Source organism: Colius striatus, chromosome 11 (assembly GCF_028858725.1).
Source record: "Colius striatus isolate bColStr4 chromosome 11, bColStr4.1.hap1, whole genome shotgun sequence".
In the NCBI taxonomy this organism is placed as follows: Eukaryota; Metazoa; Chordata; class Aves; order Coliiformes; family Coliidae; genus Colius; species Colius striatus.
In genome coordinates this window covers 13229983-13481456 of record NC_084769.1, presented here as the reverse complement: position 1 = coordinate 13481456, position 251474 = coordinate 13229983, and the positions used below count along the sequence as shown (strand labels likewise).

Here is a 251474-nt window from a genome sequence, read left to right as displayed (position 1 = left end):
CAGTGTATACAGCTGAGATAGCGTCTTTTCAGTGTGAGATTACATTTTTATTCTCCTGCTATGATTATAGAGTATTGATATTGTCATAGCACCTGTAGGTCATCACTAGGTCGAGCCCCAGGGAGTCAGCTGCAGAATAACCATCAGCACTGGTGGTTTGCACCTTGGTATGTCATGAGATGAGGAGCAAGGTAACCTGAAGGGTACATGAGCACTTTCACAGAGCTGCTATGAGTCTTAACATTATTTATTTTGGTTTGTTGTTTTCAGGCTGAGAAATAGCACAAATGAACATACCTTTAAGGTAGTTTCTCTTTTCTATTATTGTGCAGCTAGACAAACACCTGGTTGTTTCAAAGTAAAGTGGCTGGAGTTATCTTGTTGCTTTTTTATGCTCTTAAAAATATTTACCTCTGCTCACACAACATCTGAGCAGCAGCACCAGCAGCTGCTCAGACCTTGATTGAGTAAAGTCTATATATAGCTCTTGGACAGAGAAACAAGACAAAGTTTGCTGAGATGTCCAAGGACTTCTCTAAACAGTACACATCCCTCCACACTTTGGGTAGTTTGCTGCACTGATTGGGATAGGGAGCTACTGGAAAGAGTCCAGCGCAGGGCCACAAAGATGATGGAGTGGAGCATCTCCCTTATGATGAAAGGCTGAGGAAGCTGGGGCTCTTCAGCTTGGAGGAGAGTGAGGGGTGACCTCATTAATGTTTACAAATATGTAAAGGGAGTCAGGAGGATGGAGCCAGGCTGTTCTCAGTGATGGCCAATGATAGGACAAGGGGCAATGTGTATAAACTGGAACATAAGAGGTTCCAAAAGAAACATAAGGAAAAACTTCCCTGTTCAGGTGAAGGAGCACTGGAACGGGCTGCCTAGATGGATTGAGGAGTCTCCTTCTCTGGAGACATTCAAAATGCACCTGGATGCGTTCCTGTGTTCCTAATTCCTCTAGGTGGTCCTTCTGTGGCAGGGGGGTTGGACTGGATGGTCTTTCGAGGTCCATTCAAACCCTTAAGAGTCTGTGATTCTGTGAAGTCAAACATAAGATTAAATGACCACACTGCAGGAAACAAACAATCCCATTTCTAGAAGGTAAATATGTTGGAGGGAAAATTACTTTAAAAGAATCCTCTTATTTTCTTTTCTAGCCTGTTGCTGAATGTAGAAAATTGAGATACGCTAACTAATTTTACAGAGACTCTGCCAGCAGCTCTATCTTCTAAATCTTCCTGTCCCTCCCATCCCTTTATTAGCCAAATGTGATGAAGGAAAAAAAAAAGACATCTTTGTTCTTCATCTACCTCTCCTGAATGAAATCTCAGGCCTTTTCTGGGTTTTTTTTTTCCCCAGGTTGCATTACAGCATCAAATATCCTCTCCCGATCTTCAGAATCCACCACATCATACAGACCAAATCCTCTTCTGCTCCCCCCTGGGGTGAGATCGGTGAGCATCTGCTCTTCCTCTTTCCCTCATCCCTCTCAGTGAAGAAATCTCCACCACAGGTTTTTCACCCAAACTTCCTTTTGCTCTCCTTCCTAGATGAAAGTAATTTCTTCCCGTCTGCTGTGCTGATGGCTCTTCATCTCTCTTTTTAGATGCTTGCTCAATTGGCCACAGCAAAATGCTTTGCTCATATGATCAAAAGGGATTGACTGAGTGTTTTGTTTAATGGATTTATCTGCTCGAGGTAATGCTATGAAGGGACCTCAAGATACTTTTGTGTGAAAAAGTATTTTAAAATTAAGTATCTTTTCCTGTGGGCATTTGTGCCTGAGCACAAAAGTACTGTGACAGCTGGTATAAAAGGGAATCATACTTTTGAGTATTGAAGTCCTTTTGATTTAAAACAAACAAACAAAAAACACCACCCCCCCCCCAAAAAAAACCTCCAAAAAGAAACCCAGACACAAAACCTTCAATAATTCATGTCTGCATTTTCAGTTTAAGATGTTGCCCCAGAAGGTCTTTATGCTGCTTCACTGGTCATTGCAATCCCTTTAGCTGAACACCAAGTAGAAAACATGTATGTCCTTCATCTGCTTTGCTGGGGAGTCAAGAGGTTTACATTAGCTTCTCAGAAGTTAGAGTCGACCTAGTAGACTTTGCACTGAAGTGACTTAGACACAATCACATATTCTATTCCCTTTCTCTTCTGGGGAAAAAGAAAAAAAAGGCATTTCCATTAGCCAAGGGGCTGAAGGAATGTGGGTGTCAGAACATTATAACACTGAAGAGATGGCTGAGTAAAAGCTCAGACTGGTAGAAGTAATTAAGACCCCCACCAAATGCAAAGGAAGCAAAGCATGTCTATACCTTTATGAATTCCAGCACAAACATCGGAATTGCTTCTGAAAAGTCTAACAGGAGCTTCTACATCACATAAGCAATTTTGTGTTCATGAAGCCCAAAATAAACTTAGGTAGCGGATCAAGGTTGAACACTATACTGTGGGGAAGAGCTCCCCAAAGCTGCCATTAGCTCATTATGGCATTAGTCATAGTTATTCAGGGGTTTCTCCAGTTCTTTCCTGATGCATGGGCTGTAGAGTTACAGCCTATCTGGATGAACTGCGAGGATCTCAGATGAGCTGCAGAGACTTGGGAAGACTTACTGGGATGGTCACTCAAGCACTGCATATGCTTTAAGAAAAAGAATCAGCATGATTCCTTTTCTGTCACCTCTGAGTGTATTTTAGAATCATAGCATCATAAAGTCATTGCAGTTGGAAAAGACCTTTAAGATCGAGTCCAAGCACTAACCTCACACTGCCAAGCCCATCACTAAACTATGCCATATCTCTATAGCTCACAAGTTGACTCTGACTTGGGAATTCTTGAGGGAACTGTATCTAAATAGGCTCTGCAAGATAACTGAGAAAAAGTGGCTGTTCTGTGACTAGTTAATTTGCTCTGCCTTCCCTGGAGAGCATTGGAGGCACCAGGAACTAGAAAGAACTTAAATCCCAAGGCTTTAGTCAACTGTGATGTTCTGAATGAAGAAAGGAACAGGGTTTTTGTTCTAAAAGCTGAAAATCATTGCTTTGCCTTTGGTAGAGTTTGGGACAACTTCCAGGGGCAAATACAGGCTCTCTCAGGTATCCCACTCGCCCTTGAGGTCTCCTCATCTATCCAGTGTTGATCCACTTCTCAGATGGAAGCCAGCCTAGATGTGTTCCCGTTGCACTCTACAGAAGAGCACCTTGGGGCATAGCTGGTGGCCAGCACTTTGGAGCAGTGGCTACCACTGGGAGTGTAAATGTAGTCTTAGTGTTACAACCAAGCAGGAGAACACTGGGCTGGAAAAAATGAGAATGAGCAAGGTCTTGAAAACGTGACTTGTGCTGAAAGAAACAAGGAGCTTAGTTTGATTTTATCCACAGAAAGATTAACAGGTGACTCAAACGTAGTCTATAAACACTCACACAAGAAATCAGCCTCTCATAACAAATGCTCCTAAACCTCATAGCAAAGAGAGAAAAGCCAGGGAATAAATACTTCAAATTAGTAAACTAAAGCTAGGAGCAGACTGGCAAGGAGAGTAATCAACCGAGTGCAACTTCACCAGAGTTTGTGGCCAAAGCCCCCTTTCCCCATCCCCAATTTCTAGACGTAAATCAAGACTAAATTTTTCTCCCCCCCTCCAAAAAAAAGAGTTGAACAGAAAGAAATTCATTTAGATCCTGTGGCCAGTTTGACAGGGAACAAAGATGCTCACTGAGATCCCTTCTATCTTTACGATCTCTGACGTCCCCTCGCTGAAGTCTTCACTTCCCTGCCCTACCTTGTGTGTGGAAGACGAAGTGTCCTCTGCCCTGACTGCCAAACTGCCAGCAGTGCTCATATGTTGCGATGTGCTGTCAGCGCAGTCATCACGACACAATGAGAACCTCATTAACCAAACTTAATAGCAAAACAAATAGCAGGAAGAATACCACACAGACTGGCTGGCTTATTTGTTTTCTTATTCAAGCCAGTCATTAAAAACCTCACCGTTTTCTCGCTTATCAGAGGTCACCATCAAATTTCCATCTGCCACTGAATTTCCAGGCACAACCAAGCACTGGTGAATCCACGAGGTCTTTTTGCCCTAGAAATTAAGCCTCGTTTGCGAGTTTTGCCCCATGTCATGTTAATCATTTTGACTGTCCTGATTTTATCAGCAGGATCAATTATTTTGATTCCTTTATTTCTTTTTCTTCTTCCTGGTGAACATTTATTTTCAAGTCATTAAGTTGTGGAAACACGACATATTTACACAATGAGGGTGATTGATGAATGGATGACAAACTAAGCGCTTTTTAAACGCTCATTCTACATCTGTTGGCATTGGCTGCCTCATTGTGAGCTACGGGCTGCGATTGTGGGGATCGTCACACACAGTAGCCATGTTTACATTGCTGTGAGAGGCCTCTGGAGCCCACAAGCAGCACATGGCTTAAAAAAATAAAACACCACCACACACACACACAAAAAGCATGTTCTTTTTGGCCAGCAGCAGACACTGACTCTGCACACAGGCATCTCGGGAGTTAGTTATGATAGTCCCTCTGCCCGAGGTCACAGCGTGCTTCTAGGAGCCTCACTGGCCTGCCTAAAGCAGTGGAAATACATCATGTCCTTGTGCACACCAGGTCAGCAGAGCACAGGGGACCGTCACAGACCCAGGGCTGAAAACAGACCAGCTCTGCTTGTTGCTCTACTGACTAGGAAGCTTTGCTTCATAGCAAAAAAAACCATTAAAAAATGTATTCAGTACAAAAATCTCAGTGGTGGCTGAGTGTATGCCACATCTGCTCACCAGTCTGGCTTGCCACCCTGCCCTAAACACTGCTGTCAGAGCAGCCAGGGAGGGGAAAGGGAGGGATGGAGCAGTCAGGGCCCAGGCTGCAGCAGGGACTGCTGAAACCAGCTTTGCCAGAGAGGTGGGTGTGTGAGAGCGCAGGCACAGGTGCCAGAAGATGCATAGTCCATAGATGCCATGGATCAAGGCTGTGTCCTCTCTCCTTGTGGAAAAGAAGTATGAAAAGCCTGAACAAGAAGCAGAAGGCACCCTCTGCAGATTTGTGGTCAGCACCAGATGAGGTGGGGTGGTTTGACATGCAGACCACCTGTGCTTCAATCCAGCAGGACCTTATGAGGCCCACAACCTAATGAAGTTCAGCAGAGACTTGTCAAGTATTGCACCGAGCTGGAACAACCTCAAGCGGCAGTTCAGGCTGGGGACCAACTGGTTGGAGAGCAGCCTTAGTGAGAAGGACCTGTGGGTTATCTCAGAAGCCAGCTTAAGAAGGAGGCAACAGTTCGGTCTCACCACAAATGAGGCAAACCACTCCTCATAATGCAGGAGATTAAGGCACTTATATTCCCTTCTGTGTGGTGATGATTAGACTGCACCCGACTGAGCTTCCCATTCCAGAGGGAAGTGGAGAAGCTGGACAGGGTCCAGCAGGTGACCTGCTGAAACACTCAGGGCCTCAAGCACTTGTCCTGTGAGCAGAGTTTGCTGAGTGTGATAAAGATCATTCTGGACACCATAGCAGCCAAAGATGGTTAAAAAGATGATAGAATCAAAGCCTTCTCAGTAGAAGCAGTGATTGAGGCCATGGCCACAAGCTGTGATGGGGGTTAGAATGAACAGTAAGGAGAACTTATTCACCAGAGGTCTGAAACACTGGAATGGGTTTCCAGACAGGCTGTGACATCTGTGTCTTTGGAGGTATTAAAGAATCAAGTATACTCAATCAACCATATCTCAATCAATGGACATGGTGGCCTCAATCCAGCCCTGTTTTGAGGTGGAGTTTAGATTAGAGATGCACAGAGGTCCCTTCCCACCAACATTTCGACAAGTTTATGGAATCCAGCTTCATGGGCTATTATGGTTCTGTGCCCCACAGTCCTGTTCCTGCTCAGGGCAGTGGCCAGATCTCACCACATAACTAATGGCCAAGCACACATGGAGTATCCTCAGCTTCCCAGCTTCTGAAGAGATTCATGGTAAAGGGTCTGCATGCTGCTCTACTGCATTGCACTTTCCTGTCCCATTGAGACTTCTAAGCAGAAAACATCTCAAAAGTGGTTATTTTTAACTCTGGAAGAAAGGCATTATTATAATTTGGACCTGGCAAAGCAACAGTGACAAGCAGATACATCCTCTCCAATGTAAACTCCTCAAATGTGAAATGAATCCAGGAGAATAATTAGACACAGTTGAGCATGTAGAAAGATCTGAAATGCTCCACCCCAGGGCATTTATCTGTTGTAGGACAGCACAAAGCATGAAGAAGTACATTACAGAGCCTTTCATCTCCCTTAAATCCTTTAGAGACAGTTTAAATTCCTTGAAAGGAAAACAATTTTGGATGCTTCATGTACTCAAAATGCCTTTCAAGAGTTCCTCAGAGAACTCTTTGTACCTTAGCAGAATCAGAATTTACAGCTCACAAGACCACTAGTCCTTCACAAATACTATGACTTGTAAAAAAACTCAAAATATGAGAAAACAAAGAGCATTATTATTATAACATTTGGTCTTTGCTTCAAAGAGTTCTTCCATGAAATGGGTTTTTTTTTTCTTATAGAAATTCTCTAATTAGATGTTTTACACAACAAATTCATGACCAAGAAGAATATAAACTGGAAAAGAGAGTGTGGTTTTCCTGTGTTAGCTGCATATAATCTGACTGTAATTATTCCCAACTGGAATATCCAGGCATAAAAGCAATTTTGCAATGACAGTAATTTGTACATTTATTCTAATAACATGTTATGCCCTTAATTTCCATAAATCAAATTTAAGAGTCTTTTTTTTTTTATTGGGATTTTTTTAATTGTTTGCACAGCAATTCTAATAATGAAGCCTTCCAAGTCCCTTGAAGGTAATGTAAGGTAAGGTGAGGTGAGGTGAAGTGAGGAGAGGCTTGATCATGCTGACTGCTTACAAATGCATTTATTTCCATTTGTATTAGCTTCATGTGATGGCACCTCACCTTACAAGTGAGGAAACTAAAGGGCAAACCGCCTTCCCATCTCTGAGACAGTGACAGGTCTGTAAACAACCCCTAGGGCCATGAATCCCAGTCTAGTTTGGCTGTCCCTAACAGCCATATGATTAGAGCAGGAAGAGGCCATCTCTTTCAAGGTGGGATAGGCAATGCTCAAGTTGCCCAAATGGTTTGGATTGGAAGGGACCTCTAGAGATCATCCAGTCCAAACCCCTGCTCAAGCAGGTTCCCCTCTATCAGATCACACAGGAGCATGTCCAGGCAGGTTTGGAAACCTCCAGAAAAGGAGACTCCACACTGTTGCTGGGCAGCCTGTGCCAGGGCTCCCTCACCTGAACAGCAAAGTTTCTCCTCATATTTAAGTGGAACTGTTTGTGTTGTGAGTCTGCAAGTCCATTTTCCTCTTGTGCATGCAGGGAGAAACTGAAGAAGTGTTTAACAAAAAATAGTGGAGTTACACAAATGTAAAAGCTGTGTAAGTGGAAGAAGAATTTATCTTCCCCCTTTATCTTCCCACAGCAGGAGTGGGGTGCATTGACTTGTCTTTGCAATAACCTTAGTGAGATCAATAGAAACTGGACACTTTTGCCTCACTCCCACACGAGCCAGGGTAGTTGTACTTTCAGGGGTTTAAAACACCGTTGTTCCAATTTTTTTTAAGACAGATCAGCACCAGTTTCAGATCTCTTTAATACACAAACCACCTGACCTCTAAGGTAGCCCTGTGGTGTTCCTAAAGTCTCCCTAGAGTGGGATGGGATGGCAGTCTGAGGGTACAAACTGTAACGAATATCCTCAGATCAGGCAATCCAAGTGACCAAAATGCAGTGTCCTCACTCCCAAACCAAGGCTTCTCAGTTTGTTTTCGTAGTGAAACAATTAACCTCACTCCAAAACCCTCCTGGGGCCCACTGCTTTAACTTTTCCCATGATGTAGTTAGGCAAGGTCAGCGGCAGTTCAGAGGCAAAGTTTTCATGGCAAAAACTACCAACTTCTTGTCTCCTTTAGGTTTGGTTGCAGGACAGCTGTTGGACCAGAGAGACAGCAGATGCTGTGGATATAGTCAAAGTGCGCTGTACTGAGCAGAAACCATTGTCTTCAGTAGGATTCTGTCTCAGGCTAGAAGTGCTCCCATACTTCATAGCAAAGCAAGCCTCAGACTTTCAGAGCATGTTTTCCTTTGTTCTGCTATAATGAATCAGTGCCAATTAACCAACATTTAGTTTTAGCTTGAGGAAGAAAAGACAGAAATGATTATGCCTTGAGACAGACATCCCATCAGCTTCTCCAAACCTATTAGCCACCACAGATAAATTGGCAATCAGTTAACCGAGATTAAAAAGTCTAACACACAAACCATCTTTTACAGCCCTCTTTCCTCCTAACTCTAGAGCCAGGATGACACAAAATTACTACCCAGCCTCTGCATATGTTCATATAAATGGAACATTACTCTGTCCATAAAAACAGTTTTACTGGGTCATACCAGGACATGGGTTCTGCTGACACTGAAATACAATGTGGACTTGTTCCAGGCTCCTCCTGACCAGGGATCAGCCTCCTGACAAGTCTGTTTGTAAGGCATCAGCAAAACAACTATATTACAGAATCACAGAATGGTTGGGGTTGGAGGGACCTCCGGAGACCACCCAGTCCAACTCTCTGCTAAAGCAGGTTCCCCTCAATCACGTTACACAGGATAGTGTGTGTTATCACAGAACGGTTAAATCGAGAGTTCCATGCTATAGGTTCAAGTTTCCCATTGTAAAAGAATTGTTCTACATGGATTAAAGATGTGAAAAATACACATACTAGCGTGGAAGAAGAGGATAAGATTGCTGAAGCTTTAGATGTTTACAAGGTGTAAGTCTGCCTTTCTTATCGACCTGATGTAAACATGTTTAGGATCGGATGCACAGTGTCCTTAGACTCCCTGGACCGTGCCAGTAAGATCCCACTTTCTATAAACACTGGAGATGAATCAGATGAATCCTGCCAAACATCTGCTTTCATTTATCAAAACAGGGTTAAGAAACTTGATCGTAGTTTATAAACCTCTCTGGGGAAGGGACTTCTGGTAACACAAACAGAAGGGAGGCAGTAACATTGAGCGGGAAGCTGCCTTTGACCAGCAGTGCCCAGCTTGTAATGCCTGGGTGTGAGCAGCAGCAGTCACCACCATTATTACCTGAGACAGCACCTGTATTTTTACTATAAATAAATAGAATAAACCCAAGTGTAATAATCTACACGATGATGTCAAGCAGTCAGATTTATATCTAATCTTCGTAGCTGCCTTTCAATAGTCTCTGTTTGTTTGGAGTGCCTAGCATTTTGATATTGTCATTATCCACACCACTTGTGTTTATTTTCTTTGTTCAAATGAATAAAGGACATGATTTTTTATTTGTTTTGCCTGCAAGTTTCTCACTTGGACTTTTCTAACCTCAGCAGTGAGTAAAATCACACCTTTTTCTTTTTTAATCCAGCAAATCCAAGCATAGCTGCACTGAAGGATGATCTGTACCCTTGGTGCCAGTGTTCAGTGTGACTTGGAATCCTTGGGGAATTCCAGAAGAAAACCTGTACAGTGATCACATTTAGAGAAGAGGAGGGATAGACTCCTTAAGTAGCTTGCTAGTGGCCCAGACCTAAGGAATCAAACAGTAAATAACATGACAATATTGGAGGTGACTCTTGTTGAAGGCACATGGGGAGTTATCCCAGCTCAGCAGCAGGGAGTAGGGAACAGGACCATCACCTTTTACTCGAAAGAAATGTGCTTTTAGTAAAAGCAACTACTCAGCCAGAACCTTCAACTGTAAATATTAGAAAGTCATCATCACAGCTGTCTCTAGTAGCACTTGGAAAAATCTAAATTCTACCTATAGAGAAGTTACAAAGATTGCCTGAGTGACACATAGTGAGGAAGACATGAGACCTGCCAAATCTGCTAGCTCAGGGACAAAGTATTACAAAAAAAGGAGAAAAGTGTGTTTTAATATAAGCAAGCAGGAGCACAGGACATGGGTATGCACAGAGAGCATCAGCCTCATTAATGGGGAGGAAAAGGGGTTTGTATTTTAAAAACAAATCCACTTTCACTCACATCCTTGTACCCACATACTCACAACCAGGAAAAAACATCTGTCCATCATCCAGGCACCAAGACACATCTGTCCAGGGTCTGCTAGAGATCCCTCACGGTGACATAAACCACAAGGGACACAGCTCTGCAGTCCTCGTCCTGGCTCCTTCCACAGATGGTGACCACTCACTGCTTTGGGATGTGTTTCTCTCATCTAGTCTGAAGGTGTCTTGTTGCCAGCTTCAGCTCAGCTTAGCTTTGTGTGGATAAATGTGACCAGAGGTGCTCTTCTGCAACATCACCTGCAGTGATTTAGATGCCAGCAACTGCAGGTGCAATCCTAAGGCTTCTCCTAGATGGGAGATCAAACTACATCAGACTTCATCCAGTGACTTTGCAAGGGCCCAGGTTCCTCTTCAGGGGTCTGTGGTAATTGCATTGAGATGGCCAGCTGGCTATAGATCTGACTTTTGGGGGATTCCCAAATAAGTGCAAATAATAAAGCATAAAGATTGAAAACTGCTGAACTAGATAACGCAAGAGTCTTCCAGTGGCCTTGACTATTGCTATTCATTGAGGTCGGAAGCTGTTATGGAATTTTTCAATACATGATTTAATCTGGGCAGCCAGAGCTCCAGAAGCAGAGGGAGGAAACCCAGCGACTCTGGAGCCAGGGCCCCTCAGGCAAGGAAAGGGAACATTTTCAATAGCTTTTAGAGAACATGTTGGCCAAGTCACACATGTTACAGCAGTTCCCTGGCAGCATTATAAAGCTAGAAAAGCAGAGTCAGGTGAGCTGCCTAAAAGGGCAAAAATTGCTCCCTACTCTGCAGCATGAGTAGGCATTTGTGGGTTTTAACTAACAGTTGGAATGCAGCCTCTTCAGTGTAAGGGTTTAGTGGCCATCCTAGGCATGGAGTTAGCAGCAGCTCCTCAGAAGGCAGAAACCTGCTGTGACATTGAGTACTCAGCAACTGAGGAGCCTCACAGCAAGTTTGGGGTGATAAAGTCCTGCTCAGGTAGTAGCACTGCCTCCCTCTACACCTCCATCCACCCACCACAGGACAAGCTGCTTGCACCAGCAGCACTGGGAGGTGAGTGGCTCCCACTGGCAACTGTTCTTTCTCTGTGATTAAAAAACAAGTTGTTTTTTTGGACTTAAAAGTTGGTTTTAAAGTTTGCTTCTCAGCTGGATCAGTCCCTGGATCTGAGTCCCAGTGTGGCCATCACAGTGGGGTGAGTAGGGAAGGAGGAAGCCAGGGGAGGGCTAGTGACAGATCCTGCCTGCACACCAGTGAGGTATGACTGCTACTGATGGTGTAACATTGTCTCAGCTCCAAGGAGAACAGTGGCAAAACAGCATTCATTCCATTAACCACTTCAATATTTACCTGCCTGGATAGCACTCCTTCCTTCCTTGTACTCAAGTTTTCTGCAGGTGGCATCTTCTTTTCTACTCCAGAAAACATGGAACTTTCAATAAAACAGCAAACAAGCCCATGATTCCTCACTTTCACTGCTTTGTTTTGTTCTTTCTCAGTGTCTCAGGGGGAAATAACACAAAACATTCACCAAGAGGTTTGTGCAGAGTTGGGGAGCAGCTCACAGCAGGGAGAGGTGGCCTAGAGCCAAGAAACACCCAGGGGACACCATGACTGTCCCCCCTCACACTGTACTGTGCAGCTCTTCCCAGGCCCTCTGATAAATGTGTGCTGTGACAGATCTTCAAGGGTAATCAATCAAAGGAGTGACACGACCATGTCCTCACCAAAGAGGATCTCATTAAACTTTCTGTTCCTCAAATGCCAGTAGCCTTTTGGTGAGCATCTTTGATTTTAGAGACTAATCGAGCCAGGTAGTTACACATAACACTCAGATGCATCCAGCTGTTTCTAAAGCAGAGGGCATTGCAAGCCCCAGAAATACAATCTTATCCCAAGGCCTTGAGAAATTCAGTGGCTGTTGTGTGTCATCCTCTGTCAAAAGAAGCTCTTGGTCATGGGCACCTGAGGGTAACAGACATTGATAAGAGGATCGTGGCCTCTGCTGCTGCAAACAGTCCTACTCCTCCCAGTGGGTCAGCCAGTTTTGTTAAATGAAAGTCACCATGCAGGCAGTGTCTGAGGCAGAGCTCCCACCTCCAGGTACCCCGTGTGCCAGGGGATGATAGAGGCCTCAGCTCAGGCTGGAAAGACTGCAGGCTGGCAGCAGTCACAGGGGTAGCAGCATCGCTCCTTGCAGACAGGGACCATCAACTGCACTACCCACCAGTGCCAAGGAACCTTGGAGACCCGAGGGTAGGACAGCAAGGCTCCCCCTAGCAAAGGCTTTTGTGAGATGAGATGACTCTGAGGTGTAAGCAAGGCTTACCCTCATAAAAGCAGAGCTAAAGGGGCTACTGGATATCTTTTAAACATGTTTTTAACAACAGAGGAAGCCCATATCTGAACATGTGTTGCATCTCCGTGCAGATACATAATAGCTGTGAAAGAATCCTGGAAGTACAGGGAAACTGCAGTGACTTGATAACTGAGGCCTCAGAAGAGGATGTGCTCCGTGTCCCCAAAATGCACTGGTCATAAATGCTTTCCTAATTTGGGGTTTTTGGATGCAAGGTTTGCATGGCCTTCTCCAGCAAGAGACCCTGCTAGCATCCCATCCCATCCCCTGGTTTCTCCACTGGCACAGCCAGGGTAACTGGGCTGTCTCCACAGGAGCACTGGGAAGATGGATTGGTTAATATTTGCTTAGTGCTCTGGAGATAGCACTATATAAGTCTAATTACATTTTATGCCCTCATGTGATAAGGATGTCATCTTGGATTAGAGGGGATTAGTTGTTAATGCCATTCCTGTACATACCAGTCCCCTCCAGGGCTTTGATTTCTGCTGAGAAGGGTTTTCACTCTGCTTTCAAACCAGCAAGGTCCTCCTAGTCATTAATGAAGGAAATCAAAGATGTTTGGTGGATGAAAACAATCTTTGTTGGATACTTGGATATGCCTTCAGCCAAGCACAGGTGTGTGCTCAGTGAATGCTGGTGCCCAAGAGAAGGGGGTTGCCTGCATCCCCTCTCTGTGCACTGGGCTCCAAACACACTGCCAAGTTATTAAGTACAAATCCAGGTTAATGTTTACACAGGGATTGCTGAATGCCAAAGGCAATGGAGTGAGAAGGCACATGCCTGGAAGGATGTAAAATAGGGGTAAAATGCTATAGAGCAGCCATCCCCACGTCCCAGCAGCAGCCATCCCCTCGTCCCAGCAGCAGCCATCCACTCATCCCAGCAGTGGCCATCCCCTCATCCCAGCAGCAGCCATCCCCACATCCCAGCAGCAGCCATCCCCTCATCCAAGCAGCAGCCATCTCCTTATCCCAGCAGCAGCCATCCCCTCATCCCAGCAGCACTGCTCCCCAGGGATTGCTCCCAGCTGCAGGGGTGACCCAGGACACCATGTGGCTGCCATGCAGACAAGCAACTCGCAGGGATTTTGCTTTCCTAAACCCACTGATGTGGAGTTTCCATCCCCTCACCACAGTGAGCCTGACTGCTCTCAGAGAACTGCCTGGAGAGCCAAAGCACCCACCCCTGGTTGCAGAGATCCCTCTGAGGGATCCCTTTCCAGCACTCCCACTTGCCCCAAGCATTGGCTTATCCCTGGCATGGGCTGGATTTCAGCCACTGACTTGGAAGGAAAAGGCCTGTCCTGTGCCCACCTCCTGTTAGCACAGGATTTTCCCAGAGGAAACCTGGTATCTACCACCCATGCTCAACACCCAGGATTAGCCAGGAGAAGGACTCAGGCTCCTCTCCAAAGCAGGAAGAGAAGGATGCTTCTGGATCTCAGCCCTCAGCTGACAGAGCAGCTCTGGCTCATCAGCACGGTGAAGAAGCTTCATGGAAAGGAAAACCTCCAGGGACTTCTCAAGATGCATTAAGCTTCCAGAGACAAATCCCACCATAGTACTTTAATGGGGATCATCTGCAGCCAGGTATAAGCTAGGGAGCTGCAACAAGAAGTGGTGGGAACTGGTGAACAACAGCAAATGTCTTGCAGACGTCCCTAAACTGTGAAGCAGATATTCACTCAGACTGCATGGTGATGGCCAGGGACTCACATCAGCAAGGTTGGCAGAAGCAGAAGCCAAAATCCTGGGAGGAGGTGGTCTTCTCTGCAGCTGAAGCTGGGAGCAGTGCCTGACAACCTGAAATTGTTGCAGCATCAGTACCCACCTGAGCAGAGAAGTGCTTCCCATTGCAGGAGATGCTGAAGATGTTGGAATGGGTTGTGGAGAATGCCAAAATCTCAGCAGTGGTGGAACCAAGCCTTGCCCTGGGTCCAGTTGTGATCAAACAGCCTGCTCCATGGCACAGTGTCTTGGGCAAGGACAGTCTGAAGCCTCAGTCAGCCCTGAACAGCAGCTCCTGCCATCCTGGCTGTGGCATGGTGCTTCCCTCCAAGCCATGGGAAATCAGCTGAACATGCAAAGGAAGCACAGACATGGCTTTTGAAGTTTATATTTCAATGGAAATAGGCAGCTGCAAGGCTAAACTGTGCATGAAGGGAAGAACTGGGTGTCTTTGCAGTTATACACTGGGAAGTCCATGTCTGTCAAACAGGGCGGCCCATCATTTATAGGCAGCATTTTGGGGAAAGGTTGCTCCATGTTCATAGAATCACAGAATGGTAGGAGTTGTAAGGGACCTTTAGAGATCATCTAGTCCAACCCCTCTGCAGAAGCAGGGTCACCTAGATCAAGTCACATAGGAATGTGTCCAGGTGGGTCTTGAAGACCTCCAAGGAAGGAGCCTCCACACTCTCCCTGGGCAGCCTGTGCCAATGTTGTTCACATTCAATAATAAATGAGTGGTTTTTTTCTTATTTTTACTTAACTCAAATAAAATGACCCCAGAGAAAGGAGGAATTGTGTTCAGAAGAAGTTTGGGGTGAAAAGGGCAAGTGCTCATAGGGCTGGGCCTTGAGGATCAGTGGTGCTGTTGCCTCATGAGGAGCTGCTCCGTGCCTGGGAGCTGAGGGCACAACAGCTCAGATGAGTACAGATGGAGAAACTGAGTTTGTTTCAGGGTCCTCTGTGCTGTGACAAGATGCCTGGCCCTGGTTAGAGAGCACCAGGAACTGTCCTGCACAGGATTGCCCAGGAGTTTGAGGTTTTCACAGGAATGTTGGAGGCAATGACAACAATTTAGTCCCTGTCTTGCAACAGGCTGGCTCTTCTGTCGTGCTGGGTAGCTGCTTCCTGTCCTCTCAGGGCAAGAGGAGCTGGGGTGCAGGTTATTTAACTGTCTCCAGCCCAGCATCCTTAGCCCTGGCCAAAAGTCCTACAAGGCAGAGCTGAAGCTTGCCAAGAGGCTAAATTTTCACCCATAAAAAATCAAGATTTTGAGCAAAAAAGGTTAGCTGGGTGTCTGAAACATGTCAGTGGAAGGCAACCCATGCCACAAGAAATACTGGTGGCAGCTACAAGGCAGGATGCTGGAGGACACAGGGATGCAGATGCCACCGGGGTGCCCTGGCTTGGCACAGCCCATCCAGAGCCTTTGCAGCATGGCCATTGCCCTGGGAGCCCCGAGAGTCACGCTCCTTCAGCTCCCAGACCGTCCTCCCTCCCAGCAGCTACTCCAATTGCAGGGCACAGAGCCAGGCTGTCGGGGAAGCCAGCAGGATCCCGTTAGCAATTTTATCAAACTCGCCGTGTTTTGGCAGCACGTTTCCCTTTTGGTGAGTCAGCAGCCTTGGGAAGCGTCTGAGGCAGCTGTGAAGCTGGAGGCCTGCGTGTGGGCCAGGGCCCTGGGACACACACCTGACCCGGCTGCATGGCACCGTGCTCAGAGGAGCCCCACAATGAACTGACCCACTTTTTGGCCAAGTTCTCTTCCAATCTGTTCCTTGTGCATCAACAGAAGAGCTGGTCCAAGCTGAGTTTTCAGGTTAGGTGGATCGACATGCATCAGGGTGAGATGACAGGAGGATTCTCCCGCTGGCTCGTTCACTCTGTAAGCTCTGCTTTACCCTTCTCATGCTTGACAAATTATCACTTCGTCAAAATTAGGCCTGGAAACAAGTCAACTTTATTACTCCATCTATTAACACATTTCCCTCTTCTAAATCTTTCTTGCTAAATCCCAGACTTCTCGCTCCATCCACAGAGAAGAGACCACCCCCCACTTTGCATTTGCCTCCCGCCTATTTGAGGGCTGCTCTCATGTCTCACCAGGGGCTTTCTGTTGCCCATTATCCAGCCCAGATGGAGCTTGCTGAGAGTCATCACATCCTCACTGATCTCTGGCCACCCTCCAACCTGCCCGTGTCTTCCCTGCCCCACTGTGAAGCCAGCCTTTCTTTCCAGCCCTTCTCTGCAAATCCGCAGTGCCTTCTTCCAGCAGGTCCTCACACCCTTCACTAGGATTTATGGCCTGACTGTCACTCGGCAGGGGTGAGGAGTTCACGCCTTTGGAAAGATGGAGGAGATAGGGCAGGGGATTCAGGCAGGAGGGAAGCCAGCAGATGGGACACTTGCCAGGATCCAAAAAACTCTGCCAGCCCTCGCTCCTCTCCAGTCTGAGCAGGGAGTTTGTGTGCAGGGAGCAGAGCCGGGTGTTCAACATCAGCTAGGAGTGCTTAGACAGGGGTTTCACCTGTCCCAAGCAGGAGATGGCTCTGACGTGGCTCTGGAGGTGTAAGGCAGGGAGTAAAACCGGACTGGGGACTCACAGTACAGATCAGGGTCGTGAAGCCCTTGCCAGGGAGGGCTTTATTTCGGTCCTCTGTTTCCGTTTTTGTTTTGTTGTTAACCAGGATGGGTTACAGGAGAACGGACAGGCCACGAGTCTCACCGGGCAGCACTCCGCCACCCGCCTCCCTCTCCCAGCAGCGTCTGTGAGGCTGCAGGTACCTCCTTGCAGGAAAAAGCAGGAAAAAACTGGCAGGGAGTGGAAACAAGTGGCAAGCAGATTAGAACCCAGCTCCTATTTATAGACCGGCAGTGAGAAACAGCCCCTGTGACAGGGCCATCCGTTTAACCCTTCCAGCCCCGAGCACCAACCCACCCAGAGGTGCTGAGTCAGCCGCAGCCTGTGCCGTGAGGGAGCATTTTGGCACAGGGGAAGCAGAAGAGATCCCCCTCCAGGACACCTGTGGATGGGGCAGGGGACAGATTCCTCAGCACAGATGATGGGGAGGGAGATGAGGTTACTGGTGTAAAGAAGCTGTGTCAGCAGGACAAGAAAGAGAATATCCTGATGTCCTGCTGCACAGCAGCCAGTGGGCCAAAAATATTTCCTCTAACAGGGAGACAAGAACACACTTGAGAGGCAACATCCATGTTTCCAGCCTCTTTTGTGACCTCTGAGTTTTGGTGGGGTTGAAGATAACAGGGGCTGTTGCTTTGAAGGCAACTGCATATCCATGAACTCCATTGTGAAAAAAACCAAACCCCAGTGTTAGCCCTTGGGGTGCCCTAAACAGAATAAAAGAGGTGCTTACCTCTATCCTGCTAGGTTAGACTTCAGTATAATCCAGTTTATTTGCAGGAGAAGGGCAAGGGCTGTGACACTGAAAGAAGGTAGATTTACTTTTTTAAGGTGAGAATGGGGAGGCAGTAGAACAGGTTGCCCAGAAGAGCTGAGGGAGTCCTATCATTGGAAGTGTTCAAGGTCAGGTTGGACAGGGGCCTCAGCAACCTGGACCTAGTGAAAAATGTCTTCACCCATGGCGTGGGGGATGGACCAGACAATCTGTAACTGCCCCTTCCAACCCAAACCATTCTGTGATTTTGTAAAAAGGTGTCATAGCTGCTTAGCTGAGAGTTGGTACTTGGTCCCTGGCCAGCAACCACTGCCTGTAATGAACTTGGCTTAGGGAGAAGCTGCTGCATACTGGACACAGACAGCTGTCCCATGCACCAGCACACAGGCAGCAGGGAGTATTTTTCACTCCCTTCCACCTCCTGTATCTCCAGAGGCTCAGTGGCTGCCCAAGGCTGGCAGCTCTGGGATCACCCCTACTCCCTGCACGGGGATGGCCGTGCAAACATGGGGCTGGGTCCGGGCAGGTTTCATTGCAATTCCCCATCATTTAAGAACCAAACCTTCTCCCTTGAACCCACTCAGCTATAGGCCTCAGCCATTTGCTGGCTCTGCCTCTGGATGAGACTTTCCAGTTGTTGTCCCACTTGCTTGTATCAATAGCTTTTTTTTACAAGATTGCTTTTCTTTACTTCTTAATTGATCTAAATCCTTTCCCTGAGCTTTCTTGTTAAAGGTGGATTTAAAGCAAAGGAGTTCATTATCTCAGCCATTCTTGAGTCATTATGAATTTCATCCCTCTCCTCATTAGTCACTCATTACCTGCCAGCTCTGGAGGGCTGCTTTGTCCCCGCTGTGTTTGTGAGCAGCTTCCCTGGCACCCTGTAATCCCCCCAGCCCTGCGTTAGCTGGCTCTGGTTTACGCTGCCTTCACTTTCCCCTCTGCAGCCTGCTCCCCTTCTCTCTGTCTCATCTCCTCCCCTCTCCAGGCAGCTCCTGCCTTCTCCTTGTGCCTCAGCAGCCGTTTCCCACCAAGCCCCAGCCTCAGCTCCTTCAGAGGGTCAAAGCCCCACAAGCATCATCCCCTGTGCATCCCCAAGGGACAAGAGCCCGTTCCTGTTAGCCCTTGTGCTGGGCAGCAAGGAGAGTTGCTGGCTCCTGGTTAAAGGGCTGGCATGAGTTTTGATATAAATAGCCCTTTTATTTGGAAAGCAGTGGCTTTACTTGGCCTGCTTTGGTACCTGATGAGTTATGACAAAGCAGCACGGAGAGCACTGTACTGTTGCATAAAGGCCTTAGGTTTAAGAGGCCAATATTTCCTGAGCCTTTGGCTGCAGTTAGATGCCCAGGGAGAGCCTGAAATGTGAGCAGCTCCTGTGCTACAGCTGCAGTGGTGTCATCGTCCTCCCACCCACACAGCTGTGCTGCTCCGCGAGGGGAGAGTGGACCCTGCTACGGAAACAATCTTCTCTACCCATTTCACACGCACATATCAGCTATAAGCTCCATATTACCCGTGAATGGATCATGACTGGGGATCACGAGTGATGGTCCTTCTCTGGATCTAAGCAAACACGTGATCACTCAGTGTCTACTGGCAAGATACCTCCTCCCTCCTAGCCTGATGCTCGGCTTGACTTCCATGGCTGTGTTGCCGAAGCAGCTTCCCAAAAAGCCTTGCAGGATGACTACTTCTCCAATCACAGCAGGGGCTGGAGATTTATGGTCAGTATCACATGCATTTCTGCAATGAGCCTCCTCGCAGCAGGCTCCTGCTGGGGCTGGGGAGGGCCTTTCCTCTACTTCATGGCTGTGTATGAAAAGGTAAAGCAGGAAAAATGTGTTGGGTTGAGAGGGGAGAGAGGCGTGTGTAATATTTGCTTGGGGAGGGTAAACAAGAGTTGCACAAGCAAGCAATTGGGTTGCACAATCTGAAGCAGTGGAATTATTTAACAAGTTACCGCTGATCAGCTGAGCTGCACTTTCTCAGGGGTTTTAAGCCAAAACATCTTATTCTTTAACTGGAGCAAACTAAGATAACGCACCTGGTCCAGGAGTGCAACTCTGCTGACATGCACTGAGCCAGTGCTCCACACATCCCTCCATGGGAAGGTCACAAAATTGTTTGAGGAGGAGTGCAAAATGTTGGGCTGTAAAGAAAGCAGCAGCAGTTCTGACCCTCTGGGACAGAAAAAGGAATTGAGAACATGCTGCAAGTGCTTAGAGTAAACTTTAAAGCTTGCCAGGTGTCTGCTAACTACTTTTAATTACTGGCAGCAACTCGGGTCCTCCACTGTAGGGGAGAGCCCAGCAAAACTGTCTAAGCCAGCAATTACAGCCATTTCTCACTCTCCATCTGTGAAGCAATCGTATGGCTTAGGGCACCGGGGGACTTTGTGACAAAGGAGCTACAAGAGACAGATACACTGAGATGGTTCAATAAACAAACATCCCCTTGTCAATGTGCTGCAGTCTCGGCCCTAAAGGACATGCCAAAATCTGGCACAGAAGGAGGCAGGAGAGGATTATTTTCTTCTGCTCCTGTATTTCATTTGGAGTAACTGCTCTGGGGTGCTCCTGTCGAGCTTGTCACTTGCTGTGGCTGCACCTTGCAAAACTGTTGCCTTCAGCCACGCTGTTCCTGCAGCACAGAGGAACAACCCCCAAAGGTGTGAGCCTTACCACCAAGGCCCCTATTTCTGTATTCTCCAAGATGCTCAGCACCAGGACTGACCTGGGCAGTGAGGGCCTGGAGACATGAGCCACTGCTGCGAGAAGACAACTTCTCTGCAAGGAATTCCGTGTCTGGCAATGGTTGGTGATGAGGCAGCAGCTGCAGCTTCATCTTGGTCTTCCTTAGAACCTGAGGACCAGCATGAGGGTTCAGTACAGCCTCAGCGCAGGGAACAGAGGGCTGCTCTCTGGAGAGAGGGTAGGTGAGCGCTCAGCCTCCTCCGGTCAAGTCTTTGGTGCTCCAGAGGGAAAGGAGACATCCAGCCATGCAGACAGTCCTCTCTGCATGAGTCTTGCACAAGCTGCCAGAATGACCTATTTCTGCATCTGCAGGACGTCCCTCTCCTCGGCCTCCACGAGGGGTTTTGCAAGGATGGACCGTTTTAAGCACGTGTCAGTGAAATCCAGCTCTCCAGCTCGAGTTGTCTAATACCACATTTGCAATGCCTCAGACTTCAGAGCTTTTCCAAATCCCTCAGGGCTCTAAGGCTAATTTAGGCCAGCATCTGGAGTTTTACAAGATAGAGCTCTATTCATTCTCTCTTCCCTTTCTTATAACCTCAGGTACCTGGCACTGCTCAAGAAAAAGCCACATGGGAAGCGCTCTGGGGAGAGGCTACAATCGCTGGGCAAGGGTCAACCTTCCCTTGTGCTGCTCTGCCACACAGCAGTGTCAAAAAAAGACCCTGCCACCACGGGGATGTTGGTCCATCTGCCACAGGGAGAGCTCCTCATTCCCAATTGGGCCCCTGAATCTTGACGCAGAAGGGACTCCAGGCTGGCATGGGCAAGGTTTGGTGGCAGCCAGGAGTACCAAGACAAAGGAGAGAGAAGTGAGGGCTGGGGATGCTGGGGAGAGTCTGCAGCTAAACAAAGCAGGCATCTGTCTGAAACTTCCCCCAAAACTGTCCAACTTGTTCTAGCTCAGTAACTAGCTAGAGAGTAAAAAAAGACAGGTAAAATAATCCTCTTGCAGGAGAAGAGAGGATCACTTAATTAGTAGAGCCTTATCCAGCATGTGGCCAGAACCACTGTGTCCTGGATGCTGGTGCTTATGCACCAAAACACTCTCCATGTATTCCTGCCTGGGAGTATTCACATTGAGAGCCTTACATCAAATATGAACCTCCTGACTCCCTTGCATCCACCAGAAGGTACTCGGGGGCCTTTTACCTTAATGCTAAAGGCACAGCATCAAGGTTGAAGTCATACCTTAGGGAATCCATTTGGCTGGCACAAGGCACAGTTTCACAACAGTTTTTTAACTTCAGATGAGCTGTTATTCCCTCAGGATCACACACAAGCACTTGACTGCTCAGGCTCCCTAACCACTTCAAATTCAAGGTCTTTGTCTTTTCATACCAGGCACAGACACTCGTGCAGTTCCCAGCATCCCTTCACCTCCCCAAACGCTTCATCACCCAAATTTCTACTGTCACATATTTTTAAGCCTCTGCAATTCTCCTAACGAGTCTCATAACACAGGCATCTTTCGAAGCCCTTGCCGCCTGAGTTGCGTGACTTGGCACGACACCGTCAGCTTTCACACAGTGTATGGCTCTCCAGTTTGTGGCATCACAAGAAGCCCTTAAAAAATCATGACTTCCAAAAAACTTTCAAAAACTGACAGCAAAAAGACCAGCAGTTCATAAGATCAGCTGCCCGTTGGCCCCACTGCCACCCACAGATGCCTGTAGGAAAACAACCAACCCACCATGCACTCCTCTGATTAGTACATGTGAACACAGGGCAGGAACAGAAGCTGCAGAAAGAGTTGCACTGGATAATGAAGCTACTTTATTATTTCTCTCTTCTGTAGCAGTTTTGCCTGGGCCAGCTTATTATTTTTTTTTGGTAGCAGGGGGTGGTACAGGGGTGGCTTCTTTAAATAAAGGGTTGCCAGAAGCATCCCCTGTAGCTCACAGGGTTAGGGCCAGTCAGTTCCAAGATGGACCTTGCACCTGACCCAGGCCTGGCCAATTAGTGATGGAGGTAATGCCTCTGTGAATATGTGAGAAGAAGTTGTTTTGCAATTGCTAAGCTGCAGCAGCAAGAGGGAGTGAGGATGTGAAAACATCTCCGCAGACACCAAGGTCAGTGGAGAAGGAGGGGGAGGAGGGTGCTTAGGCCCTTGAAAGAAAAGGCTCCCCTGTGATCTGTGGTGAGGACCATGGTGAAGCAGGTTGTCTCCCTGCAGTCCATGAAGGACCACCAGGAAGCAGAGACCCACTCACAGCCCATGGAGGAGCCCACGCGGGAGCGGGTGGGTGCCTGAAGGAGGCTGTGACTCCATGGGAAACTCACCCTGGAGCAAGTTTCTGGCAGGACCTGGGAGTCTGTGGGGGAGCTGCCCATGCCAGAGCAGGTTTGCTGTCAGGACTTGTGACCCTGTGAGGGACTCAGGCTGGAGCAGTCGGCACCTGAAGGACTGTTCTCCCAGTGGGTGACCCACGTTGGGGCAGGGTATGAGGAGCTGCCCCCATGGGAGGCCTCATGCCAGAGCAGTTCGTGAGAAGCTGCAACCCATGGGAAGATCCCACGCTGGAGAAGTTCATGGAGGACTGTGTTCTCTGGGAGGGACCCCACAGTGTAGCAGTGGGAAGTGTGAGGAGGCCTCCCCCTGAGAAGAAGCAGCAGCAAAGTCCATCTGTAATGAACTTACTGTAACCCCCATCCCCTCTGCTGCTGGGGGGGAAGGAAGGAGAGTCCTGGGAAGAGGAGGGGTGGGGAGAGGTGTTTTTAACATGGTTTTATTTTCTCACCTCCCTGCTCTTATTGTTCCTTTAATAAATCAAACCTTTTTCTCCCTAAGCTGAGTCTGTTTTGCCCGTGACATTAATTGCTGAGTGATCTCTCCGTCCTTATCTCAACTCACAAGCTGTTTGTTATATTTCTCTCTCTCCTGTCCAGGTTGGGAGGGGGAATGGTTTTATGACTTGGTGGACAAGACACCAGGCTAAACCACCCCAGCTTCAAAAGAAACCCAACTTGCACTGGTTCTAGGGCAAACTCAAAAGGTTTTATTTTAATTTTTTTCTTTTTTTTTTTAGCAAATTCTATCACGTAAATGTTAACAAAAAAAACCATCTGTACAATTGCCATGATACACTCAAAAGTGAAACAAATAAGATATAAATACAGATATGGATGTAACATGACAAAAGCGGAAAAAACGGAAAAGAAGAAACCAAAAATCCATGCGCATGAACACGGTGCCAAAGTCATTTCTCATGGCTGGCATCTTCCAGAGCGGGTTTTACTTCCCCTTTAAAACATCGTTAGCAACGTCCTGCTGTATACTACAAAGGTCTAGTTTTCTGTCCCTTAATATGTAATATTATGCTCGATAAATAAAGGGGTGGGGAGAAAAAGGTTCCGATGACAAAGATGCGAGTTACGTTACTGGTAACGGATTATTGGGTAAGCTAGGAATAAGCAATAGAAAAAGACAGTCTCGTATTGTATTGTAATCCAGGCAAGCACACATAGTGTACCTTAAGAAAAGCCACATGCCTCGATATTTCTGCACTACATGAGAACTACAGTACGTAGACCTGTGGGGTGGATGGAGCCGGTATTTGCCCATGCCCACGGAGCACTGGTGCAGCCAATGGCAGAAAAAACATCCACGTCGGAGAATTCGGCAACCTTGCAGCCAGGAGCCACTGTCTGCTGAGAGTTTGCTCCCATTCAGACTTTTAAAGCATGGTGGGCAAAGAAAATACACTTTTTTTTTTTTTTCTCTTTTTTTTTAAAGGTACGAAAAATTGAAGCCCTGCATCATGGGCAGCAAGAAAAAGAAAACCAAGAAAAGGCAGCTGCAGTAGGAGGCTACTGCTTGGAGAAGGTGAACACAAGCTTCACCGGTGCGGTGAGGCACTGCCAGCATGCAGAGCCTTCTCTCTGCAAGAGTGCGTGGACACTGTGGTTTGTAGACAGAGAGACCTTTATGCTTTGCTGAAGAGAACACAAAATGATTGTACAGCTCATTGAAGTCGGAACGCTGGAGATCAGAGAGGGTGACATTCGGAGTTAGCCCTTTGAGTACTTCAAAGGAAACGCACAGACACAAAAAAATAAGCAGGTTTATGTTCGACATACTAAACAACCCTCACTATGTACATGGTATGCAATGATTTATAAATACCTAAGCAGAATGCTTTCTACTGTGTACAGGTACAGCATACTTCTAGAGTACTCAAAGGATGAACAGTCCTCGACTGACTCACAAAACAAAATTAAGTAGCACGTGAATGAGCATCTGTTGACAAACAGAACGGGACCTGCTTCAGAAGGTGAGGCCGGGTTGTGCCCGTGGCATGGAGCAGCACAGGCCTGTGGGGCAGCTCAGGCCCGTGGGGCAGTGCAGAGCCGCAGTTCCCCCCGAGGACAGGCCCTTCCCTCCGGCTGCAGAGCCAGCACACGCGCCAGGGCCCCTTCGGGGACGTTACAGTGCGTTCACTCTCAGTGCATACTAACAGGATTTTATAAAATACTATATAAAGTCATTTGGGTAGGAATTCGATTCCTGGAGGTTTGCTACAGTGTGCCATTCAAAAAAAAAACATAACAAAAAACCCAAACCAAAAAAACCCAAAACCAACCCAAGAATACAACAAAACCCAAACAGCAAATGGTGATGGACAAAGCTCCATCTCGGCTGGGAGAGACTAATTGCTATGCTGACCTTCTGAACCCCAGAACTGGAACAGATGACGCTGAACTGAGATGAGGAGAAAGAGGCATCAATACTAAGCAGTTAGAGTACAAATTAAAAAAAAAAGAGACACAAAACAAACAGCAACATAAAAACAACCCCCCTCCTAAAAGTTGAAACAAGACAGCTAACTGCTGCCAACAAGTTGGCTGAATATTTCCTCAAAAGGGAAAATAAATGTGTGTTAAACTAAAATATTTGAATCATTAAAAAAAATTAAAAAGAATACTCTAACAAGCATACTGAAAGATGGTGAAAAGAAATGGTCCACAGAAAGAGGGACACCAGCAATGGGGCAGCCAATCCTACCTTAGGTGAGCCAGTGGGAAGACCCTGGGGGAAACCCCACCCACTGGGACGCCAGTTTCTCCTGCCATGGGAAAGATGAGGCATCCTGACAAACTCAGGAACAGTTCACCTCCTGTGCTCTCCCTTCAGCAAGGAAAGAGACTGTCGAGCTTTGCAGCCCAATCCTGCACAGTTCCCCCACCATTTCCCAGATCCGGGGACTGGGAGGGGAGCTGGCACCAAGTGTCACCTCCCAGCACAGCTCCTCAGGACTGAAGGACAATGGGGCTTTACCCTTTCCATTGCAATCCCTTGCTGCATTACTGGAAACTCTCCTCAGCATGGTATTCCTTTAGCTCCCCAAAGGGGATGTGGAGGGGGCTGGAGAGAGACTGCTGCACTGAGAGTAGCCAGGGAGCACACATCCATCCCTGCTGTAAGCTGCAGGTCTACCACCCTCTTGCATCACTGGCACTGGGGAAAAAACTCCACTTCTGATCCGTTGCAGGTTTCGGCAGGGGGATGACCTGCCCATCAGCCAGGATCCAGCCCAGGACCAAACACAGCACTGGCAACCTCCTGCTTCCCCCAGGTTACAGGCAGAGGCAAGGGAAGCTCACCCTTTGCCAACAGAAGGCTCTCCCTTTGGGAAAGGGTGGTGCCATGGGCATTCAACTGCTGTTGGTTTGGCTCTGGCTTGGTCCGTGTCATCAGGCTGCTGGAGCTACACCCTCACCCAGAGCACCCTGCTGGAAGCACTGCCCAACAAGGGCCCTCTGCATCACTCTGAAATGCAAAGCTCCCAGCAGGACTCTGCGTGGGACTGGCCAGGAAGAAGGAGGTTTCCAAAGGTAGCTAACAGCACCACAAGCTTTTCAGGCACAGGAAGGGAGCTGTGACAGGCAACCAGCACCATCCCAGCTGGCTCGGCAGGTGCTTCCATGGGGTCTTGCTGTTTAGTTTTGGATGCCTCTTCTGTCCTCTGGGACAAAAGCACAAAGGAGTTGTGGAAACAAAGCCCTTCACCATCCAACACCAGTGGGCCAGGTCAGAGCATCAGATCAGCCCTTTGACGCTACAGACTTCGAGCAAAATGAAGGTATCCTCCCAAGGCAGTGCTGAGCCACATCCCTGCCAGCTCCCACCAATACCCTCAGAGCCTAATCCAACCCTCACCTGCCAGACTCCAGCGGCCCACTCGCAGGCATCTGTCCAACAACTGGGACTCAAGTTCCTTTTGGGGAGTAACAAGTAATCCAGAGTCTTCTGAACATATGAAAGAGCCAAATGGGTTGTGAAGAGAGGAATATTTACACAGTCAATGAAGGGAGCAAGAGCCCACCTGTTTTGCACAGCACAGCTGGCTGCAGAGGGGTTACAGAGAAATCAGCCCATCAGAGGTCAGAACTATGTACAAAAAACTCAGGTGTTTAAAAAGAACTGACTGTTTCATTATTCACTTGATATCTCTCTGTACTAAAGCATCTGAGGCTGGAATCACAGCCACGTCTGCAAAGATCTCCTCACAGAGAGCTCTGCAGGTTAGGCAAGCTGCAACAGGGAGCAGAAAAAGAGAACCACAAGACTTGTAAGAGAAGGAGAACAAGCCAGAATGGCTGTGGCTGTGGGAAGAGAGCAGATAACTAGCACACAGAAACCAAAACTGGGTATGAACTAAACCAACAAGATTTGTTTGACCTTTATGTGTGTCCCGGTTCTTAGACTCAGTTTTAGAACGCTCACCTAAACATATTTATCCGAGATCTCAGCAGGCTATACAAATATGTTTAAGTAAGGCTTTCTGTTGTTCACTTTTAATGAAGACTGCAACACAGACCTTGTTTCCTTTACATTCAGTACCAGTAAGATTCTACATGAAAGCTTTTAAGGGACTAAAATACTGATTGCAATAAATATCTGCGTGGCCTCCTTGAGCTGATGGAGCGCGCCAGTGAAGAGTAGCAGAAAGGTCTCTGAGAGGCACCGTTGATTGCTTCTAAGTCTACACACATGTCCACATATCTCCATTAACTGTGCGTTGAAACATCTGAAGAGGAACTGCTGTTGCTGTTGGTAGTCTGGGCCCTCTTTATGTACAAGTTTAGTAGCTTCATCTGAAAGAAAGAAACAGAATAATAAATGAGGAGATGATGTCAGGACAAAGATGTGGACAGAAGTCAACTGCAAACATTACAACTTGCGTTCTGCAGAGAGCTCAGTTTTCAGGGAGCTGACACTGGACTCTCTGGAGAAGAAGCAGGAGCAAAGCTGAGGGTACTTCAGAATTACTTCCATGAAGTTACAGACAGATTTGAAGGGATTTAGAAAAACCTCTCATGTTTCACTTGACAGACTTTAACTGTGCCACCTGTCCTGGGCAAGTGGGATTCCCAAGGAGGCCAGTGGGGCTGCTGACACACCAGGAGCCACGGGCCCTCCTGGAAAACACCCTCAGCTCTCCATGCTTTTACCCAGCGTTCACTTTCAATGACATTTCAATATCTCCACTAACCCAGTACATCTAGTGAACTCCCATTGTTATGACTGTATACTTCCTCTGCATGGGTTTGTTTTTTGTGCCTACCACCTTAGCTCCAGATCCTGCCATGACTCATGCACACGTTTAACTTTAAACATGCAGGCAGTCTGAGTAAACCCAGAGAATTACTCACATGTTTATAGTTGGTTGTGGTGGACTAAGTCCACGGCACCTAGGATACTGGGATAATAATTTCTACAATGTTTTATAGGGAGATTTCCTAACTGCCCAAATACAATGAGGTAAACCTCAGCAATCACAGCTGTCTCTTTCTAGAGCAATCTGGAGGCACAAGTAATTAGTTTAAAGACTCGGTTCAAACAAAATCCAAGTGTCCTCAGTCTCAGGTTGTTTTGGTCTACACCACAGTTCCTACCCATGAAAGAAATGCTGCTTCAAAATAAAAGAATAAAGTCCTCTGAACTAAGTGGCTATTCATATGCAGAGGTTTACTTCAAAAAAACCCCATGCAGAATTCATCATAAAACTGCAGAGAAAGCTTGGCTATGATGACTTCAAACAGGAGACAAAAATCTTGTGACAGCTTCCCCAGCAGCTCTGAAAAGCAATAAAACATCACCCATCTCAAGATAAAATGCCAGTTCTTGTCTGAAGGACAGAGATAAATCAGGACTTGGTTTCACTTGTAGCATCATCTTGGAATTTTGCTGCTCATCTGACTCCAAGGCACAAAGTCCTTTGATGGGTCACTTGAGGAACACATTGCTATGGTATTAAAGAGTGAAGCTTTACGTGCATTTCCACCAGCCATATTCACATCCTGCTGCTGAGGGGACCTACCCTCCCATCCAGATCACCTGTGCAGCTGCAGAGCGGGCTGAAAGCTCACAAATGGGGATTGCAGATGTGGTTTTGAGCCAGAGCAGCTGCCCGATCCACCTCAGTGCACAGCCGCCCCGGGGATGCAGTACCGAAGGGACAAGATGAACATGGCTGCAGCGGGAAGGGCTCGCTTGCTGGCAGCTTGCAGTTACATACAACCAAACGCATCATGGAACCAATCTCTGAACCTCAGCACAATCTTCCTAGTGGGATTTCAAATGCTCACACTGCTGAGCAACTGTTGTGCTCTCCTAGTGCTGCTTGGGAGGCTGAGATAGGATTTAATAAGAGTACAGGGAACTTGACCCAGAGCTACCATGAAGCTGGCGGTCTTGCTGCGAGTAGTGCAAGCCATTCAGAGGGCTATTTTTAGAAACACCAGGGACACATTACTCTTGTACCTTGCTTCCTGTGAGTTGTGCGAGATGAGGTTTCAATTCTTCTCCAATTACTGAATATATTGCCACTAGGCAAAATACACTAGCTTTACGGACACTGCTCTCCGTGTTATCATAACCCTAGGAAACAAGGAAAAAAGGTCACAAGTCAAACAGCGCTCACCAACACCCTTGCAGAGCAATATACTAAAGAGTTGATGAACCCTTTGCAAGTGTAGCTAACCTGTCAGAAAGGCTCTGTTTAATGGAACAGTTTGCAACCTGAATACTCAGAGTGAAAGAATACAATCAACCAGTACAGCCTATTCCATTCCTTTCATTATTAGCTATTACTATCATGTTATGAGTTATTACTATCCTGTTATTTGTAGCATTAAGCAACAACACACAGTTTCCCAACATGAGCTTTAGGACTCTTTACACACTTCTGTGTCCAGTTCAGATAACCATTTGTTATTCTGGATGGTCAGGACTTCTTGGATGCTCCCAGATTGCCTTCAGAAAAGTCTCTCCTGACCCAGATCTAACCCAAAGGAAACCAGTCCTGCTCCTGAGGGCAAAGTTACACACAGAGATGCAGCAAAATGGTCTGATGGTTATATCACACAGAACATGAAAACCAGAACCATATTTTTTGAACAGATATGCTACCCAAATATCTCTTTGGACAAAATAGCTCTATGCAGGTCTTACAAAGTGCAAAAAATTATAGTGCTAGTCTGTTAGATCAACCGTCTCTGTAACCTGGAACTTTTTGACACCTATCAGGGTAGGTTATACCACAGAAAAGAACTTGCTGAAAGACCCATGTAGGTGTGTCAGATCTCTGGTAAATTCAGGAGAGCTCAAGCTAGGCACCAGATCACTCAGCAGCTGGTGACACCAGTCCTGAACTCAGGCAGGGATTCATCAGCCATGCCATGAGAAATGCAGATACCCTGCTCGCAGGGGTGGCTGATGTTGTAGCTGAGAGGCCAAAATACAGTCTGAAATAACAGCTTGCAACCTCAAAGGGCATTGAACTACAAAAGCAGGAGAATCATGTGAGTGCAGAGAAGCAACAAAATACAGACTGAGGTGGAAAAAAGGCTGAGCCTAGTCCCACAGCATAACATCCATGGAGACACAGTCAGGACACAGGGCTCTCTGGGGATCCCAATCCAAACTTATCCTCAACTTATCAGGTGCCTCTGCTTGACCTCGAGTTCCCCTGTGGGCCTGGCATTTTGCTTTTAGGTGCATCCCAAATTGCTCCCGTGGGGGCAGGCAGATCCTTGCGGTGTTGAGGCCCGAGAGGGCTGTGTGCTGGTGGGTGCTGAGCCAGAAGAGTCAGCTCCATATGTACCGACGGGACCATCACCCCACCTGTGGAATCACCAGCTTGCTCTTAAGGGACCAGCTGCTGCTTCTGGCATTTAATAACACAGCCCAATGCTTAAGAGCACGCACTCAGGAGATGACATGGGCTCAGAGCTCTCTTCAGCCTGAGAGTATTGAGATGCAGTGCATGGCCCAACTCTATCCCCTCAGCTCTGCGGGACCTAAGGCTCTGCATCAGGACCCACCCAAGCACTGTGACTACCCCCAGCCAAGCTCTTTTCTTGCATGGAGATCCCCATCTGCCATGGAGGCCACGGAGGCTGCTGAGATACAGGCTTTGGCCCATCCCACGTCTCTCCATCGCTCTACCAATACCCTCAGCACAGTAAGGAAGGACACAGGTCATCCCCTTCAGACACAGTCCTTCAGCCAGAAGCATCCCAAAATAATTCCCAAACACAAGGAGCAGATTCCTTCGATTACAATGAGTTTCTAAAGTGAGGAAACATCACTGTCAGCTCCAAGGTGACAAATGGCAAACGAGGCTCCAAAACAACGTCCGTCCTAAGACACAGAATTTAATAAAACAAATATAATTGTGTTTTTAAAGGCAAGTTGCTCCCAAAAGTTTCTGGTGCATTGAAGCTCCACTGTTCAGAATGTTGTCTCCAACAATTATGGCTGGAAACTTTTTACAACAGAAGTTGAGATCAATACAGAATTGTCTGATTCCCAGAAACTGCGATTTAAGAAAAGAATTGCAAAAGCTGACTCTGCAGATGGGATGAATGCTGGGATGCACAAGGGGAATTTCCCACTTTGCTCTTGTCCTTCCAACTTTTTGTGCTCACAATGAGGAGGCTTCTTTATCCCAGTTCTCCACTGAAGGCATACCCACCCAGACATGTCTCCCCAGTTACTTTGACTGATTTGTTCCTGTTGCAATCCCTCCCCAGTAAACACACACACATTCTCTCTCCTCCCTCGTCGCTACCTCCTCTTTATTTCCTTCTTGCTTGCAGGCTCATCCCAGCCCACTGGCACTGCCAGCTGCTTGTGCAGAACAGAGACAACACTGCTACAGCCAAAGCCAAAAGCTAAACTCACAATGTAAAACCAAGCCTTAGCACTGGCAAAAACAAAGCTCCCCACCCAGCCTGAGAGGGTTATGAAAGAGGCTGAATGAAGTCAGCAAGTAGTTCAATCCCAATTTCATAGAGAAAAGAGGGAAAGACTAGCCAGCTTGTTGGGATGCATATTCTAGTGCGAAGAACAATCAAAGCACAGAAGCTCAGCAGAATAAAAGGAGACTACAAGATGTATTGCTTGGGATTCACGGAGAGGACGTAAGACGTGGCTAACTCCTACTCTCAAGTGTGTTACGTGGCTGCTACCAGCTTATTTAGGAGTCAGGCCAAGGCATCTAATTATGGAACACACACATAAGATCTGAGTTTTCTTTTCCTTAGCTTCAAAAACTTAAAAAGCTCAAATATAAAAACTTTGAGGGACTGAAATGAATTTACCAAAATCAGGCCCCAGAGAGTCCATCATTCTCTCATAGGTCACAGACTTCACAAATTACTCAGTGGTGGTTTGTGCTCAGGAGCATCTGTGATATGGGTTTCTGTACCTGTAACAACCCAGGAATGATATCAGGAAGCAGCTGATGCAACGATTCTTTGGAAATCCTCTCAATGACTTTTGTCTGCATTTTGATGGCAGCTAAGTTGATTGGATAATCTGCAGTCTGAATGATGGGGCAAAGCACCTTGATGCATTGCTCTGGGTGGATGGAACTCGCCAGAGTGGAAGCAGCTTCTTCTGCAGCTCTGATGACCTGGAATGAAAGCAGAGAAAGAACTTATGTTCATGAGGTCACATGTCACAGCCAAAACCACCAACATGCACTAGGAGTAACTGGCAGGAAATGCTTGGGGATGTTCATTTGGAGACTCTGTCAAGAGGTGATAGACTCAGAGATTTCACATCCTTCACCTCCAGTGACACCTTTGTTCCAGCCAGTGTTAAAAAAATCTATCCTGTCTAGTGAAATTGTGTCAAAAGCTGTGGCTAGTCTGGTAGAGCTCCATGTCACCCAGGGCAGATAGGTACCCCACCCTAGAAGCAGCAAGAGAACATTTCTCCAGCCACCATCAAAGAACCTAAACCCACCAGCTTTGGCTTAATAGAAAATTTGTCTCCTTAAATATTAGAATCATAGATTTATCAAATATCAGGTTGGAAGGAATCTTAAGGATCATCTTGTCCAACTGTTATAGGCAAATGCAAGGCCTAGACAAGATGGTCAGCACTCTGTCCAGTGAAATCTTAGCATATCCCACATTGGAGAAGATGATCCCACATTGGAGAAGATGAATGACAGCATTGCACCTTTCAGTGCTCATCTCACCCAAGGAGTGCTTGGGTGCCCAGGCTGATGCTCGTGGGCCTGCACAGACTTGTATTGCCATTTCCCACCCAAACTCTACTGTAATGAAACCCGGGCTACAGACACAAACAGGCTTTGGAGTGGCCCTGACCAGGCAGCAGTGCTCTCAACACATCTAACCACTAGGGAAGCACTGGGATCACTGTACAATGTGGGAGGAAGAACACATGGGAACAGTGGTGGCAAGCACCTTCTGCAAGTAGCCCACACTGTAAAGTGGTCACATGAAACAAGGGGGATCCTGAATTCAACTCTACTCTTACCCTGAGGGAAGGCAAAGTCAAAACTTTCACCCTCTTCCCCAGCGGGTAGGACAGGTAGCTGACAGAAGATTGTGATCTCTCTTCCCATAAGAGTTTATTCATTTTACATTCTGCAGTAATTGAATTAAAAAAACAGGATGGGAAGGCACTTTTTAGTTCATTTTTTTTCAAGTGCCCATGCTAATTGTCAGGCAACAAAATGAAGCTTCCTCTTGGTTGCACTCTTCCTGGCACAAATCACACACTCTTTGCTCCCCATGTCACTATTTCAGTACAAAAGATGGGGGATGCTTTTTTTGCTCATCTTATCTCACTCTCTTCTTCTTAGGGCTTACTTTTAAGGGAGGGTAAATCCTGAGTGGACAGAGATGCCCTGTGGGCAAACTTAAATCCAACATCTCAACTCCAAGAAGAAAGAAGCATTCACGAATTCTCATGCTTAGGATCTCCCAGGCAGATCCTAGCTCTGAGCCCAGGAGTACTAACACAGCCTTTCAAGGCAACCTCTCTTTCCTGACCATGTGGGAAGCTCATCCAGTCCTCCCATCCTAAGCTGGACCACCTGGGGCTGTCTGAAGTCGATACTTTGAAACCAGCACTAGGAAATGTGGCCAGGGAATAGTGAAAAAAGCAAGTAAATCAGACCACAAGTCTCCCATCACTTTGACTGAAGACATAGCTGCTGGATTCCCCTCCTTCCCCTCTTCCACACACTGTCATGGTATCAAACTCAGGGATTTCTATTTGACTAAGGAAACCCATAGGCAGATGTACCTCTATCAAAGCCTCAAGAGAATGTGAGCCTTCAGTATTTTTAGGTAACTACTGCAGATAATGTACAAACCAGAAGCATCTAAAAGCCTATCTCTGTCCTCCCTAGGACAAGAATGTCTCCCTGCCTGGAATACAAAACATCTTCCAGAAAGGTTTAATTGATTTTGAAGATAGCAGCAATGAACAGTGACCAGAAGAGACCACCTCCCTCTACAAAGCCTGTCCTTAATCTTCCACTCATGCTGGCAGCTACCTCCCTGAGACAGGAGTGGCCACAAGGTATTGTGTACCCAGGAAAAAATAAAACTCATCCATTTGGCTCTTGGTATCCATATTCCAAAAAGAATGGCAATCCACAATGTGGTCAATATTAAAAAGATTTCATCCTGAAAGATGTGTGAATTAGCATCCAAGCAAAACAGAACGATTGTTTTCCCACTTCCAGCAAGTTCTCTTTCACCTATACTTTTTTGCAGGCTCCTCTTCCATTTCACACATGAGAAAGTTAATACTTTTCCATGTAAGCCAGTACTAGCTTAGGAGGAAGCACTATGTAACTTTGTTGAGAAAAGAGAGCAATACTTGAGTACTTAAGGGAAACCTAATGCAATGCTTTGGAACTGTGGTGTTGAATTGCTGGAGTGGATAAATTCAGGAGCTTCCAAGAGGTTTCCTTTAAAGGAATTCACTTCTTGGCACTGTAACTTTTCATAGAATTGTAACATTTGGAAAAGACTTTTAAGATCATCAATTCCAACCACTCACCTCACACTGCCAAGCCCATTACTAAGCTAAACCATATCTCTCAACACCTCATCTACGCCTCTTTTCAATATCTCCAGGGATGGTCACTCCTCCACCTCCCTGGGCAGCCTCTGTCAATGCTTAACAATCCTTTCAATGAAAAGGTTCATCCTAATCTCCAATCTAAACCTCCTATGCTACAGCTGGAGCCCGTTTCCTCTTGTCCTATCACCTTGACCCTCACCTTGCTACAACCTCCTTTCAGGTAGTCGCAGAGAGTGATCATGCGTCTCTTCAGCCTCCTCTTCTCCAGGCTAAACATCCCCAGCTCCCTTGGCTGCTCCTTATCACACTTGTTCTCCAGACCTTTCGCCACCTTTGTTGCCCATCTCTGGACACACTCCAGCACCTCAATGTCCTTCTTGTAGTGACGGTCCCACAACCGGACACAGCTCTCAAGGTGCAGCCTCACCAGCACCAAGCACAAGGGGACAATCACCAACTTGTCCCTGCTGACCACACTATTTCTGATCCAGGCCAGGATGCCATTGGCCTTCTTGGCCACCTGGGCACACTGCTGGCTTATGTTCAGCCTCTGTCAATTAACACCCCCACTAAGTCCTTTTCCACAAGACAGCTCTCCAGCCACATTGGCTTTCAAAGTGATGAAATACTGCTGCCATCAAGCTTTCCACAAACAGTGCAGTAGACTTCGAGAGCCCAGATATCTTGTAATCAATTGAAGATTCACGAGCAAGTTGCTAGCTAAAAAAACCAAAAAACCTAGCCTAAATATTTGGACATGGGCTGCTCAGAATTTTGCTTTGCAACACCATCAAATATTGTCAAGTAAATGTTTTCACAGACACTCTGAGAAATAAAAGCTTGACTAGATCACAACTTACTCTTGGTCAGACTAAGATCTCAAATACACTACTGTAAGCTTTGAGACAGGAGTAGGTAGTAATACTGTGCTTCAGCTCTGCATCCTATGTGCATGAAGTTTAAAATGCATGTTAAGTTGCACGTGTAAGGCAAATGTATGAGCCAAAACCTTTCTTTACAAGCCTGTTGCCAATTCCACATGTAAGGGGTTAAGATAAAGCTGAAAATTTTCACTGAACCAGCCAGGGTTCCAACAGCAACAGAGGTTTTGTGTATTTTGTGCACCATAAGGTCAGCAAGAAAAGTTGTAAAGGTGCTAGATTTATTTATGCCCCTGCAAGCCCTCCTTCTAGCAAAGCTGTCCTTTTCTAGCAAGGATCTGGCCACATTTGCACAGCAGTCGGGTATTTCACATCCCTTCTCCATGAAGCGTCTTCCCTCTGGACACAGCAGGACGTGGCACACGTGCCCAGTAGGCTTCCTGCTGATATTAGCTTGTAAATGTGGCAACACCAGGGAGGCTTCCAAGTCTTCCGGGAGCACATCTGGCAGAGTCTGCATCTGAGCCACACTTCAGCAAGCCCCTTAAGCATATGTTTAATAACAAGCTCAAGCCTCACTGACGTCAACGGGAGTCAGGCGTGTACTTACATGCTTGCTTGAATCAGAACCTCTGCAGGTAACTAGCTCCTGGCTTCCTTGGAAATGGCTGGGAGGGGACAGGGTGTAGGAAGAGGTAGGGCTCAGCTGAGAGTAAGCCAAAAAAGACAAGCTCATCCCTGCCAGCACAGAACGCCAAATGCCACCATTCTGCAGTGCAAGTACCAGCCCCATCCAAAAGCCTTTCCTTCCAGCTTTGGCAGAAGAAAACATTCAGCCACCCAGACTGCACAGCCCATGAGGGAAAACACAGCTCTGAATGTTACACAGCATGCTCAGAGTCCCACTCACCTGGTAATGCCAGGGAAGTCAGCAGCATTTCCACAGAGAGGGAAGTGTGTTATCAAAAGATACAAACTGCCAGGCCATTTGGCAACAAGAGCATGCAATCATAGCAGAGTTTAGCTAAGAGATTTTGCCGTGAGGCACAACACTTTTGTCTTGCATGTTATACATACCACACAATATCAAAAACATCAAACATCTATTTTAATTGGGGCTTTAACCGGACCAGTAGGGTGAAACAACCTTACAATGAGTGGCTGAAAGGAGCAAGTAGCATCAAGGAACAAGTCTTCCTCCCATCTTTGGAGGTAAGATCAACAGATACACACTGGGAAGTGACAGGAATGGCTCACACTAGCAGCAGATACTACAAAGAAGTAGTGGATATGAAAGGCATCCTTTAAATTCAAGAAAAAGAAAAGGTGTTTTATGCTACACTCTCAGACTGGGCAGCTAACTGTCCAAAGAGGATTAAAAATCAGACAAGCTTACTGAAGAAAAAACACAAAGGCCAAAATCCAGAGGGGCAGGCAGAAGCATTAGCAGGGGAAGGGTGTAAGCTTCAGACCACTGGAGGGAGTGAGTCTGTCCTCAGAGAAGCATCGTTGTATGCCTGTTTCTTGCTAGTCACTGCAAGGTAAGGTAGCAAGAAAAGTAAACTTGATATCTGACCAAATATAATTATTCTCAGTGATCTCAGAAATAAAAAACCTCCTAGCAAAGTCATCAAGTGATGATGGTACCTGGAACAGACAAGTTCAAAAGGATGGCAAAGAAGCAAGAATAGAGAGAGCCTGCAGTGTTTTAATAAAACACAGACATTAAGCTGTGTGTAAGGTATGTCACAAACGTGATTCTACCTCCCAGTAAAAGCTTAGAGCAAACCATAACTTAACTGGATAGTTCAATACCATTCAACACATGGCAGGTGAGCCCAGGAATGCAGATCTAAAAGATAGCACTGCCTTAAAGAAGCAGGTTGTCTTCCTTTCTAAATGCTTGCTTACCATACACTCTACACACTAGAGACTGGATTCTGCTGGAGTAACACAAGCTGTGTTTGCTGGTGGGTTCCTTGAAACAACCCATTTGTGGGGCATTGAGACCTTTCCAGTCAGTCTTCAAAGAGAGAGAACAGTTACACTTCCACTCTTTACTTTAGGGAAGGAATCATATTCACATCCATGGAGCCAGAGAGATACAGCACACAGATAAGCTCTTCACCTCCAACAATGTCTTCCTTATTGTTTTAAAGGAGTAAACCTTAGAATAACAGGTTAGGCAGACCCAGGAACAAGCACATGAAATGCTTTCTGATTTCAATGGGAGGGGATATGCTGATGTGCAGGATTAGGAAAAGGTGTCCAAGGCAGCCACACAGATCCCTTTCTTTCAAAACAAAAGCACATCCATGTTCTAAAAAATCTGCTGGGCCATTCACATTGGTTTACCTGGTTCACAGTTCACTGAAACCATGAGATCCTGTTTGCTTAAGACAGCCAGAACCAAGCCTTCATCTCTTCCATTTAATTTCTCCTACTCAGCTTTTACTCTCAGTGCACTGCAGATGTTGCTTGCTGCCCAGTGGCTGCAGCAAGCTGCTTGCCTGTGGTAATCTGCTCTTGGTCAATATGCAGCAGCTTTCTGCTTTGAAGAGACAAGCTAGTAGCAAATAAGGAAAGAAAACTATTTCCTGACTCACCTAAGGCAGAACATGGTTAACAGACTACACAGGGCATCAGTGTAACACTCTGGGCAGCATTTGTACACCCAGGTGAGAGCTGTATGTAGGACCATCTGGACCACCTTATCATGATTGCTAGTGCGCCATCTCTTCAGAAAATCAGAGAGGGTGAGGCAGTGAAGGTAAAACCCCACTGAAAACTTAGAGGCTTTCTAAGCTACTGTGAAAGACAGGGTGCTAGAGAAGTTCATTAAGCAGAGGAACAAGGTTCTGCTTTTGAGCAAACACATGGCTATGTTTTAAAGCCAATTCTTGCCATCTAGAGGTGGTTACTTAAAGCCTGCATAATCTAAGCTGCAGGGGATGGAGGCTTACAAATACCTAACCAGGCAAACTCCCATCCCTGAAGGCTTTACAGTCTGATCCAGACAGGAACAAACAATTAAGAACTTGGTTTCAAAGCAGGAAGTGGATTCAGCAATGGGGAGTGCTAAGCAAATGAAAAAACACTGTGATTCTTACAAAGGATTCAGGGGAGATGAAGTAGATTAGACTGCTCCTGTGCACTAACTATTTGAAGCATGTTGGGAATTAGAAAAAGTACTTAAATATATACTGTGAAACAAACAACTGCCAAGATGCAACACTTGGCAGCCTCTAGCATGGACTACTTATCAATTAACCTTAAAGACTTGTGATCATATAGTGCTTTTTTTCTTTAGGAAGCTATATTTTGCAGAAACCTACACAGATCATATCGTCACCAGGACATATGCAAATCGACTTATAAATGTCAGAAGCCAATCTAAAAGCACCTCAGCAAGATGGTAAGGTGGTAAGTTAAAGGATAGCTCTTTTAGAGGGTTACAGCAAAGAATGTTACAGCCCAATATGCTTCTGGACCTTCTGATTAAAAAAAAAAAAGACCAAAATTAGAAATCTAAGACATGACACAATCACCTTTCCTCACATGTAGAAAACATGCACCAGCCAGGTCTATAGGCTTAGTTGCAGAGAAAAACAGAGGCAGAGACAGAAGTGGGGAATTAGCTATCCTATGAGTCTCACTTTGTAACTGTTCCTCAAACTTATGAACTATTTCTGTTGTAATATACTCAATAAGAAGAATTTATACTCATTTTGCTGGTATGAATCTGAAGCAATGTCACATCAGTGGTATTAGGTCAGCAGACAGCTGCTTAGTTATGGGTGAGTAAGTACACTGGAACAAATGAGTTAATACTAACTAATTGGCAACAGAAAGATGGTTCTCTTCCAAATAACTCCAAACAAAGAGTGATAAAAATCAACGAGATTTAATACCATCCACGACTTCAGTTACGTTCTAACGCTCCACAAGTAAGTGAAAGGCATTTACATGTCAACCCCCATAAATATTTAGGGTTGTGACTAAAGCAGGCTTGACTCTTCACATCACCCCATTTAAATCAAAAGCATTGAATAGACTGTTATCCTACAAACAGTGTAAAAAAAGGCTGAAGGTAAAAAACCATGCAAACTACATATAGATGCCAGTCCAGAGTCTTCTAGTCTGTAGCCCAAGGTTACATTAATTTTGAATCCTTGTTGAGGTCTGTGCTTTGCCAGTCTCCTGCATTTGCACTCACAAGCTGCACTGCAGCATTCAAGTACCAAGTTTTCTTCTACTGTGTCCCTGGAAAGAGAACTGGTGCTCTTAGCTGTGCTGCTCCACTGATCCTAGACCTTGCCTTCAGCGACAGAAGGCAGAAGAGTTCTGGCCATGGCAAAGATCCAACTGTCTAAAATCTTCTGCTTGGACTTGGAAAACAGTCAATTATCCAGGTATCCTAAAATATCTAACTATGCTAACACTACTTCCATACTTCCAATTATATAACCTGGAATAAAACCTCACACCCTCTTTGTTTCAATCAATCTTTAACTAGATATTGGTACTTAATTGGAGGAGAGGGTGATATTTGCTGATATTTGTGGTCAATGCGTTGGTTATAATTTGTTGTTGGATCCCTTCTGGCCATGCTGAACAGCAGCAGTATTGGAATTTGGGTAGACAAATGGACCTTTTTGATTTCCCAATGGCTTCTTGGAAACAGTGCCCAAGACTAGCAGTTCTGTGCTCTGCTCCTCTTCGAACTCTCTTTGCTTGGTGACTTTGGGTTGATTCTCCATAATGGAAAACGTGAGCAATAACTTGGGGCAATTAACGGTCCTTGTGCTGAAGAGGAAACTCAGGTAAGAAAGACTGGAACAGATACACCTCATTCTAAACAATAATTTAATACTAACTTCTATAGCCTGTTGCAGACCAAAGGATCTCAAACCAGGATCATGTCTGTTTTCTATTACAAGGCAGCAACATCCCAGACACATAACAAACCCTGGAGTGATATCCTATCAAGGCATCACTGCAACAAGGATTAACACTTTGTAGTGTTAATCACATCATACAGCATCTCTCCTTGAAATAGTGTTTACAGTCTAGAGGAAGATTTTACTTCATGTTGTCTAAGGCCTCTGCCTTTACCATTGCTCTGATTTAGTGAAAAAGAAAACTGTACAATAGACTCTCAGGTCTTCCCTTTCCTTTTTCAGCTATTCTTTGAAAATGCCCTTCAGTCACCAACGGGTGAATCTTCACCTAATCTCCTGCTTAGGGAGATCAAATCAAAGGGCAGTCCCTCCAACCCTCCTAGAGAGAGCAGCACTGCAAAGTCAGCAGGGAGAGAGAGCTGGAGGGCCACCACAGAATGGGAACTTGTGACCTTCTGGCCCAGGGCTACAAGTTTGACCAACTGTGCTACGTCCCAATGGACTCTCAGTTAATTTTTCACAGACTTAACAGAATCAGCAAGCCTCAGCTACAGGTAAAAATACCTAAAGCATATTCCCAGGTATATCTTTAGCCTAGCTCATGTAGATACCCAAGTGCAGGTTGGGAAACCTTTCTTAGCTTCATACTGGTTGATATTCTCAAACTACTGACAGACAGATGATGCCTTTCATGGGCTGCATCCTGGTTCTGAAAGTCCCATTGACATGAGGATCAGAAAACAAACATGTATAGAATAAAAAAATCCCACACCAGTGCTGCCACTTAATACAGCTGTGCACACAACTTTTAGCAACAGACAGCAAAATAGATTCCTGGTTTTGGAATCTATTTATGTTATTTATTTGTACTATTTAACAGATCCCTGCAGCATCCTGTCATAACAGCTATCACCCAAAGGTCTTGTTGCAGCAGTTGTAAATACGATCCATTTAAATTACAAAGATGCTACACAAAACCATTGTAAATTAAAACCATGCTATGTACAGCACAGCAGTTACTTTCTGATGGTAATACAGCTCTTCTATAAAGTAGTGCCAGAACTCACATCCCTTCATTCCTGGCTTCTACTTCACTCTCTCTCTAGCAGACTTAACTCTTCTCTGCTTTTCCTCAGGAGGCACCTCATACAAATCCTGAAGAACCCTTCCATACCACAAGCACTGAAGAATACAACATTGGGGAGATGACGCATGGAGTGTCATGTTTTCAACATCCTGCCTGATTTCTATGAAGCCCACCAGTCCCACAAGGACAGTGACTTTCAAGGGGCACTAAAACCAATGCCAGAGACAATCTGGAAAAGTCTTGCTAGAAATGGCAGTTTTGGAGGACTCAAACTACAAAGGGCACTGAGTCAAGGTGAGCTGAGAAGTATGCAACCAGGAAAACTTGCCAATAAAAGGCACTCCTTCAGAACATAATGTTTTGTCTGACTGCTTTATCGGGAAATCAATTTACAACTGCCTCTTATTACTCTGAACTGAAAATGACAGGAGTGCAAAGGCTCTAAATCAAGGAGAGGAAGGCAGGCAGAGCACAACACTCCTCATTCACTACAGGACTAAACATTTTCTACTTTTGCATTTTAGAGGAATCCAGTCTGATATTTTCTTTCCCTGAGGGTGTTTTCTTGTTTTGATTTGTTGTTTTGATTTTTAAACAGCATAGTTTCTGCTACACATAGCTAACATAACCTTGTGCCAGTCATGCAGTGCTCTGGAGCAGTCTCATCTATACAATAACCTTTTATCATGGCCAACGCTCTCCAGAATGAGATGCCTAAAGTTGTCAGTTTAGGATAAGCCTGATGCAGAGAAGAATTAGGTGTCTTAGATTTCAAAGCAAGGACTTTGGTAATGAAGATACTACAGACACAGAGAAATTCATGTGGCACCTTCCAAGTTTAGTTCAAACTTGCAATATGCATTAAAAGATGCAGCCTGGTGGTCACTCTACAAAGATGGACTTGAAGGTAATTTGATCTGCTTCAAATGTTATCATCATCGCTTTTTACTTTTGTTTTACTCCAGAATAATACTGTTTTACATACAAGTTCTCTCACAAAAGGAAAATGCAATTAAACCTTCCCCTTTGCTTGTTCCTCTGCTCCAGCCTCCTTTCAATGGCACAGCCTCTTTGTCTATTTTCTCCTGTTCCTCACCCATTCCCAGTTCCGCAGTGTAACCAAATCTCACCATACAAGTTTCACACACAGTTCTGCGTGAACATGGGCTTTGTGTTCTCCAGCACACTCCCTATCCTTACCCATACAGATGGGGAGAGCACAGTGCCTTCAGTGTGCTCCACAAAACTATGAAAAATGCACTTTCCAATCCAAGGTCTCAGCTTCTCCCAAAATGAGCAAAGAATTCCTGGGAAGCTAATAAACAGCTGCCTACAGTTCCAGATAGCTCCCAGTACACTTACAGAGACTTACTTGGCAGACTTAATATCAATTTGTTCTCCTGCCAAGATGAGTCAGTGAGTTTGCCCATTAAGTCTCACAGGTCCTGCATTTCTTTGGCAGGTCCATGTTGCTTTCCCAGTAGCAACACTGACAGGCTCACTCACCTCCTTGTGGGAATCCTTATGTGCTTCCAGTGTTTTCATGATAGTCAACTCCGCATAGTTCTTAAACCTGGCTGGCTGGTTCCGTAAGATCTCTCTCAGGACCCGCAGTGCCAGGGCTCGTATTGAATGCTGTGTGGCAAGAGAAAGTCACGTTAGGAAAAGTCACTTCTCAAAACTGTCATCTGAAGTTAAACCTCCTGGCTTCCAATGCCACCAGAAATCATGTATCACTCTACCAGCTCTGGTGGAATAAGTGGTGTTACCAATACAATTAAAATTCAGAACTGGACTCCTTGCTTTGTGCAAAAATTCACGTTAAACAACTGTTGTCACAGACACAAGAAAGAATTATAATGACTCTACATTGTTAAATTCCATACTCTTTTGGCAACAAAGTACAAATTTGTACCCAAAAGTCTGCATTACATGAATCTACGAAGAAGCTCAGATCATATGTATTTTACCCTTCCTCTTTTGTCAGGGTTGGCAGATATATATAGCTGAGCTCCATTCACACAACAAAACTGTTTCTTGTATATTAAAGCAGTAAAATCGACCTCCTTCCTGTCACTATCCCTACATTGCTGGAGAATTAAAAGTTCTGAGAGCACACTAAATACTTTATAAGAGGTGTAAGAAATGCAATGAATTTTGAATCAGATGAAACCAAAAAAGAGGAACTGTGAGTGCTTTGGAGCCTAAATATTATAACATTCAGATGAAGCATGGCTCTGATGTGAAGGCACAGCAGGGTACTGAGCCTTTACCAAATATCACTGTGCTGCAAGCTGAACAAACAGCCCCAAGTGGAAAACGTACAAGTCTAAGCTGTAAATTATCACTTGAACAACCATCAAATGTAAAACTGTGATAATAACACAGCTCTTTTTTTCAATACTTCAAAACAAGTTGTCCTATAAAAGCAGGATGTTCTTGACATTTTTGCAAGAGACAGAGTTCTATCCCACGAGATCTAACAGTCTTGATCCTTAAACCACATAGGGGGAAAACAATAATCTATTCTAGGGACCTTTACTCTCCTTCTTTTCTGGGAATGTGTATGAGATAGTTAAGAGCTTGTAACTTCATTCTAACTCAGAAGGGAACAACTTTTTAAACCTTATAAGTTTTTGTGCCAGATAACTTATTTTCTGATTCTAGTTCAATTTCCTAGTTATCTGTTACTAACACTCTGGAGGGAGGGGGGAAAACTGAGACACCTCAGAGTATCTTAACATTGATCACTGAACACGCTGAAAATGAAAGCAGGGTTGACAACCATCAACATTAAAAATGAGCAGCACAGCATCACTGATGAGATGCTCTACAATTGCAGGAGGCTTCACTTAAACTAGCATGGAAGAGCTATCCCCCTAGATAGAGCAATCTATAGGAGAGGTAAGACAAAAATAAATCTACATCTCACATCTTTGTCTCCAAGCGTTTCGAGCAGCAAGAGCAGAATAGTTTTGAAATGTTCCTCCCAAACTCCGAGATTGTCCTCCCTTGTGATCTTCAGCAGTTCCAGGAGAGCTCCTTTCCGCTCCTCCACCCGCTCATTGTGGTTGGAGAGCTCTTTCAGAAGATCAGCCACCAAATCTGAATGGTCAATGGGTACTTCTAGGACAAATGGCAGCAAATTATTTGGGGAAGTAGGAAAAAAGACCAAAGATGCCAAGATTACTAACCTTTTACAGAACAAAGTGCATATAACAAAGCCCACCCCCCAAAATGCATGAAATTCCAGTTGGCCTTAGTCCAGCAGGCAAGAGAATCCTGCTAGCCCATAATTCCAACCAAGATCACACCACAGCTCATGAATCTGCACGCAGCTTCTAATGAACCAGGAAGAAATGATGAGTGAGTGAATTTCATTCAGTTCCAATAATTGCTTCTGCAAGATGGGAACTGCCTCAGTTCTTCCCAGGCATGCACCCCCAAAACCAGCAATCACATGTATGCTCTTTAGATCTGAGTACACTCATCAGTGTACTGCAAAATAATAAAGCTAGGGTGTAGCATCACTTAAATGAAATGCTCAGTAACAATGAGCTACTGTGTTGTTTCAAAGAGTGAAAGGTCCCCAAATAGCGTCCCTACAGATGAGTTTAGATGCTTAAGGGACTACTTTGAGGGAAACTCTAGGCCAAGGAATACGAAACCTGCAGTATAACATTTTCTCAGTAGCCACAGATCAGGCTCTACTGACACATGAGAGTACACAGAGTATTCACATTAAGTGTCAACTCAGATGCAAAGTGATGCACAACATACACATGGTCAGGTGTGTATCCAAGAGCACTACCCATACATAAATGTAACAGAAACAGCAAGCTGCCTGTAGCTTTATGAGATGCACTGATACAAACCATCCCGAAGCTGATCCATGTCATCATCAAACACTGCTTCCTTCAGGGCAGTCTTGTCATAAGTGTTGATGGTGTCGGCATAGGGATAGGGGTTATATTCTCGAGCACGTGGCCCTGAGAAGGCGCGGGGAGGCTGGGTGTTAAGCAGAGAGGTTTTGTTATCTAAAGCCATCCTTCCACCTTCCACCATGTCACTGCTTCCACGGACATCACCGGTGGGCACAGCGAGGCCACCATCTCGAGACACCTGTGGGATCAAACAGGGAGAAAAGACAAAACACTGCTCAGCCTCTGTGGAAGGTGGAGCTCCTTTAGAGTTCACTCACCAACAGGAAGAAGCGTAGAATCGTTTGCATGTAAACTTCAACTTAAGATCAACATCTTTTTCCCTTATATAACTGTTACAATAAAATATCTCATTATCATAGGGAAAAAAGCTCCACTAACATTTCCAAACTTAAGTTAATATTGCTAAGACTGCCCAGAACATAACGTCAAAGATCATAAACTGCAGCAGGACCAATTTGCTAAGAAAGGGAAATAAAGCAAAGCCAACATCCTCCTTGTGAAACTTCACAATCTGCTGATAAAGGAGAGTGGATGATGCTTAGCAAGCTAACATGAACAATAGAAGGGTCTCAAATTAACATTTTGGACCAAGAATCTTTAGCTTTGAAGGCTAACTTAACTAATGTAAACTTCTTTGTCCAGACAGGAGGCAAAACTGTCACAGAATATCTCCAGTTGGAAAGGCCTCACTAGAATCATCATTTAATATTCCTATAAATCTTGAAGTCCATGTATTTAGCTAAAACAAATCACATCTCATATGGTAGATAATTCTGTAATGATTCTGTAATGATATGCAGCATAAAGTGGCATAAAGTTTGTGCACTAGACTGATTATGGGTCTTTCTGTACAGGAAGTACTAAACCTGTGAGGGAAACCACCTGTGCATTTTAAGAACTCACATTTCCCATCACAGATCTGACCACACACATTCCATGGAAGAGCCACCACTTAGCCATGCTGAGCCTGAGGAACACTAGCACCCTTTCCTTCACACATGAGATGCCTACAAATGCCAGAGTTCAATGGGAACAAGGGACTACCTTAATGAGCCCTCCAAAATTAGGTATCAAAAGCTAGCAATCAATAAGTAATAATCCAAAGACACTTGCAAAAACACAGTAGGATTAACTGGATTTTGGACATTAACAATCCAAAGGCAGGTTTGAACACAGTGTTTTAAAATGTCACCTAAAATGAATCAGTGGAATACTTACAACATCACAGTCTTTCTTCCCATCACGTTTGATGGGCTCATTCAGGTCCTCTTGACTACGGAAACTAAATTTCTCAATCGCTTCTGTGACACCACGAAGAGAGCTGTAGATTTCATCAGAATTTAGGTTCTCCGTGTCATAATCCAGCATACTAAAGACCAAACGTATATGAAATGTTACATATGAAATTGGAATCCGCTTCTGACCGTTAACAAAAACAACGTCAAGTCGGAGACAGATGGTTTGGCGTAACCTTTCTAACAGTGACTTGTAACAAGACATGGATGGAATCAAAGCACACCTGGGGTCTGAGTGTCCCCCTCAAAACAGGGCTAAAACTAGAAGCACCACTGATTTACACCGCTGCCAGTGAGGGGCAATCGGGCCCAGAGTTACATTCCACAGCAGTGAGTGTGCAAGCTGCTGTGAACCAAAGAGCCTACCCCCAGCATGATAATTGTGTTATTTAAAAAGGGAAACAAAGAAAACCAATCACTATGAGAACTCAAAGAGTTGTGACAGCTGGTGGAAATGAAATCAATGACATTAAAGTTCCATAATATATCAAGTATATTCCATCAATGGCTTCAAGTGTGACAGTTCTAGAGGGAAAGGGAACCATATATTGATGTAAAGCTTAGTCTGACATGTCCCACTTTCTTTTCTAGAGTAGTAAAACCCAAACTATTTGCATGATGCCTTGATAAAAGATGCTTTTCAGCACTTAGTTTGGGAATCCTGTCACTCAAATCTGATGCTTTCCTGCAGTCTGTCTGTCCCTCCAAAACTCCTCAGCAGCAAAAAGCCACACAGGTTTTGGGATTTCTTGAGAAATTATCCAAAATTAAGCTCCATGAAAAAAACCACCTGGCAGGCAAGGGAACATGATAGGAAAACATGTGTCTAAGAAGAGAAGCTCTTACAAGTTTGGAGAAAATGAAAAGGCATTCTTGGCAGGGCTTTGCTCTATCCAGGAGAAGTTGAGTTTGCATGACAAACAGTTTTCAAAGAGAGAGTCAATGAAGAGAACCAGTAACAGAACAATTTCTCTGGGGGAGTCTTGGATCTTAACAGAGCCAGAAGTAAATAAAGCAAAAGAATTTGAGACATTTACATCACGTTGTTTGTCAATAAACAGCAAGAAGTGGCTCCCTACAGGGATGAATTACTATTTCTTAACAGTTTGGGAAGGATGACAGGATGGGCTTGGAGGAGGATAGCTGAACAAATGGCTGTGCTCCTTTGCCACAACAGAACAAATCACTGTAAGGTAAGTGGGGAAAGAAAACCAAAACAGAGAATCCCTTCTGAATCACGAGTACACAGCTAGTGTTTCCAACAGAACTAAGAGTGGGATGATAAATATCTAGAACCACAGCTATTTGTTTTCTGGAAGAATCTCAGGGACATCAGACAAAGGATAAGATTGGTGCTGCCCAATTCCTGTGGGATTAACACGCTGAAAATAGCCCTAATCCCTGGCTCCCAAGCAACGCGCTCGCGCTACACTCTCACAAGCATCAGCACCACGGATTCTGACAAGGAAAGCAAAGAACAACTACTCAGCTTTAAACAGGCCAGTAAGATAGAGAAACTACATGAAGAACAGACCCAAGATAGGGAAACAAAAGCTGTTTATCAATCTGCAGAAGTCAAAGTATTTAGGGCTTTTCACACAACTGAATGACACTAATGCACTGTGATGGCTTTCCTGACAAAACTGAAAGCAGTTCTTGGATTCTTTATAGGTATCAGGCTGGGATAGGAAAATCTTTGTTTCATATGATCTCAAAAATACTAATTTTGAGCTCAAGCACATTTAATTCATAGATCTAAAGTGGTTCTTCATAATATATTTAAGTGGGGAACCAAACTGCCACTGGGGAAGGCATACATGTGACCATTCATGTAATCACACCAAGAGATGACATGGCTTACCAAAGGTCACACAATGGAACCCCTGGTAAAAAAAAAAAAGAAAGAAAAGAGAGAAATAATCATAGATATACTGATACTAAATCTTCTGCTAAAGCCATCATGTCCTTCCTCAGGGATGAATTTTGCCCTACATTGCTACCAAAGAACATATCAAAGTATAGACTCTGCAATACTAAAGGACTAAGGCAACTTCTCAACAGAGCCACTGATTTGATGCACTTTTCAAAGCACAAAACCACGCTGTAATAAAAATCTGAAGAGTCCAGTGATTGCACATGTCAAGGGTGAGCCCGTGTAGGAGATCACGTTATGGCCGTGTGCTACATGAACGAAAACTCCACATGTGAATGCACATGTCTATTGACAGTATGTGTGCTGGAATACTTTACAGACAACATGATGGGGGAGATCAAAACCAAATGGAACTACATCCACCTTTCAGGGAAAAAAACACAAAAAAAGCACAAAAGAAACAACAAAAAAAATGACCCATGCAGAAAACTAGAGGAAAGTCACAGGATGAATAAGAAGTGAGTAGAGATGAGCAGCGTTTTGGGATGTCACAACATTATTTTCCATCTTCTGCTGCACTAAAACAATGCAGCTCTCTAAAGGTTTATCAAAACACAATTTGGCAGTTTTCTGGACTGACATGAAATACATTTTACTTCCATATGCTACTATTCAGTTTCCAATCCAAACTATGTGTAAGTTATCAACAGTTGGGCATCCTCAAGCAGTACACAGTAACCCACTTCCTTGGCACTTTCAGGCTCTGGGCTGGAATGTATGTGAAATTACTCCAAACCTTGGTGTCAGTTAATAAAAGTAGGAGAGAAAAAAAACTCAACTAGTTTAACTCCAAAAATCAACATGGATTTCTTCCACAGATATCTTCATGTCCTAGAAAGGTCAGAATATTGATTTGAAGTTTTTAATTCTGCAGGTATTCGCAGAGTTATGGACTATGGGATTCTATTTGCACTCAGACATCACAGATTCACAGATTTGGAATGCTCAAAGAACAATTTGTTTCCTTTTCTTTCAACAGTTTTTCATTAGGAACTTCTTGCTTCAAGGAAAAGCTATATATAGCCCTTCCACAGTCAACAGGTCATATTTAATTGAGGAGAAACCATGTCTACACAAAGCTTGTTGTCAGGATACAAGCTTCAGATCCAAGGAGTTTAACATAAAGGTCTGACAAATTACCTTTGTATTCAGAGGGGTTGATTTAACTAAATACTAAATTTAACTAAGGAACGGTACGCAGATTGCAACAAGACATGAAGGCACAGGAGGAGAAATAGACGTCAAAACCAGCTACCAATAACCTAAATCTTGTGTCAAGGACTTTCAATACTATAAATGTCCACAATGTTCCACAAACACACTGTCCAAGCAGCTGGTACACTCATATATGCAAGCTTCATTCCAATTGTCCTATGAGTGTCTGCTGCTGCAAGTGTGAAAACACTGCTGAGCTGTATTTGCCCATCTGAAAGCACTCACGTGTCACTTGTACAGTACAGCCAAGGTGAAAGACCTTGCCTGTGCCAGCTGAAAGTGCTCAGCAACTGTGTTCTGCATCAGAAGCCAACTGTGAAACACACATCCACTCAGGAACCTGGCAGGAAGGAAGGGTCTGGAAAAATCCACTTTTTTTTTCCCCCCTCATTTGGAAGCTACATCCTCCTCAAGCAGCAAGGTAAGTGGCTGCCTGTCATCTCTGTTCTCTGAAAGCTATCTTCATCTCTTGTCCTCTTCCAACCAAAGCCCCTGCAAATAATTTCCCACATTTGAACAAGCCTCGCTGTGTGAAAGGTAAATAATACTGTGACACCTCAGACAAGTTGGTTTAACAGGTAGCTTGTTACCTGGGAGAGTAAGAGCGTCTGAAAGTCTTGTGGGAAGGAGCAGTGGGGATGGAGTTAGGCTGAGAAAGGGGAGGGGGGTGCTTCGACAGCCCATCTGCACTCCAACCCCAGAACCGACTGCCGTGATCAGAGGAGAAACGAAAGAGAGAAAAAACAGAGAAAGGAGAAGAAGAAAAAAACAAAACAAAACTATAATCTGAGTGGCTTAGTGCTGTCATGCTGCCTTGGAGAGAGAGAAGAAAATTAATAGAAACAAAATTAAACAAGAATACTCCATTGAGCCTCACAAGTCATTTGTTTTTTGGCCTTTACTATTCATTTTCACTTTTGCTCCTAACATAATGATATGGTTCACACTAAAATAGCCCCTGCTTATACTAACCAGTAAACTTTACAAACAGATATAGCCTCTATAAACAACTCTAAAAATGCTTTGAGTAAACAATCCCTGACCTTGCATCTGTATTCCAACTCTAAGCAGGTATTTGTGAGCAACAGGGTTTCCCTGGAAGAAAGGAAAATTGGGAGTTGTGTTTTTATCAGATACTCAAAGGTAGCTTGTAAAGGTTGTCTCCCAGTGTCTCTAGAAAAGCCTGCAATCAGGCCTTACAGTCAGCAAACCTTTGCAGGGCTTAAGATCTGACCCCATTTCACCTGTTTCAAATTGAGCCCAAATATACAGCAAGTGAAAGTCACGTAAGTGAGGGACTTGGCCTGGGTACCCACAGACAAACCTGGAAAGAACTGTATGACAGTCGATTCAGATTCTCTCACCAAACTTCCACAGGCCCCTTCTGGTTACTGTTTGATCCTGTGCTTTTGGGTCAAGGCATCCATCGTTGTACCAATTTGTCTAACCTTTGCTTTTCTCCTGTTCCCTTTACAGCACATGGATTTTCAAAATCACCTTCTACATGAGAATGTGGATGCTTGAGCGGCTGGAGTATTCAGGACACCGCTTTGTTTCTATTAAGTTTAAGCACGCCGTCTCAGTCACATTTGTGTTTATGCAAGTGAAAGACATTGCAAGATCAGAAGCAGCAAAGAATTGCTCCAGTGCAAACAGCAGCAAAGCCAGTTGAAAACTCCTCTGAAAAGTGGTGTCATGAAATTTGCTCATTGACCAGTGATTAAATCCCACAACTATTCCATGCGACTATGACACAAATACACCAGAGTGCTAATCAGACAGGTCAGGTCTCACCTACCTGCAAATGGGCCACAAACACTGCAGGCCTGTCCTTACTGTATCAGTTGGGTGGCTTATTTTAGTTCTTTTTTCCTTGCCTTGACCAACTTAATACTGAAGCTGCCAAATTTCATTTTTTAATGGCATTAATGGTAAAAAAACAAGCACATATACAGTCAAATAAAACTGTTAGCCTTTTGATTTGATGCATTTCATCTAGGGAACTTTGAGGACTAAACTGAGGGGTTTTTAATAATTGAAATTACATGTAGGTTTCTGGACTACTAATAAAGGCAGAATCAGAAGGGCAAATCTATTCATTTTATATTCCTTCAAGTATTCCTACAGAACTCTAGGTGAAAATTCACAACCTGAATGTAACATCTGAGCTTACACAAGTTCATTTGCCATTCTTACACTGGAGGACTTCACAATTCAGTATTTTCCTTTTTGTCATACTACACCATTTACTAGATCTCAGATTATTTTCTCTGTCCAACACAAACTCAAGCCATTCATCCAAGCATTGCCCAGGAAACATTCCTTCCTCTCAGTCAGAAGTCTGGGTTTTTTCCTATTATTTTCAGTCTTCCCAAGTGCCCTCCCCTGCTTTTCTTCTTCAGAAAACATTTCTCTCTTCTGGAACTCCTCTGCCCCAAAACTAAAACTCTCAAGTCAAAAAAAAAGGAGGTACAAATGCAGAAGTAACTCACACATGCAGTGGACATGTTCTAGTGATCATGAAGCAGAACTGGATGGAGCAAATGAAAGCGGGAGAAGGAAAGACTCTGCTCAAGGCTCTGAAAACACACTGCCCTTCTGAAGACACTAACAACAGGGGATGCTTAAGCAGATGTTATCATCTGGATAGGCAAATTAGTTGTTTGCATCAAGTCCAGTTCAAACAAAGCATTCAAAATCTATCCAGAGAGCTCAAATACATGTACACACAGCTACACACACAAAATGAAAAACCAGTTGTCTGGAATCCAGTTCTGATGGCAATAATATGGGAGACGTGACGTGACCTAAGGGCAACGGCATACATACGTACTACAGAAAGTAAGTATCAATGAAGCCTTACTGATTAACACTGAGGATATTGGCCACAAACCATTAGTAATATGGGGGAGCAGCCAACCCAGTGTTTTTATATTCCTACACGACCCAAACTATTTTTTCTACACATATCCCAGCCCCAAAGACATAAACACCTCTAGATATGACTCCTCCAATCAAGTGCATCTTTGACAAAATTCAAAGGAGAGTATAATCTTCAAAACCAAAGCTGGCATTAAGAACAGGAGATAATCCTTCAACTGACTGCACTCAGGCTGCCTGTATCTGACAGAGGCATGGACAAGGTAAGCAGGCCCCATGCACATGGAGCACCCCAAGAAGCAATGGACACACACAACCTCGGTACAACCCTTTGGCAATGGGTCATAGAAATGGAAAGCCAAGCCTAGGTTCAGAGGAGGGCTACACAGAGAAACTGTGAGAATCTTTATCCTTTTACAGTGCTATCAGAATGACTCAGGTGTGCTCATTTTCCAAGTCTGTAGAGAGAAAAGTGACATTTTACACCACTGATGAATAGCAAACGACAAGCATTTGTAATGGAAACATTGACACAGAAGCATCTACACCAACAACTGCAATGCTGCAGTGCACTCTGCTTCCCATAAGTTGTCAGCACATCTTCCAAAGCCTTTTGTCTGAAAGAAGGATGAGCACATGTACTCCTCAGAAACAGAGCTAAATTCTTCTTTATTCTGTAAGTCAGGACCATGCTCAAACTATGCTACAGAAGACATTTTCAAGAAAGACATGGTTCAGCAGAGCATCAGAGAGCACTGCCACTGATTTGCAGTATTGCCACCACCTTTTCTACAAATGGTAAAAATCTGGAGCTACTGCTACTGTTCAGAGGTCACTCACCAAAAAAAAAATCAAAACTTCTCCCCCAAATATCCTAAAAGGCTTTTACAGCTGCTTCTACCTTCACTTGTCATTGAAGAGTAACTTTTACATATCACTTTCAAATAACTATATCCAGCTAGAAAGCAGGACACACTTCTTGAAAGGACACTTCAATTTTGGATCAATGTCTCCAAGAACTCCATAAAAATTGAAGGAATGATTGTTTCCTAAAGGAAATTCCTGGCCCACTGCATCAATGGCAGGTTTGATCTTGGCAACTTAATACTGTGGAATTCCATGCCCTCTCTAACTATTCTTTGAGAACATATCACATGGAGAAAAGAAATCCTCCAGTTCCTAAACTCAAAATGCTGGAAAACAGCAGCAACTATCAAGTATTAAGTGTATGCTGAATGCTTTAATCAATATTTTGATATGTGCATCCTGACATCATGAGGTGAGAAGAATGCAAAGATAAGTTGAAAAGCAGTGAGTGAAGTGGTAAAACACAGTTGTGTCCCAATGGCAAAACCTAAAAAGCATGTTAAAAAGTCATGAATTTATAAGAAGTGCCACATGCACACGTGGCCAACAAAGCCACAACATAACCAGAGGGATGTATCTCAGTTTATAACTTCCCATGACAGAAATCTGCTCAAACTAGTCAAAAAGAAAGCAACACAGTTGGAGTCATTCCCCTGAAACTCTATAGTTAAAATTTTTTAATGAAACCTTTGTTGAAAATGGGAATAGGCAACTTGGCCTTGGTTTGCAACCTCTCAGTCTAGTTTTGGATTACAACAGATTTAGGGGTCATAGAGATGTATTCAGGTATCCAAAATTTTCTCAGGAAACCTCATGTGCTCCTTGTATGCTCCTGGAATTACTGTAACTATTGACTTAAAGCTTAAAAGCCCTTAGTGTGTGTTCTTCCTGACACATGGGAACTCATGTCTAAGTATCCCTCCAGACAGGGTTTAGCAAGTCAGAACAGGGCTGATCACCAGATTTGAGGTTAAATTACAACACTGGACTATGAACTGTGGTCCTCACCCAACATGTTTCCTCCTCTCTTTTCCATGACAAAGGGAAATGATTTCCCATGGAAAGAGCAGGTAGACAAGAGCAACAGGCTTTAAGCTTTCCCAAGTGAATCAAATCTTGTCTGGGAAACACCTAATGCTTTCCTCCAGTTTTCCTGTGGTCCCAGAGCATACTGTTTAAATTTCTGCCTCATCTACTCTTGAGTTTTTATGGTACAAAGACAAGTACATTCCCAATGAATCCACGTTTACTCAATGCCAGGTTTTGGAGTGGACCAAATATATTTGAGGGCAGCATCTACACAGCTTCAGCAAAACACCTGGATGCAAGAGACCTGTTGCCCAAATGATCAGGCCACTGTTCTGCTGGCAAGCAGCCAGGAGAGTGATTTGAGAGGTATTCAGCATTTAAACAGTCACCACCTTTGCTTGTTCTGCATCCTCACGCAGCGTAAGAGAGGTACAGGAGGTTTAGTACTTCTCTCAGCAGCACAAGTACTGCACTACAGCCAGATGAATTCCTGATCACAAGGGCATACTTAAAAAATAGACACAATCTGAAACCCTTAACCTGAAAGTCATCATATACACTTTGTCTTATTTGCAATCTCAACAAGATCTCTTTTCTATTACTGCCATTTGGTATTACCTTTACTGAACCCACATATGTGATTCTGGAGAAGGCCTATTTATGAGAGAAAATTAGTATTTTAAGAAAAGTCATTAAGATTACACAGATATCATGACAACTACAATACTGAAGTCAATCACCAGCCATGTGTTATCATGTTCAAACCCCATTTCTTTGAAGCAATCTACTGTAAACTTTTGTCCTTGTTTTTGCTTTCAAAGTGAGTCATATTCTGCAAGTGAACACTCAGTGTTGAAATCCTTTAACATTTTGCAAGTGGTTTAATTAGCCTGCCACGTTACCTTGGAGACAGTCCACCATGGGAACAGTTGGTAGGTGAAGTTAAAGGGCTGGTTCTGCTGCTGGAGTGCCGGGAAGGAGTCCGACCAAGGGTATTGCTGGGGGAACCCTGGCACAGAAACAGGAAGACAGGGAGATGAGCAACACGTTGCAACACACAAGCAGGAGTACACAATAACAACAGGCACAAATATTGCCTTTGTCTGCTCTAGACAAGCTTAGTGCCATAGTGGTTCTGGCTCTTGACCTAAAAATCTACAGCCATGATTCATGTAATCATTAATATGCTGTTGAAGGTACTGCTCTGACTATAAAGAAAGCACATGTGTACTTTTCTCCAATGCACAGTAGCTGCAATTTTAACTATGTACCACAGACTGCAAATACTGCCAGAAAAATGGTTTATCAATCCACCAGGCTGCCCAGTTTCACAGACATGATTTGCCAGGTTCCATTTCCAAGTATGCTGACCATTACCCTGGCAATTTAGCAATTTAATTATGCAGCCATTTTTCTGCATTGTCTAAAGCATTCTGATTGTGCTTGCTGTGAGCATAAGCAAGTAATCTAACTTTTCATTTTCCCCCTGGTCTGCACGGTCGTTTCTGTCACAGCTGAATAAGCAGAAATTGCTCCTAATTTTGACTCTCTCTTCACACAAAGTCAAAGGTACTAGAGAATCCAGCCATTTTGCCTGAAAGTCTAATGCTGCAATTCTAGCTTACACAAAGGTCTATTTGTCCCTGTGGAAGTTCAAAGACAGGAGGATTCAAATTCCAGCAATACCCTAGTCCTTGCTGCTCTGGGGAGAAAAGAAGTTTGGAAGCACATTTAAATCCTCTACTAATGTATTCCTTTGGAGAAATTAAAATATGTAACAGCTTCATCTAAAACCAAAACATAAAGTAATAGGTATAGACTGAGGAGACCTTCTAGGTCACAAAGAGCCTGCAAGCTTCTTAGTAGACAATATATCTCGTATTAAACAGATTTCAATAGTAGTGCTATGCCCAGAATATCTCTGGGTATCAGGATCTCTGTTTCAGCCCAAAGGTTGCTACTGACAGGATTTTTAAAAGCATCACCAACTTTCCTGCACTTTTCAGTATTTTTTCTCTGTACTAAGACTATATTACATTTTAAAATGTGTTTTTTTTGTTTTAATGGACTCTACAAAAGCAACACCAAAGCAAAGCCTCTGTGGCCATATTGCTTCAAGACAACAATTAGAGATAATTCATGCTACTGAACATCTGCAACAGCTTATCAATGAGCTGCTGTCTTTGGGGCTGTGCTGTTTGCAAGGACGAGGAGCTTCTCACCACACTGGTGTTACTGGAGTTCTTGAGGTGGTTGTGCAGGAGCTTGGTAGCACCATCCTGGAATGTTTTTGGCAAGGCACCAAGTAACATAGTAAACTCAGGAGTGTTCAATTCAAAGAGAGAAATCAGGACTATTTGTGCTGCCTGGAAAGAAGAAAGAAAGAAAAGACCATCAATTTTTGTACTTTGGAAAAGAGCATGCGTGTTGGTAACAATCCTTACACCAAACCAAGTGTTAGTCAAGAAGACAGCTCCCATACTAGAAACATTTTTGCCATGTTCCTTGTGATGATTCGTAAGGAATTGCAAACTGCCATGGTTAACTTTTTACTTCTTAGAGCTTACAATACACTTTTGCATTTATATCATTAATTCCTTAGATGGAAAGTGTACAGCTATTCAGGAGGAGTGAGAAAATCTTACCATCATCCTGTCCAGCACATATTTCAGTTGAAGTTAGTGGAAAAATTGACAGGAAACAAATAAAACACAAGCTCAGATAAGTATGAAGAATCAAGGACTGAATTTTTTCATGGCTATACTTTCTATGTTAAGTGTTAATGAGAGTAGTTCTTTGCCCACTCAGTCTCTCCTCTAAGGATCTGAGAAGCCCGTTTCTTCAGACAATCTCTGCTTCTGTCTTCCTACTTCTCCTTGCCAGTCTCACCACCAAGACAGAGCAACAGGTGATTCTGTCTCAAGTGGAAGATCTACTGGAATGGTAAGAACCACCATTCTCTCATCCATGGCTAAAGTCCACCAGATTCCCTAAACTTAATAAGCAAAACCAGGGTACCACTGAAACACCTGAGAATGGAACTATTAATTTCACAGGACAGGGTTTGCCCTATCTGCCTTGCAGAATAGCTGCCAGAACAGGATCTCCACTAACTCCATTAGCAAACATACAGCTCTTCATACCTTGAACTAAATGGACTCAAATGGGAGTGGAAGCAGAATAAATCAAGAGTGCAGATCTGGAAAAGTAATTAACATCACATGTTCCTAACTAGACTTCCCTGGCAGCACACAATCCACGTGGATTGCACCACCTCTGGTTTGTTGGTTTGGGGTTTTTTTCTGCTGCCTTTGCCTTGAAAATACATTAAAAAAATATTAAAATTGATTAAAAGAACAATAAAAACGAAGCAATGATGAAGGACCTCTGCAGCACCACCTTCTCCAACAGCCCATGACACATCAATCTCCAGAATACATATCTGGATAGAAAGCAGAAACTTAGGCTCACAAAACAAGAAGCAAAGCTACACATGCTCTTATTTTAGAACAGCATACATACAGGCTTAGGAAGAGCAGAGAAGTGTGTCTGACCCTTTTGGGAACTTTCTAAAACTTCTTAAAAATGAAAAAGAACTTTAAAGAGGGTAAAAATACAATTCATTGCTGTGGCAATAACTGTACCTCCATTGTTCTCATCGATTGAAAGAAAGAGGTTTTAGTAATATGTTTCTAAAGATGCAATAATTAAGTGTATCTGCAGTTCTCTGTGAAGTGGAATCCTTTATCAGACAATCAACTTGGGTACACAAAAATCTCTTTATAGTGGAGAGGAATCAAAGTACTACATCGCTGCAGTTTGCAAATTGCAATTCAAGTGCTATCAGCCCCAATTTGCTGTACCACAGCTTTGTATATAAAACATAATCCATCCATGGGAGTTTGGCAAGTTACAGCTTTTTTTCATACGACCAACACAGAAACACTCAACAGGCTTCCAAAGACTGCAGCAAACAGGTCTTCAGACTCTTCATTCCAGATGGATCATGCTTTCTCTGCCAAAACTCTCACTGACTTGAACAAAAACACAGTATGTCATTATTCACTTCACATTAAAGATCTAAGGATGAAAGAAGTGGGGAGATTATTTTCCCCATGGCTTTCTTAACTCCATACTCTACCCTCCTCTGACCTGAAGTTTTGGGCAACTGTGCCATGAAGCCTGCCTGGTATCCAACAAGGATGTGTATTTTTGTCCATTTTGATCCAAGAACTTTTATGTTTTCACCAGTACTTTGTCTTCCTTAATAAAAACATTGCTGCAAACAAGAGACCTCAAAACAACAGTCATCATATTGAATTGAACACAAAGTGACAAGTCATGCCAAAGTACACTCCTGTTTGTGAATGGCATGCATGCCATGGATGGTTAGGAAGTGGACATGCAGATCTTCTGTGTCAGAACAAGCAAATGTTATACTAATTGAGATGAAAAAAACCCAAACAAACAAACAAACCAACCAAAACCACCAGGAAAACTGATGAATGAGGTTCCCAGGTTGAGAGATTGCTCAAAGATCATAATATCTGGAGATATCAACTGGTAAGTCAGGAGCTGCCCAAGGTACAGTGAGATGGGAAATGACTTCAGGTAACTTTATCCCACATCTCCCTTTGATGGGTTAGAAAGAACATCACCGTTGGAGACCTCCTAAGAACAAAACTAGTGCAAGAGTAATGTGACGTTCTTGTGTGCCAAAGGTCTAAGGTGCATCTCATGGATTCCAGCAAGATCTTCTCCAAAGCTCCACCAAGGACTTGATAATCCCAAGTCTTCACTTTGAAGCACAGTTTTCTAGTTGGTACTTAACCCTGACACACAAACACTACTATGAATTTTATTCCACTTGCTTGTTTTGGCTTTAATGAAACCAGGATTGTGGCCACCCTCTCTCTCTGCACAAACTACAGCTTGTCTTTAGGAATGTCTGTCAATATTCTGTGTAGCCAATGCTCTTCAGTAGCTTTGCTGTTACCTGCAAATGGGTCACTGTGTTTTGAATGCAGTGCTGGACAGTCACTCACAATCTTATGTGGACTGAAAGAAAACAGACCTATAGAATATGGCTTTTCAAATAAAGCCAAGTATTATTAGAGCCTTACAGTGGTGCTCCAGTAAAGCTCTCAAAAGCAACACTGGAACTAACCTTGGGTTAATGTGGGCTAACTTCAGCTGTGTTCTTTTTAAATAAGCCTTCAGACATCCAGCTGCACCTCGAGGTTTATTTTAGGCAAAGGCCATTATTTGAAAATTCAGCCATGATTTCCTGCTTAAGGTTTAACACACAAAGGTCTTGGTTCTCAAGAACACCGTTAGACCTCAAAATCTGGACAGTCTATGCTAGCTTGAAATCCCATTTATAGCATGCTCCAAGTTTCACTCCTGCAACACATCCCAGTTCTAATACAGTTAATTTTATTTCAGTAATAAAGGAGCAGCATTTTTACACCTGTCTTAATAGTTACATCTGGACACACTGGATAATCCTCTAAGTTTCTAGGACACATTTATCTAGTCAAAAGACACCTTTTACAGATAACGTTTCCATGAGTATTATTTTAAGTCTTTGGAGTTTCAGCTTGTGACAAACTGGAGGCTATTTTCATAATCTCAGAATCACTGGTCATTTCTGAAAACCTTGGCCCTTGTTTCATTATCTCAAAGAGCAGATAAATTGAAAACAAGCAGTTAAAAAATTGTTTCAGTACACAATGTACAAACATTTTCCATGCAACACCCATGCTTGATGAGATACAGCTTGAAGAAAGAGTAATATCTGAATTTTCCCTTGCCTTTGTGTCCCTGTACCATTAGTGTGGAACACTAATCCATCTCCTTTGAGTGACATATAACGTAGACCCTACAGATTATCTGATCTTAATGAAGCAGTTCTCTGCTGGCTTGAGCTGGAGAAACTCCAGTGACTTCAAAGCCTGACTATGCTAGTGAAGGGGTCTGGCTCCACGTCACGTTCTTGAATCACTTGCACAGGATCACTTATGTAACTTCTTTAGTTCCCTTATAACAATGCAGTGAGGGATCAGGTTCCACAAGCCAGTAGCAGCTCCCAAAATTTCACACTTAAGTCCAACAGTGTCAGCTGGTAGACACACAAATGCTTCAGCAACTTTTGTCTTGTGTTTTGATCTAGGCAGTGAGTGGTGTTGGCCAGATTTATCAAAGTCTGTAACCTCTGCAACTTGGTTGGATGATAATAAAGTCTCTTTGAAACAGCTTGGGCTCATTAAGCTAAAAGATCAAAGCTAACTGGAAAAATCCATAGATTTTAGAAAGGAAATGTGGTCAGTGATATATGCTTCAAAGTAACTTATGTTTACTGCTGTTGTTGGTCCAATAGACCAAGCAGAATAAGCAACTAGTTGCCTGAGCTATATTTTCAAGTTACTCAAACTTCTGCTCCTGATGGGCTCGCAACAGTGGCAGATCTATAAAAGGAGAGGACCTCATACCCTGATTGTTTATAAGGGACTACAACACGAGAGTTAACAGAAAAGCACACCAAAGCCAAAAGTTACTTCACAGATAGACACGATCTTTTCAGGCTCCCAGTCAAGGTCTCTTTACACAGCTAGACAGTTGTGTTGAGGCTGCAAATATGATTAGTGTGATTAGTGCACACAGCTTTTAGTCTACCTGTTTACATTTCTCTTCCAAGTTTCCTTCACCAGGCCCTGAGGAAGATGTAGTTGTTCTAGCTGGCAAATCCTCACCCACCCAACTATGCATGGTCTGGGTTTGACAAACAGGAAAGTTGACATCATTTAGAGAAAGCATAGATTTCAGCTAAATCATCTAAACAATAATACATGCTATCTTTTCACAGAAGTTTTAACCACCTCCTTAATGTCAAGTAACAAAAAGCACGAATATTTGCTTTAACTAGAAGAGCATTCCTTTCAGCAGAGGGCAGCACTGGCTCAAGATGAAATTCAGCCACAACTCTCAGGTTTACAGATCATCCCTTAGTTCTCCTACAAGGCTTTGTCTTGGTAACCTGATGACCTCCATAACCACTTGAAAAATCTCTGCTGAAGTGCTGAGCCTAGGCAGTGCTGTACTGACATGGCACTTGCATCTGGTCAGACAGGAGTAGAGGAACTACAGCAGTGGTTGCATCTGCTCACACCTTCCCTTACAGACATTCCAAGTTCAGAGGAAGAAGCAGTTAAGGAACTTGCAAACTCCTGACTCCAAGTCCAGGCATCAGCCTGATCGATCAGCACTGTCCACATATGTCTTTTATCATGTCATCAGGTTCGGGAAGATCCACACCAATAGCTACTCACTTTTGACAAACATAATCATACTCTGTCTGCATCATTCATTTCACCATCCAGTCTAAGGCAAACATGGTTTTAATCATTTAAGGCACACTGAAAGAGAGAAACTCTCTCTCTCTCATGTCACTTTGAATTATACTAAACTGCAGTCAAATGTAGACCCACTGATACCAAGAGAAGCAGTGACACATTAGGCAGCTTGTATTAGCATACACTGGCATAAGGCAACACTTGGATTCTCTGCTGAGCATAGCTGATGTTAAGTGAGTTAATTCACATCTACTGGGAGTATTTGCAGGCTCTTAAGTGTTATTTAAGTGTACTCTCCAGCAGACAATTAAGTGTTAGCTGATGCTAAGCTAACAAACTGTCTACCAAACCAAATCTCCTGCTAGTTCCTTTTTTGGGTCTAGAATCAGATGAGTATGGGGCACCCACATTACTGATACAGTAATATGAAGCACAACGGCTTCATCAGTTCATACATAATCCAAGCACGATAGCTTGAGCACAAGAATTTCAACACACAGTTTTCCCAAAAGGCTTCTATTAGAATATGCTGTTTACATCTGGATCCTGAAAAGGCAGCATTTGTTTAACTGCTTTAAACACAGAATTCACATACAGATTAAATGCACATTGCTATTGTGTTTCATATAGCACCCATTTAATATATCATGAAAGGTTTTTACAAGTCACTACATGTGCCAAAGGCATCTCTAACAGTGCCAGCAAAAGCTATGCAGCACTGAATCATCACATATTTGGATTAGTGCTCTATAATGGATTATGACTCCTCACGCGTGCTGTTGTTTTGTGACCTGGGCACAGCAAAGACCATGGCAAAAATGTACATTATTTCTGGAGAGCTAGATGTTACTCCAGGAGTAAAGCTGATGAAGGCTACTCTGAGTAACTTTGCTCCTAACAAAATGGCATTTGTTGAAAAAACAGGTTTCAGGACTATAAAGAAAGGTTACATTTCATAAAGAACCAAGAAACTTTTATTACAAACCTGGCATTATATAAGCCTGAATTCTGAGGGGGAGGTTCCCACATATAAGCCAAGATAGAAGAAAAGCTACTGAACTAAGATAGTTTGTAACCAAAACATGCACTTTAATCTGCAGAGAGTTTTGAAATGGTGGAATAAGTACAGTAGACTTATCCATCACACTGCAGAGAAAGTAGACTATGATCTTTTTATTGGATGACTCTACAATGCATGAAGTATCACCTCTAATCTCAATTTTCATAATAGATATATCACCCATATCTATGTAGGTGTGTATGTATCTATATACATGGCATGTACAGACAAACATATTATGCACAGACACAAAATATAAGCATGAGCATACATATTCTGTGAAGCAACTTCTTAACTCGTATTATCATGTGCTAATCCTTACTGTTCGAAGCAAACTGAGAAAATGTGCTTATATTACAAACTGCTCAAAGGATACTAGAAGGCTGTTTAAGGAGAAGAGATTCATTATAAGGAAATCTACCCCAGCATTATGTCTCAAACAAACATATGATGATGTTCTGGCAACTACTGTTGGAAAAGCCATCTTCTTCACACTGCATACACTGAAAACATTTGGGCTCTCACACCTCTCTAGCACCAAATTCAAAACAAAGAGAAAACAACAGCTACTATTTTGGAAACACAGCCTGGACATAGAGATCCTTTTTATTCAACAACATTAAATCAGGTAAACACTGTAGGCCACCAGGTGCCATATTTGTTGTATTACACCATTTTTCCTAACACTGACTATGTTTAAATGCCTGAAAGGTGTTCCTCTGTGCATTTAGACTGAGTTTGACTTCTTTAGCAGTATCCTCTGGCTGAAAGGCTGACCTCAGCAGTATGGACATAGTCCTACTTCAGATATCCTCTTTTGCCACTACTACTGTAACTGATTGTCCAACATCTGTAAAGATGAATGACGCCACTTCAGCTCACTCAGAGTTTTTGGGAATGCTTTTACAGTGAAGCTTCTGTCCCAGCATTGCTTAAATGAGCGTGATACTAGATGGAAAATGAAAGATCCAGGAGAGATTTTAGAGGTTTCAAGGTATCATGTTGCAAAGAAGCCCATTTTAATTTCCTTAGTAGTGTTTGCTTTCCTGTCTGTCACCAGTCCTCCTACATCACAGCAATATTGTATCCAAACTTCCTCAGGGCTTTACTGATAGATATGATTTCCTTATCAAAGTGGCAACATCAGTATTTCTCAAGAAATAACATCTAGGACTACTAGGTAAAGTAGTAAATATATCTTCATTGGCTGTTTGAGCATATAAAGAACTTGCTGAGCTGCACTTTTCTTTCTGAAATCTTCCTCATCTTCCTTCTGAAATCTTCCTCATATTCCAGTATAGTTCAGAAATAGTTTCTCAAACATTTTTAGGAAAAAAAAAAAATCTCATCTCAAACTTGTTTTCTTTGGCTACCTCTAAACTATACCTGCAAATCAGTGCTGCCAATCCAAGGAGGGCCCTACTACCCTCAGGTAGTATGAGAGGGACTTCATCTTCATGCAAATCACAGTAACACAAGATCTCTCTCCTGGGCTTTTTAGTTCATTGCAATGGTTCTAGTTCCCTACCAAATCCTATTCACTATCTGTATTCAAAGGCAGCTTGGCTAAATTGGGTAACAAGTAGGACAGCTGAAAGAAAAATTTTCCCAGTTACATAAGTAGAAGGTAGAACATGATGTACACGTGACACAAGGCTGCCCACAATGTGCAAAAATGCATCCAGGCTTGTAAAATAAAACTACTGTAGCAATGTTTCATCAACAGAGAAGTAAGTCAGGGTATCTGGCATAAAGGAGAAACTTCCTCTTCCTTGAGTTTAGTATCCCATGCAATGACCAGGCAATACAGATCTTGTTACTTATCATTGGGATCAGAGCCTGGCTGATGAACAAGCCAGTAGGCAATGTCACTGGCCCTTCACCTTAAAAGGCCTTGCTCCCTGTCAGCCTGCATGAGCTCCTCCTAAATGCTAAGATCCTGTGTGCCCTCACAGACCAGTCCACCCCCTCAAGAGCTGAGCACTTGTGTTTAATAAAAGTTTCCATTAACCCAAGCCCTGAACAGAAGGCTTCTTTAGGCTTTGGCCAGAGTCAAATCAGAAGCCTCATTCTAATTTCCATTCTCAAACTGATGGCTCTTTTCCAAGATCAAAGTATTTTCCCACACAGAGCCCAAGCCTGTCATCTAAATTCAATAAGCACCTCACCTACGTAAGGATTGCACAATAACTTTGCTAGCAATATTAGTGATAACATGATGAAGTTACTGACTTAATGTCATCCCAGTGTTTTCACTGCCATTGTGTCTGGTAATTAACTGGCTTTTGTAAAATGACTTCATCAAATCGTAAACATTTTCCAGAGAAAAAAAATGATTTAATGTCTTGTTATCGAGAGGAATAAAACCAAAGCAGAGGAAAGTCAACTGTATTGCACAAGGCTAAATGCTACTGCAACCAAACTCAGAGCTCAGCTACCTGAAATCCTGATCTGCGCCCTGCCCATTGATGTGTTCTGCTTGGGGAAAAGGCAGTAACCTGGCTGGATGGGCCGAAATTACCAGCAAGTGCTCTCCTGGCACCGCAGCAACATCCCATCCTGGTCTCCACACAGTGCTGTGTGACCCATTCCTGCCCAATGGCTTTTGTTCAGCATTGAGGACAAATGTCTTTCACCTTTCTCCTAGCATTGCTTGCAGGAAGTAAATCTTAACCTGAATGCAGGGTAAACACCTATAAGTATTAAAATCTTTAAAACAAGACAAATATTTACCCATAACACACTGCAGAACACCTCACTTCAAACATAAAACTTGACAATAACTTTGACTGTACATAGTTCATGGCTACTATCAGCATCTTAAATGGTTTCTGCCCTCAGAGGGAACCACAACACTTTTTTCAGTTACACTCTAATATCAGTTGTATGTTCCTTAAAGTATATGACATTTTTCTTGTGGTAACAGAGCTTACATTTAGCTATAGATATGATTCCATACTAGAAAACAAAATGGTTTATGCACAACAGCATTTCCTTTGACTAAGTTTCCTTCTGATTTCACTGGCTATAAAACATGATCTGTAGTTGAAGTGAGGTGGCAGACAGGTTAAATATTCTTAACTAGTCATCATAAGAATAAGCAAAGTTTATTTATAAAGCTGTACCACAGCGATTGAAAAAGGTTTTTGACCAAGTGCTTCTTTTTGCTCCATTTTTCTCAAGTGCCTTAAGACTCTGAGGCTGGTACCTCTATCATCATCACAAAGAGTAAACAGCAATAATGTGCAGATGATGACTAGTAAAAGGATAGTCTCACTATTGACTAAAAATGTAATCCATTTCTTGAACAGACCCCTTGATTGGCACCAGAGAATTGCCACGTGCACATGGCAGCCACATGTTTCCCCTGCTGGCGGGGTCATTTATGTACTTCACCACTAGCATGAGCAAGCTTGCTCTACCTGCATCTGCTCAAAGGTAAAATGTAGACAGAACAGCGTGGCCACCACACACACAGATGCTACTTTAATTTAAGGTAGCATTCAGTAACTCAAATCTGTGCAAGATCCACACTGGTTGTGGGACTGTATTTCTTGGGGGAAGAGTCCCTGCCTCCACGAGCAGCTGAGCGCTGGCATTGTTGTTCACTGAGTCAGCCCCAGTAACACACGTGGACTGGACTGTGTCAGCCAAGACCAAAAATAAAGTCAGCTTGCAGGAGCTGAATTGATTGCACCAGTGGTCTCAAATTCTACTGGAAGAAATATTTTATTTTATACTTTTTACTGGTCACTTGTAGTACTTTGATCATTTGAAGACTGAACTGGTTCTCTCCCCCATAACCTCAACTGCTGTCTCCATTTTTAGGTTGTGGGAATGTTTGCCATGCATGGTCTGCATTGCACTTGGAAAACATCACATCTGGAAAGCCACTGTAATACCTTCCATGAGGGCAGAATCCTCTGATGCTTAAATAAATCATCTCAATCTTTAAAAACAACGAGTACTTTTTTCCCAACCTACAGTCTCTAAAAAAGGAGGGCAATTTTTTAATTGTGTTCTTCAGAACATTTCACCTGTTGGGTTGGCCCTTGATAATCCAGTTCGTTACTGTATAATGAATTTATTAGTCTGTTAACTACAATCTTGGCAGAGATAATGGCCAATGATTGCTTATAAATCCTTGGCTGCAGTGTTTCTTCTAAAGCCCGTGGTTTGTACTATGTTCTTAATAAAATCATAGTACAGCAACGGTATGATAAAGACCACCTGGGCATTCATTTTAAGCAGCCTAGGTTAGCTTAACTGTGTAATAATTGACTTGAAAGCTACAGGCAGAGGCAAATCCAAGTCACATACAGGTGTAAAAAATAATTTAGATTGAATCATAGAATGACAGAATGGTAGGGGTTGGAAGGGACCTTTAGAGATCATCTAGTCCAACCCCCCTGCAGAAGCAGGGTCACCTAGATCAGGTCGCATAGGAACATGTCCAGGTGGGTCTTGAAGACCTCCAAGGAAGGAGCCTCCACACCCTCCCTGGGCATCCTGTGCCAGGGCTCCCTCATCTCAACAGTGAAATAGTTTTTTCTTATGTTTAAGTGGAACTTTTTGTGTTCCAGCTTCATCCCATTACTCCTTGTCCTGTTGCTAGATACTATAGAAAAAAGGGATGTCCCAACCTCCTGATGCCCACCCTTTAGATATTTATAAATGTTAATAAGATCCCCCCTCAGTCTCCTCTTCTCCAGACTAAACAGCCCCAGTTCCCGCAGCCTTTCCTCATATGAAAGATGTTCCATACCCCTGATCATCTTGGTGGTCCTGTGCTGGACTCTCTCTAACACTTCCCTGTCCTCCTTGAGCTGAGGAGCCCAGAACTGGGCACACGACTCCAGGTGAGGCCTCACCAGGGCAGAGTAGAGAGAAGAACCTCCCTTGACCTGCTGCCCACACTCGACGCATCCCAGGATGCCATTGGCCTTCTTGGCCACGAGGGCACATTGCTGGCTCATGTTTAGTTTATTATCAATCAGGACTCCCAGGTCTCTCTCTGCAGAGCTGCTCTAATCTCTTGTTAGCCCAAGGCACTTGCACAGGTGCTGCTCAGGTGGAGTTTGCTGTAATTTTTGCCAAAGCTCTGCAGGTCTTTCAAACAGGCAGAATGGTGGACTGAGCACTGTGAACAGCCACTCCTCACAGCTTCACAGCCAACAGAATTACTTCAGCTGCGGCACACACTTTTTCTACTTTGCATGCAGCAATGATGACCCCTAATGGTGAAATATTTATTCTGCTGAGCAATATACAGAGATTCTACTTTTCTGATGTAGATTTCTACTTAAATTAATTACAACTCCCTGTTGCAGACCACCAGCACGGTAAACTGTGGTTTACTTCAACTGTAACAGGGAAGCACCTTCTCTGCCTGTTCAGTTCTTTCTGACATGGTACATGGAAGCATCAAAACACAAACACATATTCCATATCTAAGTCCAGGATTTAAAGTCGATTTTCTTTAATTTTCCTGAGGCGGGCTATCTTGCAGAAGCAAATTTCAGTCACACTGGTATGAAAAAGATCCCTGCAGAAAGTCTTTGGAAAAGAAGATGAGACATTTCTCCCTAGATCCAATCAACTGTATGTCAGAAATCAAACAGCACGCACCCAAAAAGCTTCTTTGAAGCCTCGTGTCAGCTATCAGATAATGCTGCAGTTGCAGCACCTTTGATATCCAGTGATCTTTTCTTCAGAGTCAAATAATCAATAAAAATTATGTTTGTTGTATTTCCAAAGTTATAGAATGTCATTCTAGTATTAATTCAACATCTTCAGTGCACATACAGTGTAAAAATCTCACACAATTTTCACTTTCCAAAATGCTTAAAGTTGTGGGGTTTTTTTAAAATCCATCTCAAAGCCTTAAAACTCCTCCTGGAATCTATTTCTACACCTGGGCTGGGAAGAGAAGGTAATTTTAAATCGTGTTACAGATGCCAGGTACGTAACACTAAGTTTCACTTTTCTCTTGGGAGAGATGAATATCACTATCTGCCCCAATTTAGCTTGCCTGCCACTTGCATCTAGAGCATGATAAAGAACAAGGTAACTGTATTACCCAGGCCTGACCTAAATGTGTCAGTTTTTTCCAGGTTGAGATAAACATACAGCTTTTAAAAGCAAAGAGTTGAGAGTTCTTGGCAGCTTACTGATTTGTTTACTTTTCTTTTAACAGTATTATAAAAAAGAAGTTGTGCTAGATTTCACTCTAGTCTACAGGGCACAGAGCCTTCACCTAAATAAACAAAAATCTGGAGATATTTCCAGATTGCTCAAGAAAAAGCTCATTTTCAACTACAATTTATTTTTGCACAGTAAAGTCACACAGCCAAGTCGCCAGTAGAAAAAAAACCCACATGCAGACATGTTTCAGATCCATTTTAATCTTTTGGTTTAAAGATCAATAATTACTGTAAATACTTGATCATCATCCTGGCCTACCTTTCTCACATCTGAGCTCTTTGGTTCTGTTGTCCAAGTTATAATTCTAGATACAGCAAGTCTCGTCTCACTGGAGTTCACAAAGTCTGTTGGATCCATCTGTCTTGCCAAGGACTCAATGTACTTCAGGATAGCAACTTTCACCTGAGAAGTGAAAAGAGGTTTGTTAAGCTCATAAGCAGGCAAAGGTAGATTTATCCCATATGAAACAGATGTCACTACAGATTGGTATGGCTTGTGTCACAAAGAGTCAAAACCCTCAACCTCCTGTGTCATGTCTCTAGGTCATGTTTCAAAAATCAAGAGCAACTTTCTACCTAGGACAAATTTTGTGCAGTAAGGGCCTGGAATGGTGTATCAGGACTGACTTGCAATATATATATCTGCCTGTGTTACTTGCATAAGCAAATCAGTACTCTAGCACACTACTTCCACCAGCCACTATTCTTCCAGATGCCAAACCATAGCTTTTGGTCACAAAACAAATGCCTAATGCTGGAGTCTCAAAATATCCAAAATTTGGGAAACTGAAGAAAAAACACTTGAGTCACTTGGCATCCTGGGTATTCCCAACTCTGGAAAATAAACGTGTGTGACTTCCAGAATTCACAGTGTTTCTAGATCCTTGAAACAGCAGCTTCCTGAAAATTAGTCTGCACAACAGTATCCCTTTTGGAGGATTTAGTAAAAGAGTCCCAACTTCCTAGACCTTCAGACAAGGTCTGGTCCCTTCTGTCCTGCACAGACAGCTTTTCTCTCCACCAAGAGCAAGATAAAGAGGAATTTTCCATGCCTAAACTTTAATATGCTCCAGTGTGCTTAAAGTCCAACTCTTGTTGACTCGTGATGTGTTATAGGAACCTATTTGAAAGGTATCAAAATTTATTAAATTAGAGAATGAAAGAGTTAATCAAAGTTTCCAATATCATGTCTATATCATGCTGTTATTTACAATTAGTTGTACCTTATAATATAAGTTCTATACTTTATGGCACGCTTGACATAGCAAGCTAAGATAACCACGTTGATGATTTAGTGAAAAGACTTTTGATACTGACCTTCAGATTTGGTGTTTGGGTCTGATCTACAATAAACCTCATCAAAATGTTAAATTGTTGATCAAATGGAAAAGAATCCCTGTCCAAAGAGAACAAAGGCAAAAAGGTAATGCAACATAAATTTTCAGGACTGAATAATATTGATACTTTAAAGCCTACACAACAGATTCCAACACCTTTTCTTAACTTTTCCATCAACCAGAGAAACTCAAAGACTAAAGATTAGCTGATTATTGATTTAATACTGGAGAAAATTACTAAATCAATATCTTTATACACTGTTATTCTATCTGCTCTCTGTACATCTATCCAGCTTTTGGCACAGCTGTCCATTCCTCCTTTATATCAGGCTGTGCTTTGTTCCCTTTTCTTTTATCTTGTCCTCAGAGTTCACACCTGGTTTTGATTTCTCTCCTCCTTCTCCCTACTCTATCCTATTTTTTCATGGATTACCACTACTTTTCTATTTTATTGTTACTATCCTGTTTCCAGGATGAGCTGAACTTTACTGTAACAGCGTCCTGTGCTGGACTTCCTTGGAAAAGGATGTGGCCTATAGAATCACTGTGCACATCACAGTAACATTCAAGGTCTTATGTTGACATTATTGCTATTTGCTGTTTGAACAACACGAAGGATGCTCTGAATTCTGTGGTATAGCACCATTCATATTCTGAATACTGCAAATTTTTTTCCTCCATCAGTCAAAAAGAAAACTGATATCTAAGCATATGCACAGCAAAAACCCAAATTAATCAGTTACACATTTTAAATATTATGCTTAACATTACCTACTTAGAAAAGAGTCAGGCCTTTTTAATTCAATGCTTGAAATACTGTGACATAAGTTTGTTCTCCTTTATTCTGGTATTCATCAAGATTGAGCCCTCAAAATATACAGCACTGCTGGGTTTCTAAATTGTTCATCAGATGCTTTCCTGTAATCCTGCAAAAACCTCCATAACATTTTCCATCTGAGTACTCTACCTGGTGACATCCAGAGCTTTTTGAACTTTGGCCTGCACAGACCCCAGCAAATCTGCTCCCATCTTCTTTAGCAGCTGTGTCAGGAGAACAAAAAGCCAATCCTGCAAGTCATCTTTATGAATGATGATGAAATCAACCAGAGTTTCCAGAAACATGCTGAAGACCTATAAAGAAAACAAATGTCACAAAAAGGTATACAGTGCTTTAAATAAGAAATAATCAAAGGCGAGGGGCTTGCAGTCTGAGTTTCAGGATGATTTTGTTATAGACAGTTTCATGAATGAATGATTTTAGTAACTATACTGCTTTGAAAGAGAGAACACACAAGATGTCTAAAATGTGTCATATTAAAATACCACAAGAAACAAATGAAGGAAAGGGGTAGGATACACTTACTCTCTGTTGTGAATTCCACCGCAAAGCAGGCCATGCAACAAAACAAACCACTCGTTAGCACACGTAATGATCAAGGCTGGTTGTTCAGATGCAGTTTGTAAACAGATAAAAGATGCATTCCTTGAAAGTTTACATTTCTTAAAACACAATCTCCTCTCCATGAAGCTACTTATAAATTGTACATTTTGGAACAGATCCAGTCCCTTCAGTCTTGAAAGTGCACTTATTTATATATAATGTTTATATGTATCAAAGTTTACATATGTTTAACACTACACTTACTGAGTTTGTGGCAATGATTCTATAAAGGCAGTGCAGCTGTCAGTTCACCACTGCCAGAGAGGACACGCTTAGGCCCAGCATGCAGTAAACCTTAACCTCACGAAGAAACTGGAAACAGTTTGCAAGCAAATGGCTATCCCTTCATCCTTTTCACAACACACACCAAACCTTTGACAACCAAAACATTGAGCCCTCACAGGTTAGAAGTGTCACATTCAATAAGGCCTGTAAGGACAGCTGGTCCCTCATTAGGGCCAAAAATGCACACTTTGAGCAAGACCTGTGACAAGTGACTATGCCTAATGAGGGGATTTCCACCTGCCAATCTTTTGTTAAAATTGGTTTACCAAGATGTCTGAAGTACAAATATTTATACAACTAATTCTTTCTCAAACTGTACTTAACCCAACAGCAGATGTTTTTACCCACCTGTTACTGGTTGCCTTCAACCAGTAATCTCCTCAGGAAAAGGCATGTAATTCCTACCTGTCAACAGAACACCACTGGCTCTGAATGTACCTATGGGCCCAACCTCCCTATTCTCTACCCTGCTACTTTTTAAGAGATGTCTGTAAATTCATGCCGCAGTCTTTAGTTTCAAAGGTGAGTGTTACAAAGAAGGTAAATATTAAAGACTTTAATTATGAGATCCAGAAGGGTATCTCAGTGAGACCCGATACTGCTCCCAGGTGTATAGAACAGACAAACCCCAGTGACCATGAGGCTGAACTACGGCTCATTACCCTTCATGGGCCTCACTTCACTGCGTATCACCAAGACTCTCCCTAGAGAAGTACAGATAAAACTGAACTTCTCACTCCAGGAGCTGACATCTGAAAGGCATTAAGCTGCTCTGTGTGAACCACAAAGTAACCAGATCCTAGCAACATAAGAGAGACTGAGACACATCTCTTCATTGTAAAACAGATAAAAATCAAGCAGATTTATATCAATGTCAGTTTTCCCTGGCAGATGGCAGGGGTATAAATACAAAACCGTTCATCTTGGAACAGTGTCAAATGTGCACACGTGGTAATGTAAGAGTGAGCCAAGTCTTTGTGGTCTTACCTTGCTGTGAGGGTCAGCAAACATGCGAGTAAATATTTCACATAGCCTTTTTAACTCCACTCGGCTAAAACACATAAATAAAACATGATATTAATGCTAAAACTTTAGTTGCAGCAAAAAACCCTAATAAATATTAACAGCTGAAAGAATTAACCTTCTTTTTTTAAATATTACTTAAGCCACATCTCTAAAAACTCTGTATCTAGGCAAAGCCTTAACTGGCTTTCTAGTTCAACTGCTGGGACGACCAGTCGTACATTAAGAAATCTAATAAACCTGTTTTTTTAAAAAATTATAAGCCAGACATTCAGATTTCCTGCTGCTTCTGTTTCCTTCTATATTCTGAATTGCAGAAGGTAACTTGAAATATGTACATTCAGGGGAGATATTTACTTTCTGTCTGCATCAAAGTCACTAACTCACTGAAACGGGTCTTCTGCAGCCTAGGAATACGTTTCTCAAGCTTCCTTGTGTCAGGAAATTCAAATATTCAAGTAAAATTACAACTTCCATGCTGTTTGAGTATATACTAATGATACTATTCTGGTCTAAATTGTCGGTTTTTCAGTAAAAACAGTCTAGAGTCACACATTATTCACAGATACCAGAACTGACTCCAAAGTCTAAGAGCAGGCACATGAAGGAGAAAAATATATAGAAATGAAAGACTGATTAACAAGTGGTCAAGGCACACCCTAAGTTCCTATTAGTAAAAGACTATTAGGTGCTCAGTAATGTTCTTTTTATTCCATAGGAAGAAAGAATGATCTATGTATGGATCCTTTTCACAAGTTACTGAGGTTTAGTCCAATGTTGAACTACTCGATGTCAAATCTCTTATTTGCAATGTATAGAAAATATGAGTCTTAGTTTTTCCTGCAAGGTTAATTGCCATAGAAAGCAGAAGTTCTGTTTGTTTACTGTGCAAATAAAAGCACAGCAAGACAGTTAGGTAACATTTCCTGCATATTATGGATGCAGTTAGATATTTTTCATGATTACTACAAAAGCAGAACAACTAGAGAAACACACATAGATTGCTTAGAGAACAATCAAAGTCTTGCATTACAGCTACCTTCTTTCCAGAAAGACATTAATCCTACAGCCCACCAAGATCTCTCTCATTTTCAAAATAAAGTTCAAAGACCAGACAAGGATATGCTAGCAGTCTACAGCTATTTTATGTCTGTTTGCAAGTAATAGAGGACATTTCTTTTCAAATAAACCTATACATAAAAAGCTGACGAAATTTTAAAAGGGCACAAAAATAAGGTCATAAGAGCTTGACATAGAGGAAAAAGTCTTTGTAACACCACCACCAAGCTGTCAACTTCATTCAGGGTGAGACTGTACAGTCTCAAAACTCAACAATACTCTCCTGACTTCATGCAGATTGCAGCTTTCTGAATGAACTCTGACTTATTACTCCACTGAATTTTCTTTCTAGACAAAGGTTATATGAGGGCAGCAAATATGTGTCTTCCTAAAAGCTCATAGACCTGAGGTAACAATGCAAGTATTAAACTGAAGCAGACAGTGAAAGAATATTTCCTTAAGGGATTTTTTGGCCTTGTTTTATTTAGAGGATCTAAGGGAGAGCCCTTAGAGAACTAGGCCACATGAAGCTATATGAAACAAACATTAAGTGCCACACCACTTTGAATGCACATTTTTCTGGATATTCAAATCCCAGCTAATGTAACATCAGTCATCTCTCAGTTTAGAGTACTAAAGAAAACCTAGCCACATCAGTGCCTTTATACCACACCAGAAGATACCAGGTTTAATTACGAGACAGACAGACTTGCCCCTTGAACTAATGACCTTGACGATGCTCTGCAACATTCCATGGGAACAAACAGGATGATAAAATCTAATCATTAGAACAGGCATCAGATCAACCCTGAACCAAGGAGGAAGCAGACCAAAAGCAAACCAAATTTAAATATGGTCTAGTATCAAATTAAAGAAAAACTCTGCAGGGGTGTCATTTCTGGGACAGGTTTATAAATTGTTCAGGATCAAAGGCTAGCATGAGGGACTAGTGACAGCAGTACAGTTCAAACACTGCAACCAGCAGGATTGAAAACAATAGTTTCATTCTACTGACATTTCTGTTAAGAGCTACTGAGCTGGGTAAACAGCCCATCACCCAGCCTTCTCAGCATTTCCTCCCTTGGAACTAACTCCAACAGCACTCAAAATCTTGGTTACAATCTCACACACCTTTGTGGCAAAATCAAAGTCTAACTCAACATTTTCAGACAAGTATATGAGGTGCCACACTTTGTTAAAGAAAAAAATGACAGCATACATGTGGGAAGTGTCTTTTACAAGACTGGTAAATAGACTACATCAAGAAACATCTCTCATCTAGAGATTTAAACTACCCATATTAAAAACCTGCAGCACTTCCCACCTAAAGGCTGAACCACATCATGTGAAGTGCTAGCATATTTTTGTGATGGCAAAAGAACCACCTCTCCAGGCCTGCTTTCAGTACATTTTCGTTCTGCCTGTTAATGGGAACAGTCAAATATTTTCAGGCAGAGTGAAGGCCTTTTAAAACAGAAACAATTGTGCAAATCTAAGGAGGTCGGCTATAAACCATACACCAACCACTTATAAACTTACTCAGCATTTAAGCCTACCATATTCATAACAGGAAAATAAAAATGTCACAGCTATTTGTGAATGTTATCTTCAAAGCAGCCAAGGGATAAACAGCTTGTTCCCAAACAGTTTCACCATAAAACTAAAGGTGAAAAGCCTATGGCCTGAGTGCCAGTTGACTTTACTTAACATGACATGCTAAAAGCATTTGAAGGGTTTATGTGGCTTTAAGTAAAGGAGAAAGATCTGCCTCCCATCATAAGCAAAGTTTCAGAGTTGGTATACCTACTATATATTGCCCTATATATATTATTATTTATATATATATATATATATATATATATCCCTAGAAAACTTCCCTCTACATTATAAACTCTAACATTCGTAGGAGATTCCAGTTTCTGAGGTAAGACTTTTCCAAGAGTTACAACTAATATCTGTCATTACACCTAACACAGCCTTCATAAAGAGTCAAAGTATATCCAGCATCGTCTGATCTCATCTTTGAAACACACACACACCCCAAGTCATTTTAGATAAGTGCACTGGGTGCTTGCTTCACAAACTAAGCTGCTGGGAAACAAAAAAATACTAAACATGCAGACTAACATAAGAGCAGTATCACCCTTTGAGTGCATTCACAGTACTATCATTGTGGGAAATCTCAACAAGCACCTACCACTGGAGGTCTTCACAAGACAGAGGGAAGTTAAGATGAGATAGCATGATTACCTGTGTCCTTTCTACATTACTGCTACAAATTTAACACAAATTACGCTGATCACATAGCAGAAATGTTTCCAAAAGTAATTAAAGTCCTGCATTGTGGAGACAAAGCCTTCATAGCTGGGAAAAATAGCCTCTGTCTCCCTCCAGAAGGCAGGAGTCTCCATAAGAACTATGACTATAGCCATTTTTCATGAGTGGCTGACACTATGAAACTATCAAGATCACCTCAGTGTCCTCTGGCTCTTCAGTAAGTTCTGAAGACCTATGAGCCCTTCTTTCCTCTCAGACCAGTTGGAGCTGGCACAGTGGTTCAGGACCTCGGCCACATCTTCAGTCTGCCGCAGGTAGTGTGGGATGCCCCCGTTCCTGGAGCCGTAGGAGCGCTCCGAGCAAGCGCTCGAGGCATCGCTGTTAGCATCATCATCAGAGTACATCCCATAGGGCTCATATCTCCTCCTCACTGGCTTTTTCTAGAAAAGGGGAAACATGGACTTAGTAAATTAGTATAGTTGCATCAATGCCAAAAGAAAAACATTCTATCTGTAATGACCAAAATGGACGACTAATGCTACTGTTAACAGTGACATAAGAGTTTTAAAGATGTCACCAAGCACTGCCTGCTTACCTCTCACTCTAGATCCCATTGCTTTCAATCAGACTATTTGAGTGACTACGGGGAACAGGATCTACCTTCCCTAGCATGAAAGTGAGGTATTTGTGCCCAGTGTAACGAGCTACTGGTAACAAAACCATACGTTGTTTTATTGTAAATAATGGTCAGTCCCATTGTTACAGATTCTATGCTGATATAAACTCTACTTCAAGGAAAAAAAAAAACAAAGATAAGGAAGAAAGAGTTAAAGGAATCTGTGCTGGCGTGTACAGTCACTCTGATATTGATCATGAAGCGACTCTAAAAATGCACTGACATATAGGAGGTGACAATTTCTCTGCTAGTTTGGGCTCAGATTTTTCCAGAGGCTGCTAAGGGAGTTGAGTGCTCAAATCCCCCTTATTTCCATAGCATGGCATTAGAGGAACTGATTACCTTATCTTGGACAACCTCAATCCTTACAGAAGGGATATTAGAATAATTATGGTAGCAAAATAAATTGAAGGCTATACTATGAAACAAACTCTTACGTGTACCTTAAGAGAACATAATTGATAAGACAGTGCATCAGGAAAAAAAAATAATCTATATTCTAAAGTGTTTGCTACAGAATTCCTTCCAGTGTCCAGTCCTGCAGTTCTCGGACTTCTGAAGCCAGCAGTTTTGCTTTCCCTAGGACTGCAGGATTGAAGCAAAGAAATTAACTCAAGTGCGAGTACCATGGGCGTTAGCAACAGGGTGGGGAAAGTTGGAAAGTAGAAATAAAAAGTCAAGAAAGCACTAGTACCTTGCTCCTGGAGTCTCCTAACAGCTGTAGGCAGGAAAATATTGAAGGGTGGGAAAAAGCATAGAGAATTATGTCAGAAGCTTATGTAGGGTTTGTTTTTGCAACAAAAACGTATAGCAAATGTGTCTTAGCAAATTAAAATAAATACAGTTTACGCAAAATAAAAGTGGGTATAACAGCACCTGACTTATCTCCTTACTGCTGTACTCCTCATATGGCCTACAATTTCCCTTAGGGAGCTTGCAAGTGAGATTATCTGTTGTTATCAAGCTTTTTAATCACAGACTGATATACAGCACCTCTTTGCTTACTTTTGAGAAATGCTGCTCAGGAAGATACATGTTTTTGGTAATGATTTATTTCTCCACATTTATAAGCAGCATTTGATTTTAGAGTCTTGGAAAGAAATTCTGATGTCAGGAAACCACTATCTACACTACAGCACATTTAACCAACTTCACTTAACTGAGTTCTCTTTCAACCCACAGTTCTTACACCACACTTTTTTGAAGCTTAGCTCCTTTTAAGACCCCCTGGCTGGCACCCTTGGCTTAAAGGCCTTACTTTCCATCACTCTTTATGGCCTTCTGACAGATCCAAGCAGTGATTCCCAGATCAGACACTGTGGGTTTAGGCTAAGTCCAGCTCTCAAATAAAAGTAGTGGATCCAACAGCAATTGAACACAGGGAGCAGAGGTCCCAAAATGACCCACTGTGTTTTGTTTCAACTGAGTATTTGCCTGCAGTCATCTTTGGAGAAATTCTTTTAATTTCCTACTACAGGGAAAAGAACAGTCCTCTGACAACAAGGCTGCTGGGTAAAAGCTGGCATCACATTACTCTCAAGAGGAGTCTGAACGCAGTTTTAAAGTTGCCTGTTGTGAGAAGACAACCAAGAAAAAGAGCAAACTGGGATGGTGTGAAATAAGGGGACAACACTATATTGTTGTCATACCAATCATACAAATTTAGATTGATCAACCAAGTCAGCAGGACCATTTGATTTCCAGACAGACTTAAAAGATTTTCCTTTTAAGTGCTCAACTCTTTATCATTCCAGTATAATGTTAAAGAGTGGAATATTTAAAAGGGAACTCTGTCAGTCTAGCTGAAGACTAAGTCACACCCAAAGAGATCTCACTGATCAGCAGTGAATTCAAACACTGTGACTCTCTTCTCCTTCAAGACACCAGCACTCAGCAACCGCTCACATTCAGGGATACAAATGTGTTTCATTTGCACAGGCAAATCAATATCTATAATTATGCCCTCAACTGCTCTGGTGGGAAATTTGATGTGCTGAGAGCAGAAAATGTCTCCCAAGTGGTTTTATTTGGTAATGAAAATGCTCACAAATGATTCAGCACACTAAATGCAATAGTGCCATCCACTATATAATGTTCTACCTTTTCATTATCCACAAATACTTTTTAATAATAGAAAGCTACATTTTGTAAAAAATTACATATCTCTAGGAGTGCTCTAATAATCATCTAGAAATGCAGGTGATATGAGCTCAGTGATAATCAAATATAAAAGGAAAATGTTAGCCATCCTGAGAGGAAGTGAACTAGGAAGTGGTGAAAGGACATCTATCACAAGCTCTAAGGACATGGTTCATTCTCCATAAAGAGAATGAATCTCCATAAAGAGATAACTTTCTCAAGATACATTAGGCAGTCCTCCCCTCCAGCTCTAGACCTAAGCTGAGAAGACCCAAGGTACACTGGTACCCAGCTAATGCTGTACAATAATTGCTCCTGCCTCTATACATCCTCTCTCCCTCAAATTCTCAAGGTAGATCCAAAGGCTTATCTTAACACTTGTCTTCTGAGCAGAAAACACTGGGTTCTATCCCAGAGATATTATAGCACAGTAAGGTTATACAGGACAACATTTTTTTTTTTAACTTACAATAAATTTACTCTGAAATTCACTGAATGTTTGAAAGTACTTGCAGCAAACAACACAGACACACTCCAACTTAAGTGCATGAAATGGTACTAATGATAGGCAAGTCAAGTTATGAGCTGACCCAGGGATCTAGCCAGGTGCAGGAATACAGCTGGAACTTGGGAAATTCTCAGTCCTTGTGGAAACCTGACCAGGTTTCATCGATGCTAACACAGAACACTGTGCTTTTCTGACAAAATCTTCATGCAGGTAACGGGACTGATGGAAATCCCCAACTCCGCAAGTGCAGAGTAACCCCACAGTACCACGTAACACCCTCTGACAGCCAAGACAAACAGCTGATTCAACCCACCCTGTAGCTCCAGCACTGAGTCACAGTGCTCTGCTTCATAACAACTGTGGAGAACTAACAAGGAATAAGGAAACAAATATTGCTGCCAATATACCCCAAGACAAAACAGCAAAAGGTAACTAACTCTACAGCATCAGACAGTGGCACAATCGGAACAAAGCTACTTAGAAAGAGGAGAACGTACGTACAGGTAACTTCAAGCCACTTTCTGGTGTCGGAAGCATTTTGTATTTTTTCCTCTTACCAGTGCATCGGCCACAGCAGCCTCCAGATCCGTGCTGGTGCTCAGGACTCGCATGGCATTCACAGAAGCAGGCATCCTGCCTGGCTGGCCGAGTCCAAACCGGTCTGCACAAAAGACAACATTGAAAGGGATTGTTAAACGAATTCAGATTCACTTGGAATCCTAATCAGGTGCCCGAGTAGCTCTCCCCACTGGCTTTGGGAACTCACAGTGCTTTTCCATCAAGTACCCTTTTATTTATCCACAGCTCTGAAGAGTTTGCCATTAGAGAAATAAACTATTGTTTGTTGGGCCCCAGAGACAATTTTGGATCCTCAGGACAACATTATTGTTTTTAATCTGGGAAGCAGAGTATCTTATTTTGTGTTTATTTTTACACAGAAGGTGTTTCAAAGTTTTATTTTTATGTTAGAGGCAGACACGTTGGTCCCAATCTGGCACTCTCTGAAATCAAGAGAAAGCTTCTCATTAACTTCAGAGAGATAGAATCATGCCCAGTGTCAAAACATGTTAATACCTGAGCACTCATCCATGCTGTAGCTTTTTCTCAGGCAAGGATGTGAGACCTGCAGCACCAGATTAGCCTATGTTATGTCTCAAGGCTCAATTAACCCCCTATGTCTCACAGTATAAAAATAAGTTTTATTACTTCCTTATGAAGTGACTCCAATTATTGTTTTATTATTCCTGAGAAGCAGTCTAAATGCCATTTAAAAGCCCTATGATATAATAAAACTCTCTTTTTATAAAATCAAATTCTATTATCTTTCTCTCTTTGAATTTGATGGCAAAGCTCTCAATGGCATCCAAAGCAACAGGATGGAGTCTAAAATGCCATTTGCACTCCTAATAATAGTTTATCATTTGACCCCACTACCAAAAAAAGATACTGAAATTAGTTTCTTCGGGCAAAGGCCAAATTCAGAAAGGCATGGTAGCAGAGATATGACAGAATCAGTGATCCAAGTATCACAGCCAGGCTCTGACAGCACCATCCCAGATTGGATATCATTTTAACTGTGATCCTGGCTCTGCTCTAGAATTAGGGAGAGATTGGTTTTGGCATTCCAAGTTTTTGTTTCCATGTGGGCTTGGCTTTCTCAAGGACTGGCAACACCTCTCCTGGGACATACCTTACACCTCTGCACCCGTATGAGCCACTAAGAGTTTTGCCAACAAATTCAGTGGTACATAAACCAAGCTGCGTGAACCCATTTGATAGGCCATCAGTCAATCCATATTGGAGGTCATCATCAAGCAGCAAGGGAGAAAGTCTTTTATTAGTTAATCTATATTTAACTTAATGAAGGAAAAATACTGTTTATCAAAATGCATAACTATATTGTGAACTTCCACAAAACTGAGGCCAAACATGATATTCAGCAGCTTACTGTATTTTTCAGGGAAAACACTGAGCTTATCACAAAACTTCATCACTTTTTTCCTTAAGAGCCTACTGCACTGGAACATCTTTTAAAGAATTAGGTCACATTGAAATGCATAATTTAAATCAGAGACTGAAATTTGCCAGTCTACTGTCCTAATTCCAAAGCTCTACCTGAGTGTGTCAGAGATTAAGCTACTGAGGGGGAAAAAAGCTTGCTGTTTTTCAGAGTTATATACCCAGACAAGACATCTCTGATTTACAACAACAGCACATTATCTACGAAACACATTACAAGGGGAAAAAAAACCAAACAACAAAAAACCAAACTTCTCAGAACTACTGCCAAAAAGTAATCAAATCACGACATTTCACAAAGAAATAAAACTTGTATGTGTTATTACTATCCCCTTTTCTAATGCACTTGGGATGAAGAATCATTTCAAATATTTAGGTGAAATAGGACTTCATCCCCAAAAAGCAAAAGATCTGTACACTCTTAATAGAAGCACAGAAAAAAATGATAATGCATTAGGTCTGATTGAAACTCAAGTACTACAATAGAAATATACACTACAAAGGAGTGTATTTTCCTAAGACCAGCATTTTCCTCGGTGTAAATGACATCTGGTACAAGGGCTGTAGGTGTTGAGACAAGTTCTGGACTCAGTTTTATATTTAAACTCAGTTCAGTGACATTACTCAAGTTAGCAAGATCAGAATTTGGCTTTAACTTTTGAAATAATTGCACATCAAGAAAATAACATTGTCAATTGTTTTCACATAAATTTAGCATTACATTAGAAAAGGGAAGATAGTTTGAGTTTGTTTTTTTTTAAAAAATGAAGAACAGAATGACAAAGTAATTCAGTTGTAGATCAGTTTAAATACCCAGCATAAAGAAACAAAATTAAGCTTTTTTAAAAACAAATTAAGTACAGCGTGGCATGCTGGCTTTTATCTGTCTCCATGGCTATGAGGAATTCCTGAATACTCTTTAAAGTGATCTTCAAACTCATAACACCCAAGTCACTCTGGGCTTCTTTCCAAGATGCTGTTACCATACTTGAGTGTATCTGACATGGGACTGTGAACACATTTGGCTCCAGGAATAACCAGTACAGGTAATCCTGATGTTACTGGGCAAGAAATAAGCAGAGTCTGCTCTGGCCACCTTCCCAAGTTTCCCTATATAGATTCATTATACTCGTTATAAACCTGGTGAAGATTCCCAATCACCATTTTTGGCCCAGTTTTGCCATTTTAAGGGACATTTTTGCCTGCTTTCAGACACAGGTATCCATAGAGAATTTGATTCTGCTTTGTACCAAACCATAGGAGCTAAGCATGAAGTGACTACCACAGCAAGTTGAATGCCAACAAAGCTTAAATCTGTATTACAATTGAGGTATTTGAAATCTTTTCAGTTATTTTTGTTAAATACAAATTCAAACTGTTACTTTGAAAAATGTCAGTCAAATCAGCTTGTATCATTTCTGACAAATAGCCTGATAAGGGAAATATTTTGAGAGTTTTAGTTAAGTGACAACCATTTAACTAGAGGTATAAGAAAGTATTTTTCACTCCCTACAGGAAGGAGATTAAACAACTTTCAATATCACTAATTACTTATATAATTTAACCTCCAAGAAAAAAAAAACACTGACACTCTCATCTTTTACATCATCTTTGTTCCCATAATGAAGTCTATTGTCTCAAAGCTAGAAACTCTCTTTCAGACTCCCGGTGAAATATGCTGACATCCAAGCGAGTTACAGGTTCTCCACCACTGCTAATCCAGCAGAGGGGTGGGGAAGAAGCAACTAGAACCTGCAGCTTTTCCTCATTATATGTAAGCATTAGTCTCCTGATGCAAAGACCAGTGGAATTAAGGGAACATTTTTTTCAACAACTTCTATGTACTTTAGACAAGGCCTTCAGAATTGTATGAAGGATGGATCAGTATGTGTCATGCTCCAAAGTTCATTTTGAAAGCTTATCAGGTGCTTCACTCTTGCTGCTGTATTTTGGAGAGGATCCCATAAAAAAATCTTTCATTAATGGAGACAAGAGTCCAGAATATTTAGTAATGAATGGGATGAAACCCACTGGGATCTGGTCCTAAGTACTGGGAACTTCTACACTGCTAAACAGGAAATATAAAAAGAAGTTCCAAGTACTCTGCATCAGTCAGGATTTAGCCCATGCTGCACAACTGACCCAATTTACAGGAGAATTGAGAAAGCCCTGGATCACCCTTTGTTTAAAACGCTGTCCACAATGTTCTTAAAATATATGAAATTAAAAACATCCAATAAACAAAACTCAAAACAAAAAGCCACATTGAACAAAAACAGAACAGAAAGCCCCAAAGCAGTGAGAAGCACATGCCAAGTGCTGGCTGATGCACGTGATGGCAAATGTTAAGATGGTGTAAAACGAGACTACGTATAAGAAGCAGATTCATGCAGTTAGCGCTTGTTCACCTGACTGCCCAACAGAATCAGCAGTGGAGAGAGCACTAGTGGACCTGGAATGACGTCGAGAAGCTGCAAGTAGAAGGAATGGCAACACCCACAGGATTAACACACATTTAATCCAAGACAGAAAATGCCACAATCCAAAGGGGATGCGTGTGACTGCTACCAGTAAAGGTGTTTCTTAGTGACAGGGAAATGAGGCCGTACATGAATGCGTAACGGATACAGTGCAAAGCCCCAGTGACACCTCCATCTGTAGCTTTTACCCCCTTTCCCCCACAACCATAAACACGAAGCATGACAAAACTCCTTTGTAACGGTCCCAAATCCAATGCAGTTCAGCAAAAAAACAACCCAGTGCACATCAGTCACGTTCCAGACCCACAGATCTGGAAGACAGCCATCATGAGTACGTGGAGCACGTAACTACAGAGCAGGATTTAGATGTGTCTGATCTAAACCCCAAGGTGAAGCCATGACGAATGGTTAGGAACTGTGCTTGCAGGTATTTTTCCACAACATTCTAGCCTATGCATAAAAAAAACATTAACAAAGAGAATGAGTAACCACACAAGTAGAAAGAGTCATACAGGGAGGTCAGCCAAGCACTGTATATAGGTCTTTGGGTTGGGTTTCTTCTCCAAGTGAACACACATACACACATCATAGCTGTTGCTGCTACCAAAAATCTCTTGCTTTTAACAAATTTTGCATACATGTTTCTTTAAGTATGCACATGCACAGATAAGCTAATAGGCATATCACACACCTACCTAGAATTACACTGCATGTATACAAATTGTTAATAGCAATGGAGTACACACAGGAGCAGAAGAGCTGAAGCCAAACAGCTCGTACTTCAATTCCCAGATGTCAGCAGCACATCAATCACAAAATGCCTTTGGAGAGGTTTTCAGTTCTTGAATTCAGCATAAATCTGAGTTCTTTATGAAAGCAAATGAAAAGCTGGTCCAGCCATTTCCAAATTACAGAAATTTAGTTTTTCTGAAGAGGCTTTCCCTGTGTCTGGCAATGACATGCTCACCCAGCTCAAAGCAACTGACCCAAGAAACCGAATGCTCATTTCAGCAGTTTATCACCACAGACTCACTGAAGGCCTTGTTTCTTTAATATCATTATTAGTACTGTCAAGAAAGTGAAAAAATAAAGCAGAATCACCCTCTAATACAAACAAGCTTTGTCAATTATGCATATACATGGGCAGCAGAAAAATGATATATCTGCTGTTTAAGGCAAAGCATTCACAAACACAACTAGTAATATTACAAAATAGACACTAGCAAAGCAAGAACTAAGTTTCAGTTTTTTTCCCAGCTGTGAGAGCTTGACTAAAAGCTATACAGAATATGCAATATGGCCTTTTAACTATGGATAACATATGCATTTACTCAAGAGAACAATCCCTCTGATACCATAAGTAACTCATGAAAGATTTGCAGGATCAGTGCAGAATTATGGACTGAACCTCATAATTAGGTTTCAGAGCTTGCAATTGCTTTCTCCCAAGCCATCTGCTGTGTCCCTGTAGACATCATTGCAAGATCATGACAGAATAGGAATAATAAAAAAAATCAAACCCACAGAAGAATAAAACTGACATTTCTGCAGGGAGGTTGAGCATCAAGTGGCTCTTCACTGGTGTTTCCTAACTTAGGAAGCAAGACATTTGGTACACAGACATGCATACCTGCACAGCAGCCCGGGAACAAAGCAGAGCCATTCGCAAGGTCAGGATGTCAGTGTTGACATTGACCATAATACTGTTAAATGTTAAGAATCCTGGCATTTACACTTAGCTGAAGTATAATTCACCAATATAGAAGTTACATTTTTTGTGTGCAAAAATAGACCATGCACAGTACGATTACGTTATCTTAGCATTAATGCAAGATTAACTGGGTTCTAGAAATACTGCAATGGAACCATATTGTTTTAGCTTAAACTGACCTACATACACTTCTTTCAGATTAACGACACACTGCAAAATTATCAAGCACATCAACGTGTTTAAGCTTAAAGCATTTCAATGAAAACACACACAAAAAGACAACAGGAGAAGAAATACATTGGGTTACTATTACAATATTTCCTCTCCACATCGACTTAATGACTTAACATTAAAGTATTTCCAGAAAATAGTTAATCTTCACATAACTAAATACCATGAGCTAAAATTAAATGACCCTCTCCTCACAATAAAGTGTGCTACACACAGTGTAACAGACACTAATGGAAATTTTACAGTTAGTGTGCCAATCAAGCCTCAGCAGCGATGGCAGTGTACAAAACTCACTGTCAGTCTGGTACACTGCATTTTTTTTTCAGAGCAAAGGCTCAAGAGGGTATTTCATTTAATGTATTTTCAATAAAATAAACAGAACATAGCACAGTGACATCGAACACTGACAAATTAACCCTGAAATCCAGCCTACTTATACACTTTAGCTGGAGAAAAAAAGCTTCAACCAAAATTGAAGCCAGGTAGGCAACTACCAAAATGAGCTATAGCTGCATACCTACTATCTTTTTATGCCTCTAGTATCAAATCAGCTTTGTTTAATCAATAAAAAGTTCATTTATTTATCCTAAAGAGCTATGAACCAAGTTTTGAATGCTTGACAGTTGAATTCCTTCCATTTTTTCAGTACAGTTTGTGGTATTACAGACAATGCAAATAGATTCTTTCCAGCTCAGAATCATGAAGTTTTGAACCCAAAAGCCTCTTTAATATTAACTTAAAGATTACATCATTGAAATCAGTGGGATTTTTGCCAATGATTTAATATGGATGAAGACAACCAGCCTCTGCACTGGCAGCCAAATCAATAATGACAACATTTATGTCAGTTTAAAAGATTATTTGAAGTACAGTACAGTAATCAAGTATGAGAAGCAAACAGGAAAAGTTTTGCTCATCCGTCTTGTATTGTTCATAAGCTTTCCTCATTCTTGGATTAAAGCAGCAGAATTAAGCCCAAATGCCATGTTCCACTTCAACACTATGTTATATGCCTGTACTTTGCCACTACATGCAAAGCACCATTCTTCAGCCTCCACGAAATTTATAAGAGCTTCTTTCTCACTTTTAATACCACATGCACAGCTATGAAATTACACAAACGAAGAGAGCTTGGAGATCAACCATATTTCATGTCTGAGATGACAAAACAAGTCCTTCATACAACAAGTGATGTATTTGGTTGGATATATGACATGGTATCTGATCAGAAACATTAACTGTCCTGCCGTTTTTGGTATGGCGCAGAGTAACTTCTGCATGTGGTAAGTGCAATTGCCACTTGTACTGTACACTTAAGAAGCCTGTTAATGATGCTCTTTTAAAATATCATCCTTTTTAATGATGTTAGGCTGCTTGCAAAAGTTTCCTACATAATTACATGTTAATTGATGTTTGGCTACGTTGTATAAAACCTCTGCAAAAAAGAGCTTCTATTTCTAATGGAGGATTTAGGATAGAAATGATGTAGTCTTAGCTAGCTGTAAGAAAATCAGATCATGACCAGAATCACTCAACAACAGACTACGATGCTACTGACTTCACTGTGACCTAAAAAATAGAGGCTTGCTCTCCTATAGATTTCTGTCACTATTGTAAAGTGAAGCACAGCAGCCCCAAAACAAGCTGATTCAACGACACTAAAAATCACAAATGTTCATACTAAACTATTTTCCTGCTAACAGCCAGATGCTGAGAATCAGAATTGAAGCATGCAGAAGAAAACAGAAGGGAAAGAGGGTTGGAAAAGGGGAGTGTGTTAGGAATCCAACAGAGGACAGGAAAGAGCTCATTCCACCTGGCAGTATCTTCAAAGGGCAGTTAGAACAAGGGAAAAAGGAAAGAAATATTGACCCTTAAAGCTCCAATTCCTACATGTACTCACCAAGTGGAGGAAAGCCCCGAGCAGGGCTTGTATCTCGACTGCTCTCACGGCTGGTATCACGGCTGCACCCCTGACTCATGCTGGGTCGGGGGATACGACTGCTCCGTGCTAGCATGCAGCATGGAGAGTTTCAGAGAAGGTGAACAAGTTTAATGAAGACAGAAAGCTCAAAGTCAAGTCACATTTCTGTTAGTTACGGTCATTATTACATTAGTAATTATTATTTGCAGCAGCCTGCTCAGGCTCTTTACCAACCAACTACATTACATGCTGAGCTGTGTTTGTGATGTGAAACTTCATCAGCATTAAATGTCTGGTTGACAGTCTGCTTTTTTCTTAAGCAATGCAAGTTTTGTTATTCAAGTAGAGCAGGAATCTTCAATCATTTAGAGCAGCTCTACTGTTACCAAACATGCAAAACAGATGAGGCTGAAAGAAACCCTTCTGGAATATTTTCTCCTTAATTATAAGATTAAACATCCTTCTGGAACATAAAAAGCAGGTCAAATTTTTTAAAAGTAATCACAATACCAATATGTTGCTTTTATACAGATTTCCCTTTCACAAGGATGGGTTTGCCATGAACAGATACCCTAAGGAAAAAATGTGTATTGTATAGACTTGCAAAGGTATTTTTCTCCTTTGAAAGACACTGGGGAAAAAGCATTTAGGACCCGAATATCTCAAAGACAGATTAAAAAGTGGCTTGAATTTTAAGACAGCAGCAGCTTCAGATCTTTAACAGAAGCTAGCTAACTTTTGCTCCTCAGACATTTCTAAAACCTTGTATTTATGGTTGTAGATTGGGACATGTGTGCACTTAGAGGGTAGCTTTAAACTATACTCTTTACTTTCACAAAACCCTAAATCCATAAGGCCAAAATCTTTGGTCTGGCACCTATAAAGTATTCAATTTTCCACAGCCCAGTAAGGCTTCTATCAGCTGTGTCACAGGAACTCATCATATCCACACTCTCCGTTTGGCAAATGCAAAGTAGAAAGTAGAAGATTACATTGCTTTCATAGCAAAAAGCAATCCCACTGACTTTAGTTGCAGTTTTGTCCAAGCAGGAAAAACAGAGGTAGAACTTGAGAAGGTTGCTGAACTTTAGGGATTTGAATTTTACAATTTCATAAAATGAGCATTTTAGGTATTTAAAACTTGATTGTTCCTCTGTAAATTGTGTCATTTTGATACGAAAGATGTTTGCAGAAAGTTATTTAATAAACCTTATGTCCAGTAGAGACTGTTTTCTTAGGCAAAAGAACAGCAGTTATTTGTCATGAATTTACCCTGACAATGACTAAAGAAGGATTTCCTTTGTTATTTTGAAAAGGCAGTAGAATATTTTAGGTGCTAAGGAAAAGCCTTTAAGGAATTTTAACATGTGCAGAGTCAAACCTAATCTACCAGCTTAGATGACAATGTAGCAGAGGTACAAATGCACATGAACATTCTTTATACTAATACTTTACAGTATCCTTGTACTTATAAATAATAGTGACATTTGCATGCTTCAGAATAAATACATGCTTACAAATCACTATTGGTTTGTATACAGAACTCAAATGGCTAGACTCAAGCTAATGAAGTTCCCCTACAATGCTTCTAGGGGCTTCTATATACTGGGTGTATTAGTACCCTTTCAAAATAGAAACCTTCATATTTAGGCTTTAAAATTCAAATACAGGCTACTGTCAGATTCTTGGTTAAATCCCTCCCAGCTCACATCTCTCAGATGAATTAATGGTTCTGATGGTTCACCTTTGATGTCAGACAATACAAAATGAGCTGTTGACTACATCACCATAATGTCTAAAACTTCTGAGTGAATTAGATGGTCTTATAATAAATAAAACAGCCTAAATTATACAAACTGGATGAAATTAGGATTCGTGAGTACAAAAATCCCACCTCAGATGTAGAAGGAAAACAGCTGACAGGTGAAAGTAACACTCTCAAGTTTTCCACACAAATACTTGCTTGAAATTGAAGACTCTCTAGTAGCAAACTTCTCATTCTTGGGTCTCATGCTTACATGTAAATAATGGCAGCCTTCACACCAGGATTGCACAAGCAGTCATTTCTCTCAAGGAGAGAAGATCTGCCAATCTTTTCTGTAATATAACCCTACTGAAACCAGCAAAGGCTCTTTAGAGAGGGAGAGATGCAAGTGATTGAAAAAATTAATAGATGCCCACAGTACATTCTCCTTCCATAACAGCTAACAGCAGCAGCGTGAAGTATGAAGAAAATGCACTTTAACTGCATGAGAACAGACTAGTAGAACAACGCCATAGATGAAGCACAATGTTGACTGTACAAACAGAGCACTCAAATCCAAATATTGGATACTTTGTGAATGATGGTCAAACAAGAGATTTGGACGTTACTGGATAAAAATACAAAAACAAGGAGAAAAAGAATGGATCAAAAAGAACTGAATGATGAGTCTGTTGTGGACTCCCAGGCACCTGCCTCACATTTTTACTGTTATGTTGTATAGGAAAGATTGCAGATCACCTCCTCATGGTATTTGCTTCCAGCACTGACAGCAGTAAAGGCTAGTCAAGTGTCTCATACTGTCACAGCCTGCATTTGCAGGTAGCAAAGGCAGAGAAGAGGGATTTAAGTCACAATTTTGGAAGTCCCAATCCCCCAAAGTTGTATAGAAATCAAGTAAATTAGTAGCAAAAATGTTTAAAAGGAGCAGGCAGGATGAAAGCAGCCAGTACACCCAGTCAGCTCTGGATCGAGAGTCTTTGGCAGGGCAAAGGTGGATTGCATTCAATAACATCACAACTTTCTAGATGTGTTCTGTACATCTAACTTATAACTACTCTCATCTGGAAAGTTGGATATGGTTCACACCATTATTAAAACGTATTATTAGTCTTACACCCATGGAACCCAACAGATGCAAATACCACCATCAGAACTTGATAGTGCCACTGTTTGCTGATCTACCACTTGGAAGAAACCTGTATTTCACTAGAGTGTGATTTTTAATGACTCTAAAGTGGAGACTAAAAATCACCAGACGTTTCCTTTACATCAATACAAGCATTTTAAAGAGCCTATAAATGCTGCCCAAACACCCAAAGGAAAGCTCTCCAGTGGGGTACACCCAGTAGAGGCAAGTCAAGAACTGCCTTCAGCTCTCCAATAAACACAAACACCATAATCCCAACAGAAAGGCTGCTGCTGCACTAAATTCACAAGCCAGCTATGCCTGCTCCACTTTTTGGAAAACAACCACCTCTAATCTCTTGCTCTTTCTGGATTCAACTGTGCCACAGGATCTGCTAATCAGAACTTCAAGCAGATAAACTTTCAATCCATGGGAAATGAACATCACCTTTGTCTGATGAGATCTCCTTCAAGGAGCACAAAGGAAAGCTCAAGATTAAGTAGACTGTACTTTTCCCTCCCCAAGAGAGCATTACTGCTCATAACTGTCCAATGAGCAGACAGCAAAGGCAAGCTTAAAACTGAAAAGTGCCACAGAGCAGGGCCATATAGGTGACCGCACGGGACCTCAGCATGACAAATGTGCCTCATTGTGCTGCCTCCTGGAAAAAACATACTTCTTCAAGGTTATATTTCGTGAATAGCTGTGGCCATCATGGGAATTTAAGCTAGTAGCAAGGTGCTGATACTAAAGGAGACCCATATGCATAGGGTCTATTAGCTTGTTACTGCCTCAGAAGGGCCTGAAAAACTTCAGGTGAAAGGATCCTGCATAAAGCCCAACTGCACACAGTGACCCATACTCTGTGTATCTAATCTTGCACACACAGCACTGGTGTGGCTGTAACTGCCAGTCACCCCTGCAAAAACTACACCAGTCAATGTATGAGTTACAAACAGGAAACAGGAATTACCCTCTTTGAACAGCCTGATCTGCACCATGGCTCAGCCTGCTGCACTGCAATGTGGCAACAGACTTCAGAGAAGTTTCAGTGCATGTGTATCAAATACAAAGCCTACATTTGATGTTACATGTGTGCTCAAGCTCTTTCTTGATTCAAACTCAGAATAAGTCTATCGACATATTTAGGACCAAGGTGAGTGGGAGTCTATTGAATGAAATGAACAAATGAAAAAAATGTCAAGGAAAGACGGGGTCTGAAGCAACACAATAAGAAAGCATAAAATACTGTTAGCTACTATGTTGTAAAGTAATAAGTAAAATGAATAATAGTATAAAGATGACAGCTCAAAAACTATCTCTGTCCAAGTCAATATTACCATTTTTGAGATTCAATACAGAGAGAGTTTCTGCAACTGAGCAGCAAAAGCAACACCAGTGTCAGACTCTCCTGTTCCCATAACAGCCCAAAACAACAGGCTGTGGCCACTGCCATGGCGGGGCAGGTAAAAGCCACATGTCTGATAGATGTCAGAGCTCTCTCTCACTCCCAAAGAACAAGCACTGACTGTATCACTGGGAGCACATCAGAGCAACAAGATACAAATTACACTTTCAAAAGTTCAAGGCTCCTGTAATATACTTGAAAGCAGGCAACCCAAGAGTGAGGATTTTACACAAGTTCCCTTCAGAGGCTCAAGACTGTTTCAAATCAGACCACATAATGTGATGACCAGCTTAAGCATGTGATGGTATTATTCATCATTCTTTGTTTCCTCCTGCAAAACAATGTTGTTCTGCAGAGTGATAACAGAACAATTACCTTTAATATTTGGGAGGCACTTTACATTTTAAAAGCAATGAACAGAAAAGCACAATGTATTCATACAGAGGCCATAATTAGGTCAGATGTGAGAAGAACACTGAATCTGGAAAAATGAACATGCGATATTTTTAATCAATGATAACAGCGTGTGCACTCAGCTGCTTTAAGTTGCTTTCAATGTACTGGAAGACTGAATAAGGTACCTCTCCACTAACAGCATACTCTAAATAGAACAGTAGCTTAAATGTAAAACACAATTGCTAAAGCAATAGTTAAAAATTTAACTGACAACAGTAAGGCAATCACTTCAATCCATTTCAACTCTTTGGAGATACAAAATGATTTAGTAACAGCACTATTTAAAGTGTTCTTCCTCTTCATAAGCTTCAAACTTATGAAAATATTTCTGTTTTAAAACTGAAAACAATATTTACTTGTCCAGACAGCACATTGAATATTTTTTCACCTCAATTCAGACAGACAAAAGTTTACACATAACAATGCTTACTCACCTGACTTAAAAAAATGAGTCAGCTGATAGATTTGGAAATAAAAACTATTACAGAATATTTATGTAACAGACAAGAATAAGGGAGGCAGAACAACTGAAGTCTAAAACACTAAGAAAGTGGTCCCAAGAAAGTTATTAAGATGAGAGAAGCAAACCACTTAAGCTGAAAAATGTCTAAAATAATCCAAGAAGGTGCTTTTTGCCTTTGATTCCAACTGACTGTAAAGATGCTCAAATCATTTTAGGACTAAGCTGTTGATGTTACATGAGGTATTTTTTCTGTGATGGTTTTCCATGACAACTGTTTTTGCTGCCTGATCTAATGACATTGCCCATGTTGAGCTGCAAATGGAAGTCATCTCATGACATCTTTAGGCCTACTCTGTAAACAGTTCAACCTAGAAAATTCAAGTTGCTCTCCTACAAAACACAATCACATCGACTTGCCAGCTGAAAAACACAGAATAACAACAGTAACACATAAACCCTTTCCTACTCAACAAAAAAGTCTCTCCTTCAAGCACACTGATCAGCATGTCACTGCAGTGACTATTCTTACCTAGTCCTATTCTGCTGGGACTCGTCTCCCGGCTGCATCCTTGGCTCCGAGGGATCTTGCTGCGCTTCTCTGAAGATGATGGCACTGCCTGGACTCTGGATGTTCCTCCGCTCAGGCCACCATAGGCGCTTCCTAACAGCTTACCCGGAGAGCTCGACCGGCTACCAGCTAGAAAAGAACCAGAAATAAGGAAAAAACTCACTCAATTAAAAACCCTCAAGACTTTAAGTATTCCATCAGCAAAACTGGAACACAATCAGCTCTAAGAATTTGATAGAAATCACTCAGAAAACTAATGGGAGTGTTCCCCGTGGGCTTTCGGGGAAGACTGAGGAAAGCTTAAACACTGCCATTGGCAACCCTGCCTACGTGAGCTATGCTGACTGGCTGGAATCAAAACCAAAGCAGATACTGCAGTGAATGAATAGCCCAGCTGGCATTATGCGAGCTTGCAGAGGTGTCAGGAGCAGCCTTGCTGCAGCAGTGTGAAATTCACAGGCTGCTTTACCTCCTTGCGTGGAGCAACCAAACTAGGCTGCACGGAGAGCTGTGCTGCAGCATGCAGGCTTCTGGCACAAGTCACTTTCTGCAAAGCAGCCCAGGCATCTTGATGTTTGACTGCAGGGAAGGTATTACTTTCCTGCAGCAACTCAGTGAAGAAAAATTTAAAAAAAAAATAAAATACCATGTCAACAGCAGCAGATCAGCATGATAAAGGGTAAAGTAAGGGAATCTGTCACATTTGTACAGATGCTGGACTGGTTAAATCTAAGCTATTAACTTATTTTTCAGTTGGCAAAAACTTTTAACAAGCTGAGTAGTTGGCCTGTTTTATTTTGCCTTGTCTGTTTGAATAGTTCATGGCAAGTTTACATTTCTTCTAAGTCATGTTGGCTGCAAGGCAGTCTGCTCACTTTTACTTTCACGTTTACATTCCAGCTGCAGGAGATCTATCTGAAATAGTCTTGCTGTCTAACTCAAGGAGGTGAATAACACTTCCTTTTTTTCTGTGAATCTTCATTGAATCAGTTGTTCAAAAATTAAATAATGGTACCTTAAAGGTGAAGAAAGAACCAGAAAGAATTGAGTAATAGATTCAAAACTCTTTTTTGCCTCTTCAGGTATGCAAAAGTCACAAAAAATTTACTGCTGACACTGCTACTCCTGACATTGAATTAATTTGCTAAAACAGCCGGGAAAAGTGTATTTGAAAAGGTTGCAAGAACACACTCAGCAATCTCATACCCTGAACCTTGCAAAAATTTCAGTTCTAGATACTATTTTGACTAAAAAGAGTTAAAGATTGTTTTTCTGTCTTTAAGAGATACACAATTCTATTATTCTTGAGGACAGTATAACATATCTAACAATGTATTATTTTAACTTACTTGCCACCTCCAGTTTCTTGGCCAAACCCATTCTGAATGAAATCATATAGTCCAATACTCTGTGGTGCTGGCTCTGCTCTCCAAAAAATGGGAATACTTGTGGCAGATGCCAGACTCTCACACAGCATCCACACCCTAAAAGCCAACCCTCCCCGCAGTTACGCTGCTGCGATCTCACTGACGTCAGCAGGGTTGCACCGAAGTAACTAAGAAGAACTTAGCACCTGGGGTTTAAGCTGCAGCAATGAACCAGCTTCAATATGCAGAATGCATGTTTACCTTGTGTGGTTACTACAAGGAAGCAAAATCACTTGCCATACACATTGGGATTTAGGAGTTTAAGAAAATGCTTTTTAAGTCTCACAGTTAGAAGAGAGCGAGGGAAGCTAAAAGCTTAGCAGTTAAAAAAATGTGAAGAAAGTAACGTGAGAAAGCAAGAAAGGGAAAACGTTTCTTACCACCAGCAGGATTAGCTGATCTGGATCCTTGATTATGAGGGCAGACCAAAGGACAGGCAAAAAGTGGATTAAAAGACAGCAAGACAATACAGCGTTCAGCATGCGGTTTGTGCTCTACACAATACAGACAGATTTATTTACAAACACATCGCTCCTAAAGCCTCTGCAGAATGCAGAGAGTTAACGTGCAGATGTAACAGCTCCCCAAGGTTGATAAGCTGTCAACCAACCCACTGGGACCCAAGTTCTGCTCTATATTACACCCCAGCCCAGCCTGCAAAATTGCAATGGGGTTACCCACTCTGCACATGGGGAATTTGGTTCTGTGAATATATTATATTTGAATTTCTAAGTAACATTATATGATTTTGGCTTGACAATAAAGCCCATGTCTGGTTGGACTAAGCTGGAAACCGGATTCAGCAAACTAGACCAAGGCAGCAAGTTCAGATATGATCATCTTAAAGCTTCATAAGACATTCTATTAAAAAAAATTAAGCTCATAATCCTTAAAACCATTGGATAGTCAGCTATAAATACTACTGAGATCTATCTCATCTGGTCTGAAAATTTCTCATCAATCTAAGTTTACAAAAAAAGGTAAATTCTGGCTTCCAGTTCTAGATTCAAGACTGAAGAATCAATTTAGACCAGCACATCAAAGCTGGAATTCCTTTCTGGCTTCAACTTAAAGATTTCCATTCAGCCCCATCCTGAACATCATACTTCTCCCAAGCTCTCCCAGACTAACACAATGCTACAAATTGCTTCACCATCCCTCCAGCATGACAGAGCAAAGCAATGAGAGAATGAACAGAGAAGGGCTTTTAAATAGAGGTACAAAGCAAGACAAGTCCTCAGAACAAACAAGTCTGTCCACAAATCCCACCTCCTCTTACCCACAAGCTTGAAAGTCCTCAAAACAAGTGGCTTTCTCCCTCCCCCAAATTCTCTTAAAGTTTGGATGACAAAATTCTCCTTGGACCAACATGACAAATAATACAGCAGCACTATAAGTATGGCTCCTAGGGGAAAACCATGCCTTGCCAGGAACCCAGAGTGCACAGATGTGTCGTGTGAATCAGAGCACAGAACCATCTCACCCATATCTACACAAAATAGGTAATGTCCCATTTTCAGTTAATGCCAGATCTCGTAAACTTTAGACAGCTCACATTACACATACAGGAATACAGTCACATAAACCAGAGAAGCTTGGCAGGGCAAGAACTCAGGACAGCAGTCAGCTAGACATGGAGGGTGTGTCAGTGGGACTTGGTGCAAATAATTTACTCCTACACACCACTGCGACACGAAACTGCTGCACAACTGATTAAAAAAGGCAGCCACCACTCAGCACTCAGACTTGGGGCCCTACTTGTCATCAAAAACACCCACTGGCTGAGTGGGGATTCATTTTAGTACATGTCCAAACACTATTAGCAGAAGTGAGCCCAATCCTCAGCTGATGCTACTATAATTCAAGAGAAACATATTAAATTAACAACTATTAGTTCTGGTCTCCCAGAAATAAAACACTTCTTACGCTGGGACTGGGAAACTACTTTAGCCCGGCTGCGGCCTCGAGTATCAGCAGGTGTTGAGGTGACACTTGTGGCACTGCCAGAGCTCTGTCTCCTCGTACGAATCCGACCTGGAGGAAGGCAAAGACAATCAGACTGTTAATAGGTTTCTTCCAAAAGCAGCAACAGAGTCTAACACCCTGTTCTATGCTTGAAGGGTTGCTATAGACACCGTTAACCAGGGTACAAAACAATTTTACAGGGAGAAGCAACATCTTTTATTAAAGTGGCTGAGATGCAGGAGAGGGAGTGGAAACAGTCACGGTTCATGAGTCCAAAAACCACTTTGTTTTCTGTAATGCTACCAGTTTAATTAAAAGATATTACCTCTCCATAGCTTTTGCTTCTGTTCCATAAGAGCTTCTTTACAAAGAATCAACAACAAAAGTGTCAGTGTCCTACATACTGCTTCCTATAGAAAATTATTACTTTCTGACAAGGCAATCACTCTTTCAGAGCCATCCTTGACAGCCTTTCCCCCCGCCAGTTCCATTGCTGGGGTTTCCAGTGAGCAGTGTGGTGCTTTATATCCTGCTCCACACACACAGGCTGCCGAGCGCTCCTGTGAGAGCCCGTCAGCGCAGCCCGACTACGCTTTTATTTCAGACTCATTGCATTTCCCCTCCTGTTTACAGAGCCCTCGTATTTATCCTGAGATCAGTGTAACTTTACTTGCAATGGAGAGTCCCATTTAACACAATCAAGGTTGTGGAAAAATGATTCAGTGTGTCTGCTCTATTTAAGCGGAGAATGGATATAAAGTCTCAAAGTGTTCTTAGTCCTTTTTCTGTCTTTTCCTCATGAAAAAGCCACAGAAATCTGAGCTAGAAAAGCTTACAGGGTCATCAGTTCATCCCCTTCCTGGGGCAGGGCTGTTTCCTACAAAATGTTCTTTCCAGTGCTAAGCTTCAATTATCTGTCTCTAGTTAATGGGAAAGAAATGATAATTAAGAGCAACACAAAGAAAGCCTCCATCAGTACTTTTCGACAACTCAGTTCTCAGCCAAATCTGAAGTTGTTTCTCAGGACTCATGCCAGTGCTATCCTGCATTCAGAGGACAACTTCAAGTTTCTGGCACAATAATAAAAGGAAAGAAACCACAACAGGTAGGAGAAGAGTCTAGACAACTGCACCCACCAGTTATAGATATTCATCTCCTATCCTTTGTCTTCACCATAAATGTATAGAGAAATATAAACAGGGAGATACACACTTCCCACCCCCCTCCCAAAAAAAACACCCCCGTTTCACATACAGTACACATGCAGGACAAGACAATGGCAAGCAGCCCAGGCTGAACGGATTGAGAGCTCGGTTCTTCTCTGAGCTCTCAAAATATTCACAACATGGTCTAGATAAGACACAAAGCGACACAGAGGTGTTTAACTTTGAGAAGAAAGCCTAGACTTGCTTGGAGGGGAAAAGTCTAGATGATAGCTGCATCTCAAATCTTTCCACCAGCATCTAGTTTTAAAATAAATCAGTAGACAAAATACAGGTACCTTCATTCAAACAGTTGTCTGTAGACAAGATACTGAAGAAGTCATCAGCATAAAACTGGTAAAATATAAACCAACTACTTTTTAACCACTGGCTCAACTAAACAAGCTCTGTGTATTTCCATGGGGGTCCAACAGTGGTGAAACTGGCTGCTAATATATTTCTGCTAGCAGCAAGGCTGCAGATCTCCCTCTGCTCCAGGGTACTATCTACCCTTTACAAATGGTCAGCTTGATATATGTCTAGAGGCAGCTCTAGAGCTCTCTGCTGGCCCATTCCCAGCCCTTGCAAACTCAGCACGTGCACAGCTACACACAAATGTATTGGAAAATATGTTTAGTGATGTGTATGGGCCAAGAACAGGTGAGGAGGGACTGATGTCTTCTCTTACATACTCAAGATCCTTAAATTTTTCTGTTCTTTCTGCACCTATAGTTTTTTTTGGCAGGTGACTAAAGAAAACTGAGATAACATGTTTCCCACGTCATGAAACGGAAAGCCTAAAACAATATAAGAGAAAACAAGATTAGCTTCTGGTACCTACTCAGGTAGGTTCATTTAAGAAAGAAAACTGAATCAAAAGGTCAAACTTAAATTAATGTGTGATTATCAGCAGATAGCTCAGTCCTATTTTGAAACCCCTGAGTTTGTAGACAGAGTCGTACCAACTTCACAAGTCTCTGAATGAATGCCCAGAAACAAAATTGTGCTTCTTTTTGGACTGGCAGATTTGCACACTCATTTTGGTCTAATGCGTGGCAGAAAGACCAATGTGAGATGAAGAGTTGCTTTTGCACAGGAAGAACACAGTCCCAGCACCAATACTGATTTTCTTATCCTTTTGAAAAGGTTGACCAGTATTTGAACTAACGCTACACTCAAATAGTACAAATGGTAACAGGAATAGCAGAAACTAGAAATTAATGATGCAAGAGTGATGTAATGATATGAATGCCGTGATAGCACAAGTAACAGCTCACACTAGGAATACTTTAAAGTCCATGGGATTATGTACAACATGAGGGGGAAAAAATGCCCCTCAAATTTAAGGTTAAATTCATCACACAGTTATAAAGAAAAAGTGACATCTGATGCCAGTTATATGTATTTCTTGAAGTGTGAATTGTTAATGTACTGTCCAAAGTTTTATCTTCTGAATTTTAAAACTATGTCTTTTCATACAGGTTAGTTTCCATACAACTTACTTGCAGCACATAAATGGTTCAAAAAAGTGACCTAAAGTTACTCTTCAAGAAAAAAGTTAAGATTCTAAAGATTCCCTATCGAAGCACAGGGTTTAGTTGTAAAACAAAAAATGACCAATTGAAACTCAAAAGTGCTTTAGGCAAATATGTGAGATAGAAAACCTGAACAGAGATCTAGGATGTTCATGTTAACTTATCTTCACATACATGCACAACATTCAAATTGGTCTTACAATATCCAGAACGTACTTCCTTTATAGTAGTGCAAGATAAATCAATACTTGTCTGGCTTTTTATTATATATTATACCAAGTACAGTGTGTATATCTAGAATTTCATCTATACAATACAAATGTCTCTACAGTCTTCCCTTGCAAAATTTCACCTGCAAATAAGAGTTTGCATTCACATCCAAGAGTTATTTGCACATAAGACTATTGGTGTGGCTTAATCTCATTCTACCCAGGACAGAAACTAATTTCCAGCAGGACTGAAAATAACGTATCAAATAAGTAATTCCAAATTTTTGTTGTTGTTAAGCTCAAACAAACACATCCCTCTCATGACCTCTTTGCTTTCAAGTGGCTTTGTTTCCATATCTAGCTCAAACTGCAGATGTAGCAATTCATATTTCATAACCATTATTCTGCTGCTTTTAAAAGAATTACTGCATCCTGTCAACAGCAGCACAGCAAAGGAACGGATAAATGCTGCCCCAACCAGTTTCCAAAAACCATAAAAGTATTTTCATTAAAAAGTCTTTGATCTAAATTTGACATCTGACACACCCCTGCTAGTAGAGAAAGTATTTTGAATGACTCCATATAAATGTTGTGTTAAAAAACAGTTTGTGGGGGTTTTAGGAAGTTTTGGTCTTAGTTTTTAAAGTTACTGTCATTTTTACAACAATCAATGGATCAGAATTAACTCTGAAACATCTAACATATGTCTAAACCTAGGAAAGCTGTTTTGTTTTTTTAAAAAGGAATGAGTGAAGGAAGATTCTATGACAACAATTTTGCATGACAAAAGGTTTAACCTGGCGGCATCATTCTGAGCTTCTCTGGGTGGATGCTACAGTGTCAGAACAGAGATCGGCTTTCTGAGACTCAGTCTGCTAATTACACTGAAGGAAATGGTTCTTAAACAGTCTAGAAATGGTATACATCAGCTCCACAACTCAGTTTAATATGTTGCATGCTACAGATAAATGATATCTACAACTAAACAAGTTATCCATGGAAGCACTAAAACGGTAACAGCTTTTCCATGGATCAAGTTGATGCATTCAGGTTACTCAGAACTGTTTTTTTTCCCCCAGTTTGAGGAAAATATTCCTGAAAGAGCCTTTAGGACTCTCCTTGATTTGTCACTGCTAAATGACATGTAGACATCTGAGACAAGTACAACGCACCAGTTAATAATGTCCAGCATTATACTAGTATCCGATTGACTCTGCACCATCATTTCCCTTGAGAAGCACTCAACCTTTACTGCAAACCATCAGCATGTGCTGCCTCTGGGTTTTGCATGAGAACTCCCTCCAAAGCAGAGGGTTGAAGAAATAATAGTGGCACTACTTTGCCCTATACCAACAAGCACAGGCAAATCAAGTCAGCACTTGCAAAGGGATGGACCAAGAGAACAAAGAAACCTAGTACCTGAGCATTTCCGTTTATGGTACCGCATTCAGTCATACCTTTGAACCAAGCCTTGCCCTTCAGGAGAAGGGAGATTTCTCAGGCAAAGAAGAAAACTGGAATGGTGATCTCTTAAAATTTGGGTCACTCTCAAAGCCTTTGGTAAGCCCTCAAGATATCTAATTGATCAGATCACTATGAGACTAAGTTATCTGAAAACTATAACAAACCAGATTTTATTTCCTTTCTGATGAATAATAGCACCTATTAAAAATTGTGCCATTGATTCTGGACACTGTTGATTTTGTCTGAAACTTGCCAGTTTCAGGCAGACACACAGACATTCAGGCTTCCCTCTCTCTGGGGCTTGTCTCTACCCTCACTTTGAAAAAAGGCAAACACATAACAAATGCTGTGAACCATTATTCTGTACTCGAAGTCAGCATTATGCATCTTTTCAAAATATTCCTTGAATAGGTGTTTCACGATAAAACAAGCAGAAACTTTTCTAAGATTTCCTTTTAAATCAGGTGCAGCAAACATGGCACAACTGCTCCTTGCATAGCACTAGCTGTGATGTCCCACCAAGACTATAAAGATTTAGACCTTGCACAGTTTCTGCCTGCAAAGCTCTTAATGAAGTTCAAGGGACACTCATACATGAAAGGTCTGGGCTAGAAAGACAAAACTGTGCACTGTATGAAGAGATAGCATCACAGCAAGGACACAGTAGAAGACCTGTACAGATTCAGTTGGTATATAGACTCTTACATAAGGCAGCACATTTCAACAGCATTTGTCAATTGGGATGACTCTACTCAAAACCAAAGGACTGACACTCAGCTCTCGTATTCTTGCCACTGGCATAACCTACCCTATCTTGCTCCTGTTTTGAGATGTCTGGCTCAGAAACAAAACATTGAGAACTGAGAGCAAAGCAGATGGGAACTGCCAAGTTCACACAATGTTGGCTCCTGGCTGAAGGGATGGTGCAGAACTTTTACACTGCAGCTACAGAAAACCAAGATGGGAACCAGACTGTAGATTTCATGTCAAGCTGAGTCATACAAACACATAGGGATTTGTTTTTAAATTACCTGCAAAAAAACCCCAAGGCCACTAGTGTGGATGGAATTTCTGCTTTATGTTCCATGAGTGTCTCTTGCTCACACAGGTATTTTCAGAGCAAGTATCCCTGCCTCCCTAACTTTTATATTTATGTAAAAAATAAAAAGTTTTGCCTTCCCTGCAGTTTCTGATAAATTCTACAAGATTTAGAGAGAGTTGGCAGAAGACTTTTCTCAGTCTTCATCTGTAGGACACACTGAACCCTGAAGAAAAGCTGTTTTTTCCTCAACTATCTCAAAGGAAAACAAAGATAAAGAGTTTCAAACAATCCTTAATCTCATCCTTCAAGAGCTCTGGTGGTAGTGTGTCATGTTGTTATTCTCGTTATTCTCTCCCTGATCCTCACTCCTCAAAAAAACAGAATCCTACAGCAAAAAGAAGATTTGAAATTTGATGTTAATACTAAGGGGACAGCAAACTCCATTTCTGAAAGTTTACCAAATCCAATCTGCTTCCAGTGTAGCTGAACTGAAGGAAACCCTAACCAAATAAAACCCCCGTGCTTCTGCGTTATGACAATAAAGTGCTTAATAAACTAAAACCAAAGGTATTCTAGAGGACAGAAGCTGTAACAGGCCACCACAACTATTATTATAGCCTAGTAGAGGATTGAGAGCTGCATAGGGTATTTCACAAATTAACACTAAACATTGAACATTTCAAAGTCAGGCCAAAAATCAAACAGTTTGAGAACTGTGAAGAAAGGAAGAAGAGAGGGGGGAAAAAAGGATCAAAAATAAATGGGAAAGCTCAGTGTTACAACAACTTGGAACTTTCATCTAATTCATTATTGATTTGGAAATAAAAGTGTTCAGACCAACTTAATATTCCTAATCACTAATAGATCAAAAGGCACAAACATTTGTCCATGATGCAGAAACAGTTCATCTCTCACACTAAGATAAAATACCAGCTCCAAAACACTGTAGAGACCTTTTCTTCTGAATAATAAATCAGTGTACCAAAAATAGTAGGGAAGAAAACCCACGTCACACATGTCACAAGGGCACAGTGGCACTTCTCAGACCACCACATCGAAATACAAGCAGCCATCAAGGATATGAGCACAGTCCCACAAGACAGTAATAGATCCCTTGAAAAGAGACTTGGACCAAGAAAGGTTTGTTGGCAGAGGTGGGGTGAGAGGGTTGTCTTCATTCTGTGTAGAAGACATTCATGTTTTCAACTCCTGTCTACTTCAGAAAAAATGATTTCCTGGTGATCTTTTTTGCTTGAGAAATATAAAGAACAAGCTTTGACAACAAGCCAGAGAAATAAACTGGGAGCCTTCTCAAACTAGCAGGCTCGGTGCTCTTGGAAAAAAGCCTTTCCTCCAACTTAGATGTAAGCCATCTCCTTCAGTTAACAACAAAAAGAGAGAGCTCAGGTTTAAAGAGGTTGACTAAATGCTCCTTCCCTAGAGATCACTGTTTACTGTCCTCATTTTTCTGCCATGTGATCATCTCATTCAATTCTCTCGCTGCCCAGTCTCTTCCCGAAAGCATTTGGCAGCTGCGACCTGAGCTTTGGATGGAAAAACCCAGCAAATCTTTACAGATCATGGAGCAAGAAAACACAAGTCCTGCATTGTGGGTTTTTTGTTTTGGTTTAGGGTTTTTTTTAATCTGTGCACAGGTCACCTTCAACCAAAAGCAGTGCTTTAAATACAGAAACCCATGCACTGTGATCAAAGTGAGGTCATAAATACAAACTAGTGCCTAGTAGCAGGGAGGAGCTCAAAGAGAAGAATACCCCATGGCATCAAAATGAGCAGGACAACCATGCAACACTTCATGCAGGTCACCAGTGAACATGGATGAGACCAGATAACACTGAGAACAGAGACCAGATAGGGTGGTACGATTGTGGACACACCTCAGTTACACAGAGAGACTGCTTACCCTCGGTTTTACTGGTAGTACCATCTTTAGGCAAATTAAGAAAAAATAAGGACAGGGTTAATAGGGAAAATTAGTAACATTAACAGAAGTGGGCACTCTATATTAGCTACAGAAATATGCAAAAAAATTAACACAATTAAAGAAACGGGAAAAGTGTGAGCAGCAGATCAAAACTTGATGTACCTGAAGAACACGCTTGCAGGTTTCCTCTCCTGCGATAACCAGCCTTTGCCAAACTCCATTTCCGTCGTTTCCCACTCCTCTCATGGGAATGCACAGCTGACAAATGGCCCTACTAGCTCAATAAGAAGCAGGCTCCTTCACTCTGCATCACTTAAGAGTGCACAGTTGCTGCTTTTCTCTTGCAGACCGTTTGAAGAGTGTAACGCTGTACTCAGTTTCCCCGCTTCGAGGACAAAGCCAACTTTGATAGCTCCTTCCCTCCCTTCTTCCATTCTTCCTCATGACATGAGATTGTTGGAAAGCAGTTTTGCCACCAAAGCCAGTAATGCAGCACAACTGGAAAATGGTTGCACCTGTAAGCTCGAAAGCATGCTGTATGTGATCAACTTCACAGTCCCTACATTTTTCACTGCAATTCATCTAAATCTTGATCTAAGTATGAACAATTTCAGTTGGAATAAGAATCCACTTTCTGAACCAAAGATTACCAACACATTTGAGCCAAGGTAAAATATTTCTGATATGAAAAGAAGGAATCTATTGAAATCATCCCTATATCATTCACCATGCATATTTGATCAGACTAAAGACCACATGTCCTACCCTAAGGAGATGCAACTTCTCAACTGTCTCAGCGAAGACAATCTACACAGCTTAAATCAAGATCACAGATTTCTGATTTTTTCCCCCTCTTATAAAAGGTAAATTGATGGAAGGTCTGGAATGAGATTAGGATGAAACCAGCAGAATGAGAAGCTAGCTGAGACGATCAGCTCTACTCATAACCAAGCTGAAGCACTGCAAATATGGTGTCAATCACCACCCTGCATCTCCTTTTCCATGCCTCCTTCAACGGCACCTCCAGGAGAGAAAGATCAAATGCAAACTTGGTTGTAAAGAAGCCCTGAGGCACCTGATGCTTTGAAAGAATAGTGTGATGTGGGACTATAATCCAAAGACAGCCAGCATAAGGAACAGAGAGATGCTTGTATCCTGTACTGTGAAACGGGAGAGCTAACTTCTCTTTGCTTCCACATCTTTCTTTTTTATAAAACGGAAAGTGATCAAACTCAATAAGATGTACTATTCCAAGAACAAAACAATAAATGGAAGACCAATTTCGGAAAAGGAGAGAAGGAAGAGAAGGAAGAGAGAGATGTGTCCAAAGGAAAGGAGCAATAAGTATTTTCCTCAACAATGTCCCAGAATCGTAACGAGATCTGCTTTTCCCCAGGAAGAGTGAGACGCAGACTATTAAACAATTCAAAAACTAAGGACTTGCTTCAAGTCAGTTCTGTTTCATTTTGTTTTCCTTAATCCCAAAGGGCAAGAGATCACACACTGATCCTGGAGAGCTGGTACCTATCTCAGAGATACATTCTTCAAGTTAGAGTTTAATATTAAAATAAAACTGTGAGGCACTTGCTCCTAAGTAAAGAAAGCTAACTGCAAGGGTAGAACAACATGTAGATTTACCTAGTGATGCGTATGAGCCTGGGGGCAAGGCTGCAGCAGAACTGAAGGGGGTGGATGCTCCAGAAGACGTCACTTTTGACTTGGCACTAGCTGCTGCATTCACATCGACGTCACTGCGGGATCGCTGCAGAGATCCTGGTGTTGACACAGATTTTGTACTTACTGTAGATGCTGCAGATGGGAGTGGGAGATCCAGAATAAAGAAGATTAATTTTTGAGCTGTGTGCTTCAAAGAGCCTGACAAGCAGTTTAATGTACTATTTTTAACACTCCCTGTTGGCACTGAAATACCTCAAACTAAGAATGCTTTATCAGGGCAGCGTGGGCTTCCCCACATTGCCTGCAAAGATATTTCAATGCTGACCTGATGCTACCTCTAAGAACTTTATCAGCCACTAACCTAAAAGCTGAGATCAAAAAGGCTGCCATGCCAGTAATAGAGAAATTTCTAACAGAACCTAGATGGGAAAGTTCCACCACAGTACCCATCAACAGCTTGTGAGTTGCTGGCCGAAACAGACCTGCAGGTCCTTCAGTCCAGGTTCTACTAACTTCCTTCCCAACACCTCATCTTCTCATGAGGACTGCTGTTCCCATCACTTGTTGATGCTTAGCCTCTTAAGCATGAAGGTTGACTATTCAGCTGCAAGCAAACATGCATTTGTGCACACAATCAAGTGGGTTACACAACAGTATCTCCTTGAATCAAAGGTGTCCTGTATATACAAACCTCATCTCGGTCAGGTGTAGAAGGCAGTTTTGTCAAAACAAAGTTTTGTCTATTATATTCTGTATTAAAATTTATTATTTACATTATTGTATACACTTACTTAGGACAGGAAAGCTGCACCGAAATATTCCATCTGACGGTAAAAACAGATTAACAATGAGATGGAATTTAACACTACAACACTTGTGTGCAGACAACTCCAGTAACTGCTGAAATCAGAGAAGTGATAGAAAATTAATGCACCATTAGACTATGTAGCTGTATGTCTTAGCATCTGCAGCAGTTTATTCCAGTTGCTGCATAGCTAAATATATCTTGGCTACAACTTTCAAGGCTTTTTAGCCTTCCCTTCAGCTTCAAGCAGTAATAGATTTACTAACTTTCAAAAGCATCGTTATATCAGCAGTAGAGGCACAGAACGTGGTGTACAACCTAAAATTAATTAAACATTTTACATACTAAGTTGCCATTTTAAGGAGCAGTAAACGGTGATCAAAGTTGCTCTTTGCATATCATAGCAGCTGAAATTCTCGTTCTAATTCATCACACTTCCTCAGCAACCCCTGAGCACGTTTTCTAGCTCCTGTTCTCACCTCTAGATGTAGTACTTCCAGTAGGACTTCTTTTGGCAGGCAATGGTCGGCTAGAAGTTAATAGAAACATGTATTAAAACAAAACTAGTATTGCATAGTCAGCTGTAAAAATACTGCTCTGTTCCCTCAGTATACCATTGAGTCAAGAGATTATGTACATACAGGAACAGACTAAAGAAGCTTAACTGCTAAAGAATAAACACTGCATCACCATGAAATTCTTTACAAGAGAAAAAACCTAGTACAGTATTTGAGTAAGAAGAGATTTCTAAGAACACTTTTTGTATATTTAAGCAGTTTCATCAATAAGTTATGAATATTTTTTATACAGGTCTTAAATTGCAGATATTTGGAGCCTAGTTTCTAAGAGAAGCTAAAATGCATACATTCAGAAGAGGTACATACTAATTTTGCAGTTTCAACTCAGACACAGTTCAGTCTTTTTTTTCTCTTATATGGAAAAAGGCAGACTTACACCTCTAGGGTTAATGCTAAACACGGAATTTCAATCCAAGCATTGTTTTAAGCATGCCTGGAAGGAATGACCGAGCACAAAAAGCTTCGTAGAAAATTATTTATGGAGTCAAGATAATGATTTTTAGTTTTTTTTAAAGTCAATAATACATTTCACTGCTAGAAAAAAATTAGGGTAAGCAATTGTTGATGCCAAATGGTGACCATGTGAGACAAAGCAACATGAAGGCTCCCCTCCAGTTCAAAGTAGCTATCTGCAGTTGTTTAAACTGAGAGGCAGTGACATCAAAGGACTTACTTGAGACTCTCCTGGGAGCTGGAGGAGGAGCGATCCGACTGTGGCAAGGACACGATGCTGTCAGAGTTCTTCAAATGAGACTGCAGGGCCTTCTGGTAGGAAGACTCCAAGGTGTGGTACAAATGCTCTGCCTCTCGGCTGAAGTGACTGTGGAAACCCCAGTAACACCTGGAAACAAGGCACAATATTGTTAACATTTCCTTGTGGTGTTTTAGGGGGCAGGGGAGCACAGGTACAGTCAAGAGTCCTTTTCACTGCTGGCATCAGTGTGCTCATTAAGCCCAGACGCTTCACCATCTACAGCCCCTAAGACACACACACACAACATACCACTTTCTTCAACCCATACAGCTTGATAAGTTTTTGCATTGTAAAAATACACCTTATTACAGAAGGAACCCTCACCCCTCTGTCTGTCTGCTGCACACAGGAGATGGCACGACCCACTTGACTGATACTAGTGTGGGACTGGGCGCTAAATAGCTACTTCAAAAAAATGCCAAAAGCAGAAGACACATGCGTGGGTCTGACTCAAGGAAAAAAAATGGCATCAGCAGGTGCTTGCCTAAGTTTAACAGCTTTCCTACAGTGCTGCAGAAACAAATCTTCTGTACCAAGTTGTGGCTGTTGACTGTGTTTTTGGGAAAAAATAACAAGAAAAAGGAAACAGATGCTCCTATGGACTTTCAAACAGTGCTAAGCTGAAAACAGAAGAGCATTTAAAGTTAAGTTTCAGTCTCTGGACCAAATCTCCCGGCAGATGGATAAACACTATGAACTCTGGTCACAAAGGAGATGAGAACTCTCGGCACTTTTCATGGGGAAACTAATGGGCAGTTTAAGAATAAAATCGTTAAGTCCAATGAATCAGGAGTTGTCTGTGTGTGACAGCCAGTCCTCAGAGAAGCCACATGCATTCTCACATCACGAGAAGGAAACAAATTTCTGTCTTACAATCACTCACACTGTTAATTAAGAAACATAGGAAGAGAGAATTAAGCATGGCCTCTGAAGTCTCATGTCATTCATCTTGATGTTTATTCAGCTTAACTAGTCACCTGCTGTGAAGTCTCAGCGCCTACAGTATTTTTCAGTGACGGACACATTCCCTCTCAAAAGGATTTGAACAGTCCCGCTGTGAAACACTTTGGCTTCTAACACAGCAGTGAGATTAATAACATTTATTATTTATTGACTCTATGTTTTACAACAGCCTCTTTCCAAAGAAAAATGTTCCTTCTGTTCAGAAGAGCACGTTCCTAATATATCAGTAAACTACCATAATAACAATCACATTCATAGAAATGCAAGAGATCTTCAATGGAAGAAAATAAATCACATATATTAATGTTTCCTATAGAGACACACAGAGATATCCTAGTGTCATTAAATATTTCCTTAATTTAGGATATCATTCAGTAGTGTACTAGCACATGGACTCTCTTTCGACAGTAGCAAACAGCTGTAAAATAGAAACTGTTTTGGTTGGAAGGGACCTACAAGCATCATGTAGTCCAACTACCTGATTAGTTCAGGGTTGACTAAACACATTAATATGCCTCAAACTCTGACACCACATGGGGCATCAACCACGTCTCCAAGAAGTCATTTCTAGTCTTTGACCACTCTCTCAGTACAGAAATGGTTCCTAATGTCCAGTCTACACCTCCCCTGGCACAGCTTTGAACTGTTCCCACACATCCTCTCACTGGATCCCAGGGAGATCAGCATCCCCTTCTCCACTTCCCCTCCTCAGGAAGCTGTAGACAGCTTGAGGTCAAATCTGCAATCTCCTTTTTTCCAAACTAGAGATGCCCAAAAGTTTTTAGCTGCTTCTCAGACACCTTGAAGGACCTTCACATCCCTCTTAAATTGCTTCACAGAGTACTGAAGGTGAGCCTGCACTGATGTTGAATACAGTGGGATAATCAGCTCTTTTAACTGGTTACTTGTAAAATATTTGATGCACCTCAGGATGCAATTTGCTCTCTTGGCTTCTAGGGCACACACTGCTGACTCATGCTGAGCAACCCCAGATCCCTTTCTGCAGGGCATTCCTCTGCCAGTTTTTACTTCAGCCTGGCATTATCCTGTCCTAAGTCTTGCAAACAGGCCAAAAGAAAAAGTATATTAGAAATAATAGTATTTTTGTACTAAACAGAAGAAACCTCAGTTAACTCGAAGCAACTCAAAACATCAGAAAGAAAGATGAGGTTAATGGTACTCGACTCTAGACTCTTGAGCAACTCATGTAAGCATTTAACCTCCTCAGAAGATAAAAACAGACAATAAAATATTACAGGAACAAAGTGAAACAAGCATCATTAGAAGGTGTGATACATATACACATTCTCAGCGAAGCCATGGGAAAGTTGGCATCAACTGCCAGGAAAACTCAATTTGACAGGGCTTCAGTCTCCAAAACACAATTCCACTGACTCATAACACAATGAGGCAAAGAATGGGAGGCAAAAAAACACCAACAGCTTCCACTTACTTTCTTGCCTCTATCCTGGCTTCAGAGTCTGCATCATGAATTCCCTTCTTTATCGTTTCTGCTAACACTGATATGTGTCTGAAATAAGAAGGAAAACATTATCCAGCAGCCCAGAAAGATGCACCACACTTACCAACAAATGACTACTTTGATTTTGCCTTGGTCTCCAAGAGCAAGTAGTTTATCATATTCTTCCATTCCAATGTAGATCCTTGGAAGCCTTTATTCATTTACTTTAGAAGTCACTCACCCATTGCTGACTAGAAAAAGGCATGCAGCATTCTTCATAGATCAGTCTTCAGCTAACTATTGAAACTGCCTGGGTGCAAAACCACTCTCTTAAATACTCTTACATAGTCTAGGGCTAAGGAAATTGTGTCCCAGTCTCTAACTTCTTCCACAATTTCTTTATTCATTAGTCTAAAGTACTATAGAAGCCTCAGAAGCTCCTGATATATGTTAGTAGCTTTTACCTCATCATCTCACTTTAGAGTGCAAAAGGAAACATTTTTCTTTAAAAAAAATTCTCTATTGAGTTCAGGGATTCACACAGACAGGTTCTCCAAGGTTAGCACTGGAAAAAGACTCACTAGACTCTAACTATCAGAATTACTGGGACAAATTATGTGTGCACACATACATATGTGCTTTTTTGGTGTAAAAAATATCTCTACTAGAGATAGTTCATATGATCTCACCTCTAGATTATCCTTTCTGCAGAATTAACCTCCCCAGACTTAAATAGGAGAGAATTAACCCACATCTTTTCAGAGCTTACCTTTCTAAGGAATGTGTTTGCCACTCCTGCAACAGCAAGTCTAAAAATTCAAAACAGCGCCTGAGAGAAGAAAGAGAAGAAATGCTGAGTTCTTCAGGTCAATATTGGCATACTGACTCTGCCATATCTGCCTCTGGACAGCCATCCTTTGTTATGAAGCTTTTTGAGACATTAGAAATCAAGAATGACCCTGAAAAAAACATCTCTACAAACACCATCAATGAACAGTTTGAAATAGTAACTGGAGGCAGCTCACTACAAAGATGTCTGAAGACAGCGATTGACAAAAAACAATCCAGAAAGCCTCCTTTTTCATTAATACTTCATACCTGCTAGTTCAGGCTCCACATTTAGCTTCATGTGGAGCGAGATCTTTTCAACTTCAATCACCCTTCCTCATTCCAAGAAACCAAGGTACAACTGTGCTGTTATTGATTCAAGGTTTGTCACCAAATTTAGCCACCACATTTACTTCCTTTCCTTTTCGTCTAACTAGAGGAGCAACTAGCTAATCTACATGGACCAGGCCAGAGTCTCACAGTGAGGCACTGGACTGAAGTACACTCAGATTGGAAGTGCAGACAGGACCACTAGCACATCCAGCACATCTTTCAGATGATGCTACCACAGAACACTATTTCTGCTGACTGGCTCAAAGAAAATGTGTCACTGTAACAGAGTCATGAGGCATAGGAATATGTCTGTATAGAAGCCAAAATAAAATGATGTTATAATGATAAGTAACCATAAAGATTAGTTTAAAAACCAATTCTCTTCACAGAAAAGTGCCTTTTCTTCTCTGTCATGCTTATACAAGATAACTGACTCTGAATTTGATCCCAACTCATGGAGAATGAGATCCATTCTTCACTGTGTACATCAACTCTTTTCAAGAATAAAAGCAAATACATGAGGAGTGTTATGAGAAAGCACATGGAAACCTATTTAATTGTAAAAAAAAGTAAATTCAAACTAAACACTCACCTTCTAACTGCAACAGACTTGGAGGTACAATTACTAGTTATGATGGGTATTAATCGAGGGATGTGCGTATGCTGGAAGCAAAAAACAACAAAACCAGTAAGAAATCTTTAAACCACAGTTCCATGGAATGAAAGGCCACCTCTTTCAGCCACCTGAGCCCATTATGCAGATATTTAACTCTGTTCAAGTCTTATGGAAATAAAGGACTGCTAAATAAGGGACCACTAACAGATATGAGCAGATATTTTTATTATTGAAATTATCTTCTAATTTTAGCAGATAAAAGATATTTTATTTTCTTCTATAACTACAGGCTCTAGTGAGCCAAAGAGTTTAAGTCACTGCACGAGTATCTAAATTGTCAGTGGAGACAACTTCAGAGATATCAGGCTAACTACAGTTTCCCCAGTGAATCACGAGGCAGAAGTCACCTCTGTGACCTAATGGCTTTTAGGAAACATGCACTGTCTGTCAGCAGTTTTAGAGCATGATTAAGAGGATGAGCCCATCCTGCAAGGCAGGTTTAAAACCTATTCAAAAAACCAAAAGTTGCTCAGCTCTTAGAGAGATAGAAATACCTTACTCTGCAAAGAAACAGTTTTTCTATTATTTTGGCTGGGTCTGACTGTCATCATCTACACAATACTGTGTGACAGACAAATCAGCCAAGCCCAGCACAATCAGAAAAGCAGATTAGACATTTAATCTAGCTTTCATTGCGGCAACATTCATATTTCCTCAGAAATACCACAGTATTTGGAAATAACATTGTTCTCTTTTGATGTGTACTTACTCGAATGATTAATCTAACTGCTACAACACCAGAAGTGGCCATGACTTTGGCACTATTCGGAATTAGATTAAAAATTGTTGGCATGATGGCTTCTGCCCCATGGTCAAACTTGTTTCCCAGAACTGATGACAAATGTCTGAAAAACAGAATGAAGTCATGCTGGTAAGTGTGACTGAGGATTAAGCGAGTCAGACTTTAGAGAACATCTGACATAAGCACATCTGACATCTCAGCCTTTGCAACTGTCAGTTCCTCTCCAACTCCAAAGGACAGAGAACATTGTGTTTCAGAAAATAGTTCCTCTACTTCCATTTCAAACATGTATTCTATAGTCACCTGAACCCTGAGAAACAGTAAGTTCAGCATAAAATAAGGGAACTAGCACATCTAAAACGTCATCACACAAACGGTATCGTGCTGAAAGAATATCACGTTTACATTCCGGTGTCTCTGAAACTGCCTGTTCTGCCTTAATATGGATAAGTTTCAAAAATGCCGATAGAAACACTGCAGTGCCCTTTTGTTGAAGCATTTCTCAAAGTCTAAACCATAAAAATAAAGCTAACGCGATATGAACCAGAACAAAACATACGTTTTAAACTTTATTGTTCAGTCCTTCCCTGCCCAGTGCACAGATGCAGGGCTTACTCATTCCCTCAGCATATCTCGAATCAGCATCACTTAAAACTCAGGAACATCATTCAGCAGAACTACAATTAGTGGCCTAACATGGATGTGGTTTTAAACAGTTGTAGCAAAATCATCTTCTACCTGCAACTAACTGGCAGCACAAGTTATATCCTGAATGTGTTTTAACCAGCACCTGTTCCTTTTTTCTACACCACATACACCAAGTGCACTGAGAAAGTAAACTTACCCCAATGTGATGCAAGCCTCTCGTACTACTTGAGACCGCAGGTCTTTAGCGGATAATTTAAATGCTCCATCCAAAAGTCTTAAGTGTTGGAAGAAGTTGTCATATTCTGCAGCTCCAGCCAAAAGTAAGGAGCGGATCTTTTTCAGCTGTTGGCACCATAAAAGAAAGTAGTGACTGTTAGCGAGCAGTAAACACAAGGATGAGTTGTGTTCAGGGATGATACTTGGTTTCCAGGGTTCTTGGTACAATTGTTCCTCAACATGCATTGAGGATCTCTGATCTTAAAGTCCAAGCAATTTTATTATTTCAGACTTTATATCCAACTCTGAGGTTAAGACAGTAAGTACAGTGACACACTAGCTAACACTTAGATGAATCCAGAAGTGTTGCATATAGCTATTCAAACTATATTGTTAATAATCCAAATGTTGCATTTTAAACCAAAAGATATCTTAAAGGTTCTCCTCTATTCCTCTTAGAAAATATCTATTTACACAGCTTCTCAAGCTGAGGTCCTCTCACACCTGACTATTGTATTAAAAACATGACTAGACTTAAAGGGCATGGTTTTTCACTGTTTCAGTGAGGGAGCCCAGGCACAGGCTGCCCAGAGGGGTTGTGGAGTCTCCTTCCTTGGAGGTCTTCAAGACCCACCTGGACATGTTCCTGTGCGACCTGATCTAGGTGACCCTACTTCTGCAGGGGTGTTGGACGAGATGATCACTAAAGGTCCCTTCCAACCCCTACCATTCTATGATTCTATGGTTCATACTCAGATCTGAGTAATACTGACTTGTATCTAGAATATGTCCATTGATTTCATTAAAATAATTATCTGGCTCTACTAGAAGTGGAACCCTGACCCCATCAAAAGGGGATTTTTTTTATTACTAAGCAATGGTGCTCCCTGTAATCCTACAGACACTCTTTTCAACACCTTCACAAGGCCTCAGATATACTGATGCATCTGCACAGTGCCGTAATTTGAGCTCACTGTTATTCAGTACAGAGAAAAACACCAAACACACAACACAAAAACCTGAAGCTGAATCAGCAGAGTTTGCCACTCAGATCTGTAATACGGGATTTGACAGACAAGTCAAAGTTGCTGTACCCATGATGAAAGTCTACAGCGGAGACAAGATTATGTATCTATTTGTATCCTGAAAAATCAGCTCACCTCAGTCATGGCATGCATATAACACACCTGTTTTTCAACTTGCACGTTTCCCAGAGTCATCATTATTTATTCAAAAGCTCAGAGTGTAAATTATTTTCAAATTATTTCACACCTCCTTTTGTGAAAGTATAAATTCTTTATAAGTGAAGGGAGTTTTAAAATACTCTGAATACCGCTTTTGACATTCTCATTTTAACATCTGTTAGCAGACTGATAGTTTTACAAGTGGACTGTCTGCATGACTTCCCATTCAACCTGACACTGTCTCAACAGATTCTTGTACATCAAATATGTATTAAGCCATATCCTTCATGGATATGGTTTAAATTCAGTCTCATGAGGAAATGTTTCCCCAAGCCTGGAGGGAATATAACAGATGCTCACCATTTAAGCTATGTTCTAGCTCTTGAGTTTCTCCCAGTACCCTTTTCATGGGGTTAAACTCAGTGCAGAAAAACCTTCTGTTAACAGAGTTCATGTCTAAGTTCACTACTTACCGCAGAAACTCTCTGTTCCCAGTCGTGCTTATCATCTGATAGTATCTCTCTTATTTTGTTTATAGATTCCTCAAGATCCCGGCTGGAATAAATCTGCAAATTTTAATACAGACTAGCACCATAATGCAAGATTTACTCCTGAAAACATCAGATCACTTCCCAATTAAATTGTTAAATTCTTTGCTCCTCAATATTTAAATGTCATGTGCTGGCCTTGGACACATCTGGCTTTGTGTAATGCAAAGAAACTACACTGCTTTTCTGCAATCAAACGTTACTAAGTGATCAGAAGATAACTGAAGGATCACCTTTTATTACTTTACCACATTTTCACAATTTTAAGCAGCATTCCTGCAGTTACCAACAGCTACATTTCTGCAGTTACTAACAGACAAAACCTACAGAAGATCATGAATAAACATATGTGTTGTTCAGCTGTCCCAAAAACAAAGCTCTGGTGAAGGAGAGAGAACACATGACATCTCAGCTATCCAGCTAAATCTACCAGTAAACACACACTGTCCAGCTGTCACACTCACAACAGCAGCAATCCCAGAGTCCTAAGTCACCTTTATTGCTTTTAATTCCCAGATGAAACAGAGAAGCTCTGTCGACTCAAGCCTTTGTTCAACCAGACTGCACCATCCAGCATTAGCACCCAGTTCCAGCTCCAGGAGCACTCCTGTGACATCTCCATCACAACCCTCCCACATACATTTCCTCCACTTCTGAGTGGAGGAAACTCAACAAACTCCTGGCAGACACCACCATTTAAAACTTGCATCCTTCCAACTTCTAACTAGCTTTCCCCTTAAGGAAGATTTGTCAACATGACAATGAGGCAAAATTTGCCAGTGATTAGGACTAGATCCTATATCCATCTTCTCTTTCTAGTGCTGTGTGTTTTAACATGTGATTTGACTTACCTGAACCGTTGGGACATCTTCAAATGCCTTAATGAAGTCATCTTCATCCACAGCACCTGCTCCCTCTTTGGCTGCTGACATACAAATGAAAAAGCCTTTTCAATCTTCTTATCAACAAGAGAATCAATTAAGAAACCACCACCTATCAAGGCTTCTAATCAAGAGAAAAGTTCACTATCCATGCAACCTCAAAGTGCTGGAGATGTAATGAAAGCAGAGATGTGGAAATTCAATGCCAGGCATAGACTCAACGTTCACTGTATCCTTCAACTCCTAGGCACAGAGGGCACATTAGGGAGGTCATTATAGTAGTCACTCAACAGTTAGGGGACATAGTCTGAAAGACGAGAGGGAATATTTACTTTAATTATATGGGAGATTTTATTTTAAAGGATTTAATCCCATTTATAATAGATGAAGGTACAGATCTGACAGGTGCACAAACAGACAAATGATAAGGAAGATAAATAGACTCTGGAATACTAATCAATTAGAGATTGTCTGATATAGGGAACTTTCTCCATTTCTCTAGGTCACATGTAGAATTATAATTACATGTACAATTATTTCTCACATTCAAAAGTCTGCTTAGTTTTCTTTCTGCACCTTCATTATCAGCAACACCCAAAGGTCTTGGAAGCAAGACGGTGTTATCAGTTTTAGCTTGCATGGGCCAAAGTTTAGCATGTAGCTGTAAGCAGCCTGCCTCAGTTCAGCTCAAGAGTCGCAGCTACAAAGACAAAAATCTACACACTGCAACACTGGCACGATTTACCCATAGGCCTCAGTGCACAACCACACAGGTCCAACCTATCACAAATACAAAATGCTTTATGGGGATGTAGGGAGTGCTTGGAGATTCGTCCTACCAAAGCTTGCTTGTAGCATGCAGACAATATATATGTAATGACTTCATTGGGAAACAGTTATTATTGGATCTTGGGAGGCCAGTATGGAAGTCCTTGCATGAACACTACAAATACTTCACATAAAGGCCAATTCATATATGCTATCGGCTTACTTGAAGACTTGGAGCCCAGAGCTGCAGAGCCAAGTCTGCGTGTAGATCCCATACCAACTCTACGTGAGTTTGCAGGGGCCTTTGAAGATGTAGAGGAGCTGGCTGAGGAAGGTCTGTTCCCATCCACGGAGTCTTCATCATCAAAAATTTTATCTGCCAAAAGAAAGCACACTCAGTTGTAAGTCGAACAAAGCAAAGGAATCTCCCAGGGAACACATCCATATGATGGCAAACATGCTCAATGACAAGGTTATTCATGAACGACCACCAGGCCCCTCAACCTGAACCTTTGCTATTGCAGCCACTATGCTACAAACCCTTTTAATGAGTGTGTTTAGATAAAAAGAATAAACTTAAAATCAGAAAAAACGCAAGCCACAGAGAATACCTGAGGTGCCTACAGTCTATATCTCTGATGTTTACACCTCCAAGAGGTATTTTGCCATGAACTGTCGTGAAACTAAGACCATGAGCAAATCCAAGATTCAAATGTAGAGGGGATCAGGCAGCACAGGCTGCCCTGTCATACCCTGCTAACTGCCTGCACTAGACTGAGAATGAACAAGGTAACCCAGGAAAGATCACATGGCAACACCAACGCTGTTGATAAACCACAGGCCATTAATCACAGACCCATTCAGAGCTACAAATCCAATTTAACTTTTAAAATCATGAGATTCTTTACAAGAAAACAGAAAAAGTTACCTCACAGTCATAAACCCCATAAGTATAAGGTATATTAAAACTCACTGAGCCTTCTGTGTACATACAAAGCGAACTGCAGCCTTTAACTCCAAACGTGAACATAAATTTACTTAAAATGAATTACAGTCACTTAGATTTCCAGTGAAGGTCACTTCAATTCCAAAGGAGTGCTTATATTGCAGTTTTACACAGATTAGCTAATCCACTTTAAGAACCAGCCTTAGGTTGAAAGGTGACAAAGTGTTTGGACAGCTGATATAGATGGCACACGTTATTTATTGAGGCCAGAAAGTCACCTCAATCCCCATCACTTAGCTTGTCCACACTAACAATTCATTCAAGATTTGAGACCCGATTCATGTCCATCCCTCTCCAACAGCCCAACATACAGACTCCCTTTTCCACTGATTCAGGAACAATTCCTTTGCAAAATTTCACTTGGAAAAAAAACTCAGGCAGGTACTTTAACCCGTCTCTACTCGAGAAAGTATGTGGGAACATCTACTAACAAATACAGGCACCTAGTTAGACACTAATGACTGAAATTTAATATAAGTTGAGCTTTCTGAAAGAAAGAGAATAAACTGATAACAGTATAAACATATTCAAGAGGAGGCAAAAGAACAGCAAGAAAAGCCTGTATCATCCTCAGCCCTACAGCCTTAGTGAGTTTTCCCTGCCTGAAGTGGTATTGGCTTGTTAGCAGTTGAATACAGAAGTATCACAGATGATCTAAAACCCTGAAACCTGCATTCCCAATATGGACCTACACACATGATGCCCTGCTCCAATCACTGCACAACACTGCAATAAGGAGACAGCAGCACCCAGCAAGTCAAGAAAAGTGGTCAGGGATATCTGTCTCCATAATATTGATGTTCAACAAGCCTTGGAATACAGGGAAGTGCTAGGAAAAAAGGAAATAGCTAAAGGAAAGTGATAATATAATAACAAGTGCTTGGATTGTTGTTTAGGCAAAAGTGAACAAGACAAAAATGAACATACAAACTTTAATATCAAGAAACTTAAGGTCACGTAGCTAAGGAGAACACAAGCCACATTCCGGATGTGGGCTCCCTCTAACACAGCGAGTGCCCTAAGGTAGTCATAGAGATATGCTATCTCCCTGCTGACTCTGGTCATGTATACACTGCTGTGGTTCACCCACACTCAGTAACAGCCTCTTCCTCACTCCCACCCACATCAGAATGGAGGAGACAATCGGAAGGGTAAAAGTGAGAAAACATGTGGGTTGAGATAAAGACAGTTTAAAAGGTAAAGCAAAAGTCACAGGTGCAAGCAAAGCAAAGCAAGGAATTCATTCACTACTGCCTGTTGTCAGGCAGATACTCCGCCAGCCCTGGGAAAGCAGGGCTCCAGCACACGGAACGGTGACTTGGGAAGACAACTGCCATCACTTTCACTGTCCCTGGGCAGTGTTCCACCCTGTGTTCTCCTCTAGTCAATCCCCCCAGTTTATATACTGAGTATGACATTCTATGGTCTGGGATATCCTTTTGGCTAGTTCAAGCTCCCGCCTAGCCTCTTGGTCTGCCAGCAAGGAGGTTCTCAAGGGAAAATGAAAAGTCCTTCATGCAGGATAAGGCTACTTAGCAGCAACTAAAACAACAGTGTGTTTTCACCATTATTCTCACGCTAAATCCAAAACACAGTCCTGTACCAGCTACTAAGGAGAAATATAACTATCCCAGCCAAAACCAGGACAGATATGCAATTCAAAAATCATTTGAAAAGAGCTGAGGGAAAACCATAAGCAAGAATAGAAGATTGGCAAGTATGTTTTTAATTCTAAGAAATGAAAATTCACTGCAGGAGACTGTTTAGCCTGGCCAGATTCTTAACAAGTTGCTTGATTACATTCTGTGTTAACACAGCAACCCAAGATTTATTAACATATTTTCCACTGTGATTTATTGATATTGTTTCTCACGAGAAAAAAAATATACAACAAGGTCACTGTCAGGAAGTTAAAACCAAATTAAATTCTGAATTGCCTGTTTTCCCCTTCCCTTCTTGTTTTTCCACCTCTATTTTTTTCAATAATCACAGGACTGACTCTCTGCAAGGTCAGGAGGTGTGTCACCCAATGAATTCTACCACAGGCAGTTCCTAAAAAGCAAGACTAATTGTTTGGGGGTTTTTTTCCTGAAAGATATAGTGCAGTTCAGGAATTATTCCAAGAATATTATTTGGTGAGTTGCATGGAAGGTTATGGCAGATCCAAATAGATTTTAAAACCTGTAATCTCTGAAGACTGCCTAGAATCTAGGGGTTTAAATGATGCAGAAAGTCTTTCACAGACCTTGAACACAAAAACTTTTGAACAAAATTCTCCTCAACTGCATTTAGATCAAAAGCTCCTATATAGATATTAAGCTCATGATTATTTGTCATATATATGACCAGCTAAGAGAAAGTCATATTCAAAAGAAAAGATACTTTACTACTTCGAAACCACTTTCATCTGGTAATAAAAATTCTCAATAAGCCACATTTCAGGCTATCTAGATACAGTCTTAGTTAACTCATTTCCTCTTGTATCTGCATTTTTAAAGCCTCATCCCTCTGAAAGGAGAAGAGGGTGTGGTTTGCTATTTCATGTAATAAAAAATCAGAAAACCAAATATTCAAAAGATTACACTCCTGTAGCATTTCAGCAATTAAATAAACTATCTTTTTTCATATTAACAAGTTTTTCTGAGCATTAGCAAAAAACCACAACACTCAAAAACCCCAACCAGTCAGCCCACAGTTTTGGGGATGTTCAGATTACAGTCACATCTTCCTGTTTGTTAACTCTACAAACTAAGCATTACATATTTATCAAATCAGAATATCCCTTCAGAAACTCAAGAGCATTTTCTCATCCGAGCAGAGCAGAATGACAGTAGCACATTCAGAACTGCACAGCAAGTCTTCCAGCAGCACGTGTGCAGGTCAGAAAGAGAAACAAAGAACAGAAAGAAACCTGAACACCGGAGCACAGAAAACAAGAGAAACCCAAGCTACTATACATTACCATTTAAAAGCCTTTTTTTATAAACATTCATTGACTCCTGTTCACAACAATCACTGGAACTAGGATCATATTTTTTGCAGCCTATCTGCAAACCACGAGGTGGTAAATTCAGCATGGGTGTAACTCCCATGACTTCAGCAGAGGTGCACTGAAGAGGAATCAGTGCCACATTCTAACATTAAATAGCCCTCGATGGTCTCCCATCCCAAGATATTCACAATGGTCATTTATAAGGGCCACATAGTACTCTCTGTCAGAAATGTGCCCTTATAAAAGAGGCCTTTGTCTGCTCACCCGTCTGCTGTCTCAGAGACACAGAAAACGGAATTAGCTTTACATTTTTCAATTCCTCTACATTGTTTAAGAAGAAAGAAAAAAAATTGCTTACAAGTACATATCCTTCTGCAAATAAGCTTCCTCAACATTCCTTCATATTTTCCATAGCGTGCCCAGATGTAACAGTGCTTCACAGAGCGCCGCGGCTTTCAGTCCAGAACATAATCAATCATTGCTCCTCGTATTCATTAAGCATGCTGTCTTCACACGTGGATTTAAACAGCTCGGGCTTCAGCCCTCTCTCTACCACTGTAGTTCTGCAGGATTCTCATCGATACCCATTTCAGCCCAGGAAACTTCAGTTCACTTCTAAGAAGGAAATTCCCTGGTAGAGAGGAGGACTCGGGACAAATAATGCAGGATGAAGACGAGCTGAGTCTGCTGGGCTGGGCTGGCTTGCACTAGGAACCAGCCTGACTTTATCCCCGGGGATGTGCTAACAGAAGCATCTCAACAGCTGTCATCATTTGTCCATGATGAATAAATTTAGTCATTATTCATTTTAAAACGTAACCCCTTCAGGTCTGGGCAAGGTGTAAAACAGAGGCTGTGCCAGTTGTTCAGGAGCCACAGTAAACAAGGGCCAGCATTTTTCCTGCCTCAACCACCAGCCTGGGATCATTTAAACCAGAGTAACTAAGTCTGAAATTTCCTTTCCAATGAAATGAGATGCTTTCTGGCTTTTAAAAACTAAAATGTTAGATTCAAATATTTTAGCTATTTGTCTGTAAGTTTTGGAGAAGAAAGCTGCTCTGTAGCTACTATAGATTGGTTAAGAAAAGGCTTACAATCATGTCTGTTCCTAACAAGGATGCTCTGCTACGGTCTTCAGGTCTGACTCTGCAAGGTACTAAACTTGTTCTGCCCCTGCTCTGTCCATTTATCATATGTCCCATCTCCAAGAGTCAGTGTAGCCAAAGTATGCAAGATAGATGTAACGTACAAATACCACCTGCATCTCTCTGATGAGAATATTACTTTTGTGTGCAGATGAAGGTGGATGGCGCCAGACAAACCTGCCTTCCCATCCACCTCATGGCATCCTGCACCAAGAGCAGACACGCATCTGATAAAGGAGAGACACATTTCAGCACCTTGAAACCCCACGTTCAACTCCTGGCAAACTCAGCTCCCTGAAGATCTGAGAGCCCCTACAAAAGCTGAGAACATGCACAGGCAAACCCACCGATGTCAAAGAAAACAGCATATGTTTCTCCTTGTTCCTTTTTGCCAAATACAACCCCATGGGCATTAGTCAATGTTTTTGAGGCAGACACCCCTTGACACCTTGGCTCATGCTCTCCTCCGAAAGGCCAACATCTGGCACTCCTATCTCCAGCTGTGACTCCCATAGGATATGAGGCACAGTTCCCTCAGCTGGTGTCCCACCAGCCTCCAAGAGACAGAGCTTCAGCCAAAGTTAAATGCCTCTTCCCATTAGCACACTCCAAACCTATGCATGGCTTAGCTGCAAGCCTGCCCAACTCCAACATAGGAACTGTATAGGCTTCTCCGGGAAAATGAGTTTATGAACCCACTGAAGATCAAGGGACGTGTATATGCTCCTAAACAGGATTAAATGTCTAAAAACAAAGGAGTCAGACACCAGAAGTACACAGGCACAGCACATCACTAGGGTTTCTCTTGGCCATCTCTCACAGTTTCCCAGCAAATCCTGGCCCCAGCCACAGCCTCTCCTTCCTCACCTTCCACAACAGGCACACTTTAAGGCTTTGAAACACTGCCCACTCTGGCTCAGTGATGCTGCTCAGCCTTCCAGTGCTACCTGACACCCCCTTCTCTCCTTGGGTCTAATTTTCCCAGGTTGACTTGGCCACCTGGATCCAGTGCCAGCCCACCCCTGCTGCCATCTTCTGGCACTATTCATCTCAGTAAACCACCTCATCATTCTTCACAACTGGCTTTGAAGTGGATTCCTGTTGTGGTTTAACCTGAGTCAGCAACTAAACCCCAGACAGCCACTCGTTCATTCCCACCCATATCAGAAGGGTAAAAGTAAGAAAATTCATGAGTTGAGATAAAAAACAGTTTATTAAGTGAAAGCCACACACACAAGTAAAGCAAAACAAGAAATCCATTCACTACCACCCATCAGCAGGCAGGTGTTCAGCCATTTCCAGAAAAGCAGGGCTCCATCAAGCCTAACAGTGACTCAGGAAGGCAAACATCATCACTCTGACCCCTCCCATTCTTCTTCCCCCAGCTTTATGCAGAGCATGATGCCATATGGTGTGGGACATCCCTTGGGGCAGTTGGGGTCAGCTGTGTCTCCTTCCAACTTCTTGTGCACCTTGAGTCTCCTTGCTGGTGGGGTGTGAGGCAGAAAAGGCCTTGACTCTGTGTAAGCACTGCTCAGCAGTAACCAAAATATCTCTGTGTTATCAGCACTATTTTCAGCACAAATCCAAACAACAGCCCCACACTAGCTTTACCCTAGCCAAAACCAGCATGATTCCCCAAAACCTGATCTCAGCAGTGATCCCTCCAAGACTCACTGAGCCAGCCACAGCAAGGATTGTGTCTGCAAGGATACGCTGTCACCACTACCTTGGCTTCATTTTCTTAATCTCACTTACATTGCCCTATTTAAACTAGAACAGACATAATTGTTGGGGGGAAAGGGAGTTGTAGAAACCTTATAGAAGATAGAATAAATCTAGACTATATTTATGATCATAATAAACACAATAAGCAAGCAATACTGCTACCTTCAGTCAAGGTAAGGTAAGGTGATGATCAAGCCAAGAATGTTGTATCAGGAAAACGGACAAATGCTTTTTATTTTAATAAACCTTTCAACACCTACGTGCTTTTATTTAATCCAGAATGTTTCAGTTTTCCTTCATGAGCACGGAAAAGTAACATTCAGCTACTCAGCTGCTGCCTCATTCTGTCTAATTACAAGCTAATAGAGTTGCTTATAAACTGACACGTCTTCAACTGCTATCACAAAGAGAAAGAAGAATCCTGATAGATGTAACACAGAATTGTTTTCTGCTCCAGATACATCATATTGACACAGGCAGCTGTTCAGATACACATTCCACTCAGGCCCAAGCACACAGCTACTGCAATTGCAGAGTATTAGTATCTGCCACTCCCCTGTAAGCAAAAAACAATTGGGCGGTAGTAGCAATAATAAACAAAGCACTTTTCTGTCAGTGAGGAGTCCAACATTTATTAAACCAATTCTGGTATGATAAAGTTAACTGAGGAAATTGATGTACACCCTGACCACATACAACAGATTAGGCAGATACAACCTCACATGGTAAGTAAATTCTAGCTTAGGCTTGAGAGAAGCAATAGCCCTGGCAACATTCAAAACCTGATCACAAGGACTAGCCTGCTAAACCTGGCAACATCTTTCTGAAGTAAACTAATCTGAAATCATGCAACTTGTCACTGATTCAAGTAACTTTTCTGATGGATATTGTAATTTTCAATTACAGATCACTTCAATTTTAAATTGCATTCGTGATGGCTATCGGGAAGCTCAGGAACAAGAGCCTTGAAAACAAGAGGAAAAATTAAAAGGGTTCAATTTATGAGTCTGTTTCAAAACACTGATTTTAAAATTATTAACTCCACAATGTCAATGTCATCACATCAACAGGCCACAGCATGCACTCTCTAATAGAGTATGAGGATTAACACTAATGAGAACGCAGCGAAGTGCGTTTCAGAAGCATCAGTTTGTGAAACTAACACACCTAGAAATAGGAATTTAATTCTAAGAGTCAGTGAAACTGCCATTCAAGTTTTCAGCAATATGAAAGAGGCTGCACGCAGGCGTCATATTGCTACAAGCTTTGCAAATTAAGTAGCAACAGGAAACAATAAAATAGCTATGATACTGAGTGAAGGTACAACAGCTCAAACAATTCAAAAGACTTAAATAAAAGCACCAAAAGCTGAGATAAATCCATAAAAAATAGCTGGGATTTATTAGTTTGGCTAATTACTTCAGTAAAATTCATATAGACATCTAAAAACACCCACAAACCCATGTGCTAGGTGCTGCACAGGCACAGCCTTTGCCCCATACTGATTAAAAAAACAAAAAGCAGCCCACAAACTGAGACACACACACAGACTGAGAAGAGGAGAAGTTAAGGATCTGTTCTCCTCAAAGTCATCCTGAGAAATACAATATTCTCACAGTGCCCTTTCCAGCCAGCCACACAGCTTTCTGCCAGACCTCAAGAGTATCAGGAAATCCACAGTGTCTAACTTTGGGGAAAAAAAAAAAAACAAAAACAAACCCACACACACCCCAAAAGCCCACGTTAACATAAAGTTTAAATTCCAAGAGCAAACACAGGTTCTCCCTACCCTGCACTTACCCCCCCTCTCACCCAGAGGTTGGTTATTAGGCCTTGTGGGGTACCCACCCGCTGTTCACAGCCAGGCTATCTGTAGATAGGACTATCTCCAGACACAGCCTTCCACAAACACACCACTTATTTGAGTTCATTTAACACTCCATAACAGGGTGTTATTTCTGTGTTTCACTGCTGCAGCCTTCCCTGCTGACTGTCTGTTTTTGTTCTGGACCCCTGAAAATACCCTTTAAATTGCACTGAGTAGAAACACACCAGCAGCGGCCCAAGCACAGATCCCTCCTCACAGTGATCATCTTAACATAATCTTCACAGATAAAAATGACATGTGGGTCACAGGTACCCTGAGCCCTACAGATACCAAACAATGAGAAAGGTTATTTATAGGAGATGGACTGGGTGATCTTTTAGAGTCAAAAGCTATCTTTTTCCAGAACTACAGGAATTAGTGGCCTTACTGCAGGATTGGTACAGCTGCAGGAACGTGTTTTTTCATTCCTGACAGAAGAGAAAGCATACTGTTTGCCATTGTAGTATTAATCCTGCGTGCTACACAGTGTCAGTGTTAAGCAAATTCTTCTGTCTCTGTTCACAAGACAGCAAAATTCAGTTCTGCAGAGGCATAAGAGCTCCCCCAAGCATCATCTCCATATGTACACATGGCAGCGATCCATCAGGTTGAAGAGCAGGCGATGAACCTTTCCCCTCATCGCCTTCACTTTCAGGTTTTAGCCAGCTCTCTGCACTTGCCAGACAACTTACAGCAATGGCCTGGACTCCCTGTGCTTGCAGAGAAGCTCTGCTCTGTTGGAAAATTAAGCAGCAGACAAAATAGGCAGCAGCATCCTCCAGCTACCGGCCAACCACACTACACCCACAACCCCAGGCAACAGCTTCCTCACACCGTACTTCTCAACATGAAGTAAGTGTGACTAAAAGGCACAGCCATTCAACAGCATCAAGGAAGTATTTGTTATTATTTTAACATGTGAATAAACTGAAACAGATCTGCTGAGAGGCATTCACAAGGGCATAAAGGCTTCAAGGCATTGCCAGAATCTAGATTAAACTCCATTCCTAACCGTCTGTTTTTTTTCTAAATAACTTGTTCTCCTTCCAACTAAAGGCATGAGAGGTGTCCCAAATATATTCTTATTTTCTCAATATTATCTTAAAACTGGCTGCCCCATAGTCAAAGAAATACATTTGTAAATAGCTTGGAAAAAAACAGAAATCACATCACAAGGCATTAGAATCAAAATAGTTTAATTTTGTTATTTGTGGTTGCTTGACAGCCACACTTCAAACTGAATTCTCTGTATTTTACGTGGTTGGTATCCAGAGATACTGCAGGAAAACAGCTACCAAAGATCATGCTGAACCGAGCTCCCAGAAAGACACCTGTTGGTCACAGCCTCAGTTTTATTTGCCAAAATCTGTATGAAAAAGGTGAAGAAAAGGTGAAGTTATGTCTTAGCTGGACTGCCTATACCTTTTATAAATAAAGTGAATTAAGAGGTATGGAAGGAATTGGAAGTCTTTAAATAGATAGATGCTTTTCACAAGCAAAGGACAGAAGCACCATGTGGAGACCCACCAGGTGTCTCCAGCCCACAGACCAGGTTCAGGTTTCCAGCTATTAGCACCATCTGTTGCCATGACATCATAGGAAGCAGCATCTCCTCCAGCTTGTACTCCCCAGCTGACATTCCCTGCACAAATCCCTCTGCCTACTCAGATCATTATCCCAAGTGGAGCTCACCTAGCTGCTGACTGCCCTAAGACGCATCATTGTCAACAAAAGAAGTTTCATTTTGTAACATTTTATTATACTCTTTCCTGAAGGACTGTTCATTTTCTATGACATGCAGCACACCAAGGCAAAAACCACTAACACACAGCGCTGTATTAGGAAGGAAAGAGCATCCTGACAAAGTACTGTTACGAAAAAGCCGAAAGCATCTTACAGCCTCAAGTTATCCACAAGCACGTTGCGGGGAAGTGGTGGGAGAAACACTACAGGAGATCCCACTTCCAGTCACCCCAGAACAACCCTGCCAGTGCAAGGTTTGCTCCTTAACAGAAGTCCTGGAGTTTTAGAAAGCTTTCTAGAAATAACCTACAAGGAGATAAAAAAATGCCAAACCAGTCTTGTTTCCTCTTGAGACAGTTCTCAGAGGATAGCTGGGTCACAGAATCTCAAGGGTTGGAAGGGACTTCGAAACTTCATTGAAGTTAAGCCAGTAAGGTGTGCTAGAGGGACCTGAGGGAACTGTAGCACTGACCCTGTCCATTTAAAATCAGTAACTGGGGCAAGATGTTGCCCCCAGAACTTCACATTTGCCAGGGGAAGACTCCATCTCATGATGGTGGTGCATCCTAAGCTTTACAAGCAGCTCCCTCCAAGCAAGGAACACAATGTTTGCTGTTGCTCCTGAACAATGAAGAGAAAAAGGCTGTCAGCCTACAACTCCCACACAGCCACAAAAACACAGGAGTCACAGCTTCTGTCCTGAGGTGTTGATCTGCCCAGCTAAAGGATAATAGAACGTAGGTTCTACATCTGCAAAAACTGTATGGTGTTATGCACATTACACATCAATGACTCCCACTCAGAATTCTTGGCCTGATGCATAATTGATAAACCTTTAATTAGATAACCATTTAAAAGAGTGTAAAATCCTCAGTGAGGCAACATCCATGAGATAAGAATGTCAAAAACTGCAGGTCGTTGAGACAAAAGAATAATCATGAAAAGAAAACTAAGGAGCAATGGGTGATGACTCCACAGCCTATGTGCATCTTGAGAAAGATTATCAACTACTGTAACAGGTATGACCAGGGATTTCTACAATAAATGTTTCATCTTTATAAAAGATGCATATTACCAGAGACTGTAAGGGCACACATGCAAACCAAGTGTACTGACAAGTTTTGTTTAATCCAAAATTAGATTTTATGACAAAGACTATGCTCTGTATCTACAGATGGTTACCAGACAGCAGTTTGAGACACATCTGTCAGAAAATAAGTCTACTAATGGGTTCAGGAGCTCCTAGGATAATTGCTACTAGGTTAAAGAGTTGGCTGATGTGCTCCTGAGCATCTACTGCTGCTGTTAGCAAGGGAAAAGAGATGGGGAACCTGACTTGATGCTGACTGGCTGTATCAAGTCTTGATGTACTAAGAAGCAAAAAAGTTCCTGCCTGCTCTCAACTAGTAAAACTAGCACTCAGAGGAGGAGGAGATTCTTCCCCACTCCCCTCCCCAGTTCAACTCTGTGGGAGCAAGCAGAGGCTAGCTTTGGTAAGATGTGTGCAGGCAGGACCTTACTAAAACATACTTCAGCCCCATTACTCCAAGTGACAAAGTCTGCAGCTTGTGCCAGCTTTAATGTTGTCTACATAAGCATATTCAACTACAATCTGAGCTTAGATCATCAACCTATTAGAGCTGGCGAGAAGTATCTATTCCCTATCCATGTCACACTCGTTTTGGTAGATACTGCCAGATTGCCAACAATCAAGATCATTTTGTTCATCCTCTTTTGAGACACTGGGGATAAATATCCAATAACTAACTGAATAATTATCATTTGCTGTTTCCCAGGAGCATGGTAGCAAAAGCTGTGAAACCATACTCAGTGATTTCAATGGTAACTTTGACAGTGCTCTTCTCTTTATGAAGAAAAAACAGAAACTACTGGACAGAGATTATTAAAACATTTTGGACTCTAATGACCAGTTTGAGAAAAGCACATAACCTCAGAGCAGTAAAACCTGTTTTAGTTAAAAAAAAAATGCTTAAGTAACTTTTAGAATGGATATTCATTAATGATTACTTCAGTAATTCTTTCCATATATTTGTCTATGATCTAGATAGGACTAGTTCTATTTTTTTGACACAGTGGAAATAGAGGCAAAATACACATGAAGGAGGTTGACTCCAGGTCAATGCAGAGAAGTCAGAGCAAATGCCAGAAGATGCATCAGAGTACATGATTGACTTCCTCGTCTTACTATCACATTAGGCTAAATTCTGTTTCCAGCTGTACACATTGGGGGTGGAGGTGAAAACAAGAGCTCGCTAAACTTGACCCAATTACTTTTTAGATGCTAACATTTCAGATTTCCTTCTACACAATTTCAAGCAAGCACGGAGAGGTTTTAGTACACTAAATAGCAGCCTATTTGACAGACACTTTAGTACAATATGGTTTCTGTGTGGTGGATAATAGAATCTAAAATAATTACATTCATATTAAATATGGCTTCAAGTATAAGCATAGTTTGAATTCCTGCTCTACAAGTGGAAAGCTCCAATTCCCGAGACACATTCATTTCTTGGGCCTCTTCACCCATCCTTCAAAGCTGCATTTCAAGCAAGCCATTGCCTCAAGGAAAAGTCATGGGGAGAAGGCTCCAAAGCCAAAAATGTGTCACAGCTTATAAATTATTAACAGTCAGCAGAGCTTCTGTTTTCCTGAAGCTTGTTCCCCTCCCCCAACTCCTTTAAAACAAAAGATAGATCTAAGCTACTTCATCCACATTCCTCCACCATAAACAATCATCATCATTAGGTACAGCAAATAAAGGAATCATCTGTGGGTGGTGAGGAGGGAAATGGAAATACAAAGGTGGAGTCAAGACACTGCTGAAACTTTCATTCTTTTTGTCATTAATGACTTTAGAGTACTAAATATGATATTCATATTTCAGTGGCAACGAGTAACCCTGAGGAAGCAGGGGGCTCTAATTTGCTACAAAGAAGAAAGCATCTTTCCCAAAGAGCTCACAACATAAATAACGCAGTCAGAGCATAGTTAAAAATAATTAGTGTTATTCAGACTTCATATACAGCAAAAATAAACAGAGATCCTCCTCTCTTTCCTTTAAAAGAAAGGGCAGTTAAAGAATAGCAAGTACTTATGTCCCAATCAGTCTGTTTGACATAATCCTGCCTAACCCATTCTTGTTTGGTTGACATCAATGGTGCTACTCACTTTCTCCCTATGGCTCAGAATGCTTTTACAACCATCCTCAAGTCTCTGCAGCTGGGTACAACTTCACCCTGTTACCCAGCCATTCAAAATTTTCTGCCATGATTGAAAGTTGGCTCCAAACAGGATGCAATAATTGACTTTAATGCCACAACTGGTCATCTGAGTTCTTTAGTAACCATTCTGTTTTCCTGTCATATAGTGTATGCATAGTAGAAGACTTCCACAGCTGTTACATCCAGAAAGGGATAAGGAAAGAAATCAGTTTCCCTACATAAAGCTCACTGCATCAAATAAAAAGATCAGTCATGATTAATCAGGAAATCAGAACTGGAAAAGCATGGTGTGATAGACTAGTAAAAAAAAATCTCTATTCATCTGACCTGAATTCTACCAGTTCCTCTAAATGTATCTCCTAAACGACTTGACTAACTCCAAGACTACCTTATCTACAAAAGCAGATACACCAAGAGACTAAGTGTAGGCTAATTTTGACCTTAGTCACTTGGTTTAAATCAAAGTTCAGATGTTGGTAGGAGGCAGCAGAAGCTATGAATTAACACATTTACAAGCATGCAAAAGACCTCCTCTGGTTCAAGGGCAAAGTCTGTCAAGGAAACACGAAGGATGAATTTGCCTCAGGACTCAGACTGGTGATCAAATTATTGCTGCTTAACATGTTATAAGACACCAGCTGAGCCACTAACAGCCTTTGTGCTGCTCTTAAGCTACAGCAAATGCAAAGTAATACAGTTTAACTTAGTCCTAAATAAAGCAAGCTAGGCCAACCAGAATCATTCACATTTATCACAAAGAATGCCAACATTAATCACAACCCAGTTAAACATCATACTCTGGATATAGCCATTACAGACTTCACAAAACAAATGTTGACTGGAGACATTAAAATACAAAGAGGTTCCCATGCAAAAGCTGGAAACACTGATTGCAGAGAAAACCTGCCTTAAGCCATTTTTACCACTGCTGGAAAAAGGAAAAAAATAAACAAATTCAGAATTACTCATCTGTCCTTAGCAGTGACACATTCTCACAGGTAATCCTGCCAACTTAGTGCAGCTGATGTAAAACAAGATTCTACAAGGTGGTGAGCACTGCTGGTTAAAGTCCTAACATCCTTTCTTCCTTATTCAGACAGGACACTGAAGTCACTGAGGCAGAATCAACAGCAAACATTGGCATTTATGAAACTAAACAGCTCCGATCTGAAGATTGTAGGAACCTTAAATCTACGCAGGTGCAAAGAAAACCTCCATCCCAGTCTCATGGGTTAACCAAACACAACTGATTTCCATGTATATAGAGTTATAGTTTCACACAGGTGTGCTTGGCTCTATGCAAGACTTTAAAGGAGACAAGTGAAAAAAAAAAGAAAAGAAAATTCTATTAATATAGGAAATCAGGTTCAGATCTGTCCTCTCCCTAAGGCAAGTCTGGCTGCCATAGCCATTTTGTACATCTGTAATCCCACAAGATCACTGCATTGATAACTCAAACAGACAAATTCGATAGCAGCTTCTTCCTCCTTACAACTGATTTGTTTAGCTTGTAGAAAACTACTTCCCTTCATACACAACATTCATACTTTCTTCCTAAACTGTGAGCTGTAAAGTGTAGTTCATACAGAGACTCAGCTCCTAGAAAGAAACTATCCCCCTTTCAGCAGGCTGCTCATGCTGTAAGCAGAAGTCACCAGAAGACCCACCAACTCCATTACACCGCTATACTTCTACTTTGTTAAATACTGCACCAAATAGTAAAGAAAAACATAAATATAAATGTTAAACAGTTTCTACTTCTATTTCAGATGTAGGATGTGCAATTCATGCTAAAGCTTAAACTTATAAATCTTAAGACTCACATGAATATTTATGACCTGCTTGAAACACAGAGATTACCCAACACAGTGACATCTTCCAGGTGACAAGTATTCCAGCCTCACCTACGAAGACCCCACACTCTGGCAACTCTTCCTGTTAGGAGTCTACCAAGAAATTAAGCTTATGAGGTTGTTATCTCCATTTGGCTGCCACCAGGCATCATCCATATATATTTTAAGTTTCCTAGCTAATTAAGACTGGGCTGGGAGTAAAGAAGGGATGACAAAAATCATTGTACAGCACACACAAGGAGACTTCAGGGGTTGTGTGCTTTGTGAGCCACTCTGGCAAATGAAACATATGTGTCTCCTTTTTTGTCAGATCAACTTATATCATGCTCAAATAGACATAGGCATCCCTTCAGTCCAGCAATACAATTAAATGCTTCCTGGTGACTGAAGTAATGATTCCTTATCCTCCACATTATTATGAAGTCATATCATATAGGTTAATGTTAAAAGTAAGAAGGCCAATGGCATCCTGGGATTCATCAAGAAGAGTGTGGCCAGCAGGTCAATGAAGGTTCTGCTCCCCCTCTACTCTGACCTGGTGAGGCCTCATCTGGAGTACTGTGTCCAGTTCTGGGCTCCCCAGCTCAAGAGGGACAGAGAACTTCTGGAGAGAGTCCAGCGCAGGGCCACCAAGATGATCAGGGGACTGGAGCATCTTCCTTATGAGGAAAGGCTGCGGGAACTGGGGCTGTTTAGTCTGGAGGAGACTGAGGGGGGATCTCATTAATATTTACAAATATCCAAATGGTGGATATCAGGAGATAGGGATATCACCTTTTTTTGTTGTATCTAGTGACAGGACAAGGGGTAATGGAAAGAAGCTGGAACACAAAAAGTTTCACTTAAACATAAGGAAAAACTATTTCACTGTGAGGGTGAGTGAGCCTTGGCATGGAGCCGGTGGGGGGGCAGGGATTGGACTGGATGATCTCTAAAGGTCCCTTCCAACCCCTACCATTCTATGATTCTGTGAAAAGTAAACAATGACTACAATAGTATGATACCCAAGAACTAAATCAAATGTCTAACAATCCCACTAAGAGTGCCTTCTTGGTAGACATTTTTAAATTGTCAGACGCAGCTTCAACTCCCAGGATAACTGCCTAGAATTAATCAATTTATACCTTCCTCTTTTTCACACATGTTATGGCACATTTTAATGCGTGAATATCTTTTGGACATGTGTCCAAAACTTTAGGCCCATGTGCTCTCTGGGACTTACAAGACTGAGACACTTTTGTACTCAAGGGGTATGGGGGAGCAGGCAGAGAAATCAATATAGATTCATAATGTTGTAGTATCCTACTGGTTAGAAATAGAAGAGAGCACATGAGCAACAAACTGCAAAACCAAGTAGCACAACATTTTAATATAAGTCCTAATCAGGAGTGACAACAGAAACTAATCACAGAATCTTAAGAGTTGGAAACGATCATAGAAATATCATCCAGGCCAAGCCTCCTAATAGATTGCTTTAATCCTAATCAGGCTTCTTTCAAAGTTGTCCAGCAAATTAAAATAAATAAGGCTGAAGTCAGTGATCCTTCTGTTTTGGAAAGACCATAAACAGGTTTCTGGGTTGAGACAATGGTTGTCAAGCACTTACAGGACCTTTTTCATTGCAGTAGGGCTCATGAAATCCCATTGATGAAATCTTTCCCATAAGCCAGGTTTACCATATGTGACAACTGCAAAGAAATTTGTTTTCCAAGTTGACTCTGAAGATAATCACCCCAAGGTAAGTATCTGCAGCCATCAGGAAACAGAGAGGACAGGCAAGAGTTGAAGGAAGCAAAGTTCTTTCAGGTACCTTTGAAATCCAAGATAGGAGAATGAATCTTCCTCTGGTTTGCATAACTTCCTATAGCACCATTTTTATTGAGTCTTTCATTTTTAGATGATTTTGTTGTCATCTTCCCATCACTTCACATTCTTACACAGGAGAAAAGGCATGACTCAGAGCAGATGGGGTGTAGAAGAGTATCATCTCTCTTTTGCAAAAAGTTGAATGGATGATTTTCTGCTCATCCAATGAGCATCTTGCAGGTCCTTACTCAAAAACACGATGCTCTGTAATACTTCTGTATACTGATGGCGAAAATGCCTAAGTTCAAAGTTATTAGAGGCACTTTGTGTTTCATGTGCTGTAAGGTGTGCAGACACACCCAGGATTTAAATTCCAGAGCAGGAACAAAACAGAATGGCACATGTCAAAGAATTAAAATATTTGATTTTAAACACATTTCTTTCCAGCTACAGGAGCATGCCTTGAGCCAGAGGTACAAGCACTACAATGATGCACCAAGACTAAAATGACTTGGCTGTGCTTTCCAGCATTACTATTTTAAATTCCATATGAAAATCTTTAAAATGTGACTCCTTTTACTACCTGCTTCTGCAGGAGGGTTGGACTAGAGGATCTCTAAAAGTCCGTTCCAACCTCTAACATTCTATGATTCTACAAGTTGAGGAGAACTGTAAATTCAAAATGAACTGTGTTTTATAGAGTAAAATCTAACAAGGAAAGTAATGGTCCTTGTATATCATTCATTTCACCATAGCCTCTCGCTTGGATGTGCAAATCTATACACTTGTATTATACTCAAGTGTATATCTATTTGATGGTTTGTATTTATCATTTTTACTAGCTGGTAGCAACAGCAATAATTCAAGTGACACCAAGACCTTCCCTCTAGCTGAAAGAGACACTGAAGCCAATCTTCAGATTATGACAACCACTTACAGAATTTATCTGAGAGTTTAATTTCTGAACCTTCAACTTCTGGGCTTATTCACCTGGGTTTTCACAATAACCCACAGCCCTGCAAGTACCTGTCTCCAAAAGCACACTCAACTTTAACCAGCTGCAAAAACTGAGAGCAGAGACTCATTGTTTCCACTTACTCATTCATCAAGTAAAAAGAGTGTGACAAGCAAGCAACTTCTTTTCAAATTTTAATACTGCTTAGGAGCAACAGTCAGATTCCAGACTGTTATGCATTTGCTTCACATTTTCACTAATGAGATGCAGAAGTGACCATACCAGTGTTATGCTACATGTAACTGAACGTTAATACTCACTTTGACAGCCAAGATTACTATCTGTTGGCACATTAAAAAAATGCTCTCAAACTCCATGACTCAAACACTATCAGGCATGGAAGTTGTAATGGCGCAGAGGAGGTGTGAAAGTGGAGGCACGTATGAGTACCAAATTAGCTAGTTTTTATTATTAGCAGCTGTTTCCAGGCACTGCTTAGACTTATCTGAAGAATCGACATGAAAATCTGACATTAAAAAAAAATTAGCTTGAACAATTCATTATAGTCTACAAAGATTTGAACTGAAGGAAAACAGAAAAGTATATCAGTAGTAGCATATCAGAAAATGTCTGATGACCGAGTTGCAGAAGAATCATAGAATGGTAGGGTTGGAAGGGACCTTTAGAGATCATCTAGTCCAAACCCCCTGCAGAAGCAGGTCAAGAAGACAAAGCCAGAAGAAGAAAAAGCCACATCAATCATTCTCTGTCCAACTCAGTAATTTTTAGCATGCAACATAGGCTGCTGGCACCTTGTTGTTTAACTACAAATAACAGGGAGCACTCATAAGGCACAGCCATCTGTCAGCAGCTGTTTCTGAAAACCAAACATTGGGGCAAACTAGCAGTTAGTAGCACTGACTCCAGAAGCAGCCAAACTCAGAGGAAACAGGAATAAAATCTATGGGAAAACAATGTCTTACCAAATCCCTAAACCAAAATTCTATGCTCAGTGTGTAAATAAACTTTTAGAATTTCTGGAGAAGGCAAGTGCCAGGGGTCTGCTGGACCACTCTGTTCCTTTAGCAAGCATGACATCAAATTCCTGAAGTACCTAGTTGTAGGTAACCCAGAAGTAAGAGACTTCCATCTAAGGATACTTATCCTTCATACGTGGCCAGCTGCTTTACCAGCTATCTGTCTATTCAAAGAGAAAAAGTTTTAAAGCCTCCCAGAAAAAAAAAGAGCAGGATCAATCTGGTTCATCTGAGGTTCACTAGTCAGCCACTTAGATAACTTGAGCCACCTGAATCAGTCATTTCCATTACAGAGCACTTTATTTCCAAGTAGCAATAATTATTCTTCTATCCAGACTGGAACTGAACGGCTCAGTTCTACAATGGCTATTTGTAGTGCTGCGGCAGCCTGAAGCCATCAGTGACCAACAGCATTCCTGGGTCACTGGATATTGTGCATAGCTCACCAGCTTCCTAGACATTGACAAACACCCAATCCATGCTTAGGAGCCACAAGCCAGCCAGAGATACAAGCTTTGAATCATTAGCCTGCATATTAACCAGCACCCCAGGGGTCTTCAGTCAGCTAACCTAACCCAACTGAGCTAAAAAGATGACACTACACTCACGCTGAGGCTCTGGTGAGGGTCTTTTCTTGGCACTGTTTAGTTTGGTCTGTAATGGGATGAAGAGACCTTTGCCTCCTGGCACTATGGAGAGAAGAATCTGTAAGTCTCTCATGAAATTAAGGCACATCCTACATTTTAACTTCTCCACACATGTTCCATTCTCATTTAAGCTCCACAACTAATGACAATGGCTCCTTGACAAGAAAGGACTGAAAAGTTAACAAGTACCTTGCTATAATGGAAACACTCATATATGAATCCAACCACAAACTAAAAAAAAAAAAAGGATAAGACTGAGGAATTTAAACTTTTTAAATGAAAATTTTGCACTAAAAGCAATGACAACAAAGCAGCCTCAAGCCTGTCCAAGTCTCACTCCTGAACGCACTACCATACTGGCAAATCATCTGGTTCTCTTTAGCAACCATCTGTGCTTGCCTTCACTTAAAGAAGAATTAGCAAACAGAGGATCTGGCACACGTGAAGCACAGCACGACAGACAACTATAGATTCACTTTCAGCATTGCTTCAGAGATTGAAATTAAGAAAGATCAAGTGTTTTAACTGGGAAATGTGAATTTCAGTGCCACCTGTACATACTGGCATTCATAAGAATGCTCCAATTAACATCCTTTTGAAACATTTGCCTTCTTTCCCATGCAAAGCTTCATGAGTCCCTACTCTTGTACTGCCTTTACTTTACAAGCTGGAGACTGATGAAGCCTTCACTGAAAAGCAGAACAGAGGAGATGCTCCAGAGGATTTCTATCCCCTTTTGGGTTTACAGTAGTTTTGTGGTTAGTTTTTAATTACTAGAACCAGGATCCTACTAATTCCTGGTAGCATCTGGAAACCCCCTCCCACTGACACAAAGAATAACTGATAATTACTGCTGGGAACCTGGGTGAGTTGGTCATGTAGATTACACTTAAACCAGGCTTATTTAGCTTCCCTTTTCAAATATTATGAGAGAAGAGGGTCAAATACTTTGACATAGAGATGAAAAAAAAGCATGGAAACATCATGAGTTAAAATAAATGTTTAGTTTTCCTACATAGGGATCTGGGACACAGAGCTCAGAAAGCAAAATGCAGCTTACCCTTACAAATAAAGGTTGAGAAGACTTCTAAAGAGTATTTTGAAGAACGGCATGAAGATGAAATAGAACAAAATAGTCTCACCTACTAATTTGTAGTAAATTCCTCCTCAGAATAATCAGAATACTAAAATCAAAGAGTAATCTGCATCTTAGTTCACTAAACATGTCCATGTGACAGTCTTACTGATGACAGACCAATAAAACTAGAATAAAGTATTCTCATCAATTCTAGCCTAACATCAAACCAGCAGAGGATACACATTAAATGCTGCACACGCTGTCATTTGCTGAGGTGCCTGTTGTGGCTTGCAGCCATTTCATGCTGACATCAAATTGTGTTGTTAGCTGAGGTCTTCTTTTCTCCTGCCTTTAGCCCTGTTACCACTCTTTGATAAACGGAAGTGTTCAGTAACAGACAATGACACTGGCAATCTCTGTTCTTAGCTTACTAACATGCACAGCTATAGAAGTACTGAGAAAAGAAATAATTGATTAATTTGAGATCTTAGGGAACTACTGCCTCCTACTGAAGAAATAATAAAATTATACAATAATTTGGGTCAGAAGTGACTTCTGGATGTCAAGTGATCCAACCTCCTTCCAAAGGCCACGCTGACAAAGTTGTACTGCTTAGGGCTTCACTTAGTCAAGCTTTAAAAGTCTCCATAGACAAAAAGCCTTTAGACAACCTGTTCCAGTGTTTCACTCACCATCCTCAAGAGTGAAAAAACTATCACCTCATGGAAAAAGAGAGCATAGGGCTGCCTCCTCAGTCCCTGTAGTACATGAACTACTGGAACTCGCATAGAACAAGCTGAAACTCTCTTACTGAACAAGGTCTTATTTCCAATTCAGAGGTTTTCTGGAATTAGTGTATTCATCTACACATTGCAGGTACAGAAAAATCAAGATTCCAGCCCAAAAATCAAAAGATAAGCAGCCTTTACTGGTTGTTTTACAGAAGTCACTTCATGCTGTAAGGGAGCAGAGATCACCTGCTTTCAAAAACAGTTGGTAGGGTCATCACTGGCCAAGGGTGCAGAGAATTGCCAAACACGGCTCAGGCATATTCCCACCTCAAAGTGGTAGCATACAACATTTTCTAGGGCATGTAAGATATGCTGGTTTTAGATGGCTCTGTGATCCAGCCTTCCCAGGAGGAAGCTAGTAGAAAGGACCGACCCCTTTCCTCATTTGCAGGCTGGAGGCCTAAGAAGGGAAGGTCCCACTGAGGCTGACAGAGCATTCTTCTCAGTTCGTACAAAAGATGTTGTCCCCCACAGTTGTCAAGCAAACACCTTTCCCCAGGAAGAGTTTCAAACAAAATGCTAAGCTTTTAGCTCTATTTTTAATGCTGCCTAGTTAGAGAAAATAAAGGTCTCACATTTACCTCAAACTACTCCACAGTACCTTGTGCAGTCCACCTTTGTCACAAAATTTCCCGTGTCCCAGTATCCAACACTCTCTCATCTCTATCTCCCACATTCTCAGGCAACAGAGCACACAGATCTGTTTATACCACGCTGCCATAAATAAGAAAAAGCTTGCACATAAATAGGGACAAGACTACTTCAGAACCCATGATAATAAATAGAATTCAGGCAGCAACACGAAGGAGAGCAGCAAGCAACAAGCACGACGTGCATACGCAAGACTCATTTCAGACTCCAATCCTTGGAGAAAGCTCAATGGAGTAAGCAAAGATGCATCACAAAAAAAACCCCAAACTCACACCTGAGGAGAACACTAGAGACAAGTATGGAGCTTCTTAAGGGGGAGGAGACACAGAATAAGTTTCAGTGAGCTGGTGCATAAACATTTTGCCCGTGGAAGCTTGGGATCAGGTCTTATTTAAGTCTTCAGTGAAAAGGAGCGTGATTGTCTCTCCATATCACAGAAGCTCCATGTGATTAGAAATCTCTGCAGATTCAGCTCCTGCCCAGCAGAGAACTCAAACAGCAGGAGCGTAAATCAGAGTTGAAGTGCGCTGGCAGAGCTGCAAAAGGAGAGGAGCATGCCCAGCCCTGGCTCTGCTCCCTCCTGCTCACAAGCAAGAAGAGCTGGGTTGGTCAGGGGGGAGAAATATAAATGAGAACAAACTTAGGCCCATTCTTCATAAAGCAGACCTAATTAGAAATGTCAGGCCTCATTAAGAGACAGAGCTCCACTAGATAGGAGTCTCATTCCCCAGGGGAGATGTATGTGGGAGATATGCATCATTTCTTAAAGATGTACATGTTCCTCCTCTACCCACACCACACCCAAAGGGAACAGTCTCATTACATGGGGCAGCACCAAGCTGTAACAGCCAATGCCAATTGCATGAAAAAAAATACTGTGAGAAGCAACTGTTTCACACATAAAACTTCCCATTTCCCCCTTCCCTCTGGAAGGCTTGACAATCACACCTGAAATACCCATAGAAGGCTGCTGCAACATAATCAAATAGCACTTTATAGAGTGACCTGCTCATTTCCCCTTGAAATCATTAGAAAGAGACAATCAACATCCAAGGGAGCTGATCTGAACTAAAAGAAACAATGTAAATCTATCTTTCCTGCCTCTGCATATAAGCATTCAAAACTATCAAAACACTGTCCATCCTGGTCTCCAATGAAGTCCAGATATGCTTCAGATTCATTGGAAATAAGCATTGGCATCTAATACCAGAAACTTCCACGTCAAGCTTCAAAAAGGACCATCTTGAGGTGCCCTGAAGGAAGGCAGGTCAGGAAAAGGAGCAGGTCTGGAAATGTAGCTGCTATAGGTTTTGTCATTCTTGAGAAAAGCAGTTCAGATGATGCTGTACAGTAAATGAAAGTATTTATCTCTTCCTCTGTGGTGCATCATTTGTGCTAAAATTCACCTGGCTCAACTCTGAAAGCCAATTGCAAAGAAGTAGTCAGTAGTAGTTTTCCTCACGAAGGTCTGGCTGCAGTGAGGTCCCTGCAGGCTATATGTACTTTGTAAACCAAGCCAGGGTTATTTAGGTCTGTCTGCAGTTTGGGGCTTCAGGGGAATAAACAAAAAAGAGACTCAAACTGCTTTGCACAATGTAGCAAAAGGATTCCATTGCCAGAGCATCAGGGCAGAATTAATTCCTTCAGCTAGCAGAAGAAACCCAGTCATTATACACTATTTGCTGTCTTAATACTACAAAAATAGGACACTTTTACTTATTATAGCTTGCTTTTCTTCTGTTTCACATCACTATAACTGAGCTACAAATAAATACTTCAGCCAAGCATAATGAAGGAGGAGAGCAACGAAATGCCAGACCAGGGCCAAGTACAGACAATACATTAACTGTACTTCTCACTGGATTAACAAATGGGGCTTGTCCACTCCTGTGTTTAGAAAAAAGATCTTCATGTCCTCAATTCACATGACTGTAACTGCAGTTATTGTTCTACCACTGTATGTTAAAACTGGATACACCATCTGTATTAGTATGTCTTCCTCAGAAATGAACTTGGTAGTCTAATCTCCTCCAGCCTGAAGTCAATGATTTGCATATAATAAATGACTAGATGTGAGGAGACCTTCAAGCCCGCAAGCATTTGCTCTTAGGTTCATTAGAAATCAACCAGGTGTTCTTCAGTCTAGGCACTTGAATAAAATCTCATGGTTATGAAAGCTGCAGCTGCTGTAGTTATACTGTACATACAATGTTCTGCAAGGGTGGGGATGCTCTTTTTCACTGGCAGGTGATCCCATGTAAATTTATTGCCCCTAAAAGCCTACCCTGTAGTTCACAGATTACCTTAGGATGACTGCTGTCCTCAGAGGCTGCTAATTACAGCAGCTAAACTCAGTTCTCTTGTAACATGCTCAACCTGAAAACAAATCTCATCAAATAAATGAGAGCAGGAATTCAAAGTGCAACACAAGAGGTGCAAGAAACTTCGTCTCTCCCCCAAGCAGTTTTTAGCCATTGCTAAGGCTGCTGATTCAAGACAGCAATTTAATTGTAACTGGGACAGTGATTCTATATTAAAACAGCCCAGAGCATCCACTCATAAGGAGTATCAGGAGACTACTCTCAAGAGCCCAGCACCCAGCCAACATAAAAAAAGGACAAAGGAAGACTCCCATCCCTCTGCTGGCTTTTTATGGAGGCTAAATATTTATGAGCCTCAGGCAAAGTTTCCTATGTCAAGAACACTTTTGTAATTCTTTCCACAGCAGCTGAAAGTATGAGATACCTTCACTTGTGCTCACTGAAGTGCTTTATTGTGCCTCCCCAAGAAGTATTGAAGGCAGAGTGTGAAATACATAAACAAATATGAGCCAAATAAGCTTCAAGAATCTATAGAACATACAACTATGGGATACCTTTTAATCACACCAGGTTTCCTTTCTTTCAGGATATTTGAATAATCTGTACTCCTGTCTCAGAGAATTCTTGAGAATTAAAATCTGACTTAAAAAACACTGTTACATTCACAATGATCAGTATGTGTGCGCACATCTGTATGAACCCTCCTCTTAGTAAACTTAGAACAGAACAGAATCTTTTCAGCTGGAAGAGACCTTTAAGATCACCAAGTCCAGCCTTTGTCCCAGCCCTATCAACCACTAGACCATTTCCTTAAGTGCAACATCCACCCGTCTCTTAAATTTGCCCATCGAAGATGCTGTGTGCAATAAATGACAAAGCTAACAAATAAAATCCATCAGATTTAGAGTTGGTCCTTTCATGTGAGAATGTCAGTGGAGTTAGTACTGCTCCAACCTTGACCCTCAAACTCTTTCCAATAAAAGATCCACAAAGAAGAAACAGCTGTGGAAAGCAATGACCACTGCAGATTTGAGGCTTTGTTTTACAGGTGAAACTAACCTGAAGACATAAAAGAAATCAGAGGAAAAGACTAGAGCAGAGAAAAGAGTAATACTACCAAGCATTACTGAAATGTGATAACCTCTGCAGCTTTACCTGATGTTACTACAGGCTCCACAGGAAGGGTATAAGATCTTTTCTAATTCATTCCAATTCTTGTTATGGATACTGGACTCTACAGTCCTTGCAACGTGTTCCAAGTTACTTGTGTTCCTCAAGACAACTGTTGTTGTTGTCCCTCAGATCCACAGGATTCTTTTACTAAAGGGGAAAAAGGTAACAGATTCTGCATAAAGAAGCTCATCTCCAGATGTGCATTTCCACCAGTGTTAATGGAATTGTGCATATTAATCTTTTGCATATGAGGTCCACACTGAACAGCATCATCTCATCATTTAGCTGTCTCCTCCTTCAGCCTACATTTTATACATGTCTGTTGGAAATAACATTAAATGCAGCAGTACAGTGGTTCTGCTTGGCTACACCAAAGCTTTGTCAAAAGAGCATTTCTGTGTTCATATAAAATCATCAGGAGTTAGGGAAGTGATGACACACAGGAAACCAGAAGGAACTCTGGTCTTCCGCATCTTTGCAAGAGAATCCTAGGGCCAAGGGACTTTGTGTTCAAACCAGAAGGCACAAGAGCATTAAACTTCTTTTTCTTTTGATATTTGCTACTACCACAGTTCAGACAACTCATGATGACTTGGAGGTCAGATATTTCCCAACAGATAAGACCAGCTGGACTATGGCCTCAGGCTCTTCATTCTACCAGCTGACCTTTCAAAGCTGAGTTCCCAGCATGATGAAATTGTCATACTTCATTAGCAACAACAAATATAGCACAAAATCACAGAATCTTATGGGTTGGAAGGGACCTCAAAAGATCATCCAGTCCAACCTCCCTGCCACAGCAGGGCCACCTAGAGTAGGTCACACAGGAACTCATCTAGGTGTGTTTTGAATGTCCCCACAGAAGGAGACTCAACAACCCATCTGGGCAGCATGTGTCAGTGCCCCCTCACCCTCACAGTGAAGAAATTCTTCCTTGTCTTTCTTTGGAACCGCTTGTGTTCCAGTTTATACCCATTGTCCCTTGTCCTATCACTAGCCATCATTGACCTGCTTGTTTTCTTTAATAAGCAGTGGAGTATATTAATTATTCAACACAATTCCAACTTCAGAAAAATAATAGATTATTCTCCTCTCCTGTCCTGGACAGCAGGAGCCAGAGTGGAAAGGTCTCTCAGCTGTAGATGGTGACAGTGTCCAGCAATTCGTGATGTAGTTCACAACAAGGAGGTGAACCAGCCTAGACAGGTTTTGGTGCTTTGCTCCTGGAGCTGGCAGGCAGTCACTGACTGTTCACAACTAACACCACATACACACATTCCTGCCTCCTCTGAAAATATATTTAATAATTGTCTGGGGAGAGCACTGTGAAACTGCAATATTCCAAATGGACTCAGACCCCTAAAATGAAGAACCAGCAATAAAACTGCCACGAACTGTTACATGAAGTATCAATTCCACAGCATTCAATTTGCCCATTACAAAAGCAGCTGCCAACTAACTTGCAGCTTGAGACAGTAAATATCAATACACACCCAAGATCTACACAACTCAGACAATCTCAGACTTCTTAAACTTAGTCTACTAAATTCATCGTATCACAAGGATTTCAACAGGACATTGGCCATTCAAGTAGATTGAATGGGGAGGAGGAAGACACGCCAAAAGATGCAGCTCTTGCAAAGATGGCTAACAGAAATCATTTCCTCTCAAAGCTAAAATGAAAGGCACAGGCTTCTCACGTACCAAAAATAAATGCACTACATGCTTCCATCCTGTAAGTTAATCTTTCACAGGTGAATAGACAGAGTTCCTTCACCTTCCCATTTTACCTAGTCCCCTCCAGCCTCTTTGACTTCCACAGATACTGTTTCTGTTATGAAAACGCAGTTAACACATAAAAACGCAGAAAAAAAACCCCTGCCATGTCTCCACTTGGCACATTTTTGGAAATCTGATGCAATATTAATTCAAACATTCTTACAAAAAAACTTAAATAATCTTTCCAATTGATCCTGAAAAAGAAACAGTGAAATGAATCCCTCAGTGATCACTTAAAAACATCACAGATCAGGAAGGGTATCTGAAAATACCTGTCCTTCACCTCTCACAACCTGTTCTGTTCCCTTATACAAACACACGTCCCCTTCCCTCACCCTGTCAAACAGATCACCTATCATATTTTATAGAAGCTAAAAATGAGCTTGATGCCACCAGGCTATAGATGCTTAAAGGCTAATTTTTTTAAGTTCCACTTTTACTGCGAGATTGCTTCAGTCTCTTGACACCATTAAAAAGAAATTTAACAGGCAAATATTCAGACACTAACCCATCCATCCCCATGGCACATTCATCAGCACCTACCTTTCCCTGTAGTCATTTTCTGCAGTGCCCATGAGATGCTGGGGAAGAGCACTGTGCTCCTGGAGCAGCTCAAACACGTCTCTCAGCAACTTCACCACCAGCAAACTCTCCACCCTCCAAAACGACTTCTCCCTGTGACCTAGCAGATGATTGCCACCTCTCCTCCAAAATAAAAGCCTGCTCAGCATCCAGCTGAGTGCCTTGTGTCCTCTCATCCCTCCCTCCTAAATTTGAGTGTAATATCCAGGAGGCAGTAATAAGCTTATTTACAAAGTTGTGTAATAGAAAGGGAGCAGAGCTTACTTGTCCGTTTAAACCTTCCACAAGGATTACTATCAGTAGCACTCATTCAAATATCACTCAGACAGTACTGCTCTCTCAGCCCCCATGCAGAGGAAGGGGTTTTTCCTTGCCTTTTTTTAAATGCCACAGGAATGAGTCAATTAAATGAATTTTCCATTTCATTTTCTATTTCAACTTGAAAACAGTATGCATAGAGTACAAACCACAATAGAAATCAAATTGCCCAAGGAGATAGGAATGCAGAAAAGCACAGTACAGCATTTGTTGGTTCAAAACCTCTTCTGTTTTCACACTCGTCCCTCCTTCCAGCCTGTAATTCTGTTGCTTGGATGTGTTGACAAACAATATCCCACCCACAGACGCACAGCACTGCTTGGCAAACGGGGGCGATTTTTCCTCCTTATAACAAATATCAAAATAGCATTCAGTGACTTGGCTTTATTACCAGCAAAACACAGCAATCTTGAATAATTCTAGCTTCCATCTAATTGCCTCCAAGTTGTCAACTTCATAAACAGAATTCATTCAGCAAATAGCATATTTACCTTAAACAATATCTCAAATAAAGAAGTAGTTCTATTCAAGAGTAAGTAACACTGTGTCTTCTTCACAGGCTTTCAGTAACTGGAATCATCACATCTGCTATTTCAGAGTTGTTTTCATTAAACCTGCTTACTTTAAGAACACTTACATAGGCAACTACTAAAATTGCATCCTCCTCTCGCCTTACTCTGTGCAAGTATCTGTCGGGGAGAGATCTCAGCTCCAGACTTCTGTCTTTAAGATCTCCTGCTTTGATTTCCTTGCAGCCCAAGACCACTGCCACTTCCACGATCCCTAAATCTTGCTCTCCCAAGCAAAGCCAAAATTCAGCATAGACAAAACTGTTCAATCCCTTTCCTACCCACAGATACCATACTGGCACATCCTCACAGCATCCCTGCAATGTAGAAGCATTCCCCTAAACTTGTTCTACTTGCATAAAAAATGAGACTTTACATCAAAGGATGTCATACTATGGTATCACAATGATCAAGAGCACAAAACACACACTGATGCATTTTGGTTACTAATAGCTTTGGGTTGGGTCACTGCTTCCTATCAGCAGATCACTTATTTCATTCTTTATCTGTCCTGAAGCTTGATTATAAAGTCTTCTGGACTCCAAGTCTGATCCAAAGGCAATTCAAATCCATGAAAAAACAGTACATTTCATGTTCAGGTCCTTCCAGACATAATACCAAGGAAATTCATGCAGCATTAATTTCTCAGTCTCTGTTTATGTCCAATAGCCTCTCTGCATCACATCCAGCTAAAGATCATAACACAAAGCCACATGAAGACAGCAGCTCGCTAGCTGGCAATTATTGGCTCTTTCAGGCTGAAAATGTATTTGTCCCAGGGGAATAAGGCATCTGCATAATTAGCAAAAGCAGTTACACAAAAAATAATTAGCCTGCTGAAAGCTCAAAGGGGGAAAAACTGTAATTTTTGCTTCAAGAGGCTTACTAATTATATGTCAAATAACAAAACAGAGATGCACTGAGAATCATCGAGAAATCCAATGTGCATTTTAACTTCATATTCTAGCTATGAGGGCTGCTGGTAGCCTAGCAACAAGCAGCATACTTCAGCATGCCAAAACCTCCCTCTGACTTAATAAAACACCTCAGATTACTATGCAAACCTCCTCCATCCCACTACACATTCAATTCTTGTATTACAAGATAACAAAAACAAAGCCTAGCCAAAAAGAATAACCAAGCAATTCAAGATAAAGTCAATGCAGAACTAATGGACCAAGGTATAGAAAGATAAGTAAATACAAAACATATTAATTATTTTCATACTTAAAATTCACATTCAATTGGATTTGTTAGATTTATTCATAGGACCAGAAAATGCTTCATTACTTTATGCATCTTTTCTAGTAGATTGAGTAAGATTACCGTTAATTTGCATCTTGGGAACCATTAGTTAAGAAATCTTTAACAACTACAGTATATTGACTCATCTCCAAATGATTCTTTACAGAATCACAGAATCTTAAGGGTTGGAAGGGACCTCAAAAGATCATCTAGGTCACACACGAACTTGTCCAGGTGGGTTTTGAATGTCACCAGAGAAGGAGACTCCAGAACCCATCTGGGCAGCCTGGGCCAGTGCTCCCTCACCTGAACAGGGAAGAAGTTTTTCCTTAAGTTTCTTTGGAACCTTATGTTCCAGCCTGTACCCATTGCCCCTTGTCCTATCACTGGACATCACTGAGAACAACCTGGATCCATGCTCCTGACACCCACCCCTTACATATTTGTAAACAGTGAGGTCACCCCTCAGTCTCCTCTTCTCCAAGCTAAAGAGCCCCAGCTCCCTCAGCTTTTCATCATAAGGGAGATGCTCCACTCCATCATCTTTGTGGCCCTGCACTGAGCCCTTTCCAGCAGCTCCCTGTCCTTCTTGAACTGAGGGGCCCAGAACTGGACACAAAATTCCAGATGTGGTCTCACAAGGGCAGAGGAGAGGGGGAGGAGAACCTCTCTCAACCTATTGTCCACAGCCCTTCTCATACAGCCCAGGATGCCATTGGCCTTCCTGGCCATGAGGGCACATTGCTGGCTCATGGTCATCCTGCTGCACACCAGGACCCCCAAGTCCCTTTACCCTACATTGCTCTCTAAGAGTTTATTCCCCAACCTGTACTGGTACATGGGGTTATTCTTTCCCAGATGCAAGACTCTACACTTGCCCGTGTTGAATTTAATCAGATTTCTCCCCACCCAACCCTCCAGTCTGTCCAGGTCTCATTGAATGGCAGCACAGCCTTCTGGTGTGTTAGCCACTCCCCACAGTTTATTAGCCTTCTGTTCCCTCATCAAGATTATTAATGAAGATATTGAACAATATTGGTCCCAGCACTGACCCCTGAGGGACTGCACTAGATACAGACCTCCAACTAGACCCTGCCCCATTGATCACAACTCTCTGCCTTCTTCCCTTCAATCATTTAGTAATCCCCCTCTCTACTTGATCATCCAGCCCACACCTTCCCAGTTTTGCTGCCAGGATGCTGTGGAAGAGTGTCAAATGCTTTACTGAAATCAAGATAAACCACATCCACTGCACTACCACCATCTATCCACCTGGTTACATCACCATAAAAGGCTATTGGGTTGGTCTAACATGGCTTCCCCTTAGAGCACAAATAATGCTGCTGCAATTACTTTCTTTTACTTGATCCTCAGTGAGCTGGTAGAGGAACTCTACCCCAAACAGTGATCTCAGAGCTAGAACAGTTCTGGTCATCGTTGTTCTTTGACCAGTTCTTTTGCCACACTTCACCATTTCAGAAGCTGCAGTTGCTTTCCCACTTGCCCAGTACCACTATGCTCTGCAAGAAGGGAGGTTTGACAACCATTTTCAAGTTGTGTTGCAATTAGCATGACTTCAGTGTTCTGGGGCCAGAGGTCAGCCACAAATGACTCTTAAGCCAACAGTTTGTTCTTGGTTACTCACCAGAGAAGTATAGATTCATCACATTCACCCGTAAGACCACGTAAAGACTTGATCTTTGCTAGCGAGCTGGGAAGTGCTGATACAGCTTCAGTTAACCTTTCCATTTCAAAGGCAAGTCTTAACCCTAAACAACAGAAAGTCCCTCCTCAAGAGGCAAAGGTCAAGTCTGTTCCACAGCCAGCATGCACAGGGAGCAGCTCAGGGCAGCAAACCCAGCGTGAGGGAGCTGATACTGCTCCTTCTGCACTGACATTTTATGCTGACAAGGACTTACTGACTGCAGCCTGCACATTGCCAGTCTGTCTCCCAAAACCTCTAGGACATTCATGCAACCTAAGTAGAGCTAGAAATAGTACATGCTAGCTACAGAGAGGGACTAACGTGAGCTTCTGAGACAAGGTACAACTCCACTTGTACAGTTACTAACAGTTACTATCAGCTATCCAGGCCAGATAACACAAAGGTTAAAGCATTCAAACCTACAAGGAGTGGTATGAATGATAACAGATAGACACCCTCATAATCAATACTATTCTCTGCCAGACTCAAAAGATTAACAAGATGCAGCTATTTCCTGAGAAAGGCAAACCTTTTGTCTGTGCAGTATTTGTTGTCATCTTCCCCTGTGACTGACAACCACTGAAAGTGCCATCTCTGTTCAGAAGAGGCAAAAGAGACACAAGAAATCTGACAAACTTTGCTTGTCTTCAGTCCATAATAAACTTGCCACCATGGGTGAAGATAAGCCTCTTCTGCTGCCTGACACAATCTCACAAAGATAAGCTGAAAGCCACATAGAGCTGTTGACACATTAGATACAGCAAGCATGTAGGCTGTATGAGGGTGAGGAAGGATCAACAAACCAGCCTACAACACTATGGAAAACTCAACCTCCCCTCAAACATTTAGACAAAAAGATGTTCATACTAATGTGTTCAACATGAGCTTCACATTTAAGAACTATTTTAAATTTAACCCATGTAACTACAGGGGTTTTTTAAATGAAAATGAAAACGTTTTGGCAGAGCAATGGGAGATGCCACCTTTTCCACACCTTGTTCTCTTTGACCCCTTAACATCCCTCTGTTATCTTCAACTCCCTCTCCCCTCAGGCTACTTTTCCAGTCTCAGTGTCCACAAAGAAAGTTCAATGGAGGAGAAATGCCAACACACACACATACTCCAGAGATTGCATTCAGTCACAGCACAAGTAAAGACAGCATGACATCAGCAGATCAGGGGAAGCAGAGTGAGGAAGACAGGATTATTTATGTCTGGAGGCACCAAAAGCCTGTTGATGGACTCAAAAGGCATGAGGAAAAGGTATGTAAGGAAAAGGTTGCTGTATGTGCAACTTATATTTTCAAATTCATCAAAACAGTAACAAAAGGAAAGGATGTTAAAAACCAATTCTCTTTTTGCTGCCACAGCTATGTTTATATTTCTGAACAGTCACCCATACTTGTTTTCCCCAACAGAATGCTTGCTGTGTCAATTTGATTACCTCAGAAAACTGAAAATTACTAAAAACTTCAAAAATACAAATACTTCTACTCACCACCTGAACTCTGGATCATGTTTCCAGACTTTTGGACCTCGTCGAATTTTGTAAAGATTACATTCAACCTGTTTGAAAGTTGAAGAAATAAACAGTGAGCAGTTGAATTGCATTTTTAGGAATGTTCCAATTTAAAATGTTGTAGGACAAATTTTGCTTCACTCAAGTCATTGGCATCACTGTCGAAAATGTTAGTGTGGAGGGAAGCTATTTTCAGATTTAAAGATATCACAACATGGAATAGCTGATAAGAAAAAAACTGAGAAACCACTGAGTGTAAGAGATAAAATTGGAAATATGACACTACTGAAGATGTGATGTGTAATTACAGACACATTTCCAGCTCATTACTACTTTGCTTATCTTAACTCTTTGCAGAAGTACCACAAAAAACACCCCTAAAGAATAACTTCACATAACATTTGTCTTGGTCCTGACACTTTTCCACTCATGTCAGAGGCCTGGTGGAACTTATAACATCTCATTCTTCTTCCCCAGTGAGGTCATTACATTAAACTACATTGTGAAGGCAGGTGTTTTCACTAGAGAACAAGAGGCAACAGAACTGTCCTCCTCTGTGTGCACTCCATCTCTGAACCTCTTTCCTCCTCCCTCTGTGCATTGACTCACCACCATCTACTCCATCCTCAGGTCTAATCCTGTGTACTGGAGATGCAGCAAGATGCAGAGCAGCTTTCTTACCACACCTGAAGTGGCAGAAGCAGAGGGATGGGGCTTTGGAATTGGTGTGCTCCCGTGGGTTTGTATTTTTTTTTAAGAAAGCCTTGGAACTAATGAGATTGGCTGTGGTGGGTTTTTTTTCTTTATGACAGCCTTCTAAGTTGCACAAAGTACTCTAAAATGTTCTCTCTACACATGCAGAACATACAGGAGAAATATCACATGAAATTTCAAATCACTTAACTACACATCTGTAATCATTTTCATGTACTTCCACAGATGCTGGGGCATATTTGGATAAAGGTACAGGATTCACATTAAATAAAACCCGAGTCAGTGTTTGTAGGGTGGAAAAAAAACACAACTCTGATCCTAAGAAAAGGTTCAATAATGCAGCTCCTGGAGTCTTCTAAAGGAAGGAAGGGAATAAAAGCAATTGAAAACTAGTGAAGATATAAGGATATTTTCAACTTACCGAGATTGCGGTAATCCTTTTTTACTAAGATCAGCCCTTACACGTTCACCAACATGTCTGTAAATCTCCACAAGGCTGTTTATTGCTGCATCTCGAACCTGAGTATCAGATACAAGGGAAATCAGTCATCTTTACAATTTAAATAAATCCCTGCCCTACCTTGGAGAAAGAAATTTGCATATTTCTCAGCAACAACAGTTGCCACTATCCACGTTACCACGGAGTTCATGTAGGAGCTTCTGTCCCTGCATTTCAGACATCAGCAGTATCAGTAGGTCTAATTTAATTGAAAAGGCAGTGAAGACAGAAGATGAAAGGTTTTGTACCCAGAGACCTCAGCTGCTTTTGCCAAACCACTCATTGTGTCCAACAGGTATATGAATTGCATCAAAAAAAGGCAAGGAGACATGGATGGACCTTGTATTGCTCGTATGTTATAAAACAAACTCATTTTTAGTGCCATCTTATCAACATAGAAACGTAAGTTTAACAAAGATAGGAAAGGAGTAATCAATCACCCAAACCACCATGAATTTTGCAGGTTTTTCAAACTGATTTGCAAGAAATCGCTGAGCACATTCGTTCCTCCAAATGACAACTGTTGCACTTGGCCACAAATCTGATGACTGTGTCACCTTTTTGTAACTGAACCCCTTCCCCCACCAGACACAGCAAGCAGAGAAGGTAAACTATCTGCTCTGCTTACAGAAATACTTATGGAAATATCTATATCTACATAGAAATACCTGCAAAAATATCTACCAATTCTGCTTCTCAGAAGGTGGCCTGGCAGGTACTCAAGCACCTATATATATCAACACTAGACATAGGATATTTTGTGGGCACAAGCTAGAGTCACCTATAGGTAGGAGTCAAAGGACAAGAACACATGCCCTGCTTACTAGCCAAAAAAACCCACCCACACACTCGATTCTCACTCTCCTCATCCCCTTTCTGCTCCTCAGCCTTTCCATTTAGCAGGCCAGTACCAGTTTCCTAAACCCTGTTTTCACTCTCCCTGGCCCTTAGTCTGCAGCCTCTCTTCCCTCTGCCCATCAGCCCCATATGCTACCAGGCAGGACTTCTGGGTACAGCTCAGGAGGGACTCTGGTGTCTCTGAGAGCCAGGCAGGAGGGGTGGCAGCACCTTCATCTCACACACCTGCAGCAAGTCTGCCCAGGCCCACAGCCCAGCGAGCAGGGGCAAGGCAGGCAGGGAATGCCCACAAGCTCTGCCATACCCCTAAGCCTGCCGCTGTGTCGCCTCTAGCTGTGCCACACAGCACAGAGCTCCTCACAGTGTGATCCAGGATTGCCTCTGTGAGGCAAGTTAACCAGAGGAATCATTGCAGGACTGGGTAAACTCTGTTTTGAGTAAAGCTGGGAGTCCTTGCTAGCATATCTGGTCTAGTCTGCCACAGCAGTAACAAAGCTTTAATGCTCTATTGTTGAGAAAACAGTCACAGTTTAAATGCAGTTCTGACACCAGATGCTCACTGGGTTACACAAGCTCTTACACTGCATTAGATGAAAACAAAAAACCTAAAAATCGCTCATTCTGAGAAGACCAGCAACAAAACAGCCTCCCCATCCACAACAAAAGGGATAAACACTGCACTTGACCTGGATCCGTGTTTCTCCATCATCTCTCACCAAGAGAGGGCAGCATTGACCGAGCATCGGTCTCCCAGAGCTCAGGCGAAGGCACCAGCAGGCCGAAGCAGCCCTACAGGAGCCCAAGACAGACACTGTTCAACCAGGAGCTGCTTTGGAGAGCAATTTGGCTGTGATCAGTTTGGGCATGGGCTCTCCTAGGATGAGACACCAGACCCAGAATAAGGGGCTGATATGCTGGTTTAGGCATACTTGAAACCACACCTCTTCAAAACCAGCCAAAGGCTCTTCATTGAACAGTGCTGTTCAGAAATCATCACCAGCAACACAATTAACTAATTTACCAGCCAGAACACAGTCCACCCTTACCAACAAGGCAATCAGCACAACCTTTAGAAGTGACTCACTCCAAAAGCTTACCTGGCTGTTTGGATCTCCAAGTAAGTTACATATATGTGGCACTATCTTACTCAGTGTTAAACTCTGAGCTCCAGATCTGTCAATAAAGAACAAAAGGGCACCAGTGTGAGTTACAAAGCAGGCTTGTGTACATAACATGGGTTTGCAGGAGGTTCTGACTTACGCATTGAGTGTTGCAATAAGGCAGAGGCAAATCCCTTCCCTTGTCCGGAAATTCTTGTGTTTGAAGCCTCCTAGCATCCTGTCCCACACGTACTAGGAAAGACAGAAAAGAAGGTGAGACAGGAAAAAATGAAGTGGGGAAAGAGAGAGACTCCTTCTTCCAACAGACATACATTATAACATCTCTGGAGCTTAAATACAAGTTTTACACCCACCAAAGCAGAACAGAGAAAGAAGCAGAAAAATATTTTTAGATCTTTGTTCTGTGCTGACATCACAGTAACTCCCCACTAGGTAAAACAACACTTCTACTTACATAGAGCAAGTACCTTCCAAAGACTCAGAACAATTACAGCCATCTATCCACCCCTTGGGAAATTCACTAACACTCACTCTCCCACTTTTAACCTGACATGCAACAGCACTCTTAAGTGAGTATCTCATGACAAGGTGTAAGCACATGAAGCCATTTCAGACAGAGCCACAGGAGAAAATCCTCTGACAGGAAAAGAAAAATCTCCTTTTAAGCAGTCAGTCATACCTGAGGGTTAGCAGCTTGTTCCATGATTTTCAGCAGCAAGGTCTGATCCTGCTCCCTCACTGAGTCCTTAGAGTCCCCTAGTCTATCAAGTAAACTTGGCAGCACTATGGAAAGAAAACGGGAACAACCAAATACCTCAGAAAAAAACTATAACGGTGATATAGCCCCTCTGCTCTCCCCTGGCTCAATGGAGGGGACACTTCTCCCACCCTTCAGTAAAGCCTGAAACCACCACGAGCCTCCTGAGTACTCTCCTAGGGAGAAATAAGGCTTTCTGTACAGAAGCTAGGGCAGATCCTGAAAGAGCAACAGTGACATTCCCCTTCCTCACAGTTTCCTTACCTGTGCCAATCTGTGCCTTGAAACGATCTTGCAAGCGGGATACCAGTGCAGAAAGGATGTCAATCCCCAAGAGAACCACCTGCAAACACAGGATAGATGATGTTTTAGTGTGCAGCCCTTCACTCCCAACCTCAACCAGCACACCCGAGGAGCAGGAGGGCAGCACTGGCATATGCTCACTTGGGAGGAAGGCCTCTTCCTTACCAGGCCCCACTCAAGTAAGAGTCGCACAGATACACACTGTGTGGCTTCTGACAGACAAAGTAAGTGGTTTACAAGCAGCAAAGCTCCCAAAGTATTGCTCCCTGTGACATTTACAACCCAAAACTCACTGCCAAGAACCTGACAAAGCCAACAATGATAACTGCCACTCAACACTAAATTCATACATGTATATGTGCAATGTACACATACCATATGCATAACAATTCTGGTATTTGCTGGAACTAACATTTCTAATTAGTTTATCATTAGAAAATTATGTGCACTAACAGCTGCTTAATTATTCACTTGCAGAAATTAAACCAACCACTTTTATCTTATAAATGAAACCTGGTGAAAGGCACCTTGTTTGAGAGGAAGTACAAGAGAGAGGTTACAGATCGGACAATTCGCTCTGATTAACTCAATTTAATAGCTACTAAACCCAAATATTATGTACTGAATACAGTGTGTGGCTTGTATAGCAAATACTGAGTGGGAGCCTATAGATGACGCTAGATCTGAGACAGCGCTCTGTAAGTAAATTTTTGAATAATAAACATACTGATAAATTTAAATAAATAAATACGAGCTTTTAACGAGCCCCGTTGGCCCCGTCGGGGTCGTTAATTCATTCGCCACGGACGCGGCGCCAGCCCCGCTCCCCGCGCACACGTCCAGCCCCGCGCGCGGGCGGCAGGGGGCGCGTTCTGGGGCGCGGCCGGACAGCCCACTATGCAAATGTCGTGCCGGGCTGGCGCGGAGCACTCTGGGTAGCGCCGCCACAGCCGCTAAAGAGGCTTAAACCGGAGCCGGGACCAGACAGAAACGCCGCCGGCTGTGCGGCGGCACCGCGGAGCGCTGCCCTGCGGCCGGCGGGCGGGCAGGGGGCTCGGCCGTGGCGCCGCCCCTCGCCCGCACCTTAGAGGCTGACGGCTTTGCCCTAGTAGAGACGCGCCGGAGCGAACAGTAACCGTCCTTATCTGGGGGTTGCGTGGCTGCTCAATGAACGTGTGGTGAGGGCAGCACTGCTAACGCCTTGAACAACACGTCGGCGCCCGCCAAGTGCGCGGCGCAATTTTTGGAACCTTCGCACCGCGGCTCGTGCCCGGTGCGTTCACCACAACGTTCGCTACCTGACGGCTGCTCACGCCGCGGTCCGCTCGGGGAAAGGAAGAGGCGCAGCCTACCGCGCTTCACCCCACCCGACTGTGGCCCCTCTTACAGCCGCTGCACTGCCAGTGTTTACACTCCCCTCCCTCGCCGCTCAGCCTGTGAGTCCGCTCCGCACGCGAGCAGAGGGTCTGTAACCAGAGCTTGCTGATCTCTGCAGCTACGAACAGCGTGCAGAGGGAAGGGGCTGCTCCCCTCCGCGCCTCCCGAAAAGAAACGTCCTAAATACAAGCACCTGGATCCCAGCCACGGCATCCCAACACGCCACTTTCCCCTCCTCCAAACAACTCCTGCAGCTTTTCTCTCCTCACAGTAATGGATCCTTCAACCGTGTCATTTCTTTTTGTTTCAGCAGCACTTGCAGCATGCTGACAAGATCTAGAATCTATTCGTATGCCGTAGGAGAATTAATTTTCCTCATGCTTTTATAAGCCATGCTTCATTTTCACATTTATCTGGCACACTATGTACCCCTGACAAATGCTCGACAGGCTCCAGTGCCGGCTGCCTAAGCCCTGTCACTGCCCACTCACTTGGCTGTCCCCAGCATCAGTGCCCCTGCAAGAGGCTGTTGGTCCTCATTAACCCAAAGGTGCTTCTAGGGAAAGTCCCCGGGTCTGGGAACACCGGCCACCACTCTCAGCTGTCTGATCAGTCCCACACAGCAGCATCCTGCAGGGAGAGGTAAGTGTGCTGCCTGGAATTGCAGAGGTGTGCTCCAGGGGTCAATCCGATCCCAGGAGAGGAAGGGATCCATCTTCAAACTGCCTGCGAGACTGAAAACTCATCACCCAAACATTAAAGGAAATGCATGCAGAGGGCAAACACAGCCTGTTACCCTGCAGTTCATCCCCGGGAGCAGGCAGAGAGGATGTGCTAAGCCTCCCAAGGCTTGTGTTGCTGTGCGTATAGAATTGGAGAGACAATTGGCACAATCATAGTGGTGACTTGGACAGCTACTGAGGAAACAACAGTTGGAAGGGACTAGGTGTTACTCCCTGCCACATTGGATTAACTTATCATCCTCGCTGTGCCACCTGCCTCAAACTGCTGAAGAGGTAGAAAGTTGAAATTGCACATGGATTGAGTGTTCCATTAGAGAGAGAGGTAACGGATTAGAAACGAATGGTCGCAGCCCTTGTTGCATTGATTGACTGCAGTGAAGAGCCCACCTCAGTTCAGCTCTGAAGCAGTTACTCAAGCTCTGCCTGGATTACCACACACCAATGATCAGGAGGAACTTCCAGAGCAGGGAGACTGTCACTGTCAGGTAGAGCCAGAGCAGCAGCAGGCCCTGCCAGCGGCCAGCCCAGCCCAGAGGGGAAGCTGGCAGGCACCACTGCACACTGAGGCACAGGAAGGGCAGCTCTCAATCCAAAATTCCAGATAATGCTGCAGTGCTGATAACCACTGAGCTATTCCAGGCCTTTACATCAGCATAGGTCTTGCTTCGTGCTCCAACCGAGGCAGGCCTCAATTCATCAGTATCTCTAATAGCACAGAGGCCCCTTGCTCTCAGCTGAGAAAATACCAGGTCAGCAGCTGCTGCTTTTAGTGCCCTACTTTATATGGTCCCCAAAAAGTGATCTCAGGGACTCTCAAACCCACTGCAGAAACACACGCTGACACAGCCCTAGGTTTGCAGCTCTGCTGCTTTCTTTGCCTATTTATAGAATCACAGAATCATTTCAGCTGGAAGAGACCTTTAAGATGATCGAGTCCAGCCTTTGTCCCAGCCCTATCAACCACTAGACCATTTCCCTAAGTGCCACATCCACCCATCCCTTAAACACCTCCAGGGACGGTGACTCCAGCACCTCCCTGGGCAGCCCATTCCAAAGCCTGACAACCCTTGCAGGAAAGAAATTCCTCCTCAGATCGAGCCGAACCTCCCCTGGCACAACTTGAGGCCGTTTCCTCTTGTTCTATTGCTTGTTAGTAGAGAGAACAGACCAACTCCCACAAAATTTGACACTAGGTTCACCAAGACAGTAAAGCAATTTGTGTCATCCAGTGTTCAGCCCAATCGAAATCTGCTGCTGCTGTAGAGTCTCAGAGCACTTTCCATAAGCACAAAGGGCTGTTAGCAAGCCCTTCTCCTGCCTCCCTCCAACTGACAGGTCTCAAGACATCATCCTTCCCAGTAAAGAAGGCTCGTTAGCTCCAGGATGCAACATTGTCTTTCCCAAAACGTAACTTTGGCTATTTTCCAAAGAGGTCATCCCAGCAGAGACATGGTTGCTGCTGCATGAACACTTAGCCCACAGCTCTTGCAGGGAATCAGCAATGGGCTGAGCAGCACATCCCCACAGCTGCTTTCACTGACCAGCTTTCCTGCTGGACCTTCCTCACTTGGCACTCAGAACGCAAGTGAGAATGCTGGAGCTACAGTTTCCACCTCAGCTGGGCCACCAGCTTGCTTCATGCCCAGTTTCCTCATCTCCACAGTTTGGCTATATCACTTTGGAGTCTGCCTGAGAGGTTTTTCTGGGTGGAGGGAAGGGAGGTGGAAGGCAGACTTCTGAATCATAGAATCACAGAATGGTAAGGGTTGGAAACAACCTCTGGAAATCAGTTCAACCCTCTCCTCAAGCAGGTTCCCCTCGATCAGGTCACATCCTGGCAGGTTTTGAAAACCTCCAGAGGAAACTCCACATCCTCCATGGGCAGCCTGGCTCCCTCACCTGAACAGGAGAGGTTTTTCCTCATGTTTAAGTGGAATTGTTTGTATTCCAGCTTATGTCCAATACCACTAGTCCTATCACTTGAGATAACAGAAAAAAAGTGCTGCCTCATCCTGTTGACACACATCTTTTAAACACTTGTAAGTATTAATGAGGTTTCCCCTCCGTCTCCTCTGCTCCAGGCTGCACAGCCCCAGGTCCCACAGCCTTTCCTCACAAGGAAGATGCTCCAGTCCCCTGATCATCTTGGTGGCCCTGCGCTGAACTCTCTCCAGCACTTCCCTGTCCCTCTTGAACTTGGGAGCCCAGAACTTGACACAGGACTCAGGTGAGGCCTCACCAGGGCTGAGTAGAGGGAGAAGGGAACCTCCCTTGACCTGCAGGCCACACTCTTGTTGATCCATCCCAGGATGCCATTGGCCTTCTTGGCCACGAGGGCACATTGCTGGCTCATGTTCAGTTTATTATCAACCAGCACTCCCAGGTCTCTCTCTGCAGAGCTGCTCTCCAGCAAGTCAACTCCCAGCCTGTACTAGTGCATGAGGTCGTTCCTCCCCGAGTGCAGGACTCTGCACTTGTCCTTGTTGAACCTCATGAAGTTCCTCCCTCAAATCTCAACATAAGAAAAAAATGTAATAGAATTCAACTGAGTTGTTTTCTTTTTTTTAAACATGTGCTTAAATAACCTTTTGGATTCACATAGAAAGACAAGGAGAAGCATGTGCATATTTCAACTATTCAAACTGAACTTAATATATTTGTTAAAAAAGAGAATCCTTCAGGTGACATACTGAGAAGCCCAAGATAAACACCAATGTCCCACATCACTACCTGCCTGATGACTGGCACTAATCAAGCAGACATGGAACAGTTCTAATTCCTCAAGACATGAAATAGCCACCGTAATTGAACTGGGCACCCAAGATCAAGCAAGAACTAAAGGTAACTGACATTTCCAAACTTAGTTTTGAAGTCATGTGTGTATCTTGGGTCAGCCCAGCAATAAAAATGTCCTGGAAGACAAGGAAATCTGAAGTTAGCTTATGGAGTGCTGACTGCTGTACTCCACCTGCACACAATTATAACTACATCCATGCCAGAGGAATCCATCTCCTTCTGCCACTCCAGCATTTAACATTTCATGTTCCAAGGCAGGGTCACATCTGCACTGGCAGTAGGAGTGTATGGTCCCATCCCAACCATCCCAGTACAGACACAGGTTGTATGAGGTAGTCTCTACAACATAATTGGTAAAACCAACACAGGAAAATAAGAAGGCAGCAACACAACTGGTTTTACTGGCATGACTACAAGCTGTGGTCAAAGAGCTGAACAGAGAGCAAACTTGAAACAAGTTATTCCTGGGTTCTTTCCCTAGATCCATGAGATACCATCCATTTTGTCACAGACATCACCTTCAAAATCCATCAGCAATTTTGTACCCTGGGCTAATGATTTACCATTCAATACAGCAATGCCTCCAGAGAGCAGCTGCTTGGTTTGGACATAAAAGGTTTTCCATGGGAACATGGACCACAATCCCTTGAAGTAGCTTCCTGGAGGAAAAAATGCCTCATACGTCTCATCATCTACAGACAGATTTCTAAATCTGGGAGATTTAGAAAATTTAGCTAATTAATGTCAGAACTTATATTTCCAAACAGAGCAATCTTATCATGACTTTCCTTGTGTTTGAAGACACTAATGAGAAGCCAGGTATCTGTTTTGCATTTAGAAAAATGGGAAAAAAAGAGATTCCAAAACCTTTCCAAGAGTTTTTCTGCCCTCCTATATAGCTGATCAAAGTTATTCTGCCTAGAACATGGCACTAAATAACACCAGATCAAACACAGGCAGTACCTATGACAGAGAAGAGTCACAGAGCATCAGGAACATCCCTTGCATTCCGTCTTTCCCTAGCAGGGAGGCCAGATCCTGTACATTGGAGAATATCAGTACCAAGGGGCTCCTTACAGCACAGTATGCAACTGTTCAGCAAACTAGACTAGCAGCACACCTAACACACATGACAGGCTTTAAACCACACAACAGCTTCCATCTTTACATCCCTTTTCCCAGTCTCTCCTAATCTCATGCTTGAAGATCTTTTCTCTTCTCTTGGCAGTACAGCCAGAGACGTCTTGCTCTTCCTTCCCACTGTAAATCCATTCCCTGCTGCAAGTTTGTCCTTGAAGAAGGCCCACAATGACAGCCCTCTCTAATAGCATCAAATCCCAGCCTCTTCATGTTCTCTCTGCCAGGCCACTATTTCAAGGGAAAATCCAAGAGGCACTGACTGCACTGTACACCTCCCCCCAGGACAGGTTCCTACATCTCCACTACTTGTGGTCTCCTCTCAATCCAACATCCTCCTGCACGTTTATCTTCCCTGCACCTTCATGCCACCACCACCCCGTGCTCCTGTGACCTTACTGACCCCTGCAGGTCAACTGAGTCTCCTTTCCTCACTGTTACGACAGCCAGTACTACTGCAGAGTCCCCACGCTACACTCCCAATATCAGAGCCTCTGGCAAACACCTCCCTTGTACAAGACAGGGAGCAACACAACTTCCCATAGGTCTTCTGGGACTGGAGAGCAGAGAACTGCAACCAGGCCGTCTCCTTAATCCTCCTGCTGCTCCGACATAACAGAGCACATCTCAGCTCTTTAAAATCACTGCTTGTAAAAAGTTATCAAGCAGCCTCTATAAGTTAAGGACCACTGCTCACCTCAAAATTCAGGGAGGTGGCTTATCTGATGCTAACTCACCCAAGCTACAATGCTGCAGCACTGTGGGACAGTGATCAAGTACAGTAAAGCTGATGTGACAAGTGACAACCTGCCAGGGCTCACTGCTGGATTGATGGAAATGGATTAATCAAAACACCCAGTGAAACTACCAGCACCTAGTAACATGAATAAAAATATGGTTACTGAAAGTTCTCATTCAGTTACAGACTGGGGAATAGATGAGCCACTCCACAAATGCTGCATAGCTCTAGAGTCCCTTGACTAAGGTCATTGAAACATTGGGAGGTATTAAGAAAAAGTTGCCAGAAATTATTACTATAGGGATATATTTTTACAACTACTGTTGGGACATAAGGGCACCTTTCTTATGTAAAAGCAAAACAACACAAGAATTATTTGATGAATACAATAAAAAAGCCAACAAAACCCACTGTTGTCTCCTAATGTAAGACCTAGAGTATTCGTAGAACACGACAAATTCAAAACAATTCAAGGAAATGCACAACAGAGCAAGAAGAAATTCCACAAAGAAATTCCAAAAATGAGATGCTTAAAAGAACATGATCATTCTGACATGTGGTTATCTGCTTCCAGGAGAGTCAACAAGCATGTCCTAAGGTAAAGAGCTGGAGTCAGTCAGTCCCCAGCACCGTTGCTCCCTGCTCTGCCTCTGCTCAGCAGAGTTGAACAGGTAAGTTCCAAAGAATAACAAATTCATCCTCTTTTGCAAAGATTTGCACTGGTCCTTGAGTACATTACCATAATGAGAAGGAGTAGAATGTAACAACTGAGCTCTGTCCAAAGGACACAGAAGGAATCGCAAGTTGCAGAGTCACTGCTATGGAGCACAGGTGGGTTTTCTAGCCTGAGCAAGGTCAAAGCTCCAGACAGTACAGCAGGTAAATCACTACTGACAGAAACTACACTCTTTGCTTAGCCTCCAGGGAAGAAGCACTCATGGTAAAACGTCAGAAGACTTTGCAGTCAAAGGCAGAGTCCCAATTTAAAACCATACTTTCCCATCTCAATAACCCCAAACACTGCTGAAAACCAAGAGCAGCAAACATTGTTTCAAAAACGTAGCCCTGTTTTTGCAGCATTTTACAGGTACTAGTATCTGCATGGCAGTACTCAATGCTTAGTGTCTTAACATAAAACAACATCAAAACGAAAACACCTGCACAACCAACTGCTACTGCCTTTGGTTCCTCACCACAAAGCAGTTAAATGTCTTAGTCACAAACACTGCCACTATTCTGCACGTTTCCATTGCTCTCAGCTGAGCAATTACACCTGCAGTCAGGTCCTCAGACAGTAAGGAAAAATGGATGCAGCTCTGTGAGCAACAATGAGATCACACTTGTGTGCATGAGCTGGGGACCAGGCCCACTACATCCTTCAACAGGCTTGTAGCTTTAGTGACAAGTTGCATCTCAGGAGCTCAAGGCAAAATGAATCATCATAAAATGAGTGCTAGGATCTCTCTTACAGAAAAGCAAGAAGAATATGGCATGGAAAGGCAAAAAAAAAAAAAAAAGTCATTGCAATGCCCTGCTTTGTTTCTCATGAGAAAACTGAAAGTCCTGTATTATGGAAACTAGTAAATTGCCAGTGTAGCAGTGTGCCTTATTAGGAGGCCAGGTTGGTTTGCCTAATAAAAGTGGTTTTGCCTCCATTAGAGGCAAAAGGTAAGGTAGGAAAAATAGCTCTGATCTAGCAAGAGATGTCAGCATCTAACTACCCTCTATCTACCCTACTCATATCAGTTTCTGTTAAGTCCTCTCCATGGTGGCTGCTCAGCCTCCATTAGAGGCAAAAGCCTGCTACAGTGCATGAAGAAAGTGAGAAATCTCACTGGTATGCATCTTTAGGCAGAAGTGTATTAGCTGGAGCACCTCAAAGCTCCTAGCACAGAAGCACTGACCCCGACTCCATCTCTAACAGGAACAGAAAGCACTCAGTACATTTTAAGGTTGAAACAGAAGTGCTTCTCAGGGTTTAGATCACACTGGAAAAAACAAGGCAAATACACAACCTACCAGGTAATCACTAACAGTCCCCTCTGGACCCTTAGGGCTCAAAAGCAGCAGTGAGAATTGTGAGGATGCTCAAATACCCAGGTACCCTTCCTGACCACTGGTTCCCACACTTCTGAACACCTGCACTCCCAGATTACACCATTCAGCATAATAGAATCACAGGGGTTGGAAGGGACCTTTAGAGATCATCTAGTCCAACCCCCCTAGATCAGGTCACACAAGAACATGTCCAGGTTGGTCTTGAAGAGCTCCAAGGAAGGAGACTCCACACCCTCTCTGGACAGCCTGTGCCAGGGCTCCCTCACCTGAACAGTGAATAGCTTTTTCTTATGTTTAAATGGAACTTTTTGTGTATATATGAGCCTTTAGGAAAAGCAGTAATCCTATGAAGCAGTGAACACAGGCCACATGGACAGCCTTGCAAGGAGGGCACCAAACAGGTGCAACCACAGCCAAGACCCAGCTGATGGCAATGTGAAAAAGGCTGAGGGCCTCTCAGGGAGGCTGAGCAGCCACCATGGAGAGGACTTAACAGAAACTGATATGAGTAGGGTAGATAGAGGGTAGTTAGATGCTGACATCTCTTGCTAGATCAGAGCTATTTTTCCTACCTTACCTGGGAAGAACACATGCATTAAGAGAGTGTTAGCATTTTCAGCAGCCATACCCTTTGCAAAACTCTAAAAACACCTAAAGACCTGAAGCTTCCATGGCAGCTCCCAGCCCTGCACAGTCAAGACTTCCTGCTCAGCATCTACCATATGCTCCTACACTCTCAAAACGTCTCCAGACACAACCCACAACAGCCTAATAGTACAACAACAAAGAACTCCACTGTTAAAAGGAGAAAGGTTCAAGATGCCGTTGTTCACTGCAGGAAGAAAAACAACAGCCCAAGTAAATGAAGAGATGGATGCTAGGTAGAGAAAGGGGCTCCAGGTGGCAGGAGGGAACATTTTCTCCATGGAAGAAGGCATCACTTCAACAGGACTCCTGTTCCTGCAAAGCTGCTTCTTTAGTTCACTGAAATATTTTCACCCAGAGGAGATTGTAAGAGTGGAAGCTCTGACCAACTAGTCAAATGGAAAGCCTTTAATAACCTCTTAAAACAAGGGCTATGGCTTCTACACCCTGCCAAAATTCCAGCTTCAGTAACTACAAAACCCCTGCCTGGATTTCCCCCTTGGTTTCTGCCTGAAGAGTCCTTTTTTTCACTTTCCATTGCTAAGAACTGTTGGAAAGTGCTGCTTGCACTGTAGTGCTCTAACAAACAAGTAAACAAGCGACTGACTCTATAGCTCCCAAAGAGCCCAAAAGCTTTGACTATATTAGAAGAACAGCACGAACTACTAGGCTGGAGAATGCAGTTGTAAGAAAAGGTGAAAGTCAGACAATGTCAACGAAAGAGGCTCCTTGTGTTCTTCTCATCTGCAACCATTAAGACGATACAAATTTACAGCCAAAGAAAACCATCTCAATGCAGGCACAGTGTAGAAGCATAGAATCACAGAATGGTAGGGGTTGGAAGGGACCTTTAGAGATCATCCAGTCCAACATTTCTGATAAAGCAGGTCCATCTAGATCAGGTTGCATAGGAAAGTGTCCAGGCGGGTCCTGAAGACCTCCAAGGAAGGAGCCTCCACACCCTCCCTGGGCAGCCTGTGCCAGGGCTCCCTCACCTCACAGTGAAATAGTTTTTCCTTATGTTTAAATAGAACTTTTTGTGTCTAGCTTTTGTCCATTACCCTTTGTTCTGTCACTGGATACAACAAACAAAAAAACCCCAATGCCCCAACCCTCCTGACACCTACCATTTAGATATTTGTAAATATTAATGAAATATTCTCCCTTCATCTCCCATTCCTCCCCCCCCGCCCCCCCCATCTCTTCTCCAGACTAAACAGCCCCAGTTCCTGCAGCCTTTCCTCATAAGGAAGATGTTCCATATCCCTGATTATCTTGGTGGCCCTGTGCTGGACTCTCTCCAGCACTTCCCTGTCCCTCTTGAGCTGAGGAGCCCAGAACTGGACATGGGACTCCAGATGAGGCCTCACCAGGGAAAAGCAGAGGGGGAGCAGAACCTCCCTTGACCTACTGCCCACACTCTTCTTGATGCATCCCAGGATGCCATTTGCCTTCTTGGTCACAAGGGCACATTGCTGGCTCATATTTAGTTTGTTATCAACCAGAACTCCCAGGTCTCTCTGCAGAGCTGCTCTCCAGCAGGTCACCCCCAGCCTGAACTTGTCCTTGTTGAACCTCATGAGGTTCCTCTCTATCCAACTCTCATAGGTTGAGGCTAGGACAGACACAGCTGTCTGGACAGCAAACACAGCTCAGAAATAAGAGAATCCATGCAAATATTTCCATTGAAAAAGAAAATATAAACACAACAAAAATAAACAAGCATGTTTTTGCAACACATCCTGCAGCACTTCAGGCAAGTTTTATATGTGACAGGCCCAACAAGTTCTGTTCAAGGACAGTTCTTCCAGTGCCCAGCATCACAAGATGATTTCAAAACTGTGTGACAAAACTAGAATTCAGGGTTTCAAGAGATTTCAGAACCAAATAGGACCCTTATACATGAAGGAAAGAGCATCATGTTCAAGTGTGTATATATATATATATACACACACAAAAATATATATACACACACATGTATCTTTCAACCCATGCTGCCCTTCTCTCTGAACCTAAACCTTCCACTCCCACCCACTTGGGGCTGGAGAAGCCGCAGTGACCCATGGAGTACTGGCAAGTGTTAGCCTCAAGGGAAATCTTCAGCACTAGTCACAAGGTTTTTCTGATGAGCCCTGGGAGAGGAGAGGGTGCATTTCCAACACCTTTCCAACCCATTCAGGGAAGCTCAGAGGCTGACCCTTAGAGGTAAGGGTTAAAATACTTCTCAGTTTGTCCTACAGCAGTGAGGGGTGCACCAGGGCTAGATCTCACCCAGCACCTGCAGCAGCTACAAGATCTAGCACAGCCCATACAGCTGATACGATGCTTCCCACAGCTTACTATTCAGTACTGTCAAAACAGGTCACTGAAGACAGATCTACTGGTTTGAGCTGTTAACTGTCAGATTCTTTTTTTTTAAATCATCCTCTCTTAGTCCTCTGGTGTACACTTATATGCTGTTTTTTCAATGCATGTCAAACAAACTTTTTGAAGCTTTCTCTTTACTTAACACTGCTATACCAGTGACTCCAGCTGAAACCAGGACCCTAGAAGGCCAAATGCCACAAGAATATGAGACAGTCCCAGTCCTGACCTGCTCACCTGAGTGTGTCTCTGCAAGTAGAACCAGATCTCAATTCAGCAGATATGCACCAGTGCCAATTGCAAGCTGGTGCACATTCTGCTGGAGCCATTGTGTCATCCTACAAGATGCCAGAGACACTCAACAGAGGTGACAACTGACCTGGGCCCAGCACCCTGCACACCTTTTAATTTCTGGCAAGTAGGTATTTTTCAAGAATTTGTTCTAACTTGTCTAAGAAGCAGCAATCGTAATGAGAAAACATTCTACCCCTGCCCATTTAAAAGCTAATTGTAACTTTGAGGGCACTGCTTTCCACATGTTCCAGAAATAAATCCAGATGCCACTTAACACAGGAAATAAGCATTCCTCTTCCTATAAATACGTTCCTCCTCTCAACTCCTTTTGACCTATGCGTCTGTCCCTTTGCCTTTTTGGCTGTCATCATTGAGGTCTGGAGCAACAGCTGAAGCACTGCTCTGCTCAGCTCTCACAAGAGGATAAAACATCTGCTTTCCTCCCTCAGACTGAAGACAGACGCCTTTTTAGTTGTTTCCAACAGATACTGAATTATATGACAGCATAGTGAAGCACAATACATGTAAGTTAGAGCACACCCTTGGGCCACACTGGTGCATGGTATGTAGTCAGAAACCTGAAAACATTTTGCAATCTTGGGCAAGCTGTATGTCCACAAGAGTCCATGGCACATAAAGGCAGGCAAGAGCAATTTCTTGCCTTGGCACTTAAGAGGCTGTAGATGTCTGCAGAATTGCTCCAGAGCAGAAGATAACATGTACTGAGCATTGTGCACCGCACTTGTGCTGCACTTTAGCTGTGTACTTGTGGCTTTTCTAACAAGTTGCTTGGAAAACCCAATTCCATACATGTTACACTCCATGTCCAACTCACCTGATATCCCTGGTCTGAAACAGTTGACAGTTGTCACTATGAGACAGCTGTTCATCAAAATCTGGCTGGAAAGTTATTCTAGCTATTGCAGTCCTGTTGGAAGCCCACTGTTAAAAAAATCTCACACAATTGGCACTGGTGGAAACCCAGTCCCAGGCAGACCTAGGCCAACAGCCTGGTAATAGCTGCTTCCAGATCCAACTTGAGATACGGTGGGCTGACTTGGCTCAATCCACAGCCATGCCACAGCTGTTCCTGTGGCTGGAGCATTCCGGTCACCAGAGCTGGTAAACTGGTGAGACACTTTGCAGGAAAATAAGGGGGGGGGGAAGCAAAAGCAGCAGACAAAAATAAACCCTAAACACCTCAAGGGAAAAGAAGGGAATTCTTCATCCTTCATTGCTTGAAGGAGCCAGCATTTTCTTAAGGGAAAAGAACACACCATCTGAGCAGCTGTTAGCACAAGTGGAAACCAATTGGAAAATTATAGGGACAAACCACATACATTCTGGCTTCTATATCCAGCTCCAGAAATACAGTTATACAAGTCAGGCAAAGAGTTTCTATCAATGCCCCAGCACTACAGCTACACAGACATGTTATGGGCTTCCACAAATTCCTGTGGATTAATAAAAGGAATTTATTAAATGTTCAACTAAATCATTAGCTTTGACTAATTATCTCAAATGGAACTCAAATTGAAATATAGAGGAACAGAAGCTATAAATGTAATGGAAGAAGTCATTCAGTTCAGCACAAGTTCCACAAACAGTTGGCACCCTGGCAAAGCACAACCAGGTAAAACACGTAGCTCCTGGACATGTTTCACCATGTTTTACTACATTTTTCTCTCCTTCACAACTCCCATCACTATTTTCAAAGGGTAAGCTGAATCAGGTATTTAAATAACCACTTTGATTGTGATTCCAGAAGATTAGATGCCTTATTTTGTAACTTATTTTCTGAGAGATCTGTTTTCACCGGAGACTTGTTAAAAACAGTCTCTTAACTTTCTGATGAAGAGGATATACTGTGTATTTACACAAGCAGTTAATAGCACAGCATATCTTCATCTAGATGCAAAAGCTTAAGAATCTGAATAGAGCTTAGTAAAAAACGTTATGTCATCCTCCAGGGGAAGGGAGGGGTTTCATCATCCCAACACTGCAGAAACCTGAAGCAACACTAAAAAGCAACTTTGTAGAAGAAGAAATGCAACTTGATGAATTCAAGTCACAGTTCACCTCAGAGGAGAATGGGAACAACAGTTTTCCAAAAATTTCCAAATTGTTCCTTCTAGGTAAAATCACCAGGTTCAGATAAAGAAACATAGAAGTATCTGTAATTTGCCAAGGAAGAGACTCAAGAGACCCAGCTGTCCCCTGTCATCACAGGCAGGTTCAAAGGTGGACCATTTATTTTTGTCTCAAAGAGACTATATCACAGATTCTTAAGGGTTGGAAGGGACCTCAAAAAGATCATCCAGTCCAATTCCCCTGCCAGAGCGGGGCCACCTAGAGCAGGTCACACAGGAACTCATCCAGCTAGGTTTGGAATGTCTCCAGAGAAGGAGACTCCACAACCCATCAGGGCAGCCTGTGACAATGCTCCCTCACCCTCACAATGAGGAAATTTTTCCTTGTATTTTTGGAACCTCTTATGTTCCAGCTTGTACTCGTTGCCCCTTGTCTTATCATTGGACATCATTGTGAACAGCCTGGCTCCATCCTCCTGGCACCCGCGCTTTACATATTTGTAAGCCTACATACGCTTCTATGACTTCAGAAGGGGTTTCTTGCCTTTGAGGCACCTATTCCAAATGAAGTGTCCCATTAGTATTAGGTTTTTGTCTTAAATAAAGCTACATTTTTTACACAGAAGGTAAAGTATGGTCATTCTAGGAACTCCAGAACCAAAACCAGATGTATCATGAATTCTGAAACAAGATGGACACAACTCCAGACACAACAGACTGCCATTGTTAACCCTACATGAAAGAGATCCCAGATTGCTTCCTCTCATCCCATCCAGCCCTACTGTATATTCTGTGCAATGGTAAATAGCACAATAGGTCTTTTACCTTTAGCTTATTAATAGGGGTCACCTATAAAATCGGGTTAGAAGGGGTCTAACAAGGGCCAACTAGTTCAACATCATCCCCATTCCACTGCTCAAAATAAGTCAGGTAACAATTTGTAGTCCTCAAAGACTCCAGGTACATAATGTAATCCATAACAATCTCTGACTTCAGCAGGGTTTCATGCAGGTATAGAGGATCTGCAACATGGATCAGGCAGTAAGATCAGCATATATAAGTAAAATGTGTTTAAATATTGCCAACCATAGCAGGAATTGGTATGTTCTGTTTATCAAACTGGTGGCATTGGGCTTTTGGTGTATTTACCTAGGAGGTTTTGTTTAACTTGATATCATCTGATAAAAGTAAAAAGTTCAGTCACACACACAGTGATAAGCTCCAAATATTATTCCTCTCTCTATCAGTGTGTCAATGACGGCTTTGTTCAGGAAAGAAAAGGGATTGCTGCTGGCAGATCTCCCGTAGTCTATGGCACTGAGACTATTGCAGAAGAACTGGAGGTTGAGTTTCTCAGATAGTAACTCTGTCAGACTAGAAAACATCATTTAGAGAAAGAGGAGTTAAGATACGGTGATGCCCAAGGATAACACCAAGAAACTGAACATGCTTTCCTGATAACACTGCTTGTGGTGTGGGTTAGAGATCAAGTGGCTGCTTTTTCTTCAGCACAGACACTGTAAGAAAAGTCAAGTAGATCAGTTGCTAAATGAACAGCACCAACTGATTAGAAAGGATATCCAGCTACAGTTACATCTCTTCTTACCCTTCACCTTTTTCCCTCTGTAGGTGAACAGCACTTTCCTGAACCCTAGCAAGATGGGAGATAGAAACTAGTATTTTTCCAAGACTTTTCTTCATATTCTCATCTGGAACTACAGAGCATTATTACTATCATAAACTTGTCATGTTGAGGTGTAACAGTCCTGCCTGTATGTTGGAAAGAATTATTATTTGGCCATTTTGTATACATCTGCCTGCAGTGCTGGGACTGTGCCAGCATGCAGTCTAGTTACAAACGAATCTATACATGCAGAGGAAAAGAAAAAAAGCCAGGCAGAGCTACTAGTACACTCACATCACCATTTAAAGAGTTTTTTCCTCCCTCCTTCAAAGGACTTGAAATTTTTTGTGAGTACACATATACATTCGGTTTCTTGTCTTCGAATTCATACATCAAAGACATTGCCACAAACACAAAGCGACATGGAAGCAAAACACAGATTCTTCATTAACTTTCTTTTCTTTAAGGAACTGCCAAGAGTTGTGCAGGCCTCACAATGTTTATGTGTCTTGACTTTTTAATCAGCTTCTTACCAAAGGTAGAAATTCACATCTGCTGCTACAAGACAGATTCTGCCCCATTAGGCTAGCATAAACCCAGAATCTGAAGGCATATGTCTGCACTCACCTTCTCCCCAGAAACAGGACACGGGAAGCAGCAGTCACTGCACATTTCTTACTGTCTGAAGATTTAATTCAGACTTTTAAGATCACTTAAATTGTATTAGGTAGGGAAAAAGAAAAAGCAATTCTATAAACAGATCTCCAGTTATTAAGGTACGTGAGTCAACTAGGTAGATTATATGCTCATTAAAGAGTTGCCCAATTATGTGCTGACCTTACACATGCTTTGATGGTTTCTTTAAATGACTCATTAAACAACCCATGACAGTAGACACTTTCTTTTACAAGACAGATGAATTCAGCTACATTATTTTTCCATTAAATTCTTCTTGATCCCTAGATAATTAGAACTAGTAGGCAGAAGGATCATTAGGATAGGATACGGCAGCATCAACAACATCTCCCTTTTATCACTTGTAACCAGCAAGAAACACAAGGTCCCAGGCAATGTAGCCATGGAAAGCAAATCTTGCTCCCTGCTCCTCAAAGCTAAAGTCTGAAATCCCTTCTTAGGGAAGGTGAGAAGCAATAGAACACTAATTAACACCAGCACTGATTTTATTGTTCCTTTCACCTATGTGTAGCAGTATGCAGGCAAATAGCATCCTTCCAGCCTACATTATCCCTGCAAGGACATAAATAAACCTTGGTTTTGACTTTAGAGAGGAATCGGTACGCTTCCAGCTGACTCAGCACTAGATCTGCAGCAGAGCCAGGATTAGACTCCCAGGTCTGCCTCCAGAAGATGCAGGTCTGAACTATTTCTACCCTCACCTCCTCCACCATGAGCCAACAGCAGTGGGCAAACTGCACTAAATCTTGGAAGGGTCAAGCAGCAACACCAGATGAGACCTCAATTCAGCCCTCTGGGGTGGGGATCCTATGGCCTCAAAAACAACTGCTAGAAAGAAACTTTTACAACATAACCTTTAGCTCATTTTTGCTACAAGTTATGTCTTGCCTAAACAGCCTTGAATGAATGATTTTGCTACCATGTCCATCCAGTAAAAGCTTAAAGGTCAGTTCAAGTGGATCCAATACTTGAACCTCCCATCAGGGTCCTATTACAATGGCGCTTCACACACCTCCAGTTCTCTGGGTTTTGGTTAAGTCTAAGGCAAGGCAGGTTTATGTGACACAGGTCCCACAGAAGAGCCTGCTGGTAATTCACTGACAGACCACAGCTGGAGGATTTGGAACTTCAAACCTCCACAGCTCCCTGGACGTAGCTGACAACACAACCATGATGAGCAAAGAGCAAGCCCAGCACATGCCATGCTCAGGAGAGAACACTAGCAGACATGCTGTGGCTCTCTTTCCCCACCAAGATAAAGAAGAAGAGCACAAATCAAATTAGTTTTCTGATCACATAACAGAAATTCGGGAACTTCTTTAGGGGCAGACCCAAAAGCCATCACTCCTCCCTCAACACAGCAGTGTGCTGCAGTGCACATGCAAGCTGTGCTCTTCCTCAGGCTGCAAAGCTAACCAAGAAGAGCAGACAGCTCCACCATGGAATAGGCAGGAAAGACTATGACTGCTAAATAGACACAGCCACAAACCAAAGCATCACTAACAGCACCAGTCACTTTTGCAAAGTACTTCAGATGACTATAAGACACTTTATAAGCACAGAGGGCACCAAGGGTAAGTACAGCCCATCCGACATGTCCACGACGCTTCTGCTGCAGCCAAAAGAACAAGCCTCCAAGACCATTTATATTCTCTGCCGTTGCCTCCCAGACTGTAACTGCAACAAGTTCACCCAGAGGAGACAGATTTGAGCCTCTGGCTCCAAGGACAAAATTCTCTGTGCACACAGATCAACACTAACATCTCCAGAAATACCTTTCACTCGTATCATCACATTCTTGATCGCAGTACAAGTTCCTACCCAGGGTGATAAATCAACATTGTGACCCACTTGTCTGCCACAGGGTAAATGCTTCACAACACTGTCTCCTTGGTATGACTGTAGCTGCACTCACCCCATCTGCCAGTGTGCTCTTTTCCTGCCACATGCTGTGCCTTTCTAGAGATTACAAGAAGTATCTCAGCCCACAACAATGCCTTTAAAGCTTCATCCCACATCTCCCCCCACCTCTTCTTTGTTATGACACTGCTACAGAAGTGGAGCTGGAAAGCAGAACAGCTATCATAAAATGGCTAAAGATTCCTTTAGGAGACTTTCAATAATCAAAATGCTACACTTCCAATGGGACATGAGCAAGGCCTCTGCATTTGAGGCATATCAACAGGCCAGTAAGGTTCTCTACCCTTCAGTTACCTATCACCTTTCTGGAATGAAGAGAGCAGCATGCCCTTATCTCAGAATCAAGACAGATCTGGGAACATGAGGATGCCTCAGCACAGACAAACCTCTGCCAACACACTGCAGGGCAAAGTACAAACTCTAGCCTCATTTGGCAGACAAGTACGCAGTTGTGGCAACTACATTGAAGAGATTTTGCTAGTATGGACTTGAACACGGGTGGTGATAAACTTTTCCCATATCCTCCAGGAAGATAAAGAGAAATCCTCTTAGATTAGCTAGGAAGGAAATTAAGCATAAAGAGTAGAGGGGCATTGGAACTGACTAATTCAAGAGCCTCTGAAATCTTCAAAGGATGTATTTTCAGCATAGGTTGGATAAATGTCTGACAGAAGACAACCGGGTACATTTGGTTGTCCTCTGTGAACAAGAAATTGGATTTGACCATTTCCTGAAATTCCTTATATTACAATACCAACAAAGCCTCAAAACTTTGTCCTTGCCATTAGAAATACAGCATCAGCAAAATAAGTCACATTACTAGTTGGTAAACATCCGTTATAAACAATAGAAGGCAAAATGACAATAGACTTATTAGCAATTCACTGCAGACCTAAGTTACACTGGCAAGTAGAAGTAGTTACTCCCCAGGGTAAGGTTGACATCCTGATTAACACAACTTTCCAACACTGGCTTAACTCAAGATTAATGTACAACCATGGACTATACAAAGGCTAAGGTGAACCTTACTCTAAAATCCAAACCATACTCATCCTCTCCTTCTTTGCAGGATTCTTAACTAACTTTACACCAATGACCACAACTTAAACATAAACACAAATAGAATTTTCTATCTGATAAAACTTCTTTTAGGCCCGGTTGTGAGAAGTATGAAGCATGCAGATCATAAGAATTCTTGGAAGAACAAACTAGGGAAGCACTTGCTCACAGAAGATACGAATGCTCAGCTGCTCCAAGACCCAATAAAACTCCTCATACTTGTGACATTCATTCAACAGCAAACAATAGGTATTAATAAACTTTTGGCTATTCAGAACATTTCTAATCACCCATACATCTATCTTCACAGACCACACATGCTGGACCCTGCAGGAAAGGGAATCAACAGTAGCATATTCGGTATTCTCTGTTCTGGTTTCCATCTCAGCGTGACTCCGTTGTGCTGCTTTGCCACAGCAAGACCTGGTACTAAAGCCCAAATAACACACAGACTGGCCCTTTCCCAATTAAGTTGAATCCATTTATGCAAGACTATAAGTGAGCTAAACCTTGCAAAATGGTCCCCAGGCCATCCAAACCAATATTAAAATTCACTTCAGGCTTGTAGTGTTTTAGCTCATTAGACACAAGTTTAAATTAAATAGTATGAAAGCACGTCAAAAAAGGATTTTGCACAATTTCCCAAACCTTACAATATGGAAAGTGTTTTCACTCTAGGCAATTAAGATCCACCATTGAATGAAACCCCAAGGTGAGGTATATGCTAGGAAGCATTCACACATCATCCTTAGCTGCTGGCTCTGGAGGGAGTAAGAAATAAGCTGATCTTGTCAGACATCCTCCCCCAACTACAGAGGTCTTGACATCAGTCTCCAGTTTCAAATCACCACAAAAGGCTTACACAACCAGTGTCCTCAATTTAATAAGCACAATAATTTCCCAAAAGAACAGAGAAGAGACTCATGAGGAAGGAAAGACATTATACACTTGCACACTGCATACTGTCAGTGGCAGAGCTGCCAGCTAAACCTCAGTCTGTAACAGCCTAGTTTCTGCACCAAGCACAAGCTTTGTGTCTCTTCTGACTCGAGCCATGAGGTTCACTACCTGTGCTTCCAGGCCTTGCAAAGACTCACTGCCCTTCATACATGTAAGGATGTTTAACAGCTCAAATTACCTGGAAGGAAAAGCTTTATTCGAAATCCTTATCTCAGGAGATTTTCTTTTATGGACAGCCTGAATATCATGAAGGCCAGAGACCACCAAATCACATTAGTTACCACAGGCTAGTCATACATTTTAAAACACAGTACTCACATCCCATTATTGCAATGTCTATTAATCTTAAAACCACAGAGAAAAATACAGTTTAACAAGTGGTTAAGGTTTCTTAAAAAGTCACATGTCATCTCTGAATGCTACAGCAGATTCTCTCCAGAGCTTTCCCTGTGCATAGCTGAACAAAACGGGCAAGAAATTTCCAAGCAGGTCACTCTGCACTGCTGATGGAATTGTGTCTTCTCTTGCTGCTTTTAACACAGAGCACAACCTCCCACAAGCAAGGGCTGTGTCTCCTTTTTGCTCCTAAACACTACAAGGAGGAGAGAAATACAAAAAAGAAGTCTGCTGGTGTCTGGAAAGTAACCAAACCTTCATCTCACCAGCCACTCTGCAAACACACCACATTGCTATTCTGACCATCTACACAGAGATGCCTAGTTTTGGTGCACATCTGTGGTTTGCAAACTTGGATTTTGTCATTACCACCTCAGGAGGAAGAAGGGTTTGCAGCAAGTCAGAATCAGTATTAACCACTCATTATCACTCTCTTACATTAAATGAGACACACAGCTCCTTTATAGGTCAGACTGGGAGCAGTACTTAGTTGGCTATCAGAGATCAGCAACAGACATTTTCCTCTTTCAAACACAGACTATGCAATATGTTCAGAGAGGGGATAATGGCAAAGCTCTACCCTCTAGCCATTTCCCAGGAGACCAAAATACTGGAGGCATAATTGCCATTAACTGCTGCTAAGGCAGCCAGCTCAGCAGCAACTCAGCCCTTCCCATGAGCTCCTGAGTGAATCCACTGCAGTGGTTTTAGGAGCTAAACAAATAGACCTAGCAACTGAATCTTGCCAAAATGCTCTACCTTCTTCAAACAACTTTCTTGAGACCTGGGGGAACTAGTCATCAATAATCTGGAACGAGAAGCATCTGCATGTGGCATTAGCTAGAGCACCTTCTTGAGAGAAAACACCTTCTCCCCTGCAGCTAATCCCTGAAAGGGCACCTACTTTCCCAGCAAACCTTTACACCAACAGAAACACAGTTCCCACTCAGTTGTGCTCACAGTTCAGCAACCCAGACAGATGGTCTCTAACTTGTAATCTTCAGACATACACAACAGCCACCTGCAGAGATTAATCATGTTCTTATATCTAAAGGGGCAAGGCAAGCTAGCAACCCACCTCAGCCTCTCTTCCACACAGGCAGGAAACCTTTTCAACAGGAATTTGTGGAGCAGCCTCCACATTGTTTTGGGAGTGACTTAGAGCTTCATACAAACATAAAGCAGAAAAAGAAGAGTGTGAAAAATAACCAGGGATATCCTCTCCACTACAGTCACCTTGCTTGCCATCCTACTTCAGCAGACAGAGGAGGGCTCCCTCCCGCTAGGTCTTGTATAAGCATTTTCCTAACACTCATTCTGTACCGCTCCTTCCAAACAGAGGTGCCAATATTACACACCAGGCTCTTGGGTTCAGTCACACCACAGTAGGCCAAGGAAGCTCCAAATCTGCCTGGTAAGCAAAAGCCTTGGGCTGCCAGGGCCGTGGTGAGTAGAGAGTGCAGAAAGAGCCACAATGTGCTCCAAAAGTCAAGCTACTTCATACAACTGCCAGTGAAGCAAACAAGGGAGAATGAAGGGCTTCCATGAAGCAGAAGACAGTGAGAAAGAACGTTTCTAGTACTATTTTGGCAAATATCCTGTCTTTAGAACAGTTTCTTTTCCATTCAGGGAGTAGAGGGAGGCAGGGTATGCTGCAAATACCTTGCACCACTTCCCATACAAGTCTCACAAGGTCTGATTTCCGTAGCTCCAGAAACATCAAGTGGAAAAGTTAAAGTCAAATCAAAGGAAACAGGAGTGAAGCACAGTCCAACCGGCTGTCTACCTTTGGGATATTGTTTTATCAAAAAAAATAAAACCAACAACCTTCTGCTAACATGGTTTGGAGAATTATATATCTAAGAGCAAAGGACTGATCTAGCTACCAGCAAGAATCAGAATAATCTCCTGCCTCTAAAGGGAGTAGGACATCAGGTAGGAACCTAGCTCCCATAGGCTTGTGGCACCTGCCTGCCACAGGACACATGGCTATCAATACCAGCACAATAGAAACAGGGACAAGGCTCAGTGCGGCTCAGCAGGACTTACCCTCAGCACAACCACGAGAGAAAGCCTGTCAGGGAGGAAAGCTGTTCTCCCATGTCCCTTTTGGAAGCTCCATTCAATGTGCTGTGAGCTGAGCTTCCAAGATCTGCTCCATCCTTTATTGCCAGCCCAGTGACTAGTACAAAAGCCAAAGAGTACTAAAATTCACTAACATGTTGCCAAATTTCCCCTGGAGAATTGCCTTGCCACTTTATCTGTGAACTAGGAACTAAATACCACCTCTGCCTTAATGGATGGTGACTCAAGAACACAGCATCAATATTTAAAGCAATCCAATTCTCCTGAGAGAAGGCAACACATTTGTGTCGAGTTTATTGTTCAAGCAGATAAAAGTAGTATGCTTCAGTAATGGCTTTAGCCACTTTGTTGGTCTGAAAAATAATTCCATATCCTTTTGGATGAAAAGCACTACACAATTTTAAGATTTATATTAAACTAATCCTTCCAAAATACATTTATTTCCTTTTGATCTAGCATCACAGACTTCCAGGATATGTGTATCATTATGTCAATCAGAAGCGTGAATCTCCAAACCAACTCTTTACAGTATATGCAGAGAAAAAAAACATGCATTAAATATTTCTAAATCAGATCTTGCAAGATCAGGGGAGAAGCAGGGGCTTCCTCCTAACAAGCAGGACTTCCAGTCTGTTTTATACACAGATTAGTGCTAGTGAAGGCTTTAGACACCAGGCAAACAGCATTACCTGCATTGAATGAGTCCCCTAAATGCCTCAACCTGATTACTCTAGACAAATACAGCCCCCACTGAAAGAGGCATGGGCCATCACTACAGTCCAAGACTCATCAGGCCTACAAAATTAAAGACTAACATGTGAGGCTCAATTGTCCATAGTGCAGACAGATCACTTGTTTCTCATTACTAACAAAAGAGCATTAAAAAATAGGACATCTACATCTCCCTGGGAACAGAACATTTGTCTGCCCCTGCCTCTCCCCTTGCAGATTCCAACTGCATGTGCACAAACTCACTTTCAACAGAAAGTTGGAGCTCACTGCATTAAGGAGAAAATTAGCTGTGCAAGTCAAATGAAGACTGTATGTTTCTTTTCAAGTTTCCTTTTAATCTTTTGATGCCAGATAAAAGGAAAAAATAAGATCCATCTCACAGGTATGCAACTGTTCCCAAAAGGAGCACTGAACAGTAGAGATTCAAAACAGACAGACACAAAGATGAAAACAATATCCAAATGCAGCTCAAGTGTGTCATCTACAAATACCGAAATCTGTCAGCAAGAAAGGAAAGATGATCTTGTGGCAAAGGATCCCTCTCAGCCTTACCTGGGTTCAACTCTATCTCCCTCCCTGACAAGATGCAGTACTCAATTCAAAGCAACAAGATGCACCTCAAGTTCTCACAGGAATCTGGATCCTGCTGAAGGTCCTGGGACAACTAAGTATCTGCTGATGGGCTCTTCCAAACACCTCATTCTCAGCTCTCATATTTGCTTCAGAACAGTAACCCAAACTGATCACCCAGCATGCACCCAAGCAAATAACGTTCTGCACAAGGACACTCACTCCTTCATGACTGAAGCCTTAATTCCAAATCACAATCCAGCTTGTAACATTGGTTAGTCTGCTGCTGTCCTCAGAGACATTTATAACTATAATGATGCTATTCAAGTCAAATGAGATTCTGAATTTCCTTGAAAATAAGCAAGAGCAGAATACAGGATGTCAGAACAAGCATTGTCTGGAAGCAGAGGGAACATCCTTCACACATCACTGATCTGAGAAGGGCAAAAGAATCAGCAAGGACAAGAGAGAAAAAATTGAGAACAGCATTATGTGTCTATCATCAAGCTACATTATTTTAAATAACACAGCCAGCAAAGACCATGACCTGTTTAGCCTACATTATTTGCACCAATAACACACTTTTAGAGGCAGATGAAATCCCAACCAGTTCCTCCTGCAGTGAAACCAATTATTTTCTGTAAATAAAGCATTTCTTCTGGAACAATGTTAAGACTTAATCTAATTTAAGATATTAAAATCAAATAAAGGAAGAAGATGGGAACTAAGAATTCTGATCAACAACTTGTTTTTTGTTACAGATACAAACACCACATACACCACAGTAAAAATGCAGAAAGATATAAGCATTTTTCTCATCTGCCAGAAAACTACGCTCCCACTTCAAGACTCATCTGCAATAGTTTTCAAGCTTCTGAAATGTACAGCCACCTATATACTTTCTAGTAAGGAGGTGGATCTCTAGAGAGCAAATGTGAGCCCACAGGCAACAGCCTCACTTCCTTCAAGTTATTTTTTATAGCTCCCTAAATAATAATCCGAGTTCCATGTGGCTCAGAGATTGCTAGTTGGAAAACAAAGCACTTCAGCCACAGTGTGAACCACCAGAGAGGACTTGGGGTGATCTCAGTCAATTCCTGTGGCAGTCCAAAAACCAGTTATCAGCCAAGAGTTTTTATTTTCCATCTTCTGTTTCGTAACAGCTTTACACAAAACAGCCCCTTCCAAAGGCATTCACACAATGCCACAGTAGCTGGTACAGAACTCAAAATTGTATACAAATTCACATTTGACTGCAAAAAAACTACCACATTAAGAGAACCAACGTGTTTTTACTTTAAAATCACAAAGAAGTCATGAGAAAACACAGATACAAAAGCCTCAAACAGGAGGAGTAAGAAAATGATAAATTTCAATCACATACTCTGACCTCTGTAACAAAAGAGTAAACAAGATTAGTTACTTGGCAATTAGCTATTAGATTAGTCTCAAAGGAATATCTCAATAAAAAATCCACAAGAAATAATAAGGATAAATTTGCATTTGAATTTTAACAAGCACAGGAGTAACAAAGGTTTAGCTGCTATTACAAGCATTTCAAGAGTTAAAACTAAAAAAAAAAAAATCAAAACAAGAAAACCCCACTTTTCCTACATCAGCTGTGGTGTCCATTCTAAACTACATCCCATCACCATGGGCATGCTTTAAGCAGCACGGGGGGGCAGTTGAGTTTGACTTTAATGGCAGCAGGATTTGGCTGTTAATTTAAGTACCACATTTACCATTGTCCCAACCCTACCACACCTTTCCTGATTTAAAAAGGCAGCATTTAGAGCATTTTTGTTTTGGTTGCTGCTCAGCCAAATTTGACTGTAAGGCAGCTTTCTGACATACATTCACTTATCAGAACTGCTGCTTTCACTTAACACAAGTGCCTTTCTGACCCCAGGAAAGCAACTCCTAATAACACATTTCATTTCCACCCTGCCAGCTTCAAAATGCCAGTCACCTACAACCACTGATAGCTACAACACAAACACAAGGAAGATAAACAGGCTCAAGTCATCTCTTTGACCTCCCAGAAGTTTTTCCTGGCTCACCTCCCACCCAGACGAACACCATCTCAAAGCCCTGCCCTCAGTCTCTTGTCTTTGCCTGTGCTTACCTCACCTCAATTAAAGGCACACCAGAACCTGTCCTCCTGCCCGTTCTTCTCAGATTGCCACATGACAGTCACCACTAGACATCTGCCCATACGGAAAGTAGGGTCCATTCCACCCTCATCCTTATCCACAGACCCATCTTTCCCAAGATCAGCAGCTCCCAGCTCTCACACACCCACTCAAGATTCCCCAAAAGCCTACATCCAGGCCTTTTGAACTTCCAGCGTAACCCTGCACAGCAGCTAGTTCTTTGAGACACGGCCACTTACACAGCTCCCCACCTTTTCTCAGTAGATGTCTCACATCCAAATCAAAGCCTTTGTTCAGCCATTTAAGGGCTGCAGCTGTACCACATGCACCTTTGGCTGGGAGCAGGAAAATAGCAGGCTCACCCCAGCCACCCCTTCGTGTCCAGTTCAACGGAACTGATGTTGGACCAGTCATCTTGGGATTATTGTACAAAATGCTCCTGCAAAACAATTTTATACATTTGGATTCTACTTAAGAAAACACAAAACACATGGGAGTCTGGAGTACTCCCGCTGAGTATCTAGCACAGATTCCAGCAATTTGTCCTGGCTCTCCTCTCTAAGTGAACTCTCTCTTCACCTCATTTCCCACCTTTATATTAGCTGGAAGACATCACTACTGTCATGAGAATGATTTCCACAGACAAAACAGTCAGCAAGCCACCCTCACACCACCTTTCACATGATTTAATTTTGTAACAGAGTTACCACCTAGAAAAGTAAACAACTCTTGTTCTTAAGTGTTTGCCCAGCTACAGAACACTCTTCTGCTACAATTCCTATGCACTATCCTGCAAACAGCCACCATAAAAGTCTTTGAAAGATGCTGGTAGAACAGCCACTGATTACCGTCAGCCCCAGACATCTCAGCGATAGCACAACCAAGGGTAAACACCTGCAAAAAGCCCACAGTGGTACCTGATACTCAATTAAGACCTCTCCCTGCCTAGGAACTTGGAAGGATACTTTTAAAGTGTATTAAGTCTCCAATACTGCACTAACTTCATACAGACCTAAAATTCAGCCTTTACCATTTGTCCTAAACAGCCAGAAATTCTCAGCTCTCCATAGCTCACCTTTCTGTTGTATATCCTTTCCCTTCCAGCTTTCCCAAATATTCCAGCTCTACCACATTTATACCACTACTGCTCTAGAGGGGCTTGCCTTATCCTGCTACCTTGACTAGGATGAACCTTCTTTTCACACTCCCACGCCCCTCTAGCAGTTCTGCACATTGATGTTTTTTCTTTCCACCTTCAAAGCACTGTCGTTTGGCCTGAGATGTCAGCTTCTGCCTTCCCATTCATCCATCTGTAGTGTCAGTTCCCATCATACCACCTCTAGGTGCAAGTTTCCAAACAAGAACCCCCACACTTTCATCTGCACATGCCCTCCTGCTTGGGAAAAGCTGCTCATTAACTGTAAACTAGCTTACCCAAACAGGAAATTCCAGAAGGAAATGGGAGAAATTGCATGGAGAATGAAGCCTGAGTAATACAAAGAAAGCAGCAGAAGTCTTTAAAGGCAAGAGAAAGCTCAGACCTCAACTTGAACTAGTGGAGTCTTTCATAAACAGACGTATTAGACAAAAGAAATATTTCAATCTGTAAGAGAAAGTGTCTCCTTAAGACCTGTGTGCAGTTTCAGCTTTTCATTCATTGTGAGACATTACTTTTGGAGGCCAAGTAGCTCAACCATGCACATAAAAGCAGCACAATGGCCCCCTTCACTCCTTGGGATACAACACTACAGTACTCCTCTGAATGTGTCAGAATTAAACAATGTACACAACTATCTTCTCCATATAGTCTTAATTTTAAAAGCTAAGAGTGGATCCCAGCATCTGCCCAACTATCATTCTGTCCACAGCATTCTCTGTTGAGGAGTATTGGTTTAGGTAAGTTGGTGCAATAGGACCAACTCCATCAGCTATGAGTAAACAGGATTCTGTCCCCAACTCAGGCACATGGCTTTCATTCTAGTGTAAAAGTTGGAGTTGTCAATAAGTATGAAGTTCTTACAGAAACTGGGTTCTTATTAGTAGGTCTGGCTCCATCAGACAACTTTGGTGACGAGTGTACATCAGTAAAAGTCTGTAACATTCAACTTTAAACAGCACCAAACAAGTGGCATCCACTTCATTTAAGTTCCCAAGAGTGAGATATGAAATCCTCCTAAACTGTCAAAAGCAGACATTTGTTTCATGTCACTGCACAAGCAACAATGCCTCCATTTGCAGCAAGATTTCCAATTCCACTCAACTGTGTCACTTGACACTAGTCAAATGGAGAGTCATGACATCTTTTAATGGAATATAATTCTAAGAGACATACAAAGAACAAAGACAATTAGTAGAAACAGCTCATTTCCAACATACAATTCACAGCAAATGCAGATACTACTCAAACAGCATAAATTCAGAATGCAGTGAGTAGAAGCCATTTCAGATTTTCCATTTGCTATTATCAGCCACCAGCTGACTGGCACAAACACTCCTACCCTGGCAAGGTGATAAGACCACAGTCAACCTCACAATGCTTCCACACCCCAAAAGAGATTCTGGCAGCCTTTGCACTTGTGTGCACCTCCTGCATGTCTGAGGAGAGCCAGTCACAAGAAGAATATGACAGGATGGGGCCCTACTACCTAATTCTTTGTTGTTTCCACAAACTTCTCTCCAGAATGCTACTTTTGGAAGTAGAAAATTATCATGCCTACTAATGCTTTTTCTTCTCACACTTAATGCAGGGCTCAGTCCTACACATTCTCTGCTCTGGCTAAACTCCCAGCCACACTATAAAAAGTCATCTTGCTTTCCATGCTCTGATAACTGGGACTCTTTGCTCTGATTCTTCAATACTCAAATGTTGCTTTGTTTCAAAGTTTCGTATTTGGCACAAAAGCCATGCCAAATGAGGAACACAGCAGGTTTTATCTAGTTAAAAAGATAGATCTGATCTAAGGAGAAAGCAACAATTTGTGGGAGGTAATGTTCACTCAGAGAAAATCAGAGACTACATGTCTCCACTGTGATCCACACCTTCCCTCCTGCATTGAATGCTATGGGCACAGAGCAGACCACACAGAGGATACAAACATGAGGCAGCTTTATAGAAACTCACATCACAGAGTCTGGTCATCAGAGACCTGGAGCTCAGATTCTCCCCTACTCACCCTCCTATCTCTTAAACACAAAGGGAGCTGCACCACACATAGGCTGGATGCCTACGAGAGACTGCTAATTCTAATCCAAAGGTAACAGGCACATGATCCTCAGGCACCTCATGAACGGTCTATGCAAGAGATTTTGAGGACTACAACCAGTATGCTTTCTAAAATATGTGTTTATGCAACATGTCAGAGCAGTTCCAGACACAGTATCACACCTATTCTACAGACAAGAGGCTGAAATGAAATCTCTCTAGCACTGTGCATAATTCTCTTAGTCTATCTGTATACAAACTATTCAAAAGCATCACAAGATCTATCCTAAAACCAAAGGGATGTCTTGTCCTCATCTATTCCTCTCCAAGATTCTTCCAACATTCTTGCTGTAAGCAACTTCCATCTCACATCCAGCTCAAATTTACCCACAGTCAGTTTATACCCGTTTATTCTTGTGCTAACCTTGCCCTTTAGATCTAGTAGTTCTTTCCCCTCCCTGATGTCCACCCCTCTGATGTATTTATAGACAGCAGTCGTATTCCCTCTCAGTCTTCATACTGTAAAATAAACAAGCCAAACTTTTAGTCTCCTCTGGTTAGGCAGGCTGTCCAATCTCCTACCACCACACTAGCCCTTCCCTGCACCTGTTCAGCTTGAATTCCTCTCTTGTAGGCGGGCAAGTAGAACTGTACAACAAATGCCATGGAACGGCCCAACAAGGCACTGTACAATAGCATTAATACACCCTTATCCCCACAGAAATAAATCCTCAATAATCTGCCTTTTCCACCGATGCATCAGCTGTGACCCTCAGCCTGCAGTCTAGTAATACACCCCTGGTTTCTCAAGAGGTAGCAAACTGTGTTAGGCCTCTGAATAAACCCTGGTGACAAGCACTGAAGTGCTGCAACTGAAACACTACACCAGCATTAAAGGAATAGCTTTATCCTCTCAATTTAGTAACCACAATGGTTTGTTCTGTTGTGTGTTCACCAGACTCTCAGACCCAAATGAAAGCTTGTTTGGCTTTGTCAATGCTGAGGCAGCCTCACTACCAAGCACCCAAGAAAAAACACTCTAAAAAGAGGAAAAAAAGCAATAAAAAACATGCCTGAGTCAGTCTCAACACTACAATCTTTAGGGAATGCAACATAAACTTGGTCAGAAAGTGAAATCAGGGACTTAAATCTCTAAAAGCCAGAAAGACATGCAAGGGAGTCATTTACATTTTTCTGCTCATCTCCTACCATCCACTGCAGGCCACCAAGAGAGAGGACACCAAGTTAGACAGACATTGCCTGTGTCACTACAGAAATAAACTTCTGTCCTATTTCTTTCAACAGTGGGTCTCCACTCTTCACACTCCCTTGGGATCCTGTAGATTTTCCCTATTTATATTTGATTTCATGATAACCAGGCTCGCAAATTTGCCAGTTTTATGGAATTGGTAGTACGTACACATTGTATATAAAACAACCAGAAAGTATTATTACTTCACTACAGTTGTTCTCATTCCAGCTGGAAAGGACAATCCTTCCTGCTACAACCAGTCATTGTTATCTTTTAAGGGTTAAGAAAAAGCCACAAGAAAATGCTGATTTGCTCTCTCCATACTGCCGATACCGAATAGGTAAAAGCTGCACAATAATTTGATCCAACTGCCACACCGAGCAGTAGGTGTTGGAAAGGGAGACACAGCTACTAGGGCCAGAGAAAGAGCAACTGATCAGCTGGACTGGGAATTTAAACCATTGCCTACAGGAAATTGGATACGTCGGAGACAAAACTCTTCTCTTTCATAAGGCAGGAAAACCCATCTATTAGGAGAATGTCAGCATAGGAGCCTAAAAATCTAGGACTGTGCACACTGCAAATGCAGTTCAAGCCCAATGAGTCTTTAGGCTTTCTTAAGGCAACTCTTCTCCCCTCAAGAAGAAACATCAGAAGCAGTTTTTGCCAAGATGATTTTTACAATATGGGCATATATATTCAAAGAACAAGCTCTACTAGCAAGTCCAGATCTCAAGATCACTCTTCCTCCATAATCTATTTCTCCTATCTTTTGAACATCAAAACTAATTTAATGCATTTTCGTTAGCAATTACAGGTTCATGGTAAAGAGGTTTTCAGAGATTAAACTGCTAAATCAATGTATATATTACTGATCCTCTTGTACCCTCAGCATCCTAAAACTCACCAGCTAACAGCAGCTGCTTGGAAACCCTTTACGAGCCTCTCTTTCTTTCCCAGATGGTGAAGTCTTTTTTTCCTCCTGTGCATTAAATACTCAGTACACTTACTAAATTATCATATCAACCCATAACCATGCATGATAATTATTTCTAAAATGAGGATTTCTTCCACCAAATTTCAACCAAAATAAACATGGTATAGAGAGCAAATGTATGCTTATAGTGAACAACCATTCATCAGCTTAAGTAACTCTAATGGATGCCACTTTAAACTAAGCCTGCACCATCTGTTCTACCCCTCAATTAGCAAAGCGAAAAAGAAAATGATTCAATACACAGTTTAAGAAAGCCAGTTAATTTATGTATGTAAGTTTTATTTCTCTTCAGCTCAGTGAAGCACGCTCTTGTAATGCTTGATAGCCAGAAACAGATGAGAATGGAAGGCTGCTTTCTCTAACACGATCAGGAGTTTTGTCAGGTAAAATAGAATTGCCCTGTAATATTTCACCATATTTCTGTAACATCGCTCCATAAGGAGAAGTCATATTCTTTAAAATAAAATGTAAGTGACAAAATCAACTAGGAACTAAACAAAACAAATCTGAAGCCCTGCACACACCTACAGAAGCAAAGGTCAGAACAGCCCTGACAGAATGTGTCTCTCAGCAGTGTTGCTTGTTCAGCCAAGAGGCCTTCCTAAGTGGAAGTCCTCAGGCACTGGGATCTGTTAACCATGTCAGTTCCAAACTCCCCTTTCACAGACAAAGCCCACTCCTGCAAGCTGCTGGGCACAGACCAAGCTGCACTGAGGCCAAGGGACCATCCTATACAGGGATGAGGTGGCGGCCTGGGTGTCTGTGCAATGAGAGTGGTGCAGCACCAAAAACTGTCAAAGTGCAGAAAAAAAACAAAACATTTCACCCAGTTCCTTACTGCAAACCTCCACTAAGTTCCACTTCAAATAGGTCTCTCCAACCACTCTGTAGTAGAACCTCTCTTCAATTTGATGGACCCTGACCTGCTTGAAGGCTCTGTCACCACCAAATCTCTAAGCTGAGTTCACTTCTGGCTATTGCTAGTCAAAATCAAACCTGCCATATCAAGGGCTATTTCCAGTGTAAACATCAACTCCAACAGCACAGGTCACACCTCACAGGGATGAGAAAGAAAGATGCAAGAGACCTCATCCCCTCAGAGTCAATGGTACAATAGATGTACCATCCCCATAGAGGCGATGGTACAATACTCTCCTGGTGTGGGGGAGCAGGCAAGAGGAAGTCGGGGCCAAACACCCTTGGTTCACCTCTAGTAATATCAGCCTGGTAGAAAACAAAGATCCTGTCTATACTCCTTTATGCTACACCTCAAAATGAAACGTCATTGGCACATCATAGTCCAGGTCCTGAGAAAGGCACAAAGGCCACATATGAGTCAGGAGACCTTGCATACTTAACGGTATTACTAAATACTGCCACAAGCAGCTCAAAGTGAGAGTGTTCACCAAGGAACTAATGAAGATTTCAGCTCTTCCCCCTTGCTACAGGGCTGTGAAACTGAGAGGATGTGTTAAAGAGTGCTGCGTTGTTTTGCTGCACACCCATGCAGACAGCTCAGTGTAGGCCCCAGTTATTGTTCACAGATTCAAAGCTCTGCAAAATAAATCTCTTTTTTGCTTAGCAGGAGTCCAGCAGAACCATCATCCTGAAATAGCACAGACTAAGCAAACAAAGCTCATGTAGAAACAGAGCAAAGCTTGGATTCATCTTTGGTCTGCAGCATGCTGCAATGCCTTTTCCAGTCCAATCTTGCTAACATGCCCGACAACTCCTAGTGTCCATGCAAACACAGTTTGCTCTAAGTAACTGAGCTCTATAGAAGAGTAAGGAGCTCTCAAATCATCTTTCACCCTGCAGCACTCTTCTGTCTTACACCTCCTGTAAGTACTGCCAGGAACATGCAGGCCAGGCAGTTCAAATGCACTCCTGGGACGCAGAGATACACAAGTGGCCTTGCACTGGACCTCAGTGCCCTGCTTGACATGACAATCTTCCTTGACCTCAAAAGCACCTCGACTATCCAGTGCCATCTGCACCTGCGGCAGCTGCCTGCTATGAAGCATGGATCAGTGACCAGGTCACAAGGTCATTTATTTGTTAGAAGAGTTTCAGAGTGCTAAGCACTATCAGAAATGTGTTCATTCTCACTTTCCACACACCATGTCTTGACAGACTTGTCACACCAAGGAAAGAAAGCATGTCTCCCCTTTCTATCATTGCTTTCTTACTACATCACTTCTAAGAGTGTACTGTATTGTCTCCAATCCCAATGCTGAGGTCAACGACTCTACAAAATAGTGTCAGGTTAAAACATAAAACATGTATAAAAGCCACCAAAGCATAAAAATGTCAATAATGGTCACGACTGACACAGCTCAAACTTGTACACCAATGAGGAAGATGGCTCGAGCCCATCCTGTAAAGGTATAGTAATTTCACCATCAACTGAAGGGCCTTTTAATTCAAACTGAACTTGATTTCCTCAGAGATGTCACTTCTCTCTGTTTCACTGATGTTTCCTCATTGATGACATACAAGCACAAGTGTTTAGTTAGAAGTCTTAGACAAGCAGGAGCCATGAATCAACTGGACACTCTCCCCAAGATGAGTCTGTCATCCAAACTCAGTCTAAGTCTGAAAGCGTATACTTTATCACTGAAGCGACAGAGAATCTCAGACCATGCAGACGATCTCAATCTTTGTTTTAAGCTGATACCCTTTCAAATGAAAGGAGTGAAGTGAGCAGAGAAACAGACTTCAAATGGCTTTTCCAACCATGAGCAAACAAGTGCAGTTCGGCTCTCCAGATGGCTATGCTAGGGCAGCGAAGCTTGGCCTTTCACTCTCAGGGTTGTTATACTAATCCATGAACTGGATCAGATGACACCAACTACCCCCTTCTCCTTCACACCAGAGCTGAGCTTCCGAACTCCCACCCCACAATCAGTCAAAAAGAAAGGCAACAGTAATGCAGATGCAGGGACTAAAACAAGAGATTGGCATATGAGGTTGCACTAAGCCTTGGCTGGATACTTAACCAGATCCCGCTACATTGCTAACCTTTGGGTCACCAGCTTGCCCTACTCATAGATTTCACATCCTCTATTATACTCATTTACTGAAAAGACATCCTTCAGACATCCAAGATATGCTTGTTATGCTTACCAGAACTTACTGAACACAGCAAAGGCTATCTATAGAACACACACATTAAATGAACAGTCAGGTCAGCAGCACAAGTTCTGGATCAGTCACTGAAGTAAAGAAGTAACACCAGTTTTTTACTGGAAAATGAATACCACACCAAGCATTTTAAGTGTGTAGTTCAGCAAAGTACTGTAGTTGCATTCTGTCTCAAGTCTTACCTTATAATTGCTGGAATTTACCCAAGAGGTGGACAATCCATCAACCATTTTATCCAGCATAGTCTGATCATGTTCGAGATCAGATGACTTTTGTTTATCTGAGAAGTAATCTATCAATTCCTGGCCAACTTGAAGTCTCTTTCCAACATCCTTCTGCAGCACCTGTGCCAAGCAGTACTCCATACTGGGCTCCATAGTGTCAGAAATACAGCACCAGCAAGAAAGCTAGAGGGCCACAGGTCTGAAAAATCCCTCTATAAACGCACACAGGAGGTCGCCTCTTTGTTCGATGAAGGTTACTGAGGGTCTGGGTTTCAAAGATGCAATTCTGAGAATGGCAACAATGCACCATGTGTGTGTGAACAGCAGCTGGCAGGATATTAAAAGTCCAATCTAAATAACTAGTAATACACGAAGCAATGAGTAGTGCTGTACTGTTGAGTCTGCAGTAATTCCCAATTCAGCAGTCCATTCTGAAAGAAATGAAAAAGAACAGTATTATAGGTTAAATTAAGACTGTGGTAAAAAAAAGATTGAAAGCATGTCACAAAATAGGTTATTCATATAGAGCTACAAAGCTGCAATAAGCTGGATACAAGCAGCATTGTTCTATTTTAAGGAATCAGACAAGGTAGGTCAGAACAAAAACCTTTGGTTATTCTTTACAACAGCAGTTCCCTAGAAGTTTTAGTGACAGACAGTACACCTGGGGCTTAAGTAACAGCTGATTAGCAAGCAATATTATTGCAACTACCACAGTCACCATCCACTCACAAAGGTGGAGACAAAATACTTAAGCAGGTCACCAGGAAAATGCATCTGCTTTAAGAAGTGAAAGCAGGAAGAGGTCTGAATCCTGTTTTGACTGTTGGCCTTCAGCAATCAACCAGCCAGCAAGATCCAGCACTAACACCAGGCTTCAGGACAAGAAAACAAGCACTTTTCAAAAAGAAGGTGCCCAAGCTGTTTCCAGGTTGAGTTCTCTTCCACCACAAATACACATCTAGGAAACAGCATTGCATGTCCTAAACAAACTTGAACCATCAGTGTCCATGGTGTCCTGAGAACCAAGGTCATACACAAGAAAGGCCATGCCAAACTGCTTCCACTCCGAGGCACAGCATCATACCTAAAGTAAGCTTTTGGTTTACGAGTGAAAAAATGGCTGTATGTCTGTAGTTTGGAGATGCTCCTCAACCATTGACACTCTCTTGTCCAAGGACTTCATTAGGAACCCATCTGTTGCTTTTCTTTTTTCTCATGTGTACATGTGTCCCCCTCTGTCCGCAGCCAAATGACTCCCTCCAGGTAGCCAAGGAAGAGATCCTGGGCCTGTCCTGCATTCTCCCACAGACCAGCGCTCCTAGCATTACGATACTGCTTCCTGAAGCATTGCCTCATCACAGGTTAGCTCTTTTATAGAAGGGAGCGATAGAAATCCAGAGTGTCTTTTTGTTTCCTGTCTAATAATACTCACAGCTAGAAATCTGCCCTGCTTTTTCCGCCAGCATGAGGAAAGCAGGTCAAGCTCAGAGCAAGGGAAGAGGCTGTGAAGCAGACATCTGGTTCAGTAAACAACTGGAAGGAAGCTGGAGGCATAAGTTCACTAATTGGAAGCACTGTAGCAGCAAATCTAAATACCTTCTGTTTGAGCAAATAAGGCCTTCACAAAATTCTTGATAAAACAAAGTGGATTCAACAGCAGACAAGATGCAAACAAGAACCCTGGCTTGGAAATGAAAGCACATCTCACATAGCCGATTGTACTTCACTTCATCTTCTCACCTCCATCCTTCCTTGGCCAGACTTACAAACTACCACATCTTACCAACATCAAGCACAGCATCTAGATGCAGCACAGAGGCTTGTGGTCTTGAGCTTCCCCAACTCTACAAGTATTGCCAGACACGTCCCAGCTGCCCACACTGTCTATTCCTCAGGCAGGAGGAGTCACCAGAGAGTAGGTCGCTTCATTCCAAGCAGACAGTTCAAATCCCTGCCAGCTGATAATGATCAAAACTGGTTCTGTACATCCAGGGACTCACCTCAGCCAACTGCCTGGCAAATCCTACCACCAGCCAGAAGGGATTGTTTGTGCCTGTAGACTAAACTCGCTCCTCCCCAGCAAAACCTCACTCCCCAGAGCAGCAAGGAAGAATTAGCTCCAGACACACACACAACACCTAGGGCTTTAAGTCAGTGCTGTGACAACTTCCTGCTTGTGACCACTATCCCAGCTTGAATTCTCTTAAGGAACATACCAAAGGCTTAACATTTTGCTTCAAGTCACTTCAAGAGTGATCTGACTTCAAATTCTAAAATTGGCAACATCCCAATCAATGCTCTTAAAGCAACACATTTTTCTATCTAGAAGAGACATTGGTTCCAAACTAGAGGAAAGCAATGCCCTTTCCTATTGCTGAAGCTACAGCTTCTCACTTGTTTCAGTTCAGTACTAACTCTGAAAGCAGTGCTTTGAGCTTTCCCACCTTCATCCAAAACAGTTCATGACATGGCTCCAACTACTCATGGCAGCCCAGGCGAAAAAACAGGGACAATTCTAGTGCAGCAGCAGTTTTCCTGCCTGTACCTCTTTCCCTTGCCTGTTTTCCAGTCTCCTTGCCTGTACCTTTGAATACTGGCCCCTGCCTTGCCCTCTGGCACGGGCTGGTCTTGTTCCTTGCTGCAGGCACTCCAGTCATGCAAGACAGTGTTACACACAGGAGCCTCTAGCCATCTAACAAGGGTTTGCTGGGCAGCATTTCACTGGGTATCTTGCTAGCAGAGAGCTACCAGAGAAAGGGCAGGTAAGTGACATTTAGCAGCTACCATATTCTAGCTGACACCCCTCAACTTAGCAGTGTGGTTTGTTTCTGGACTCCAGAAGCTGCATTTTGAAAAGGGGACTCTTCTGTTAAATTAGATAGAACATGGTGAAGAAAGTCCCCTAATTGCTTTTAAAATGGGAATTCCCCTAATTGCTTTTAAAATGGAAATATGGAACTTGCTTAAACTTGAAAATTCAGATTACAGGAGGGTGTGAATTATTTAGTTACCACAGAATAGCCATTTTATTTATTAACCTCACACATAAGCAAGTCCCAACACATCTAAGAAATGGTTAGCTGGCCATATTGCCATGAGAAGGGAACATTCAAAGCTTCGTGTCTTTCTTCTATGTGGTTTTCATTTAAGAGTTTGAAAGTCCTTGCACTGAAACAATCTTTTAAGCAAACTAATATAAACAAATTTCTCTCTGAGCTCCTTATTTTTAAAAAAATGTGAAGGAATGCATAGGATAAAAATTATAGTGTAATAATACACTATAAGAACAGATGCGTAATAAGATGTGTAAACAGATGTGTAATAAGAACAGATTGTGGCATAACCTTGAGGACCGTAGTTTGAAGAAGATCCACTACAAGTTATGTCACCACCATAAAACATATAAGGGAAGAAGAGCCAGAGCCATCTTTCAGTCCTGGGGAAAGCAGTAAACCAAGACAAAAGGCTCAAGCTGGCGTGCATCTACCAGTCACAGGTGTTCACATTGCACTTTTTTAACTAATAAAAAGGCTTTTCCACACGTGTTAGGAAATCTGTTGAACCTCTCTCATCCTCACAGGAGGAAACGGAAAAAATACCACCTGAGAAAACCGAAGACCCAAGCTGACAAAAATGAACCTCCAAGGCAATGACACATATGGCTGCTATATCCCATCAAGTTTGAAATCAACTGGGCAGATGCTCCCCACACAAAAACACAAAGCCAGTCCCAGCCCCTATGGTCCACTGCTGTTCCTGCAGAATTTAAATGCCATGGTTTTCAGGCAGCCAACGTTACGAGGTACGTTAGGACGAGGATTCTGAGTACAATCTCTTCCCACAGAAGCACAGTCATGCTGAAGTCAAAACTAATAACTCGGTAACACAGGTCCTCTGTTTGAAGCTCCTCCAGTTTTTAGAAGAGTTGAGTACAGGCTCCAAAGCAAGGATTTTCTGCAGTCCTAACTGACAAAACGTCAACATGTAGGCAAGATAATCCAAGAGGAAAAAAAAACCCTATTTTCCCCATCAATCCAACTGTGTCAAAACTATGTGCTTAGTCAAAATCTCTGCTGGTAAACCTAAATTCTCCATCAGGAGCTATCCAGCAGAAAGCCACTGGAGAAGTCCAAGTTTAATGCCAGCTTGGAGCTCAGAACTAACAACTTAAAAGAGAAAGCTGACAAAAACTGAACAGCCCAAAGTTATTCAGCCTGGATACTAACACCATAACACCATAAAAGCCAGTACAATTCACAGCAAAGCAACTGGCTCTGCCTGTAGAATAAGACAATTCAAATAGTATCAGCGAAAAATCTATTAGCTAAGACACTGTGGCAACATTAAGCTGGGCACATAAGCCAAAGAACTTTTTGCAGTGCTTAGATCTCCACACTCCAGAATCAGTGAAACTGAATTATTTGTAATTCTCAAGTAAGACATGATCTAAAGTTACTTCACAGGAAATTTTAAATCTTCCTCTTGCAATGAGGAAGGAAATCTGATGCACATAAAGAATACAATACTACTCTCCTGGGGGCTTGTCTACACTTGGGAGCTCTTCCAACATCGCTATTCAACTTAAAAAGCCATGTCCCACTCTCTTCTGCTCTAGTCATCAGGTTATCTTTTCAGTATTGTTTTGATTTGCCAACAAATCGCTGCAGTCAAAAACATCCCCAGTCAAGTGCTCTAACACAGCTAACTCAAGCCACAAGCTTGCAGAGAGACAAAATACTGCTGCCACTCACCATCCCTGTAGACAACAGCCAGGGCCACTCAATAACCAGGCCTTTCTAGTCACCTTCCTGAAGGTATCTCTGTACCTACTTCTGGCCAGTAAGCTTAACTTGTAAGACATGACAACATCTCTTAGAGGTTTTTATTTTAGTTTGGTATTTTCTTTGTACCTAGTTAGCTGTAGCCCAGCAATTGCAGAAATAACACATCAATCATAGTTGCACCAAGAAGTCTCCCTGACAGGTCTCAGGACCCAACTGCATACAAACTTCAGTTTAAAACTGTTTCAAAGAGAGACGATTCCTTGAACCTTGGCTTTTCACAACAAAGAACTTGTCTCTCTTCACGAGATCTCCATCCCAAACAAATGCAGCAATTTTTCAAGTATAAAAGCTACCAGGCATCAAATCTGCAGTAGTTCACTGCTCCTGGAAGGTGGGCAGTGTAAATACTTAATTATTGGGTTTGCCAGCTAAAGCCCCCTTGCGCAATTTCATATTAATTGACACCTGGAAACTAGGTACTGCAAAGACTAAATGGAGAGTTCATCCATAAGGCAGTGTCAAACTCTCTGTACAAAGGGTAGAAACTCTCAGTCCTCTGTCCATTTGTTCTCCTCTATTTTTGCTTCAATGCCCACAGCTATCCCCTGCCCAGAGGGGATTTGGTATCAGACCTTTACAAAGTATGACACTCACTAGGCACTGAATCAAACCTACCCCTCCCTCCATGTGCAAGTTGCAGCAAACAAAGCAGCTGTACTAACAGTCTCCAAGCTCAAAGTATTCTTAGTTGTCCAAACCCTCTGAGGGAATGAGGTGGCAAGTAAAACATTGAGTGTTCTACTTGAAGAAGAAAGCAACCTTTTTCAGGAGCCAAAAGCAGTTTGCAGGAGACACCCACCCAGCAACTGACAGATGGGCTCTCCCTCACGTTCACCTGTCTCCGTAAGTAGGCAATAATGTTTCTTTAGTGTCCAGGAATATTGCACAATCACAGTGATTGTTTTAAATCAGTAATTAGTGTTGCCTTACAGTTGAGCCACCCCTTAATCCAAAGATGGTATCTCAGATTTCCAGCCTGACAACTCATGCTTTTTTAATTAGCTGACAACCCCATTCTTATCTCCCTGTTCTAAATGTCTCTGCATTTCATTCAGAGACTCCTTCCACACCCTCTATACAGTAACTTTAACTGTTTTCAGACAGAGTAGCCACCACACCTCTAGTACAGGCCAGTATAGGCTCGCTTTTGAGCCAAGCACTGCCCATGCAGATGCAGCCTCCTTGCTGCAAGTGTAATTAGCTCTTCAAGGGAAGGATTCTTCCTCCTCCCACAGCACCAGCCAAACCAAGGAAGTGTTTGCAGAACTCCCAGCTGCTGTGGGCAGCTCAGTCTCAGATGAGCCAGGTCTGGCTGAAGGCTTGCAAGGATTCCGCTAAATATTACCTGTTCATCAAACTTGCTTAAAGTCTGTTAAGGAGTTCATCTTTAAAGCACAGACAGTACCCAGTCTAACCAGAGCACTTCACTGTCACAAGGAAAACTGAGGCAGATTTCTAGAATGAAGATGGTAGAAAGATTTCCAGGGCTTAAGCTAACTAAGGCCTTCTAGCCCCAACACAATCCTTCTAGGACAGATGCTAGCTGGGAAAGTTGCATTACCTTACTGCCCTGGGTAAGACGAGAGATAAGCTTAGGATAACAGGAATTCCTATGCCTCCTGAAGGGTTTGCATTGCTGCCTGGGTAACTGAACACCTCAGACAGTGCTACTGATTACAGCAAGGCATCAGTCTTTATAAACTCTCCACAGTAATGAAGCTGCAGCAAATCAAGACAACTTGTAGGGCACTTCAATGTGACCCCTATACCCTACACTAATGGAACCACTTTGCAGAGTGGGAGTAACCCTTCAAGAGTCAGTTAGAAAATTAGATGAGCTTTGCATCCTCTGTTTTCCTAACATAATCCCTCTCTGAAATTAGTTTTAACTTTGTCTGAGACCAAGGACAAATCCATAGAATGAGCTTTCAAGGTCCTCTTCCTTTTCAAAAGTTTGAGTGCTGAGATGTAGATCAAAATCCTATAATGTAAATGTATCCTATAACATAAAGTTCTATACTAAGGCTGCCCAGGGATGTTGTGGAGTCTCCTTCTCTAGAGATTTTCAAGAGACACCAGGATACGCTTCTGTGTGACCTCATCTAGATGGACCTGCTTTAGCACGAGGGTTGCACTAGATGATCTCTATTTCCAACCCCTACCATTCTGTGACTCTGTAATGTCAGAAGCTGCTCTGTGTGAATTCCTTTTGTAGGAATCTCATTTCATGGTTCCAAGATATCACACTGCAATTTATTAGGGACCTTTTGGACCACAGGGAGGCAGAGAAAAAAGTTATCCTCATTACACATTGCGAATATTACCTAAGTGGTAGATTTGTGTGTACAAAAATATCATTCCTCTCCCTCATTCTAGAGATCTAAGCTTACCTTAGAGCCTGCGGACACCAGCTGACGTCTGTGGGACCCTGGCCAACAAACCACACAGCACTGGCTCTCCGACTTCCAGCTCTGCTCTGCAGTGTCAGAGCCAAGGGTGCTCAAGGTCTCCCCAAGGGGCTGTGGTGATGCATCCCAGAAGGGAGGTGGCATCCAGTACCCTTCCTACAACTAAGTGCAGGACAATACTTTCCAGAATCACATCATAACCCTCTCCGCCACAATCCAGCTGCAACATTGGATCATCTAGAAAAACATGGGGAGAAAAGGAAGAGACTTTCCCCTGTAGCCTCATGTGAGTAAAATTTGGAAGTAAGACACTACAGGAGCAGTGTGGCCCATGACTTGCTAGATTGGGAGCAGGACTAGTGACTTCACAGCACGTATCTGAATCTATTTGTATTGCAAAAGATTAAGTCCCTTAGGCTAAGATCACTAATTTAGTTGGTCCTGAAAATAAAAACATCTCTTAACGTACATCAGTTGAAGAAAACAAGTGGGAGAAAACTAAAAGCATCTTACTTTTCAGGTAGGAATAGAGTAGAAACTCAGTGCCTTCCCCAGAACCACTATAAAGAAAATCTCCAATGGCAGTGAGAATCGAGAGTAAGCAACAAGTTGGGGAAAGAAAAAACTTGTATTACCACATGCTGGTACATGATCAGGATAATCTAGTTTTAGAGAGATCAGTGGGCTTGATATAAATTCCATACTCAACAAATCCCCCAGGACCCTGTTACCCAGACAGATGCATAACTGTCTAGTGACACAGAAGTAGGTAAGTTTTTACGTGCAAGTCCAAGCCAGAACTACCCTCAAAGCAAGTACTCAAGACAAGTGCTAGTAGTAAAATGACAGACTAGAAATATACAATCATCCCTTGGGTATAAGCCCTCAAGGGACACTAAGTGTCCAACTAAGCACCCTTCAGTAGCACCTCTTCCACCTGTACTCCACAACATATTCTCAAAACATACATTTTCAAGGTGTGTGTGATGCAGGAGTAAAGAAGGAAAATAAATAAATAAAATCAAACAATCTATGTAGCCTGTACCTCAAATCAGGTCATGGACAGACGAACCTCAGGGAGGTAAGCAGATACTGCAGCCACAACCAAAAGCATCTCCAATTCTAACACAATGACTTCCATGCCTACTTGTGACAAGTCATGCCAAGATCCTGCTGATATGAAACACAGACACCCAAAACTGAACAAGACGGGAACTGGAGTAGGAGCCTGTAACAGACTGGCTGTGGGGTGCAACAGTAGCAGTTTGTAAGTCAAGAGTTTTGGAAAAATTCTGTTTTCTTGCTCTCTCTTCAGGCTTCTTAGCTAACATCTCCTTCTCCTGTGATTCTCAACGCAAACTTGTATGCATTGCAAAAACAGAGCTCTTTTGCCTATCCCAGCTCTCCAGGGCTGCTAGCCCTCATGGAAACTGCTAGTCAAGGACAAGAGAACTTCCAGCAGCAGTTGCACTTCAACTGCTGCCAGGGCCCAGCTGAAACCAGCACTTAGGACCAGTTCAGCTCCAGAGAGGGTTGAAGAGGGTTGAAGGACGGTTACGCCCTAACACTCAAACATAAGCAGATTCTATCCAGCCTGGCATTTGCAATCACATGTAAGTGGATAGCCAAAGAACTCTCCCAACACAGTCAGGAAAGGACTGCAGAAAGCCACCACTACACTTAAGATTTATAAAACAGTGGGTGGAGAGAGTACAGGACAATGAGTAGCAGAAAGGGGTTTTGTTTGATGATACCCAGAATTGGGCTGAACTCTAGTGGCAGTTGAGAGACTACTGGACTGAGGAACTACCTGCTGTGTAACAGGCAGACACATACCTGTGATTCCTCCCTTCTACTCAGAGTCATTCTGAAACACAGGTCAGAATCTGACTCCGTTCTGGTCAGACCTTTGCCTCAGCAAATCATTGTTAGTTCAATTTGGCTTTCTGAAATGCCTTGTAATCTAAAGCATCTTCAAGCAAAAGAGAAGGTCTCAGCTTAAACCTGAGACACATAAATGCTGCACGAGGGACTGGCCTGATCAGGCTGTTTAGCCTATTATTTTGTTGGCAGGGAAAACAAATTAGAGATTTCTAAATCTGCTCACTCATTTCCAATAAACTATTGATGATGACACTTCTCTCAGAATTAATTTTGCTGCTCCTACTTGGCACACTGTTTCTAGATGGAGAATGAACATCTCCCTCCTTAGAGAGCCAAACACACAGATTTAAGCAACAGTTTCTCAGACCACAAAACCTAGTTGTTGCCCTTTTATAACTTGAACAGCTACAACTCCATCCAGCTTGTTTAGGCTTTGGTTTGTTGGTTTGGTTTTTTGTTTTGTAAGAGTGCTAGTGCTGCCAAGTGATCTCTCATGTTTATGATGGAGCCAGACAGTGGTGCAGCACAGAATGCCAGGGAACTTGAGCATGTTTAGCTCCTTGGTATGCTGCTCTATAAGGCTCTTACCTAGCTCACATGAGGCTTTAAGACAGCTCTGAGGACAGATAATAGGCTTGTCCAAAAGACAATATCCAAAGCACTGAGTGAGCTCTAAAGAAACACACAATGCAATCTTAGCATTGTATAGGTTGATGAAAATGATGAAATTGAGCAGAGAGCAACATGAAGTGCATGCAATTAAACAGACATGTAAAGCTAAGGGCACTGCACCAGACTGCCACAAACATCCACCATTCATCAAGGAAGGAAGGGAATCCCTTGCCTCACCCAGACTGCTCATGATTTACTAAAGTCACAGTCTGAAAAAGTTAATAGACAAAACATGTCTCTTATTTATTCTCTGTAGAGACCTTTACGTTCTTGCCAGCATTCCTCCCAATGCACTGGCTGGCATGGGCTGTTTGAAGGTGTGATGGCACTGTCAAGAGTCCAGGAGGAAACTTCAGTTACAACTGCCCACAAAGGTGGCATAAGCAGCAGCAAGCCCCATCCAGAGGTATGCCAACAAGCCTTCCAGCACTAGTCTAGGCAAGGCCTGAGATAATGAGAGACTCAGGATGACACATGTGCCTGATCCAAAGTCATCTGAGGCCAGAAGTGTACCTGTAATGGTAGTCTGCAAGCTTCAAAGACATATGACTCTCAAACATCTGCATGTATGTTGAAATGGGTAGATATATGCAGGGAAGGTCACTACTTTATCCATCTAAGCATTTAATGTTCAGTCTTTTTCACAACTCTTACAGCACAGTGTGACCTGCCCCTAACATAAACACTATTGAGGGCAAGATCATAGAATCATTACGGTTGGAAAAGACCTTTAAAGATCAAGTCCAACCACTAACCTCACACTGTCACCCTAAACCATATCCTTCAGCACCTCATCTACGCATCTTTTAAATGTCTGTTCGGATGGTGACTTCATTTCCCTGGGCAGCCGTTCCAACGCTTAATAACCCTCTTGGTGGTAAAGTTCTTCCTAATCTCCAATCTAAACTTCCCCTGGCATTAACTGGAGCCTATTTCCTTTTGTCCTGTCATTCATTACTGAAGAGATTGACCTCCAACTCACAGTAACCCTCTTTCAAGCAGTTGTAGAGAATGATCATTTATCTCCTTCTCAGCCTCCTCTTCTCTAGGCTTAACATCCCCAGCTCCCTCAGCCACTCCTCATCAGACTTGTTCTCCAGTTCCTTCACCAGCTTCATTACCCATCTCTGGACACTCTCCAACACCTCAATGTCCTTCTTGTAGTGAGAGGCCCAAAATCAAGATCCAGCTCCTCACATTGTAAACCGTTACAGGAGTGGCCCGACTGCTGCCAGCTCCCATCCTCTAACAACGAACAGCCCTGATGGATAGGGAAAGGTTGAGTAACATATAGGAGAAACGGAAAAATCATTTCAGTTCGAGTTTTGCTGTTTGAGTATCTAGTTTTCATAACACTAAAGTTGCAGCTCAGGTTTAAGATTCCTACAGAACTTGAAAGATGACTGAAGGACTAGCTGATCTATCATAGAATCACAGAACAGCAGGGGTTAGGGGGAACTGCTAGAGATCACCTACTCCAACCTCCCGCTCAAGCAGGTCCACCTAGATCAGGTCACTCAGGAACACATCCAGGCGGGTTTTTAAAACCTCCAGAGAAGGAGACTCCACCATCCCCCTCAGCAGCCCGGGCCAAGGCTCCATTACATGTTTAAGTGGAACTTTTGTGTTCCAGCTTTTTTCTATTACCCCTAGTCCTATCACTGGACACTACAGAAAAAAAAAAGTGTTGCCCCATCCTTCTGACATACACTTTTTAAATACTTGTAAGTATTAATGAGGTCTCCTCTGCTTCAGGCTCGACAGTCCCAGTTCCTGCAGCCTTTCCTCATATGAAGGATGCTCCAGTCCCCTGATCATCTTGGTGGCTCTGCACTGGACTCTCTCCAGCAGTTCCCTGTCCCTCTTGAGCTGGGGAGCCCAGAACTGGACACAGGACTCCAGGTGAGGCCTCACCAGGGCAGAGTAGAGGGGGAGAAGAACCTTCCTTGACCTGCTGACCACACTCTTCTTGATGCATCCCAGGATGCCATTGGCCTTCTTGGCCACGAGGGCACATTGCTGGCTCATGGTTAGTTTATTATCAGTCAGGACTCCCAAGTCTCTCTCTGCAGAGCTGCTCTCCAGTAGGTCAACCCCCAGCCTGTACTGGTGCATGGGGTTGTTCCTCCCCAGATGCAAGACTCTGCACTTGTCCTTGTTGAACCTCATGAGGTTCCTCTCTGCCCAGCTCGCAAGCCAGTTGAGATGCTGCTGAATGGCAGCACAGCCTCTGGTGATCATACGTGCTTTCTGCAATTGTCCCTCTAGGGAACAGCACATGAACTAGAGAAACATTTCCACCTCACAAGCCCACTGCTGTCTCACTTCTAGCACTGTATATTATCAGCCAAGTGAGGCACAGGTAAAGCATTTAACTTTGTGGCATATTTTTTCTTGAAACAAACTTTTGAAGCTGAATGACCAACTCCAAGGACTTCATAGGAAAGTTGCAGGCACAGGTGTTGAAAAAAAATCCATTTATATCAGCAGCAATTTTTGTAAAAAATAAAAATCCAAGAAGTGTGAGTAGGAAATAGAGAGGATCACCCACAATGACACAGTCAGTCATTACTCTGTCTCTCATAACTTCCAGGCATCTGTCCCACTGACAGGGTTTGAAAGAGAAAACAAGCAAAAGCTGGACTTTGCAAAGTCCAGGACTGTAGCACAAACACTTGTTCCACACAGCAAGCTACATTACCATAAGGAAGACCCTGAATATGCCTATACTGCAGTTCCATCCTACACTTGGTTTAGTCCTTTGCTCTAGCGAAAGCAATATTAGAGGTTCTAAAATAAATCCAGCTGCAGTCCCCTTTCCAGTTGCAAATCTCTATTAAATCCAGTTCAGAATCCCACACAGAAGCAAACACTTTCACATCTAATGTATTTGCAAGACCCAATTTGGAAATTACTGATTTAAATGGTGGATTTGTGTCATCCAGTATCAAGTGACAATTCTTTGTCTTCAACAGCACCCAGGTGGCATCAAGAAGAGCATACAATGGAGATGCAACTGCTCCAAAGATGCAGAGGAACAGTCTGCAGCACTCAGCAGCAAAATGGACTCCAACACATTTGCCTGAGATGCTGGCACAAGCACTGGGGTGGACACCACATCTCCACCTTACTAACACCAGTTTAGCGTGTGCTTCTTAGCTTAACCTTTGTCTCCTTTATTAAATGCTGACTTAATTCAGAAGCCTGCAAGACACAGAGATGTACTGGTCAGAACAACCCTCACACCTGGGAAGTCTCTGCTCTACTCTAACCACAGGCTTCCAAGACAGCCTTCAGCTTGTCACTCTGCCTCAGTTTCCTGCCTTTTTCTCAAGAAGCTGTGCAGGGAGGTGGACAAGGGGGTAGCTTTTGCTTTCCTCACAGATATCTCAAGACACATACATTGAAAACACCTTAAATGCTTGCATGAGCATGTATAAACATACTGACAAATAACTACATTTCATTTATTCAGAGTCAGCAACTCACAGAAAGCACTTTTGCAGGATTCGTCTAACGATTAATCCACCTCTTTGTACAGGCACAAACTTCCAGTCCTCACCCAACTTGCATTCAAAATTTGGATAGAATCGAATGAAGCAGAGCACGACGTGCACAAAAGGACGGAATGCCGGAGCTGAATCCACCCAAATCACACGGCGGTTTAAGAAACACAGCAGTCTCCAGACGTTCCCGTAACCTTGCATCGCCGAGCTGCCGCGACGCGGCTGCCCCTCACTTCACCCCCTTTCATCAGCACCGTCTGTACCAGAGGGAACCCTCGTAAGAGGCCTCTGCCCCGCGGTAGCCCGAGCGCGGCCGCCGCTCCGCCGCAGGGCCGGCCCCGCTCTGCCGCCGCTGCCGCTCGGCCGGAGCTCGGCGGCCCCGCTCCCGCCGGCGGAACCGCGCTGCGCCGCTGGTGCGCCCGAGGGGAGCTGAGCCCCGCGGCCCCAGGGGCGCGAAGGCCGACGGACGCCAGCCGCTAGGCCCTAGCAGCCCCCGCAGCCCCCGGCTCCTGCCGGGGCCGTCACGCCGCCGGACCGCCCTCCCCCTCCCCTCCAAGAAATCCCACCGCCGGGCGACCCCGGGGCTGCGCTCGCACCCGATGCCGCGGGCGGGACGACCCCGGTGGCGCCCGCCGCGCCGCGCCCCGCCCCGCTCCCCACCGTCACCCCGCGGCGGTACCACACAAAGCCCCCGCCCGCGCTTCTCCCCGCCCCGTCCTCGCGGCCCGCCCCGCCCGCCGCGGCGCGGCCGTTACCTGCGGGGCGCAGCGCGGGAGGCGGCGGGGCGGGGGCCGGTCGGCGCTCAGTGCCGGCGGCGGCGCCCGCTGCGCTGCATGGCTGCGCCCGCCCCGCTGCCACGGGAAGAATGGGAACCAGCGCGCATGCGCCGCCCGCAGCCCCTCCGCGCCGGCGCGTCACCGCCCCGCGCCTCTAGAAGGGTCCCGGGCCAGCAGCGCGCAGGCGCGGCGCCGCGCGCGTGCACCGCCCCCATCGAGCACCGTGGAGCGCGGGGCGAAGCGCGGACAAAACGCGGCTCGATGGCACGCGGGGGAGCCCCCAGCGCGGCGGCGATGAGGTCAGCGGGCGCGCTGCGCATGCGCGGCCCCGCCGCGGCCGTTAGGGGCGGGCCCGGTCGCCATGGCGACGCCGCCCGCGCGGCGGGAGCCGCTGCGGCTGACAGGGCGCCGCGCAGGGGGCAGGGGCAGGCCCCACAGCCCCTTTCCAGCAGAGCGGGGACACGGGCCGGGGCAAACCCCGCTGCCGACGGACGGGCTGGGGCAGGGAGCTTCAAGGACCACGGTGCTCCTGGCTGGCGGGCCCGGCCTGTGACATCCCCCGCTGCCGAGCAAGGAGAGCTCGGCGCCCGAGTGCTGCTGTGGGGAAAAGGAACCCGCACCAGCCTGTCAGTGCGCAGCCCCTCCTTTAACGATTCTCCATTGCGGGAAACGGTTCGGTGCAACCTTAGTTAAAAAGGTGCATGTAAAAAGCAAGTAGCTCTCCTGCATGCAATGAGTTGCAGTGCTTCTACTGTGTCACTGAGGGGGAAATAGGAAACGGGTCCTGTGTGCATTACTAAGACATTTGACCATCTTCTTCCTGTGGCTTAGGACCGCTGCTCTTGTGTTGCTTGGAGAGGACCTTCGTTTCACTTCAAACTACTCCCGCTGACCTCATCCTCTGCTCTGGAGAAAGCAGCTGACCTCCATAAGGTTGTACAACACTGCCATTTCCAACAAGTATGTAGTCTGAACCATCAAACCGGTTCCTAAGGAAGAACTCTATGTGGAAGATAGGGTTCCTTTTCAGTCATAACTTCTTCGAGTAATAATGCCCTTCTTTGTGGCTCACGAGTTTGGCCCAGGAATGGTATTTGGTAAGCCCTCTCCAAATAATACCCAATCTGATAATTTGTTCTTTTCCACCATCAACTTTCACATAACTGCTGCTTTGCACGAAGGAACTGGCATAGGTCGAACATAAAGTGTAACAGGCTGCACAGATGTGAAGAGAAAGCAAGAGATATTAGTGCTTAAAAGGATGCCAGCTCTGTGTAAACCAAAAGCAGGTGATTACAAACCAGCTTTAGAAATTACCTTAGTTCTCACCCCCTAGGTAGTAGCTAATCTCCTGAGAGGCCTAACTGGCTAAGTACTAACCAAAGCAGAGACAATAGCTCTGCTTCACCTATTGTGGCTTTCCAGTCCCCACCTCACTATCTGTGGGTGCAGAGGAGGAACAGCCCCTGTGCTGCACACTCGCCCTCCTTAGCTGGGAAATTCTGCAACCAGGACTACAGTCATTTGACCTACTCTCATTCTGCATTCTCCTAGAAGCAGCTGATGGCAGGGCAGCATTGTCAGAATGTTAATAAAACACAAACTGTTCTGCTTCAGCTGAATTCCTTCACTAGGAAAGGTTTAGACTAGAGATTAAGAACTTTTTCACTGAGAGGGTTACTAAGCTTTAGAACGTGCTGCCCAGGAGGTGGTGGAGTCAATATCTGGAGATATTGAAAAGACACACAGATGAAGTGCTGTGGGACATGGTTTAGGAGTGGGCTTGGCAGCATGAGGTTAGTAGTTGGACTTGATGATCTTAAAGGTCTTTTCCAGCTGAAATGATTCTATGATTCTTGAACTATCGACAAAGTTTACTTGGAGCCTACATAGTTCCCTCTCTACTACCTATCATCGCATTCCATTCTGAACACAAAAATGAGATAAAATGTGAACAGATCGTTCTAAATTAGCTGAATTATAAGCAGTATTTCATTTATCAGCAGTAATTGTGTATCACACATTTGCTGTGAATTCATTCTCTTCAATGTTACAATAAAGACAGGTTTACCTTGAATGTCTCAGTACTACCTTCTGACTAGGTGTTTGCCCCTTTTCTACATAGGTTCTTTCTTCTGGTGATTTTAGGGTCACTATTTGGCAGGCTAAAGCTTCTAAGAGATGAAATTGTCTTCAGTTTTAAGTTCTTTCTTCCTCCCCTCCCTCTTTGCACAGAAAATGCAATTTTTACTCTCTCTTTTGTGTCAAGACTTCAAGGGACAACTGCACAAAAGTTAGAAGCTTCCTCACTGTGAAATTAACAGCTAGACTGTGGACACGGTCTTCCTCTATTTGCTTACTTCGCATTTTTGTTACAAATCAGGTAGAGCCTCTGCACAGACATAAATTTCTCTGTCATTTAATCAGCTCTGATGTTTTGATTTTTTTCTTTTCCTGTTTTTTTTTTTTTTTCCCCCTTTTTCTCCCTGGAGAGACTTTTGGAACAGTTTACACCTATATTTTTAAGATAACCAAACTGTTCCATGAGCAGCAGAACTAAGAATCACAGAATGTTAGGGGTTGGAAGGGGCATTTAGAGATCATCTGGTCCAACTCCTCTGCAGAAGCTAAGGATGTCTGGTTTCTCCCAGGTCTGTGTTCTTTGTTCCTCTGAGCTGCCCAGCCCTCTCCCAGCCCTCCCTTCCTTTTGTGAGTCCTGCCACTCTCCCTCGAGGAGCTGCAGCCAGCGGGAGCTGCGGTCAAGTCCAGACCTGTACACACCTGCAGGTCCAATGGCAGCTGCTGCCAAAGGAACCAACACCGTGTCCAAGCTCCCTCCTGCCTTTCCACCAGGCTACTGATAATTATTTCTCTCCTCCAGTTCTCATGAAACTTGATTCTTTCCTCCTCCCTAAACACAGAGACGGAAAAAGCAAGGGGGTAGCCTGACAGCTGAACAGAAGCAGGCAGACTGATCCCATAAGCCTCCTTTTCATTAGAAAGACAAGTCTAACATGCACTGCAGCCTGCAGGTTTTTCAAGGTAGGCAGTGAAGACACTGCTCCGACTCTTCCCTTTTATGTTTCTGAAAGTCAGTGACTACTGAAAACAGTACTGCACTATATCACACACTACACCATGCTTGATCCTGCTTTCTCTAACAGAACACTGTCCTTTCATGGATTTATTTTCTAGTTCTCCTTTGGAGTCTCACAGCATCTCAGTATTCTTCAACTCTGCTCACGAGAGGCTCCTGATTATACTGCACAGTCCATCAACTCACAGTCACAGCAAACTGCATTTGTTCTAGCACCATCCATGACACACTGGTATGTCCATTGCCTGCGACAGTTCTCAGTGGAAACCCACACAAAGGCACATTGGGAAAGCTACAGGGCAACTAGATCCAAGTTTCTGGATGGAATCTAATCTGCATGGATATCTCATCTTCTCCAAAGTTATTGTTACATAATGACCATGCTATTTCTAACTTTGGGGATTTACCCCAGGGTGCAGAAAGGACTCTAAATTAACGAAACTGGAAGAGCTGCTACCATCACTTGCAAGTGCTTCACAAGGACTTCACTACCAGTGTTTTTACAGCAGGTGTTTAGAGTTGCCCTTATAAATAACATACCTAAATAAAAGGTACATTTTACTACACTCCCATTTCTGAAAGATCTGCATTTACTTACCTACCTCACACGTGGATCTCTAGCACAGGCAGGACTCATGCAACCGAAAAGCAGGAACATCTGTCTCCTGAGAGGACATTGTCCCCACTGAAGCAGCAAGCATCTCTCTAATCAGTCCACCTGCAAAATGCACTGTTCTCTCCTTGTTGAGAAAGGTCTGGTTTGTTGTGAGTAGCAGCTGTATGCCTACACAAGTGCAACACAAAGCACAGACCATTTGCAAGATGAAACAGATCAGCTTATGGTCTGCAGTAAGGGCACAGAAAGATCTAAGGAAGGGCAAAGTAAAGGCAGAAAGCTTTTTTAAGATGAAGGGATGTATGGATATTCTATCTTTCATTTACCAACACTGCTCTTTTGAACAAAAACCACAATGATAAACCAGAACCAGTGGGAAGGAGAGGCATGGACTGGGAGGGAGAGAGGCTCCATTTCAGTAGAAACACTGATTACACCTGAGTGACCTGCTCTTCCCCTTTCCTTCAGGGCCCTTTTGCACAATGTCTTCTCAGGAATCTGATGGCAGAGTGCTCCAAGGAGAAATGGATTAATTTATGAATGACAGTCTGATGATGAAGTTGCCCAGGACAGCAGAGGTAGCAACGTCAAGGCCTGGCTGCCCCTGGGTGGCTTCCCTAGAGCTGAGTATGCTGCCATGCAGACTTAACCATGTTTCCTTTATGTGCTGTCTCAACTTGACTACATTAATGGCTAGGGGGGAGAACAACTTCACTTGACTCAGTGTAGCACTACATCTGTCCCTTTGCCATCTCTTGGCAATCAGATTTCCTGCACACATCCCTAACCAGACCTGTGCTGTGCTCAGGACAAGGTTGGATTGCTGCTGAGACACAGATAAGTAATATCACCAACATGAGGTGAAGCCCAAGTACAAGCTTCAGAGCACTGTTGATCACATTCCTGCACCGGGCTCCGTGACTCTCCTCCTCTACCCTTTACCTGTATAACACGGAAAAACTCCTTGTCCAGACTGCATGAGAACAAATTCTTGAAAGAGGGGAAGTGCCAGCTACTTTAGAACAACAGTCAATGTAATAATTCATCGTTCTTTCCCTTACAAATGACAGTTGTCACAGTCCTAGATTCGAGTACTTTCAGCCCAGACAATGTGCTCCTGCACTGCTATCTTTAATTGGCACTTTCCTGCCAAGCCTCAGCATTTTGCAGCGGGCTTTTTCCACGTGAGAGCTGACACAAAGCAGCCTGCTGACCCACTTAACTCCCACGTGAAGGCACATGAAGCTTCGCTTTGGTCACCAAACAGAAAAGAAAATACGAGGAAAGAAGCTTTTGATTAAAGAGAAGTGAGCAAATGGCTTTAAGGCTCATTGTGGGCATGTCTGTGGGTGTTCACTCCTTGCAGACATTTGGCCACCCAGGGAGAAACATCAGATACACAGCAGGTAGTCCTCATGCTGCGTGAACTGGGTTCAACTCGAGATTTCCAGTTGGCGCTAAGGTCCTGTGAGCCAAGCAACATCCCCTGGGTGGCCTCTTCCCCTGACCTGGAGTGAAGTGGCTGCCTCCAGGGGGGCAGGGGAAGGGTCATTCCCCCTGGACAGGGCATCAAGGAAGGTACCAATTAGCGTTAATTGTTGCGTTGTTTTGTGACCAGAGTCTGAGCTGAAACCCTCCAAAACTGAACACAGGCTACTGGCAACAGCTTTGCACCCTTTCTAACCCGAGCTGGGTTTAATGCAGTAACCTCCAGTCCTAACAAGGCATAGGCACGTATTTGCATCGGAGACCATATTCTTCCTAGCTGCTCTCAGTCCTCTGGGAACAGACATTTACAGGTCAAGCTAACAGGAGTCCTATTTTCGTCTTGCACTTAATTTTACATCAAACAACATTTCCGCCCTATTTCTTCTTCCCTTTTAATTCCCCATTTGAAGTCTTTCAGATGGATTTACCCCTTCCTGTTCTTGTTCACTAGTCATCTGCTGCTGTTATTTTATCTTTTTTCCACCACCTCAGCACTTAAAATTATGCTCACATCTTTTTTAGACTTGCACATCACACACACACATACCTTAGATGCACAAATTCTTTTCATCTTTGAAAAAAACATTTCCTTTTTATCTTCACCCAAATATTAAGCCAACTGGAAAGTGACACATCAAGGTTAGGGAATGCAGTCTGCTCCTGACAAGATAAAAATGCTGAGCTTGGCAAGAGAGGCTAAGTGGATTAAGATCCTTTTTAAAGATTAGGTCACCCTTCACCTCAAATGCAGATTTCTACTGAAATTAATGGAAGCTCTGACAAAATGCAATGGGAGGGCTGACATTGAACAGCAACACAGCAAACATAGACCAGCAGCCCACTCCAAAGGCATTGTCCAAATTAGCAACTCCAAATGATTCTTAATAATCGACTGGTTGAACTCTACTACGTATTAACACGGCAGGATTTCATCTTGCAACATTATGAGCTGATGGGGAAAAAACGCTGAGCTAGTAGTTCCCAGCATAAAAACTTGGGCTGTGATTCATATGCTGTGTCTGCAATGACATTACACCAACAGACAGGTTTGCTTCAGGAGAATCCTCACAGCCTCAGAAACTGGTCCTTTGCACTTGCATAGCTCCTGCCCATCCAGTCACAAAGCTCTGGCAGCTCCAAACCTGGAGTTTGTTTGTCAGGATACAATTCAATAGTGCCCAGCTAATAAACTGCAAACATCATGTCTTTGTGCTGAGGGAAGGGTCTTACAGATTTGTCTTACATTTCCTCTGCCCATCACTTCTGGGCAGATGAACCCAGCCCTTCTAGAAAGCACACCTGCAAATGTCACCAAGCACCTGAAATAAAATGTCACCCAGTCAACAGAAATAAAAATCCTGCAGCTGACCGAGCAGCTCTGTGCTGCTGCTGCTCCTCACTCTCCACCATGCATCTGCCTTCTGCAGAGCACACAGGTGAGAAACAGGAACTCTGAGTACACTCAGTGAGGGAGAGCAAGACGGGGGCAAGATACTGCCTTAAATCTCAAAATGGTGCAACACTTGACAGAGTAACCCTAGTGCTCTGCTTGTTTTAAAGAAACTAAAACAGATGCAAGCTGGGGGTTTGTGCAAACACTCGTGGGGAACTGGCAGCAGTGCCACACTAATCAGGCATGCAGCCTGATCTCCAGCTCAGTACCTGCTCACCAAAGCCTCTTCTCAGCAGTGGATAACCCAGGACTTTGCAAAAATCACTTCCCTAAAAACCATTTTTCACTGTTTTCTCCCAGCCATTCTTTAAAACAACAAGTTTCAAACCCAGGCCAGCTGCTAGACTCAATGTAGTGGGTAAAGTGCAGGGCTGAATGTGCAGCCAGAGTAAGGTGACCCCAGACACCTGTCTTGCTGCCTCTAAGTCCTGCAGTATCCATCCTCACAATCCTGCCTGCTCTCTTCAGCACATTTGAAGAAAATTACAAACCAGCATTTTCTTCTCTAATTGAAGCCAAGACTTCTGTAGGAGCCTCTCTGTAGCTTATCCTTTCCCTGGCCTGGAGCTCCACACTGTTACTGGCCACAGACACTTAGGTGTGTACCCAGTCCCTCCCAGGGTAGCCAGCATCCCCACCCCTGCCATATGCTCAATTAATGCGGGGTTGGAGAAGTCTTGCTGCACCCTGCATGGAAGAAAATGGTTCACTTCAGCAATTTTCATTCATGCAGTTAACCATTTCCTCAGCTTGCTCTGACAGCTGCTGGCCTTGGGCAGGGAAGTTTATGCCTGGATGAGTGGTGCCAGGCAGCAGCTCTCCCCACCATCTCCCATGTACCCCTGGCCAAGAAGGTGCAGATTACTGCTGCCTGGAGCTGGATGTTTCAAGGCTTTGTGGGTTAAATTGTAAACTCCGGAAAACAGGATGTGTTTGAATGGCATCTCAGACAATGAAGGAGTCTGGTCCAAGAAGAGGCCTCATGGGTATTCCTGGAAAATATCTAACAGTGATCACAGCCACTGCAGTCCTGTTACCTGCTTGCACAGCTTTCATCTGCAACAGCATGCCCCAGGACAGAGATGTGCACAGCAACCTACACAGCACAGCCCTACCCAGGGCAGCTGTGTGGCACAGGCAAAGTGAGAATCAGACAGCCCAGCATTCTGAAGGGAAAGCAGGGAGAAGAATTTGCTAGTTACCCTCCACATTGCTGATGCTTTACTTGGGAGAGGAGAGGATGTCACCCCTCAAAGCCCTGCACAAATCCTCCCTTGTATCATGAGCTGTTTACAGACAGCCTTCTTCCTTGGGGCTGCAGCCATTTAAAAAGCCACGTATGCAAGCAAACAGACTTGTTACTAGCAAGTGTCACTTGCCCAGCCGGCTCTCCTCCTCCACTCAAGGCTCATGAGCAAGCACTGACACTTGGATCATGGTTTGCAGCACACTCCACACACACTGTGCAGTCTGGGCATCCCACAGCACATCTGATAGGCAAAACAAATAAGAAAACCAAACTGCATTTCATTTCCAACAGTGTAACACTGCCAAATTCAACAACATCTCTTTTCTCTAAAAGTGAGCATTGCCTTTCTCCCCTCCATTCTGCAGCTAATTCTGCCTTTCTCATCCACACTTCCCCTTCCATCCCATTTCTCTTTTATTCAGTGCTTCATGTGCAGGAAAATGTTGTGATCCCTAAGCCCAGCTTCCTCTCCTGCAAAACAGAGGAAACAGCATAAATGAGTGTAATTCGACAGACTTTGCTGGCACCCAAGTGCTCCTGAAGCCTGCAAACAGTACTACCTACGTAGGTGTTCAGTAAACAAGCTCCACAATCATTCATTACAGAAAAGCAAAGAGCTTCCAAGTTATGCCTTGAAACCAAAGCCCCAACACTCCCAGCATCCCAGTAAAAACAACCCACAGCCTGTCCTAAAATCAGTGCCCAGGAGGTTTATGTTTGCCTCAGATGCAAGAACAGACTGGAGAGGTGAGAAACAAAGATGAGTGCAAGGACTGAGGCGTAACGCATGACACAGCACGTCTGCCCATTTGCTATGGAAACTATGTTTGGCAAGTATCAGGTGTCTGAATTCCTGCTTATGGCCACCTCCCGGGACAGCAGTGTATTAATAACACAGGCAGCCTAAAAACAGAAACTATCACTGAGAAAAGCCACCCTTCTGCTGAGAGTTCCTTGCTGTAGCCTGGATAGTGTCATACTTTACTCAAACAGCACAGAATTTGGTTTCCTTGCTTTCCAGATGTACCACCTAAGCTGATCTCAATTGAAGGAAGACTAATAAACAAAAGGAAAGGAAAATTCCAGGAGAAAGTAAATCTTATTGCAAGCACAGCTTTCTTGAACATCTTCCCATGAGGCTCACACTGCCAGGCAAACACAGAGAGGAGGCAGAGACTAGGGTGCAAGCATAAAGGCACAAACCTTTGCAGGGGGTCTGCAGAGCTCAAGTACAAGTCCCTGGAAACTCATGCAGCTCCACAGGACAGCCCAGGCACACCGAGATGCATGAAAAGAAGCCACAAAGAAGGAAGAAAGCAGCAAGCAGACACAAGCTTCCAGACAGACGCAGAACACCAACAATGGAGAGAAGGGTAACAGAAGCAAAGTAGGAAGAAAGCAGCTCCAGGTTCAAAACACAAGCCAAAGGGTTGGCATGAGAAGCACAGGAAGGGAGCTGCTCAGCATCCAGGGAAAGTGCAACTGCACTAGATAGGTTACTCTAGATAGACTAAGCATTCTCAAGAGCAGCTTCAACTCAACAGCCTCGGAAGGAGTATTTGTGGCAGCACTGAAGAAATTATTAAGACTCATACCAGGCTTCTCCTGTATTCTTAAATGCTGTTACAGATGCATTACTCACACCAGTGCAGTCACTCTAAACTGCCTGGACTAAACATAAACCTGGGAGGTCCTTTCCCAGAAAACCTTGTGCTGCCTTTGTCAGAGGGCAACCTATATTCCCACACCTAAGGTAAGCTGTCCTTGCTGTTGGGCTGCACCCAAGAGATACAGGACAGGGCAAAGCGCAGCCATATTCCTGGTTCCTCTTTCCCCAACATTCATCTTCATTTGCACAACACAGTTAGAAACATAAATAAAAAACAACCCAAAATCCATCCCTTTCAGGTAGATGCCCTTTGCTTCTCTTCTGCTGCTCTCTGCCGTACAGAGTTGAGGTAGAGAACTCTTTTCAGACCTGCATGTCAGTCATGACCGATGAACAATTCCTGCCAACCACTCTGACCACGTTTGTCTCAAACATTAGCTAAGGGTGTGTTTTCCACAGGTGTAAACACTGTCTGTTTCACATCAAATGCTGCACAGAGAAGGAAGCCTGTAGATGTTCACAGCAACGCTGCTACCAAAAGGCAAAGGCTGTCAGTGACCACTGGGCTGCTCAACAGATCTCCCCATCACACTGAAGATGACCAGCTTCTGATATAAAGATGCTCTCATGCAAGTGGCTTCTCTGACAGTTTAGAGTGACAATGATCTAATTCAAATCAGTCAAGAGACGGTAATTACAATCACATGATTATTCAAGTGATCAGGTCAGATAGAACAGAATTAGCCCAGCCAACGGTTCAGATTTCTTCTCCTCTGCCAGGAGTCTGAGGCTTAAAATAGCCAAGGAATTAGTGCCAGCCACCTACCTGCACAGCCAGTTATTGTCACCTGGGCTTTCCCCTCAAATCTTCTGCCAAGCCTGACCTACAGCCAACAGCAGCAGAGAGTGTTTCACCCCAGACAAGAAAAGCTCAAGACCGAGTACATGCCACAAAACCCGAACAGCAATTTCTGCAGGTCTCAGATTTGCAGTAAAATCGAACTTATAACTGCACAAACTGCCCCTTCAAACAGGGCTGGATATCCCCATCAAGCTATGACAGGTTATGTTGGATGCACAGCAAAAACCTACACTCAGTTCTCTGAACTTATACCACTGGTGACAAAACTGCCTTCCATTGCCAGCTCACCCACCCAGAGGCTTATTACAGTATTGCACTGTGTGTATCAGTCTGAAGCAGAAGACATCCTCCCTTCACACAGGCAGCGAAACTGAAATGCAAGGTGCCACAGTGCCCTGAAGACAACAGAACTCCTAATAAGACCAAGACTGCTCTGTACTGATGTATCTTCTCCAAGACCCTTGCTCATGCTGAGAGCTGCTCTACATAAGCTAGTCATCACCATTTGCCCTTTCCGCAGTTCAGCAAGATATCCCTCTAAAAGCAGCTATGCTTTTGAGCTTCCCAGACACTGCTGAAAGCAGGCCTGAAAGATACTGGTTTGCTCAGGCAGCATGGTATTCTGCCTCTGCCCTGGACAATACAGGCAGATCTTGACTGCTCACAAACAGGAAATTAAATCCAAGGTATGTCTTCCTTGGGGAAGAAAAAAATCCCACACCTTCTACTTGTCTAACTGTGAGAACTCACATGGAGCAGATGTTCAGTTAAAAAGAGGAACTATTACAAAGAGCCAGCAGAGTTGAAAAATGGTTATTTTTTTTATAACCCAGCATTAATTGTAAAGGTAAGACACAGTCCACATCAGGAAGTTCTGAATGGACAGCCTCACATTTCCTTTCAAAACAGTGAGCACTACAGACAAGACACAGAACTGACTGAGGGTTCTGGCAGAGCTGTAGGCGTGTCACAGCATGGGCACTTGTGAGCACAAAGTTAAGAATATCTGCAAAGGCAGAGAAGACTGTAGGTCCCCTGATGGCTGAACAGGATGGGGAATGATTTGTGACTAGATTCCTTGTCTAGAAAAGACTGAAACAGTCTATTTAAGACAAACTCAGTCAGGGCAGCAGAATCACTAGAAGCTCCACCTTGCCAATTTTTTGAACTGAGGAAAAATATGGCTACAGCCATCAACATTTTAAGTCTGTTTCTTCAGGTTTGGTCGTCTCCTTGGCCGTTTCTTTGGTCTCTGCAGAGCATTCTTAGCAGTGGCAGGGGGCAGTCGGAGAGTGATTTCATTGTCCTCTGCATCATCATCTGCCTGAGCAGCTTTCCGGCGCTCGAGCACTGTTGGAGTACAGACTGGAGTAGGATCCTGAAGAGATCAGAAAAATATGATTCATTGCAAAGTATCTGCCAGAAACAGTTGTTGCTGCCTCTGTGCTACCACAGGACACCTCTGTCCAGCTCTCCTTCAGAACTTCCATATGTTAGGGAACTCTTCTAATATGTCATTATGCATATTCACTTTCTGTTCATTTCCCGACTCAAAGTACTACGAAAGCTCATAGGAGTAGGGAGGGGAGTAGTGTATTTCAGACTGGCATACAGAAATGTTGCATCCAAGCCCACAGTGGAGCTTAAACATTCCAATGTTATTACCTCAGTGACTTCTCAGAACTCAGCTGACTGAACATACGAGCTATCCTGCCTTCCTCACAGCCATCCCTCTCCCAGTTACCACAGATAAATCCAGTAACATTAAGAAAAATCAAAATGAAACTCAAAACAGCAATGAAACAAAACAGATATGAGCCTCCCTTTCATCCTACTACTATTTTTAGCTGGCACTAGTTTTCAAAATACTGGAATAGCATGCCTGGAGAGGAGGAGAGAGGAAGGAACAGGATCCTGCCTAAATGGAGACAGAGGGTACTAGACTGTATCAACAGTTCAATTTCCTGTTAGTCCACACAGGCTGGTACTACAATGTAGCACAGAGCAAGAGAAGGATGCCAGCAAAGAGATCATTTCCTGGGGCTTGGAAGCATGGGTGTAGGTGGTGTAGAGGTGACTGGCCCCAGCACCCTGCCTCAAGGCTCTGCTCAAAAGCAGAAGCGAACAGCAGACACCTCACTGCCTGGACACGCCTAAGGACAAGCACAGCTCCACAGAACATGCTGAGCAGAAGTCTGTGCTGCCAAACACTCAGAGAAGAAAGAACTGAGACAATCCAACCAGCCCCCACCATTCAGGAGTGTTAATACATCTCAAAGGAGCTACTTTTGGTACAAAAATTCCCCAAGCAAACACCATCCAGGTTTTGAGGAGCTGAAAACAAGAAAGCAGTTGCAGACTTGAAACATCTGTCCCAGTGTGAGCATTGAAGCATGGTGCTGGGCAGCGCAAGGACTGTTTGGTCTTACCTGGCTGTTCAAAGAAGCATTCAGTTTTGACTCCTTGGATGTTTGAACTCCTTTTCTCTTCACAGAAAGCTCCTGTGCAGCCTAGGAAGCAAGACAGATCAGGAGGATCACTACAAACTTCCTTGTGTGAAGACAAAGTCACTTAAAAATCCATAGGTTTCTTTGCTTCCCAACTACAAAATCTTTGCTACAGCAATTAGGTTTGAATGATGTGACTTACAGTACCACAGGGGTGACTTGGCTTGAATGAAACCACCCAAAGCAACATAAGAAAAGATGCTATTGTGCATTTCAAAAAAATACCATCTTGGACAGCACTGCTTAAAACTCAAGTACTTTACCCAAACACTCTGCAAATCAGCAATAGGTTTAACACAGGCAGGGTCTGCAGATGGAAGCTCCAGACTTGGGACCTGGTTCGGAGTCCTAATTGATAATAAACTAACGATGAGCCAGCAATGTGCCCTCGTGGCCAAGAAGGCCAATGGCATTCTGAGGTGTATTAAGAAAAGTATGGCCAGCAGGTCAAGGGAGGTTCTGTTCCCCCTCTACTCCAGCATGGTGAGGACTCATCTGGAGTACTGTTTCCAGTTCTGGGCTCCCCAGCTCAAGAGGGACAGGGAACTGCTGGAGAGTCCAGCACAGGGCCACCAAGATGATCAGGGGACTGGAGCATCTTCCTTACGAGGAAAGGCTGTGGGAACTGGGATTGTTTAGTCTGGAGGAGACTGAGGGGAGACCTCATTAATACTTACAAGTATTTAAAAGGTAGGTGTCAAGAGAATGGGGAGACATTTTTTTTTCTGTTGTCTCTAGTGACAGAACAAGGGGTAATGGGATGAAGCTGGAACACAAAAAGTTCCACTTAACAATAAGGAAAAACTTTGTTGCTGTTCAGGAGAGGGAGTCAGGCTGCCCAGGGAGCATGTAGAGTCTCCTCTGGAGGTTTTCCAAACCTGCCCAGACACGTTCCTGTGTGATCTGACTAAGGTGAACCTGCTTTAGCTGGGGTTTGGACTGGATGATCTCTAAAGGTCCCCTTTATTCCCAACCATTCAGTGATTCCATGACCTGCCTTCAAACACCCACCCTGTCAAAGCCCCCCACAGGGCTTGGGCAAAGGCCTCATCACTCCTCTGTGATCTGCAGACAAATCTTAACACCACAGCACATCCAACAGTTTAATCTAACAGAAGAAAAGGAATATCTTCCCTTTGCTTTTACTCATTTGTTTCTATAAAAGCAAACCCATACATATAGTACAACCCTGCAGCAGTACTATACTAATTTCCAGGAGCTTCAATACAGTCCTTAATGCAAGTACTCCAGCTGTTCTACCAGTTCCACACAAAACACACGATTTTCTCACATTTAGCACAACCTTAGGAACATGTTTTGCATAAACCATTCATGAAAACAATGACAAAACTTACAAATCCTGGGAAATCATAGTCGAGTCCTTTCTCAGCCAACCTCTTCCGTAACAGCCTCTCCTTTCGCAGCAGCCGCTTCGTCATCTTCGCCTTCTGGACGAGGGAACGGACTCTATTGTACCGCCTGACCGCCGGCTGAGAAGGCTTCAGAAAGATCTTGTTACTGTTTTTGAAAAGGTTTTCATGGGCCTTTTCAGGAGGTATGAACTGACCTGGATCATAAACATAAGACACCAAGTTAGAGCAGCACCTCTTCTTACTCAATGTACTGACATGGCATCAGTCGCTTCTCACTGTGACACTATGCTTATGAACACAGAAGGTGGAAAGTAACTAACACTCATCAGCAAGAGAACTGACTGGATGGATGAATGGATGGAAAGATGGAAGAAAATAATACCCCAGGGTTGGTCTGTTCTCCCTTGTAACAAGCAATACAACAAGAGGAAATGGCCTCAAGTTGCACCAGGGGAGGTTCAGGCTGGATCTGAGGAGGAATTTCTCTCCTGCAAGGGTTGTCAGGTGGATGTGGCACTTAGGGAAATGGTCTAGTGGTTGACAGGGCTGGGACAAAGGCTGGACTCGATGAGCTTAAAGGTCTCTTGCAGCTGAAATGATTCTGTGATTCTATACTTGTTCAGTTTCACTCAGAAAAGTCAGAGAAACATGTCTTTTAAGAAAAAAAAACTCATAATGTTTTACAAAGCCAATGTTACCATCACCTGTCTGAGAAATTCAATAATTTCATTACTCCTTTAATGAAAAAAGCCCCCTATGTCTAATCATACAGACAGCAGCCTCAACAGTTACACATGGCAAAGAATTGCTGCATTAAAGAAACTGTCTCCACAAGAAAGCCCACTGCTCCAAGGTTTCCTGTTACACAGTTACACCAAGACCGTCACCAGGAAAACACAGCAGTGACCAAAAGGCTGCTGAGGATGCTCTTTACACATGACGAAAAGGAAGAAAAGCTCAGTCCCACTGAAAATCTTTTCAGGACAAAACTTCATAAAATCCCTTTAGATTTTCCAAACAATCAAAAAAAAGCCCCACACAAATAACCATCAGTTTCCTCTGCACATTTGAGGACTTACATTTCTGCTTATACTTACACTTTAGCAGTCTTTCAGAAAACAAGTAGTTGTTCATTGTGTCTGCAACAATCTTAGCCACGTCATCGCACTCAAACTCTATAAATGCATAGCCTTTGCTAGCTCCAGTCTGCAGGCAACAACAGAAAGAAATCTGAAAGGACTCTTCCATATCTGAAGAACTCAAATTATTTTATGCTTCCAAAGTCATAGCTCATTTTCAGCTAAACATAAACAATTTCATACAGCTCAGTGAAGTCATGGAAATCACATTTAGTCCTAAATTGGTATGATATCACTCATAACTATTTATTTGCACAGGAAACAAACTGCTCACCAACACCTATTTGTTAGAAAAAATGCTCCTCTGCATTACATACAGCAACATTATTCTGTGATGATAAAGCCAAAAACGAGAAGTAGTTAAATTTATTGAGCACAAAGCAACAAGAAAGTTAAAACAGAGCCCTTTATATGACATTTCCAGTTCTACCTTGAATTAGTGCACCCTGACAACAATTCTCATTTAAGTATATTTACTTATAAGAAAAAAAAAGGAGCTACACCAACTGTTGCTGAAACTGCTTATTTGCTATCATAGAGTAGTCTGAATTGGTGCGGAGCTTTAAAGATCAACCAGCCCAATCCCAGAAACAACACCACCTAAACTATCAGCCCGATATGTGTTTTAGAAAGGCCACTTTTAGGACAAGGCATTGAGCACGGTGCCCCCCTCTGCCCACTCATGAAACTGCATTACAGTTTTCCACGTGGTGCGCAACGAAGGCGGAGCACCAGGTGAAGGGCAACGACGCGCGGAGCTGCTGAAGACACTTCAGAAAGGAGTCAACTCTGTGCATTCACCAAATCGGCAGCCTGCGCGAAGAAGAAACCTCAGCGGCTCAAAGCAAATGCGCGGGCCGCGCTGAGGCGGTCGGTTGGGATGGCGCTGCAGGGGCTCAGGCGCTTCCCGAACAGCACCGGGAGAGTTCGGGAGCGCCCGAGTCTCTCGGCGAGGGCCGGAGAGCGAGCGGCGGGGCCGGGCCGGCGCGGGGCCTTACCTTCTTACTCCTGGACAGCCGGAGCCGCGTCACCTTCCCAAACTGCTCGAAATACTCGTGGAGCTGCGGCTCGGAGAGTCCCCGCGGGAGGTGCCCGACGTACACCGCGCCCGGCGTCAGCTCCTCCTGCGGGGCACAAGGGAGACGCGTTAGGCCCGGCCCGGCCCGGCCTCCCCCCGCCCCGCGGCAGCGCCCCGCTCACCTTGGGCGCCCGGTTCTTGCGGACCCGCTGAACCTTCTGTTGTAACTCACGCTGCAGCCGCGGCTCCAAGGCCAGGAACGACCCCGGTGCCGGTGCGGACGCAGGCGCAGCCACCTCGGCCTCAGCCGCCGCCGCCATGCTGCGCTCGCGGCCGGAAGCGCGTCACCGCCCTCACGCGCGGCAGTGCGGGCGCGCATGCGCGGAGCGGCCGGTCGCTGTCTCCCGGCAACAGCGCGTGGCGCCGCCCGGCCCCTCCCCACCGCGCGGCGGCTCGCGGCGGCGCCTGGCGCTCTCGGCACCGCCTGGCGCGGCCTCCCTGGGCTCAGCCCCGCCGCACCGGGGGCAGGGGTCCCGAAACACGGGCGCGTCCCCGGGGCGAGCGGCTCCCGGCCAGCACTCGCCCTTTCGACAACCTTCCGGCTCCTCCGGCTGCTCAGGCAGCGCGCGGGGCAGCCCGGCGCGCCGGCGGCACAGAAGGCCCCCTGTGCGCGCGGGAGGCCGCAGGGACGGGAGGCGGCGGACGCCATGTCGGTGAGCGACATGTTCATCGCGCTGCAGAGCGTCCTCACCGCCGACCAGGACATCCGCGAGGTGGGCGCGGGCGCGGGGCCGGGGCGGGGCCGCGCGGGGCTCGGCTGACGGCAGCCTGTGTCCGCAGGAGATCCGGAAGGTGGTGCAGGCGCTGGAGCAGACGGCGCGGGAGATCCTGACGCTGGTGCAGGGGGTGCACCAGGGAGGCGGCGTCCAGCACAGTGAGTCCCGCCGCGGCTCGGCGCTGCTCCTCCCTCCGCGCAGCGGGGAGACCCGGGCGCAGCGTGGGGAGGAGCGGAAGCACCCTTGCGAATGCGGGTCCCACTGCCGCGGGCGCCCCTTTTCCAGGGTCCAGCCGCGCGTAGGCGTTCGCGGGCCGTCCTGCGCGGGCTTCCGACGGGCTGCGGGGAGAGCGAGGCCGCGGTGGGAGGTTTCAAGACACACGAACCATCCTCAGGAAGCGCCATTCTTTCCCTTGCTCTCCTCCCTAGCTTGGTGTTTCCCTGCCCGTGTGCAGAACACTGTGTTTTTTGCAGGCGTGCAGTTTCTGGGGTGTTGAATGGGTTCATGGGTTTCCCCCTAAGTGACATGCACGTAGGTTTTTATATTTGCTAATTTTACTATTAGCTGTTGTGGGCCTGTATCTGTATCCCTTCCCTCACCTTTTCACCACACCCTCCAAAAAGCTGTCATCTGAAGGCTCTGTGGGTGTGTAGGATGGTTTGGGAAGGGAGGGTCATTAGCCAGGTTTGTACAAGACTGACTCTGTGTGTGTGTGTGTGTGTGTATAAAATATGAATAATGTTGCAAAATACAAAGGGAATTTGCAGAGTCAGATAAAGAAGGGAGCCATGCTTGTTGTGTGAGTGGCAGAAGGAATTTTCTGCTGTTTTTGAGGTTATGGATTGTAGGTAGCTTGGTTCTTCCTTTCAGTCCACGTTTATTTGAGGTGTTAGAATGCTTGCGAGCCAACCCATTTCCTCCAGGGCATCAGAACAGCACTACAGACCTCGATGTCAAATGTTTTCCTTCTGCTCCTCCATCTCCATTTTTCATCTTACTGCTGAAACTACTGGAATAAGCATGTTTTTCCTTTAAATATGTGACTTCAAAGCTATTTTTTTCTCAAGTTGATGAGTGACTCCTGAGAACAACCCAGCATTCAGACTTTCCTGGAAACTCTTGAGAGAAATTTAGAAAAGGGAGACATCCATCAGGCCACATTCTGAAGGTAGACAGAAGAAGGAACTTCACGAGGTGCTGGTTGTCACCAGCATGCTGGTGCTGGAGGCTTGGAGCATGTGTGACATCTGAAGTTTGACCTCTACTGGCAAATGCAGCTTTCACCTCCTTGGGAAATCCTGCAATGCTAGAAACTGGAACTACCAATTGGTTAATTTACACAAGGAAAGGCTCCTTTGTCTAGGCTGAGTGATCCTGTGGATGCTTGAGAGTTGCTTTGTGTCGCTATCAACTTCAGGGGTTGCTTTCCAGCATTTAATACTAGAGATGTGTGTCTGGCTCAGTGTATTTTCACTTGATTTTTAATGCTGGGGGAGAGCTGGCCCAGGATCTTGCAGTCTGAGAAGACATTTGGAATGGTTAAAGTAAGAAACCCAACTAATGAAGCAAAATACAACCCCATCAAAAACCACACAAAACACTTGGCTTGTAACAGCAAAGATAAGGAACACATGCACAATGGGTGAAGAGTTAACTCATGATGATAGACCTGCCAGTTTGTCAGCATTGACAAGCATAATAAAGACAGCCAATAAACATTTAGATTCATAGTGGTTCACAGCAGAATAACATAGCTGCAGTTAACAGAAGGATTGTTGAGGGCATAAACAGCACTTGTCAGGTGTCCCGTGTTTAGACTACAGCTTGGTTTGATGATGGCTGTGGTTCTGCAGTGTAGTGCATGGCCAGGGCTGTTACTGCAGCTACTGCAGCATCTTGCCATTGGAGTCAGTACCACGTTTGTGCTAAGAAATGAGAATCATTCTTCATTAGTAGATTAAAAAGGGATAAACATTGAGTCCTTGTAACTATAAAAGAGAGGATTATTCATTGAAACGAGGTTCTGGCTAGATTTTGTAGCATCGAGATTTTGTACCCTTAGGTTTATTTATTCCAAGATGTAAGAAAAACTATTATCAGTGTTAATAAAATGTGTCAAGTGGTAATAACCTGTATACATTAATAACTAATGAATGAAAAAGAAAAAGTACTGTTACTACAACTTCAGAATGACAGAGTAATTAATGAGGCATGGTGACTGCAGCTGTATTGCAGTGGGTGGTTGGAGCTGGTGCTTGTTGTGCCCTGTCCCTTGGGCCAGTGGAAGCTGGAAGTGACTTTCTCCCACAGCCTGTTGGTTGGTCCTTTGTGATTGTTCTCGCATCATTAACTAAGGTAAAGTGATGAAAACTGAAGGAGACAACAGAGTTTTCTGGGTACTTAAAATACCTCTTGGTGAAACCTGTTTTCATGGAGGTTTTTCATCTCTCTTAGTATGGGGCAGCCACCTACCCCCAGACACCAGCTGTGCCATGCTGCTGGCTGCTTTGGGTCTCTCTGCACCAAACATGAGGCTGTGTTCAGCATGGCATCACCACTTGCAGTTGTAGCCTTTACTCAGCTATGGGGAAGGGAAGCCAGCAGAGCCTCAGGCCAGCAGTCTCCAGAACGAGGTGAGAGGGTCTTTCTGAGCTCCCTCTACTCCCTCTCCAAAATGAAATGTGAGAACTGCTCAGAAAGCTGTTCTGGGCAGTGTGTGCTGCAGCCTGCTGTTAGCTGAACTGACTCTGAGTGACAGGGTGGGTCTGCAGAGGCTGAAAGTTGGCTTGGTGTGGCTTTGCTCGTGACCCGGGTCGTCGTAAGTTTAGCAAAACATCAGTGGTGATATCCAAGGATGCACAAGGACAGGTTGAAGCCTGTCTGAAACCTGTACTGTAAAGATTGTTTAGTTTTGTCACAGGTTCCTTTGGCAGAAGCCAAAATGCAAATTTATTCCTTCCTCTGTCACCAGCTGCCACATGATGGCTCAGGGCTGAGGCAGAGACATGCTTTGGGAGCTGTGTTCAGAGGGCAGCTGTCAGTGAGCTTCCCCCATCTCCTCCTTCTGGCTGTCACACAGAGCACTTTCACCTTCTGCTTCCCAAAGCTTTTCTAAGTGCCCCCTCCCCCAGCCTTTTTAACAAAAATGATGTTTTATGAATTGAAAGATGTTTTTTAAATGCACTTTAGTGACTCCTGGTAGGGCTTGTTTGATAGAAATCATTCCTCACAGCTTTTAGGTTTAGCTTCTGTGGGTCTTGTTAAAACACTCTTAGCTTCCATACATCAAGACGCAGGAGAGCCTGGCAGGTTGATCTTCTGCCTTCCTGGGGTTGGGACCAGGATTTCTGAGAGGCTGCAGGTGAGAAGTACTGGCCTGATTGGTTCTGTTGGGCCCCGGTGCTGTGGGTGCTGTGTGGCTGTACCTCGTGGGAGGTAGCACTGGGTGTATGTAAAGAAGAGACCATTTCCCTGCAGAGGTGCGACATACGTTGGACAGGCTGAAACTCAGTTTCTTCAAATACCTCACTTGAAAGCAGCAAATGTAGTTTCCTGCAGGGATGTTGCACTTCATCTAACTCTGATCCATTAAAAAAACTGTAAGCTTTTTCAAGTTGGGAAAGAAAAGTTGCGTTTCCTTTGATCATACGAGTGGTTTGGCAGCACTGCTTGGTGTGTGTGCTCTCTTTGGGGCCAGCTGCTGTGTGCAGGGCTCTTCTGGGGCTCAACATCTGGTTGTTGCTTTTTCATCTAAACCACTGCATTAGGACAGGCTCCAGAACATCTTGTTTCTCTCTTTATAACACCCACACACAGCCCCACTGGCCACTGCTTTCTCTTACTCTATCTGCACGATGAAAACTGAACACATTCTGTTACAGCCCACAACTGATCTCCCCAGTATCTGTTGCCATAGTCTTGGACATTTACAGACCCTCAAACAAAAGTGCTCTTCTGCTCCCTCAGATGAGGTCTTTCACTCATCAACACCTTTTCAGCTTCTCTCCATCTGTACTTGGCCCCTCTCCTTCAGCACTGTGTCGCCTGCTCCTCTGCTGCCAGACTCCTTTGCACGTTGGTTTGTTCCACAGACTGTGGCCTCTGTGTTCCTCCACTCCTGCCTCCATCCATTTGTATCCTCTGTCGCCTTTTGCCCTGGAGACTCTGTGACCTTTCCAGCATTTTCTCCTGTCATTGCCCATTACAGAAGGGGTTCTTCATCCATGACATACGTTCTATAGCCACAGTCATCACTTGTGAATAGCCATGATTTGTAAATAACAGCGGGGCATCTGGCTCAAGTCCAAAACCAAGGACTAGAGCAGGTTAGACAGCCCAAAACTGGGGAGTTATTTCTCCTCTGCCTTTGCCTCATGGAGTATTTCTGGGATCCATTTGAGCATCAGTAGGCTGTCTCGGACAACAAAGGAGCGTAAACAGCTCTGTCCACACTAGGAAACTCAACCCTGTTCTCTGACAAGTACTGAACGTTGCACCATTTCCTTTTCAGTACCAAAGAAATGTCAGAAGGCTCGTGAACACTTTGGCACAGTGAGAACACAGATGGAATCTCTGAAGACCAAGTTTCCCGCTGACCAATATTACAGGTGGGCAGGGAGCTGCAGGGCTGGATTGGGCATCAAGGCTGGAGAGGAAGGATTTAAAGGCATTGATGTCCTGTTGGAGCTGCCCTTGTTTCTGGAAGCAGAGCGTTTGCTGCCCCATTAATTTCAGTGAAGTTGTTAGGTTTGGGGTGTTTCTGAGAAGGGAGATTTACATCTGTCATGAAATGGCTGTTTGATACTGCAGATACTAAATGCAGTTGTGACCTGGGTTCTGTTGCTGCCAGAAGGGGACAGTGTCTAGCAAGAGCTGCTGGAGAGAGTTCAGCGCAGGGCCACAAAGATGATTAAAGGAGTGGAGCATCTCCCTTACAATGAAAGGCTGAGGGAGCTGGGGCTCTTTAGCTTGGAGGAGACTGAGGGGTGACCTCATTCATGTTTACAAATACATAAAGGGCAGGTGTCAGGAGGATGGAGCCAGGCTGTTCTCAGTGATGTCCAATGATAGGACAAGGAGCAATGAGTATGAGAGGTTTCAAAGAAACACTAGGAATAATTTCTTCCCTGTGAGAGTGAGGGAGCACTGGCACAGGCTGCCCAGAGAGTCTCCTTCTCTGGAGACATTCAAAACCCATGTGGACGAGTTCCTGTGTGACCTACTCTAGGTGGTCCTGCTCTGGCAGAGGGGTTGGACTGGATGATATTTTGATGTCCCTTCCAGCCCTTGAGATTCTGTGATTCTGTGAATCTCATCAGCTCAGACCTGCTGAGGGAAGGTGGGAGGGGGAGTCCGGGCTGTCTTGTGAGCACAACATCCCTGAAAGGCTCCATGCTGGGTGCAGGAGCATGTGAGGTGCCCAGCGCGGTGTCCTGGAGCACCACACTGATCACTTCAAGCTGGCACTGTTTTCATAAGCCAAAAATGCACACTGCTGTGTGTAATGGTGGAACAAGGAACATGTAAATAATGTATGCTTGATGCCTCACTCTCCAGTAATAGATGTCACTTATACCTTGGCTTGGTGTTTGCTTCAACAGGTTTCACGAGCACTGGCGGTTTGTGCTCCAGCGCTTGGTGTTTCTGGCAGCCTTTGTTGTCTACTTGGAGTCTGAAACATTAGTGACCCGAGAAGCTGTTGCAGAAATACTTGGGAGTAAGTTAATGTTGTGACTGAAGAGAAAAAACTTGTGATGTTTTTAGACATTGTAACTGTCAGAGATACAGTGGAACAGCAGAACTTCATTTCTTCCCAAGTAATAGGTTCCAAAATTGATCTGGTATTTGATTTCCTTATATAAACAACAAATTCTTTTAGAGAGTAGAAGTTGTCAAACCCAATACAAAGAATTGATTGATGAGTTCTTCATCAATGAAGACTATTCAGGCAAATTGTGTAAATCTACCAAGAGAATAACACAAAGCTGAGAGCTTATTTTTCTAAACTTTTTGCTTTGGGTGTTTAAAAAGTGTAGGAAAGAGACTAAATTTGTGTGATGTAAGAGAACTGTGTCCTGGAGCAAAGGATTTGAAAAACAATCGGGGAGATATCTTTCTAGGAACCAGCTACAGCCCCCTCTCCTGTGTGCTGGTGTAAACTCAGCTTCCTCTGGGTCGCTTCCAACCTGTTGCACATGCAGTGGAGGATGTCCGAGATGCTAAATCAAAACGCTGCCCAGGGCCAGTAATTACATCACGTCCAGGAAAAGGCTGAGTTCTGTTCTGGAATAATATTTCATGAATGTTAATATTTGGGATTAACTCCAGTAACCAGAGGCAGTGACAGCTCACTGCTTTTGCTCCTGTTCAGTACCACCTGACCCTTGCTCTGTTTCCACCTTAGTTGAAGCTGACCGAGAGCGGGGTTTTCACCTGGACATTGAAGACTACCTTTCTGGTGTACTAACCCTTGCCAGCGAGCTGGTAAGGAGGAGCTTCCTGCATATACTTGGATTGAAACTGACCTTAAGAAAAGTACTAATGTGTTTCTAGCTTTCCTGTGCTGTTCCTGGAAGTTATGATACACTGCTGTTTAGCCTAGAAAAGAGGACTACAGGGGGACCTCATTAACGCTTTACAAGTACCTAAAGGGTGGGTGTCAGGTGGATGTGGGGACACTTTTTTTCTGTTGTCTCCAGTGACAGGACAAAGGGTAACTGGCACAAGCTGGTACACAGAAAGTTCCACTTAAACACAAGGAGAAACTTCTTTGCTGTTGAGGTGAGGGAGCGCTGGCACAGGCTGCCCAGGGAGGATGTGGAGGCTCCTTCTCTGGAAGCTTCCAAACCTGCCTGGACACGATCCTGTGTGACCTGATCGAGGGGAACCTACTTTATCAGGGGGTTGGACTGGATGATCTCTAGAGGTCCCTTCCAACCCTGACTATTCTGTGAACACCTTGATCCAACCCTCTCTCAGGCCGCCCCTGTGTACGCCCCAGTTGTTTAAATCTTAAGCTGTCAGTGGGGAACTAGTCACTTGATTGAAAATCGAGGATTAAGGTAGACACCAGTACAAATAATGTGACTGCCTGGCACAAGAAGGGACGGGGAATAGCGGGGTGCTGTGGGTGGCTGGGTTCCCGTGCTGAGGCTGTCCCGTGTGCCCGCTCTGCAGGCCAGGCTGGCGGTCAACAGCGTGACGGCCGGCGACTACTCGCGCCCGCTGCGCATCGCGGCCTTCATCAGCGAGCTGGACTCCGGCTTCCGCCTCCTCAACCTGAAGAACGACTCCCTGAGGAAACGCTACGACGGCCTCAAGTACGATGTCAAGAAAATCGAGGAGGTGGTGTACGACTTGTCCATCCGAGGACTCACGAAGGAGGCGCCGGTTGGTGTGGGCGGAGAGAAATGAAGGGAGCTCGTTGTGCCGGCGTCACATACCTCAGATGGTTGCCAATTCTGGAAGCGTGCTAGCAAAGCCTTCCTACAGTAGTTTAGAAGAACTGCGGCTCAGAGCTGCTCTCTATTTTCTTACAAAAGGCGTAGTCCGGGTGTTAGGTCTCCAAACGTTTTGCCGAGGCGTGTCCGGGCTGGGGCAGGAGGGTGGCTGTGCCGGCCGCAGCTGCGCTGGGTGCGGGCGGGCGCTGCCGGGCCCGGGCTCCGTGCTCCACTCGCTCCAGCCGCAGCTCTGCGCACGCTCGGCAGCGCCGGTGGCAGCGCGGCCGCCGCTCAGCTGGCAGCAAACAGCCTGGGAGGACACGGTCGGGGTTTTAAAACGCTCATTTCTTTTTTCGCCGTCGGTGACTGGAGGAGATCTGCATAACTTTGTTAACCAGATCTTTTACAATGGCTTCTGTTAATGTGTTCCCTTAACTGAGAAATTAGTCAAAATCTTCCTGAGACTGTCTCCTTTGGAGCTGGTGCGTTGCACCCGGGCACCTCTCTCTTTTCCTCTCTCCCTCCCTCTCTCTCGTTTTTATCTTTCTCCATTTTGTTGCCAAGGAGAGCATGGCTTTCTCAGACAGCTGCTCCCACTGGCTGGCATTTGTCTTACTGACATGAGTAAATGTTGAGTTTCAATATGATCATTTGCCTTCAGAACTCGCTGTGACCAATGTTTTTGTTTTGTTAGTTACCAACGTTTCTGAATGGGGAGATGTGAGCTGATATACTGCAGGTAACCTCTGAGCTTCGACAACCTGTACCTGTGTCCTGGGATTAAAAAACAACACCACACAAAAACTACAGTTTGTGTAGTGAAATGTTCATATCTTCAGAAAAGGCGAAGTTGCTAGTTTCAGATCTTACAGTTGCATGTAAGATGTTTGCAAACACCAACAGCTTCTTTGCTTTGTGCAAACAGACAGACTCCTGCCTCCCAGTCTGTTCGTTCCCTTGTCCTAAATGAATTGGAGTTCTGCCATTGTTCTGCTTCTGGTGGTGCAGGAAGGTTCAGGAGAGAAATGAACTTCTTTAGGAGGAGGAATATTTCCAGAGGATGAGCTTGAACAGTCCAGTTGATGTGAGGTTTGTTAGTTTAATTTTGTGAGCAAAGAGTTACCGCTGTTTCAGTTAGGGTTTGGTTTTTATTGGAAGAAAATGGTTATTTTGGCCAATAAAAGTTGTTCTTTGATTTTGGCCATTTGGTAACTCTGCCCATTGTCTGATGGTCTGTTCATTGCAACCCTTCCTGGGAGCCTGCTCTGGAATATCATTGTTGAAGTGCAGCCTTCAGCTGTAGGTGGCCAAGAGCAGAGCTGCTGCCTGTGGCTGTGCTGTCGGATGGTGTGCTCAGACCCAGCGGTGCAGGGAGCCCAGGTCAAGCTGCAGGCAGATTTCATAGGCTTTTAAAAAGATGTTGTGACCAGTTCCACCAAGTGAAACAGCAGAGATATGGAGATTACCAGTCCAACATGTGGCAAGGTTCATCTGCAGAGCATCTTGTGATCTTTCACGTTTGTCCTTGCCCCTTGTATCTTATGTCCCATAAGACAGGGAGATGGTGATATTCCTCTTTCATAGCTGAAGTGAGGATGTAACTTCCTGAGCCCCATGGCAATCAGACCAGCTTTCTTTGTTCTTGCCCTTTGCCACTGCTGCTTCTTTCTGGCTTTATCTGTTTGTAGGTGGGAGGAAGGAAGGAGCTTAATCTGGTTCTACTGCCAAAACCTAAGACTTGTGAAACAGCACCCCTAGGCCCTGAGACACAGCCGTGCAGAACAGGGTCTCATGGGGACCCTGTGGGAGCAGGGGCATGGGAGAAGGATTCCCTCAGCACCAGTCTGGTGTCTGTGGGGCTGGAGGATTCCAGCACGCAGGATCTGAGGCCACATGGTGGGGCTGGTTTCTGGCTGCAAGGTGAGTGTTGGTGGGCGCTTCGCTCTGGCTTGTGTCCTGGTGCCCCAGCGGCATTTGGTCACACAACAGGTCTGCTTCCTGACCTGGGATCCCCTGTGCCTAAGGCAGCTTTTCAGTACATCCCACATCTGGCAGGTCTTGCATCTTACATGGTTTTTGAGAGCTGGTGGAGATACAACAGCACTGCACCAGAGGTGGGAGGGACAACTGGGAGGGCAAGGGCTTACAAGTTCTGTAAGGTGTGGGATCCTTCTGACTAAGGCTCTGTGAAGTGCAAGTGCCTGAGAAAGAGATGCTCCAGTGTCAGAGATGATCCTGGAAGTATTTAGCAAACACCTCATTCTTTCCCTTTCCTAGGCTTTGGGAGGCCCCCCATCTGGGGAATTGGACTGGATGATCTCTTAAAGGTCTCTTCCAACCCCTACCATTCTATGATTCTATCATCTTGCTCTCACAAGCATCCTTTGTGAGAGGTAGCCTGCATAGCACGTTCCCCTGCTGAGCATGGGGAAGGGAGAAGAAAACAGCCAAGTTTCTCCCTGGGCTGCAGCAAGGAAAGATGGGAACATGCGTTTTGCAGCTTCCACTGCACAGAGTGATCTTGTAGCTCTGGTTGTGAATCCATACATCACTCTAGTCCTAAATGGTAAGTTGAGTTTCTGTCCCAGAGCTAGGAGCAGAGGGAAGAAGGGAAGACCCAGAAGGACTTGGATAGGGGAGTGTCAGCTCTGTCCCTTCCATTTCCTGGGGTAAGGGGAGCAGCTTAGCCAGCAGGGAACAGCAGTGAGAGATGGAGCTCTGAGGGCTGTGGGAGCTCAGTGGCTTGGGATGAATCAGATGCACTTGAACTCTGAACAAGGAACCGCTGTTGGTACTGAAGGGTCTGTGCAGCCTGTGCTGGCAGCTGGGAGGGAGGGAGTGACTCAGCACAGGGGCTCTGGAGAGTCTGACTCAACAGCCAGTGCCACTATTCTGGGAGCCGCTTCAGCCCAAGTGTGTGCCAGGGAGAATGCTCTTGGATTGTCTTTGTATTTACTCACTGGTTTGAGGTGGGTTTTTTCCCCATCTTGACGTCATTTCTGTGTGTTTATTTCAATTAAACGGGCACTTACATAGTTGATTAACTGCTCTGTATTTATAGCACTGCCTGTTCAACCCTGCAGATCAATGGAAGTGCTGACCTGAAACCATCTGGGAAACGGGGGTAAGCCGAGCTCCATGGCACAGGCCACAGGGCAGACCTTGGGGCTGGCTGCTGAGCTGGGAATTGATTAACTGCAGCCCTTGTCCAGCCAATTCTTGAAACTGGCACTTGTTACAGAGCATTATCACCTCCTGACTGCCCTTCTGTGGTGCCAGCACATGTCTCTCTGCAGTGAACTGGATTCAGGAACTGATGTAGCTGAAACAATCTTTTTCAGCAGTGTTTGCTCCCAGTCTGGCTCACTGCACAGTTCAGCACACGCCGTGCCAGCGTGGGGAGGGAGGGAGGGAGGGAGGGAGGCTGCTTTCTCACCCTGCAGCCCCAGCTTGAAGCATTCCCTGAGTGTAACACCATGTGGTGAACTGTCTGGGGTTTCTTACAGCAATTGATTGGCTTCTTGTTTTGTTCAGATTGCCAAGGATTTTCTCTTTGGGCAAATCATTTGCCTTCATCTTCCTACAAAGTGATGACCTGGGCCGCGTTTCCAGCTGGTAGTGCTATGACACACCAAGGCAATAAGGAGAGAAGAAAGGGAATGTGGCTGAGTCCTGGGGTCTGTGTGTGGCTGCTGATGTGTTACTCATCAGCAGTCCATCCTCCCTCGTTGAAGCACTGTCTGGTGCTGGATGCTGTGGTGCAGCTGTACTGAGGCGTGTGTGGGGGCTTAGGGAGCCTCCCACCTGCTGGGAGTGCCATTGGACAAGGGTTTGATTTGGAAAGAGTGAGTCCTTCAGGGTACATACCCTGATGAGTGTTTGAGCCTGCAGTGTTTGGACTGTGCAGTGTTACTGTCAAAACTTTTAAATGATTATTTTTCTAATTGCTTGTACCTGTCTGCACCCACAGCAGCCCCTGTGAGAGATCAGGCAGTTCCTCTGCCTGCCTCCTCAGGAAGACCTCGCTCCATCCTGCTCTGCTGTAGCGACAGGAGGTCACTCCTTACGACAGTGAGGTCTTTGGATATTGATCTGATCTCCAGCAGGACAGTTTCCTCCACTGCTTTTGGTTCCAGGTTTTTCTGATTTCAGGTCAGAGAATGTCAGCCTAATTCCAGCTGAACCTCACCTGGTTCCTTCACATACGTGTAAAGGGAGACGTGGCTGACATCACAAAATGAGAGTTACCACAGCTGCCTCGACCGTGAGCCCAGAAGGGGGATCATTGACATGGTGCTAGAAGATTTTGAACTGTCTTCCCTTTGAGCATGTCAGGGACAAACAAGAGGGTGCAACGTTCACCAGAATCTCCTGCTGGAGATGTGCCCTCCTGGGATTTCATCTCTGTAATAGATTCACATGCATTGAATGACTGAAGGTCCCCAAGGCAGGAGATCTGAGATGGTCTCGGAGCCTCTTTTCAGGATTTGGGATGTGCTGAGGTTTTTCTCTCAGTCTGTCATTACAGCTACAACAGCTTCTTGCTGCCAGACCACTGCTGGGGCCCCCTTTCAGATGTGTTCCTGATCTTACAGCAGAGACCCACACTGAAGGCCCCCTCCCCATCCTCACTTCTGTTAAGGACAACCAGGAATGTACAACAGCATAAAAGAGAAGATCTCTGTTCAGTAAAGCACAAGTCTTTGCCCTCTAAAGTATTTCTCTTCCTCTCCCTGTAGTTTTTTCAGGCTTTCCACCCAGCCTGCTGACTCTTAAAGCATCTGTTCCTTCTTTCCTCGAGACCTGATCTCACAGGGGGCTCATTTTGACCTCTTGTGTGTCTGCCTTATGAACTCTGCATGGACCCTATGATAAAGACTGCTCTTTGTTGTTGCTTTCCTGGTGAATGACCAGTAAGACTCATCTTAAATTCTTGTTAAAGGTCATTTATGAGATCTGATAAGGGAATAATTGACTTTCTCTTTTTCCCTGTAACATGGTACTTCCAGAGAGGTCTGCGTGTACTACCCAGTTAAGCTGAGTGGGCAGGAGTCTTGAGAAGTAATTTTAGTATGGTCAGTCATGAGACAATGAGGGGCATGAAAATATTACAGAGCATTAGGATGACCAGTTTGGAACAAATAATGGCTTTTCTGGCTTGCAGACAGCTCTGTTCCCGAGGTCCCTGGGTTATAATAGCACTCGTCAGCTTTGTTAATCAGGAATGGAAAACTACAGCACAACTCATCTTCAGGACTGCCAAACAAGATGTGTACATGTGTCACTGAAAGCCCTGGAACTTCCAGGAGAGGGATCATCCAGTTAAGGTGCCTGGCGATGATGGAGGCCTCTTGCCCTGCATGTGTGCTGACACTGCTCGCTCTTCCCCTGCAGGCCCTGGGACCACAGGGCTTGTTCTGTGCTCCTGTTCCCTTTCCACACCTGTAATTTCAAGGCAGGCAGGCAGCTGAGTACACACTGCATACGTGACAGGTAAACAACATCAGGAGCACAACCTCTGTGTAGCTGAGAGGTCCAACAATCAGCTGTCGCTCCCCTTCCCATGGGAGGCTGTCCCAGATGAAAGAGCCCGTGCTGTTCCCTGGCCTCAGGGCTTCCAGGACAGGGCTCCAGCACCAAGTACACACCCTGCTCCTAACTCAACTTCTGGCCATTATTTGTGGACTTTCTTCTGGGGAGAGTTTGCCTGGGTCACAGGAAATAGGCTGTGATTACTAGGAGCCTGGCAGGCAGGTGTTTCCTGTGATACCTACAAAAACCCCAAATCTGACAAACTAAACAATCACCCAAACGCAAGATTGATGCTTAATATCAGAGCTTTTACATGGACTTATTGTTCTCTAACCTTTCTGAACAGCCAGGGAGACTGAAGGTATCTTGATTTAAAGATAGGACTGTACAAACAGTCCACGGCTGGTTTTGTGCAGGGATTGTGTGGAGAAAATCACTGTGCTGGAATGTAATTGCAGACTTTCCAGAAAGCAGCCGCAGCTTCCCGTGGCTGTGAAAGCCACTTGCTGTCTGAGTAATTGAAGCCATTACCTTACTGTACTTATGCCTTCCCTTATCAAAACTGCCACTGGTGCTCACAATGAGAATCAAGCTGTGCCATTTTGATCTTGGGAGAGAAAACAAAGGTGCCACAAGCTGTTGCTTTTTGCCTGTTAGGTGGATGGGGCTGGAAGGCTGACAGATGGACACCCATCATGGCAGCGTAAGAGAAACCTTCCTCCAGCAGCTGCTCTGCTTCGGCATCAATCTCTTTGAAGAACACACCACAGCCTCCAAGCGGTGCCTTGTGCTCTTCACTGGCTGATCAGTGCATGATTTGGGGGCTGACTTTACAAGTCAGTGCATATCAGGGCTGATTTTACAAGACTAGAGCTACCTCTGTGAAGGCAGCCTCTGTGTGCCTTCCTTTGTGCGCTCACTTGTGTGAATCCTCCTGTAAAACAAACACCTGTAACAGAGATATTCTGTTGGTAGTGTGGAATACTGATGGGCTTTGTCTTGACCCCAGTGGGCTGGAAGAACATTCGCAGGCTGTCCTCCAAGATCCACCGACCAAACTTGAGGCTGCTTTCCTCTGGCCCCTGGGGCTGTAATCTGGCCTTTGCTGTGTAAGCCACAGCGTGACATTTTGCTGGTCTTGTAATCACAAGGCCACGGTCAGTGGTAACGTCAGGCTGAAAAGGTTAAACCCTCTTTGCTTTTTTACCATTTGCTTTGAGTAATTTCCCTGCTGAGGGGCTGGGAGAGGCTGGACCTGACAGGGGATGGGCTGGCCTGCCAGGCAGGACGGCGGCAGAGCAGGAGGGCTTGTGCCAGTCTGTTGTGGCCTGGTGCCAGTTAGGGTGGCAGGCTGGGACCCTTTTCCCAGTCTTGTTAGGAGTAGCCCCCGAATTCTGCTCAGGGCATCCAAAGAACAGATGTAGGCACAGCGTTCACCTGAACACCACTCACACTAAGCATCTACTCCAAAATACAAACATTTACAGAAACACCCACCTAAAGTCATTGAAACATAATTATTAAAACCTTTTATGTTACTCTACAGTACAATGTAAATTGCTCCTTTCTTTTAAATTTTGAAATACACTACATTACATCATTTAAATAATGGCAAACTTTCAAGTTCACTATCAGTGGTAGCAGAGCTGTATTTACATACAATTCTGAGATCTCTCAGATGCAGCGCTAGGCTCCAGTCCCTCAGTCAGTTAAAGAACAGATGTCCAGGGGGTGTACTGCTCTTCCACAGCTCCTACGCACGTTTGAGGTGTCTGTGTCAGAGAGCAAGAACTCCCTTTATTCTTTGTTTTTTGCTGTGTGCATGCAGCTGAATCTGAGCAAAATGACACCTACTTGATTTGGATTAAAGATGAAAGACCTTTCTTTTTAAACAAGTCTTTTGGCCGACTATACAGAGGTGAATAGTGAAATACAGTCCTTAGGAGCAGCAGTGGAAAACATAACTTTCTCCAACTTACATCCTCTGTTGCATAATACTGCACCTAATTTTGACCCTGACTTTACCTAATGCTGATGAAATATAGTCAATAGTGGAAACCTCTCTCATATGGCCAAGACTGGCTTTCAATGCGATCCATGCAATGGCAAGCATCATACATCATTCTCCTGCAGTGCAATATTAACAAGTGAAACTCAGTATTTTCCTGCAGAGATGTGCTCCTCGAGGGAAGCCCATCTCTGTACATCCATCAGCCACAACCAGGTTGTGAGTCCTGAGGCTGGAGACCCGAATGCAGCCGTGACGCTGGCTTGCAGCACTGCCAAGAGTCTGCGTGGGCCAGGCTCCTCCCGGTGCGGGCCACACAGCAGAGCGAGTTCAAGCCACCGAGGCTCTGATGGTCCTCAGTGGTGGCAGTGGCAAAGCCGGGGCTCAGGGCCTGGTGTGCGGGGTGCTGATCATGATGTTGGGCAGCGCGTTGCGCCGCTTCTTCCAGGAGCCCAGCTCCCTGGAGTAGCGCCTGATCTGCCTGAACCAGTGGTGAGTCCGCGCCCGGTCGCTGTCCCGCAACACAAACGCCTCCCGCCTGATCTCAATGAGTTCAAACGTGTCGTCGCAGTCGGGGTCGGTGGAGACGATGCAGTTACTCAGCCTCAAGGGCTCCCTGAGCAAATGGAACTTGCCGTTGTTTTTGTCCCTGATGAGCACCAGCACGGCGTCCTTCACGGGCCCCGGCTCGGCCGACTCCAGGCTGGACTCGGACACGCGCTTCATGTTCACCAGGAGGAGGACCTGCATGTTCTGGAACTTGAGGGTCTTGCTGCCTTTCTTCACCCACTGGCCGTCGGGGGGCTGGGCCAGCTGCAGAGACCCTTCCATCACAAACCGCGTTTCCTCCCGCAGCCAACCCACGGTTTTGAGGGCGGTTTCTCTCATCTCGATGTTGATGACTTCCCTCTTCTTCTTGCTGTCCTGGCGAAAGGAGCGGAGGGTCCACGTGTTCCCCTCCTGCTTGGTTTTCATGTTGATGTGCTCCAGGTGGGACTCGATGCGGCTCTTGGCCTCCCGCAGGCTGCCGTGGTCTGGGTGGTACTCAGTGGTGGCCTTGATGATTCTGCTGAGCAGCAGTGGGTACTTGGTGACTCTTTGCAAAGGGGCCATCAGGAAGGATCTCAAGTTCATCCTCCGCAGTGCTGTGTTGTCATTTTGGGACACATTGAGGAATATTCTGCAGGAGTGTAAGGAGAGAGAATGAGACTGGCTGTTCTGCCGGTGGATGCTGCAATCCTAAATGCAAATGAACGGCGTGGTGCTGACAGCTGCTGAGCATTGCAGCTTCCCCTCTGCTTTTAACAGCCTTGTGAGTTCTGTCTTCTCAAAAACTAACAATTTCTGCAGCTGTGCTCAGCTGCAAAGCAGTGAGGACGTGCCCAGGACACTAGCACATAACCAATGAGGGCGTGGTCTTACTCTGGTACACACTGACGTGGGCCTGAGGCAGATACATCAGCTTAGATCAGATTACATTAATTTCTGTCTCCTTTCATCATTAAATTACAAACTCTAACCAAGAATTTGGTACTGTCATCATTTTAAGCTGTTGCAGTGGAGAGAGAAGGGACTCGCCTGACATTGCCCAATAGGCCAGGGCTAGGAATGGAGAAGAAATTCAAGTCACACATGCTTCACACAGTGGCTTTCCCTCGTGGAAATCCAAACTGTGCTCTGGTGCAGGGCCTGAGAGCTGTTTCCTCATGACAGCTCAGCACTGTGGGCAAATTCTGCTACCACAAAATACAGTGTATAGCTGGGGACCAACTGCCTGCCTCAGTGGAGATACCAAAGATCGAATCTCTTTTGGAGAATAAATTATTCTCCTCACTCCAAGAGAAGGCAGCTCATCACTGAACAACAACATTAGCATCAAAACTTGGATCTAGTTGAGCTGACACAAGGCTGCATCCCCAGCCTGGTGCCCTCCTGCCCCCAGAGCCTGGAAGAACATGCTTGTCCCTTTTCTTACCTGAGCAACTCTTTCTCCTTCTCCAGGGCATTGAGCATGTTCACAGAGGAAGACTGCTGGAGACAGTAGGTCTGAAAGGCTGGCAGCATGTTCACAAACTCAAGGAACACTTCGCCAATGCACACAGTCATCAGGTCGTCGTCCCCCTGCAACACACAACACAGCCCCTGCTCAGGAGAGGCACAGGCACGCAGCCACCTTCAGCTCCACCAGCATCAGCCTGCTGCAGGAGCTGGGGAAGGCCAGACCAAAGGTGGAGCTGGGCTGTCCCTTCCCGGTGGAAAGGCAGCCCCTGCAGGGCTGGGGGAAGCAGGGCAACGCTGTCTAACTGCTCGCTCTTCTACACATACAGACATGTCTTCTCTGTTCTGAAGGCTCGGCCAGCTCAGCAGGGCAAAAGCTCACAAGCCAGAGGCCAGAGTGAGCCTGCTCTCAGGAGTGTATACTGGGGTCCTTCCTGCCCTCTGACCACCACAATGATGGGGCTTGAAAGTTCCTTGTGCAAGGCATGGCACGTGAGTAGAACAACTGGCACACAGAGCTGTAAGAGCCAGCTGTCCTCAGAGCAGCCAGTCTAGAGGCAGGCTGCAATAAACTGCAACCCAAGGCAAACACACCCAAGCCAGCGCAAGATGAGCTGTGTCCAGTGGTCACAGTCTTACGAGTGTCCAAGATAACCAGCTTAAAGCTAACCTTGGCAATGGGGCAGTTAGGTCCTGTTAGCAGGACCTAATGATGAGCAGATGGCCTGCTAACATCAGTGGCAGCAGACAGACAGCACAGAGTGAGTCCAGGAGCCGTGACCTGACACTGGCCTACTGAAGGCACTGGTTTACAATAGCTGAAGGAGCGAGGGACTAGGTAGATGACCAGAACTCAAGTCCTTCCTCCTGATCCTCTGCTCCATCTGTGCTGTCTCGCTGATACAAAGCCTATTCCTGCCTGCGCAGGCTGGCCCCTTTAGAGCCTGCAGCATCATACCTGGTCAAAGGCCTGATCGATCTCCTCCTGGAGTATCTCCAGGAAGTTCTCGTTGAGGTCGATGAGTTCCTGGATGTTGCTGAAGATGCCCAGGAGCTGCTCCTGGCTCAGCAGCCCAGCTGCCTGCATGGGGAGGTAGAACTCCTCTTTGATGATGCGCAGGTCCTCGCCGTAGCTGGCCTCCGTGTTGACAAACTCCAGCACCGACTCCTTGCGCTCGGTGCGGCGCTTGCGGCACTTCTCGCAGAGGTCGGCCCGCCTCTGGTTGCAGTTCTGCACGTCCGTCTCCCCCGGCAGGTCCCGCTCCCCGCAGTCGGTGCAGGGCTGGTGGGCTTCCCAGGCCTGCAGGGAGCTCAGCGCTTCGGCCGCCCTGCTCCTCCACCTCCGGGCTGGCAGCTGGCCGATGCCGCTGTCTGCCCTCTCCACCTCGGCTGCCTTGGCGCGGGGACCCTCGCTGCCAGCCACATCATCCCGCACGTCGTTGACGCCAACGATGCCGCTGTCGGTGCTCAGGCTGCTGACGTTGCTCCAGTGATGCCTGGAGCGGAGGGAGCCGCGGGGCGTGCGGCGGGTCTCATCAAAGCTGCCACCGTGACCGAGGTTGGCTTTTGCCACCACTGGACCTGAGAACAGACACAAATCGTTACAGGCGCTGCCAGCTGCACAGAGCTCACCTGAGAAGCTCAAGCCAGCACAGCCACCAGTCGTAGGTACTCTTGCAGGGTGGGCTGGAAACAGGGCTGTTAGCTGGCTGCTCTCCTCTTTGGCAAGAGTCAGTACGTGGCTCCCAGGTGAAGCTGGGGGCCTGTCATCCTTGCACTGCCCACACCTGTGAACTCATCTGTGCTCTCTCTTCCCCTGCCAGCTGCCAGGCAGGGACAGAGATGTGGCAAAATAGATCCTAATTTCTTACATGTCTGGGTTAAACCCTGAGCGCTTCCCTCCCCCAGGTCAGTAGAGTTACTCCATATTTACACCAGCATAGCAGGGCTCAGGATCTGGCCCATGAGCCCCCTGTGAGTGTGCAGACTGTGGGTACCATAGTCTCGCTCCTGCCGGCGCTTCTGTGCGTGCTGCCGTGCTGCAGCTGCAATCTTCAGCTCCAGTTGCTTCCTCTTCACCGAGTCCGTGGGCATGGGGTCACTGAAGTGCGGCCGCAGCCGGCACTCCCGCTGTGCCTTGGCACCCTCCGTGCTCTCGTGCACCATGTCAGAGCTGGACCGGCGGCAGCCTGTGCTGGGGCTCTGTAAGAAAGGCAAGCGAGTTTGGAGCCAGGCAGTGGTCAAGGCAGCACCTGGTTTGCAGCCATTGGATTTCAGTTGCCACAGGAGAGAAAAACAAACTCATCAGCGATGGGACTGTAAATGCAGCTCTGCTACATGGTCATTAGCAAAGCATTTCCCCCAGGTCTCTGTGTCTTGCTGAGTCCTAACAGCAAGGATCCCTCCCCCTTTGTTGTAGTGTAGCTCTGAAATACTGTGGCTCTGTGGTGGCTGGATCATGGCTGTCAAATAAATATAAAGAGATCAACAGCATAGCCCTGGCTAAGAGCCTAAAGAGGGGGCTGAGCCTGTCCCCCAGGGATCTGAGCTAGCTTGCCTCTGTTCTATGGAGGTGTCAGCCCTGCAGGGTGAGGAGCTCCAGCCTCCATGCCTTACCTACATTAGCAGTTTGTCCTAGCAGGGCTGGGAGGGAGTCTGATCTCCCTGGCAGCACAGCAAGGAGGGGCTGGTGGCACACTGAAATACTTGGAGGGGTTATTGCTGAACTCTATGCAAGAGATGCAGCAGCAGATAGGCAGGGGCAGAAACTAGCTCCTGTTTCATTAGCTGTCATAAAAAAGGCTCTAGAAATGCAATAAGAGTTTAATTGTGCATGAGAGTTGGTGTGATTTCAGATCCCAGGCTCCTGGTCTGCCCAGTTCCTACAATGAAAGGATCCTTTAGAGCTTCTGAGAAGAAAATAAATCCTAAACACATGCTCAAGATGAGAAGCAAATTCCTCTCCCTTACATTCCCTGCAGGTGGAGTATCATTGGATGTCTCATTGCTTGGCTTGTCCTCCCAGGTCTCTGTTGCCATGGACATCGCTGTGGGCTGCTGGCTGTCCTCTGGAGGTGGGAGATCAGCGTCCCTCAGATCACACTGTCCCTTGGAGGGGGATTTAGCAGCACTCTCAGCATTGCAGCTGCAGGGGAAGAAGCAGACTCTGATGAACACCACATATGCATTTCACTTGCTGTTCCTACCACAAGTGAGACTGAGCAGCAAGCCCAGGTTGGAAGCACCAGCCACAACACTCCAGGGGAAGTGCAGGCAGGAATCTAGCCTGCTCAGGATGGATGGCTGTACATGTGCTTCAGGGGCTCTAAACACAGATCAATTATAGCAGTGCAAATTGGGTAACTGCACTCATGCCAGCATCAGTCTGGGGTATCAAGTCTCGAGTGTTCACAGGGCATTTTGGTGTCCATAAAACATGAGGTTCTCCCACAGGGGCCAGAAAAACCTCTTTCTAAATAGGCCATATCCATATTTGCTGCTATTTAAAGAGATGTCAACACAGAAACCATATTGCTCATTTGGAAGAAAATCACCTGAAAAAAACCATAATACTTTGAAGAGATTAGAGGATTAATGGAGCTTTCCCTCTGTTTTTCATCTCATATGATCCCAAGCCCACTGAAACCACTGGAAAGATTCTCTCTGCTTTCGGTGAACTCAGGATCAGGACTTTTGGTACACTTAAGAGTCCGGAAAAGATTGGCAGAGTCTGTTGTTCTCACTTGGCAATTCTGAGATGCTCTTATTCACGCTGTCTGCTGCTAACAAGGGCCTGGCCCAGCTGATAAAAGCAGCCTGTTCCAACCCCACATTCTCCTCTCTGTAGACACCACCACCCCTCCAGACAGACACAGTCTGGTGCAAAACCACTGACTTGACAGAGTAGTTGACAGGCTGTAGTCTGATACCACTTGTGATACAGGTTATTTTAACAGACTCTCTAAGACACCTCCTTTCCATGCATAATGAAGCCTGCTTGGAAGAACATGACTTTTGGGATTTACTTAATTTTTATGGTCCTTTAAAAAGAAAGGTTGTGAGGACTGGATATAGATGGTCATACATCCAGCAAGCCAGTGTCTGGAACATATTTCAGGTCATGCATGTATTTTATGCTTAACACAAGTCTCCTGTGACGAAAATCGGCTTCTTCTGAAAAGCTTCACTCGTGAACTTATGCTGGTAGGTCACACTGCTGATGTGCAATTCCAACACTGCTACAGCAAACACATGAGACAGATGGGCATTTTCCTTCCAGCGAATGACAGTTGGCTCCGATAACAAACCATCAGCCAATACTGAAATCGTTGAAGAGGGAACAAATCTCCCAGAACACAAACTGGCTCTGTTGTCAGGCCAGAAAAGTTGGTTTGCAACTTCCCAGCTGGTGCTTTTTCATCTTCCTCCATTTACGCTTCCAGGTCCCGGCTGACACTACCAGAGGATTTACTAACTTGAAAGTGCTGAGCCGTGGCTGTGCAGCAATGGCACAGTGCTAACAGCAGGCTCCTGGCTTTCCTGTTTTGCTGTACTAAGTCCCTGCTGTGTGCATTTGGAAGCGTTACTTGCCCCCTCCAGGCCTCTCATCCCCAGCTGAAGCGGAGGCCAGCGCCAGTACGTGAGGCAGCGGGCTGTAGCCCGGACGGTACTGGCCCCTCACAGTGCTGCAGGAACAGCAGCACACAAGCAAGGCTGGGGTCCCACCATGGGACCGGCCTGACCTGCTCTGCCTTAAGGAGTTCCTGTCTCCTTTCTCCATCCCAGCCCCAGCCACAACTGAGGTACCACTCCTTCACGTGGTCCAATGTAACTGTCTGTGTGGCCATGATCCAGAATCGGTTTTTAAATGATCTGGGTTCAAAAAATAACTTCCTTCATGTACTGCCAGACAGTCTTTCACTGAATTGGGTAAAATATGGACAGTTCAGGTGGGCACACATGCAGAGGGAAGGCAGAGGTTAAGGAGCAAGAAAGCTCTTGAAGAAGATCTGCCACTGCTGGAAAACCACCATTTCCAAAAGCTGCTGCTGTTCAAACAGCTTCTGGTTGAAACATGCAAAAGGAAGAGACCATGCTGAGGCACAGAGGAGCAACATGATGTGTCCAAGGTCAGCAGCAGACCCCAGAACTGGAATCTTCTCTTCTTGATCACACAACCTCCCACCATACAGACCATACTCTCAGAGAGAAGCTGAGCTTTCATTTCCCGTTTTTACAGTGCTTCAAGATCACCCACTTGAACACGGAAAGCACTCCAGAGGATGCCTGCTCCTCTAAGTGAAGCTGGCAGCACCTCTCTGCTGACAAGGTCTGCAGACCAGATGCCACTGCTTTTTGTGGTTTCCATAATGTAGTGATTTTGCCTGGGCCAGGTTTTGGTAGCAGGGGTGGCTTCTTTTTGTTTAAAGAGTTGCCAGAAGCTTCCCCTGTAGCTGATAGGGTTAGGGCCAGTCAGTTCTAAGATGGATCTGCAACTGACCCAGGCCTGGCCAATTAGTGACTGAGGTAACACCTCTGTGAATAACGTATTGGAGAAAGGGAAGAATGAGGAGAGTGAGAATGTGAAAACATCTCCACAGACACCAAGGTCAGGGGAGAAGGAGGGGGAGGAGGTGCTTAGGCCCTGGAAGGAAGATTCCCCTGTGACCTGTGGTGAAGACCACGGTGAGGCAGCTGTGCCCCTGCAGTCCATGGAGGCCATTGGGAAGCAGAGATCCACTCGCAGCCCGTAGAGGAGCCAATGCTGGAGAGGGTGGATGCCTGAAGGAGGCTGTGACTCTGCAGGATGCTCACCCTGGAGCAAGTTCCTGCCAGGACCTGGGAGGCTGTGGGGAGAGAGGAGCCCATGCCAGAGCAGGTTTGCTGTTAGGACTTGTGACCCTGTGAGGGACTCAGGCTGGAGCGGTTGTAACCTGAAGGACTGTTCTCCCGGTGGGTGACCCACGTTGGGGCAGGGTGTGAGGAGCTGCCCCCATGGGAGGCCCCATGCCGGAGCAGTTTGTGAGGAACTGTAACCCATGGGAAGATCCCACACTGGAGAAGTTCATGGAGGACTGTGTCCTCTGGGAGGAACCCCACAGTGTAGCAGTTGGAACTGTGAAGAGGCCTCCCCCTGAGAAGAAGCACCGGCAAATTCCATCTGTAACATCCCCCATGCCCTGTGCTGCTGGGAGGGAAGGAAGGAGAGTCCTGGGAAGAAGGAGGAGTGGGGGGAGGTGTTTCGAGTTTCAGTTTTATTTCTCATTTTTTCTGCTTTGTTCTGGTTGTTTATTAATAAATCAAAGCATTTCTCCTCAAGTCTGTTTTGTCCATGACAGTAATTGCTGACTGATCTCCCCATCCTTACCTTGACTCACAAACATCTCGTTACATTTCTCTCTCCCCTGACCAGTTGAGGATCGGGGAGTGATAAAATGACTTGGTGGGCATCTGGCACTCAGATAGACCTAAACTACCACACATAACCCAAAAAGGATACTTAAAAACAATCTCCAGATGTGACCTATAGCAGGAAGAAAAGCCAACACTACTCAAAAAGCTAAGCTAAGGAAGTGTGGTTGGAGACATTCAACCCACCCCATGGGTGGCCATCTGGAGGTAAGGAAGGCAATGATGCAGAGCCCACACCATGTGAAAAGTGATGTCTTCTGGTTAGGATTAGATCCCTCCTGCATGATGTAGTGGCCATGCAGCAGTGGGGCGAGTGCCCCCCACAGAGCAGTCGCTGTGCACCACACACCAGTGTGATCAGAAGGATGTAGGCAAACCAGAGAGGATACAAACAGTTTTGTAGAACTACATCTTAGAGCCGCTCCTTTAACCTTTGTCCCTGGCTTAGGAGGAAGGGGGGACACTGCCAAGAAAATGGGATATTGCCCCTTCTAGTCCTCTCCCCTGTCAGGGATCTGGGCTGCCAACACGTCCACACCAATGCCTGCTCAAGCAGTCCCCTCTGTCCTCACACAGAGCTAGCGGGAGCACTGGCACGTTTCCTTCTGTGGGATCAAATCACCTACTGGGATAGGAGTTTCATCTCTTGGGTTGGTGTTGGTTTTCCCTATTGTCCCCAGGACAGGTGATATGTTTGGGTCAGCACAGGGAGGACAAGTTCTTTCTGAATGTCCTCTGGGCCATCATGTCTGAGTCTCATGGAAGCAGAGGCACTGGGTTTGTAGTGTACAACTGGAAATGCACCTTCACGATCCTTGTAGTAAGCCTCTCCATGGTTTTATCACAGCCTAGGCCAGCAGTTCTCAGCCCTTTCCACAAGTTTCTGGCTCTTTCTGACTAATGGAAATATTTCTGACTGCTCCTTCCCTGCTGGTACCTGCCTTCCAGACTTGGGAGTCTTCTGCTACGGGCAGCTGTTTTTGCACCCACCATCCTGGTGTTATCCCAAATACATCCCCACCACTGTTCTCAGGAAGCCTCCTTTCTCAGTTGTGTCTTTTGCTTCCTTGCTCTGTATTTTGGCGTCACCTTGTCCCACATGCATGTTCCATGCAAGGAACCCCAGGCCCTGAGCAATTCACTGCTTAAACAGTTTCAGAAAGTGAACTATCCATTGAAATGCCTACAGGATTTCCACCTAGATCTCACTGTCCCTTCCCAGCCGGGACTACAACCTAAGTTAAAGGTATCCAGTGACCTATGAAAGGACTAAAGCCACCATAATTGTGAAACTGACAATCAAATCTTCACTGATGAAATACTAAGCCATTTGAATGAGTCTTGAGTAATTAATGATGGATTACTAGAGAGAGAATTAACTTACCAGGCAAAAAAAGGCTTGGGGAACTCAGTATCTGTGGAAATGACACCAAAATCCCAGCTTTCAGCTTATTTCATTTGAGACTTGGAAAAAATGTGACCTGGATGTTAGCAGTCATAATTTAGGACCCAAAACATCCAGACAAAACGTCTCCCACCTTTGCAGTGACTACCAACTTGAGTTATAAATTCATAACCTGGCTTGTTACAGTCTCAGGTGACAATGATGGAAAATGGTGACATTTCCAGAGAAAGGAAACTGGAGTCTCCCACTAACCAGTACTTTGGCACTGACAATAGATTTGGGTTCCTTCTGCTATCTTGAAGAAATGTCAATCTTTACCATTAATTGTTATTACTATGGAAAATGAACAGGCCAGGGTGGTTCCTTCACATGAAACAACCTCTCCATTACTGCAACCACTGCCATTCTAATTTTTTAGATCAATTATCATTCTGGTGGTGGTAATAAAATCATCTCATATATTTTAACAAATACAACTAGGGAGACTGAACACATTCACAGACACGAAAACCAACTGCAGATATTAAAAGCACAGAAACCACACTGAAACCATAAAGGCCCTGGACAGAAAGTGCTTGGATGAGGCTGGGAGAGTAGGAGGAAGAAAGATTATAAGCACTGTCTGTTTCCTGGACACACTGCTGTCATGCACCTTGGGCTCCAGCCACTAGTCAAACCTTTGACATGCTCAGAGATGGCTGTTCTTAGGCTCTCACTCAGGGCTTGTGCCATTCCAAGTATTTCATTTCACCTCAATGATACTAATAACATCTCACTCAATGAAAGGGTTGCATACCATTACTTTCTCATCTGTTTCTTCATTGCTTTTCCGTACTCTAGACCAAAAGCACAAAGGCTGGGCTGGAGAGCTGAAGCAAGAGTTTAGGGCTCTGACACCACTTACTTCCTTATGAAGTGGCACAAGTATTTCTGCTCATCACTCTGGCTCTGTCTACATGAGGAACTTCAGCCCCGTAGAAGTTCTTTCAGATGACTCCTTGGAGCTCTAGCATTCCAGAAATACCAAGCAAGGTTGACGCCCTGGCATTTCACACACCGCATCTGTGGGTGTCAGAAGCAGCCAGGAACCAAGCCAAATGTAATTCTTGGCAAAGCCAGTCCCCAAAGTCAAGTGTATGGAAACGAACCACTCCACCAATACTTCCTCCTCCTTTTCCCATCAGCCTTATCTACTGATTAGACAGAGATGAGTGCCCCAAATTCCTAGCTTCCTGGACTTTGCTGGTTCCTGTTGGGCCACCTGCCTGCACAGAAAGGAATTCCCATCTCTTTGGCAGGAGGGAGGTAACAGGACTGCCATGTCCAAAACCAGGACAGAGAAAGAAGTCCTAAGCACATCATACCCAGAGAAGAGAAAACTCTAGTTAGAGAAGAGGGAGGATGGCTTTACACAGGTATTTTCTCTCGCTGCTTATGCTGAGCTGGTACAAGGATGGTATTTGCAAGCACTTTCACTTGCTGCCTGTGCTGGTCTCCAGTGGGTGATTAAAGACTCATAGCAGCCATCTTGCTCTTCTTTGTTTGCCAGTTCACTGTATACAGGCAACAAGTGAAAACACGTGTTGCTGCTGTCACACTACCTAAATTCATGTCCTACATCTTTTTTCTTCATAGGAATCATATTAGTCCTTTGTATTTTTCAGCTGTCCTCTACTTTTAATAGGTGTTAAAAAAAATAAAGACATTGCAATAATTTATTACAGAAATAAAATGGGTGGGAAATCGGGTGTTAGGACTACTAATGGCTGCTCTCTTGACAGGATTAAGATGTACAAAAAGGCAAAGTCTACACGAAAATGCTTTTTGATGTTTGATCCCACGCAAAGAAGGAGTTTAAGATCAACGGCTTAAAGACACGTCCAGGCGGCTATCAGAGGCCCCAAGATGAAAGGCTCTGCCAACAGCAGATTTATGCTATGGGAGTCAATGTATACACCAGGAGAGAGATCAGATTGTTAACAAGGGAACTGCTTTCAGGTGACCCCACAAAGCATGTTACCTTTTCTTAATAAGTTCCAGGGCCGAACCTATGAATTCATCCTTCATTTTTTGTAGCTTAGCTCCATAGCTGGATAAGTCTGTGGCTTCTAACAGCAGCGATGAACAGCAAGAGGACTGGGCCTCAGAAGCCAGGGACTGCCTCTCAAGGTGGAGGATATCATTTAATTGTCTTGTCTTTCCTTTCTGCTGCTCATCACTGAAGATGTCCTGCCCAGCTTTGTATGTTGCTACTGCCTGTAAAGGTGATCGTGGAATAGGGCTAGAGCAAATAGGGACCAGCGATCTCTCTGGGCTGGAGATCTGGGAGATTCTGTCCTTCAGCTCAGGGCTGCTCACCCTGAAACCATCCCATGGGGCTGGATATTGGGAAAAGGCAGCAGAAGTGTGGTTTTCATGGAACACATCATCATCATCCTCCGCTGTGACAGCAGCTTCATTCACAGCTTTGGTCCCCAGAGCTTCTGGACACATGTTCTTATTGTTCTCCCCCACCAGTGTCTGGTTTGCAGGCTGACCCTTATTCAAGCAATTTGCTGGCCCACGGCTGCTGCCAGATGAATTGGTCTCCTTGCTTCTCATTTGCTTGAATTCCTCAAAGGTGGGTATGTAGAGCCTTCCTTTGCAGCAGCCTTTCTTGCTCTGTCCCAACGTGGCTTTGACATCTGTTTCCACACTGCATTGTTCCATAGTTTCTACTGTTCTGGATTTGGCCATCACATGGCTTTCCCCAGCACGCTGAAGGGGCAAACTGGGGGAGCTATTCTGCCTTTGGAGCTGAAACCTCCTCCGAGCCTCCTGCTTGATGTCTTCTGGGCTGACGATCCTGTGTGCAAAACACAGTCCCTGGCTCCCTGTGAGTCCGTGCCTGAGAGCAGTGTGTTCCACCAAAACTGTGCAGCACTTGGCAGCACAACACTTCTTGTACTGCTGGCACATCTGACATTCAAAAAGCTCCTGGGCCGTTGGGTCAGGCAGGGCCACCTGCGGGCACACTGGCTTACAGGGTTCTGCCACCTTACTGCTGTGCAGCCTCAGCTTCTCCTTCAGCTCCTTTTTGGCATCCTCATGTAAGGCTCTTTCCTCTGCAGAAGGGAAGAGCCACTGAGGCACTTCAGCAAAAGCTGGGAGGAACACATTCTGTGCCGACCGAGATGTCTGTTTAGATTGGAGAGCAAGGTTTCTCAGTGAGTCCGCTGTGCTCTGTACTGGGGACACATCCATACAGCCTTCTGTCCACTGACCGGTGCCTCTGCAGCGACAGACGATCTCGTTATCCAGGCTCCGCCAGTGCGAGTGTAGCCCAGAGTCAGCAGCTGCTGCCCAGCGAAGGTTCTCCACGCTCCGATACATCCGCTTTTCCACAGGACTGGCCAAAGGTGCCTTGCCTGTGTGGCAATGGTCTAGAGTGTGGAAGTGTCCAGAAAAAATATGAGTGTCTAGGTTCTTTAGTGGATGCATGCTGCTAACTGAAAAATCCTTTAAGCCATGTTGCGCATAGAGCTGATTATTTTGGCAGCTCAAGATCACCCGGCAGTGTTCCTGTCTCTCATCAACACTGATGTATGTCATAGCAAATGCACATGGAGGCTCTAAGACAGTGGCGTCTAGGGGGAGAGGAGGGAGCTGGGGTGTCGCTTAGATGCCAGTCAATGTCCACACACCACAGACAGCAAAGTGTGCTGCTGGGTACTCACATAAGAGAGCTCTCACATGGGTTGAGTCGCCATGCGTAGAAGACCTGTGGATGGAAGGAAAGATGAGTTACTGAAGCAGCCTGGTGATGACTCGCAGGATGCAACAGCAGGTCTGCTTCCAGGTAATGCAGAAGCCAAACACCAACAGCATGGGTAGAAATAGAGCAGCATAACTAGGAGATGAGCCACGGGGCTTAGGGCAGGGAATTTTTTCCATCCCTAGCCAAGCCAACTGTGGCTTTACACTACCCATCTGAACCTGGAG

General features: G+C 43.7%; 4 protein-coding genes and 1 non-coding gene across 6 annotated transcripts; 2 read left to right on the top strand and 3 right to left on the bottom strand.

Annotated features, from left to right (window-relative positions):
* Window positions 1–23381: 23381 nt before the first annotated feature.
* CLASP1 (cytoplasmic linker associated protein 1) lies at window positions 23382–205581 on the bottom strand. Its single transcript, XM_062004923.1, has 38 exons — window positions 205493–205581; window positions 191379–191851; window positions 156125–156203; window positions 155783–155886; window positions 155243–155334; window positions 155080–155155; window positions 153047–153144; window positions 151891–151958; window positions 118383–118535; window positions 117362–117432; window positions 116436–116528; window positions 114759–114904; window positions 113882–114017; window positions 113089–113159; window positions 112105–112164; window positions 111327–111404; window positions 108830–108997; window positions 108058–108107; window positions 106735–106905; window positions 97664–97771; window positions 94272–94439; window positions 80717–80820; window positions 78207–78230; window positions 77032–77276; window positions 73465–73528; window positions 72461–72463; window positions 71719–71882; window positions 70732–70810; window positions 69674–69817; window positions 57022–57165; window positions 55702–55808; window positions 46799–46949; window positions 45512–45758; window positions 44569–44762; window positions 43143–43271; window positions 32123–32329; window positions 29173–29289; window positions 23382–27503 (listed from the first exon to the last, which is right to left on the bottom strand). The coding sequence occupies exons 2-38, from the start codon at window positions 191571–191573 to the stop codon at window positions 27417–27419; spliced, it is 4395 nt and encodes a 1464-aa protein (XP_061860907.1). The 5' UTR covers window positions 191574–191851; window positions 205493–205581; the 3' UTR covers window positions 23382–27416.
* Window positions 157298–157414, top strand: LOC133626396 (U4atac minor spliceosomal RNA). The gene has a single exon (XR_009819482.1). It is a non-coding gene; the product is annotated as a U4atac minor spliceosomal RNA (small nuclear RNA).
* Window positions 205582–216689: 11108 nt separating the features above from the next.
* On the bottom strand, window positions 216690–222272 carry NIFK (nucleolar protein interacting with the FHA domain of MKI67). Its single transcript, XM_062005071.1, has 6 exons — window positions 222107–222272; window positions 221905–222030; window positions 220865–220973; window positions 219750–219961; window positions 218317–218397; window positions 216690–217265 (listed from the first exon to the last, which is right to left on the bottom strand). The coding sequence occupies exons 1-6, from the start codon at window positions 222242–222244 to the stop codon at window positions 217089–217091; spliced, it is 843 nt and encodes a 280-aa protein (XP_061861055.1). The 5' UTR covers window positions 222245–222272; the 3' UTR covers window positions 216690–217088.
* A 107-nt stretch (window positions 222273–222379) lies between these two features.
* Window positions 222380–231351, top strand: TSN (translin). 2 transcript variants are annotated; one of them, XM_062004846.1, is made up of 6 exons: window positions 222380–222697; window positions 222765–222858; window positions 227211–227307; window positions 228301–228416; window positions 229104–229183; window positions 229877–231351. In XM_062004846.1, the coding sequence occupies exons 1-6, from the start codon at window positions 222632–222634 to the stop codon at window positions 230111–230113; spliced, it is 690 nt and encodes a 229-aa protein (XP_061860830.1). In that variant the 5' UTR covers window positions 222380–222631; the 3' UTR covers window positions 230114–231351. The 2 variants fall into 2 exon arrangements, with proteins under 2 accessions (XP_061860830.1, XP_061860829.1); XM_062004845.1 differs by lacking the exons at window positions 222380–222697; window positions 222765–222858 and adding an exon at window positions 224842–225333.
* Window positions 231352–237143: 5792 nt separating this feature from the next.
* LOC104554478 (uncharacterized) lies at window positions 237144–251231 on the bottom strand. The gene is made up of 6 exons (XM_062004906.1): window positions 249514–251231; window positions 242648–242822; window positions 241675–241879; window positions 240636–241258; window positions 239655–239800; window positions 237144–238859 (listed from the first exon to the last, which is right to left on the bottom strand). The coding sequence occupies exons 1-6, from the start codon at window positions 251082–251084 to the stop codon at window positions 238064–238066; spliced, it is 3516 nt and encodes a 1171-aa protein (XP_061860890.1). The 5' UTR covers window positions 251085–251231; the 3' UTR covers window positions 237144–238063.
* Window positions 251232–251474: the final 243 nt, after the last annotated feature.

Coding starts and splice junctions, on each gene's coding strand:
- CLASP1 (XM_062004923.1), bottom strand. CDS start 191,573: ATGGAGCCCAGTATGGAGTACTGCTTGGCACAGGTGCTGCAGAAGGAT. Junction 155,887..156,124: donor CAAGGCACAGATTGGCACAG/GTAAGGAAACTG, acceptor TTCTTTCCATAG/TGCTGCCAAGTTTACTTGAT. Junction 78,231..80,716: donor CTGCTGTGGCCGATGCACTG/GTAAGAGGAAAA, acceptor TCCTGCCTACAG/CTGTTAGGAGACTCCAGGAG.
- TSN (XM_062004845.1), top strand. CDS start 225,156: ATGGGGCAGCCACCTACCCCCAGACACCAGCTGTGCCATGCTGCTGGC. Junction 225,334..227,210: donor CCAGCAGTCTCCAGAACGAG/GTGAGAGGGTCT, acceptor TTTCCTTTTCAG/TACCAAAGAAATGTCAGAAG. Junction 228,417..229,103: donor TGTTGCAGAAATACTTGGGA/GTAAGTTAATGT, acceptor TTTCCACCTTAG/TTGAAGCTGACCGAGAGCGG.
- NIFK (XM_062005071.1), bottom strand. CDS start 222,244: ATGGCGGCGGCGGCTGAGGCCGAGGTGGCTGCGCCTGCGTCCGCACCG. Junction 218,398..219,749: donor ACTATGATTTCCCAGGATTT/GTAAGTTTTGTC, acceptor CTTGCTTCCTAG/GCTGCACAGGAGCTTTCTGT. Junction 217,266..218,316: donor ATGCTTCTTTGAACAGCCAG/GTAAGACCAAAC, acceptor TGATCTCTTCAG/GATCCTACTCCAGTCTGTAC.
- LOC104554478 (XM_062004906.1), bottom strand. CDS start 251,084: ATGACATACATCAGTGTTGATGAGAGACAGGAACACTGCCGGGTGATC. Junction 241,880..242,647: donor ATACTCCACCTGCAGGGAAT/GTAAGGGAGAGG, acceptor CCTTTCTTACAG/AGCCCCAGCACAGGCTGCCG. Junction 239,801..240,635: donor TCGATCAGGCCTTTGACCAG/GTATGATGCTGC, acceptor TGTGTGTTGCAG/GGGGACGACGACCTGATGAC.